Below are 288358 nucleotides of genomic sequence, written 5' to 3'. Positions count from 1 at the left end.
AGGTTACCAAGCCACTTTTTCAGTTCTGATGAGTGACAAGAAATAGGTAGCAACAACACCTTCATCTAATTGCCATGGAAAGACAGATTATATTGTTAAACTACAATATGGAAGGTGTGAAAATTGTACAACCACCCTGTACTATTTATATAACCTCATCATTGGTGTCAGTAATGCTTCATAAATATTTTTGTATGCTGTCACAATGATTTTTACAGAACAGATTTTTACAGAACAGATATTAGATGACAGAGATTAAGACAGCATTTTACTGCAGTTGAGTTTTATAAGAAGATTAAAGTCTGCAAAAGGCAACATGATCAGTGAAAATATATCAGTGCAAAATGCAATTGGCCAGCTCAGAAACCTGTGTTTAACCACTGCAGCTGTTACCTTCAATAGAGATGGCCAAAACGTGTGATCTTGAATAGCAACCACACCATACACTAATCCAGATCTTTGTAGCGTGGGTGGAGTTCAGTTCTGAATATATATATATATATTTCATTAAATGTATAATATATAGGGCGCACATTACCGCCCCATTCACCTCCTGCATCTGACTCTGCTCTCCAAGCTTCATTTTGATGCACAGGCACATCCTGGACTCTACTTCCTGATCCTATAGACAGATTTTGCTGCAGGACGGCTGGATGTCCCACCTGGATCTAATTACCACACGATGAGTCTTTTTAACTATTTATCTTGTAAGTGCAATTTATCCATTATTTACTAAATAAATTGTCAATACTGCACTTAGAGGCGCCTACCTCTCTTTTTCATATATATTTCATTATGTCACCTTTGAGACTAAGGCAGGCCATAGAAAATGGGATTTTTTTTTCCTGTAACCATGGGTTGTGAGAAATAAAATTACTCAATTCCCCCATCAACACAGTCATTGTTCATTACAGAACTTTTGATGAACTATCACTATTAAGTAATATTTAAAATAAGCACAGCCTCTTTTTGAGCACAGTAATTTTAGTTGAATATATAAGTATTTATTTAAATGTATGCATAATCACTACACAAAGTTATACAAATTTGTGGTTGGTTTAGTGTTAGGTAGTGCAATGCTTAATATTACACTTTAAACAGTGATGGCTGGGCGAGACCACTGTAGTTTCGGGTGGATGCTATATGATGTCCTCCCAGAACTTGACTCATGCACGCACCACAGGCCACGCTGTGGTGTGGTCTGTCACCCTCTGTGTCCACCGGACATCATATCATACATACAGGGTCAATCACAGCCCATCTGTACCATCTGATTAGCAGTGGCCAATCAATTTGCTTTTCAAAATGTTTGGTCTTTTTGCATTTATTTATCAAAAAATAAAAGAAACTCAGTAGTGATTAAAGTGGTTTTAAAGACTCAAGGTTTTTTACCTTCATGCATTCTACACATGAAGGTTAAAAAACCTATTGTGTGCAGCAGTGCCCCCCAGCCCCCTCCATACTTAACTGAGCCTCATTGCGATCCAGCAATGTAAACCTCAGCCTCAGCTGTCCCGGGTCTCTGCCTCCTCATTCACAGCCAGTCAACAAAATAAGGAAAGAGAGGGGGTGAATGGACACACGGAGCAGTGGGTGCCCCCATAGTAAGCTGCTTGCTGTGGGGGCACCTGGCAGAAGGGAGGGGCTACGAGAGCATGCGGAGGACTTAACCTCCCTGGCGGTATTCCCGAGTGTAGCACGGGGTAGAGTTTCAGTACCAAAAGCGGTAACCCCGAGCTACACTCGGGCTTACCATGCAGCGTTGCACAGGGCTTCCCTGAAGCGCTTACCTTGTCCTTCGCTCCGGCGATGCATCCCCTGCAGCGTCCCAGGCCATCTCCTCCGGCCGATGCCGGCATCTGGCTTCCGTGTTCCGGTCCCTGTGACGTCGGGACGTACGGGCGCCGGTACCGGCGGCAAATTTGAAAATTTTAAAAAATAAATTTTTTTAAAAACGATTATTACATAGTAACACGTTGCTGTTTCAAAGCATTTCACATACATTATGTCCCTACTGCTTTGTCCTGTGCCCTGCCTGCATTTTGACTGTTCTTTCTGCCTGGAAACTTATCCATGGCATCCAAAAAGCGTCCCTTTATGTCAAAAGCGGTTTTAGACCAGCTAGAGAACAGCGATAGTAAATCAGAACCACTTGCAGAATTGAGTGATAATGATTTGTGGGGGAAATCCGTCATCAGACACTGAAAACGATTCTGCGACTTTGCTCAGTGATGTGCGAACTTGGCACTATATTTCAAATTTCAGTGTTTTTGGTTTGATTATATTATTGAATTAAATGTATTATTATTATATTGTTATTTTTTATGATTATTTATTAAATTATAATTTATGATTTCGTGTTTCAAGTTTTACCATATCCGGAATGTTTACTAGACTCTTGTTCAGACAGATTTCAGTGAGTTATTCCTAAATTACAGGCCTACAATATTTCCATGCAAAAAAATGGTACCGCTTGCAGCACCAAAAATCTGAAATAATCATACCGCTAGGGAGGTTAAGAAGAGGAGGATCCAGGCTGCTCTGTGCAAAACCACCGCACACAGTAGGTAAGTATAGCATGTTTGTTATCCCCCCCCCAAAAAAAATAACCTTTAGAATTGCTTTAAATACCACCAAATGAAAGCTCTATTTGTGTGAATAAAATAGGGTACAGTGTTGTATGAACGTGCAATTATTATTCAAAGTATGACAACACTGAAAGCTGAAAATTGGTTTGGCCAGGAACGGGGTAAAAGTGTCTGGTTTTGAAATAGTTAAACTACAGTGTTTCCATATAAAATGGAAACAGAATCTGTATATATTAAAAACAAATATGGTTGCCCCATTTACATACAGTATGTCATAGATGTACTGTACTCATATATATCTGTAACAACTGTAGAAAGACTTTTGTTCACCATTAAAACATACTACCTCATGCTCAAATCAGCTAGGCTGTTTAAATAAATCATCCATCTACTTGAATATAATTTAATTCCTCTGCTTCACTGTGGGGAAATACCAGGAATGCAGAGAATATATGTCAATGATAACCTAAATAGCATAGATTTTTTAATGAAGTGGAGTCCTTGGAATCCAAGTAATTTACAGTATATTTCCTGTATGTATGATTTTGTCCACTCCTAGCCTATAGCCATGATTATTTTTCTGGGTCTACATTCTTTCAAAACTGGACATGAATAAAAATAAAGTATGACCACTGTTGTATGTATACATTTGTATCTTTCTATTTTTATTTATATACCACCCAACTGTGTTATAAAAAAAAGACCTAAAGAGAACCTGTCCTCAAATAACAATTTTATGAAATTACTTATTGATGTAGTCCTTGTGTGGCAATTTAATGTCTTTTGTCAGAAACAATTGAGTACTGTCCGTGATACTTTTTTTATTTGCACTAACATACAATTTTGAGGACAAGCTTTCGGGGAGTGTCCCCTTCTTCAAGGTCTAAGCAGTACTATTAAAAATCACAAAGTTTAAGCAGAATGTTAGAATGGATTGAGAGAAAAAAAAAAAAAAAAAAAAAAAAAAGGGCTACAGATAAGATACATCAAAAGTGAGGGGGGGAGGGGGGATACAACACTCACACAGAGGGGGTCAAGTTTTAGCTAATAGATAGTCATAAAGCTGTCGGATAGTGGTTGAGGAATCCCATGTCCAAATTAAGACCGTTATCTTTAGTGTCAAATAGAATTATCATTCTTAGTTCAAATGTTTTTCTTTCCTGGATGGATTTAAATTTTCCTTTCAGAACTAAAATATTGAGGTCTTCCATATTGTGGCCTGGTTGTGAGAAATGGTGTCCTACAGGTGTGCAGAGGTCATCTTCTTTATGTTCCTTGATGGTATGTCTGTGTAAATTCATCCGTGTTTGCAACCTCTGTCCTGTTTCACCAACATAAGATCCTTTGCTGCATTTTCTGCACTGGATAAGGTATACAACATTACTGGAGGTGCAGCTGTATGATCCGGAGATATTGAAGATCCCTTTTGAGTGTCTGACACTTTTTGATGGATTGATTTGGTTGCACAGCTTGCAGCGTTTCTTATTGCAGGGTTTGCTTCCATTATTTGTGGCATCATAATCAGAAGGAAGTTTCCTACTGATTAGTTTATTTCTGAGGTTGGGGGGTTGTCTGAAAGCCAGTATTGGGGGTGGATTTTTCACCCAATTTAGTGATTATATAATCTATTCATACAATAGTATATGTACGATAACTACGTACGATAATAATATGTACGATAACTACGATATAGTTTTTCTGCCTCTGCCAAACATCAGAACTCACTGTTGTCACTGATAATCTTTGGGCATTCTACCACACATAGCTTCAGGCATTGGAAGCTTCAGTGGCAACAGCCAGACACTTTGGTAAAGTGAGGGACTGCTACAGAAAGCCTATGACCCTTCTAAATATGTCAGAGGATGAATACAACTTCAGGACTATAACTGACAAAATGCATAATAGATTTCTATAGAAAGGACTGCATCAGCAAGTGCTAATTACAAACATTTTATGTGAACAGCGAAAAAGTGTTAACTAATGACACTGGGGTTGATTTACCTAAAATGGAGAGTGCAAAATCTGGTACAGCTGTGCATCATAGCTTCTAATGTCAGCTTGTTCAATTAAGCTTTGACAAAAATAACCTGGAAATTGATTGGCTACCATGCACGCCTGCACCAGATTTTGCGCACTCCAGCTTTAGTAAATCAACCCCAGTGTCTCTTTGCAGCAAAACTTTCCAGAGAGACATAGGGGTTGATTTACTAAATCTTAAGTGTGCAAAATCTAGTGCAGAACTCTATAAAAATCAGTTTACGTTTTTTTTTTCAAAGCTTAATTGAACAAGCTGAAGTTAGAAGCTATGATGCACAGCTGTACCAGATTTTGCACTCTAAAGTTTTAGTAAATCAACTCCTTGGGGGCTATGCCAATCCCCTTCTGTATATGCTGGCTGTTGGATTAGTACACTGACCTACTGGAATCAATACACTTTGAGTCATGGACTTGGAAAATATGCATAACAATAAAGTTATTTGTATAATATACATTTTTCAGGTAAGGGACAAAAAATATTAAAGAGTGTATACACGACATGGGAATAGCTGTGACAGCCATATGTCTCTCTCAACAAAACATACAAAAAAAGTTAAAGTCCCCTATCCCAAGTACATGCAAATGAATACATTCAGTGGGTATGCCTATGTACAAAATGCCCTATAAATGTTACATATTACCATGAACATTGGAGTTAGAGAAATAATTCTAGAGTCATCATTCATTAACTCAAAACTGACAACCTGCAAAGGCACTTTTGGACACCTAGGTTGGTCACCATATCACAGGTAAAAACAAATTTAAGGATTGGTATTGGCATGTTTGGTATCTATTTTACAAAAATGTGGGTACTATGTTGTATTCATGTGCACTAAAATTAACTTTAATGTATTTTTTTACTGAAACTATAGGTTTGATGAACATGTGCCCCTGGTCTCCTCCTCCCATGCCCGCCTCCAGGACTTCTCCAGGGTGTCACCCATCCTCTGGAACTCCCTACCCCAACCCATCGGATTATCACCTACTCTCCTCTCCTTTAGGCGCACCCTGAAAACCCATCTCTTCAGGGAAGCCTACCCCACCCCCTGCTAACTTGCCGACCTCCTCCACTCTTCCTACCACTCCATCCCCCACAGCTATCTCCTCCTGTGCAACCATCCCCTCCCTCCTAGATTGTAAGCTCGAAAGAGCAGGGCCCTCAATCCCCTCATGTTTTGCAGTGTATTGGTATTGTTCTGTCACATGTTCCGTCCCCCTTTGTAGAGTACAGCGCTGAGCGAACTACTGGCGCTTTATAAATACTGTATAATAATAATAATGTGCGCTAAGCTAATGTGAAATAAATATATGCAACTACCACCATTTTATTCTCCTCATTCTCTGATTTTATAAGATATATATTGTTTGGGGGTTTACTAATTTTTAGGCTTAGTACGATGTGTATAAAACCTGAAAAATGTCTTTGGTAGAAAAGCGGTTAAGAAAAATATAATGGTTAGTTGCAACAGTTGCATCATTGCTCTTGTGCTCTTAACAAATACTGCTCCATAGATTATTTTTTAAATTTTTTTTGCATTGGCAATTTCTAATAACATAATTACTAGAGATGAGCGAAGAAATGAAAAATTCGATTCGACTGATTCGGCGAATTCGTGGACAATATTCGATTCGAGTCGAATAAATTCGCTGTGAATTTAACTTAAAAAAGGGTGTTTCTAGGCTTCAGAGAGACTTAATATTAGTGCAGAACACTGTACCTTTAATTTAAATGCCCTTGGAGTCTGCTGGGGAAGAGAAATAATACTGTCAGTCAGTATGACATGCAGATGAGTGCCGTCGATCTTAGAATCACCGCACACTTCACTCATTTGGGCAGTCACGGGGCCAAAACCAGAGTGTGGAGCCACAGTGTGGCGGTGGAGGCAGCAGCAATGGGAGGCCATACAGCACCCTATGACAAAAATGGAAACCACCAGCAGTGTGAGGAGACCTGAAAGTGGCACATGGCAGAGTGTGGCGATAGAGACAGCAGCAATGGGAGGCCGTACAGGGACCCATGACACACTCTGGACCTGGCAGCAGCATGAGGAGGCGGTACAGGGGCCCATGACAGATTACGGGCCTGGCAGCAGCATGAGGAGTCGGTACAGGGGCCCATGGCAGATTACGGGCCTGGCAGCAGCAATGGGAGGCCGTACAGGGACCCATGACACACTCTGGACCTGGCAGCAGCATGGGGAGGCGGTACAGGGGCCCATGACAGATTACGGGCCTGGCAGCAGCATGAGGAGTCGGTACGGGGGCCCATGACACACTCTGGACCTGGCAGCAGCATGAGGAGGCGGTACAGGGGCGCATGACAGATTACGAGCCTGGCAGCAGCAACTTGGACAGGAGGACGTTCAGCTTCTGCACCGTCGGGTGCGTGCTCGCAAACTGTTGTCTCTTGGAAACGGATTCCAAGAAAGACTGCTGACGGAATCCGTGAAGAGGAGTAGCAGGAGAAGGAGCATCTGAACGAGCGGAATATGCCAACAAGCGACAACAGTGGCCCATGACAGATTACGGGCCTGGCAGCAGCATGAGGAGTCGGTACGGGGGCCCATGGCAGATTACGGGCCTGGCAGCAGCTATGGGAGGCCCGTAATCTGCCAGCACCCTATGACAAAAAATGGAACCCACCAGCAGTGTGAGGAGACCTGAAAGTGGCACATGGCAGAGTGTGGCGATGGAGACAGCAGCAATGGGAGGCCGTACAGGGACCCATGAGAGACTCTGGACCTGGCAGCAGCATGAGGAGGCGGTATAGGGGCCCATGGCAGATTAGGGGCCTGGCAGCAGCTATGGGAGGCCCGTAATCTGCCAGCACCCTATGACAAAAAATGGAACACACCAGCAGTGTGAGGAGACCTGAAAGTGGCACATGGCAGAGTGTGGCGATGGAGGCAGCAGCAATGGGAGGCCGTACAGGGACCCATGAGAGACTCTGGACTTGGCAGCAGCATGAGGAGGCGGTATAGGGGCCCATGGCAGATTAGGGGCCTGGCAGCAGCTATGGGAGGCCCGTAATCTGCCAGCACCCTATGACAAAAAATGGAACACACCAGCAGTGTGAGGAGACCTGAAAGTGGCACATGTTTGGGGCATGATTCATGGCGGATTTAGTCAGTTGTGTCAGGAACTGGTGGTTTGAAATCCAGACTAATCCACGCCTGATTCATTTTCACAAACGTGAGTCTCTCCACACTTTGGGTGGACAGTCGTGTCCTCCGCGGAGTTGCAATACCTCCTGCCGCACTAAACACGCGCTCCGATGCCACGCTACTGGCCGGGCATGACAGCCTTTCAAGGGCAAATTCAGCTAGTTGGGGCCAAAGGTCAAGTTTCGTTGCCCAGTAGTCAAGGGGATTGTCTACCTCGGTTGGCAGGGTGCTGTCCAAGTAGGCCTAAGCCTGTTGTTTGAGGTCCTGCTCCAGGTCCACCTGATGCTGCTGCTGCTGCTGCGGCTGGTTAGTAGTTTCCTCACTGCGCTGGTGAAGAAAGCTACTCATCATCGACTGCAGACTGAGGCAGCCGCTGCTGGTGGAGCTGCCACTGCTCCTACCACCCCACCCCTCCCCTGCTGCCATGGCAGCGGAACACGAGCGCACAGGGCCCACAGTGTCTGAGGATGGACGTTGGCGCAGACAGGCAGAGACCAGCTGACTACATAGGTGTTTTTTATAGTACGTTATTTTGGCCTCCCTCTCAGCAGGTGTGAAAAAGGCCACCATTTTTGAACGGTAGCGAGGGTCCAACAAGGTGGACAGCCAAAAGTCATCCCTCTGTCTGATGGTTATTATTCGGCTGTCGCTACGCAAGCAACCGAGCATGCTATGGGCCATTTGTGCCAAGGAATGCGAGGGACTCCCTGCCTCCATCTCCACAGCATACTGCCACGGTGCGTCTAGGTCCTCTGTCTCCTCTTCCTCCTCCTCTACCAGATGCTCCTGCTCCTCCACTCCTGTCCGCTGAGTGGAAAAACCACCCATTTCACTCAATAATTCCTGAGCACCAATGTCCTCCTCTACCTCCTCCTCTTCTTCCAGTCCTGCCCCCACAGGGGCCATGTGGCGTTGAGATCTGTGCGCCACGTCTACCGCACCCTGACCAGCCATTGTTAACAGCATTTGTTCCAGGACGTGCAACAGAGGAATGACGTCGTTCATCCCATAGTCCTGCCGACTCACGAATAGCGTGGCCTCCTCAAAGGGCCTGAGCAAGCGCAGGTGTCACGCATGAGCTGCCAATGGCTGACATCTAAGTTACACAGGGAGTACCTTTATCTGCTTTTAACATCAGGAAATCTGTGATGGCCTTTTGCTGTTCGTAAAGGCGGTCTAACATATGTAGGGTTGAATTCCACCTTGTTGCAACGTCACAGCATGAGGAGTCGGTATAGGGGCCCATGGCAGATTAGGGGCCTGGCAGCAGTTATGGGAGGCCCATAATCTGCCAGCACCCTATGACAAAAAATGGAACACACCAGCAGTGTGAGGAGACCTGAAAGTGGCACATGGCAGAGTGTGGCGATGGAGACAGCAGCAATGGGAGGCCGTACAGGGACCCATGAGAGACTCTGGACCTGGCAGCAGCATGAGGAGGCGGTATATAGGGGCCTACGGCAGATTAGGGGCCTGGCAGCAGCTATAGGAGGCCCGTAATCTGCCAGCACCCTATGTCAAAAAATTCAACACACCAGCAGTGTGTGAGGAGACCTGAAAGTGGCACATGGCAGAGTGTGGCGATGGAGACAGCAGCAATGGGAGGCCGTACAGGGACCCATGACAGACTCTGGACTTGGCAGCAGCATGAGGAGGCGGTATATAGGGGCTTATGGCAGATTAGGGGCCTGGCAGCAGCTATAGGAGGCCCGTAATCTGCCAGCACCCTATGTCAAAAAATTCAACACACCAGCAGTGTGAGGAGACCTGAAAGTGGCACATGGCAGAGTGTGGCGATGGAGACAGCAGCAATGGGAGGCCGTACAGGGACCCATGACAGACTCTGAACTTGGCAGCAGCATGAGGAGGCGGTATATAGGGGCCCATGGCAGATTAGGGGCCTGGCAGCAGCTATAGGAGGCCCGTAATCTGCCAGCACCCTATGTCAAAAAATTCAACACACCAGCAGTGTGAGGAGACCTGAAAGTGGCACATGGCAGAGTGTGGCGATGGAGACAGCAGCAATGGGAGGCCGTACAGGGACCCATGACAGACTCTGGACTTGGCAGCAGCATGAGGAGGCGGTATATAGGGGCCCATGGCAGATTAGGGGCCTGGCAGCAGCTATGGGAGGCCCGTAATCTGCCAGCACCCTATGTCAAAAAATTCTACACACCAGCAGTGTGTGAGGAGACCTGAAAGTGGCACATGGCAGAGTGTGGCGATGGAGACAGCAGCAATGGGAGGCCGTACAGGGACCCATGACAGACTCTGGACTTGGCAGCAGCATGAGGAGGCGGTATATAGGGGCTTATGGCAGATTAGGGGCCTGGCAGCAGCTATAGGAGGCCCGTAATCTGCCAGCACCCTATGTCAAAAAATTCAACACACCAGCAGTGTGAGGAGACCTGAAAGTGGCACATGGCAGAGTGTGGCGATGGAGACAGCAGCAATGGGAGGCCGTACAGGGACCCATGACAGACTCTGAACTTGGCAGCAGCATGAGGAGGCGGTATATAGGGGCCCATGGCAGATTAGGGGCCTGGCAGCAGCTATAGGAGGCCCGTAATCTGCCAGCACCCTATGTCAAAAAATTCAACACACCAGCAGTGTGAGGAGACCTGAAAGTGGCACATGGCAGAGTGTGGCGATGGAGACAGCAGCAATGGGAGGCCGTACAGGGACCCATGACAGACTCTGGACTTGGCAGCAGCATGAGGAGGCGGTATATAGGGGCCCATGGCAGATTAGGGGCCTGGCAGCAGCTATGGGAGGCCCGTAATCTGCCAGCACCCTATGTCAAAAAATTCTACACACCAGCAGTGTGTGAGGAGACCTGAAAGTGGCACATGGCAGAGTGTGGCGATGGAGACAGCAGCAATGGGAGGCCGTACAGGGACCCATGACAGACTCTGGACTTGGCAGCAGCATGAGGAGGCGGTATATAGGGGCCCATGGCAGATTAGGGGCCTGGCAGCAGCTATGGGAGGCCCGTAATCTGCCAGCACCCTATGTCAAAAAATTCAACACACCAGCAGTGTGTGAGGAGACCTGAAAGTGGCACATGGCAGAGTGTGGCGATGGAGAAAGCAGCAATGGGAGGCCGTACAGGGACCCATGAGAGACTCTGGACCTGGCAGCAGCATGAGGAGGCGGTATATAGGGGCCTATGGCAGATTAGGGGCCTGGCAGCAGCTATGTGAGGCCCGTAATCTGCCTGCACCCTATGTCAAAAAATTAAACACACCAGCAGTGTGAAGAGACCTGAAAGTGGCACATGGCAGAGTGTGGCGATGGAGACAGCAGCAATGGGAGGCCGTACAGGGACCATGACAGACTCTGGACTTGGCAGCAGCATGAGGAGGCGGTATATAGGGGCCCATGGCAGATTAGGGGCCTGGCAGCAGCTATGTGAGGCCCGTAATCTGCCTGCACCCTATGTCAAAAAATTTAACACACCAGCAGTGTGAAGAGACCTGAAAGTGGCACATGGCAGCAGAGTGTGGCGATGGAGACAGCAGCAATGGGAGGCCGTACAGGGACCATGACAGACTCTGGACTTGGCAGCAGCATGAGGAGGCGGTATATAGGGGCCCATGGCAGATTAGGGGCCTGGCAGCAGCTATGTGAGGCCCGTAATCTGCCTGCACCCTATGTCAAAAAATTAAACACACCAGCAGTGTGAAGAGACCTGAAAGTGGCACATGGCATGAGAGACTCTGGACCTGGCAGCAGCAGGAGGAGGCGGTATAGGGGCCCATGGCTGATTAGGGGCCTGGCAGCAGCTATGTGAGGCCCGTTATCTTGCAGCACCCTATGTCAAAAAATTTAACACACCAGCAGTGTGAAGAGACCTGAAAGTGGCACATGGCAGCAGAGTGTGGCGATGGAGACAGCAGCAATGGGAGGCCGTACAGGGACCCATGAGAGACTCTGGACCTGGCAGCAGCAGGAGGAGGTGGTATATAGGGGCCCATGGCAGATTAGGGGCCTGGCAGCAGCTATGTGAGGCCCGTAATCTGCCTGCACCCTATGTCAAAAAATTTAACACACCAGCAGTGTGAAGAGACCTGAAAGTGGCACATGGCAGCAGAGTGTGGCGATGGAGACAGCAGCAATGGGAGGCCGTACAGGGACCATGACAGACTCTGGACTTGGCAGCAGCATGAGGAGGCGGTATATAGGGGCCTATGGCAGATTAGGGGCCTGGCAGCAGCTATGTGAGGCCCGTAATCTGCCTGCACCCTATGTCAAAAAATTTAACACACCAGCAGTGTGAAGAGACCTGAAAGTGGCACATGGCAGCAGAGTGTGGCGATGGAGACAGCAGCAATGGGAGGCCGTACAGGGACCATGACAGACTCTGGACTTGGCAGCAGCATGAGGAGGCGGTATATAGGGGCCCATGGCAGATTAGGGGCCTGGCAGCAGCTATGTGAGGCCCGTAATCTGCCTGCACCCTATGTCAAAAAATTTAACACACCAGCAGTGTGAAGAGACCTGAAAGTGGCACATGGCAGCAGAGTGTGGCGATGGAGACAGCAGCAATGGGAGGCCGTACAGGGACCATGACAGACTCTGGACTTGGCAGCAGCATGAGGAGGCGGTATATAGGGGCCCATGGCAGATTAGGGGCCTGGCAGCAGCTATGTGAGGCCCGTAATCTGCCTGCACCCTATGTCAAAAAATTAAACACACCAGCAGTGTGAAGAGACCTGAAAGTGGCACATGGCATGAGAGACTCTGGACCTGGCAGCAGCAGGAGGAGGCGGTATAGGGGCCCATGGCTGATTAGGGGCCTGGCAGCAGCTATGTGAGGCCCGTTATCTTGCAGCACCCTATGTCAAAAAATTTAACACACCAGCAGTGTGAAGAGACCTGAAAGTGGCACATGGCAGCAGAGTGTGGCGATGGAGACAGCAGCAATGGGAGGCCGTACAGGGACCCATGAGAGACTCTGGACCTGGCAGCAGCAGGAGGAGGTGGTATATAGGGGCCCATGGCAGATTAGGGGCCTGGCAGCAGCTATGTGAGGCCCGTAATCTGCCTGCACCCTATGTCAAAAAATTTAACACACCAGCAGTGTGAAGAGACCTGAAAGTGGCACATGGCAGCAGAGTGTGGCGATGGAGACAGCAGCAATGGGAGGCCGTACAGGGACCATGACAGACTCTGGACTTGGCAGCAGCATGAGGAGGCGGTATATAGGGGCCTATGGCAGATTAGGGGCCTGGCAGCAGCTATGTGAGGCCCGTAATCTGCCTGCACCCTATGTCAAAAAATTTAACACACCAGCAGTGTGAAGAGACCTGAAAGTGGCACATGGCAGCAGAGTGTGGCGATGGAGACAGCAGCAATGGGAGGCCGTACAGGGACCATGACAGACTCTGGACTTGGCAGCAGCATGAGGAGGCGGTATATAGGGGCCCATGGCAGATTAGGGGCCTGGCAGCAGCTATGTGAGGCCCGTAATCTGCCTGCACCCTATGTCAAAAAATTAAACACACCAGCAGTGTGAAGAGACCTGAAAGTGGCACATGGCAGCAGAGTGTGGCGATGGAGACAGCAGCAATGGGAGGCCGTACAGGGACCATGACAGACTCTGGACTTGGCAGCAGCATGAGGAGGCGGTATATAGGGGCCCATGGCAGATTAGGGGCCTGGCAGCAGCTATGTGAGGCCCGTAATCTGCCTGCACCCTATGTCAAAAAATTTAACACACCAGCAGTGTGAAGAGACCTGAAAGTGGCACATGGCAGAGTGTGGCGATGGAGACAGCAGCAATGGGAGGCCGTACAGGGACCATGACAGACTCTGGACTTGGCAGCAGCATGAGGAGGCGGTATATAGGGGCCCATGGCAGATTAGGGGCCTGGCAGCAGCTATGTGAGGCCCGTAATCTGCCTGCACCCTATGTCAAAAAATTTAACACACCAGCAGTGTGAAGAGACCTGAAAGTGGCACATGGCAGCAGAGTGTGGCGATGGAGACAGCAGCAATGGGAGGCCGTACAGGGACCATGACAGACTCTGGACTTGGCAGCAGCATGAGGAGGCGGTATATAGGGGCCCATGGCAGATTAGGGGCCTGGCAGCAGCTATGTGAGGCCCGTAATCTGCCTGCACCCTATGTCAAAAAATTTAACACACCAGCAGTGTGAAGAGACCTGAAAGTGGCACATGGCAGCAGAGTGTGGCGATGGAGACAGCAGCAATGGGAGGCCGTACAGGGACCATGACAGACTCTGGACTTGGCAGCAGCATGAGGAGGCGGTATATAGGGGCCCATGGCAGATTAGGGGCCTGGCAGCAGCTATGTGAGGCCCGTAATCTGCCTGCACCCTATGTCAAAAAATTAAACACACCAGCAGTGTGAAGAGACCTGAAAGTGGCACATGGCAGCAGAGTGTGGCGATGGAGACAGCAGCAATGGGAGGCCGTACAGGGACCATGACAGACTCTGGACTTGGCAGCAGCATGAGGAGGCGGTATATAGGGGCCCATGGCAGATTAGGGGCCTGGCAGCAGCTATGTGAGGCCCGTAATCTGCCTGCACCCTATGTCAAAAAATTTAACACACCAGCAGTGTGAAGAGACCTGAAAGTGGCACATGGCAGCAGAGTGTGGCGATGGAGACAGCAGCAATGGGAGGCCGTACAGGGACCATGACAGACTCTGGACTTGGCAGCAGCATGAGGAGGCGGTATATAGGGGCCCATGGCAGATTAGGGGCCTGGCAGCAGCTATGTGAGGCCCGTAATCTGCCTGCACCCTATGTCAAAAAATTTAACACACCAGCAGTGTGAAGAGACCTGAAAGTGGCACATGGCAGCAGAGTGTGGCGATGGAGACAGCAGCAATGGGAGGCCGTACAGGGACCATGACAGACTCTGGACTTGGCAGCAGCATGAGGAGGCGGTATATAGGGGCCCATGGCAGATTAGGGGCCTGGCAGCAGCTATGTGAGGCCCGTAATCTGCCTGCACCCTATGTCAAAAAATTAAACACACCAGCAGTGTGAAGAGACCTGAAAGTGGCACATGGCAGCAGAGTGTGGCGATGGAGACAGCAGCAATGGGAGGCCGTACAGGGACCATGACAGACTCTGGACTTGGCAGCAGCATGAGGAGGCGGTATATAGGGGCCCATGGCAGATTAGGGGCCTGGCAGCAGCTATGTGAGGCCCGTAATCTGCCTGCACCCTATGTCAAAAAATTTAACACACCAGCAGTGTGAAGAGACCTGAAAGTGGCACATGGCAGCAGAGTGTGGCGATGGAGACAGCAGCAATGGGAGGCCGTACAGGGACCATGACAGACTCTGGACTTGGCAGCAGCATGAGGAGGCGGTATATAGGGGCCCATGGCAGATTAGGGGCCTGGCAGCAGCTATGTGAGGCCCGTAATCTGCCTGCACCCTATGTCAAAAAATTTAACACACCAGCAGTGTGAAGAGACCTGAAAGTGGCACATGGCAGCAGAGTGTGGCGATGGAGACAGCAGCAATGGGAGGCCGTACAGGGACCATGACAGACTCTGGACTTGGCAGCAGCATGAGGAGGCGGTATATAGGGGCCCATGGCAGATTAGGGGCCTGGCAGCAGCTATGTGAGGCCCGTAATCTGCCTGCACCCTATGTCAAAAAATTTAACACACCAGCAGTGTGAAGAGAACTGAAAGTGGCACATGGCAGCAGAGTGTGGCGATGGAGACAGCAGCAATGGGAGGCCGTACAGGGACCATGACAGACTCTGGACTTGGCAGCAGCATGAGGAGGCGGTATATAGGGGCCCATGGCAGATTAGGGGCCTGGCAGCAGCTATGTGAGGCCCGTAATCTGCCTGCACCCTATGTCAAAAAATTAAACACACCAGCAGTGTGAAGAGACCTGAAAGTGGCACATGGCAGCAGAGTGTGGCGATGGAGACAGCAGCAATGGGAGGCCGTACAGGGACCATGACAGACTCTGGACTTGGCAGCAGCATGAGGAGGCGGTATATAGGGGCCCATGGCAGATTAGGGGCCTGGCAGCAGCTATGTGAGGCCCGTAATCTGCCTGCACCCTATGTCAAAAAATTTAACACACCAGCAGTGTGAAGAGACCTGAAAGTGGCACATGGCAGAGTGTGGCGATGGAGACAGCAGCAATGGGAGGCCGTACAGGGACCATGACAGACTCTGGACTTGGCAGCAGCATGAGGAGGCGGTATATAGGGGCCCATGGCAGATTAGGGGCCTGGCAGCAGCTATGTGAGGCCCGTAATCTGCCTGCACCCTATGTCAAAAAATTTAACACACCAGCAGTGTGAAGAGACCTGAAAGTGGCACATGGCAGCAGAGTGTGGCGATGGAGACAGCAGCAATGGGAGGCCGTACAGGGACCATGACAGACTCTGGACTTGGCAGCAGCATGAGGAGGCGGTATATAGGGGCCCATGGCAGATTAGGGGCCTGGCAGCAGCTATGTGAGGCCCGTAATCTGCCTGCACCCTATGTCAAAAAATTTAACACACCAGCAGTGTGAAGAGACCTGAAAGTGGCACATGGCAGCAGAGTGTGGCGATGGAGACAGCAGCAATGGGAGGCCGTACAGGGACCATGACAGACTCTGGACTTGGCAGCAGCATGAGGAGGCGGTATATAGGGGCCCATGGCAGATTAGGGGCCTGGCAGCAGCTATGTGAGGCCCGTAATCTGCCTGCACCCTATGTCAAAAAATTAAACACACCAGCAGTGTGAAGAGACCTGAAAGTGGCACATGGCAGCAGAGTGTGGCGATGGAGACAGCAGCAATGGGAGGCCGTACAGGGACCATGACAGACTCTGGACTTGGCAGCAGCATGAGGAGGCGGTATATAGGGGCCCATGGCAGATTAGGGGCCTGGCAGCAGCTATGTGAGGCCCGTAATCTGCCTGCACCCTATGTCAAAAAATTTAACACACCAGCAGTGTGAAGAGACCTGAAAGTGGCACATGGCAGCAGAGTGTGGCGATGGAGACAGCAGCAATGGGAGGCCGTACAGGGACCATGACAGACTCTGGACTTGGCAGCAGCATGAGGAGGCGGTATATAGGGGCCCATGGCAGATTAGGGGCCTGGCAGCAGCTATGTGAGGCCCGTAATCTGCCTGCACCCTATGTCAAAAAATTAAACACACCAGCAGTGTGAAGAGACCTGAAAGTGGCACATGGCAGCAGAGTGTGGCGATGGAGAAAGCAGCAATGGGAGGCCGTACAGGGACCCATGAGAGACTCTGGACCTGGCAGCAGCATGAGGAGGCGGTATATAGGGGCCTATGGCAGATTAGGGGCCTGGCAGCAGCTATGTGAGGCCCGTAATCTGCCTGCACCCTATGTCAAAAAATTTAACACACCAGCAGTGTGAAGAGACCTGAAAGTGGCACATGGCATGAGAGACTCTGGACCTGGCAGCAGCAGGAGGAGGCGGTATAGGGGCCCATGGCTGATTAGGGGCCTGGCAGCAGCTATGTGAGGCCCGTTATCTTGCAGCACCCTATGTCAAAAAATTTAACACACCAGCAGTGTGAAGAGACCTGAAAGTGGCACATGGCAGCAGAGTGTGGCGATGGAGACAGCAGCAATGGGAGGCCGTACAGGGACCCATGAGAGACTCTGGACCTGGCAGCAGCAGGAGGAGGTGGTATATAGGGGCCCATGGCAGATTAGGGGCCTGGCAGCAGCTATGTGAGGCCCGTAATCTGCCTGCACCCTATGTCAAAAAATTTAACACACCAGCAGTGTGAAGAGACCTGAAAGTGGCACATGGCAGCAGAGTGTGGCGATGGAGACAGCAGCAATGGGAGGCCGTACAGGGACCCATGAGAGACTCTGGACCTGGCAGCAGCAGGAGGAGGTGGTATATAGGGGCCTATGGCAGATTAGGGGCCTGGCAGCAGCTATAGGAGGCCCGTAATCTGCCAGCACCCTATGTCAAAAAATTCAACACACCAGCAGTGTGAGGAGACCTGAAAGTGGCACATGTTTGAGGCATGATTCATGGCGGATTTAGTCAGTTGTGTCAGGAACTGGTGGTTTGAAATCCAGACTAATCCACGCCTGATTCATTTTCACAAACGTGAGTCTCTCCACACTTTGGGTGGACAGTCGTGTCCTCCGCGGAGTTACAATACCTCCTGCCGCACTAAACACGCGCTCCGATGCCACGCTACTGGCCGGGCATGACAGCCTTTCAAGGGCAAATTCAGCTAGTTGGGGCCAAAGGTCAAGTTTCGTTGCCCAGTAGTCAAGGGGATTGTCTACCTCGGTTGGCAGGGTGCTGTCCAAGTAGGCCCAAGCCTGTTGTTTGAGCTCCTGCTCCAGGTCCACCTGATGCTGCTGCTGCTGCTGCGGCTGGTTAGTAGTTTCCTCACTGCGCTGGTGAAGAAAGCTACTCATCATCGACTGCAGACTGAGGCAGCCGCTGCTGGTGGAGCTGCCACTGCTCCTACCACCCCACCCCTCCCCTGCTGCCATGCCAGCGGAACGCGAGCGCACAGGGCCCACAGTGTCTGAGGATGGACGATGGCGCACAAAGGCAGAGACCAACTGACTACATAGGTGGTTTTTATAGTACGTAATTTTGGCCTCCCTCTCAGCAGGTGTGAAAAAGGCCACCATTTTGGACCGGTAGCGAGGGTCCAACAAGGTGGACAGCCAAAAGTCATCCCTCTGTCTGATGGTTATTATTCGGCTGTCGCTACGCAAGCAACCGAGCATGCTATGGGCCATTTGTGCCAAGGAATGCGAGGGACTCCCTGCCTCCATCTCCACAGCATACTGCCACGGTGCGTCTGGGTCCTCTGTCTCCTCCTCCTCCTCCTCTACCAGATGCTCCTGCTCCTCCACTCCTGTCCGCTGAGTGGAAAAACCACCCATTTCACTCAATAATTCCTGAGCACAAATGTCCTCCTCTACCTCCTCCTCTTCTTCCTGTCCTGCCCCCACAGGGGTCATGTGGCGTTGAGATCTGTGCGCCACGTCTACCGCACCCTGACCAGCCATTGTTAACAGCATTTGTTCCAGGACGTGCAACAGAGGAATGACGTCGTTCATCCCATAGTCCTGCCGACTCACGAATAGCGTGGCCTCCTCAAAGGGCCTGAGCAAGCGGCAGGTGTCACGCATGAGCTGCCAATGGCTGACATCTAAGTTACACAGGGGAGTACCTTTATCCGCTTGTAACATCAGGAAATCGGTGATGGCCTTTCGCTGCTCGTAAAGGCGGTCTAACATGTGTAGGGTTGAATTCCACCTTGTTGCAACGTCGCAGATCAGGCGATGCTGTGGAATTCCGTTCTGCCGCTGCAGCTCAATGAGGGTGTTCTTTGCGGTGTAGGAATGGCTGAAATGCATGCACAGTTTACGTGACATTTTAAGGATGTCTTGCAGTGGGATGGTGGATTTTAGGAACCGCTTGACAACCAGATTGAACACGTGAGCCATGCATGGCGCATGGCACAACCTTCCTTGACGCAGAGCAGACACCATGTTCTTTCCGTTGTCAGTCAACATGGTTCCGATTTTTAGTTTGCGCGGAGACAGCCATCTGTCGATTTCTCTGTTCATTACACTCAGCAGTTCCTCCCCTGTGTGACTACGTTCGCCAAGGCATACCAGGTGCAGCACAGCGTGACACCGTTGCGCCCTGCACATGTGATATGCCGGTCGGGTAATGGGACTTGGCACGGGGGTGGCGGCTGAGGACACGGCGGAAAAAGAGGTGGTAGAGGCGGACATGCTTGCTGGACCAAGGACGTGCAAACGTGGAGGCAAAAGCGTCGTGACCTGTCCAAGTTGCTGGTGCGGCTGTGCCGGCACCACGTTCACCCAGTGGGCCGTAAATGACATGTACTGTCCCTGACCGTAGTTACAGCTCCACACGTCGGCGCTGCCGTGCACTTTGGCAGAGACCGACATGCTCAAAGACTGGCCCACCATCTCTTCTACATGTGAATGCAGGGCTGGCACTGCCTTTTGGGCAAAGAAATGACGGCTTGGCACTCTCCACCGCGGCGCGGCACAAGCCATCATTTCTCGGAAAGGTGCTGAGTCCACCAGTTGGAAAGGGAGGGACTGCAGCACCAGCAACTTGGACAGGAGGACGTTCAGCTTTTGCACCGTCGGGTGCGTGCTCGCAAACTGTTGTCTCTTGGATACGGATTCCAAGAAAGACTGTTGACGGAATCCGAGAAGAGGAGTAGCAGGAGAAGGAGCATCTGAACGAGCGGAAGATGCCAATGAGCGACAACTCCCCTCAGCAGAGGTGTTGGAGCCTTGACTGGCTGATAGAGGGCGATTGACGACGTCGGGTGACGGAGCAAGTAACGGAGCGGGTGATGGAGCGGGGGCTGGGGCAGGCAGAACCGCCGTATGTTTATCACGGTTTTCCCAGGCCACCGAATGGTGACGCTGCATATGCTGACGCAACGCTGTAGTCCCAACATGGGCCCCCTGGCCACGCTTGCATTTCTGGCCACATAGTCGACATACGGCTACATTTACTTCCTCGGGCGGCTTGAGGAAAAATTGCCACACCACCGAGTAGGAAACTTTGCCCCCGCTACTCTTCACTGGCTGACTGCTACTTCCTCCGTGCGCACCGGCACCACTACTGGCCGTGGTGGTAGGCTGCAGTGGAGCTGGTGCTCTACTCCGTGGACGTTTGGCTCCACTGACACTGATGCGACCCTGCTGCTGTCTCCTGGGCAACCCACCGACTGTTTTGCTCGCTGCCAAGCTGCCACCCTCTTCTCCTGATGATGCGGAAGAAATTGCCTGATGACGACGAGGCTGCCAAGTGCGATCAACCTCCTCATCATCAAGTAGGGTCTCCGCCTCACTACTAGCCCCCTCGGCTGCGTCTGGGTCAGGAGACAGACCTGTCTCTAGACCGGCTACCGAGCCACTCTCCTCGCCAGTACTTGTTCGCTTGGCTGCTGAAAAGGCCGATGTCTCCCCCCGTTCCTGACCGCCCTCTGTTAGCTCTTCCTCACTGTACAGTGGGGCTGAGCCCACAGCATGCGATACTTCGCTTGGTGAGGGAACAGCAAAGGACAGGGGCAGGTAGAGGACACGTGATTTCAGTGGGCTTGGTCCCGGGCCATGCCAACTAACGGTTGTGTCTGACGTACCCACCGACCGTTGGCTGTAGGTGTCAGAGGTGACCTGGGAAGAGGAAGACGACCGAGCCAACCAATCAATGACGGCAGGGTTGTCGGTGGAGACACGACCGCTGGATGACACCGGGAGCACTGGCCTCTGGCTGCGAATACTGCTGCCTCGACCCCTTCCTCTGCTGCCACGTCTGCTCGCTCCTAAAACATTGCCTCCTCTGCCACTCCTACGCATGTTGTCTGACATACTATTTAATTCAACGATTAGGTGTCCCTGAGTAACAATTCTCTGGCACTCAGTAACAATTCTGTCTGTCCCTGAGTATGAATTCTGTGGCCCTGAGTAACAATTCTGTGTCTGTGCGAGTAACAATTCTGTGTCTGTGCGAGTAACAATTCTGTGTCTGTGCAAGTAACAATTTTGTGTCTGTGCGAGTAACAATTCTCTGGCACTCAGTAACAATTCTGTCTGTCCCTGAGTAACAATTCTCTGGCACTCAGTAACAATTCTGTCTGTCCCTGAGTAACAATTCTCTGGCACTCAGTAACAATTCTGTCTGTCCCTGAGTAACAATTCTCTGGCACTCAGTAACAATTCTGTCTGTCCCTGAGTATGAATTCTGTGGCCCTGAGTAACAATTCTGTGTCTGCGCGAGTAACAATTCTGTGTCTGTGCAAGTAACAATTTTGTGTCTGTGCAAGTAACAATTTTGTGTCTGTGCGAGTAACAATTCTCTGGCACTCAGTAACAATTCTGTCTGTCCCTGAGTAACAATTCTCTGGCACTCAGTAACAATTCTGTCTGTCCCTGAGTAACAATTCTCTGGCACTCAGTAACAATTCTGTCTGTCCCTGAGTAACAATTCTCTGGCACTCAGTAACAATTGTGTGTCTGTGCAAGTAACAATTCTGTGTCTGTGCAAGTAACAATTTTGTGTCTGTGAGAGTAACAATTCTCTGGCACTCAGTAACAATTCTGTCTGTCCCTGAGTAACAATTCTCTGGCACTCAGTAACAATTCTGTCTGTCCCTGAGTATGAATTCTGTGGCCCTGAGTAACAATTCTGTCTCTGTGCGAGTAACAATTCTGTGTCTGTGCAAGTAACAATTTTGTGTCTGTGAGAGTAACAATTCTCTGGCACTCAGTAACAATTCTGTCTGTCCCTGAGTAACAATTCTCTGGCACTCAGTAACAATTCTGTCTTCCCTGAGTAACAATTCTCTGGCACTCAGTAACAATTCTGTCTGTCCCTGAGTATGAATTCTGTGGCCCTGAGTAACAATTCTGTCTCTGTGCGAGTAACAATTCTGTGTCTGTGCAAGTAACAATTTTGTGTCTGTGAGAGTAACAATTCTCTGGCACTCAGTAACAATTCTGTCTGTCCCTGAGTAACAATTCTCTGGCACTCAGTAACAATTCTGTCTGTCCCTGAGTATGAATTCTGTGGCCCTGAGTAACAATTGTGTGTCTGTGCAAGTAACAATTCTGTGTCTGTGCAAGTAACAATTTTGTGTCTGTGAGAGTAACAATTCTCTGGCACTCAGTAACAATTCTGTCTGTCCCTGAGTAAGAATTCTCTGGCACTCAGTAACAATTCTGTCTGTCCCTGAGTAACAATTCTGTCTGTCCCTGAGTATGAATTCTGTGGCCCTGAGTAAGAATTCTCTGGCACTCAGTAACAATTCTGTCTGTCCCTGAGTATGAATTCTGTGGCCCTGAGTAACAATTGTGTGTCTGTGCAAGTAACAATTCTGTGTCTGTGCAAGTAACAATTTTGTGTCTGTGAGAGTAACAATTCTCTGGCACTCAGTAACAATTCTGTCTGTCCCTGAGTAACAATTCTCTGGCACTCAGTAACAATTCTGTCTGTCCCTGAGTATGAATTCTGTGGCCCTGAGTAACAATTCTGTCTCTGTGCGAGTAACAATTCTGTGTCTGTGCAAGTAACAATTTTGTGTCTGTGAGAGTAACAATTCTCTGGCACTCAGTAACAATTCTGTCTGTCCCTGAGTAAGAATTCTCTGGCACTCAGTAACAATTCTGTCTGTCCCTGAGTAACAATTCTCTGGCACTCAGTAACAATTCTGTCTGTCCCTGAGTAACAATTCTGTCTGTCCCTGAGTATGAATTCTGTGGCCCTGAGTAAGAATTCTCTGGCACTCAGTAACAATTCTGTCTGTCCCTGAGTATGAATTCTGTGGCCCTGAGTAACAATTGTGTGTCTGTGCAAGTAACAATTCTGTGTCTGTGCAAGTAACAATTTTGTGTCTGTGAGAGTAACAATTCTCTGGCACTCAGTAACAATTCTGTCTGTCCCTGAGTAACAATTCTCTGGCACTCAGTAACAATTCTGTCTGTCCCTGAGTAACAATTCTCTGGCACTCAGTAACAATTCTGTCTGTCCCTGAGTAACAATTCTCTGGCACTCAGTAACAATTCTGTCTGTCCCTGAGTAACAATTCTGTCTGTCCCTGAGAATGAATTCTGTGGCCCTGAGTAAGAATTCTCTGGCACTCAGTAACAATTCTGTCTGTCCCTGAGTAACAATTCTCTGGCACTCAGTAACAATTCTGTCTGTCCCTGAGTATGAATTCTGTGGCCCTGAGTAACAATTGTGTGTCTGTGCAAGTAACAATTCTGTGTCTGTGCAAGTAACAATTTTGTGTCTGTGAGAGTAACAATTCTCTGGCACTCAGTAACAATTCTGTCTGTCCCTGAGTAACAATTCTCTGGCACTCAGTAACAATTCTGTCTGTCCCTGAGTAACAATTCTGTCTGTCCCTGAGTATGAATTCTGTGGCCCTGAGTAAGAATTCTCTGGCACTCAGTAACAATTCTGTCTGTCCCTGAGTATGAATTCTGTGGCCCTGAGTAACAATTGTGTGTCTGTGCAAGTAACAATTCTGTGTCTGTGCAAGTAACAATTTTGTGTCTGTGAGAGTAACAATTCTCTGGCACTCAGTAACAATTCTGTCTGTCCCTGAGTAACAATTCTCTGGCACTCAGTAACAATTCTGTCTGTCCCTGAGTATGAATTCTGTGGCCCTGAGTAACAATTCTGTCTCTGTGCGAGTAACAATTCTGTGTCTGTGCAAGTAACAATTTTGTGTCTGTGAGAGTAACAATTCTCTGGCACTCAGTAACAATTCTGTCTGTCCCTGAGTAAGAATTCTCTGGCACTCAGTAACAATTCTGTCTGTCCCTGAGTAACAATTCTCTGGCACTCAGTAACAATTCTGTCTGTCCCTGAGTAACAATTCTGTCTGTCCCTGAGTATGAATTCTGTGGCCCTGAGTAAGAATTCTCTGGCACTCAGTAACAATTCTGTCTGTCCCTGAGTATGAATTCAGTGGCCCTGAGTAACAATTGTGTGTCTGTGCAAGTAACAATTCTGTGTCTGTGCAAGTAACAATTTTGTGTCTGTGAGAGTAACAATTCTCTGGCACTCAGTAACAATTCTGTCTGTCCCTGAGTAACAATTCTCTGGCACTCAGTAACAATTCTGTCTGTCCCTGAGTAACAATTCTCTGGCACTCAGTAACAATTCTGTCTGTCCCTGAGTAACAATTCTCTGGCACTCAGTAACAATTCTGTCTGTCCCTGAGTAACAATTCTGTCTGTCCCTGAGAATGAATTCTGTGGCCCTGAGTAAGAATTCTCTGGCACTCAGTAACAATTCTGTCTGTCCCTGAGTAACAATTCTCTGGCACTCAGTAACAATTCTGTCTGTCCCTGAGTAAAAATTCTGTGGCCCTAATAACGTTTCTGTGGCCCTAAGTAACAATTCTCTGGCACTGAGTAACAATTCTGTCTGTCCCTGAGTATGAATTCTGTGGCCCTAACTAGCGTTTCTTTGTCCCTAAATAACGATTCTGTGGCCCTCATTAACAAGTCTGTGTCCCTGAGTAATGGTTCTCTGTCCCTAAGTAACTTCTCTCTGTCCCCAATTCTCGTTTCTGTGGCCCTAACTCTGTCCCTGTCCCTAGTACAGAGCGGTCTGCCTCTGTTCAATGACTGCAGGCAAATGAAGATTTCCAAAATGGCCGCTATATATACCTCGACCATTACACAGTGCTGGCTGGCTGGCTGCTGATTGGCTGATGCGATCACATGTCGTTGAGGAATGCATTATGGGGCAGCGCGCCTTGTCTGCGCACCTTCCCCGACATCCCCGCTCCGTCGCCGCACATGTCAGCCGCCATTTTCGGAAAAATTTCGATTCGCGCGTCCGAATTAGGCTGTTTTTCGGATTCGGCACGAATCGAAATTTTTCCGATATTCGACTCGAATTCCACTTCGGATACTTCGATTCGCTCATCTCTAATAATTACAATATCTAAGTATCTGGGGTGATTAGTTAAAAAACAGGATTTTTCACCCAATTTAGTGATTATATAATCTATTCATACAATAGTATATAATATAATTAAAACTAACTACAGAAGGCTATATTTTCAAGCAAACATGGATTCACTAGACATAGTAAAAAAGAAATAACTTTTAATAAGTCAGCTTCTTTTGATTATGAATTTATATTTTTTACTTTTTGAATTCATAAAATTAGGATAGGGTGGTTCCCATTTCAGTAAAAATAAAACAAAAAACTTTTTATTGCACCACTTTTAGCTTGTTCAAGGAAATTGATTTTAACTGTCTTATGTAAATTGTAAAAATACAATACAATACTATTATTATAATCCACCATTGCCCTGTTTAATGAGAAAGTTGTGAGCACTGAGCACTTGTAAAGCTGAAAGAGAGGTACAAAGCAGATTGCTGACCCCTTCTGTTTCTAATCACTAAAAAAGAAAGAGGTTTCGATTTTAAAATCCCATGAAGAATTGCTCACATTTCCTGACTTCCTAAGATCACCTTCTTACACTGTTAGTATGCCTTATCTCTTCTTTAAGAAAATCTTGATTAACAGGATTTCAATGTCTAGAATGCATTTCATGTTGCCTTTTTGTAGCTACATATCTGAAAATCCAGACAGATATAATTGCTTTGATAAGTGTAATTGATGTGCTGTTTAGATCACCCTGTCAGTCAAAAGCAATTTCCCACCTGTAAGAACAAATCTAACTCTACACAATATTCAATGTGCTTCTCCTATTCAAATAGGACATCTGTAGATATTTAAGCATAATTATTGCATGACTGCATGACTTAATTCCAGCCATCTTGGTCTCTTAGCTTTATACTGTATAGTCATATGCTTTTATAAATGCTTTATATGTGAACAGTACTGAACTGATATTTGCTTTATATGTGATCTGAATTCATTGTTGTGTGCGTGTGATCTACAATGTACTTTTATATTTCTGTGCAAAGTCACAGCAATTGTAACCGCAGTCCAGACCCCTGTCACTGGTCACCCCATAAACAGCTAAGATGATCAGGTTAAAGGATAGGTTTACCTTTGGGAACATTACATATTCCACCCGATTTTAGGGTGGAACATGTAACATGTTCTTGCTCCTGCAGCGGCATGGCGATCCAAGCCCTCTGTGTGAAAGCAATACACAGAAAAGTTCCCCATACTAGCTGTCACTTGAAAAGAGCATGGCTGTGTAGGGCTCCGTCCACATGGCAGCATCATCCATTCAGAGTTCTGGGAATTAATCAACTACAAGTGCCGACATCCTTTGCAGCTGTCAGCTGTTAGTTCTCAATGAACTACCACGGCAGTGTTGAGTGCTCTGGTAGTTCATTGATTCTTTCTGTCATTGTGAAACTGCCTGCCCACACGATGTACTGGCAGATAACTTGCTCTGAAAGTCTTCAGGAGTCCTTCATCACACCAGAGTTCTGCTGATCGTTGGTACAATGCTTTTCAGACTCCTAAAAAAATAGTAAATGCACAATTTATTACCTGCAAAAAATGTGCATTTATTATTTTTTAAAAGTTAACTTATCCTTTAATTTATAAAGGCAAATAGGCTGTTCACTTTGAAAGGAAAGTTGTATTTTACTAGGGAATTTGACCCAGAGCATAGTGAATCTGGTGAAACTCTACTGCTTCTATCATCCAATTATATGCAAGCAAACGTCCTTTTTTTTTTCATTTCCCTTGCATATGTCTGAGTATTTTCTGCCAAGTGGAATTTCACCACATTCACCAATCTCTGAGGTAAATTCCCATATGATATGTGCACCCAATTTCCATTAGTGAGATCTGGATCACACTAATATAATTTCCTGTGCTACTTTGGTGAGACTGCAGCACAATTTTGACCCCATAGACTTGTTAACACACCAAAAATGCATGTTCATGTATTTTGACAATTTTTACGACTTCTTTTTCACAAAACTACTTAACAACCAACATCTAATCTCCTTCCCCTACCATAAAACACAGTTGTATCAAAAGTACATAAAAAATTAAATCAAATCGCACTACAATATTGCACTGAAAATTGTATCAAATTGCAGGTGCACTAGTTTGAATCTAGCCTAAAGCCCCTTTCACATGTGCTGGCCATTCACTTCATCACTGATGAAGTTTTTCATCAGTTTACATCAGTTTTTAATCAGTTTTTACATCAGTTTTTACATCCACTACCAGTGCAAAAGTGGTTGCCATTTGTTCGTTTACATCCATTTCATTTTTTTTCTTTTATTCTTTCTATTTTTTTAAATGAAACAAAAATAGGGCTTTGATCCATTTCAAAAAACGAATCTTGATGGATGCGGATGTCAACGGATGTAAACAGATGATCATCTGTTTACATCCATTTTTCCATAGAGATGAATTGATGTCCGTTTTTCATCCATCAACAGATGGATGAAAAACAAACAAATGGTAAACATGTGTGAAACAGGCCTAAATCAACCCCAATGTAGTGCTAAAACACATAAATATTAAGAAAAATATGTTCTGAGACGTCAGCCTTAGTACTGATACTAACAATGGCAAATACAGTCTTTCTTGGCACATAAACAAAGAAAGCCTTCTATATAATTTGCAATAACTGTTTTCCTAAAAGAATAATATACAAAGTTGTGTGGTCTTTGGCATTTTGACTTTGCATTTTGATTTTTGTATAATCTTTATTTGCAAACTGTTTGAAAGCGGTACTAAACATGCATTGAAACAAATTCAGTAAGTTGCTGCTACCAAAAGTTAATGCTTTACTAAAATTCACACTTCATTTTATACAACTTGTCATGTATCAACAGTACAAAATCTTGATTTGTGAATCTATTGGCTTTGTGGAGGAAGAACACATCTATAATGATTACATCCTATATTACCTGAACAAACCTATTACATTATTACCCTAAATACATTATTACCCTAAAGCCTCTTTTTGGTTAGCCAGTTGGCCTTGTTGACCATAGACCCTCTTCCTTTACCCATGCCTCCAGTCCTATCCCATATACCATGGATTTTTGTATTTAGGTATCTCAGAATATTCAATACCTCAATCACCTTCAAGCAAAGCAGCACTAAGGTTTCAAATTTAAATTTCAGACTCCATTGTTTCTTATAAAGAACTGTGTCTGTTTTAAATGACCTGTGGGAAGACAGTCTAGAGTCCAATTGTAAAACCAAAATGTCTCTGAATGATATTGTGGCTCTACAAAGAATATACTCCAAAATTGGTTAAAGATCTGCCTCCTTTAGATTAGTAGCACCTTCTTACCAGTGACTTTATTACAAGTGTTAAATTACAAAAATCTAGGATGATTCTGTGTTTCTGTTTTACTCTCAACTCTGTAATTTGTTACTTTTCAGTCAGAAAAAAAGAAACATCTTTCTTACCAAAAATTACCAGAAATGCTGCTCCCAAGCTCTGTAGCCTCCCTAGCGGTCTGATTATGTCCATATTTCTGTGCTCAAAGTCGTACACTTTTTTGCATGGAAATATGTATTTTTTTTATTGCAGGCCTGTAATTTTTAGGAATAACTCACTGAAATCTGTCCGAACAAGAGTCTAGTAAACATCCCGGGTATGTTAAAATTTGAAACACGAAATCATAAATTATAATTTAATAAATAATCATAAAAAATAATAATACACTAATAATAAATTTAATTCAATAATATAATCAAACCAAAAACCCTGATATTTGAAATATAGTGCCAAGTTCGCACATCACTGAGCAAAGTCGCAGAATCGTTTTCAGTGTCTGATGACAAATTTCCCCACGAATCATCACTCAATTCTGCAAGTGGTTCTGATTTACTATCGCTGTTCTCTAGCTGGTCTAAAACTGATTTTGACATAAAGGGACGCTTTTTGGATGCCATGGACTTTTCTAAGTTTCCAGGCAGAAAGAACAGTCAAAATGCAGGCAGGGCACAGGACAAAGCAGTAGGGACATAATGTATGTGAAATGCTTTGAAACAGCAATGTTTTACTATGTAATAATTGTTTTTAAAAAAATGTAATTGTTAAAAATTTTCAAATTTGCCACCGGTTCCGGCGCCTGTATGTCCTGACGTCACAGGCACCGGAACATGGAAGCCGGATGCCGGCATCGGCCGGAGGAGATGGCTGGGGACGCTGCAGGGGACGCATCGCGGGAGTGAAGAACAAGGTAAGCGCTGCAGGGAATCCCTGTGCAACGCTGCATGGTAAGCCCAAGTGTAGCTCGGGGTTACCGCTTTTGGTACTGAAACTCTACCCCGAGCTAAACATCCCGGGTATGTTAAAATTTGAAACACAAAATCATAAATTATAATTTAATAAATAATCATAAAAAATAATAATATACTAATAATAAATTTAATTCAATAATATAATCAAACCAAAAACACTGATATTTGAAATATAGCGCCAAGTTCGCACATCACTGAGCAAAGTTGCAAAATCGTTTTCAGTGTCTGTTGAGGAATTTTCCCACGAATCATTATCACTCAATTCTTCAAGTAGTTCTAATTTACTATCGCTGTTCTCTAGCTGATCTAAAACCGCTTTTGACCTAAAGGGACACTTTTTGGACGCCATGGACGTTTCTCGGTTGACAGGCAAAAAAGAACAGTAAAAATGCAAGCAGTGCACAGGACAAAGCACTCGGGACAAAATGTATGTGAAATGGTTTGATACAGTAATGTTTTACTATGTGATTTTAGTGAATTTAGTGAATGTCACTTTTACAACTTTTAAATTTCCCGCCGTTCTTCCCGATGTCGCAGGGAACAGAACCCAGAAGACAGATGCCGGCATCCGCAGGAGGACATTGCCGGGGACACTGCAGGGAGGACATTGCGGGAGCGCAGGACAAAGTAAGTGAAGAAGAGATCCCGGAGTAGACCTGCCGGGTATTCCCTAGTGAAGCTCGGGGTCACCGCTTGTGGTGCTGAAACTTTACCCCGAGCTCGGGAATACCGCCAGGGAGGTTTAAGTGCCTTAAAGCTTTGACTAAGATCATGTGTTCTCAGAAGACTCAGAGTATTTTGACATATCATTAGAGAATGTAGAGAGTCCATTGCTTTCAACAGATAGTTGAGCAAACTTAATGGGGTAGATTTACTAAAACTAGTTCACTCAGAATCTGGTGCACCTATGCATGGTAGCCAATCAGCTTCTAGCCTCAACTTGTTAAATTAAGCTTTAGCAATAAAACCCGGTCGCTGATTGGTTTCCATGCAGAAGTGCACAGGATTCTGAATGAACCAGCTTTAGTAAATAAACCCCACTGTGTAGTACTAGTCTGTCAAAGACAATATGAAAGCCCACATGGAAATTTACAGCAAGTAAAAAAAAAAAAGACTTCTGATGTTTTGACAAGGGTCACTGGGATAAAAGCTCATTCAGAATAGGAACCTTGCATTAAAATTTTTACCATACTCCTTAGAGTGGGGGTCAGTAACCCATTGATTATGACCTACCAGTAGATTGTGGCCAGTTGACTGGTAGATCATGCCCTTGGCTTGTCAAATTGCCCTCTGCAGAACCTCGAACAGAGTGGAGTGCTTATATGAAGCAGTGGGGCTAATTTTTTTTTACTTGGAATGAGGCCGCTCATGGAGAGTGTAGGCGGCCACATCATCTTCTTTAGTTACCGGCTGCAGTCCCCAGTGGAGTGACATCAACTGCACTCCGCCTCTCTCCCTGCTTAGTAGAACCAGAGCAGCAGCAGCAGTAGCTGCTACAAAAATCATTGAACTGCGGTTTGTACTGATTGACAGTGGACTCCACTCCTGTATTACCTTTTTCACATACAATACTGAACTGGTGTCATCAATAATAAAGCAAGCCATTATTATATGGGGCTTAGAACAGTAAGGACTCATCTACACTTGCAGTTTGGGATGGGGGGATGGTAAAACCCCACAGTTGAGTTGTGTTTTTACACACACTGTGATCTTTGACTCCTCTTCTGGTGTTCAAGTAGATCTTCCTGTCTCTAAGGTTGCCTACCCCTGCCTTAGAGGAAGTTTTAAAGATGGTAGCTACCATGACCTCATTCTTCCTTGGCTGTTCTTAGTTCTGTTAGGAGACACTAGTCTTTATCAAGTCTTAACACAGGTCTTCTCTTGCATTCCATTGTGATTCATGACCATTTCACAAGCCCCAATGAAGGGGAAGGCATTGGCTGTATTGTAACATCCTAAAATACCACTTGATATAGAAGAGTTGCCAATAAACTGTACTATACAGAGATGCTATTAGATAATGTACTTACATAGGACTGCTGGAAACTGCACACACTTATAAAGAGAACCTGACAGACTGGGGTTGATTTACTAAAACTGGAGAGTGAAAAATCTGGTGTAGCTCTACATGATAGCCAATCAGCTTCTAATTTCCGCTTGTTCAGTTAAGCTTTGACTATACAACCTGGAAGCTGATTGGTTTCTATGCAGAGCTTTGGACCCTCCAGTTTTAGTAAGAGCATTTTTTCCCTTATTTTTTCCACCTTGTTTTGTTCTCCTCTCTTCAACATTGTCAAACAGTCTCTTTCATTTTCATGTCTTCTTTCTTCTGGTTGTTGTCTTCTTGACTACCTCTTCTATTACATCCAACCTTTTTTTATCAATTTGGGGTCTATGTATAAAAAGTTTGAACAAATATGACACACATCCGCACATCTCCAATCAATCTTGCCATAGTCTATGTATTTTAACTATGTGTTTTATAACTATTGTATGATTGCAAGTGTCATTTAGAGGCCATAATGCAGTATTTTTTAAATACCTTAACCACTTGCCCTCCTGAGGATTTACCCCCCTTCCTGATCAGGCCATTTTTTGCATTACAGCACTGCGTTACTTTGACTGACAATTGCACAGTCATATAAAACTGCACTCCAACTAAATTTATGTACTTTTTTTCCCAAGAATAGAGCTTTCTTTTGGTGGTATTTGATCACCTGTACGGTTTTTATTTTTTGCACTGTATAAAACAAAAAAAAAGATCAACAATTTTGAGAGAAAAACAATATTTTTTTACTTTTTTGCTATTAAACATGTCCAGTAAAAAAAAATAAAAATATCAAATGTCATCATAAATTTAGGCCAAAATGTTTCTGCTACATGTCCGTGTAAAAAAAAAATCCCAGAACGTGTAAATTAATTGGTTTACGTGACAGTTATAGCATTTACAAATATAGCAGAATTACAAATATAGCAGAATATATATATATATATATATATATATATATACACACACTGGGATATTTTTTTCCCTACACAGAAATGCAAATCATTAGAGATGAGCGAATTTCTCAAAAATTCGATTCGGCTGATTCGGCGAATTCCAGTGTGAAATTCGATTCGATGCCAATTTCTTCGCTACGAAGATGACTTATAAAAAGGGTTTCTAGGCTTCAGAGAGCCTTTAAATTAGTGCAGAACACTGTACCTTTAATTTAAATGCCCTTGGAGATGAGGAAAGAGAAGGAGAAGGAGAAGGATGAGAAGAAGGAGAAGGATGAGAAGAAGGAGAAGGAGAAGGATGAGAAGGATGAGAAGAAGGAGAAGGAGAAGGATGAGAAGGAGAAGGATGAGAAGAAGGAGAAGGATGAGGAGAAGAAGGATGAGAAGAAGGAGAAGGATGAGGAGAAGAAGGATGAGAAGAAGGAGAAGGAGAAGGATGAGAAGAAGGATGAGAAGAAAGAGAAGGATGAGAAGGAGAAGGATGAGAAGAAGGAGAAGGAGAAGGATGAGAAGAAGGAGAAGGAGAAGGATGAGGAGAAGAAGGATGAGAAGAAGGAGAAGGATGAGAAGAAGGAGAAGGAGAAGGATGAGAAGAAGGAGAAGGAGAAGGATGAGAAGAAGGATGAGAAGAAGGAGAAGGATGAGAAGAAGGAGAAGGAGAAGGATGAGAAGAAGGAGAAGGATGAGAAGGATGAGAAGAAGGAGAAGGATGAGAAGAAGGATGAGAAGGATGAGAAGAAGGAGAAGGATGAGAAGAAGGAGAAGGATGAGAAGGAGAAGGATGAGAAGAAGGAGAAGGAGAAGCAGAAGGAGAAGGATGAGAAGAAGGAAAAGGAGAAGGATGAGAAGATGGAGAAGGAGAAGGATGAGAAGATGGAGAAGGAGAAGGATGAGAAGAAGGAGAAGGAGAAGGATGAGAAGAAGGAGAAGGAGAAGGATGAGAAGGAGAAGGATGAGAAGAAGGAGAAGGATGAGAAGAAGGATGAGAAGAAGGAGAAGGATGAGAAGGAGAAGGATGAGAAGAAGGAGAAGGATGAGGAGAAGAAGGATGAGAAGAAGGAGAAGGAGAAGGATGAGAAGAAGGAGAAGGATGAGAAGAAAGAGAAGGATGAGAAGGAGAAGGATGAGAAGAAGGAGAAGGAGAAGGATGAGAAGAAGGAGAAGGAGAAGGATGAGAAGAAGGAGAAGGATGAGAAGAAGGAGAAGGAGAAGGATGAGAAGAAGGAGAAGGATGAGAAGAAGGAGAAGGATGAGGAGAAGGAGAAGCAGAAGGAGAAGGATGAGAAGAAGGAGAAGGATGAGGAGAAGGAGAAGGAGAAGCAGAAGGAGAAGGATGAGAAGAAGGAAAAGGAGAAGGATGAGAAGATGGAGAAGGAGAAGGATGAGAAGAAGGAGAAGGAGAAGGATGAGAAGAAGGAGAAGGAGAAGGATGAGAAGATGGAGAAGGAGAAGGATAGGAAGAAGGAGAAGGAGAAGGATGAGAAGAAGGAGAAGGAGAAGGATGAGAAGAAGGAGAAGGATGAGGAGAAGGAGAAGGATGAGAAGAAGGAGAAGGATGAGAAGAAGGAGAAGGATGAGAAGAAGGAGAAGGAGAAGGATGAGAAGAAGGAGAAGGAGAAGGATGAGGAGAAGAAGGATGAGAAGAAGGAGAAAGATGAGAAGAAGGAGAAGGAGAAGGATGAGAAGAAGGAGAAGGAGAAGGATGAGAAGAAGGAGAAGGATGAGAAGAAGGATGAGAAGAAGGAGAAGGATGAGAAGATGGAGAAGGAGAAGGATGAGAAGAAGGAGAAGGATGAGAAGATGGAGAAGGAGAAGGATGAGAAGAAGGAGAAGGATGAGAAGAAGGATGAGAAGGATGAGAAGAAGAAGGATGAGAAGAAGGAGAAGGATGAGAAGGAGAAGGATGAGAAGAAGGAGAAGGAGAAGGAGAAGCAGAAGGAGAAGGATGAGAAGAAGGAAAAGGAGAAGGATGAGAAGATGGAGAAGGAGAAGGATGAGAAGAAGGAGAAGGATGAGAAGAAGGAGAAGGAGAAGGATGAGAAGAAGGAGAAGGAGAAGGATGAGAAGAAGGAGAAGGATGAGAAGAAGGATGAGAAGAAGGAGAAGGATGAGAAGAAGGAGAAGGATGAGAAGAAGAAGGAGAAGGATGAGAAGAAGGAGAAGGATGAGAAGAAGGAGAAGGATGAGAAGAAGGAGAAGGATGAGAAGAAGGAGAAGGATGAGAAGAAGGAGAAGGATGAGAAGAAGGAGAAGGATGAGAAGAAGGAGAAGGAGAAGGATGAGAAGAAGGAGAAGGAGAAGGATGAGAAGAAGGAGAAGGATGAGGAGAAGGATGAGAAGAAGGAGAAGGATGAGAAGAAGGAGAAGGAGAAGGATGAGAAGAAGGAGAAGGAGAAGGATGAGGAGAAGGAGAAGGATGAGAAGAAGGAGAAGGATGAGAAGAAGGAGAAGGATGAGAAGAAGGAGAAGGATGAGAAGAAGGAGAAGGAGAAGGATGAGAAGATGGAGAAGGAGAAGGATGAGAAGAAGGAGAAGGAGAAGGATGAGAAGAAGGAGAAGGAGAAGGATGAGAAGAAGGAGAAGGATGAGGAGAAGGAGAAGGATGAGAAGAAGGAGAAGGATGAGAAGAAGGATAAGGATGAGAAGAAGGAGAAGGATGAGAAGAAGGAGAAGGAGAAGGATGAGAAGAAGGAGAAGGATGAGAAGAAGGAGAAGGATGAGAAGAAGGAGAAGGAGAAGGAGAAGCAGAAGGAGAAGGATGAGAAGAAGGAGAAGGAGAAGCAGAAGGAGAAGGATGAGAAGAAGGAAAAGGAGAAGGATGAGAAGATGGAGAAGGAGAAGGATGAGAAGAAGGAGAAGGAGAAGGATGAGAAGAAGGAGAAGGAGAAGGATGAGAAGATGGAGAAGGAGAAGGATGAGAAGAAGGAGAAGGAGAAGGATGAGAAGAAGGAGAAGGAGAAGGATGAGAAGAAGGAGAAGGATGAGAAGAAGGAGAAGGAGAAGGATGAGAAGAAGGAGAAGGAGAAGGATGAGAAGAAGGAGAAGGATGAGAAGAAGTATGAGAAGAAGGAGAAGGATGAGAAGAAGGAGAAGGAGAAGGATGAGAAGAAGGAGAAGGATGAGAAGAAGGAGAAGGATGAGAAGAAGGATGAGAAGAAGGATGAGAAGAAGGAGAAGGATGAGAAGAAAGACAGTTCTGTGACAGTTTCTGTCTATTTCTGACAGTTCTGGGAATTCACTCCATACAGCTGTTTCAACCGCTGTATGGAGGGAATGTCATGGAACTGTCAGAAATAGACTATTAATGACAGTTCTGGGACTGTCCTTCCATGCAACGGTTGAAACATTGTATGTATTTGTTTCCATAAATGGATCCATTTATGGAAACAAATACATACAATGTTTCAACCGCTGTATGGAAGGACAGTCCCAGAACTGTCATTAATAGTCTATTTCTGACAGTTCTATGACATTCCCTCCATACAGCGGTTGAAACAGCTGTATGGAGTGAATGTCCCAGAACTGTCAGAAATAGACTATTTATGACAGTTCTGGGACTGTCCTTCCATACAGCGGTTGAAACATTGTATGTATTTGTTTCCATAAATGGATCCATTTATGGAAACAAATACATACAATGTTTCAACCGCTGTATGGAAGGACAGTCCCAGAACTGTCATTAATAGTCTATTTCTGACAGTTCCATGACATTCCCTCCATACAGCGGTTGAAACAGCTGTATGGAGTGAATGTCCCAGAACTGTCATAAATAGTCTATTTCTGACAGTTCTGGGACATTCACTCCATACAGCTGTTTCAACCGCTGTATGGAGGGAATGTCATAGAACTGTCTGGGACATTCCCTCCATACAGCGGTTTCCGGCAAAAAGTGTATGTGCAGAGTTCCTCTATTCTGCAGATACACTTAGAGGAGCTCTGCAGATACACTTAGAGGAGCTCTGCACATACACTTTTTGCCGGCTTTTAATTATTCTTATTTTCATCCTACTTCTTCTTCTTCTTCATCCTCATCCTCTTCTTCTTCTGAGATGAAAATAAGATTAATTCCAAGCCGGCAAAAAGTGTATGTGCAGAGCTCCTCTAAGTGTATCTGCAGAGCTCCTCTAAGTGTATCTGCAGAATAGAGGAACTCTGCACATACACTTTTTGCCGGCTTGCAATTATTCTTATTTTCATCCTACTTCTTCTTCTTCTTCTTCTTCTTCTTCATCCTCTTCTTCTTCTTCTGAGGATGAGGATAAAGAAGATGAAGAAGAAGAAGAAGAAGTAGGATGAAAATAAGATTAATTCCAAACAGGCAAAAAGTGTATGTGCAGAGCTCCTCTAAGTGTATCTACAGAGCTTCTCTAAGTGCATCTGCAGAATAGAGGAACTCTGCACATACACTTTTTGCCGGCTTGGAATTATTCTTCTTTTCATCCTACTTCTTCTTCTTCTTCATCCTCATCCTCATCCTCAGAAGAAGAGGATGAGGATGAGGATGAAGAAGAAGAAGAAGAAGTAGGATGAAAAGAAGAATAATTCCAAGCCGGCAAAAAGTGTATGTGCAGAGTTCCTCTATTTCTGACAGTTCTCTCACAGCTTCTTCACATGTACAGTGGTTGAAACATCTGTATCCTAAATGTAAACTAATAGATACAATGTTTCAACCGCTAAACATGTGTTCCTTCTGTCAGAGAACTGTCAGAAATAGCGGAGCTCACTGCAGGGACACTTTTGCCGGCTGATCGGGAAATGTTCGATTCGCACACCCGAAGTAGGCAAAATTTCGGTTTCGCCGCGAATCGAATATTTCCTGAAATTCGACTCGAATTCCGGTTCGCCTGGTTCGATTCGCTCATCTCTACAAATCATGTATATATACATGATTTTGTGCAGCCCTGCAGCAATATTTCTGCTATAGGGTGGACTAGTAATGGCGGTGACCACCAACTTATAGCGGGACTGCGGTGGGCATTTTTACACTGGGGGTAACTGAGATGGTGTCACTGACATCCCCAGTGACACCAATACAGTGATCAGTGCTAATAAAAAGCACTGACACTGTAATAAATGGCACTGGACAGGAAGGGGTTATCATCAAAGGGTAACTGTGTGCTGTGCGCTGTTTTACTGTGTGTTGTGTTAGTGCTTTCAACTGTAAGCACACTGCTTTGTGTGGCTGTGCTATGCACAGCCATACAAAGCAGTGTGCAGGAGCTGACAGGGGAGAGAACTATATTATTTACATACAGTTCTCTCCCTCCATCGGTTATGCTCAGTGAGTAATCACCTTCCCGGACCCGGTGGTTGACAGCCAAGGCTGTGAGTAGTGGCTTGGGCAGGGCATGTGTCCCCTACCCGGAAATGCAAAATCACACATATATATATATATATATATATATATATATATGGGTGATTTTTCTCACCCCTGCCTCCCCATAGCAGTATATGTGCTATAGAGCGGAGAGAAAGCAGTTAATCAGGAAAAAAAAGGAATTTTGTTCACTAGATGGCACTTACAGTTGTATGAGATAGTTATATAATACAGAATCCTGCAAGATTTGTTGGAGCTCTGCGGATATTCGTTCAACAAACGTTTTATACATAGACCCATAAGTGTCATGTGTTTGCCTGTATTTTTGTTTTAATGGCAATCTCCTAGATTGTAAGCTCGAAAGAGCAGGGCCCTCTAACCCCTCGTGTATTGTATTGTTACTGTATTGTCTCATGTACTGTCCCCCCACTATAATGTACAGTGCTGAGCAAACCCTTTGGCGCTATATAAACACTGTATAATAATAATAATAATAATAATAATAATAATAATAATGGATTCCCACCCATTTTTCATCTGTTAATTCTGCGCATGTGTATTTTCTCATCCCTACTATTTTTTTGGTTTATCTTCTGTCTGATTTAACAATACCTGTGTAATCTGTTTTGGACATTGACCTGTTATAATGTATGTAGGCTTCAGGTAATGTTAATGCTGTGTAATTTGTGTAAACATATTCATGTAATAATAGTATTACTCATGAAACATCAAGCATAGTGCAACAATGATGCTGAACAATGATTATAGACTGTAAGGCTTCCTAACTGTTCTTCCCATCAATATTGCTGCTGTGAAAGCAATTAAGTGGCAGGGGGCTAATGGCACCCCTATGAAAAAAGGCCTGCTCACAGCTATGACCGCTTTGACCAATGTTCCTATGCCACTGTGAATATTCATCCTACAAGAAATGTGATTTAAATAATTCACATTTATGATCACATCTTTATGAAGATGTTATTTCTATTGATAGTAAAAATACCAGATCAGTGATCTTTATTCTAACACACAGTATGGCTCACCCACAAAAAACATTACCAATTTCATATGACCTATCTTTTGAAGACCATGTTATATTAATTCTATATATGTAATCTCCGCACAAACTGATATAATAAGAAAACTGTTCATCTCTTCTTCTCTGCATAAGATTTCAGAATAAAACTACATTACATGACAGATATAGGGAGAGATAGACAGACAGATGGATAAAGATCTATGTATAGCGGGTTACAATATCATATTTCAATTATGTCAGCAAACAATGTATCAACAATTCTCTACAACGTGATGACAGATAATGATGATAAAAACAAATAAACCTATTTTCGTCTTTGTTTCTATGGAAACAAGATCCAGACATGTTTTGAAATAATTTGTAGCAGCTAAAGCACACGTATTAGATACAAATATACTGCAGATACCAATTTAGGTTCCTAATACACGTTTTTAAATGTAGTTTAATAATGTAATTTTTCAAAAACCACTTAGTCTTGTAAAAATAATACACGCTAGCAGCATTGCAGAAAAAGATTTTAACGATTATATCCATGTTGTATGAATTACAATTTAATTTAATTTGGCAGAGAGGAAATTCTGTAAATGTTATGTCTTTTATGGTTTTGCTGGCTATTGAAGCACTTATAGTACATTTCCTTCCATACTGGCCTGCCATTTCCTTCAGGTGGCACAGCATCCACCTGATCTAATATGGAATGAAATATAAAATATATTTTAAAAAGGCACAAATGCAACCAATCAGCATAAGACTACATTTTTAGATTGCGGTGCTGCCAGAGCAGTCAGACTGACTACCAACTATTCTGTAATGATTTTCAGTTTAAGTTACAACAGTATTGAAGCCTCAATATTTTATGCATGCATTTACTGCCAATTGCTAGGAAAAAATATTTATTAATGCATACTTCAAAAGTGTCTCTCCGGCGGCTGCATGTATATACAGTATGTCCCATGTGGAATGCAGCAGCAGGTGAAACAGCAGGAGCCTAGAAGCAATTTGACATCTGCCTTGATCTGTTCCTGGTGATTAGCTTAGAGGTCATAGGATTTCCTCCGTCTCCCTTCGTGTACATTTAGACCTTTTCACACTTAAGTATTTTTCCTCCTGAAACATTTTCTATTTAAATCAATTGACTTGCACACTTATTGAGTAATGTGTATTGTAGATCGTTTTTAACATGCTTGTAATGCACTTTGTATTGAACGTCAGCATGCAACTCAACATGCACTTTGATGCATTTCCATTAATTTCAATGGAAAATAAATAAAAAAAAAATGCATAGGTGAGAAGACATTCCGTTTTATCCAAAAGGGACTGTGCATAGTACTGCAAAGAGACATTCCTTCCAGTCCAACCCTGTATCTTCCCTTTTGAGATGTCATTTCCATCTGCTTTTAGGGTCGGTTATTGTTTATACCAGTCAGTCCAACATTTCCAATTTTTATCAAAGGATGACCAAGAGGCTGATCTGATGGCTAGCAGTCTTTCATATTGATAATTAAGGTTGCCTTGTACCAGAACTTATGAGGGTTAGGAGTACGTTCATCTCTCCAGTGTCTAGCGATTATTAATTTAGATGCTATTAGTATGTGAGTGACTACAATACGGTGAACTGTTGGGTATTGATCTATACCCAGATGTAAAATTGCCAGTGCTGGATCTGGGGGTGAGAATACTCCAGTAATGTCAGAGATGATACTGAATATTTTCTTCCAAAAACTGGTCAAATTCTGACATTCCCAAAAGATATGATAGATGGAGACATGTCGCCCACATTGTCTCCAGCATAAGGAGGATAAGGTGGGATAATATTTTGCTAGTTATTATTTTCTGAGTGAGTTCCCAATGATTAATACAGTGGGATGCTATATAATAGTACTTCAGTGCCATGGCCCATTGGTTAAGTGTAAATACAATGTTCAGGTCTGTCTCCCATAGTAGCATTGGTGGGGATTTAAAAAGTTGTTGTTTATAATTATACAGTAGGGAGATGCCTTTGCCATTTTTAGACTTGCCTGTTCAAATCTTGGGGTTTATATATATAGAAGGCTGTGGGTATTTGGATAGGAATGAAAAAATGCGTGTGTACATATATTGGCATGGCTTAGGAAGATTATACTCACTTGTTAATTAGTCAAAAGATATGAGGGGATCTTGCTGCATTATTTCATCAAACCAGTTAATACCTTTCTCCCTCCATTGTTTAGTAGAGAAGTAAGGCAATAGTATTTCTAATATCTCTATAGGGAGCCTGATTTTAACGCTTGGGTGTTCTGTTGATGGCTGAAGGAGTAAAGTTCTCCATACTGAGATTGAAGCCTGAGTAGTTGGGGGCAAATGAGACAAGGTAAGCAGTTTCCATGCATATGCTAGTAACAGCAGGTTTAGGTTGGGTACTCATGCACATGTAGCTTCAATTTTGACCCATCGGACTTCAGCAGGGACCAAGAAGAATGACTGAGTTTTAATAAGTTGTGTGGCATTCATACTGATATGTTGCTCAGTAAATTTGTGATACATAAGAAGACTGAGTGGGTGAGTTGAGGAGTCGAGAGACTCTGGGTGTTATCAGCATAGAGGTGGTATTGAAAACCATGGGAGGTTTTCAAATGGCCCAGGGAAGGGCACAGCGTCCAGAGGACAGGTGCTGAGGTGGGCAGTGGAAAGGAGTGGCTGAGAATGACAAGGCAAGGTGAGGGGGAGTTAAAGAATGCAATATATAACAGAACAGAAAGAAAATAATCTCTTTAAAGGTTTGGAAGGTTGCTTTATTTAAATGTATGCTTAGAACCCCTGTATAAATAAAGAGCGAATAATCCTTGTGGAGCAGGTACAGTGGATTCTTACCCCCGCTGGTGAGTGGTGAATTACAGCAGGCTCATGGATCGCTCTGAGGGGCAGAGGGGGACAATGAATTACAGCGGGCTCTACTGTATATAATCCTGGCTCACAACCTACTCTGTTTCCTCCCCCCTCTAGCCCAGCAACAACAAGGGGCCAATCAACAGTGAGAAGAAGAGGATCATGGGATATGTAGTACCCTGGAAGTGCTGCCCATTGAGATATAGTGGAGCATGATCTACACTCCCAGCAGGTTTTGCATCAGTGGGGAGAAGAGAACTGGTTTGACAGGTGTGACAGGATTATGTCCAGGAACTCAACCTAAGAGAGACAGAGCTTGTGTCACCGAAATCCACAGCTGCATGAGGAACATCAGAGGGTACAGAGTAGGATCTGAGTACGGAGGGATCTAGCTAGTTACCAGAGTCATTACAGGCAACCCAAAGAGAGTGAATACCTGATCAGAGAGACCACTGCTGCTGTGTCACTGGGTCTGGTGAGAGGGCCTTGTGGCTGCTATTTGTCACCACCGTTAGAAAGTGAGCCATTAGGAATTACTGGGCTACTTGTCACCACCACTAGAAACTGAGCTATTGGATTGCTGGGCTAATTGTTACCACCATTAGAGACTGAACTATTAGGAACTACCAGCTACCTCACAGCCCTAATACCGATTGCAGCCCTTATTGATGGTCTGAACATTTAGCTTAGCTGAAGAGTAAGGACTAAAGACCTTATAAGAGATGCTGCATCCCAACAAATCCCTTAGAGTGCTCTCTAACCTTGCGTAGTGTTATCATAATTTATATTGCATTTAATGTTTCAGTTAATATTGTTTATTGCTGATTCACTACCTTTCTGATTCCAGTTAGGGGTGTAAAATCTAATTTTTGTCAATTTAACTTTTCTATGTCTAGCAGACTTTGTCATAATCAATCAGCTGTGTGTTCATCTTTGTGCAATTTGCCAGTTTTTCTAATAGATTAAGTGCATTTACCACTAAACGGGTGTGTGTCTTTTTACTGGTAGTAACATACAGCCAAGTTAAAGGTATTTTACACTTGTGTATATATCCATGCTTGCAGGGATTTTTAGTCACCCAGGTGTGTCAGAGGGGCCGAGATTGTTCTTAGAGTCGAGGCACAGAACAGAGAAACCCAAATTGCCAAACAGCTCCTTTCGGGTTGGTGCTACACCTGATTTGGGGATAGGTGAAGTGTCTTACCCATATCTATGGTAATTCTTGACAAAGTTGCTTATTTCCACTAGTTGTCTGGGGTATTTGTATAAAACAATTGTGAATAAACATGTCCTGCAATCAGGCCCTGAGAAGCCGCTGTAATAAAAAAATCACCTTGATCAGAAGTTGGGGATGTTCAATTTACCAGTTCCGCACTTTTTGGTCTCCCAGAATATTTTAATGCAGACCTACCAATCTGCAGGGAATAATGCTATTGAGGAATTTTGGCAATGGTGATCTATGAATTTTATGGTTCTCTAAAGACTGTCAAAAAAGTCATGCCAAGACATAAATGTGCAGTTTGCTAAGTTTTGAAACAGATTCTGTCATCACAGCATAGTGAAGAGAGAATTATACTGAGTCAAGAGCCAGACTGTTACCCACAGATTCTTCTGTAACCAAGTCAATTTGCTGTATGTTCAAGCACTTTATTATAAATGTCAAACTCAACCTCCTAATAAACTGACAATTGGCACAGCAGATAGCTAAATAGCATCTTGCACATGGAAATGTGTATTTCTATGGGCTAATTCAGCTAGGAATGTCTCTCTTTACTCTTTTCTCCCTTATATGTCACACTTTGCAACATCTAGCCAGTAATGGACATCCACAGAACATTTGTGTTCCATGTCTACGCCTAAGCCCTGTCACCAATGTATTGTACCTTGTACCTTGATGACTATTACATTTCAGATATATGCATTAGCAATCCTAGGAGGGATCAAAGGCTTCATTAGTTATACTTAGAAATCTAAAGGCCCCTAAAAATGCTTACAAAATATTCTTTAATATGTATACCAAACAAAAGAGTGCCATGACAGTTTGAAATGACAATACTGACAGCCATTTAGCCCCACTTTAATAGATTACTTAATACAGAGTTTGACTGGTATTGTTTTCTTTCACAGCTCAGAGGCAAATGCTTTGTTGATAATATGCCGAGAGGAAATAATATTTAAACCAGTACTGAGCAAATCAGCTTGCAAACCAGCAGAATAAATTATTTTTGGAATTTTTTATTTTCCTGAATGTTTTAATTTCCTGAATATATGCAAGAACAATTGTCCAGCCAGCAGCCACGTTGCACCCTTTCCCCCATGTTGAGGCAATGTGGCCTGGTATAGTTTGGTGGTATGCGATCTTACCCAAAAGAATACTTGTCTGCTCTGACAGCTCCTGTGGATGAAAGCTGATAAAACTAAAGGGGCAGGGTCTACTTGGTGATATCATTAATATATGGATATGCCCGAACAGCCATTTGTCATGTCCAAATATGTTCATGGATTTTCAATGGGATCCCACAACTAAAAGTTCTGGTATAAATTATGGAGGAGCACCTTTATTTCCCAGCCATGTACCCATATTGTTGTGGGTGAAATCACTAGTCCTTAGGGACCCTGCGGTACCTGTACTCTCTAGTGTTCTTAACAGCCATTGATAGGAGGAAGCTCCCATGCACATTAGAGGAAATAATACTGCTAATATACATGGCATTCAGCTCCAAACAGCCAAGGTTCTGAGCACAAGCTCATCCCTAGATGTGTGCCTTCTGTGACCTAGTATGGTCTCTTTTTAGTATTTTAGCTACTCTCTGAGTATCTCTTTAGCTACCATTGGAATGTACAGGCTGCAAGTGATAAATATGCAATAATCAATATTTCATATATACCTTATCAAAATAAATAGTGGGTTTTTTTATTTCTTGGTTAAATACTGCTTAGGAAATCATACTATATATTTCCTTTAAATAACAGGGTGCATATTGTGTATTGGAAGTGATCCTTATATATCTAAGAATTTAGAAGACTACAGAGTATAGCCTAAAATATTTAAAGCATATATCTAAAAACAAAAAAAAGTACTGCAGCTTACTGGTTTTATACAGTGTACAGGTGAAACTCGAAAAATTTGAATATCGTACAAAAGTTCATTTATTTCAGTAATGCAACTTAAAAGGTGAAACTAATATATGATATAGACTCGTTACATGCAAAGCAAAATAGTTCAAGCTGTGATTTGTCATAATTGTGATGATTATGGCTTACAGCTCATGAAAACCGCAAATCCACAATCTCAGAAAATTAGAATATTGTGAAAAGGTGCAATATTCTAGGCTCAAAGTGTCCCACTCTAATCAGCTAATTCAGCCATAACACCTGCAAAGGGTTCCTGAGCCTTTAAATGGTCTCTCAGTCTGGTTCAGTAGAAATCACAGTCATGGAAAAGATTGCTGACCTGACAGCTGTACAGAAAACCATCATTGACACCCTCCATAAGGAGGGAAAGCCTCAAAAGGTAATTGCAAAAGAAGTTGAATGTTCCCAAAGTGCTGTATCAAAGCACATTAATAGAAAGTTATGTGGAAGGGAAAAGTGTGGAAGAAAAAGGTGCACAAGCAGCAGGGATGACCGCAGCCTGGAGAGGATTGTCAGGAAAAGACCATTCAAAAGTGTTGGGGACTTTCACAAGGAGTGGACTGAGGCTGGAGTCAGTGCATCAAGAGCCACCACACACAGACGGATCCTGGACATGGGATTCATATGTCGTATTCCTCTTGTCAAGCCGCTCCTGAACAACAAACAACGTCAGAAGCGTCTTACCTGGGCTAAAGAAAAACAGAGCTGGTCTGTTGCTCAGTGGTCCAAAGTCCTCTTTTCTGGTGAGAGCAACGTTTGCATCTCATTTGGAAACCAAGGACCCAGAGAATGGAGGAAGAATGGAGAGGCACACACTGCAAGATGCTTGAAGTCCAGTGTGAAGTTTCCACAGTCTGTGTTGATTTGGGGAGCCATGTCATCTGCTGGTGTGGTCCACTGTGCTTCATTAAGTCCAGGGTCAATGCAGCCGTCTACCAGGCGATTTTGGAGCACCTCATGCTTCCTTCCGCAGACAAGCTTTATGGGGATGCTGACTTCATTTTCCAGCAGGACTTGGCCCCTGCCCACACTGCCAAAAGCACCAAAACCTAGTTCAATGACCATGGGATTACTGTGCTTGATTGGCCAGCAAACTCGCCTGACCTGAACCCCATAGAAAATCTATGGGGCATTGCCAAGAGAAAGATGAGACATGAGACCGAACAATTCAGAAGAGCGGAAGGCCGCTATTGAAGCATCCTGGTCTTCCATAACACCTCTGCAGTGCCACAGGCACTGTGCAGCTTCCATGCCACGTCGCATTGAGGCAGTAATTGCTGCAAAAGGGGCTAAGACCAAGTACTGAGTACGTATGCTTGCTTATACTTTTCAAAGGTCCGATATTGTTCTATGTACAATCCTTGTTTTATTGATTGCATGTAATATTCTAATTTTCTGAGATTGTGGATTTGGGGTTTTCATGAGCTGTAAGCCATAATCATCACAATTATGACAAATCACGGCTTGAACTATCTTGCTTTGCATGCAATGAGTCTATCTCATATATTAGTTTCACCTTTTAAATTGTATTACTGAAATAAATGAACTTTTGCACGATATTCTAATGTTTTCAAGTTTCACCTGTATGATGGCTGCATTAAGTTTCTTTTTTCACACTTTTTTTCCTTTATTTTAACCTAGTAATTCTGCCATTAACATACTTCCTATCCAAGGGTACTGAGAAGCCTTGTCAGTGTGTGTGTAAGGACTACATAACACCTCCCTCACTTCTTTATTACAGGGGAAGGTGTTTTGTAGTCCACAGAGACACTTGGTAACAATACTAACTCATAACAAAACAGAGGCAGAGAGCACATGAAGGTTTGTGGCTGCATGAACAGCTATTTTTTTTGCACTTGCAAAAGATATAATAAAACACTTTCAATGCTTCATTGGTATTATAGATCTAAATGGAAATAATAAGAGAAATGTGTTGTTACAATTTACATACACTTTAAAGAATACATTTACGGTACAACTGAGCTGTTGCTAGTCATTGAAAATATTCTGCTAATATTTTTGAATTTCCCTTTAGGTGTTTCAAATTTGCTTTGGTGTAAAAAATGCTGTAAAATAGCTGGGTATGTAATTTATTGCACAATTAAGCAGATATTAAGAATATTACAAGCAATGAATAGGCACCAATTCTAATAATTTTAAAACATTGTTAATGTGAAAAGGAAAATAAAAGCCACTTGTTTCTTATGTTGCACATATAAAAACTATTACAATGTTATGTGACTGATTTGAGTATCACTGCAAAGAACTGTTATTAAGGGGGTGAGAGGGTCATTCAGTTCAGATCATCAGAAGGGGTAATTATCATAAAATAAAAATATTTCCAAAGCATTTTGAAATCTATTTGCAAAGTTAAGATTATTCCCTTTCCTATAGAAAAAAGGGACTCACACTTTCATTGATTGATCGGTGAAAATGTATGTGATGAGATTTAAAAAAATAAAATAATAATCCCCAAATAAAACATAATGCAAATAAAATAGGAAAACTAATTTTAAGTATTAAGCACTTTTTCTAAACCTAATATATTTTTACTTGCCCTTATAGTTAAAAAAATGGAAATATTGTGGGTTTTCTATACTGTTGATAAATCCTGTTTCCAGTAGCATGGCTTTAACATGTAATTGCACCTATCTTTGATGTATATAATCAATTCATGGCCATCAACAGAGGGTGCTATTTGGAGAATTAAAACCTGCTCTAAATTGAGCTCAATAAGCAATGTTCCCTGAAACAGATTTTTCAGAGCACAGCATGGTGTACTCATTGCCAGTAAGCTGCAAAAGGAACTGGAAACATAATTTATCCTTGGTAAAACATAATCCATCAAATAGGCATCTTTTCAACTGCAGTGGAACAAGCCCAAATGTTCAGTTTTTAGTAAAACTGCACAACTACCACAGTTCATGGAAGATTAACCCCAGTCACAGCCTTTAACCTTAACTGAACCCACAGATATAGCTCTCAATGTGAGTCAACCCCCAAATCTATCCTTAAAATTTATCTAACCCTCAAATGTGAGTGAAACACCAAACCCAGCACCAAACTTTATCCTAACTGCTAAACTTTATTTTGTATTTTGAATGTGGAAGTTCTAGAAACCCTGATAGGATTGTAGTCCTGTTTGTATTGCTGGCTGTGTCTTAACACCATAGAGATACTGTTTGTCCTGGCAACAGCTTTGAACAGTTCAGAAACTCATGGTGTGATGGAGGTGCAGGCAGTAGAGAACACACACAAAGATTTAGAGTAATTGCAGGACCCTTTGCCAAAGGGTTCTTTACTGAGTACTGAAACAAGCAGAGGTTTAATAATGGTAAATCTATGGGGTAGCAATCATAAGTACAGCAAGAGACAGGTAGCAAAGTCATGGGGCAGTAATATGGCACAGCAAGGAATAAGTCTAGAGCCACAATGATATCGATCTGAAGCACAGCAAGGGTTAGTTAAGCAGGGTCACAAGGAACAATAAGACACAGCAATGAAATAAAAACAGAGAGCACAATACAGCATTTTGGATTGCAGCAAGGGTTAATCCGGAGAGGTCTCTAGGCAGTGATATGGTACAGCAAGGGAATAAGCCCAAGGGGACCAAGAACAACAATCTGGACTGAGAAAAATACTGTCAGCAACATGGAACAAGTAGCATTAAGTCAAATGCCACAAGACAGAAATCATAGGTTGGCAATCTGTCCACAACAAAGGGACAATCAGCAGAAACACAGGGCAGCAGTATGAAGTGTCACAAGAGCAAGTCCAGGGTCACAGGACAGCCATTGTGGGCTGCCAATCTGGGGCACAGCAAAGGCACAATCAACAGGACACAAGATGGTACTTAAATCATCTGGCATAATTGCAGTTGTGGGAAATCCAGGCAGGATTACCAACAGAGTTCTTCCAAAGAGAGACTGCTAGATGAGGTGGAGGTCCTGGGTGACTTGAGAGCAGCATGGATTACACAAGGTAGCAGGCAGAAAACAGCAGGGTAAAAGGATGAGAAGGGCAAAGTGAAACCAGAAGAAAACATATGGGTCAAGGTGGGAAGAGAAAAAATTCCTGGAGTCCCAGCCACAGTTTTGGGTCCACACAAGTACTGGCAGCAATGGATCCAGAGAGAGGGGAAAAGGGAAGTCTTGGTGTCCAAACAGCTATCAAGACTAACAAATCCCAGCAATCCTAGTTACAGCATACAATGGTGAAGAACTATATGTTCCAGCAATTCTAACCTCCTTATAAGCTCTCTCTCTCTTGCAAGACCCTGCAGCTATGAATTTCTCCTTGTATGCTATAGGAACAAAATATGAGTATACTCTGACACTTTTCTCTGAGCACAGGGCTGCTATATTGTACTTTAAATTTAGCACATTGATGCCTTAACCATAACCTTAATATTAAAGAGATGACAAAGAATAATATTAGTAAACACAAGACTCCCTCCATTAATCTAGCACTGACATTTCCTTGAGCTGAAATTCACCTTTCCCAAAAATTTGAAGCTAATGACCTATCAAGCACTTCATGACTTATTCACGGACAGGCAGAATCTTTGTTCCTTGTTCTGGATGAGACATCTGCCTGTCTTTGACCACCCTCATGCCAAAGTAAGAGACTAATCACTTCTCAGTGGAGGCAAGCACTTCAAAGACCTGTGTACTGGATACAAAAGTAGCACAGAATGTATAGTGACACTGACTTTGAACTAAGACGCTAATTTTAGTTTTGTGTTACTATTGGAAAGTAATTTTACTTGTTTGTGTCTCACACTGTGAAATCTTTAGGCATTTGATGTGTAAAAACAAATTAAATAAAAAAATGTACCCTGAAGTTACAAAAAAAAGAGTGAGGAAGATCAAAGGGAGATAGAGAACTGTGAATGAAATACAATAGTCCACTTTCTAACAGGATTATGCAGGCGAATTTGCTATTGTCATTCAAGTAGATGTTGAGATTAATGGAGCTCTCTACATCACTGCTCTATGTTATAACTTGAACAATCAACCACTCTGTCTTTATTGAGAAAACTACAGACATCAGAATCTAGATTATTTGACCAAGATGCTCAGTTTTCATATACACAATAAACTTCAAAATAAACAGCTTTTTGAGTTACACTGAATAATAAGCAATTTACTATATTCTACATGTACATTGTATGTTCTATTCATTTTTTGTTCAATGACTTTAAGCATTTTATTCCTATTTTTCTTTAAATTCCAATCCAAACAAATTCTGACATTTCACTCCTCCATGTAAAACTTAGCATTGCTTGCTAGAAAACTACTTAGATCCCCCCAAAACACTGTATTTTTTAAGCAGAGAATTTATAGAGAATAAAATGGTGTGCGTTGCATATTTCTATGTCACAGGATATTTGCGAAGCGGTTATTCAAACACAAATTGTTTGGAAAAAATACTCTATAATGAATTTTACTGCCAAAAAACAAAATACCCAATTGTTTGGTAAAATATAAAAACATTATGTTACACTGAAATAATGGATACCAACATGTCAAAATTTAAAATGGCATATACCCGTGGAACGGTGTAAATCTATGGTACCTAAAAATATCCATTGGTGATGCTATAAAAGCCTTTACAGATTACCAGTTTAGAGTTACACAGGAGGACTGGCACTAGAATTATTGCTCACTCTTTTTGTGGTGATACCTCACATGTGTGGTGCAACTGCTGTTTACATATACGGGCAGGACTGGCGTGTGTTTTACACGTGAGCACAAAGGGATGGGGTGCTTACAATGTTTTTGATTTTATTTTTGATTTTATTTTTTTCTTTAACACAGTACTTTTAATTTTTTTAATCATCTTTACTGCTATCACAAGGGATGAACAACATCCTCTGTGATAGCATGGGCTGTGACAGGTCCTCTTTATGTAGAGATTTGGGGTCTACTAGACCTCAGATCATTCCTCTGCCCTTCAAAGCATCTGATCAGACTAAGATCGGTTTGACCTGATGTTTTTCACCAGCAAGTAATGGCTAGTTTACATGAGACTGTCCCGGAAGTGACAAAATCCTTGTCGCTTTCAGTTTATGACACCACAGAGTGGATGGAACAACATCAGTTCCAGGAACTGGTTGCCACCAGTCGCCACCTTGGTGGGCTCCCCGAATAGACGGAAGAGCCTAGTAAAGGTAAAATTAATACAGCAGCTGTATAGCCACTCAAATTACTTTTACCTGAAAGAGAGTCGCTGGATAAAAAAAATGAGAAAAGGCTCATGACTGTAGCTGCAGTCACAATCCCTGTATATCCACTTTGATCTTAGGCTGTTTAGAAATGGCCTAATGGACGGGAAGCGGTTAATTGCTGTATATATTTTCACTGATGAATTTAACATCTTTGACTCAATTCTATGTCTTGTGTTTTTGGAACTTTTGGTGATTTTGTGGGTTCATTGTTAAATTTGTTATCTTTGACTCCCATTTATTTTTACTGTTAAAAATCTCTTTTGATACTCTAGTGTATTTTAGGCTTTGCAGTTTTGTTTATAGTGACATTTTATCTATATATAAAAATACCACAACAACAATGCATAGGCAGAAATAAATACTTTTTTATTGGTAGATGTGAATTAGGTTTGAATCCCTGTATGTTTTTTATGGCTGTATTTGTCCTTGATTTTTTGTTTTGGATATAATAGGAAAGAGTTAGAACCTCCATCAAATGTTGTTGCTGTTTGTGTCCCTGCTGAAAGGATTTATCCTCTCTATTTCTCCTGGTGACCAAAGTCTCTGGGACTGAAAGTGAGAGACTTTACAAAATGTTTACTTGTCACTAAAACAGGAATAAAGGAGAAATCAACTGTGACATTTCTTTTGGTGATAGCTGTCTAAGACAGAATTTGCTTCACATGAGAGATTTTACATCACTTCCTGCTGTGTCTAAAGGACAGGATGTGAAGATAAATCTTGTGCATAGGACGCCAACAGCAAAAAGTGTTGACCATCATCTAGTCCAGGGGTCACTAAACTTTCTAAAAAGGGCTAATTTACTGTCCTTCAGACATTAGTAGGTCCAGACAGTGGTGTGAGTGAGAGGAATAGTGCTCCATTATTGGTGTGAGTGGGAGGAATAGTACCTCATCATTGGTAGTGAGAGAACTAGTACTCCATCGTTGGTGTCAGTGGAAAGAAAAATGCCCAATCACTGGTGTCAGTAGGAGGAATAATATCTCATATCAGTGAGAAGAACAGTGCCCCAAGGGCAAGATAAAGACAAGCAAAGGGTTTCAGTTTGGAGACCACTGATCTAGTCTATCCACAATGTAAAAACAACATTTTGGATTTAGATATACTTTATGTAAATAGATGAGTGCTTCTGTTAGTGTATTCAGTCATCTAATGACTCTTTCCATTGCTTGTGAAACAAACACAGCTGTGTCAAAATGTAAAATTCAAGCTTTTTCGATGTCTCCAAAATCATGCTAAATATGTTGTATCTTAAACCAGATCAAGAGAACTGATCTCAAGTGTGCAACCTTATGTAAAGCTACCCATTCATATTACATATACCTGTTTATTAATATCTGGATAGTATACAGGTGCAAGTCTTAAAACGACTTTCAGATGCCAATTTAAATTGTTGGTTCCATATGTTGGATATATTTATCTGTATTCTTGTGGTTTCAATGAGGTTTACAGGCATAAGCCTAGTTTGCAGGTTCACTAGCTAGGTATTGATTGGAGATTATCCACTAAATAGGTTATTAATGTGCATAATGTACATGTTCCATGTTTGGACTGTTTGCCTAAAGCTGTTTTATTCCTTTGGGTGCCTTTATGGCATATTGGATAACAGGTGCCCATCAACTACATACAAAAATGAAATTGAAAATTAAATATAAAAACACTGGAATTAAACAAGAATAACTTGCAGGTAAGCTGATCTTAAATCTATAAAATTCCAGTCAATGTGCTAAAACTGCTTGTAATATCAATCATATGAACAAGAGAATTGGACAGTATGACATATCTGCATGGAAATATCTAATAAGCTAATATTTAAATTTTTATAGTGTCGGCCTTTTTTTAACAGAAGTATTAATGAAAAGCATTTTTATGCTTTAGAGCATTTTCAATAGCCTCAAAAGTATATTAAAATTTTACAACGTTGATACAATGGTTCCATAATTAAATGTTACTCTTTCTTAAAGCACATTTGTAATAAAAAATGACTTTTAATATTCATGTATAGGACTATGGGAAAAGGGGATTGCAAAGTTCCAGAAAGGTCTATCTTCACATGAATTAATATGATGAAAAGCAAAATCTTTGTGCAAATAGAAAAAGGCTTCAGGCACAAGCTGAATGGTAAATATTTTATTACTATAATCTCTTAACCAGATAAAAAGTGTACAGAATGAATTAAATGGGTCTCCAGATTTTCTCTGATGCATTTTATTTCCACTGAGCAAGCTAGCCACGCATGTTAAATGCCCATAATCTGGCTATGTAACAATTTAATGAACCGCTAAAAACACGTGCAGTTCAACATAATTGAGGATGCAAAACCACAGACCCAAACTTCCATAGAAAGAGCTGCAATAAAAAATTGGTCAGCTATCATGCTACAGCTATCAGTACTACTAGTATTGCATAGGTATGAAAAGTTTTCTTGTGAAGAATGTTATAATCTATACATTGAGAAAAGGTAGAACTGTTACTATTTAAACTTACTATTTAAAAAAACCCAAGTGAAATCCTGAAATTGTTATTTGCTTGTTTTTTTCTTGGTTCACTGCTAAGTAAGTCACTGACTAAGAACAAACACCTGTCAAGTGAAAATGCAGATGTATGTTCTAGCTCTGTGGCTCAACAAGTAAGGAAGATGTGGGGCATTGTATCTCTTAAAGCAATGTGGCACTCCTGTTCAATATTTCCTTTGTGGTTTATCTTATACATGTTCATTTGAGTAGAGAGCAGCCTGAAGTTGGTTGCATCTAATCTTTTCTATATGCCATGAGGCTTGTTACCCTCGTACCCCATCCTTTGGTTGCTATCTCTTAAAGCAGCAGGTGCTCTCACTCAGGTCCTAAGCAGTATAGAGGGAATGATTCTTTCTAGGCAGCTCTCCCAGGTGTTGTGGCTGAAGGTTCGCTCTTTGCTTAGGTAGAAACTGGATGTGCAAGGACAGAAGTGCCAAATCAGAATAAAGTCTAACACATTTTTGGGGTTCAAAGAGTCTCCTTTCATCAAGGCTGGTACTGTTGAACAAAGTGTTTACTGGACTGATAGAATTGGAAAGATCCTTAGAAGAAATTAGTATGAACACTTTTGAAGCTGGTTGGAAAATGCACTTTCAAAAACAAGTCAATAAAGACAGCTGTTATCTGCAGTATTTTTGCCCCAAGAGGTTCCATAAGCCCTGCTATTGCTACTGCTATATCACTGACCAGCTGACTCCACTGATAGAGGATAATAAAATGAGAAACTGGTTCAGGCTGGGCCCTAATTTTATTGACTAGAGAAAATAATTCAATTGTTCATGCAGGCGAAAGGAGATTTGCACGCCACTGCCCTGAAAAACTCAGAGGATGGCTGAACACTGCCTGCATCCATTCAAAAGAGAGAAATATGTTTTGTTTATAATTATTTTTAAAGAAACCATTCAAGAGGAAGTATCTCTTTTTCTCTCTCCCTGTATTTGAACGCCATTTCTCACCTTCCCAGTACTTTTAGGCTCCTGGCCTTCTAATCACGAAAAAATATGAAATGGATGAAAGTAACCAGTCACCAACAATTTCTGTTGACATAATAAAATGGTCCAAAGTGTTGGTTATCGGTTACCTTGATCCTTTTGTTTGTTTTTGCAATTGAAAGATGGTTGAAATTAGTTCAAAACTGCCATTTATATTTTTTCATTACAGGTATTTATATAGCACTGACAATTTATGCAACACTTTATGTACTGTACATTTCATCAGTCCCTACCCTCAAGCAGCTTACAATCTAAGGTCCCTATCTCACATACATTCATACTAGGACCAATTTAGATAGCAGCCAACCAACTGACCAGCATTTCTTTAGGGGCCCCTGTTCTCCAAGGCAGAAGTTCTATCCACTAAACCACAGTCTATATGGCCAGAATTAGGGTGTTCTTGAGTATACATTGATAAAGAGAACAATTAGTTATTTGGTTGGATTATTTGTTTACTACCAACAAAAGCCATTTGAAGAGTAAGAGCAATGAGGCAGCAGATTTAGGCCACAAGGTGGATAAAGTTATACATATGTTTTAATTACACTTACTTGGTTTAGCTTGAGGCTCAAAAATTGTTTCAAGTTGATACTATAGATACCTCATTCAGTCCTATATGGTTGCCTTTAGCTAGGTACACAAACAGCAGTGTAGGCCACATTGCTAATGTATAATGTCTAGTCATTCAGTGCAATTACTTCTTCCCTGTATTTATTACTGATTGGACACAAAATGTCATGGGACACAGAGTAAACACTCTAATTTTTATCATTAACCTAACAATATTTGAAATATGTTGCCAAATATTATAATTAAATAGGAATTGTATATTTCCCATAGCAAATGGCACTACTTAGAGATGCTACTTTCAAACAGTAGCTATAATACACATTAAAAATTATAAATGTTTGTGCAGTAATGTTTCATTCACATGGGTGGCTTACATATTTCCTGTTAATTTCTACATTAAAGCTGTGTCTTAAGCCAGTATATTAGACTTAAATGTAGAAAAGCATCAACATCAGGACAATATGTGCCTTTGTAATGCACTTATATAGTAATTTTCTACTTTTTGTTGAATGCTTCCATTTGCATTATGGACTCTTAAACATGTTCCTTTCTTGTCAGTCATTCCAATAACAATTGCATGAGAGGCCACACAACACCAGCAGAATTCATTAAAAGAAGCCAAGCCAAGTGTGAGAGTGCACATTCACTCCAGCTGTCTGTCTCAAATCTTATCTGCATGTAAATGATGACAGTAGCAATATAGGAAGATTGTGTAAACTGAAAAAATATATTGAGCTCCAACACTGTCCCTAATGGAAATCACTACAAAGGCAGTGACAGAGGAGTTTTATTGCAAAGCCACAGGAGATCGGCAGCACCTGTCATATACAATTGCCATATTACAATTAATGGCCTTAAGAGCCTAGAGCAAAAGATATATTTTTCACCGATGATCTGGAAAAAACCTGGACTTTCAGTGCTATTTTCATGTAATTGTTTAGTTTAATATTAGGGTCCCAGTTTGTTATATCCTCCCCACTTTATAAATTTGAAATGTTCTCTAAAATATTATTAAATCCCTTCCAAGTACAAAGAAAAGTAAAGCAGAAATGTTTCATTTTGTAAATGCAGCAAAGCATCAGATTGGTTACTGTGGTAAACTGATCCAATTTTGTTCCAGTCTTTGTAAATAAGTTATTTATTACCAGGTTACTGTATTTGTTTAAAGTTTAAAGTGTTACTAAACCCACAACAAAATCAGTCTATAAATGCAGTAAAGCATGTTTGTTATACTCACTGTGGAACCTAAGGGGTTAATCCTCTGCATTGTGTAAAAAGGCCATTTGATCCTTTCTTCTCTGTTCCTCCCCTTTTTCAAGCAACCACATCTTATCTCCAGACTGAACCGTAGACATGCACATGCTCAGTTTGGTTCGTATTGCTTGAGAGTTTTTTTTTCTTCTTGAGAGCGTGCATGTGATTAGCACAGGGCCAATCAGCACTGTACAGACAGAGGTCAGGGGATTTGCATCCTCCTAGATCAGAAAGAAAACACCTCCTACAAACTTTAGCTAGTGGTGGACTAGACACAGATAGAAGTCGACAGTGCTGTTCTTAAAAGACTAGAACCGCTACACAAAGATCTCCACGCTCAGGCCCAGCGCATCATGCAGACGCGATAGGATCTCTTCCGTTGAAAACGACTCATTGGCTGTTTCTGCGGCAGTAGCCCAACTCACCACGGTCCAAAGAGATCTTCAGGATAAGGTTGACGATCTAGAAAACCGCTCAATTTGTGCATTATAGGCCTGCCCGAGTCGTATTCTCCCTCCACTCTGATCACCGTATGTGCTATGTACATTCCGGAGCACCTAGGCCAGCGAAACCCCTGACCGGTTGAAAGAGCCCACTCTATTGGCCCACCTTCCGACTCTTGCACTAAACCTAGGCTGGTGATTGCCTGCTAGTTGAACTACGCTGAAAAATAAGCCATCCTTTAGACATTCTGTCGCACACATGCTTTATGTGGACAGACACCAACTGCTCCTGTTCGCGGACTATTCAATGGAAGTTATGAGACAACGTAAGACCTTCTCTGTGATCTGCTCCACTCTATATCGCAGGCAGGTTAAATTCACCTGGGCTTATCCCACTGTTCTTCATATCCAGCCATCAGATGGAGAAAGGCTATCCTTCACCTTGCTGTTGGAAGTGGAGCAATACCTCAATAGTATCCCTGAAGCAGCTATGGATCAAAGTCCCTCTTCTGCACCATCGTCCTCCCCCCCCCCCCCAAAGGGGAAGTTCTTCCAGAATCAACCAAGTCCTCAAAACCCACCACATAAACGACTGTGCTTTGGTCAGGCCAAAGATCACCATATTACCCGAAGACTTGTTTCATCAGATGACATGTAATGGTTTTCTTTCTTTTTCTATGCTTACTCAGGGACAGATATAATTTGTTTTATAATGGCTAATGTTTGGTATTTATCTCTCTTGTTCATGCCTCTCCTGTGGCGATCCGCCCTGCACACCTGTCCCATCGGATGGGTGAATATGGTCTTCAGGTACTTTTGTTCCCCTTTTCACCATTCTCCCTCTTTCTTCCACCCCCACTCCCTTCCCCTTTCCCTCACCCCCGCCCTCCTCCCTACTCATCTTATCCCACCTCCCCCCTACTCCAGGATCTGACTTCATGAGCCTAACAAATTCAGAATCCTGCCATATTCTGAGTGGGGACTTTAACGCAGTTATGCACAATGATATTGATCAAAACAGAGAACATCCCATGCGACGTCCTAGACAACTGCATCAGTGTCCTTCCTCTACTGCTTTAGCACAATTTATGGATATGCTTAATCTGCATGACATATGGCATCTCCAATACCCGACAGACCGGGAATACACATTCTATTCATCCCCTTATAACTTTTTCTTGCATTGACTATTTTTTGTGCTCTCAGCCTCTCTTGCCTATGCTACGTAGAATGATTATTTCCATTATGGCCATTTCCTACCATTGTCCCATCCTATTATAGCTGTCTGGGTTGAAAACTCAAAAATCCCTGAGCCTCTGGTGCTTCCCCACTTATTTAGCCAATAACGAAGACTTCAAATCTTATTTACTTGCGGCATGGTAGGAATTTGCAGACACGAACGGAGCACATTTAAACACTCCTAACCTATTCTGGGAAGCAGGAAAGGTGTTCCTTAGAGGGTGCATAATCTCCTAAAACATTCAATTTAAGAAAAGGTCCCAAGTGCTTTACCAACAGGCGAGCGAATCTCTTCGTCAGGCACATATTGCGCTCTTCCTTAATTGCACACATGAGAATAGGCAGAATTGGCAGTCTGCCAAACGAGCCTTTGATTATTGGGCTGAACACCAGGAGGCAGCCAAATCGGCCTTTTCCACTTTAAAATTGTATAGATATGGCAATAGGGCAGGAAAGCTGTTAGCATGGCTTAGTGCGGACCCTTGAACTCCCACTTATATCTCTACACTCTGGTCACCCACGGGCAATGTCATAACACTGTCCTCTGATATTAATGACCTTCTTATATCCTATTATACTTCCTTGTATTCAGAAGACCCAATTGATTCTAGAGCTGCCGAGGACTTTCTAGCCTCTGTTAATCTTCCCAAGCTTTCTGGATCCCAGCTAACCGCCTTAAATACTCCCATTACACGAGACAACATTTGTTCTACCATCAAATACTTACCCTCGGCTAAAGCTCCTGGACCCAACAGTCTTAGTCCGGAATTCTATAAATTACCTTCAGAATTCATCCCAGACACTCTGTATCATGTCTATAAGGCCCATATCTTCCGACTGGCTCCCAGGCGCACATTAAGCTCATAGCTAAGAAAGGGAAAGATCCACTGCTCCCAGGATCATACCGACCCATCTCTTTAATTAATGTAGATGCCAAAATACTTTCTAAAATTGTGGCATCCAGGTTGGCTCTACTACTTCCGGAAATACTACATTTGGCCCAATCCAGGTTTGTTCTGGGTCGCTCGGCAACGCGTAACATCTGCAAATACTATTATCCCTGGAACATGCTAAAACAAACCCACAGATGGATCTAGCACTTATATCATTAGACTCCGAAAAAGCCTTCAATAACATAAGCTTTGCTTGGCTCTTCATGATTATGAAAAGGACTATTTTTTAAGGCCCTATTTTGGACTTTTTACGATGCATGTACTCCTCACCCATGGCTAGACTAGTCACACCTGACTTTATTTCCTCAAGCATGCCCTTGACCAAAGGCACTAGGCAGGGCTTCCCACTCTCCCCCCTCCTCTTTAATATCACCCTTGAACCTTTGTTCAGATGGCTCAATTCAACTTCGGGGGTTACTGGTGTCACGATTGGCGACATTACTCTCCGCTCAGCTCTCTTTGTGGATGATATAATACTATTTTCCTTGGATCCACCCAAAGACATCCTTCTACTTCAGGACCTGTTTGCAACCTTCCATAAGTGTTCCGGCCTTAGAATCAATTTTGATAAGAGCGAAGTACTACCTTTGAATGCTACTACATCATAACATTGGATTCATTCTTCTTCCTTTGATATAGCTACTCAATCCATCATGTATTTGGGCATCCGCATAGGCAGAGAACCATCGTCTTTCTATTACCTAAATTACCCTCCTTTAATCAACAAGATTGTATAGGAACTGGAAGTTTGGACGACTCTTCCCCTTTCACTCTTTGGGAGATGCCATCTTTAAAAATGGTTTCATTCGCAAGACTGCTCTATCCTTTGCAAACACTCCCTCTTCTGTTAAAACATTCTGATGTTTAGAAGATCCATAGGGCTCTACAGATCTTTCTGTGGCAGTGTAAGAAACCGGGTATTGCATTACAAAAGCTCAGTCTCCCAAAGAGTGAGGGGGGAGCAGGCCTGCCAAATATTAAATTCTACAACCTGTCCTGCCTCCTCCATTAGTCTTGATTGGATTACTGGGAAATCCCGTTATTCGAACTACTCCCTAAAGGAGGCCTTGGTCTCTCCGTTACACTTTCCAGCCATTCTACATTCTAACTTCAAGGCCCTACCTCGATCCCTCTGATGAAACCTCCTGATTAGAGACACAGTATTGGCCTGGAGGGAAATGTGAAAACGACTTGACCTACCGCTAAGGATATCCTCCCATCTGCCTATTTTCCCTATATTCCCACCAGCGGGTGAGCATGCAGCATTCAAACACTGGTCTCATAGTGGACTTACTAAAGTCATATTTATCTTTGATGATACCAAACGTACTTTCCATTCTTTTTCAGTACTAGCTGATAAATACACCCTACAGGGATTTCATATCTTTTACTACTTTCAGCTGGTGACCTTCCTCAGAACGTGTTATAATCCAAAGCAATATCCCGTCCAATGCACCTTTATGGAAAATCTGCTATGTCAGGATAAATATTCCATCTCGGCAATTTACGCTCATCTAATCTCACACCAGTCTGCAAAGTACCATCTCCTAGATTGTAAGCTCGAAAGAGCAGGGCCCTCGAACCCCTCGTGTATTGTATTGTTACTGTCTTGTCTCATGTTCTGTCCCCCTTGCTACTGTACAGCGCTGAGCATACCCTTTGGTACTATATAAATACTGTATCATAATAATAATCTTACTCCTTTTAAGCCATGGACTCCCATACTGTCTACTAATGATCCTTCGGACAAAATATTGTCGGGATACTGGAAAATATTTTCATTTGTCCTCTGCGAAACATGGCAGGAAACTCAATTTAAAATTATCCACAGAGCTTACTATCCTTTCGCAGCAAATCCAGCGGTCATTCCCCGCCCTATGTGTCCTTGTTGCGACCACACCCAACCTAGTTTGTTTCATCTCCTTTGGGAATATGCCCGAGTTTCCACCTTCTGGGACCGGTTTTTCGTTACATTAATCATCCGTATAACATCACTTTCACCAATGACCCTATGCTCTGTCTCTTCAATTATCAAGATCCAGCAATGTCAACAAGTCCAAATGCTCTTCCTCAGTGGATTCATATTTGTTGGTAGCTTGCAGAGCACTCATGCAAGCTTAGATACAGCCAAACCCTCCACAACTTAAAATGGTAATACAGGCACTAACTGCCCTATTTAATCTAGAGAAGCTGAATACCATTACCCAGAATTTTAAATCTTCACGTCGCTTCATCTTTAGATGGCGACACTTTATGGAACACTCCTTTACTCCTGTGGAACTGGCCACCCATATGGAACCTTTTCGATATTCGTTTTGGTATATCAAAGCTCAACTTACCAATACACTTGGTAAACTACAATTGCCTAACTCCTATCATAGAATGTAAAATTTTAGGATCAAACAGGCCCCTGCTCCTTCCCTCTCTCCACTGAGATAGCTAGCGGGGGAACTGTCACAATTTAAAAAAAAAAACAGCCGTCGGGGCTGCCCCTGCCCAGTCACGTCATTCATTCACAGAGTTCGGGGAATGAGTGGACTAAAAGTTCCGACAGCCTTTGTGGCTCTTGGCTTGTAGTTCTCAATGAACTACCACAGTGCTGTGCAGCACTGTGGTAGTTCAATGATTCTTCCTGTCGGTATATCTGCTAAACAGATACCCTTACTGATAAGCAGATATACTGACAGGTCTGCAGGACATTACCAGCAAAAAATGTGCATTTATTATTTTTAGTAAAAAGGTGAACTTTGATCCTTTAAAGATTTTATTTTAGTTTTGAACAGAGTGTAGAAATAGTAGAACACCTGATTGATATTTATTGCTGTCTGTAACCCAGCTAGGGAAATTGACCCTATCCAGGTTAATTTACCCTTTTGGGATATCCCACTTTTTAGGTTGTCCCATGAACAGTAATAGAAGTGAAATCTTCGAATGGAGGCACTATTTCTGGTGACCCTGGTGACAACCAGGGATTTTTGCTTTGGCCATGGGAGAGCTGGTGAGAGGAAATCTTCCCAACAGAATACAGAATACAAAAAGAATTTTGACAGGGATCATAACCTTCCCTTAACCTCCCTGGCGGTATTCCCGAGTGTAGCTCGGGGTAAAATTTCAGTACCAAGAGCGGTAACCCCAAGCTACACTCGGGCTTACCATGCAGCGTTGCACAGGGATTCACTGCAGCGCTTACCTTGTCCTTCGCTCCCGTGATGTGTCCCCTGCAGTGTCCCCAGCCATCTCCTCCGGCCGATGCCGGCATCCGGCTTCCGTGTTCCGGTCCCTGTGACGTCGGGGACGTACGGGCACTGGAACCGGCGGCAAATTTGAAGTTTTTTAAAAATGTAATTTTTTTTTAAATGAATATCACATAGTAAAACATTGCTGTTTCAAAGCATTTCACATACATTTTTTCCCTACTGCTTTGTCCCGTGCCCTGCCTGCATTTTGTCTGTTCTTTCTGTCTGGAAACTTACAAAAGTCCATGGTGTCCAAAAAGCGTCCCTTTTGGTCAAAAGCTGTTTTAGATCAGCTAGAGAACAGCAATAGTAAATCAGAACCACTTGCAGAATTGAGTGATAATGATTTGTGGGGAAATTCGTCATCATTTTGTGACTTTGCTCAGCGATGTGCGAATTTGCCTCTGTATTTCAAATTTCAGTGTTTTTGGTTTGATTATATTATTGAATTAAATTTATTATTATTATATTATTATTTTTTATGATTATTTATTAAATTATAATTTATGATTTCGTGTTTCAAGTTTTACCATATCCGGAATGTTTACTAGACTCTTGTTCGGACAGATTTCAGTGAGTTATTCCTAAAATTTACAGGCCTACAATAAAAAAACTACATATTTCCATGCAAAAAAATGGTACCGCTTTCAAGAACCAAAAATCGGAAATAATCATACCTCCAGGTAGATTAATCTATTACAAATTAAAAAGAAATCATTTTGCATTTTTTAAGATTAATAAAAGCTGATAGGTAACACTAAAGAGCCCCTATAATTTATAGTTTACTTTAGTCCCACCAATGTTGACCCCTAGAAATATTTCAAAATCAATAAATTAATGTAAATACAAAAACAAATTCAGCAAATTTCAAAGCATCCAAGCAGCATTTATCTGTAATTTGTTCATGTAGGTTTAAAAAAGAATACACAATTTTAGAAACAGTTTTCTTTTCTTATGCAAAACAAATCATTTAAGGAAAGAATCAAAATATAGAGAAACTGAACAAATAATAAAATGATCTCAAGTAAAATATTTCATACAGAAACTGATCCTAGTAGTCATTTTAGATGGCATTAGGAGATACAATGGATAAACAGTGAGCAGTTTTAGAAACTTCATGCCATTATTTGATCACCTCTGTGAACTAGTTTTATAGTAAAATTATAATTATGAAGCCCTCTGATACAGGCACATTGAGTGGTCATACTGACAGGGACTACTGATAACACAACAGTTCTCATGGCAACTGAAAGTAAAGTCCTTCAGCTGTAGTCTCTGATTAATATATAAGACATTTCTTTTCAGGGAATTTTCAAATGCTATTCTTAGTTGCTAGTGTGAGGAAAAAGTCTGTTTGGTGACTACTAAAACAGTCATATGAGATTGATATTAAGCAATGTTATTAGAGCTTTTGCACCATTGTAGTACCTACAACCTCATTCTGGGAAAATGGAACTGCATAGCCTCGTACAACTGTTTGATTATTGTGACAGTATAGTCAGAACGATACAATTTACTTGGTTACTATAATCGGTCCCACATGCATTCTTCTGAGTTATGTGACCATATCAGTTTAGTGAACTGGTGGCTGAAAAAACGTCTTTGTGGAGTTATGAGCTACAGATTGTTAAGTATAATATGGTATTCAAGTATAAATTGAGTACTTGTCATGTGTTATATGTTACAGATCCTTGCTCCTTTTATTATTTTACTCAGTTTATTTTCTTTCCATGTCTCTATTCCTCCCCTCATTCTACTCTAGGAGGTGTTGCATAAACTCTTTGGGGCATATTTTTAAAGCAAAACAGAATTATTTTCACAAGACAGTAGTAATGAATCAATGACTGTAATTTAAAACACATAGATAGTGAACGCTGGATGAATGTCAGAATTACTGCTTTGTAAACATACCTCTTAGTACTGGTTATTGCCTATACAGTATGTACACACTTTTTAACTACTTGCCCTCCTGAGTATTTAGCCCCCCCGCCCTCCCGACCAGGCAATTTTTTTCGTTATGTCGCTGCGTTACTTTAACTGAAAATTGCACAGTCATGCAATGCTGCACACAAATAAAGTTTACGTCCTTTTTTTTCCTGCAAATTGAGCTTTCTTTTGGTGGTATTTGATTGCCTCTGCGGTTTTTATTTTTTGCGCTATAAAAAAAAAGATCAACAATTTTGGGAAAAAAACTATATTTTTGACTTTTTGCCATTAAACATGTCCAGTAAAAAAATGTAAAAATCAGATTTCCTCATAAATTTAGGCCAAAATGCATTCTGCTACACGTCTTTGCTAAACAAAATCCAAATACATGTAAATTGATTGGTTTATGTGAAAGTTATAGTGTTTACAAATGGCAGTATATATAGTGGGATTTTTTTTATTACTTTTACTAGTAATGGTGGTGATCAGCGGCTTATAGCGGGACTGCAGCAGACATTCTGACACTGAATGGAACTGACTTCGTGTCACTGACATCCCCAGTGACACCAATACAGTGATCAGTGCTAAAGAAAAGCACTAACACTGTACTAATGGCACTGGGCAGGAAGGGGTTAACATGAGGGGCAATCAAACGATTAACTCCTGCTGGGTGTGTTTTACTATAGGGCAGTGTCTGGGTGCTTCACTGTAAGCACACTGCTTTGGATGGCTGTGTTGTGCACAGCTATCCAAAGCAGTGTGCTCGAGCTGACAAGGAGGAGAACTGTTAGTAAACAAAACAGTTCTCCTCCTCATCGGAGATCCTCAGTAATCACCATGCGCCCCCTACCCTGGAATTCAAAATCACGTATATATATACATGATTTTGCACACCTGTGCTGCCCTGTAGCAGTATTTCTGCTATAGGGCAGTTGGGAAGTAGTTAAACATATCCAGGCAAAAAATACATTAAAAGGATAAGTTCACCTTTGGAACATGTTATGTTTCACCTATTTTTATGGAAGAATATGTAACATGTTCCAGCAACTGAAGCCTCTACCCCCCAATCCGTCCCTCCGTGTAATAGTGGGAGGGAATCTTCTCCCCACACCCACTATCACAATTTGGAAATAATGTGTGTGGAGACCCACATGGCCATGTCATTCATTCATTCATGTCATTCATTCATTCACAGTCTTGTGTGAATGCCTACAAGTATCATCAGCCATTGCAGCCGATGAGTTTGTAGTCCTCATTGGACTACGAAAGCGTTGGTGAGTGTTCTGGTAGTCCATTGAGCTTTCTGCTCTCTAGGAAACTGCCTAACCATATGAGATACAGACAGGCAGCTATGCTGAGAGTCTGCAGGAGCCTAAGATTGCACCAGCGATCTGTTGATTGTGGGTGCAATGCATTCTAGGCATTTTAGGAAAAAATAATGAATACAATGTACCATTGACACAATTAAAGCTGAAGATAGTAATTCTTTTTTTGAGGGGCAGAGGGGGATACAGCACCAAACACAATGAGAAGAACTCCAGAAACTTGTGGAACTGTGGGTGAGTTTATTTACTAATAATAAACTGTAAAATTTCAGCTGACGTTTGATATTTTTTCTTGAGATACCAACACCAAACTAAATAGTGTATATGTCATGTTCTACGGACTGCTGCTTCATGTGAAAATCCTTACTTCATGCCTCTGGATTATGCCCAGAGCAGAGATCTTGAAATGCTACAGGGGCTAACAGCAGCGGCTGCAAGTGTGATGGAGTGTACAGCTCACCTGCTGTCCCCCCACCATTCAAGAACTTATTGTCCTACAATGCAACTCAATTCTGTTATGGGGCAGGAGTGATACTGTTATTTATCTCTTTTATTCACAGATCACGTTATGATAGTATGAGTTCTGTGAATGGTGTATTGGATGAAGGGGGGGGGGGTGAGGCAAGCAGCGCAAGTATTTCTTATCCACAACCACTGCTTTTAACCCATGTAGAACCAGGAGATGACTGATCTGGCCTGTGTCCAGTGGCCTGAAGGAAGGACTTGTACATGAAGCAGCAGCCTACAGAACATGGGACACACATCATTATAGCTAACTAATTTCATGCTGTATCCTCCACCTCCTCAAAATTACTAATCTTCAGCTTAAATTGGTTATAAAGCCCAAGCTTTGTTTACCTTAATGCATTCCCTGGATTTAGGTTTTAGTTTCAGCCCCTCACCCCCCAATACTTAGCTGAGTCCACACTCTATTCAGCGCTGTGCCCATCTATAGTGGCTATCCCCCTGCTCCTCGCTCTCACAGGCTTGGATAAGAGCAGCAGGATCTATTGGCTCCCACTGTTGTCAATCAAATCCTGTGATGAGAGAGAGGGGAATGGGACAGGGACGAGTCATGCTGTCTGTGTCTATGGACACAGGCAGCACAGCCCAGAATCAAGCCCCTAGGGGCTCTAGGGGTTCTGCAATAGGAAACAGCTAAAAAGAGGAACAACCAGGAATACTGGTGGGGGACCCGAGAAGAGGAGGTTCTAGGCTGCTCTGTGCAATTGCACAAAGCAGGTAAGTATAACATGTTTTTTACAATCATTCTAAAGGTTATACTTTATTATTTGTGAATTCATTCATCCACAGTTCTACAAGATTCTGGAGACATGGTATTGTAGGCTTTATTGTAAATCTGTAACCTGACAACAGAGGACTCCATTAAAAAAAGCAGATCACATGCGGTATTTAGATGTTTTCCCAAATGCCTGAAAATGTAAATTCACTATTGCTTTATGCAGTAATTAGGGAGTTAAAGTCAATTCACAAAAGGAAATAAAGAATTGCTGGCATTTAAAAATTGCTGAAAAAAATGGCATGGAGATCCCGCCACCCCCCCCCCCCCCCCCCAATCTCTTCGGGTCTGGTATGGATTTTAAGTGGAACCACATACCGAAATAAAAAAATGTGGGTCCCCCCCCAAAATCCCAGATCTTTGCAGCCTGGAAGGTCAGGAAAGGGTGGGATGGGCAAGTCCTCCCCAAACCATACCAGGCCACATGCCCCGCTGGGGACAAGATGCCACAAGGGGACAAGATGCTTTGGGGGAAGCCTTCCTGCCTCAAAGCACCCCCCATGTTAAGGGAATGTGGTCTGGTATGGTCCAGGAGGGTGTTAGTGCTCACTTCCATCCCCCCCTTTCCTAACCTGGCAGCTGCATGCTCAGAATAAATTTTGGTATGGATTTGTGGGACCTCAAGTGTTTTTATTAATTTTGGTGTGGGGTTTCTCTTACAATCCATATTAGATCCGAAGGGCCTGATATGGATTGGGGGGCCCACACCGTGTTTTTTCTGCAATTTTTAAACACAGGCAATTCTTTTCCTTACATTCACCTGTCAGCGGAACCCCGCTGACAGCTGATGATGCATCAGTTGTTAAGGACGTGACGGCCTCCAACTCCTTAACAACCATATCATTTACTGTCTGTTAAGGATGCCAGTGCCTGCCTGCTCCTTAACAACCAGCTATTTATACTGTTTAAGGAAACTGGCAATCGCCGGCGTTAAATTACCGCAAGCTTTCACTACTAAAATATCGCATGACTTCATAAAATGGCAAATGTGGTATATTAGTAGCATTTTGTGAATTGAAAAAACTTTTTGAAAAACACTGTGTGGTATCTTATCACATACTTGGATGCAGTCAGATACTGCTTTGTGAATGGATCCCAGTAGTCTACTTAGCAAGACATTTTAGTATCTTTTAGTAGCTAGTACCACTCAGCTGGTCTTGTTCCTTAAGGTTTAAGATGTTTCACAGCTCATCCAAGTGAATTCCTCGGTTTTAATTAAGGGCTGTTAACATACCCCAGTGTTTATAGACATAGTGACACATAAGGCTAATTTACTAAACAAGTTGAGAATCTACACTCAAAAATGTGTGTGAGGAGTCACTTCAATTATTCAATTGAAGTGAATATTCACACAATTTTGTTAGTAAAGATTCAAAACTTCTGTAGTAAATCATCCTCACTCTTTAAACACCTTTCCCAGATTTCAAAGTACCTAGATGACCGGAATAAGCTATTTAACAGGGAGGTTGCATGAGCTTTCATACCTTCCATCATGATATTGTGCTTCTACTCATTCCATGGTAAGGGGATTAAGATGACTACATTATCTGTGCAGCTTAAATGATAGGCTATGTTCCTGACCTTTATTAGAGCTAAAGGAAGCTACTTTGACATTATATAACAAGTTTAGCTGTATTTACCCGACTTCTAGCATAACTTGAATATGGTAAATGAAAACATTTAAAGCTATTTCAATTCAGAATCTATTTGCATTTTAAACAGAAATAGTTATTCATCACTTAATCACTTGCCTACCAGACACTTTCACCCCCTTCCTGCCCAGGCCAATTTTCACCTTTCAGTGCTGTCGCACTTTGAATGACTATTGCGTTGTCATGCAACACTGTACCCATATGAAAGTTGTATCATTTTTTCTATACATATAGAGCTTTCAAACAAAAAATTAAAAAAGACCAACACTTTTGAAAAAAAAAATTATTTTTTTAGTTTTTGTTTAAAATTTTGAGGCTGCACTGATGGGCACTTATATGCAGCACTGATGGGCACTGATAGGCTGCACTGATGGGTACTTATAGGCTGCACTAATGGGCACTGATAAGGAGGTACTGATGAGGCTGCACTGATAGGTGGCAAGGAAGGTCACTGATAGATGACACTGACTGGTGACACTGATGGGCACTTATGGGCACTGACTGGTGGCACTAATAGACACTGATTGGCAACACTCAGGGACACTGACTGGCAGCACCGATGGACACTGTTGGGACTGCACTGATGGACACTTCTGGCAGCACTGATGGACACTGTTGGGGCTGCACTGATGTCCCCTTGGGGCTTCACTGATCTCCTTTGGTGTGGGAATACACTTTCCGATTACTGGCTCTCCTCTCTCATTGTGACAGCATGAGGAAAGTGCAGCAAATACCCGGAAACTGTATTTACATTGTGATCAGCTGTGATTGGCCCTTTACCATGTCATGTGATTACTGTGTCCAAAGGACACAGCAACCATAGAGCTTTCTGCACGAGGGAGGCGTGGTCCTGGAGGATGTCATATGGTGCCCTCCCATAACTTGACGACCGCATTGTAGCCATCATTCAGCTATAGCCCAGTCATCAGGTGGTTAAAGTATAGAGTGGAGAGAGATTAGAATGCTTGCCAGTTTTTATTGCTGTCTGTACCCCCATGAAGGAGATTCACCCTCTATGTTTCTCCTGTTTACCATTATCATTAAAAGTGAAAGTAAAGGAAAATCCCAAATTTGTGGTTGTCCCCAGAAAAGTAAAAGAGGGGAAATATTCCAATGGGACACTAGTTATGGTGACCTGGGGGTCCCCAAGTGCTGAAACATAAATGTGCAGAGCAGGGTGATACAGTGTACTAGATTTTAAACAGTATTGGTGCTTATATTTGATGTTTTACATAGCTGTACCTGCATAAGGAGACAACCTGAAGTGATCTAGCAGGACTTATGTTTTTATCATTTTAAATTTTGAATAACACATTTTGTTGCACACTTCTCCCTCAAGTATATCTAAATGAGGATAGTGGATTAATCCAGTGGAAAATCAGAACTATAAATAGAAATGTTGATCTAATATCATTGAATGAATATTTGACCTGAATACACAGTTAATTATGTAGGTATTCAGCTTTAACACTTTACCTGCACATGTTGACATTCACTTAATGAAAAGATGTCCATGCAAAGGCCAAATAATCTATACTTAAGGAGCAGCAAAGATGTGTCTCATCATCTCATCTTTCCTGTAGCCAAGTGCTTACTTTCTTCTTTACTCCAAAGTAGTTATGACGGCACTGTTTATGGTAACCGTATCATAGGCACCCTCCTATATAACTTAAAGAATGAAGTGTGACTGTGTTAGATGGAACAAAGCAACAGATCACTTCATAACTGTGGATTTATCCCACTATATGACACCATTTTATTTTTACACTATACAAAAACAATGCTACTGTGTTGGATGTTATTTGATATAGGAGGTAACTGGAAGTGGGGACTAGGAAAACACGATGAGCTGGGGTCAGTTTATTCTAAATAAGCCAGGTGACAAATGGAACAAAAGGGAAACTGGATAGGTAAGCCAGTATAAAAGTGCAATACTTTAATCCTCAATATAACACAATTATTGTATACACACTCCCACTCCCTGCAAGTGATGCTCCAGATTTAAGCATTACTTGTGATAGCTGCATAGCAATTATCATTTCCTAGGGAGTGAAAGTCTGCACTCTAAATTATTGAATGTGGTCTTTATTATACAAGGCTATTTATTTAAGGAAAAGATAATCTCTGATCCTTTTCTGTAAAATGAAGGTAATAATGTAGGTTGCTGTATGTGTGCTGCCTACAAAAGGCACCTTTAGGTCCAAAGAAAGGCTCACCACACTCAATGAGACCTCTGATCCTTCATTGTCATCCTAGGAACAATTGTCCACTGGTGTTAAATGTCTCCCAGTGGCACTGGATTCAATGAGCATCATGAGATCCCTTTGATTTTAAGAACTCTTGCATATATTAAGCAAGAAATGTATAATACCATTGTTATCTTGAAAACAATTGTGGATCCCACTAAATTTATAGGATGCAACAACTATAAAATTGAATGAGATCTGTGGACACAGCAGTAACACATCTGAATCGCACTTTTAATTATTTTACACTTTAAATCTAGTATAATCAAATAAAAAAAATAAATATACTAGGCCTCCAATCAAATATTAGAGGAAGTCTAAAAGAGGTTCATAACTTCTAAAATATAACATTAGAGAATATCCAAAAAACAATAACCTAGCCGTACAGCTGTACCAAACTGCTACAGTGCAGAAATGGTTAATGCTGGCAAATAATATCAAAAAGGCATTCCAAAAGGGAAACACATAGGGTAAACAACAGGAACATACAGTCATGGCCGAAATTGTTGGCACCCTTGATATTTCTCCAGGAAATCATGTATTTCTCACGAAACGTATTGCATTAACACATGTTTTGCTATACACATGTTTATTCCCTTTGTGTGTATTGGGACAAAACAAAAAAAGGGAGGAAAGAAAGCAAATTCGACATAATGTCACACAAACCTCCAAAAATGGGCTGGACAAAAGTATTGGCACCCTTTCACAACTGCGGATAAATAAGAATGTTACAAGCATGTGATGCTCCTGTAAACTCACCTGGGGCAAGTAACAGGTGTGGGCAATATAGAAATCACACCTGAAAGCAGATAAAAAGGAGAGACGTTCACTTAACCTTTGCATTGTGTGTCTGTCTGTGCCACACTAAGCATGGACAACAGAAAGAGGAGACGAGAACTGTCTGAGGACCTGAGAACCAAAATTGTGGCAAAATATCAACAATCTCAAGGTTACAAGTCCATCTCCAGAGAACTAGATTTGCCTTTGTCCACAGTGCGCAACATTATCAAGAAGTTTGCAACCCATGGCACTGTAGCTAATCTCCCTGGTCGTGGACGGATGAGGAAAATTGATGAAAGATTGCAACGCAGAATAGTCCGGATGGTGGATAAGCAGCCCCAAACATGTTCCAAAGACATTCAAGCTGTCCTGCAGGCTCAGGGAGCATCAGTGTCAGCGCGAACTATCCGTCGACATTTAAATGAAATGAAACGCTATGGCAGGAGACCCAGGAGGACCCCACTGCTGACACAGAGACATAAAAAAGCAAGACTACAGTTTGCCAAAATGTACTTGAGTAAGCCAAAAGCCTTCTGGGAAAACGTCTTGTGGACAGATGAGACCAAGATAGAGCTTTTCGGTAAAGCACATCATTCTACTGTTTACCGAAAACGGAATGAGGCCTACAAAGAACAAAACACAGTACCTACGGTAAAATATGGTGGAGGTTCAATGATGTTTTGGGGTTGTTTTGCTGCCTCTGGCACTGGGTGCCTTGACTGTGTGCAAGGCATCATGAAATCTGAGGATTACCAAAGGATTTTGGGTCGCACTGTAGGGCCCAGTGTCAGAAAGCTGGGTTTGCGTCCAAGATCCTGGGTCTTCCAGCAGGACAATGACCCCAAACATACGTCAAAAAGCACTCAGAAATGGATGGCAAAGAAGCGCTGGAGAGTTCTGAAGTGGCCAGCAATGAGCCCAGATCTAAATCCCATTGAACACCTGTGGAGAGATCTTAAAATTGCTGTTGGGAAAAGGTGTCCTTCCAATAAGAGAGACCTGGAGCTGTTTGCAAAGGAAGAGTGGTCCAAAATTCCGGGTGAGAGGTGTCAGAAGCTTATTGATGGTTATAGGAAGCGACTGATTTCAGTTATGTTTTCCAAAGGGTGTGCAACCAAATATTAAGTTAAGGGTGCCAATACTTTTGTCCAGCCCATTTTTGGGGTTTTGTGTGACATTATGTCATATTTGCTTTTCTGCCTCTGTTTTATATTTGTTCCAATACATACAAAGGGAATAAACATGTGTATAGCAAAACATGTGTTAATGCAATACCTTTTTTGTGTGAAATACTTGATTTTCAGGAAAAATATCAAGGGTGCCAACAATTTCGGCCATGACTGTACACATTCGATTGTTCATTAGGTATAGCAAATGCATACATATGATGTTTGTAGCCAATTACAGTATATCTTGAGACTTGTGGCTTTGTGTAGAAAACCATATGGTGCTGTAACTCATGTATCATTTCTATGACCGTCATTTCTGTCAAATAATAAGATAATATCAGTATTATTGAATATATTTTGTTGGGATTTCTCTTAGGCTTATTGGCTTGCAATGTTGTACATTTCCACTGTTTTCCTACAAACATCATGCGCATGCATTGGCAATACCTGTTGGACCACCTAATGTGCATGACGGTTTATCCTATGAGTTTCTGTCTGGAATGTCTTCTCAATTTTTTGCCAGCAATTAACCATTTCCATACTGTAAACATTTGATACAGGTGCCAGGCTAAGTTATTATGGTATAGATATTCTCTATTGTTATATTTTCAAAGCTCTGAACTGTTTTTCAGGCTGTCAGTGATATTGGCTGAGTCCTCAGTATATTTATTTCAGCATTTTGTTACCTGTTTTAAGTGATATAGTAAATGAGAGGTATTATTTGAATTGCTGATGTAGTTCCAGATCTTATTTCTTTTTATACATGTTATGTATATTTGACATGTTAAAACAAATACATACGCAGTGTTTGTCTCTAAGCCAAAACAGCAAATATGTTACTAGCTGGACTTAATGTAAAACAACATTATAGTCACTTTGACACTCTAAACATTTCTAAAGGAAGACTTTCTTTAGAGAGATATGAAGGCTACCATTGGTACGTCCCAATCTGTCTGGCTATCTCCTACTCTGTCCACGTTTAGGTGATCCCGGCAAACCCTTCTCTCCAGAAAAGCCTATTCCACCTCCATCAACAGCTGTATTTCCACTTTCTCCATCAGCTCATCCCCTACAGTTATTACCTTTTGTATCACTTGACCCTCCCCTTTTAGATTGTAAGCTCTAATGAGCAGGGACCTCTGATACCTCTTGTGTTGAATTGTATTGTAACTGTACTGTCTGCCCTCATGTTCTAAAGTATTGTGCAAACTGTTGGTGCTATATAAATCCTGAATAATAATAATTCTGAAAATTCTAGTTCATGGTTGTCATATGTACCTCTTACCCTCAATATTTTGTGCAAATAAGGATGTACAATTTTACAGACATGCATATTTGTCCCATGCCAGTGACATAAATCCTATTGAACCAGGTTGGTCAGTGTACTAGCCAGGAAATCAAAATCTTCAAGAGAGGATCAATAATGTCAGCCCCCTGTTTCCCTCAGGAAAGGTTTACTTTAAAGGCCCATCTACATCACTGTGCTGTGCTCACACATGTTGGTCCTTCAGCGGGAAACCCATCTAAATGGGCAACCCATTATTGTGCATTGCAGTGCACATCTAGAAATAGTTCATGCGTGATTTTTTTGTCCATTGTGGTGCCTTAGAAAACCCATTCAAATTAATCAGCTGCATTAACACATGATGCAATAGGCTATAACATGCATGTGACACAATGCAGCAGAATATTTTAGTGTAAAATAGACCCAAAACAAAATGTTATATGAAGGCACTGCTTTCGCATATAACACAGTCCACTTGCTTCAAACGATAGTGTCAGTTGTTCTAATATTATATAAGAACGCAGTATTCCTGTATCATATAAATGTAATTATTTGTAACCCCTTAAGCAGATGTAAAGAGAGAGAAAGTAAGAGTGAGAGAAAGCAGAAAAGTCACTAAAGACAATTCATTTTATAGATTTTTATTGCTCTTTCCCAGGACAAGCAGAATTCTGAGCACCCAGTGGGCAGAGGCAGTCTAAATTAGAGAAGTATCACTGCAAAGCTCAATTATCCGTTTGGATTAAAAACACAAAGAGCAACATAAGATACATAGAACAGAGAACTAAGTAGAGGAGAAAAAAAGAAGCTTAAAGCCATGTTTATTTATTATAACCTGTAAACTGAAAGCCAGCACCGAGGGTGACCCAGGGATTATTATTATATGTAAATGTTGCTCGCTGTAGCACATAGTTATGACAAATGGCTTGTTGAAGTTCATTTATATGCAAAAATAAAAAAGCACATTTGCATTTCTTCCAGATAGGTTAAACTCACTGAAGCCTGCATACTGTGCAAGCAATTGACCACAGAATGTCATGCTCAGAATATTTAACACTTCCTTTGAGTGAAAATTATGGTGCACATAAAATTTCAATGTATTGGGATTTTTTGGGCAAGTAAATTCAAGTGTAACTTAGCATAGTAGTGTAATTGCCATGTTGCTAGGTAAAACAGTTATAATGATGTAATTCTTCTAAGAGATAGAATATGCAAAAAAAGGTACATAGCCATTGCAAAGGTGAATGAAAAAAGAGAAAGCTACTGAAACTGCTTATTAACGCACAAGGTCCTATCCAGTGAGCTTATTGAACAGGATTCCGTAGAGGTGCCAGCTTTTTCCATGAGTAATCAGCTGAGGAAATCCAATCCAGTTAATCCAACCTAACTAATCAACTTTTCTGTACCTCAGCCCACCTGAAAAAAGAATGCAGATTAGTGGAGGAATGGAGGTATCGATGTCTTGATAAATAATTGCAATTCTACAATACTTGAGCATTATGGGTAGAATTTATTATCTCTGACACCTATACACATTTGTGGTCATTGCCTGATTGTTGATAACTAAATGTTTACTTTCTACAACTTATAATTTTTGGGCCAGGCTAGGGATAGCTTCCATTGACCTTGATGTTGCTATGCTCCTTTCGCCTCTCAAGGAGACACAGGGCTCTCTTTCTTCTCCTTGTTGGGCTTGCTTCTCCTCCCTTCTTCCTCTCTTATCCCTCCTTTTATCCCCATTCCCTCTAGTATTTCTTTTCCATTCTCCAGCGAACTTCTGTCTGGTATTAAGATTCAGGCATGGTACTGGGGCCTTTAGATCCATTCTGTAGACTGTAACCTCCATTTTCTCATCTGTTGTGGATATGTTTGTTGATATCCCCCAGGGATCTCCTGGGGAAACCTCATTGTTAGGGTTGAGTTTTGCAGAAATTGTGATATATTATGCACCCGAAAGCCTTTTAGGCGTTTATGGCTTACAGTTGTTGTGATGTTGTACTTTGTAAAATGTATAAATAAAGATTTATCAAACAAGAATTCAGAAACAGAATGAACAGTGTCCCTGCAGCAAAATGCAACTCTTTGTCATTTAAACATGATTAGTAAGCACAGGCATATAAAGTCAATCTCATATGGCCAAAAGAGTGCAATCCGTTTATTACTCCACACTTTAGGTCCTTGGCATGCTTGCGATAGATGGCCCTCTGTGTGGTACTTAAAACTCTTGCAGGCATTTTAGAACCTCAAGCGATCATTACTTTCAAACACAATTGGCATTAAGAGCTTTCACTGTACCATAGTCACGTTTTTACAAATCACCCCATTACTTGGCAGTGCAATTAAGCAGCACAACTTTGCTAATGAACGGTTTAATCATACTCTGAGGACAGAATTTACAATAATCTGTGACTAATAATCCAAAAGTCCCCAGTCTCCACAGTGTAATAAACAAGATGTGTGACTGATATATTTACCACTAGTAAATATAGAAAAAGGGAAAATACAGTGAATGCACTACTTAGAGCATCAGATTTGGATGGCTACGGCTCACAGGCTATTCCTGATAAGGTCAGTGTACAAATGAGGTTCTTGTCAGTCTGGCTGTGTTCCAAGGACCCAGCTGGCAATCACTCGAGATCAATGATCATAATGTGACAGGTTTCTAGAATGAAATGTACCCAATGGCATAGGTTGAAAGCCTAGGGAAAATATTTCTTCATCATTTCTTCCCTTATCATGACAGTCAACAGAAAAAAATGTCAGCATTTTGTCTAATATATTACTGAATAAACTATAGGCTATGATATTAATTCAAGTTACATACTGATGTTTGTGTTCACATGGCATTATAATTGATCTGTTAATGGGTTTTCTGAGTTTATTACAGTTTTAACAAGTGTAAATTGTCACTTCATTGTCTGTTGTGGAATATTCAAAGGGAATGAAAAAAGCAGAGCAGTAAACAAGTAATAACAAAAACAACAATAATAATAGTAATAAAAAATATTAACCTGGCCTGAATAAAAAGTAAAACCAAATCCTAGAGTTATGATTTCATTTGTAATTGCCAAAAACTATAAAACATTTTTTTGGTCAAACATATGTTTCCAAGGCTCATTAAACCATTAGAATATACAAACTATACATGAAATATATCATTTTTGTTTATCTTTTATACATATACATGTCCTATAATTTAAGATCTACACTATAACAAAGTTCAGCTTTCCGGGTTTATATTTGTACTACTCATTACAAGAAAAGATATGTCCTTTATGAGTATGTTTTATGTTAGGAGGCAAATTCAATAAAATTGCTAACTGAAAGATAAAGCTGTTGACAGCAGTAATGCCCTGTAAGTAAACAAGGCTGTTTTGATACCAGTGAATCCTTTTCAAATACTACTGAAAATAAGTATCAGTCAATCATATGAGAAACCGTATGGAGAATCGTACACCTATAAAATGTTTAATTCAGTTTATAACACTGAGGATAAATAGACATAAATCTGACTGGGTTTGAGAGGGGTTTTTTTTTATTGCTGTCAAAGTTCCTGTTGGGGAGCTTTCACTTTAGTTCTGGCCAGAATGACATCCTGACACACATGGCTTCACTAGGACAGTAAATGTTGAAGAAACTCATCAAAAGACAGGAACCTGCCAATAGTTCTCATTCTTCTACACCCTACTGAATGAAATATGCTTTATTACTGTTCATGTCACCATTACATTATGCTACTTCTTCTTGTCCCTTTCAAAGAGACACATAACGCAAGGAAAACTTAAAGAGGAGCTTTACCCACAATGATTTGATAACAATTAATTTTCTTTAACAGCAGGACATGCATTCCACATTAATGTCTATGCTAACAAAATTAGTGTGTACTGTAAATTGCCTCCAAAATTGCTCCTGTTTCTCCTTGTCAATTTTGTTAAAGCCCAGAGCAGTCACTTCCTTACTGGAAACTGTCCTCCTTTCCTTGGTCTCAAAAGCTATATGTCATTTTCTGAAATAAAATATGTGCATTTGAAGTCTTGATTTTATGTCTTGGTTCAGCTAGAAAGAAAGACTGGCAGAAGCTTTACAGTGCTGAAATTCACCAGTTGCTGCTACTGCCAAGTGAGAAATGAGAGAGAATATCAGAGAGATAAGATAAGACACTATCCTTGCAGTTTAAACTTTTTGTGTATCCCTGGCAGCAGAGTTTGTCCTGTCACCTCCCCTGCTTTTCTTTTCTCTTTCCTAATCTGTGTTCCCTCAGCATTGTCTGTGTCATTCCTGATGCTTCCTCCTCCCCTCACAAGCAGTAAACCTTTAAGCTGTCATCTGATTAGCCTCTAGTGACTCACAGCTCAGTGCCAAGAATACAAGACAACTGAGTCTGTGCTGAGCAGGGTGAGACAGGGCCTTACTGGATTCTACACAGTATAGGCACTTATTTTAAATTGAGAAAAAGTAATGTTTTATATAGTAATACCTGCAAAGGGGGGCAGCATAAAGTGATCTATCAGGAATACATTTTCTGACTAAAGTTCCACTTTAAGGGTCCTATTTGTTCCTTAGTCTATCCAAAACTTAGGTTTTGAGTTGACTGCTAAGAACTATAAGTAGAGAAACTCAAAGCACCACAAAGCTTTATTAGTCAGTTTATACTACAAAACCTTTCAGAGTTCTGTAAGTTTATTAGCTAATAACGAGCATACCTGTTTTTGAATATGAATTTGCAGCACAGGCAAGGCTATAGACTGGCTATGAAATGGTGGTGTGGTAAACAAAATGAAAAGCATGGATAACAACAGCCTTACCTGTTGTTGGCCATTTAATTTGCAAAATATGCATTTCAATGTGCATTTGGCAACAAGAGGTTTATTGAAATTCTCATATGCAAATAAAATCTCTTGGGTCATTTAGGTCTAAAAATGTGTTTGCAATTATAATTGGTCTCGCAGGCTCTAAGGTACTAGTGCAGAAGTGTTAATGTCCTTAAGATCAACCTTTGCCAAAAATCAGGAATAATATTTAACATGAAAAAAAAATCAAACGTTTATCCCTGATATTTCTATTAGTACACAAAGCTAAGTTGCTACATTGCTTGCTTAGGAAGCTCACTATTCCTGTTGAAGTCCTACAGTCTACACCAGTGGTAGTCAACTTAATAAATGAAGGGGACCACAAATATGGACCCGGACATCCCCAGAAGTGGTATCAAACATTCAATATATGTTTTCCTACAGGAGATTATCAAATATTCCAGACATACTACAGGTACACTACATTTCCAAAAGTATTGAAAACACCTGTCTTTACAGGCACATGAACTTTAATGGCATGCCAGTATTACTCCATAGAGTTCAATATTGAGTTGACCCACCCTTTGCAGCTATAATAGCTTCATATCTTCTGGGAAGGCTGTCCACAAGGTTTAGGAGTGTGTCTATGGGAATGTTTGAACATTCTTCCAGAAGCGCATTTGTGAGGTCAGACACTGATGTCAGTTGAGAAGGCCTGGCTCACAATCTCCACTCTAATTCATCCCAAAGGTGTTCTATTGGGTTGAGGTCAGGTGCAGGCCAGTCAAGTTTCTCCACCCCAAAAACACTCATCTATGTCTTTATGGACCTTGCTTTGTGCACTGGTGTGCAATCATGTTTGAATAGGAAGGGGCCATCCCAAAACTGTTCCCACAAAGTTGGGAACATGAAATTGTCCAAAATGTCTTGGTATGCTGACACCTTAAGAGTTCCCTTCACTGGAACTAAGGGACCAAGCCCAACCCCTGAAAAACAACCCCACATTATAATTCTCCCTGAATCAAATTTTACCCTTAGCACAATGCAATCAGGCAAGTACTTTTCTCCTGGCAACCACCAAACCCAGACATGTCAATCAGATTGCCAGAAAGAGAAGCATGATTGGTCACTCCAGAGAACACGTCTCCACTGCCAGTGGCGGCGTGCTTTACAACACTGCAACCAACGCTTTGAAGTGCACTTGGTGATGTTAGGCTTGGATGTAGCTGCTTGGCCATGGAAACCCATTCCATGAAGCTCTCTAAGCGCTGTTGTTATGTTAATTTGAAGGCAACATGAAGTTTGGACATCTTTAGCTATTGACTCTGCAAACAGTTGGTGACTTCTGCTCACTGTGTACTTCAGCATGCGCTGACCCCACTTTGTCATTTTAAATAGACTACCACTTCGTGGCCGATTTGCTGTTTTTCCCAGTTGCTTCCATCTTGTTATAATATCACTAACGGTTGACCATGGAATATTTAGAAGCAAGGAAATTTCACGGATAGACTTATTGCACAGCTGGCAACCTATCACAGTACCACGCATGAACTCACTGAGCTCCTGAGAGTGACCTATTCTTTCACAAATGTTTGTAGAAGCAGTCTGCATGCCCAGGTGCTTGATTTTATACACCTGTGTCCATGGAAGTGAGTGGAACACCTGAACCCAATGATTTAGAGTCCCAAGACTTTTGGCAATATAGTGTATGTTTGGAAACCAGAGACCTGATTGATGTAGGAGATGATTCAAGACTGTGAATATGTTACAAGGGACTATTAGAGCACAATTGCAATCACAGCCCCTTTACTGTTCAATTCTCCCACTTCAAATAACAGCTGTGGATTTGGAACTGCAGAAAATTACATGTTGTGGTTCAAGGAATGCACAAGTTTTTACACTGTACAAAAACTTAGTCAGTTGAGCTAATATGTAAGTTGAGCACAGAAATGAGCAATAGTTATGAGTTTACCTCTTATTGTAAGAAAGTCCCAAGCTAAAACTGGCCATACATTACTCAGTTTTTTTCATTCAGCCAGCCAGCTGAATAAAAAAACTGAACTGATTTCCCCATCCACACTTTCAAAGTGAATGGGGAAATCTTCCCTGCTGTGTCTTTGTATTCTGACAGAAGGACTCTCCCACCATTGGCTGCATGCACTAATTGAGCATAGATTTTCCAACAAGCCCATTCATGAAAAGTCGATCAGTAGATCAACTTCTCATGAACGTGAACCACCATACATGGATGGAGATTTGGCCAATTTCTGCTGAACTGGACAAATTTCAATGCATGTATGGCCAGCTTAACACTACAGTTAATTGCTATAAAGTACAATGTTGGGATCTATTATAAATGCTTCACTAAAACATAGACCCAAAATGTAATGAATTATTAACTAGATATATAAACTCACCATTTAACTAAACTTTTGAGTGTTGTACAAAACATACAAAACATAACTGAATATAACAGTAGATTTTAATTGGTTTTGAATGAAAAAGTGAAAATATTTAACATAATATCAGGGCCAGTAGTTGATAGCAGTGCACTTTTTCTAACATAAGGAAAATCAAATTATTCTTCTATTATGTTTAAATGGTAGTATACCAAAAGGTGTTACTTCACTTTAAGGTGGCATCTTGTGAGCTGATTCACCCAATGGTGTTTTATGATTCTGAGCATCTTATTTATGTCCACCATGGAGTCCTCCCTATATATTGTAATTCTTATTCTATTATGTAATTCAATTTTAGAATGAAAGTAGGTCGCCTTTTAACTAAAGTGAGTGTACAGACCATACACGAGCAGTGATATCTCTGTTAGGGTCCCTTGGAGATACAAGAAACCAGTGGGAGAGTTATTGCTTCATTGTCTAGCTTAAACTAAAATAGCAAATGCTAACCTAAAACATAAATTTTGTGTTGACTGCCCCTCAATTATCACAAACTACCACTCTCATTATGATCCCACTAGTTTAATGGGATAAACATTTTATATCAGCTTTTGTATGCATTCCAGTTTATGTTTACTCTTAGTGTAATATTATCTAAAACTGTGTCATTTTTCTATTATGATCAGAAATGGAAGTGATAAATAATAAATATTTGTTATAGCACTAATAAAATCCCAGTGAACCTTATTGTTCTCACAAAGCATGTGTTGATCAAAAATTCTAAACTGCTAAACAGATACATAATCATGCTAGAAAAGGAGCTATTACCTTTTAAAAAATGGCATACACTGGTTCACAAATACCACAAATGTTAGGTAAAATGTGTAAAACCTCAAGCAAGAGGTCATATATATGCTTTTCCAAATCACATTCAATCCAAAGCATCATTTACTAAGAATAGGATTTACTGTAAGTCAGAATCCCTATCATATAAAACAATCGAGATGTATTTGTGTGTATATATTGGCAAGTGTAACTACACTTTTCATGAGAAGAGAAAAAAAATCTTCAGTTTAGTTATGTACATTACACGATTTTAACAAGATGTTTATTAGAGAGCTTTACCTCCTGCTGTTCTGACACATGTTCACTTTAAACGTTTATATTACTAATTGTAAGGCTCCACCTGCTATAGTCGCATGATCCTTGCTAATATCTTAAATCGAGAAAAAATGTTGGGAAAAGCAATGGGCTAAATGCATAAGCAATAACTGACATTTCTGGGGGAGTTCTGAATGCAAATAGGCAACAGAACACTGTAATTTTGCCAAAGCAGATGGCTGTGGATTGAAACAAAAAGTTCATTTTAATAACATTATAAAATAGCTTGTGCAGCAATTATATAGATTTCATCCATTTTTTTTTTAACAGCAGTAGAGTTTTTTTGTACACAGACAGGGCCAACCTCCTGACAAAGCATACACTGATATGTAGAAAAAGACTACAGTATTGTCAAAGCAGTAGTAAACCCAAAAGCAAATCTTTATTATATTGCAGCTTGCTAATTCTTAGATGTTGTGGCTGCATTGATTTTCTTTTTTAGGCTTTCTTTCCTTTATTTACACCTGGTTATCCAGCCAGTCTGTTGTTGTTCAACAAAACAAGCTCTCCTGCAGATATAGCAGTTAGAGTTTTGAAAAAAAGCATTGACGGGGTACTTACAATGATCAGCTTTTATGTATTCACATAATACCTTTATCCCCAAAAAAACAAAACTTTGCTGTAAATGCTTGAGTAACGGCAGTGTGAGCAAGAGTTTGGCTCTGAATTGTTAGTGCATTTAATTCTGCTAGTCCACCAAACACTCCCCTCCCCTCCCCCCACACTGACAATGCTGCTGTCCAAATGTGCCCCCTGTGCTCCTTCATCCAGAATGGAGGCACTCTTATGCAGGAGGTGTGTTACTGGACAGATCACCTGGTACAAACACAGGGAAAAAGCCTAAATAAAGAAAATGAATGCAGCCACCACATCTTATGATTGGTAAGCTGCAATATATAACATTTTTGGTTTGGGGGTTAATACCACTTTAAGTAAAGTAAAGGTCTTATATATGATTTTCATTTACCTAATAAAAATTGATACTTTCCAAGTACTCATACAAAAAACATCCCTTAATCTGAATAAATATTTTTGGGGGGGCTAATAGTGCTTACCCTTTGTAATGAAAACAGGGAATCCATGTTGGGAAGCCTTCCTTTCTAAAGCTACTATAAAGTGTCTCACTGCAAAAGAAACAAAACTTCTGTCAAGAATAAAGAATAGGTATCTAGAAGTGTCCAAACATAAGGGCAGCAGTCTCTAAGCCCCGCTACTATGTCTGTGAAGGTTCTCATTTATCCAGATCATGGTATAACTGGTAGTTTTCACAACTGACTGGAAATATTCTAGAATGTTAATAGCTATATTCTGCTATGTCCAAAGCTCTAATACTTGCAGATGCTCCCTTCGGTTCTCCCTACACATTCCTGCTGGTTTATTACTATGATGGGCTACCTTACTGGGCATGAGAATTCTGTAGGTAACAGGATAAGTTAGGAAAATTCCAACACTCAGCCATCAAAGTAGGGTTTTATAGCCTGATGTAGGTATGTGCAGATTTTTTTGGTTGCTTGCATTTTTTTGGCAACAGGGTTGCACTACAGCAAACCTATCACATCAGGTAACATTATGTTGTAAATCTGGAGACAATGTATGATCCTCCCTGTACATGACTACTGGTTGGCAACATTTATTTTTCTACTTTAAGAATCATTATCAGTACTGGTTAAAGAATTTTATATTTCCAAAGGAAAGTGTCAGGAACAGAACGGCTGATTTGCTTATTTAAAGGTGCAAATTCCAACTCCTTATTCTTGCCTCATTTATCATTGACTTACCAAAGCAGAACAAACATAAAGCCAGTGAGGTCAGGAGGACCTTACTTTTTAATTTGTTCTTGGTCAGCAATCCACTATTAAAAAAAGGTGAGGACAGCTCTGGAATTTGTACCTTTACAAACAGGCCAGCAGTGGTATTTTACATATGCCTATCCTCTGGTCCTGCCACTCCCATTCTTACAGTTCAGACTGGTCAATAAAGCCACACCCTAAATTCAAGGACATACAGATGTGATAGGCAGGAAAGGTTGGACACAGCTCCAACTTTCAGAGCTGAAGTGACCATATGAATGACTTAAGCCCCATACACATGGACCGAATATCGGCCAGTATCAGTCGGTTCAATAGAAACTGTCCAACATTTGGCCCATGTATACACCCACCTGTCCAACAGAAGTCAGCCTAAAGGCCAGCTTATGTCAGCCGGGCATGCTGGAAAACCAGCATCCAAACAGCATCTGATGAGTACTAGCGGGGTAGGGGGGAAGGATAGCCCCCCTGTCAGAAAACAATAGCTCAGCTGGAAGATTGCTGTACTAACTTTTTATAGTTAGTACAGCGAGCTCCTCCGAAGCTCTTCAGTGTTTTTTTGTTCAGCCACTGGGTTGAATGGAAAAAAAAAACTGATGGTGTGTACCCAGTATAAGTTCCCCAGATTTCATATTCCTGGACAGTATGAGAATTATCTGAAGAAACATAAAGGGTCTTTTACAAATGGTTTCACACAAGATTCACACAGCTTTTATCAAATACATTTTTAGAATTAGGTTCAAATGTAAACGTGTGGATCCTGGGTAAACATTGTGTAAATCTTTTTTGAAAAAGTGTATAAAATACACCCCTGTGTTTCACCCCTGCAAGTAGCTCACTACATGGAAAATCAACACAGGTTAACTTCAGAATAACAGATACTACTAGAAGGGGTTACTAGTGCACTGACACAATCTTGAAATATTTATATATGTTTTTTAAAGGGGCTGTCGCTATTTAACAAAAGAATGTTGTTAAAAAAAAAATATGCCTGCAAAGAGAAGAATATTTACTTGTCCCGCTGCTGGCACCACCATTTTTCACTGTTACCTACCAACCCTCACATTACTATAGGACATAGTGGTGACATAGAAGCAAACAGAAGGTCCACAGCAGGGGACCATGCATCGAACACAACTGCAATTGTGTTGAATGATGAATATTCTTAGTAATATAAAATTATGACAGAGTTACCATTCGGAATAAAGCAAACAACATGATACAACTACTGAATCGGTGCTCTATAAACACACAGGAAGTAAAAAATAAATAGATTGCTGCCCAAGGCCAACTTACAATTTTGAAGCCGACTAGAAAATTTGTTGACATCATTTTGATCTGAATGTGAAGCTATCATGTGTAAGGCAAGATTTTGTTACTTTGTACAGTATGTTTAATATGCCAATTCTAACATTTTAGTAGCAAGTTGAATAACCCTCAAAGCTGCTCTGCGCCTTGACCTGTTGACTAATATTTAACTAGGCTGCATCCAGGGTTTAGTGCATTGTAACTAGAGATGAGCGAATTATTCAAAAATTCGATTCAGCTGATTCGCCGAATTTGCGGAATAAATTCGATTCGATGCGAATTTATCTTATTAAAAGGGTTTCTAGGCTTCAGAGAGCCTTTATATTAGTGCAGAACACTGTACCTTTAATTTAAATGCCCTTGGAGTCTGCTGGGGAAGAGAAATAATACTGTCAGTCAGTATGACATGCAGATGAGTGCCGTCGATCTTAGAATCACCGCACACTTCACTCATTTGGGCAGTCACAGGGCACGACGAAGAAGATGAAGATGAAGAAGAAGATGAAGAAGATGAAGAAGAAGAAGAAGAAGAAGAAGATGAAGAAGAAGATGATGATGAAGAAGATGATGATGAAGAAGAAGATGAAGAAGAAGATGATGAAGAAGAAGAAGATGAAGAAGAAGAAGAAGATGATGAAGAAGATGAAGAAGAAGAAGAAGAAGAGGAAGAAGATGAGGATGAAGAAATAGAAAAAGATGAGGATGAAGAAGAAGAAGATGAAGAAGAAGATGATGAAGAAGATGATGATGAAGAAGATGATGAAGAAGAAGATGATGAAGAAGAAGATTATGAAGAAGAAGAAGATGAAGAAGAAGAAGATGAAAAATAAGAAGAAGAAGAAGATGAAGAAGAAGAAGAAGAAGAAGAAGATGAAGAAGAAGAAGAAGAATGAAAATAATAAGAAGAAGAAGAATGAAAAGAAGAAGGAGAAGAAGAAGGAGAAGATGAATGAAAATAAGAAGAAGAAGAAGAAGAAGAATTAAAATAAGAAGAAGAAGAATGAAAAGAAGAAGGAGAAGAAGAATGAAAAGAAGAAGGAGAAGAAGAAGGAGAAGAAGAATGAAAAGAAGAAGGAGAAGAAGAATGAAAAGAAGAATGAAAATAAGAAGAAGAAGAATGAAAATTAGAAGAAGAAGAAGAAGAAGAAGAATGAAAATAAGAAGAATTCCAGTACAGCAAAAAGTGTATCTGCAGAGAGCTCCGCTATTTCTGACAGTTCTCTGACAGTTCCTTCACATTTACAGCGGTTGAAACATTGTATCTATTTGTTTCCGAATAAAAACATCTGTATCCTAAATGGAAACAAATAGATACAATGTTTCAACCGCTGTAAATGTGAAGGAACTGTCAGAGAACTGTCAGAAATAGCGGAGCTCTCTGCAGGGACACTTTTTGCCGGCTGTAGAAGGGATGAAAATCGGCCGATCGGGAAAAATTCGATTCGTGCATCCGAAGTTTGCTAATTTTCGGATTCGATGCGAATTTAATTTTTCCTAATATTCGAAACGAATTCCACTTCGCCAAGTTCGATTCGCTCATCTCTAATTGTAAGATCTGGAGACAAACAGTCAAAGAGGAATAACGCCAACATTAATAAAGAATGATTATATGCCCAAGCAGCTTTTTGTCTCTGAAAAATTATTTTAAGGATATGGATTGTTATCCAGCAGATGCAACCCAAGTATTTGTAACCTTGATTAGTATTAAAAGCATGTTGCCTGTAATATTTAATGGAATAAATATTGTGAGACAGGGAGAAAGTAAAAAAACTAGCTACAAGGCAGGTCTGCTGACATCATAAGTTGTCAGCAAATATAATTTACCTTTACTTTTTGCTTTAAATATCATTTGCCTTTACCTTTCCAGCACCCTTTTAGCATCTTCAATGTTTCCTCCACTCCAAAAAATTATGCACCCCTTTTCCTCTTCCTTCACCCCAAAATTCAATGCTTAGGGTCTAATGAACCTTTAAGGTGAGTGTCACATGGGTGGCAGGAGACATGTATATGTATATAAAAATAGTGAAAAAGTCACTATTTGGATAACTTTGGGAGTGCTCCAGGCAGTGCTGGAGAAATGAATGTATAAGAAAGGGATATTTGATTAAAGCTTATGAATGATGTCAGTTAACTCATCCTACTATAGGTTTATATTTCTCCTTTCTCCTTTCTTTGTCATTAGTAAAGGCTTTTTTGTCATAACAATGCAATACATCATGTTATGGATCTGAAAATAAAATTGACTGTTCTGTGACTTTTCTTTTATGCCTCTGTACTTTGCAAGCATTACATTTTAGCTAATGTGTGACCTAACAATGATGTTATGAATAGCTGCATCCAGCCCCCAGGTGCACTAGCCTGTATGACATTTGTCAGAATACCCAGAGGGAATGGTGTACCTAGCTGTCATTTCATTTCTGTTTCTAATTTTATCATGTCAGAGTGCGGGTACTGTAAGACTTGTGAATTGGATTGAAGACATTGGTCTTTCCTGACAAGAGTTCTTAAAATAACAGTGTCATTTCCAACACAGGATACAAAAAAAACACAGCACTTAGGTTTCCCTTGGGATGATTTTTTAACAGGAACAAACTGAAATAATAAAACAAAGAAACCCTGGTGGTAAAGTACCGCAGCTATTTAATTCACTCAATTGTAATAATGTTGAATGTTGGAAACCTGTAGGAATTATGTTAAGAAATGCCACCTTGCAGTCTAAAAAGCCATAAAAATATGACAGGCAAGCACTTTTTTAAGTTGGCTTTTTATAGCGAATCAAGATACTGTGACGAATATCACAAATATATATTTTACAAAAAGGGTCTGGAATTTTAGCACATTGTTGTTTAATATATGTATTCAGAATCTTTAAACCAACATTTGATCGAGAGGAGTGCAAAAACAAATCTTTTTGACCCTCATCAGGTATTTGGATGTCTCTCTTGAACTTTGTCGATATTTTTTGAAAACATTATAAATCTAATGTTGCTCTTAATATACTGTGCTTTAATAAGCACATGGAGGTTGACTTACTAAAACTGGAGAGTGCAAAATCTAGTGCAGTTCTGTATAGAAACCAATCAGCTTCAGTTTTTTTTTTTTTTTCATCAAAGCTTAATTGAACAAGCAGAAGATTTGCTATCGTGCCCAGCTGCTCCAGATTTTGCACTCTCCAGTTTTAGTAAATCAACCTCATGGAGTCCAAACAAAGGGAGGATTGAGCAGGATTACATTTTCTTTCCTCTAGTTGCAAATATAAAGTTTTGTGTGTTTTGGAAAACAAAACATCTAAGAAAAGTTATTTCTATTCATAATACTGCCCCAAACTACCTCACCGACCTGATATCCAAATACCACCCAACACGTACTCTTCGCTCCTCACAAGACCTCCTACTCTCTAGCTCCCTGGTCTCCTCCTCCCATGCCCGACTCCAGGACTTCTCCAGGTCTTCCCCTATCCTCTGGAACTCACTACCCCAATCCATCAGACTGTCATCTACCCTCCTCACCTTTAGGCGCACCCTGAAAACCCATCTCTTCAGGGAAGCCTACCCCGCCCTCACCTAACAGCTGATCTCCTCCACTCCTCCTACCACTCCATCCCCCACAGCCATTTCCTCCTGTACCACTAGCCCCTCCCTCCTAGATTGTAAGCTCGAAAGAGCAGGGCCCTCGAACCCCTCGTGTATTGTATTGTTTCTGTATTGTCTCATGTACTGTCCCCCACTATAATGTACAGCGCTGAGCAAACTTTTTGGCGTTATATAAATACTGTATAATAATAATAATAATTGAATAGTAAAAAACAGACTATGGATGAGCTGTATATCAGCAAGACATCAGGTATATATGAGATATATTTTGGCTGAATTGAAACACATTCCCATGAATGTGCAACTTTTGCAGAAAGCCTGCTGTTATAACCTTGAAGGTAGGGGGCCTCTATATTTATATCTGTGATTTTGAAATGGGATGTCCAACCAATCCCATTAGGTGTGAGGATCAGGTGTCCACAAACGTTTACCAATATAGTGTATGCCACTACCACAATCTTGGCATGTGACATGATGCATGATGAAGAAGAAACATTTGTACTATGATGACTTACTTGGATAAAGGCTGTTAATAACCAGAGGGGTATTTAAGTTTATTGGGGTTTTTTTTCCTCATGTGTAGCAAAGTAGGTCTTACCTGGGCTGCATATTGCCCTATTTAAGCCTTATCTAATGGTAGTGAAGATTTACCAAGCCAGCGTTGCCTGAGTAAATGATTGGAGTACATAATGCCTGATTTAAAACCGAGTTTGGAAATAACAGCATTGCAGCATAACACGTTTGTGAAAGAGTTGTAACTATGGATGGCCAGGCATTATGAAGGAATAATATACCTCATGATAAAGTTATAATTTAAAGTGTAACTTCAGTTTCGTATGATACGCTATGCCAGTTCACTTGCTAAAATCTTTTAGATAACATTAAGAAGGAAAGTCTGCCTCCTATAATTAATCAGTTCCATCCCTAACTTGCTTGATATTGTGAAACTTAAAATGATGTGCATCAAAATAACTGCTATCTAATACATTTTTCTTTGTTAGCAAAACATATATGCTTTTGAGCTGTTAATATTATTGCAGATTCAGATATTTTTCTTTTTTTGTTATATAGAATATATTACACTATGTCTGTATACGTTACCCAAACAGATCTAAAATAATATACCGTTTACAAGATTTCAAATTTCCTGCATGAGAAAATGTGTAGTTGAAGGAAAGTGAAAACGTGGTAAAGCTGACAAAATACCAGTCACAAAGATCCTGGCTGAGATCAATTATTCAAGGGCCACTGTAGACACTATAATCATGTTTCTTTTCAAACCTGCATTTGTATGGTGAAACAAATCCAAAGTGTGCTTCATGTTCCAAGGTTCAAATATCAGAACAGAAAAAGCACCTTTGTGAGCTCATGGCTGCCAGATGTCATGAAACTGTCACTATTTTGGTCCTGAAGGTTTTTTCTGATTGCAGACTGTCTTCATTCTAGAAGAGCACATCGCCTTGTTTATTCTATCTAACCCCCTTCTACATTTCAAGGATTTGCACATTTAAGGTTAGGCATTCTAAAAAGCCTGTGATAAAACTCAGAACATGGAGTTTTAAATTTAATTGAAAGTAAAGGATTAAGCAAAGCACTAGTTTTCTCAAGTCATTATGTGAGCCTGCTGGGTTAATGGAATATTCTAGTTTGCATTGTTTAATGGGAACTTTTCACAAGATAGATATGGAGGCTGCCTTTACTCAGAACAGGAAAGCAGATAAGGATTTCAGATGTTCTCACAGCTGAAATCTGATCTCTATACTTCTTCCAAGGCAGTTACCCAGGCAGTTTAACAATAAACTGACCCAATTTTGGTTCATTATAATGATAAACTGAGCAACTAGCATTTTCAAAAGGAGGTCAACAATGACACACCCCACATTACTTTCTTGGAAGGTTTTTATGTAATATTAAGAAAAGTCTATAAGATGAATAGAAAAAAAATCATATTGAAAAAATATGAGGATAAGAGAAAAAATAGTTCGTTAAAAAATAGAACATCCTGCAGAAAATCATCTATACATTTTTTTTTTTTTTGAAGATACGCTTGTGCCCCCAAATAACTCAAACTTCAAGCTGTTGAAAATGACCTATACAACAATTTCTCTGGTATAACAGATAATTATTTTTCATTTTAACTATATCTTGTTACTGGCTGTCTCAGCTGTCTGACAACAGACTAAGAGTAATACCTAGTACACAAGATTAGAAAGTCGGATGACAAAAATTGCACTGGGAGGGATCGTATGATAATCTGATCATTAGCACACAGCTTTTGACACCCGATCATGACAGTTAGTTCATGCAACAATATCCAAAAGGCCAAGCATAAAAATGTTTCTCATACAATACCAGAGCGTACAATTTTTTTGTTTAATCAGTAAAGTATTTGTCCAAAAAAAAATCAAGAGACAGAGACCACCCATGCTCCGAAAATAAAGAATACATTACAATATAATACAATGGATTACATAATTTCCGAAGTTATATTCTGTTATACACGAATTTTTGGAATTTTGGTAACCTCTTTATTTCCGATATGAGACTAGCATGCAAAAAAAAAAGACAACCATTTTTTTGATATTCTAATTGTGTGTGCAGGGCATAAGCACCTATCACAACCATTCTTAAGATATATTGTACGTTCCATGAGCTAGAATATGATGGAAAACTATGTCAAGGAGAAACTTACAGGTTCTTTACAAAACAACTGAACTGGTAGGTTTAGTAACATGCATCTGGACAATACATGGTGTTTCTTTTGTTTAAATACACAGTCATGGAAATGGTTGACTTTTTCAAAATTCACATTTGAATAGGCAAAATTCAAAATCAAGATAATTAGATTTTGATTCTTGATATCAAAGTGATATGCTTGAATGACACATATAATTGATGCAGTGCAAGTACACCACTATTCTTACCACCATTCCACATACATGAAATTAGAACCCAGTGGGGTTGATTTACGAAAATGGAGAGAGTAAAATCTGGTGCAGCTAAGCATGGTAGCCAACCAGCTTCAAACTTCAGCTTGTTCAATTAAGCATAGCTTTAGTAGATCAACCCCAATGCTCCAGTTTAGGTGTTAATGGTTAGAGACTTCATGGAGAGTATGCAGATGGAACCTGTCTTAGGATTTAGTGTTCTCTGGTGTCATCATGTTAATATCAACAGAGATCTCTAAGACCCTTAGAAAGAAAATTGTGGATGCTTGAGTATGGCAAGGAATTTAAAAAGATCACTAAATGATTTGAAATCAATCAATCATTCACTGTAAAAAAAATTCTAAAAGAAGCATAGATTTCTAATGACTGTTATTTCTGTCTAGCATCGACCAACCCAGCAAATTCAAACCAAGAGCTAATGGTGTTATGCTAAAAGAAGATACCAGAATCCCTAAAATTTTATTTTGGAGTGTTCATGTAATTCTTGCAACAGTTGGGGTCAAAGTGCATGTATCTACAATCAGTTTGTACAAGTTGAACCTGCTTAAGAGATGTGTTAAGGAAAAGCATTTGCTATCTAAAAAGAGCATTACTGAAAGACTACTATTTGCAAAAAGAACATATAGGCAAAGAGTAGACCTTCTGGAATTATATGCTTGAAGTGGTTATAAACCTCTAAAATTCAAAAAAAAGCTTATCCTTCTATAGTGTGTACTTGCCTCAATCCAAAGCACCAAGATTTCTGTCTGCTTTCCCTTCCCTCTGCTATCTGCAGGAGTCACTTCTGACAGGTTGTGCTGATTCCATTGAATGTCTCCACTCCTCTTCCAGCACACAGAAGGTGATTTACTCAGCTATGCATGTTTCCTTATGGGACTGTGTAGAGGTGCATGTTTCCATTCCCTTCACTCAGGTCTCAGATTACACTCAGTTCCATGCTTTATGCTGTGCAGTGTGTGACATCAGATCCTTCCCCCTGCCTTTTGGATCTGAGAAATACACTTTGATGTGTATACTTTGGCTGTAGAGAAGAGAGGGCTGCAGATCAGCAGGTACAACTTATGTAGGAGTATTTGCTTTATCTCTGTGTGGAACCTGAGACTAGTTACTTCACTGGGGAAATGTAAGGGTTTACAACCACTTTAAGACTGATCCATAGAAGATAGAACTTTTTTTACATGGTATCAATAGACATGTTTGCCGCAAACTGAAGACAACATTTCGGCTTGGTGAAGTCATTGAGGTTGATTTACTAAAACTGGAGAGTGCAAAATTTGGTGCAAATCTGCCTAAAAACCAATCAGCTTCCAGTTTTTTTTTTGTCAAAGGTTAATTGGACAAGCTGAAGTTAGAAGCTGATTGGCTATAATGCACAGCTGCACAGAATTTGCACTCACCAGTTTTAGTAAATCAGCCCTATTGATTCTAAACATTCTGATTAAAATTTGCTTGTTGAGAATGTAAGGTCATCTGTCCAAAAGTTCAAGCTGAACCTGAAATTAGTCTTTCAACACTATATTGATCGAAAGAACTCCAAACAAGTCCACCAGGGAATGGCTCATAAAGGAGAAATAAAAGGATTATGGACTGGCCCAGTCAAAGCCCTGATTTGATTCCCATTAAAATTTTGTAGGGGAATTTTCAATCACACAGTTACATTTTTCCACAATACACCTTTACATTCATTGACACTTTTGTTGAATAAATGATTAAAAAGGAAAATTGTTCTTTTTTTCCTATTTATGTGCAACACATTTATCTGTAGGCACTGTTTTAATAAAGATCTAATGTTTTCATGTGCACATATATTTTAAAAAGTCAACAGTTGTCATGGGGTATACTTGCTTTATTAAATTACTTTATATTATATAGAATGAATGAGCCTAACATGCTATAGAATACACATACACACCTAAATATGTTGCATTTATTTGTCAGTAAATTTTTAAAGAGGTTTAGATTTTTGCCTCTTTGTATGACCACAACTCTTTGTTAAAATGCCATAACTAAGCATGACCAATATAATTCTCCCAATGTAATGCAAATTGTTGATGCTGTGCCATATCTAATCTGGTTGGTTAGCATAATATATTGAAAGAAATTGCCAGAGAAACACACATTTTAAGAGTTTCAAGTACTGTACTCTAAATGAATTTCTCCTCAATTGCAAGGATAGAACCTGTTCACTGGCTATATATAGTATTCATTCATGAAGTCATCATTTTTAACAATATTGTGCTGTTAAAGTTAAGTTCATATTATTGCATTTTGGGAATGAGCGGACAATTGCTCCTGAAACACAAGAGAAAAAGGCTGCTGTTCAGCAGATGTGTGGGGGTTCCTTTAATTCACTATGACACCCTTGCACAGTATCAAAATAACTGTGTTTTTGCACACGCAAAACCACTAGTGTTGCAGCACCATGTGAGCCTATGCGGCATTATTTTCAAAAAAGGTCCAAGATTTCTTTCCGAGCATTTCTGCGGGTTGGGCAGCCCACTGAAATGAATACAGCCTGCACAAGTGTGAAACAGGCTTAAGATTCAAATATGGCCTATGAATATATTGTGTGTTTTTTTTATCCCCAAGAACAGCAGATGCATAGTACACTCTAGACCACTTTAGTGAACAGTAAATCTATAATATGATGTTATTATGCAGGTTTCTCTCTGGTCAGTGAATACAGAACAGAGGTCCTTGACTCCAAATATCTAATTGAGATAACCACTTAACTGAGATAACTAATTCAAATAGAAGAAGGATAGGGAAGAAGAAACCATGCCACTGGTAACAGTAACGATGATGTTATCACGTAAAAAAAATAAAAATGTATTCCAGTACTGTAAGTATTCCAAATACATCCAAAAAGTATAAATATTTATTGCTTGGTGATAAGTGATAATCATCTGTAAAAGCTAACCAATAAGTTTCCCTACTCATTAGCCTTGTCTATAGCTAAAATATGACCTTTTATAATGTGTTGGCTGAATTTCTCTGTAATATCCAGGGTTAATTGTGTAGGGAATAAAAGAGATGTTAAACCAAAGAAATCATCATGTTTTTTACCACCCAGGGGCGGACTGACCATTTGGAAACTCGGGCGCTGCCCGAGGGCCCAGGGTCAGTAGGGGTCCCCGTGAGATCCCCCTAGTACCTTTTTTCATATGTTTTTTTGAATTTGGGCAAGGACACAGGGGCCCCATGATCCCCTATTGCCCTGGGGCTCCATGAGTTGTCAGTCCGCCCCTGTTACCACCTATGTGTTATCATATCAACAGCACAAAGAAAGGAAAACAGAGTCAATCTAGTATATTTATATATTTTATTTTCATATTTTTCATACAGGCACGAAATATAAACATTAAAAAGTGCACTTTATTGCTTTTAAGATAGAAAATAAAATGTATTGAAATCTGATCTATATTATACTTTCTTTTGTATGTACAATACTTCATGCCACAAAGACCTTCTAATGTATATGCTGTGTCCAATACTGAAGCCAACCCCTCAAAGAACTTTAAATTTATAGCACCTAGTAATAATCAGGAAGGAATCCTGCTATGACTATGCTCTCATGTGCAGAAAACATCAGTGAGCACCAACCTCACACCATTACAAAATCCTCTGACTGTAACAAATACATGCATTCTTTCTGATTAAAAATCACAGTTTTATACCAATACAGTTTACACTGTAACTGCTAACTTCTGACTTAGTAGATAGACTGTGCTCAAACTTTCATAGTGTAAACAAAATAAGTTAGAGCACAGAATATTGAGATGTTGGCTGAACTCTCTTTGTACATATGCCTATTAGCTCCATGGCCATTGCATTTTCCATGCTTATGGCCCCCATTCTAGATGATGACTTTTCACAATGTATTTCATGGCTTCCATCCCTACATGAGACATTATTACTATCACATAGGAATAAAAAGCCATAAAACACCACAGTGAATTTATCTCGATCGGATGCAATACTTATTTTCTTCACATGATTTCACATCCATTCCCAAACTAACCAATAATTTCATGCTACATTACTGAACATTTTAAACTATATTTCAATGACAAGATGCACACTGAAACAGTAACATCAGAAATTAACAGCGCTGCAACTGTCAAAGGAGTTATTTTTTAAGACACAAACATCACAATTGAACAACTTTCTCCACTAAAAGTTGCACAACACCAAGGACAAGCTAAACTGACAGGACAACAACACTAACATGCACCAAGATATGCCATGGCTCTTGAAGGAAACCAAGTATTAGACGGTTTTAAGCAAACCGGCCTGGTTTAACAACAGAACCACCAACCCAAACACATGGAACTTAACGGGACATCTGGATCAACTTCTGAAACAAAAACATAAGACCCCTCTTGACATAGACCTAGGACAGAAATACTTTCCCTCTCAATACATATTACGCAACATGCATTCTCTATATGTGAGAGTCAAGCTGGTCATTTCATAATGGACACAACAACACAGATACCACAGCATCCATACTAATTGTGGCTGAAGTTCTATAAAACATGCTCATTTCTCTTTCATTCTACATAAAAACAGGCTATAGAAATTATAACACGAATAAATGGAGAAAACTGATGGTCCGACATTAAATCATGCAGCAGAGGCTAACTGAAAATATTGCTAAGTGCCTAATAACAAAAAGGTCTACAGTTTGTGATGTACTGCACACACATATGGAGTCCAATATTTACCTTGAATTTTTTTGTCCGTACTTACCCTTTAATTCCACTTTTACCTCGCTGTTGGTGCGTGCATTGCATAAAGAAGAACAGGATACTGTTATACTGGATAGACTGAAAATGAGTTTCTATTAAATCAATGTTTTCTGTTTTCTATAATGTATCCAAACCCAAGAACAAAAAGTAATACATTGCAGTGATACCATCTCTAAATGTTATGGCTGTATCAGTTTTCTTTTGTATTGCCCTGGCACTCTTGCCATTAACACACTTTCTGTACTGGTGTGACCATGCTCACTTAATGTACTGTATCTATGGAGGAACAGCTTTGTCACCTAGGCTGCTCACTTACAATGTGAACTACAGAACACCCCCCTCCCCTTCTCATTATCCTGTTATCCTAATGGGTAGATGTTCTGCAGTTTAAAGAGATGAACTGGGCAGGACTTATACGTAAGTAGCTCATTGGAATTCTGGCAGGATCAGCTGGTATTTTTTGCACTTATTAAGCTGATATAGCAAATACTTTCAATTGTATATTTAAAATACAAACATTAAGAAAATATGAGGTGTTCATTGTTAGGGTTTACATATACTGCAAATTATTATTACATAATTGCATTCACTTTGAGCAAATGTTTTTTTAAGATTTTCAAAAATATGAATACATAGTTAAAAATTTTGATTTAAGATGGTAGTAGAATTCAGATAGAATGGGTATTTACAAACAAATCATAGCACTAAATCTTATATATAGTTAGAGCTCCTGTATGCTTTGCAGAATATCACAAATACATGATATGACACAGATGAATGAACCCATCTTCTACTAGAAACACCAAAAGATTGACACAGAACTGACAATTTAATATAAACCCTGTGACTGTCAGTGCCAATTCTATCATACAGAGATTGTGTCAGTCATGATTTTACATTGAACAGCTTGCACCTTGAATCCAGGTAAACCGATGGAGACTGTCAGTTCATATACAGCTAGATATAGGAAAATGTGTACAAATCATCCTGTCTATCACACAATTGAACTAATGTTCCAAAATAATGATGACAGGGATATCAGTAGCACATGTTTGCATTGCAAAAGCTGAAAGCAGCAGAAAATAAATGCCAGCAAATACTTCAACTGCTAGTACTGAAAGCATAAAAATTTAGTGTAAAAAATAGACAACAAATAGGTGCAGTAACATATCAAGGTAGGGTCCTTTTTCTTCCCAGACCTACTCTGCTGAAGGGGAGTTGTCCTCCCTGGGGCTGTGACCTCCTTCTTGCAGTAACATTTGTTATAACAACGTTCAAAGGTCCAGTTTAGCCTTTGGATTGTGAACTATTACATAGTATAGCCACAAACTTAGACCAGATAAAACTGAGACAAGGATAAAGCAAAGTAAAATCAACAGAATGTTTGACAGATGCTCAGCATCTTTTAATGCATTTTATGAAATGTTTCCATATGTGTAAGGAAGACTGACTTGGATCAAAGCTATGTATACTATAGGTTGAACCCTAAAGAACAGATGGAGTGTTTATAGTAAGCTTAGGTACAGGCCCATATGCTTGATAAAACAATGTTTACTGATTTTGCATGAAATAACTTTGGTTTTAAAAGGTCAATATCAATAGTATGTAATATGCAATACTGACATCATATGCACTGTAGCTACAATATTATAAAAAAAAAAAGATCTTGTTTCAAACCGAATAAATCAAATGTACTCACTGATGTAACATTTTAGATTTCTTTTGTTATCTAGCAGACTTAGGGTGAGATCAGACACCACATATTTGAATGTGAATTAAGAAATGTTATGAATGTAGTACAGAAAGTGCTTAGTAATTATATGCAAATAACAGCACTGATGGCATCAAAGTATTCTCACTAAGCAATACTACTGACATGTTTTTACGTGAAAAATTGTTTGTTATAGCCAATGCTTTTTTGGCTGTATTTCTCCTATGGATCACAAGAGTATAGTTCATTCTGCACTCCTGTGACCTGTCTGCAGCTCTGAAAAGAGCCACACCTAGCTCAGCACCTCAGCAATCCTCTGAGAGCCTGAGCCAGCTCCTCCCGCCCCCTCCACAGCCCATTGCTTCAGTAGAGGGCAGAGAGTCAGTGACTGACAGCCATGGCTCTCTGCTGGGTGTGAAGGGGAAGAACTGAGCAATCTGTGGTGTTTGATTACTCAGTTCTCACTAGAGCTGGCAGGGGACAGATGCAGCATTGGATCAATGCTGCATCTACCTAGTTCAATATAATTTTTTTAAAAGCCCATACTTATCTTTTAATGTTATTAAAAGATGCTAGCGAGTGAGGACTTTCATATCTCTGGCAAGCACAACCAAGCTCATCAGACATGACATTTGAAGGCAGTGATTTTATTGCTCCTCAACATAAACTTAACCCCTTGGCGCTGGCACCTCCTGGCCCTTTAAGGGTTTCAGAAGCCGGGAGGTGGGGTTTAGGGTCATGTGACCTCTGTGGCATGCCATCACGGCGGTCATATGATCAGGAAAAGTCCTGATCGAAAGAGGAGATCGGGACCTTTCCGTGAGTACCGATGTACATATGTGCTGGGAGTGTTTTTTTTAATAGAATGCAAATGTGCAGCCACTCGGCATCTAGGCCCAGACGCCAGAAGGCGGCACATTTGCGTTCGACCCGCGCAAAGAGGTTAAAATAAAATTCTGATGATATACATACAAACTAACTTCCCAGCAGCCATTCTGCAAGGATCACAGCAACTAAAAAAATTGATAAAGCCTGCCCATTAAAAATGGTTGCCACTAAGATCACTGTATATTGGTAATATAGAGTAAGACTAAAGGTAGCAATAGATTGTTACTTTTTATCAGCCAAATTCCTTTATCCATATACGCAGGGTGGATGGAGACCCCCCCCCCCCCCAAATCCGACACATTGCATTCTGGCAGAGGGACCTGCTGCTATCAGAATACATGGATCACTAGCTGCAATTGGCTGCAGCCACTGGTTGACAACATTTTTCTAGAACTAGTTCAAGAGATACATAAAACAATGCAGACATGTGAAAGTGTGATATTTTGTTGGGAGACAGCCAAGACTAGCTGGAGAAGGTTCAGATCTTCACTCAGCTCCTACCCAGATTACCTAATCATATTTTCATACTCTAGTAATTGCAGCTGCCTTACTTATTAATCAAATATTCAGTCACTATAAGATCATTTTCATTTTTTTATCATTGCCAGTTAGTACAAGTACAGTAAAAACATATTTAGCCAATAAAGGGTATCACTTAAACTTCAAATTTTCTGTTGTAATTATATAACTTAGGTTACCTTGTTATAGTTTAATCATCAAACAAAAGTTTGTACCAGCCATAGATGGATCGAATCTCGGCCAGTTCAGCTGGGGCCAGCTTCAATCCATCTATGGGCAGGCTGATTGTACTGAAGTTGATCGATCAATCAACTTCAGTACAGCATGTTAGATGTTCCTTAATGTGATCACTGACAGAAGCTGTATCCTCCAGCAGGGATCATTGTGTTCTGCTGACTGGGAAGGCTCCCCACCTGCAGAACATAATAGCGCTGTGGGAGGAATTCCCCCAACAACAATAGCTGTGTTGATGGGGAAATCAAGCTATTTTTTTTTCCTTCCACTAATGGCAGAAGGAATGAAAATTACATAATCTATGGGCTGCTTAGAACTATTTGCAACTGCTTTAAAAATGTGTGATTTGAAAACAAAAGCTTCAGTTCCACAATGACATCAATGCAGTAGAACCATGATGACATCATCATATTTGCCTCAGTGACATCATGCAATGCCAGGGGACTCTGCACATCACTATTCTGCTCAGGGAAACTTTCAGTAATGTCCATTCACTCCAGTCACATTCAGAAGTCTTGCAATCCTCGCTGCATACAGTAAAAATGTGAGAAAGATCTCTTGTGACACCAGATTCTGCTACTGATAAAGCAGTTTTAACTATTTTCAAGGTATCCGCGCTGAGCGAACTATTGGCGCTTTATAAATACTGTATAATAATAATAGATACATGGATCAGTATTACAATATCCAAATTGCATGGCATTTTAACAGACTGACATTGAACAAATGTGCCACTTATAAGAAGATATCATGACACAAGTACTAGGCAAAAAGCTAGTGGTAATCAACATTATGCTGAATTCAAAAAACACCAAAGTAAAGACAATCTATTCACCTCATGAAGCCATTTCTCAACTAGCCCCTTGGCATGCGCTGGAATGATTCTCATCACAAGCTCCACTTTTTCATTCTCCGTTGACTCCATGTGAGTGATTTCCTTCTTGGGATTAAACCTGAGTTTTGCAATGCCTTCAAAGCATTTCTTAAGGTGTGGCTGAACTCTAAGTGGATCTTTTGTCTCCGAAAGGATTTCTATCAGCTCATCATTGGACAAAAAGAAAAACCTGACAGGATTTCACAGGAAACAGTAAAACAAAAGAAAAGAGCAACATGAGTGACATTCAACCAAACATATTTTAGACAAACATGCAGAGCTGACAGAAAAATGGACTGTTTACCTTGGAAAGAATAGCCTTTTCTTCTCCAAATAATCATTCAGGCCTTTCTGAATGTCATCCAACAGCAATTCTGCCTCCTTCAACTTATCCAGCATCTGGGGCTGCGAGATAACCCTCATGGCGTTGGCCACCTCCACAGACTCCCTCATTATTAGCCTCCTGGTGGGAGAGATAGAGTATACCGAATGTAATAACCATACTTCACACAACAGGCCTTCTCTCTTTCAAATTGAAAATCCCCTTATTACAAAACAAGGGGTGATTTTTTTTCCCCTCCATACCTTTAACTATGACTGCCCATTCATGGCTTTTTACAAAAACGCAGCTGCTTTTTAAGCTTCAAATAAAAAAGAAAGAGCTGGCCAGTAATTCTTCTGAGGTTGAATGCATTATTCTTCAAGACACTTTGGTGAGGGGTTTTTTATTTTTCACTGCAAAGGACCAGGAAACTCCTTCGTCCATCTAATTATGACTGAGCTTTGTTAAGTGTTATTAACACACAATGCTGGATTGATCCCATTCTATTATTTGCTCTAACCAGTTCAATAAATCAACACAGCTTTTTTTTTCTTTTCCTGGGAAATGAGAGAACTCATTAAGAGGACTCTGTGGCCTTTAATGATGGCAGTAGAAACAACATAAGACTAATCCAAAAACAACAACAAGCACCTGTAAAAAATAAGGTCTATTGTTCCACCAAGATGTGCCTAGTACATGGAAACAATAGAAAACATGGGAGAAATGAATCAGAAAATGTTTACATCCGCTACCATCCACATACTAATTTTTTTCTGTGTATTACATTGTTTCCAATTACTGTCCACTAGCATATACACAATGGAAACTGTAACCTGGGTCATGTAAGAAGGTTGCAATTTACAAATGTAAGTGACCCAGAGCAGTGAGCGGCATTATTATGAACATAAAACAAGGAAATAAAACAGAGAAAATGCATGTTTAGATTATTATTATACAGGATTTATATAGTGCCAACAGATTACATTACAGCAGGCTTCATACACACAATGTTATGGGAAATGTGACAGTGTGTAGGAAAATATATTATATATATTTGTTAAAACATGATGTGCTTGATTGATTGGTTAACTTTTTTTTACAAAAAATTTAATTATTCTGTACTGTTTTAACCAAGATCTATCAGTAAATTCATTCACTTTTAAATAATTTATGTTCAGCTGAGCAAACTGAAGCAGAAAACACAGAAACTCTGTGTTTGGAGACATTCTCCCACAGCCACATGGATGTCAAATTGGGAGCAACGGCTATATATGCAGCTGCTGCATCCCAATAGACATAAATGAAACTGCCTGCACACAGATGCACAGAATACCTACGCATCCTGTGGGGGCAAATACGGCCCTCACAAAGATGTACATTCAAGTTCACTCATGTAAACAAGACCATAAAGCTCTCATTGTACATAATATTTAAAAAAATCCAGCATAGCACAAATACATCTAAATATAGACAATGTTGTTAAATAATCAAACAGACTAAACTGTCTAGTAAAGAGTAAACATTAGATTTAAAGTGATTTTTTTTTTTTTTTAAATAACAAGCATATCATACCTTCTCTATGCAATGGTTTTGCATAGAGCAGCCACAATTCTCTTCTTAGGTCCCCCACTGGTGATTCTGGCTTCTCCCCCTTGACCAGTGCTCCCAATAGCAAGCTGTTTGCTATGGGGGCACTGGTGCATGCTTGCTCCCAAGCCTCGCTCTATGCGTCCATAAGACACATAGAGCAGTGGCACAGCCCCCTGCTCTCTCCTCATTGTCTTAATGGCTCCTGCTGCTGTGTCTCAGCCAATAAGAAGAAAGAGACCTGGGACAGCCAAGGCTCCCGTGCACATCACTGGATCAAGATGGGGCTCGGGTGAGTATAAGGGAGAGGCTGTGGGGGCTGCAACACACAGAAGATTTGTTACCTTCATGCATAGAATGCATGAAGGTAAACAAAAACCTTCAGCCTTTACAACCACTTTAAAGCAAAACTTCACTCTCTCAATCAACAATAACTACTTGCAATGCTTGCGTATGCTGCTACTATTAGTAAATAGATAGGAAAGTATATCATATTTACATGCTTTAAACTTTCTTTTAGATTATGTCATACATTCCAGGATTCTTCAGGAGGGGAGGAGGGGTTTTCTCAGCTAAGCACACCCTCCTGCCAGCATGCCTAAGCTAAGGGCAGATGGATTCCAGGAAGTAAATGTTACATAAATCATCTGCCCTTACTCAAGATGGCCACAGCCAGAAATGCTAGGAGGTGTTTCTCAAAATGAATTCTTAGCAAAATAAAGCCTGGTACACATATTGAGAATATCTGATGAGCATCTGGTTTTTTTTAAGTTTTTTTGCATACTAGTCTCATATCGAAAATGAAGAGGTTACTAAAGTTACAAAAATTCTCGTATAACAGAATACACCTTTGGAAGTGATGTAATGTGTTGTATTGTATTGTAATGTATTCTTTTGTTTCTGAGCATGTGTGGTTTTGCTCTTCCAATTTTTTTTGGACGAATACTGTACTGATTAAACAAAAATCGTACAATCTGGTATCGTAGGAAAAAATGTTCCTGTTTGACCATTCAAATTATTTTGGTGAAAGCTGTTTGCTAACAATCTGATTATTGTACGATCACTTTGAAAGCAGTATTTTTCATCTGATTTTCTGATTGTGTGTACTAGACTTTAAGCTTGGAGACTTGGATGGATGGGGGAGTTGGCTTTGAATATAAAATGAATTAAATAGCATTTCAATTCTGTGGTGCTCAGATGTAGTGTAGTTCCACTTTAAATTGACTAAATTATTAAGTTGTCTGAAAGAAAAAATTGTTCTTATTACCCTAAAGCAGACAGAATTTCAGTCTCAAGGTTTAAAATGTTATTGGCTTTGTGAAGCAAGAACAACTCCTCCTCTGATAAATAAGGTCCAAAGTTAAGTCAGCCGAAAGCTACAAAAAACCCATGATAGCCTTACAACAGTGTAAAAAAATCAAACATCCTTGTTATATCTATATTTTTACATATTTATTATGAACCATAAATGCATTCTCCCAGAGAGTTTACTATAACTAGACAAATAAAAAGGAAATGATCCTTTGAGCTTTTGACTAGTGACTAGTGAACTAAACCATACATGTAACATACATAAAGCTGATCTCACTTAAGAATAACTACTAATATATATGGACTACTATATGAAAGCTGTCGTTGAATAACTTTACTCTTGAAAATGTTTTACTCTTGAAAATCAGTTTATATATTTTTACTACAGTGATTTCAGTTTATACTACCACCTGTAACTAGAAATAAGTCTCTTATAGCCAGCTATACAGTATCACCTTAATAAGCAATCTGGTTGTGTCTTGTGGAGTGACACTCTCAGTGCAGTGAAAGACACAACTTCTTTCCCCAATAAACATGTGTATATTTCCATTATGTACAGGGGCGGACTGACAACTCATGGGGCGCCCGGGCAATAGGGGATCATGGGGCCCCTGTGTCCTTGCCCAAACTCAAAAAAGCCTATGAAAAAGGTACCAGGGGCATCTCATGGGGCCCCCTACTGACCCCGGGCCCTCGGGCAGTGCCAGAGTTTCCAAATGGTCAGTCCGCCCCTGATTATGTAATTACCATACACAGACTCCTAAACCTAACAGACATGATATGACAGTAGCCCAATCCAGTATTTTTCGCTGAATGGGAAACCATTTTATTTGTAAGGAAGCCAGATATCTATTGATAAAACTCTTTAGTGTAAAACATTGTTTGGCCACCACTTTGTATGCAACATCTGCCTACACTGATCTGCTCTTCTCCTTTTCCTTCTGTATAAGAATGAAGATAAACAAGAATGATTAACCAAACATTCATAATTATGAAGCACTGCCTTCAAGGCTGGTCTCATTTTGGCTGCAAAACTGTAATCAGGACACTAATGGACAAACTGATCTCTCATAGCACAGTTCAGTTTAGTTAAAGGAGAAAAAAATCTAAATGATAATTACCATAATGACAAATGCCATATATATATATATATATATATATATATATATATATATATATATTTTTTTTTTTTTTATTTTTTTTTTTAAATTTTAGGTACCTATATAGCACCATCAATTTATGCAGCTATTTACATATATATTGTATATATTAACATCAGTCCCTAACCCCCAAGGGTTTGTAATCTATGGTGCCTAACTTACATTCATACATACACATACTAGGGCCAATTTAGAAACGATCCAATGAACCTACCAGCATGTCTTTGGAGTGTGGGAGGAAACCAGAGTACCTGGAGGAAACCCATGCAGGCATAAGGAGAACATGCAAACTCCAGGTAGGTGGTTCCATGGTTGGGATTCAAACCAATGACCCTAGTACTGCCAAGCGGAAGTGCTAACAATTTAGCTGCTGTGTGTGTATGTGTCATTTAAACACCTGTGTGTATCATTTAAACACCGCAAGTTTAGGAGATATTCACTGTACCTTCAAGTACGCTTCAGTATGGTCTTACCTGTAGGTTCTAAAGCGGCCTTTACTAATATATATGTATATATATATATATATATATATATATATATATTAAAGGCCGTTTTAGAACCTACAGGTAAGACCATACTAAAGCTTACCTGTAGGTACAGTGAATATCTCCTAAACTTGCGGTATTTAAATGATATGCACACTATATGCAGCCAGTGACATCACCGGAGCATGAGCTCTGAAGGGCCGACATACCCGTGCTGTCCCTTCAGAGCTCTGTGCTGTAAACTGTGACTCTTGTGCAAGAGTGACCTCTTTGTGGCTCAGCCATTAAAAGGACCTGAGCCTACGAACCCAGAAGGAAAATCGGGGGAAGATGGAAACTTTGTCAGTGGTGAGGGCTTCATTCCAAGGTAAGTATTTAGTGTGATGCACACTAGCACATTATGCCATTGCCTTGCAGGGGATTTTTTTTTTGAAAGGCTGCTATTTACTACCATTTTAATTCATATCTGACTACTGCGCCTAATATTTTTTTTCTAGTTGAACAATATCACAAATATACTATATACCACAATTGTCATTTGTTTCCATACATACTAATATTCTAGAACCATTTAAAAAATCTTAATACCAACAGACAACACCTTACAGAAAAACCAACAATTAAAACAATGCAAGTTAGGTTTCTGTATAAGACTAAAACAGAAAATTCTAAAATAATTAAGCTCTGTAAGAATATAATAAAAGTAGATTCTGTATTTTTATATTGCAATGCAAATGTAATTTACTGGATTTCTTAAGAAAACATATACCTTATAATGTGACTATTCAGATGGCTCTGAGGGTTATAGAGAATACAACAGAACCCAAATAGCTAAAAGCTAAGTAAGATGTTAAATGTTAGGTAAGACTGATTACACTGTTCAACAGGTAAAAAGTTTTGGGCATAAAATTAGCTAATCTTACATAATTTTGGGGTGCTGAAAATGAAAATGACCCTAAAAAATGTTGATTGGCTCTAGTTTCCATGATATATTCACCCATCTAATGACGTAAGCCATTCAAAATTATGATGCAACTTCAGCTGCATATTGCGCAATTGATACTGGTGACCAATAGAAAATTGCATGTATACTGAGATGATGCAATATTAGCCTTTAATTGCATCACTTCACTGCATAAAAGCTGCAGTATCTGTAGCTGATTGTAGTTCGACAGCGTCTTTACATTTCGTTTTATGCTTATATAGGCTACTCAGTAATGCCTCGAACTTGTGTGAATAAAGCAGATAATTTCTGCTATATCTGCGGTGAAATAACTTTTATCTCACAAAAAAGGAGGATAACAGGAATGATTAAGAAAGCCTACAACTTGTATTTTGGCTGCAAGATAGGAGACCAGGACAAGAGCTGGGCACCACATATATGCTGCAATTCTTGTGGGACGGAACTGGAGCAATGGTTGAATGGAAAAAAGGCATCTATGACTTTCGCTGTGCCAATGATTTGGAGAGAGCCAACAGATCATGTTAGTAATTGTTACTTTTGTATGGTGCCTCCAATTGTAAAAGGGCTAAATAAGAAGAAAAAGTTATCTGTGCACCAAATATCCAAATATTCCATCGGCAATACGTCCAGTTCCTCATGGAGAGGGGCTACCAATTCCTAAAGCACCAGAATCCTTTGTGGTTGAGTCAAGTGAGGAAGAACCTGAAGCGTGTAGTCACGTGCAGTTGTAAGAGATAGCCCTTTCCTCGAATACAAGAGAAAAGCCAAGAGAAGCAAAACCGACACAAACTGAAGACAAAACTAGTGAGAATCCTAAGTATTAAAATGATTCAACTTAGCTTATGGCTATAATTTTTCTTGGTAATCCTATGCAATATATTATGCCATTTAGGCTTTGTTATGTAGTCAATATCACTTGCTTTATATTTGTGGAAAGACATCTATCTATATAATTATTGTGCATTATGTAGTCATTACGCCTATAGTAGAAAACTTTCCGTTTACAGAAAAACTAGAGCCAATTGACAAATTTCATTGTTATATTTGAACTCAGAATGTGAAATTCATTAAGAAATGGATCCTTTTGTTTCCAAAACTGGCAAAAAATAAAAATTTGTTGAACAGTGTTATAAATAATATAATAGCGAATCATATTATGCATACAATATGTACATATGCTTTACAGAAACTTTTAGCTACATACTAAATAAACTAATTCATAACTTTTTGTTTTATTTTGCAAAATAAAGAATATGTATGAACTAAATAAGATTTCATGGTTCTTTAATATTCAAATTACCTATTTACTATTTTTCACTGTGTGCAATAGAAAATGAGGAAGTGTCAGCTAATAATATTTTTTCCTGCACAGTTTTCCTAGGTAATTCACAGTAAAATGCAAGCAGAAGTGGTCTAATTACCATGCAGCATTACCATAAATGATGGTGTTCGAGAGCAGCTGAGGTGGTACAGAGGTGTGCATAATTATAGCAATTATACTAAAGCTCTCCATGTGGGGTAATGTTTGTAGGTAAATGGTTTAAACACTTCTGCTAACTCATGATTAATACCATATGACAAGCACCTTTATGGATATTAATCCAATAGGATTCTAAGAAAAAGACTCATGAATCAACACTAATTGTGCATTTTCTTCTTTATGCTTGGGCTATAATACACATTAGTCCTTAAATTGATGTCAGACAAGAACATTTTGTCCAGTTTAGTTATCTTGCTGTTGACTGCACTATAAAACAGCTGGATCATTGGCAATATTTTATGCTTTACATTTGGAGCCAGTTGTAAAAATGTTATTGGGAAAATGAACAGACCTTTTGCTTTCCTTCATGTCTTGGGCTAACTGTATAGCAGATACTTCTGTTCTAAATCTGATATAGGAAATCTGAAAATTCCTTGAAAAGTAAATGAATCTAGTTTATGGGAGAAGGGTTGTTTTGCAATAGAATTTATAATGTCTTCCTAATAGTCTTTGAAACAAGACAGGGGTATTAGAAGGCAATGCAAATAACAATATCCACTTTTGCTGGTGGGCCCATGCCTAATAAGTACCCATCTGGCCTCTGCATTTTAAATTGCAGTAGACATTGAATGTTGAAATTAAAGTGTATACTTATCCTGCTCCCTCTATGGCATAAAAAATAATCAATGTATGTATAGTAATTGTTGTCCTGATAAAAACAGATTAAAACTGGTTAAATAACTGCTCCTGAGAAGCCTAGATTAGGAGACATGGCTATAATTAACATAATGAGTTGTTCAATACATTAGAAATTGCAGAAGGTTGATTATTTTCAGACTAACCCTGTTTGGAAGCCTTGAATAAAGCCCTTTTACCACAGGGTTATTTATAAAAACAAATGCCACCCTGTAAAAAAAGCACCTAATCCTCCCACAGTGGTTCCTACCTCCACCTTGTACCTCCCTACAGGGCGTATGAGTTGATGGAAGACAGGAATTTGGCCCAGAAGGGTCTAATTCTTGCAGTGGCTGAGGAGCTGTGAAGTGTTTTGACACTTGGGCTACTGGAAATGTAAGTATGGGTGAGCTGCTTTTACAGGCTGGCCTTTTTGTTATAGGACACCCAGTTGTGACAGGTTACCTTTAGGAGGATCAGTAAGGCATAACAATTATATAACTAGAGGAAAGGAATGGTTCCTACCAAATTATCAAAATTACAAAAGGTTTTTAAAGTTTGGGGTTAACAAAACAAACAAACACACATACTTACCTAGGTAGATGCAGCATTGGTCCTATGATGCATCTGTCCCCCGCCATCTCTAAGATCAAGAAACGAGGGATCAAAGACCACTGACTGTTTAGTCTTCAGTGAGCAGAGAGCCAGTGACTGTCTCCAGCTCTCTGCAGTGACCCTCTGTTCACTGGAGTGCCAGGTTGGGTGCGGAGGGGGCAGGAGAGGCTGGTTCAGGTTCTCAGCGGCATGAGAGAGGCTGAGCCAGCTGCTGATCTAGGCATCTGGGTGGATCCTAACTTTAAAGTTGGGACCTCTCCAGAGTCTGGACCAGCTGAGTGATATCAGCAGACAGTGGACTTTGTCCCCCTGTCTTCTGAGTACAGGTCAGAGGAGTGCAGAACAAATTGCGCTCCTGTGACCCAGAGCAAAAGTAGTGCCAAATGAGCTTTGGTACTACTTCTCTTTTAAATAATAAAAAAAACTACTATAAAATCACTAACAATATTAGAAATGTAATATAACAGAAAAACAAACATTGAATAAAATCATTTTTTTAAACTGTGCAACATTACCCTGGACAACCACATATCCACATACATATATATCGCAGTACTGACTGATTTATATACTAGATCTGTTTTAAAAATGCTGAACACCATCACTGTAACATCACCATTCAGTGTACACTGTTTGTGTAGTTTTTCACTCAATGTATCCATATCAGATTTTTAAGCGTATTCCCCTCACGTGGGTAGTGCAGCAGTATTAGATGTGATTCATATCAGTTACATTAAATTTATTGATTCTCTGGCTTTTTTTTTACAGTATGAAGTGGGCAGGAAAAGTACAATATTTCATTTCAACATTCAACACCTGCTACATCTTAAAATATAGAGGAAAATATGTATTTATTAGCTTTGGGTCCACCAGCAAAGGGGCTTTACAGCAGTTATGTTATTAATAGAGCCTTGGAGATGGTTGTCTATAACTGTTTACATCTAAGTCAGCTGGTAACCTAGAAACATGACTTCAAGTTACATACTGACAGCAGGTAGCCTTTTATTGCAGAAGAGACCAGCAATTGTATTTATTGCTTCCATTTAGAGAAATCAAAAACTAAAAATAAACTGACAGAGGTTCTAACCATTCCATATTCCATTCAAAAGAAAAAAATGGCTCTAATTGTAAGTGTAGAGAGCCCTGCTAAAATACAGAGTGGCCTAATCATAGGAAGTCTTAAATGTGCATAGAAATACTATCTCAGTTGTCCCATTAAATCTGTGTCTCTGATAAATTTACAGTGATGCCTGTAATTGTAATTATCAGACAGTAATTCACAAGTATCCTTAGTTGAGTTTTCCAAAACAACATACCATTGCAAAATACTTCAGTCAAGCCATGCACATCCTTTAATAATGTTAACCCCTAATTTCTGCAAAAGCAGTAATTACTGCTATTTACAGTGAGGAACAGAAGTATTTGAACACCCTGCGATTTTGCAAGTTCTCCCACTTAGAAATCATGGAGGGGTCTGAAATTCACATTGTAGTTGTATTCACACTCTGAGAGACAGAATTAAAAAAAAAAAATCAGGAAATCACATTGTATGATTTTTAAAGAATTTATTTGTCTTGCACTGCTGAACATAAGTATTTGAACACCTAAGAAACAGCAAGAATTCTGGCTCTCAAAGATCTGTTACTGTGCCTTTAAAAAGTCCACCTCTACTCCACTCATTAATCTAACTTAGTGGCACCTGTTTGAGCTCTTTAAAGACACCTGTCCACCCCACAGTCAGTCAGACGCCAACTTCTACCATGGGCAAGACCAAAGAGCTGTCAAAAGACACCAGAGACAAAATTGTGGACCTCCACAAGGCTGGAAAGGGCTACGGGGCAATTGTCAAGCAGCTTGGTGAAAATAGATCAACTGTTGGAGCAATTGTTAGAAAATGGAAGAGGCTAAAGACGACTCTCAGTCTCCCTTGGACTGGGGCTCCATGCAAGATCTCACCTCGTGGGGTATCACTGATGATAAGAAAGGTGAGGAATCAGCCCAGAACTACAAGGGAGGAGCTGGTCAATGACATGAAGAGAGCTGGAACCACAGTTTCAAAGGTCACTGTCGGTAGAGCACTACGCCGTCATGGTTTCAAATCATGCATTGCACGGAAGGTTCCCCTGCTCAAGTCATCACATGTCCAGGCCCGTCTGAAGTTTGCCAATGACCATCTGGATGATCCAGAGGAGGCATGGGAGAAAGTCATGTGGTCAGATGAGACCAAAGAAGGATGAGTTGCATCCCAAGAACACCATCCCTACTGTGAAGCATGGGGGTGGTAACATCATGCTTTGGGGGTGCTTTTCTGCGAAGGGGACAGGACGACTGCACTGTATTAACGAGAGGATGAATGGGGCCATTTATTGTGAGATTTTGAGCAACAACCTCCTTCCCTCAGTCAGAGCATTAAAGATGGGTCGTGGCTGGGTCTTCCAACATGACAATGACCCAAAGCACACAGCCAGGATAACTAAGGAGTGGCTCCATAAGAAGTATATCAAGGTTCTGGAGTGGCCTAGCCAGTCTCCAGACCTAAATCCAATAGAACATCTTTGGAGGGAGCTGAAACTCCGTGTTGCTCAGCGACAGCCCCGAAACCTGACAGATCTAGAGGAGATCTGTGTGGAGGAGTGGGCCAAAATCCCTGTTGCAGTGTGTGCAAACCTGGTCAAGAACTACAGGAAACGTTTGACCTCTGTAATTGCAAACAAAGGCTTCTGTACCAAATATTAACACTGATTTTCTCAGGTGTTCAAATACTTATGTTCAGCAGTGCAAGACAAATAAATTCTTTAAAAATCATACAAAGTGATTTCCTGAATTTTTTTTTTAATTCTGTCTCTCAGAGTGGGAATGCACCTGTGATGTGAATTTCAGACCACTCCATGATTTCTAAGTGGGAGAACTTGCAAAATTGCAGGGTGCTCAAATACTTCTGTTCCTCACTGTATATGCAGTAAGTATATGTTCAAGTATTTTAAAGGATAGTTGCTTGCCATATTTTGTAACAATCAAGTGACATTTTCAGTCCTAACCTTTTACATAAACATTTCCATATAAAGGTAAGCTATAAAATGTGCCCCTTGTACAAATTCAACTTAGTAGATGTATTTACACCATTTAAAAGTCATAGCATGAAAAGTTTCAAATGCAAATCACTTCTTAAAAATTTTAATAAAAACTGACTGAGGCAACAATATGGACTACAAATACATCAGCTGCTTAAAATTTCAGACTTCAAAGGTTCTCTATCTAAAGAAAGGCTTCTAAGAGAATGACTTTGGTGTGTGATGTCTTTTGCATGCATCAGTAAAAACAGAATAATTATAAAATAAAGGAGATATTAGAACAAAAAAAGGTATAAAAGAGCAAATCAAATGAAACAAGAGAGACAGGTAACAGTCAAATTAAAATCCAGGCAGGTGTAGGGGGTTTTAGCAATGAGAACATTACAAATCCAAGGTGAATATTTCTGAAAAAAACTCATGTCTAAGGCTGCTTTTAGACTGATGTGGTGCAGTTTGACGGTACCGTGGAGCAGTGTACTCACAGGTTTGGTGCAGATTAGCGGTGCTTTCCCATAGATTTTTATAACGTTCTGCCATTTTGGTGCACTTTCTGAAAGCGCACCAAAACTGCAGGATCTAATAGAACCCCATGGGAAAGTAAAGCTAATCCATGAGTACACTGCACTGCTCCCATGGTGCAAACCAGGGGCGGACTGACAACTCATGGGGCGCCCGGGCAATAGGGGATCATGGGGCCCCTGTGTCCTTGCCCAAACTCAAAAAAGCCTATGAAAAAGTTACAAGGGGCATCTCATGGGGCCCCCTACTGACCCCAGGCTCCCGGGCAGTTTCCAAATGGTCAGTCAGCCCCTGGTGCAAACAGTACCACATCAGTCTAAAAGCAGCCTAAAAAGCTGGAAGACAGTGGTCGCAAATCATGTCCAACATACAGGAACTAACTATGTTACCCAAAGCAGTCACAATCTGTGGAAACTTGTACTGAGATAAATACAGGGAGTCATTGTTGATATCCTAAAGATGCAAGTTACCTGGAGGTCTCTGGCTTCAATGCTTAATGACCTGAACAAGCATACATGCAAAGTTAGAACTCTTGATCTCCTTACTTGTTTCAGGTCAGTGCTTTAGAAATTGTTAAAGCCAACAAGACAGCATGACAACTAAGACCTTATTTTCAGGAGAGGTCAGCATTGGCAGACTGCATGTTTTCTTAGTACAAGTTTCCTTTACTGTATCTATGGCAAGGGATGAAAATGAAACTGAGAGGTTGGTATGGAAAAATACAATTATTTCAGATACATTAAATCTTGAAGCCAAATAAATATGCCTAAAACATGAACATTGGCATCAAATAACAGAGCTGGTGTCACCATGGAAACAAGCCATGGTCTTGAAAAATGAATGTGACCTAGTCAATACCAGGGCCCTGGAAGCCTTCAGTGGATAGCATGACAGAGTGAATATACGCTAAAAAATACAGAACATACCTGTCAATTATAAAGAAATGTATGTTTGTATACAGAAATCATTAACATCTTACTAGGGCAGAGATAGAGCATGGAGACACATTTTTGAGGTGTCCAGCACTCTATAAAATACTTTTTCATCTTTCAATGTCAGGTCTTATCTAGCCAAGTGTTTACCCTGTCCTAACAATCATCTCATGCAAATAAGAAACTGAAAGCATCCAAATTAAGTACTGATCTACATCTATTGCATTTAACTATGTAAATAACATATGCTTAACTGCCTCCCGCCCACCAAGGAAATGATGGGAGGACGGTGGTTCTCTCCTTCTGTGAGGACGTCATATGACATCCTCCCACTCTAGCTGTGCGTGTGCTCCCCCGAGTGCACGGAAAGCGGTGATCGATGGTGCGCTGTGTCCCTGGGACATAGCATATCATTGATCGCAGTAAAGAGCAGATGACGTTGGCTCTATCATGTGATCAGCTGTGTCCAATCACAGTTGATCGCATGTAAATATGAAATGCCGGTTATCAGCAGTCCTCTCCTCACACTGACAGCCATTGAGAGCCAGTAAGTGGCATTCCTCAAAGGGGACATGTGTACTGATCATCAGTGCCCTCATGATCAGTGTAGCCCCATCATTGCCACCTGTCAGTGCCCATCAATGCCAAATACTGGTGCCCATCAGTGCACATCAATGGAACATATCAGTGCACATCAATGCCACATATCAGTGCCCAACAGAGCTGTCTTTCAGTGCCAACTATCAGTGCCAGTCAGTGCTGCCTAACAGTGCCAGTCAGTGCCGCCTATCAGTGCCGGTCAGTGCTGCCTATCAGTGCCCCCAATATGTGCACATCAGTGCCGCCAATCTGCACTGCCTATCCATGCTAGTCAGTGCTACCTATCAGTGTTTATCAGTGCCGCCTATCAGTGCCCATCATTGCCACCTAACAGTTCCAATTAGTGCCACCTATCAGTGCCAGGCAGTGCCATCTATCAGTGCCCATCAGTACCACCTATCAGTGCCATATATGAGTGCTGCCTTTCAGTGCCCATCAGTGATGCCTGTCAATGACCACCAGTGATGCCTGTCAATGCCCATCAGTGCCTCATCTGTGCCACCTATCAATGCCCATCAGTGCAGCCTATCAGTGCCCATCACTGCAGCCTCATTAGCACACATCAGTGAAGGTGAAAAATTACTTATTTACAAAATTTTATAACAGAAACTAAGAAAAACGTTTTTTAGTTTGTTTAGCAAAAAATGAAAAACCCAGTGGTGATTAAATACCATCAAAAGAAAGCTCTCTCTATCTCCAAAAATTATAAAAAATGTGTTTGGGTACAGTATTGCAAAACTGCGCAATTGTCATTCAAAAGTGCAACAATGCTGAAAACTGAAAATTGGCCTTGGCAGGAAGGGGGTGAAAGTGACAACCAAAGTAATAAGAATAATTGTGTAGTTAGACAAAGATTGTACTAACAATCTCTATTTATAGTCTTACCTCCATTTTCCCAATATTGCAGTTTTGCCAGATGTTTACATAAAATGGTGCAGTCAAATGAGTACCAAAAAAGACCCAGTGCTCTCAGTCACAAAAGTCTGCACAGACACCTTCCTGCTTTGCAAATAACAAATGTACATAAGAAAGCTTCTGCTAAAGGGTGTGGCTGTTACTCAGCTCTGCCAGCACAGAGCACTAGAGTAAGAGAGCTGAAAGCAGCAGTGTCACTGACAAAAAAACTTATTTTAAAGTACTTTGAAGCAAAAAATCAATATGTAGTGATACACATATACTGTAGATAGATTAAAAAAAATATGTGAGACGTTAATAGAGTTTTAATATCTAACTTTGGTGATACTTAGGGGATCTACCGTATTTATAAAAAATGTTATATGAATGTGGAAAACATTCTCAAAAGCTGCACCAAAAAAGAGCTGTGTTTAGTGTAATATGATTATTTCCTATGATCTAGTGACTATCATGGAAAATACTGTATTATTGCAACTAGATAACGCTTATATTTACAGGAAACAACCAAATTACATAAAATATAGCAATTTTTCATAGCTTTGCATGAATGCTTGTTGCATTTGCACAGCAAATGTTTTATAAACTGCCCCCTTAAAATGTACCTCTAGTCTAATCCTTAATTTTAGTTTTCGATAGAGTGAAGAAGAGATAGACCTTCTGACGTTTTTTTCCGATCTGTGTTCTCTTTGGGAAGATTAACCCCTCTCTAGTTATACTGGTGATCAATGTCACCAAGAAAGAGGTAAGGGAAAATCCAAAGTTTTAGAGTTGTCCCCAGAACAAGAGGTAAGGGAAAATCGTTCAATGTAGACACCTGTTCTTGACACAGTTGTCTAAGAGGGAAATTTTCCTCAGTTTGGAAGATTCCCTCTACCTTCTGATTGCAGAAAGTGAAGGGAAATTTCCCCCAACAGCTTACAGACAGCAAACAAATTAGCTGACAGAGATTTTAAGTCTTCCCCACTCTATCCAAAGCTAAAAAAAAGAATAATAATATTATCTGACTATACATACAATTTAAGCATAAATTCCATTAATTTTAGCTACTATTTCTGTTTGCAGCCAACTTACCAACTGAAATCAACAGTTTCAAATTTTTCCCCTTCTACTGGTATTTGGTTACGTATATCCTCTGATCCAAAAACTGGTTCCAGATATAACCAGGCCATCTGAACTCGAAGCCAGGAATCCAAAGTGTCCTGAAAGTGTCTCTAAACAAGAAATAAAATATATCAAGGCCAAAATAATTTTGGATTAGATGACTAAAACAAACTTGCTAATCTCTCTTTCCCCCTTTTGAATTTTTTTCAGTCAGATTTTTCAGGGTTAAGAAATGTCTCCTTGTCCTCTGTTTTCTGTTCTCCTTGGTGAAGAACAATGAAGAATGAGCTAACACAGCTGCCTCTCTGTGTCTCTCACTTGAATCACTCACCCTTACTGGGTGACTGTGTCTGTTGCATTTAGGCTCACATAATAAAAAATTAAAGTGAAATCAATTTAACATAAAGAATGTTATACTTCTTTTCCCTTTTTAATATTCTACAGAAAGCTGATGGCAAGGTTGGTCCTGAAAAGCTGAATATAATGAAAATTAGTGAAGCATGGACTTGACTGGATGGTGAAATCTGAGATGCAGCATGGAGATGAAATCTAAAAGCTAATTAAATTCAACAAGAGCTTCTGAAAAGGCAACATACCAACTTAGCTTCCCATGCTAATATTTCTTTTTCAAATGGCTCAATAAATGGAGAACCTTTCATGGTTGTTGTTTTCACAATGTGGTCTTCCAGCAAAACCTTTAACAGGAAGAGAAGAAATGAAATTGAGGATGATGACAAATAGAAGGGTATATAAATACAAATGTTGTGTAATTAAGATAGCAGTATATAAAATTGCATATACAGATTTTTAAAAGAATATGTTGTGGAACAAAAGCATTTATAGATAGTGATATGTAGAGAGAGAGAAAGAGAGAAGAGAGAGAGAGATTTTAATTCATATTATGTACTTACGTATATATAAACACACACAAACACTGTACATAAATAAAATTATTTTACAAGTACCTAACCTCTGACTTTTCTGACCTCCAAAATGTGTTCTATTGGCGCTGTGACATGGAGTCGGGGATTACAGGGACCTTTTGCAGCTAATTCCACCTTTCAAACCATTTTTAATGTTACACACATATTAAGAATATATTAGCATGGCTTGGCATAACTCCAACCACACAGGAGCCTCATTCATTTCCAAGAAGTTGTATAAGAATAAAAACAATCTGCCAGTACAACAAAGCAACTGTAGTTCTTAATGGAGAACACATATGGGCATGTCTCCACACTTGTATTCCATCAATACTTCCTCCAGTTCTGTAGCTAAAGGTTTGTACTACTGTATAGACCAGGGGCTGGAGGAAGACCCTACAAGAGCCAGAACATTACATCTGCAATCCACTAATGTTGATTTCAATGCTTTGCAGGCACAAAATCAACCAACAATCCCAACCATAAATCCCACACTGTCTGCTGGACTGTTCACTCAATACAGAACTTCAGATACATCTATCCAAGTGGGTTTTAGATTCACCAGTTTTCCTAAACATTACTGATAGAAGTTAATGGAGTTGATGCACCAAGTTCAAGATTAGTAACAGCGAGTTATAATTAAAGTAGTGCTGTTAAGCCCACAGTTCAATTTCCACGCTGAAATTGCGAAATATACATATTATACACTGTATAATGGTTCCTATAAAATTAAGTAATTAGCAAGAAAGAATATTTCAACAGACCATGGAAATCTTCCATAAACCTTTTCTTCTAGTTTTACTAATGCAAGATCTACAATTTTATCACCTCTAGTGCCACCAGGACTTTGGAAAATCTTGATCACCACCCAGCTGTTTGAATAAAAGGCCCTAATTCTCTTAGCTTCTCATTTATGGCATTTGCTTCTAATTGTTTATGATCCTCCTGACATAGGTATGCACACCTATATACTTGATGTGTTCAGCTGATATTGTTCAGAGTGAGGACCCCCTTTTTTAACATAGTTATAATGCCCGAAAAGTTAAGAAATGAAAGTACTGTTAGTTTGTACACCAGCAGGTTATGCATACGATGTGGTGATTTATTCACTCAGATCTTGGTAGATGTTTTACTTATCCAGGTATTTGCATGAGTATGCAAATAATATTCTAATTACCAGTGCATTAATGCCTAATGCCTTGCATTTTAAATATAATATATGCGAGTTGCATAACATATTCATTTTATAGTAATTTTTCTTACTTTCCTGATGCCATTTCAATTTTCAGATGTTTTACTAAATCATCAGTGTTAGACAGAGTAGGCAAGCAGCATGTTTATGCTTTCAGGTCATGTGTATTCTGCACATCATATTTTTGTTTGGTCTTGTTTTAGTATTTGGTCAATGCATCAGATAAATTCTATACGGGGGTGGTGAACAGTTGTTTTAGATTTTGCTGTGCGGTTTTAATTATCATTGATTGTACCTGGTGATTTGTGTGCTAGCAGTTGGCAGGCAAGCAATTTTTCAGCTTAAAAAGTTATTGCAAATGATTATTTAAAATAATAAAAACAAAGAAGTTTGGAGAAAATGGATAAATCAAACTGAAGTACTCCATTTTATTGGATATTGTGTTGTTGTACACACTACAACTCCTCATTTATCTTGATAATAGGCAATGGTCAACATTACGTAAAAATAAATGTAACTTGCACAGGAAAAGAGTCTATAGAAAAGCCTCAAAGCAGACATTTTATTTTAAGTTTTTGTTCAGCAGAATCTGCTAGCTACATTTACTGTATAGCATTTTGAAATATGCCTATGCAGATATCTAGCTCCGCAAACCTACAGGTACACATTTATAAAGTATGCTTGAGGCATGGAGGAAAATGGATTACAACATTTGTCATAATTTAATAAAATATTTCTAATCACTACCAGGTTACTGTGTAGCATTTTTCACTTCAGAGCATGCTCATAGAACATATTGGTAGGCATTGAATGCATCCAACCAGTTTTAAGAGTCAAATAAACTAAAAATTAAGTTTGAAGAGCAAATGAAATGTTCATTGCATTTGAACACTAGGTTGTCCGATCCAAAAAGATTCTAATTATAAATGTAATCAGTCTTTTTAGAAAAATGTAAACACATCAACCCTGTAAACGCATTACAGGCCATAGGATAACTTAACCTTATTATGAAAGTAGTTCACCTGAATTTCATCAACAGCTGCCAGTACATAGCTATTTCCATCCTTGTAGGGTGAAAAGTTGAAGCATATATCCTCCCAATCTATTTTCATATTGTTGAGTGCTTTCTCCAGAGCATACTCTTTGCTTGCTTGAGAGCTTATCTGATTTAAATCATCAAGATATTTTTCTAGACCAAACTGCAAAACTTCAAACAGAGTTGTGCTCTCATGTGGAGTGATATTAAATCCGACCTGGGTAAAAATAAAAATACTCACATATTTATTGGGAAATAGTACTACGTATTTTAAAATTTCTCAGAAACATTCATATTGGATAATTCTACCTGACATTGAATATGTCAGACTACATCACAAAACAAACTCATGTTACTTCAATATACGTATTGGGCCACAAATTCAGACACATGAAAGTTTTAGCAATGCTGCGTTGTCTAATATTGTGATTACTGCCAACTATGCCCCAGCTTGCTCCATGCATTCCAACTGTGCTATCTGCTCCCCAAATTCTAGTAACATATTCAGCTTTTAAGCACTATGGTGCCATTGCAACAACAGGAAAACAATCTAAAATCAACAGTTATCAGGTTTCCAAGCTGTAATCACCGAGTCTTAAGAAAGGGTTTAATAGTAATAATATTTATATGTAAACCTTAACAATGCACCTCTCTTATTTGCTAAATTTTGGTCTGTTAATTATACTTTGAAAGCATTCTGTTATACCTGCTGGATAAGTGAAAAAAAAAAATTGTAGGAAATTCAGAGCTGTTCTATGTCCAGTTCACACTTCCTGTGTTATCTTATGTAAGGTAATTAGCCATTCTAGTTATTAGCTTGGCCCACAGAACAGTTCACGATGTTATGAAGAACAGAATAGGGGGACAATTTGATTAGTTTAGCAAAAGACAACTGGGCAGGGCTTGCACCACTCAAATTTTAAAAATGCAGTGTATTGTCAGCCAACAACTGGACTAAGAAGCTAAACGGATTTCTGGCACATCAACGGGTATTTTTCTGTACTTGCATGGTCTTTAAAGGAATAAAACGTAGGAAAAGTTAAAGTTGCCCTGACATACACTTTTATAGATTTTGCAAACATGAGTTAGATGTCTTCAAAATCAGGTTTTTGTAATTTCCCTGTGAGTTTTTCACATGACTTTAAATAAGTTCAGCAATGCACCTAATTTGGACAAATGTTATTAAGTATTAATAGTTTAACAGCAGCAGTGCCATGGATAAGTGAAACCTGCTAACCATAAGAAATACAAATGGCAGGGAAACTCATCATTTGGCTGGCTACACACTCAAATATTTGAGGTCCATTCAGATAACTTTAATACTTTCCAAACATATTCAATAACAGGGAAATGTGTACGTTTCAAAACACAGCATCACACTCAGCATAGAATGTACTTTGGGTAACTATATGATATATTTAATAGATATGCTTACAATATTCACAAACATACAAACGTGTAACTGATTCAAATACTTATTACATCTGCAGATACTTGAAGAACAAGGATACAACATTTACTTGACCAGTTAACTGAAAAGATCCAAAAACTACCTGTCACTTAACATTTTACACAGCTAGCAATTCTACAGCTAGCATGAATGTCTAATACAGAAGGATTCTTTTATTGTACCAGATTTTTAGGAATTATGGAAAATTTCAACAACTTAAATACAGGTATATGCTTAAGTGCTAAATTAAACAATTCATTCTTAAAGTTGAAATAGAAAAAATACTTATTCAGTTATGTGTATTCATTTATTCTAAATTTATTTTAATCACAGCCAGTATAAGTACTCAAGATGCTCTTTATGTTAACTTCTAGTAACTCCTACACAGAAGCACTTGCTGTAGCTTCGGGAAAGAGGGTGAATGGAAGGGGGGGGGGCACACTGAGACGTTCAGTTTAACATTACAAACATTTAGAGGGAACTGCACATTCTCTGAGAAAGGAGTGGTGATTAAGACATCAGCCATTCAATCCCTTAGTATGGAGTTAGGTAAGTACCACTGCAATGATTTAGGGGGAGGGCATTCAACTCTACACATGGTTGAGGAAAAGTAGAATATGAGATATTTGTCTGAATTTGTTTAATTATTTTAGGGACCCCCAAGCAATGCCCCTGTTGCCTGATGCCATACAGTCACATCCTTCTTGCTGCAGCTGGAATCCTAAAATATACAGTATCTACAGCCAAAACATTTGTTTCTATTTTAGATATGGTAAAGATTGGTTGAAACCCCTGTAATTTTTTAGTGTCTGTGTCCCATTCTAAAGATTTCCTTTCACTTCCTGTTCTGTAGAAGCAACAGGAAGTAAGAGTAAATCTCCTCTTAGACAGCTGTCACAATAGATGCCCCCACTGGAAAATTCCCCCTCTATTTCTGTTTTGATGGCAACTAAAAATTTGACATGTTCTCTCACTTACTTACAGTGGCAATGGTTGATGGGGCACATCAAGGGATGAATCCCCCTGGCAGAGATACAGACAGCAATAAAATTTAACAGGGGTTCTAAGCCTTCCATACTCTATTCAAAACTAAAAAGGTTTTCCTATAGATATGTTTTCATTCATCTTCTATATTCTCTGTAAAGGATGGTAAATGAATAAAAAAAAGACCATTGATTTGTCCTAGCCTGCTTAACTCCTGGAGGAACCAATCAAGATGTTATTCGATAGCAACGTAACATCAGTGTGTGGTTGGTGTTTGCTGTAGAAGAGTCATATGACCTTAGGTTCAATTCACAAAGCTAATACACTAGAACAGTGATCCTTGTTTGTTAACGGAGTCTTTTTTTGTGTAGGATCCAATAACTATTAATACTGATGGCCATAAAAATGTTAATTATTAATTTTTAATGAGTATTGGATGTTAAACACAAAGTATTATGACTCTCATACAAGGTGCTCCTCACCAACCACGCACACCGCTGTTAAAGAAAAATCCAACATAAATGATCCCAACAGATAGGTGGACCTTGGATACACAGGTCTTTTGCCACTGTTCAAATAGAAAAAGTAATGACAAATCAAGTTCTATAAAATGATTTGTGGATGTGTGTGCGTGTATGTTTCTAGAAAGTGTATTACTATGACAGACCATGCTACTGCTATGAGGGCTGGTTTAATCTGGCTATACAGTGGGGTTGATTTACTAAAGGCAAATAGGCCACTTTGCAAGAAAAGTTGAACTTTGCAAGGGAATTTTCCCCAAAGCTTAGTGAATGTGGTGAAAATTCACTTTGCAAAGAACACCAACCATGCTCTAAACTTTGGGGATAATTCCCTTGCCAAGTGAACAGTCTATTTGCCTTTATTAAACCTTCCCAATGCATTTTGTAGGTAGAAAAAAACCTCTGGCAGATACATTTGGATAAAATTAATGTAGTTTATTACTCCCTATATGATTGCTATTCTGTATGACTATAAAAAGTGCCTTGGTGATAGAAATTATAGAGGCAGAGAAGTCCCTTGATGGTTTTGCTATGGGGCCTTACGGCACATAGTTAAGGTGCCGATGCCTAGCATGTTTCATTATTCCAATACCGACAGATCAAAATGAATGAATGATTTCCTTTTTGTGAACTTGCATCAGATAGAATGTTTGCCATATAAATCAGTAAATGCTTGAAAAAATGTATTAAAGCAGGTATGAAACAAAATAGTTCGCTGCACTTTCTACGCTTGTTTAAGAAGAATAAACTCAACTTCTAAATCCTTAAATCCAATTTAGCAAGCCTCATGTAAGTAGAACAACAGTGCAGTGAAGATTATATAAAGCACAAGAAATGAACTGTTCACTTGCTGCTGGTGAAAGATTCAAGAGCATTTATTCCAGACTTCTATGTGAAATGATGCAACCAGCAGCCCTTAAATGAAACTAGTTAATCTAGCCTTTGAAGAATAGAGCCATACACTTGAGTCGTAGGAACATTTATGAACTGCAGAAAGTAATTACTGAAAGATAAAATAGGATGTCACGGTGCGGTTAGTTTCCCAAATTTATTGCTCTGGATTTTTTTTCTGCTGCTTACAACCCCTCTTGTATGATGTCATTTTCATATTTGACAGCCACCATCTCACAACAGCTGAGAAGGGTTGGTGGTGAGAGGGATCTCCAAATGACTTTTCCCTTGATGGCTAGGATTCTTTACCCATGATGTATCACCACGGTGAAATGTTTCAATGCTGATAAATAATTCAGTCTTTCTGTCATCTTGGAAGAACTAAAATGTATACTGCAAGCCACTGAATGAGAGAAAGTGACCCTCCAACACTAGTTAAAATGTCAACTGAATGCTTTGAAGATTATCGGAGATATATTCATAAAAGAAGAAATGGGACATTCTAAATAGGATTAAATGTATAAGGGAAGTTTATTAGATAACACTTGCACTGAACTTATCATTGCATAACAGAAAAAGAAGAATTCCAGCTTATAATGCATTGGAGTTCATTTACTAAAGTAGTAAAGTGTGTTCATTTTCTAAGTGTATGCAAGGAAAAAAAATAGGATTTTTGCTTGCACCTTAAAAACCGTGATTGAACATACTGTACCTCCTTATACCATATTTTCATCAATCCTGCTCTATATTAAAGTTACTCATGGCTAGAAATTGTAATATATAACTGGTCTGTAATATAACCTTGTCAGCAGTTTTTCTGCTGTTGAATTGGCATTGAACACCAAAAGCCATGTGGCTTTGCTTAATTCCTTCTTTATGTATAGTATGTGTGGGGACTTGACCCAAGGCAATCGGATGAAGTGTGCAAACTGTACCAGATTATGCAATAAAGATGTTGAATACCAGGCAGATAAGGAAAATACCATTTAATACAGCTATGTGGTCATTAAAACAAGAAGTATTTTAATATTGGGCTTCTGTACTTTCTTGCACAACAGCACTTAACTGGGTTTACCCAGTGAGCCAATCAGGGCTCTTTTGCTTTGAATAGGCATGTTAAACAGAGGGGAGAGCACAGAAATAACCTTACCAATGTACTGCTTTTCTCTTACTGTCCAATGACAGGCTTCAGTGGGTCTGTCTATATAGCCAGGCTTTATAGTTTAACTGCAGTATATTTTTGAGAGAGGTGCATATCTTTTGACAGGTAAAGCAATCAACAAAGGTTATTTCAACTGTGTAATAAGTTGTTTATCAGGAGTTTAGCTGTAATGGTTCTACAAAATGTATACCTGGTGTGTGTACTATTGCAGACAAAGAAAAAACTTTATAAAGTTTAAAATTAGTATTTCCTTTTTCATGAAAAAATATAGTTTCTCACAGATCAGCCTATTTATAAAGCTGCTCTCTGACTTCACAAAGGTAAAAGGTAAAAAAAAAATATTTAAACCAATTTATAAATAATGTTTTGCAAATATCAAATTTTAAATCAGGCATAATCTAAAGTAATTAATCAAGGGAAGTTGGTGAACAATTGTTCTTTTAGATAACGTTTTATTCATTTGCTGTGTTTTACCATTGTCAAGGAAAAAAATCTAAATTCCTATTTACTTTGTTAATAAAAGTTTTATCATTTAGAATGTATTCAAGCTAAATAAAAATGAAGGCTCAAAATCAAAACGGGCATCTATATAACACCATTTTGCCCTGGATTTCCTATATTACCAATTGCTGCCCGACATCTCTGATCCTTGTGTTAGTATTCTGTACCCCATCTGAAGAAAAAGCCCTAACAATGTCCTCTACTTTTTTCTAACAGTCCTAAATTCATTATAGCACTCCATCCAAGAGTAGATCAGTCTCCAAAAACATCATATTCTACACTTATCACAATCTGACCAATAAACATGTCATAGCTGAATTCCAGGCAGATATGTAAAAACAGCACTTCATTCAAGTATGAATGCCATTAAAAGCATTCTGTGAATTCATTTCAACATAGAACTAGAATAATTACCTAAATTTGACTTGTTGTCAACCTTTGACACAAAGAGAAAGAGTCACCATTGTGAGCCAATGAGTGCTCTCATACTGACATTGAACACATTAATAGAAGGGGAGAGCACAGAGCTAGGGTAGGTCCTTGAAAAGGATTTATTACTCATCTGCATTGTAGAGGGTTATCACTTGGCTGGCATTGCTATTTATGTCAACAGAATTGCAAATCCTTGCAAACAAGAACTGATATTAATTTTGTGAATTATTTTATAAGGTTCTTTCCGTGTCTCCACTCTGCCCTTTTTATCCTTGTGCTATGAGTGAAAATTTCTGAAGAGAGGGATGTTTGAATCTACTGTTTATGGTCTCTAAATGTTTTAATTGATTTTACCTTAAAATCATTCTAAAGCCTCAAATTTGTATTTACCTTAATGCATTCTATGCATTAAGATAAAAAAAACCTTCCCCCCTATACTTACCTGACCTGAGCCCCATCACGATCCAGCACTGTGCATGAGAGCAGCAGCTCTCACTGTTCTGTCCCTCCTCACAGGGCAGATCTATAACAGCAAGAGTTGTCAAACTCTGTGATGAAGGAGCAGGGCCATGCCCCATTGTCAGTGTCTATGGATGCAGGCAGCGGGGCTTGGGAGCAAGCCCACTGCCCACATAGGAAGCAGATTCCTTTGGAAGCATTGGCAGAAGAGAAGGAGCCAGGAGCGCCAGCTGGGGACTCAAAAAGAGGATGATCGGGGCTGCTCTATGCAAAACCATAGCACAGAGCAGGTAAGTATGACATGTTTGTTATTTTATTTTAAAAAGGCTGAAACTTTACAATCACTTTAAGAACCACACAAGAAGACAAGAATGTGAATTGCCAGATATAAAATGGAGGGATACTAGAGAAATTTACAATTCATCATTGTGCATTTCATGAATAAATACAAAAAGTTCATCTAAATCCAAAACTGACAACTACATCAATTAAAAAGCTAATAATATAATTCCCCACTTTGAATTCTAAGTTATGCAGGATATTCAGATATATGAGCCTAATTTTAGAGTAAACCATTTTTTATGTCCTTGAAATATGCAAAAAAAATTATAGGAAACTTAGCCTACCAGCCTCTACACGGTGCTGAAATATCAACTTCACATGGACTTCCCTTTCCTTTATAAATGACAAGTGAAGTACTTTTAAATATGCCTGAGAATTAATTTAAGGTGTTATACACTGAATACTTATTTTGTTGTTTTCGAACATTGTTATGAATGGTGAGAGCAATTTTAAGTAGACATCATAGCAAAGCATTTGGGGAAATCTGTCTAGCAGCAAGCTACTTTTGAATGCAGGCGTTTTGATGCTGATAACATATTTAAACAAAATGTATAAATAAACATAAATAAGTTTGCCTTTGGGAACATATTACATGTTCCAACCGTTTTTAGGGTGGAACATGTAATATGTTCCCAATCCTGCAGCCACCGCCTGCTGCCCCCCCCCCCCCCGGTGAGAAGTTACCTGGTATTAGCTGTTATATTTGAAAACAGCGCAGCCATGCGGGGCTCCGTCCACACCCACATGGCCAGATCATTCATTTACAGAGTTCTGTGAATGAATGAACTGCAAGTGGAGAACCGTGGTAGTTCATTGAATCTGCCTGTCAGTATATCTTCTTGCCCATAAATCCCATACAGGCAAGCAGATATACTGACAGGTCTGCAGGAGACTTGCATGGCACTAGCAATCTGTTGATCGCTGATTGGTGCAATGCTTTACCAGCTCCTGCAGACAAAAATAATAAATTAACATTTTTTACCTGAAAAAAAATGTGCATTTATTATTTTTGAGTAAAAGGTGAACTTATCCTTTAAGTATCCAAACCTAACCTTCATTACTATTCATACATAACAGCCAAATCTGAAAATATAACTTTCCTATAACACTTAACCTTCATCCTAACCCTGTAATGTATCCCTTAATACTTAACCTGAACCTAACACCTTATCTTTTACCTCAACCCAACCTTAAAATTCAACCCCACCAAACAGATGGATTTTTACCTTCTTTTTTAAAAAAAATATAAACTACAGGATCGGAATTAAACCAGTCTTAAAGAGAGTTTAAATTTCTCTAGCAGGGACATAGGAATAAAACCCTGACAGAGATTTCTACCCTTCACCAGTCCAAAACTAATAAAAAAAATGTTGGTTTTACATAAATGTAATGTTTAAGCTAAAAGTGGCACTAAATGTACCAATTAAACATAATACACAAAACACCTCATGTTACTTTTCTTTGAATGAGCTTTCTAAATTTCATTTACCCACAAACTTCAGAAGTGCTTGGTTCCAAATTCCTAGTTTGATGTTTGAGCTGTACATGTATAATCATGGTCATGTGTACTATGTGCTTCATACTATATCCGCCAGGGTTACTTGTACTGGCACTCAACAATGCACATGTATGTCCAGTAGTAGGACTTTTTTATGCTGTTACCTCTTACTTGTGACGCTGACAGCCAGGAACATAGTAGCTGTTTCCTGGCCTTGCTGTCAGTCAGCTAAGCTATAGGTGGGGTTTTGAACAAAATAACCAGCTCTACCTCTGTAAGAAATTATATATACTTGCATTGAAAGTGACACTGCATACTATTGTGGAACACATCAATAAAGTGCCAAGGAAGGTGGTTACATTACTATGTAGGGCTAGTATACCCTCAAAAAATATGTGTGAGGCATTGATTTTTAAAATGATTTTAATTTGATATACAGTATAATTAAACACTGCTATTTATATACATTTATATGAGCAACTGAGAAGGTAAAGGACATGATATTTGTTTTTGTCAATTGGGTTTAGTGACACTAAGTATGCAATGGTGTCATCCAATGTTTTAGACACAGCTATGAATGTATGCAGAAACTGCAGTATCCATTTCGCTACAGCTCCCAACAGGAGAAAGTACAGCATTTTGTAAAAATAGCCATAGTTAGAGTTCCCAGGGATAATAACAAAAATATTGAAGATTTCATGTTGGGCACAGTATGCACATCAAAACCTTATACAAGTGGAAAATAACAAAACATATAATGAATATATAAGAAAGAAACATGAAAAGTATGGTAGCCATAGCCAATGGTAAAAATATAAACTTGGTTTTCTTTAATACTGGGATACAATTATGCTAGCAGCATTTCAATTAATCGTGTGAGATAAATCCAAGTTAACCTACTTTCATCACCCTTTTAATACTTATCGCTGGAATCTCAAGAAACAAAATACCAGCTGACTGTCAGCTAAATAAAAAAATAATAATGCAAATATTAATGTTTATATTTAACAGAACTATATTTTTTATCTGTTTCCCCATGTCAGATTACTACCTTGCCTTTAAATTAGAAACATTTAATAGGCTAAAATCTGTAGAAAAACATGGCTTGGAGTGGTGCTGACAGTACCAAATTCAAAGGATTTTTTTTGTGTTATATTATAGGTTGTTTGCATGCATGGCAAGGAAATTAAATGCCATATACTCGAAGAAGGCTCCAATAATGAACACAAACATGAAACATATAGGCATATTTTTAAAGAATTAATTTTTTGAGTTCTCAGTTTTATGTATACTAAGCTCTATTTACATCTCAAAGTGAAAACCAATCTCTGAAAATAGTTCTCCAGGCTTCCTCTAGTGTTGTTCATATAAGCAAAATAATTTGTTTGTTTGATTTATTCTTAAAACCCAACTCCAACTTGAGCGAAAAATTCTAATCTAATTTTTTTAAAAATTCACACCAGAACGTGGAACAGGAAAGGCACATTTTCCTGCACGTGAGTGCACAGTCCTTGAGAGATACATGCAGGTTCCATTTAATTTTTGATGGCACCCCAAACGCATCTTACATCCACCTGCATGGAACCACACTACCATGTGGTTTGGTGCATTGTGAATTGAAAAAGCAGTGCTTGCACAACTTTTTTCCATGTTTGGGTACCTTTGACAACCCACTGAAATGAATAGGCTGTATAAACCGAAACGGACCATATGGGGCTGCACGTAAACACACAAGTTCTGGTGGGAACCACCCCTAAAAATTAAGCTGATCTCTACTGGGTTCAATGATGTCCTGCATCATACAGCTAATTGCCTACATGTTTAGGGAATCAAGGCCCATCCCACCTGGATTCACCAAAGAATGCTGAAGTTATCAGTAAGAAGGAAGGAAGAAGGAAAAAGAAACACTTGAAAATGGATGTGTGTATATATATATATATATATATATATATTTTTTTTTTTTTTTTTAGGGTTGTGGGAGCCCTCTTTTGGGGGTGGAGGGGGAACGAAATGGGGTTCATGACAATCCCAGATTTTGGGCGGGGAGGATCAAAGTTGCATTTTACTGATCCTGCTTTTATGCAGATATCATGCTATCTAAGGTCCTAAAGCATTCCAGCAAAATGTAAAAGAAATAAACCTTTAAGTATAAACTGACACTAGCTGAAATGATATCATAAAACAATGAGGAAACAGCCATATGTGCTTAATATATACAGAAGGCATGCTTTCAATCTAAAATAATAGAAAAGCCCTTGTTCTTTACTCTTTAAGCCAAATAAAGGCCATTTGCTTTCCAGGTGACTTATCCTGTAAATTGTTTTCTCACCGTGGTCGCTTTCAGAATAATACTGATTACACTGTCTGACTCACTAAAGATACCTATTTTTCTGTTTTTATTAATAAGATTACAGCAAGTTGATATTTGATTGGTGGTTTTGGGTCTCTCCACTTCACACATCGTTACTGTTCTTTGCACTGCCACATTCAACAAGACTGATCACTCTATGAGCACCAGGAACAAACAAGATTAATTTTTTTCCTGATAAAGATAAGACAACTGGAATCAGATTGGATGCTATAGTAAACTCCTCCATATTTCTTTTTCACATATGGGCCCCTAATTTTTCACATTGACAGCTTTTCTTTATCTGTATCTCAATATTCAAATACTAAATACTTTTATAACAATGACAGTCCATCTGTTGTCAAGAATTTCATTTTAAAATCATACATAACAGAAATTTCTGTTTGAATACCATAAAAACTCTGACACATCTGAGCTTTCATTAAAAAGCCTAAAGATGGGGCTTGAATACCAATCTGCCACCACTAATTAGTATTTTCAGTTGAGCATATTCACTTTCAGACATATTGCTGTTTGCACATGGTAATTTAGGTAAACAGATAGCATCCACAGCTGCATCAATTAACATTGCTAATCAAAACTGAATTCAGGTAATTAGACCCATTTATGCAAAAAAAAAAAAAAAGAACAGTAATTCGGGAGAAAGATGGGATCTTTGGTAATATTCACAAAAGACATTGGGAAAATGAAAAAAGAAGGAATGTGTGTGTGTGGCTAATGTTTGTGGGCAAAACTGATAAATTGAAGCCGAGTACTTAATTGCTCTATATTAACAGAGATCTGCTTGCTTTTTTTCTTACAAAATGTTTTCATTGATAATTAGAAAGGATTTACATTTATGTGGCTAGAACACTGGCATTGGGCCTATTTAGATAAGGAATTTCCTGATCACTGAAACAGGATCATAGCCCTGCGAGGTACTATGAAAATGTCACACAAATAAGTATTATTGTTTACACTTTGTGGGCATTGCTACAAAAGAAATTCTTAAAAAGCACTGCTATTCCTCTTTAGCTGAGTGCATGTTTCACCTGCATCACAAGTTACTGGTACCCATGGCAATATGTGCAGTACTGTGTCACAGGTCTTAAGGGTTCCCTCCTACCAACATACACAATTAAAGTACATCTAAAGCCATACCTTTTTTTATATATTTTTGGATAGAGTAGGGAAGGGATAAAACCATTGCAAATGTATTTTTGCTGTCTTTATCCCAAGGAGATTTTCCTTTATGTCCTGTCCTATACACAGACAGGAAGTGGGAGGAAACCTCTACAAAATGATGGAAACTTCCCTCTTAGACATTATTCACCAGATAATTCCTATAATAATATTTACTCTGATCTGTTGTTAAGGTGACAACTGTAAAATGTTTGATTCTCTATCATATTCAGTCCTAGTGACAATAGTTACTAGGATAAATAGAGAGTGCATCTCCTTAGCAATGACAAAACGCAATACACACTTTAAAGGGATTTCTTATCCTTCTCTACACTAACCAAAACTAAACAAAAATCTTACTGATTGGTTTCCTATGTTCCTTGGCATTGCTGCTTAGAAATTGCTATCTAGGAATACACATGACACTCCTGGTCTACCAATGTAGTATAAGGGACAAAAGTCAGGGTGAAATTTTCTTCACTAAACAACTTTTGGAAATATGTATAAAAAAATCATGCTAACACCACGTCTACACTGTAGTGTATTATAGTGTTTATTCACCACTGACTTTGTATTATTAATATACCAGTACCTACATGACAGGCATAATCTATCTTTAAGAACACATTATAATTGTACTTTGTGGCTGTACAGAAATCAGAAACTAAAGGAACAGGGTTAGGGAGGGCTAAATGAAAAAAGGAAGGTAAAGTTAATAAAAAAATGGGAACCTTGTATTAAATATCTGCAGTTCTGTCCTAAGCTAATTTTTTAACTATGTGGCTGATGTTTGAAATTATTTGGTAAATGAAAGTTAAGGGGAAAAAAAGGCTACATGGGATAGAACAGTACAGTTAACTTTTTTAAATGGGAAAACCTTAGAATCTTCAATTGTTCACCAATCCAGCCCAGCACAAGGACAGTTTTAATTGTCCTAAGATTCCAATTTATTATACCGTTTTAGAATCCTGCTAACTGTATGCCACAGGAGAGCCAGAAGGATGATGAAAACAGATGACAAATGAAAAAGGCTAAAGTGATATTCTACTACTTACAATAGAGACAAGCAACACAATACATACTTGTCACAATAATATACTGACAAATTGCTCTATCACCTTTTTGCTCATTAGGTTCCAGTGTCTTGGCTTGATCCCTGGTGTACACAAAGCTGTTACAAGGGGCATGTTGATCTTAAACTTCTCAAGCTTGGTCTTAATGGTTGTAGCGACTTTAAGAGGTCCGTGTAAGTCCGGGTGATAAAATGCTTTTGTCAGTTTGTAACTAGTCTTCCATAAATTCTGCACCTGATGACAAACATTTTTCAGAAAACAGTTATTGATTTTTTACAGTTGTGTATGACTCATCTATCATATTGCCAGGCCCAGGGTAATTCTTGTCATATTAGACCAATAAAATTTAAATTTAAATTGATTTTACAGCAAAACAGCACATTAGTCTTTCTTTAGGGAATGGACAGCTCGTTTTCAGATCACTCTTCAAAGAGGTGTTCCTTTCCGCTATATTACAAGCTTAAGTGTACCATAAAATATAATCCCTTCTTCCGTATTGTGAACCAGAACCTCTCATAACGAAAGTGATCCCAGATCGCCAAATTAAGCACAACTTATATTAGGTGCCAGAGCAAAGTTACGACATACCTCCTCCTCTACCTTTTCTGCATTGACCTGTAGAAGAGGCCCATTCATCCATTTCTCATAGCAAGTGCTAAAATGTGCAGCGGTTGTCCATAGTTCTTCATAGGGCTCTTTTATTCTACAGATCTCAGCTATATGATCGAATGTGCTTATTTGTTCAACTTCTAAAAGCATCTCCTCTTTGTTAATTAGAGATCTCTGAAAAAAAAAATACAAGCCTTAGTAAGTAATTGAATTACTTTATTCATCAAACCCCTCATCTATTTAGCGACTATTTTACTTTCACTATAAGGTCAAATGTAGATTTATATAGTGATTTTTAAGAGCACTGTACCGTATATTTTATGATTTCTACAACAAAAGTAGTCATGTGCCATAAAAACTCATGCTTCATGTAACTTTTTTATGAATTAAGCCATAATTAACAGCACTTTTAAAAGTAGCAATAGCAGTGATTGCAGAAATTTCATTCAGTGAACTGGCACAGAAGGGAGGCAAAAAAATGGTAGTTTATAGACCACAAGTTTTTGGCAAGTATCAGCAATTATTTAAAACAAGTGCTCAGTTAGGAAGTCTATCCCCAAGAGCCTAGTGCTTGGACGTTCTGCTGTTCAATAAAGGATTACTCCATCGAAAACAGTAAACATAAAAATATTTCAGTTTTTAGTAGATGCTGAAATGTTAAACCACTTAAAAAGGTCTATGCTAGTCATTATGAGGGGTCCCTCTTTGTTTGTTGTATTTTTTAATCTCTTCTACTGTATGTCATAGAGAACACACAAAGGTTGGATGGAACACCCCAAATGGTCTGGAATTATACCAGGGAGGTCTCACGGTATTAAGAAGCTGATTTAGCCCACCAGGGAACTATAAGTCAAAATCACTTTTGAGTGAACTGACACTTTAATGAACTGAAATACACTAATGTTATCCACATTTTAAATTATTATTACAGTGTAATACCAAATCCAGTACGGATATAGACGTTTTGAATAACTTACTGAAGGCATAATATCAAATGTGTTGAGAAATCATAATTAACATAAATCCAGCTCTTTGCAGCTTAGTGCAGCATCAAACACAAAGTGCAAAACTGCCAATTTTTAATTTTATTATGGCATTGGCAGTATGAGCAAAAAAAAGTGACATACCTTACTTAAGTCTGGTAACTTTGAATATGACATTACTTTATAATAAAACCATAGTATATTTCCGGAATGTTCAAGAGAAGACAACAGGCCACATATCTTGGTGTAAAGGGAGACTGTGTGTTTCCCATAAGAATCAAACCACTTTATCCTTTAATTTTGTAGCTTTCTCTTGCAAGAATGAAAGCTGAAATTTGACTGGTCACTGCAAGTGATGCAATTGCTTTCCTTTATTTTATGCTATTTTTCCCATGAGGCCTGGTGTTCGTTTATATATTTACAAACCTAATGCCCAACTGTTTTCAACATTATGCATTGTAACTGAGTGTTTATATAATTCAGCTCCTCTTATTATGACACTAGGCTATGTATACGCAGTGAACAGTGAGCCCACCTACCTAACCAGTGGCCATTAAGCAAACCTACATACAGTTACCTTTTCCTTTAAAAGTAGCTCAAAATGACTAAGCATAGCTTTGCATATGGAAGAAAAAATAGGTAATAGGTAAAATTAGAAACTACAATAATATCTATTTTTCTTTAAATGCAGAGATAATGTTTAAAGAAAAATTATTTGTTGTCTATCTGATCATTTATATTGGTCAATCTGCCTGTTCCTTTGATACACAGGGTATTCAATATAGCAGGGCAAAAAGCAGTGACAAAGTACAGTAACCCATATCAGCAAAACTGCAGTTTCCCATAATCCAATCAGTTGAGTAATTGTTAATTGTTTTCTATGTGTTACAGTACCTTACATCTGTTACTGTTGTTTTAATTTACTTTTTACACAAAAATATGCTCAGCAATGATTAGAGAGGTAGGCAAAAGCTAGCACTGAGCAATACATATAAAACAACAATGTGCCAACAGTGATTCAGTTGAAAAATTGAGGGTGACCCTGCTCAAATTATGAATCTTAATAGACCATACTCCTAAGTAGGGCACTAGATTAGTAACCACCATATATAACACGTAATGTGGTGATTAGTCATTTACAAGTTCAGGCCCCATGACAGATACCAGAGCATGAAATACACAACACATCACTCCAAAATGCATTATACTGCTATTATTCATTAGGGAACTTAAACACATAGAGAATCCTTCAAGGCTTTTATCTGTACCAATCTATAACGATTAAAGAGACAGAAACCATTTATAGAATCACAGCTGGGAAAAGAGCCCCAGCAATTGTTCCTACAAAACTCATACAAAACCTACAATAAAAATAGAACTGATAATACAGTCTAGACAGCACATTCTTAAGTTTGTATTTAACACAATATAGTATTGGCACTGGGACTGTATATCACATTGCAAATCCAAACAAAATGAGTGTAGCTTCCCATTCACCTACTGCAATGTGCAGAAGCCCAGGGGATATACCTGACCACAGTATAGTTAGATATGTCTAATTACAAAGATTAAAGCCACAGTTGAAAATAGCATGCCAACTGACTACTAAATAAAATTACATTGCATCATATGATACTGAAACAGCTATGATGCAGAATATTGCAAAAACCACAAATTACTACAAATGTAATTCTTTGCTTACAATGTTTTAACAGACATTTACTAAATAGCCTGCAGCACATATTTAGGTTACCTGTTTGCTTGCTATACCAAGACTAAAATTATTTGGACATAGAAATCTACATAATATCCATTTGCCACCACCTTCAAAGATAAATGTTACACAGGCAAACCTAACATGATAAAGGATGAAAAAGCAGACACTGGTAATAAGACAGAGAAGGCAGCAGGAAAATTACACTGGAGTACAATGTACTGCATTGTCAGTGTCAAAGCAATCCAGTGCAGCAACATTCTTAAAGACAGCATACCTCTTCCATAAAGTCTTGTATTCTCCTGCTGATGGAGCTAAGCTTCTGTACATTAGTAGTAGCTTCAGTCATCCGGTCTTTCTTCTGGAAGTCTTTCACCTCAATGAGTACATCAGCCAAGCGCTTTGTGAAATCCTTCTGCCACTGTGCGAGCCTTGCCAGAGCCCCATCATGCTCCCTCTGCAGTCGTGTCTCACTGACAAAGTGATTGCAAGGCACATGAGAGAGAAGGGGGAGAAGAAATGGAATCTTCTTTTTATATAATCCACTGGCATGCTACTTTTTTTTTTTTTCGTATGCGTTCACATTTAAATTGGACAGAATAATTTAGAGCTGGCTTTTAATTTCAGAGAGGTTAATCACCCTAATAAAGGTCAATCAAATTTAATCTTCACTAAAACTGCTCAAGCTTTCATCACCTGCAGGACTGGTATTATTACCCATTTCCAATGCAGAAAAAAAGAGTGTAGGCTCTGCATTTACTATGCATTGCTAATGCCCCATCTCTAGCTGTCATTAACACTTCAAAAAAAATTATTAATTCCGCTGAAATTATTAAAAAGGTCATTTCAACAATTCTGGAGGAAAATCCTGTTAAAAAAATTGTACATCAGCTGTGATTCTGGCTTAACTTGCCTCTAATCCTTCTCTTCTATTCATCATCCAGCGAATGTATAACAATGGGCTAAACCTCAATTATATTAAACATTACTGGATTTAGGTTAAAACAACAGTGACATTTTCTAGCAGACTGATCTTCAGTGTAAGCTGTGGTGACATCATCAATCCGCCTCTTATTCCTATTCGTTGTATGTATCCCCTCATTACATTCACGGTGACACTTGGTATGAGAAAAAAAATGGTTTGTCTGGTATTCATTACCTGCTGTTAATGATAGGAATGATTCTCTGAGGCCAGGAAAACGTGTTTCCGTTAAGAATAATGTCCTCTTTTGATAAGGATGCATAGTCCATTAGGAAAAGCAGATTTTCTGCTGCCACTGCCAGCTTTTCCTAGGAATTGAAAGAAATAGACCTGCATTTACATTGATGACCCCAGCACAGAAGGATAGAAGTAAATGTTCTTGTTGAAGGTTTATCAGCATGCTTTAATGCCTAACACATTGTAAAAGCCCCACTTATGGCCCTATTAGGAAAAGCACAATGAACTGTGACCATATGCATCAACATCTCCCACTTCGGCTCCAGATTAGTAATACAGACTTTTCTGGGCTATACTCTCAAAGCGCTATCTTTAAAATGGCAGAAATATTGTGATAGCATAATCCTATCACAAGATAAAGAGAGATGTGGAAGAAAACAGTCCAGCCGTTTTCCAAACAAACCTAAATGCTGCCACCATAAAAGAAGATAAATTAGAAGCAACACAAGATAAATGGACACCTTAAACCTTACCATAATGGGCTTGATAACCTTAGAAAGAGTAGGATCACCTCCATACAGCATCCTATTTATAATCCAAATTGACTTATCAACTGCTAGAAATGTGACAATATATAAATAAAGTGTGATTTTACCCTTCAAATCTCTGCAAGTTGTATTACTATTAATATATGCTACAAGCTTTCTCTCCGTCACTGTCACCAGTGACGCTCATTAACCATGTGTCATTGTGGCATTTTCACAGCATCGTCTGCAGAGTCGCTGCTTGGCTGAGCACAGAAAACTATAAGTCACGCAATAAAAAAGTGCACTTAAATTAACTGATGAAAGGCATTATGGGAAATTTAGAAAGAGCCAGTTTGTTTTTTTACAATAGACTAGAAAACATAATGGGCAAGACTGATACTGTTGTGCTACAAGTCAACATCTGTAATGCTGATAGAAAACAGGACCTGATATTCTGGGAGAAAGAAAAATGAAAAAAAGAATAAAACAACTGAATTAAAAAAATTGCTGTAAAATGTCACTCAAAATATCTCTATAATTAAAGGAAAACATAAAAAAATCTCCCCCCAAAAAATAGACTTAAGATACCTGAATCTCTGGTAGCTCCTTGCTTCTCAGACTGTCAATGTAGTTTTGCAGCTCAACAAGAGCAGATGTTGATGCAGCCATGGCAGATATTTTTGTGACAATGCCATCATACTGCCAACAAATTTTTCGATTAAACTTCATTGACGTGGAAGTAACTTTATTAATTATGATATTAGTCAGCTGGTGGGTACGATCAATCATTTGCTGAAAAAAAAAAAAAGAGAAATAAAAAGTCAGACAAGGCGACATCTAATCATAGATAAATGTTGTTCCTTTCGCCTACGTGTCACAGATTCTGTCCCTCCTGACCCTTTACACAGCCATCGACTGTCACATTTAGATTCAGCCAGCTCCCAGCTTCTCTTTATCCCTGCCTTAGATCTAAGACTCTTGGCTATCAGGAAGACAAGCGTCACCAGCTGTCTTGGAGCAAAAAGGCAATCAGGTGAATAGTACTTATTATCTTTCATTGCTTTCTGAGGAGTGACAAGATTGATTTGGGACTGAGAGCACATCCCTATATCAGGAACAATTACGGTGGACCCAGGTTTCCTCCCTTGAACATATGTAAAACTGCGAAGTCTGCATCTTCTTTCCTCACCTGCACTATAAATAAGAGCTTACAAAAAGGCATTGTACATTACACAAACAGAATACCTTTATTTAAAAATAAACCTGGTATTTCACATTCTGGGGACAGAAAAACTATGTGCAATTTTATCTCCCTGGCACTCGAGAGACAGCTTTTTCCACTACATTAGTCTTAATTAGGCTCAGGGAAGCCGTTAGGGGGTGTCTAAGTGTGCTCTAGGTATATTCTTCTATGGGAAGTGACTTTTTTTTAAATATCTTTTTTTCACACATTAAAATGATTTAACAATGTCATTATAACATTAATGTGAGTGTTTACAATGATAGAAATATACTCAGAAACATTTATATTATTATGCATGGTGCTCTAATGATGCAGCTTAATGCACAACAATGGGTTATATCAGCCCTGACTGATCTGATTTTATATATATATATATATATATATATATATATATATATATATATATATCAGATTATATATATATATATATATATATATATATATATATATATACACACACACACACATATAAGAATTTGATTGGTTACCATGAATTATTTGCCCCCTATTCTCATAATAATCTGAATATATCTACATATAAATAATATCACATTACACAAGACCCTGTAAAGAGAACTACAGGTTGCAATGACATTATAGAAGAAATTCTGAAACTGAAATGGTAATTATAATGAAAACTGAATTGTTTGCGTTATAAGGTTGTGACATGAAACCCATAAAGGGAAATTATAAAAAACATGTCTTTGAGACTAGTGAATTATTGTCTAGCAAATCCTCTACCTTGATCTACTTTTCTATTGTTTAGTGCCACAGGGGCATCAGAGACTCAGGCTGCAGCAGCAGAGATTGCAATCATTTATTACTTCTCAGCAGTGAAGAGTCAAATGTGTGTGCTGTAGTATAGAACAGCATTAAATACCAGAACCTTTTTAGTCGTCTGAATGATAAACATTTACTACAGGCCATATTCAGAGGTTTGTGACTCTGTTTTTCAATGTTATTAAACTATAAGTCTAAAATGCCAACTTTTAATTTTTATGATTTGCCTAATAGTGGCAAGGTAAACACTTAACTCAACATTGCGTGTGAGTATCAAGACAAACTAAGTGTTCCTTATTTCTCGCAAAATTTACTGTTAGAGAAACTCTGTACATCCAGCATTTTGATTTCCCTATTCCATAGATTATGGCAACACATTGTTTAAACCATGTGCAGGCCCAACCAAATATCAGCCAAGAAGTTGATTGGTCCAAGCACTGCTATACTGGATGGATAGAGGATGGACAGCTGTCTCAATTCTCAATGCTCTCCTTGGTACTTCTGTATATAGCCAACCTAAGGTTTAAACTGACCATAACATTAAATCTACATACAATGCCCATCCAGGGCCGGAAGGGAGGTAAGAGGGAGGGTAGGGAGGATATTTTAATTTATACACAATTTATCTTTTTCTTTTTTCTATTTTGCCTTCCTTAAAGGTGAGATAGATAAGTAGAAGGGAGAACTAGTTAATAAAGGTCACATAATTTGTTCACAAATGCCCATTTTGGTTCTGAAAAGAGGTAAGAGGGAGGGTCAGGAGGGATGGTAGGGAGACTATTTAGATTTATACACAGTTCACCTTTTTCTTTTTTTTTTCTCTCACAATATATTCAATATCATTATCACACTAAAATGGTTTGTAATCTCACAACCTAAGGGAAAACAGTGGGAGGAAAGGAAAGAGGTGTGAAAGGATACAGGGAGAAGGTGGCAGGGCCGAGTAACTTTAATATTTTACGCATTCAAATTTAGAGGATCTCCACCCCTTCTACTGTGGTAGACAATTATGAATGTAGAATGGGGACTTAAGACATATGCCTTTTTATATGTTTATTTGTTGTAGTTTTTTTCTTCTCTGTGTGGTGAGTACAAGTTTTTAATGTTTGAACAATTATTTTCTTTGGATATCTATTTGTAAACTATTTAAAATTAATAAAAAAGATTAAACAAAAAAAAATCCACATACACATTTGTTTAATGACAGAAATGTTGTTGGGTAAAAATCCACAGTAAAGTAAAGCAATGGAATAGCTCATCTGCAAAGCATTATTAATTTACGTAAAACATATATCTGTTTATCTGAAATCTATCAAGTAGTCTAATAAACACATTGTTGTATTTATTAAAACAAAACAAAACAAAAAGTATATATATTGAAGCTTATCAGTCCTTGGATGCAGCAGCTGCATTTGTTTTTAATGTTCAAGCTTAACACATTTTCAGCAAGTGCATAAAATACCTGTTGATCTTGCCAGAAATGTAGTCTTTATGTCAGTTTCTGTGAAAATAAATTCACCATATCTTTACTGTGTAAACTACAGCACCCCCCATCAATCCAATATGTAATGGAGATGAACAGAGGCAGATATGTTTGAAGTCTAGTCTGTGAGACAATCATGGATACAGTGGAAAAAAGCATAGGCATTAAGGGGGAAGTGTGTTATTCAAAGGATTACTGAAAATAGAGGAGACAGAGTTACAAAAGGACCAACCACAAGGACTGATAAGCTGCAATATGCTGCATTTAGCTTATTAGTTTTTAGTTTAACCTAATAGTGACAGTGCCTCCTGGCCCTTTAAGAGGTTCAGAAGCCGGGATGCGAGCGGGGTTTTAGGGTCATGTGACCGCTGTGATTCACCGTCACAGCGGTCACATGATCGGAAAAGGTCCCAATCAAAAGGGTACCTTTCCATGAGTCACGGACTTATGTGCTGGGAGCGTGTAGAGCGCACGCTCTCAGCACATATGTATTTTCTAATTGCATGCAAATATGCGGCTGCTCATCAAGGCCCAGACGCCGAGAGGCCGCATATTTGCGTGCGCTCGGCTCCAAGGGGTTAAATATGTTTAAATATACTTTAACCCCCCACCCCAGAGGGATGAGTGTGTTAAAAATGAGGGAAGAGTAGCCAGAACCAATGGATTTGCTAGCTAGTAACAGTTAGGACTGATACACAAGCGTTGAATACACAGAACACTGATGATGTTTTACATTGTGATAACCACAAACACCAGTAATCTTCTTAGAGATCCAAGAAGGAAAACTGCTAAATATACAGAATCCTGTTCCTATTGCAGTGGAGCATGCACTTATTAGCAAGAATTTTGCTAAGAACATAGAGTATGCTTTTTCAGCCCCAGTTAGTAATACACCTGGGTCACTCCCTTTTCCTGCCTGTATACATGGCTTTAATTTGCTCATGTCAGTTAACCACAAAAACAAACTTTATCAGGGATATCTGTTGCTTTCATTCTCTACCCTTGCTAGTTATCATGTTCAGGCAAATAATTTTTAATAACCATAAATATTAATGGTTTGTTAAATACTTTTCATGGACCAAAATGATGAAAAACTAGTAAGAAAAATGCAGATTGTATAACATCGAGGCTCATAAAACCACAACAATTATTTCTTTTTTTTAAAGACTCTGTACAATGGACCACTTATTTGCCTTTAGTAAATCAATCCCAAAGGAAATTGTACTTTGCAAATTTGAATGTGGTGAAGTTTCACTTTGCAAAGAATACCCAATCACGTGCTAGGGAAATAAAAAAAAACTGCATTTTTGAATGGGCATGATTAGAGGAGGGAAGCCAGCAAAATTTCACCTCATTCACTAAGCAAATTCACTTGCAAAGTGCAACTTCCCTTGCAAATTGAACAGCCTACATGCCTATAGTAAATTAGCCACTCTGTGTACATTGTAACAATGTCTGGAATTACGGCAGAAAAATAATGTACCTGTTTAAACTCAGAGCAATCCATAAGCATCATCTTCATGGGCACAAATACTGGCAACAAAGCAACATCTGATGCCAGTTCTTTCATTTTGTTAATTTCTCTGGCATAGACTTTCAAACTGACATCTTTTTGTGCAAGTGTTTCAAGACGCTTTTCAATTTGAGGAGAGAGCATTTGTAGAAAAGGTTTGTACACTTTGGCATATCTAAAAGCACACAAAAAACATTCATTGCTTGATAAATAAAAAAACAGTAACAAATAAAAATGAAAAAAAAAACCCATTACTGTAGGACTATACAAGGCATTTATACAGTAGGCATTTTGTTTTCAAGTCAGTGAGACATTCAATGTAAAGAAAGTTACATTTAAGGGTGTACTGTATTCATATAAGCTTACGTGGAAATGTATGGTTTTCAAATAGTTGTCTAAATGATAGAAGTATGTCCAGCTTACAACCGCCCCATTGAAGATTTACTGCTACAGGGTGGCCGTTCTATGCAGAATCATGTATATAAATGTGATTCTGCACTTCCTAGTGTAGGGGGTGCGCCACTTTGTCACGGCAGAAGCCAGTCAATGGGCGCCAGCCAATGGATGAGCGCCAGCACCCGTTGGTCGCCGAGGAGACTGACAGGACACAGCTCTGCCTGTGTACGCAAGGCAGAGCTGTGTTCTGTCAGTGGAGATCTGCTAGATTTTCTTTCCCTGCAAAGCAGGGAAAGAAAATCTAGCAGGTTGCCTAGTATAAGCACCACATATAGTACACAAATTACATAGCTAAGCACATAGTTAACCCTTTGATTGCCCTAGCTGTTTAACCCCTCCCCAGCCAGAGACATTAGTACAGTGTCAGTGCAACTTTTTAGCATCGATCACTGTATTAGTGTCACTGGTTCCCACAAAGTATCAGTTAGTGTAAAAATGTCCATCGCAATATCGCAGTCCTGCTATAAGTCGTTGATCACCACCATTTACTAGTATTAAAAAAATACAGTATATATCCCATAGTTTGTAGACGCTATAACTTTTGTGCAAACTAATCAAGATAAGATTATTGGTTTTTTTTTTACCAAAAATATGTAGTAGACTACATTTTGGCCTAAATTTATGAAGAAATTAGATTTTTTTAATTTTTTTTATTAGATATGATTTCTAGAAGAAAATATTTTTTTTTAAATTGTCTGTCTTTTTTTGTTTATAGCGCAAAAAAATAAAAAGTGCAGTAGTGATCAAATACCACCAAAAGAAAGCTCTATTTGTGTAAAAAATGACAAAAATTTAATTTATGTACAGCATTGCATGACCGCGCAATTGTCAGTTAAAGTAACGCAGTGCTGTATCGCAACAAAATGACCTGGTCAGGAAGGGGGATGAATCTTCCAGAGGGCAAGTAATTAAACAATGTTTTTATTATGCAAATTAGACATTTATTTGGCAAACAGATATAGCTCTTAAGGATCAGTCAGTTAAACTAAACTTTTTTCATTGGTTACAGTTGAAACACATTTTATTTTAACCACTTTGCATCCTACCATATATGCAGCCTCTGAGCGGGTGGGCCTTAACTCTGTATATACGCGACCCTGTATAAACAACTTACCCTGCTGAGAGCATACTCCCTACATGCTCCCAGCACAGTAGCCAGCTGGGATCAGTAAGCTCCCGATGCATACTTGCCATCGGGAGCTTTCCGATCATGTGACTGCTGTGACAGCCAATCACAGTGGTCACATGGCCGAATTGCATCTCCTCCACCTCCTGGCATCTAGAACCTCTTAAAAGGCCAGAAAGCATTGGCATGAAAGGGTTAAACTGCTCTTACAGTTGTATTAGTTACAGCTTTGTGATACTGCTTATAACTTTGTTCTATGTATTTAATTGAAGATATACTATATACAAATGATATGAAAACTGTGATGAAATGTGGTAATACTGAATTTTAAATATCTTACCACATGGGGCATATCTAAGAAGTATTTTATGAGATTGGAAAACTGTTAACAAAAACTATGACCAATTGCTCTGCATCTTGTTAAGCTCTGGCAAATTGGAGGCCCAGGTTATTAACCTTGCCCAGCTACCTTATAAGGAATGTTCTACAAAAAACCTACCTTTAGTAATAAATAGTTGTTACAGTAGGGGCTGTTAGCATGTGGAACCTGTATTTAGTCTAGATATTACTGGATAGGTATGGTGAATATTGTTGTACTTTCAATTTTTATTTTTGCATTATACTGTTTATATGTTCTGTACGTCATCACTTTTTGTGATGTATCACAAAATAAAACTTGTGAATCATTACTAAATGTCCTTATTACATGAGGCCATTTAATCTATTTTACCAATTATCAAAGCCACTACAAGTCTTCCCGAATTATCTCAAGAAGTGTTAGTAACATCTCATAAATTGGATTGTATATAATATAGACTGCAACTGTAGATTGATGGTCTAAGAAACACGTAGAGGCTTTGGCATAGCCCAAATAATTTTTTTCCCTCTCTAGATTGTGAGCTTGGATATAATCAATGAGGATTAGACTCCCACATGGAGTTCACTTTGATTCATATCAATACTGGAATATACAGTGTATATGGATAGGGATTAATGTTAAAACTAGGGGTGTTACACAGTAATATTTTGTACAGTTGTAATATGTTTGAATATGGATTTTCATATATACAGCAAAAATGTGGTACATTTTTAAAAATGTGTCACAATCAAAGGGGAATTTAACAGCAATTGATGTGTGGATCGATTCATAATTATGAGTAACCTGAAAGCTCCTTTAAAAAATATTTTCAGTTTCTATACAATAGTTAACTTGGATGGAGCAGAGTTTAAACTCTTGCTTTTATTGCACCCATACACCTATCTTACTGTCCTTTTGATATATACTGTACAGGGACAATACAGTATAAAACACAAAAGCATATTTAAAGAAAATCTTGTATACTGCACTGTACATGTTGTTTAAACAGTGTTAGGTTATGAAAAATGCAAGGTAATAGTGTGAAAATAAAAGTAAAATGTTTAGATCGCAGCTTATTAAGTCCCAAACAATGACAAAAAGCCCATCAATGCTATCACTGTTCATCTAATTCCTGGAGAAAAGTAATAAGACTTAAGAAAGAACTGGCGCCATTGAATAGTGGTAAGAAATAAAGCAAAATAAATCAAAGATTTTCCTGATAAACTTCTCAATTTAAGTTATCCTTTGCCTGGGGATCTTACCAACTTAAACCATGATTTTTAGGCAATCTGTTTCATCAATCTCATTGCTAGCTTGGCATGGTCTAAAATTAAAGTACCTAAACACTAGTATTTCTACATCAGGAAGTAATTCTTGAGTAGCTATAATTAATTAGGTCTATCTTTGAGACCAGGATGTTTTTAATCCATCTTTTGTTCATATTCTATGATCCCATGTATAATAGAATGAATGTTAACCTCCAAACACCCTTTCATACATAAAATGTATCAGTGGGATTTTTTTTTTTTTTTTTGCATAATATCCACTTTATCATGACTTAACGTCATAACAACCCAAGAACACATCATTCTTTATGTAGCCAACTTTCCTATAACATTTTTTCTATTTGCTTATCACTAGTGTATTTTTGTTAATTAGGTTTAGGTTAGTTAGGGACTGCCTAAGCAAAGAACAAAGCAACGTTGATGGAGTTTGCTAAAAAGGAGCAATGGCTGGGGTTGGAAAGATCATACATTAAGATGAAAGATGAAACAGATGCAATACATGGCCAAGATCAAAGTATCCCATCAATTCATTCTGAGAGTCAAAATCCAGCTGAGCATCAGAAGCACTGCCTGTATAATAAGGAAGGTTGACTAAAACATAAGGATTAAACAGATGAGCTGTCTCTTGCGAACACATGGCAGTGAGGCCCTGCTGATCCACTTGTAAAGGCACTTCGGAATAATACACCTGCTACTCAATAGTGAACCCTACAGGAAGCTTGTCTAAAGAATACATTCTTCTAATGGACTAAATAGCTTGGTTTAGAATGGGATTCCCAAAAGTCTACTCTTCCAGTAGTAATGAAAACTCATTTCCTCAAAACAGCTAAGCATCTACTGAGACATCTGCATTTATATAGGAAACAATACCTAAACACAACAGCAAGTAACTCTTAGGTACATTATGTAGAGTAAAGCCTTTATAGACTATATTTCATATAGTGCATCAAAATAAAGAGATGATAATAGTGGAAGAAATCTCATAACAAAAGAAGTTGAAGGGGTTAGAAGTAATTTGAGAAAAGGCCTCTTCTATTATAAGGATTAGCTATATTTTTCACAACACCAACACATGTTGCCCACTCTTAGTAACCTATTTCTGCATGTCATAAAGGGTTCCAAACTGCTGATAGGGGTGCTAGTGTAAACATACTCTACTGGCCCTGTAATGTTTGATGTTTGTTAGTGTACAGTCCACCCACTTTGTATCTGCACTAATAAAAGTGAACAGATAACAGAACAGGGTGACAGGTGAATATAAGCATACTGATGAAGAGTGGAAAAATTGCCTCTTTAAGGCTCTCGGCCACCTAGAATTTGACAGAGAAGCATACAGTATAACTATAGACATTTGTTCTGCATAATTGAAAAAAAGCAAATATGATCACAGAGAAACAACAATACAATGTGACTTAGATGGAAATTACTTAAAGCTGAACTCAAGGCATGTACATTTTGGGAATGGTTTTACCTGCCAAAATAATCTCTAAATTTGCACATCCTGTCCTGGGATAGACACAGCCCTGCCAGATAGCATAACTGGGTCAGTGAACTCACTTTTCTCTACAGCAGTTAAAGAAGAATATTACATAGAAATGAAAAAATAAATGCAAACATGCATTGTTTTATTGCAGAACAGACATACTACATGGGAGATTTACTAAAACTGGTGGACACAGAATTTGGTGCAGCTGTGCATGGTAGCCAATCAGCTTCTAACTTCAGCTTCTTCAATTAGGCTTTGACAATAAAACCTGGTTTCTGTGCAGAGCTGCACCAGATTATGTGTGCACCATTTTTAGTAAATCCCCCCACTATGTCTATTCTGCAGTAAAGGATTTTACTTGTATGTTGGCATGCCAAGATCATTTAAAATCCTGGCATCTTACTGGTATTGGGAGTTACATAATTCCAATGAGACCACAATTTGTACCTTGTGTTCCTGCCAGTCACTCTGCTTTCCTAGTTAAAATTGACCACACTCGGCATGTGAGTAAAGTTTGGTCAACTCTCTAGCTGTGCTGAGAACTCAGCCGAGAACTCAGCCTGCTCTCCTCCAATGATCAGACTTCTGCTAACACAGCCCCCTGCACAGCCTATTACTGAAAAGCTCAGTGTGCTGCTGTTTCTTCTCCCCCACCTCTCTGTGCAACTGAGAACAGAGGGTATGTGATCACTTATAAAAAAGGGGAAAAATGTCTTAATGTTTTTTAATCTGTATCTATACACAAATGTTTTCCCTTTCATTCTTTTAAACTGAATTGGTTGTTTTAAAAGGTGAGGGATTGCATACACTTTAACCAATTAAAAAAATTTACATAGCATTAATATATAAACCGTATATTCACAGCACAAGTGTGATGTGAAAAAGTACACAATATATCACTCACCTAAATAAATAAATAAGTACATAAAATGTATAAACATGCAGCTGCCCTAATAGTGAATAATCCAATAATCACCTCATGAAACAATGACAAATAAAAGCAGTGCAAAAAAAAAATGTGAAACACAATAGCAAAGTGGGAATAAGATACAAAATATAAAACTTCAAAAAATATACACCAACTGAAAAATGAAAATTGTGATGAAGTGTAAAGTCCTTATTCATCCACTGAGATCACCATGTGAACAACAACGATAATTGATTAAATATAGTGCACTCAAATATCACCACGTGCTCTAGAGGAAAACCTCCCCCAATTCAGTGGCACTCACCAGATATCATGACCCATCCAAACCTGATAGGCAATAGAACTTGTGGTGAGTGTCTTGTGTAGTAGGCATCAATCAACAAGCCCTTCATCAATTATAGACTGATATGATGGTGGGGCATCCTCCAAACACTCCGTAATCAGGGAAATATGTGAAAGGAAACTCATAGCATGAATCCATTAAAAAACATTTATTGGATAGAAAGTATTGCACTCACATAAAATAAATGAAAGCATGCCAAAATATCCACAATATTCATCAAAGGTATCTGCATATCACATGGAGCGAGTGTCTCACCCGATCCTCCTCGCTGCTTGCGAGCAATACGTCACCTCTGGCGGGGGATGTAAGGTGTCTCATTCCAGAGTAAGTCATGCTGCCCGACCCTGACACGTGTTTTGTCACTTGACTTTATCAAAGAACTGGAAGTGATGTATTGCTCGCGAACAGCAAGGAGGATTGGGTGAGACTCTCACTCCATGTGATATGCTGATACCCGTACCTGTTATTGTGGATATGTTGGCATGCTTTCATTTATTTTATGTGGGTCAGTAAGGACTTTGAACTTCATCACAATTTTCATTTTTCAGTTGGTGGACTTATGTCAAATGATTTAAATATGTGTGTATATTTTTTGAAGTGTTATATTTTGTATCATATTCCCACTTGTGCTGCTTTTATTTGTCATTGATACAGAGCATTACATTGTGTTTTTATTTGAAATCTGCCTTGAGTTCAGCTTTGCTCTGCTAACCTAAACTAGACTGTCCATAAGACATAATTACAAATGATCTTCAGAATACCATTTTCTGTGACAAAAATAACATGGGTTTTCATATTTTTAATACTCATACACTTGTGGTCAAGTTTGTTCAACTCTTTCTGAGTACTTCAATGGGGATAAGAACAGATATAGTTTATTACCTGCTGCATATTTGCAAGTTTTCCAGCCTTATTATTAATGAAATAATATGATATTTAAAGAGCTGAATAATTTATAAATTAAAAGAATTTAAAATTCTTTAACTTAGAGGAGGTAAGGGTTTTTGCTCAATAATTGAAAGATCCTGTTTCTGATTGCACTACAAAATAAGCAAATCACATAATGGTAGTAATTAGAGATGAGCGAATTATTCAAAAATTCGATTCGGCTGATTCGCCGAATTTGAGGAAGAAATTCGATTCGATGCGAATTAATTCGCTACGAATTTAACTTATTAAAAGGGTTTCTAGGCTTCAGAGAGCCTTTAAATTAGTGCAGAACACTGTACCTTTAATTTAAATGCCCTTGGAGATGAGGAAGGAGAAGGAGAAGGATGAGAAGAAGGAGAAGGATGAGAAGAAGGAGAAGGAGAAGGATGAGAAGAAGGAGAAGGATGAGAAGAAGGAGAAGGATGAGAAGAAGGATGAGAAGAAGGAGAAGGATGAGAAGAAGGAGAAGGAGAAGGAGAAGGAGAAGGATGAGAAGAAGGAGAAGGAGAAGGATGAGAAGAAGGAGAAGGAGAAGGATGAGAAGAAGGAGAAGGATGAGAAGAAGGAGAAGGAGAAGGATGAGAAGAAGGAGAAGGATGAGAAGAAGGAGAAGGAGAAGGATGAGAAGAAGGAGAAGGATGAGAAGAAGGATGAGAAGAAGGATGAGAAGAAGGATGAGAAGAAGGAGAAGGATGAGAAGAAGAAGGATGAGAAGAAGAAGAAGGATGAGAAGAAGGAGAAGGATGAGAAGAAGAAGAAGGATGAGAAGAAGGAGAAGGATGAGAAGAAGGAGAAGGATGAGAAGAAGGATGAGAAGGAGAAGGATGAGAAGAAGGATGAGAAGAAGGAGAAGGATGAGAAGAAGGAGAAGGAGAAGGATGAGAAGAAGGAGAAGGATGAGAAGATGGAGAAGGATGAGAAGAAGGAGAAGGAGAAGGATGAGAAGAAGGAGTTTCAACCGCTGTATGGAGGGAATGTCACAGAACTGTCAGAAATAGCCTATTTCTGACAGTTCTGTGACATTCCCTCCATACAGCGGTTGAAACATTGTATCTATTTGTTTCCATAAATGGAAACAAATAGATACAATGTTTCAACCGCTGTATGGAGGGAATGTCACAGAACTGTCAGAAATAGCGGAGCTCTGCAGATACACTTAGCGGAGCTCTGCAGATAGATACAGCGGTTGAAACATAGGCTATGTTTCAACCGCTGTATGGAGTGAATGTCACAGAACTGTCAGAAATAGCGGAGCTCTGCAGATACACTTAGCGGAGCTCTGCAGATACACTTTTTGCCGGCTTGGAATTCTTCTTATTTTCATCCTACTTCTTCTTCTTCATCCTCTTCTTCTTCTTCTGAGGATGAGGATGAAGAAGAAGAAGAAGAAGAAGAAGTAGGATGAAAATAAGAAGAATTCCAAGCCGGCAAAAAGTGTATCTGCAGAGCTCCTCTAAGTGTATCTGCAGAATAGAGGAGCTCTGCAGATACACTTTTTGCCGGCTTGGAATTCTTCTTATTTTCATCCTACTTCTTCTTCTTCTTCATCCTCAGAAGAAGAAGAAGAGGATGAGGATGAGGATGAAGAGGAAGAAGAAGAAGAAGTAGGATGAAAATAAGAAGAATTCCAAGCCGGCAAAAAGTGTATCTGCAGAGCTCCTCTAAGTGTATCTGCAGAATAGAGGAGCTCTGCAGATACACTTTTTTCCGGCTTGGAATTCTTCTTATTTTCATCCTACTTCTTCTTCTTCTTCTTCATCCTCATCCTCAGAAGAAGAAGAGGATGAGGATGAAGAGGAAGAAGAAGAAGAAGAAGAAGTAGGATGAAAATAAGAAGAATTCCAAGCCGGCAAAAAGTGTATCTGCAGAGCTCCTCTAAGTGTATCTGCAGAATAGAGGAGCTCTGCAGATACACTTTTTGCCAGCTTGGAATTCTTCTTATTTTCATCCTACTTCTTCTTCTTCTTCATCCTCATCCTCAGAAGAAGAAGAAGAGGATGAGGATGAGGATGAAGAGGAAGAAGAAGAAGAAGAAGAAGTAGGATGAAAATAAGAAGAATTCCAAGCCGGCAAAAAGTGTATCTGCAGAGCTCCTCTATTCTGCAGATACACTTAGAGGAGCTCTGCAGATACACTTTTTGCCGGCTTGGAATTCTTCTTATTTTCATCCTACTTCTTCTTCTTCTTCTTCTTCATCCTCATCCTCTTCTTCTTCTTCTGAGGATGAGGATGAAGAAGAAGAAGAAGAAGAAGTAGGATGAAAATAAGAATAATTCCAAACCGGCAAAAAGTGTATCTGCAGAGTTCCTCTATTTCTGACAGTTCTCTGACTTTCACATTTACAGCGGTTGAAACATTGTATCTGTTTCCGAATAAAAACATCTGTATCCTAAATGGAAACAAATAGATACAATGTTTCAACCACTGTACATGTGAAGGAACTGTCAGAGAACTGTCAGAAATAGCGGAGCTCTCTGCAGGGACACTTTTGCCGGCTGATCGGGAAAAATCCGATTCGCGCACCCGAAGTAGGCTAATATTCGGATTTTTCCTGAAATTCGAATCGAATTCCACTTCGCCTGGTTCGATTCGCTCATCTCTAGTAGTAATATTTACTAATACAGCATTCTATCTTTTAATTAATTCTGTCATTATAGACTATTTTCCACTATGCACATACTGTACCTATATAAAGTAGATACAATACAAATTTAGAAAGAAAACGTGAGATCGTACTTACCTATTTGGACCACGCATGTTGTTTTCAATCACAGCCCTTATTCTTGCCTTGGATGACAGGACAATCTCTTCATGGATTTGTACTGAACTGATGTATTTGATTTTCAGATTATCTACAGCCTGCAGATACAAGTACCACAATTGTTTACCTTTGAATGCTGTAATGAGCATGCTCTAGTTTGCTCACTAGAGACTGATTTAGGAATAATGTACCTGTTGTGAATTTTAGCATGTTGAATATTGAGATACTAGAGAATATCAACCATTAAAATATAAAGGTATATTCATTGTGATGAAGCAACTATTTTACACTAACTTATAAGACGTTACTTGTATTTAAGTAAAAAAGATAAGTCAATCGAACATACAAGTGTAAAGCAGTCAATTTTGATTAAAGCTCTTATGTCATGTACAAAATCAGAATTTAAAGCAATTATGTCTTAGACATGGTAAAGTAAAACAGAGCATATGGTATAAAAATGCTGAAGGTAGAGTTCCGGTTATAAACAAAGTGCTGGATATAAATAATGTCTCGTAGCTGAATATAATGCTCATTTTACAAGTGGGTGATCTAATACAGAGGAACACTCACCATGGCAGTCAATACATTGTTTCTCTGCTATCCAGCAACAGAATGTGGGAAAAGACCTCTATATCATCCCATGCAATGCAAGATCATCAGAGGTCACCAGCAAAAGGGGTGGTGACAAGTTCAGTCACAGATTAGCAAGCGTGGCAGCTTTGGGGAACTGGTCACTACAACTGGAACTGGAAGGAAGAAAGACCACAGGACTGTGGATTTCCCTGTATTAGAATATTCCATAGTAAAATGAGCATACTTTTTTTCATGAGCTAGGGAAGTGGAGGAGTGTTATTTACTTTATTAATGTCCAGAGTTAGATTATGTTCAGTGAAAACTACATGTCAAAGCTCTCAGTAGAGTACAAAATAGAAGTATCTGGAGCAATATGTAAATGCTAAATGTACTTATTATACTGTAAAAGCTTCCCCTTCCTCCTAAACTTTTTATTTGGTCATTGAGACAACCAATTGCATCAAAATACAAAATGAGAGACTTGATCATCCAGGAGATCCCTCAAACGCTCAACGCATATATATGCCACTGTTAACGTTGGAAATCCTCATTCCTTATTTGTCAGTTAAAAAACAGTCTGACCAGGGCATTCAGTGGGTGGACGATATAATGGATGGAACAACACTCAAGCCCTTCCCAAATCTGGCAAGGCTGTATGATATACCCACCACAAAATGTTTTACATATATATGTATCTCAAATTTCCTACGCAGTAACCCTCTACCAATAATACCACTTTCCAACCCAGTAAAGACCTTCTATGATACTCCTCCATACAAAAGGGTTCTCCCTCCTTTACAATACTCTCCAAAGTAAGACTATATTTTACTAGTCTAGGCCTCTCTTGAAGTGGGAGGAAGACCTCCAGCACACCTTCACGCCTGAATAATGGTTTCAGGCCTTTAAATATACATACAGTATCTCCCAGTGTATCAATCTTTGGGAACTTTCTCATTGGTATTTGACATCTTTCAGGATATCCCAGTTCTACCCCTCAAAATCCCCTCTATGTTGTCATAATTGTGACCAGATAGGGAATCTACACCATATACTTTTGGTCTTGTAAAAACCTCACCAGTTTCTGGAACCAGGTATACAGCCTTATTTCCTCTATTACTGGTATTCTAACTGCACTCAATTCAGCTTTATCCATTCTAAACTTATGAATTGAAAAGTCTCCACCAAATTATCATCTGATAATTGGACACATACTTTTAGCTTCCAAATGAGTAATAACCAGACACTGGAGGAAAACAATAGCTCCTAATCTGTCTGAAGTGATTGCCTCCGTTAAACTTACCTACGAATATGAAAAAACGCTCTCATTTCGTAAGGGCTTGATAAAAAAAATGTAACTACATGTGGAAACCATGGTTCTCATGGGTTAACACCTGATGTTGCTAATAATGTTATTGATAATTTAGTTGTCATCCTTTTCCAATTTTCGTACTGGCATGCACTAGCCATTATGACTTCTATCTAATTTCCAGACACTGTATGTACCTGATGTATTTGATACTAATTTTCATCCTGTACCTATGTGTAAATCCAGTAAACATTTAATGAAAGAAAAAAAATACAAAATGAGAGGATTAGGGTAGGGTAGGGTCAACAACATTATTTCAGTAATCTCCAAAACTGCTGATTATTGTGACATACAGGTAAAAAAAAAAAAATTAGATTTCAGAACCACTTTAATTTACATGACAGAGCTCAGGGAGGGAATGGTGTTTTTCGTTTTTGCACACTGCAGTAAGAGTAAAGAGGTACCTGTCTATAATACTGCAGTTTGGTGACAATTGCATATATTGTGGAGATTAACTAAAATTGGAGCACTCAGAATCTGGTGCAGATGTGCATGGTAGCCAATCAGCTTCTAACTTCAGCTTGTTCAATTAAGCTTTGACAATAAAATCTGGATGCTGATTTATGGTGGTTTCGCTGATGGTTTCTATCTGCACCAGATTTTGTACTCTCCAGTTTTAGTACATTTCCCCTGCTGTCTTTTAGAACACTGTTTTGATATCCCACATATTTTACGCACATCAACCATGGTCCAATATAAAACAATTCCTCTTGGCAAAGCTTGGTAATGTTATTAAAATATACTTTAGGAACTCAGCCAAGATACAAAACATCATATGCATTGTTTCCTTAGAATGCGTACTGCAGCACATGAATACATTATTTTATTAAACCAAATGTTTTTTAAAGCACAATATTTATGCTGTTCTATAATTAATGTGTGTGACTTACCTTAATACTGGAGAATGTGATTAGAGGTTATGATAACTACTAGAAACCTAACATTACAATTAAACATTTCTTAGGCTTTAGCCTCTGTGAAATCAAGCTAGTGATCTGGCCCATTTCAATAATAGTGACAACACTAATATCACAAAGATTAGCTGGAGACAGAGAAGAATTAAAAGGGATTTCAGCCTAAACCATGTTATTTTGTGATCTATAAAGTGCCAAAGCTAAAATATTATGCTCAATGCACTAAGATGCAAATCTCTGTTATTCTGTTATTCTATTAATGATAATTGATTTCCCTAAAATGTGGAATCGTTCATGAAATGAGCATTTAAGTATTGAAAGGCTTTACTTCTCATGAATATTTATTTTTTCTAATGAAGAATAGAGAAAAGGAACCACTAGGAAAACCTATGCAACATGTTTGCAGACTTTATGGGCACCACACCTGTTAATATAAAAATATATATACTTTATTTGTACAAACAATAATATGGACACATCAAAGAAACATGTCCTATTCAAAAATCACTGGAAATTCCCCTTCACAAAGTATAAATATTGCATAAATACATAAAGTATGTGTACATCTTATCCAGCTTCAACAGTCAACGCATTTTGCATATAACTTCTTCAGGACCATGCATTTGAGGAGGTAGAACACTAACAACATGAACTACAAAACAAATTATTATATAATATCAGTAGTATTGATATAAATACAAGATCAGCAAAAAAAGAACAGACTCACATGGGTAGGGCAGGTTGCGGAAGGACCCAGCAACACAGTCTTGAGGGCGAATATAGGGGAATCACACAAGGCTAGCCAGCCATGAGGCACATATGTATGCGGTGATGATGAAATAAATCAATGATGATTTAGGGGAAACTAGAAAATCTTGAATCATACTGATACCAGATTTAGGGAAAAAGAAAAAAATCTATGTATAATACCTACATGGGAGGCACACCAATATGTTAAGGATTTTTAAATTTATATTATTGCCAAGTGGCAATAGCACAAGGACCACTTCATCCCATCTTTAGATACAATAGTGCTGCAATAATTCAAAAAAGAGGTTGCCTCCAATAAGTACACATACCAGTCTGTCTCTCCTTGATTTAGCTGCTTGGTGCTGACAGTACGCAAATATGTGGCCTTTTGGCGCTGGGTCTTGATGCCAAGAGGTCTCATATTGGCGTGCTCAATGTAAACAAACATGTGCCAAGAGCGCGTGCCCATGGCACAGTTAATAGAGCCTCATGCCAAGGTCCTGATCACTGCCTGTGATTGGGAGCTTTCTGATCATGTGACTACTGTGACAGCCAATCACAGCAGTCACATTACCCCACCTCCAAGTGTCACAAAGTCTTTAAAGGGGCAGGAGCTGCCGGCACCAAGGGGTTACCATTTCCCATAAATATAGAACTGTGGCTTACTTCATAAAGCTAAATTATTGGGTATGTTAAATCAAGGAGAGGCAGAATGGTATGTGTACTTATTGGAGGCCACCTCTTTTTTGAACTATTGCAGGACTATTGCTTCTATAGATGGAATGAAGTGGTTCTTGTGCTATTGCTACTGTGTGATATTATAAAGTAAAAAATCCTTAACATATTGGTGTGGCTCCCATGTAAGAATTATATATAGATTTCCTTTTCCCTAAATCTGGGATCGGTATAATCCAATTACATTGTAGATTTTCTGGTTTACCCTAGAGCAGGGGTGGGCAAACTGCAGCTCTCCATTTCATCATACATATTTGCCTTATGGCTGGCTAGTCCTGTCTGATTTCCCTATGTTCGCCGTGTGTTGCCAGGTCCTTCAGCAGCCTGCCCCACCCATGTGAGCCTGTTCTTTTTTTTTTTGCGGATTTATTGTTTATATCATTACTAGGGATAAGATGTGAACATACTTTATGTATTTATGTAATATTTATACTCTGTGGAGGTGGTATATTCAGGAGAATTCCAAGTGATTTTTTAATAGGACATGTTACTTTGATGTGTCCATTTTATTGTTTGTACAAATAAAGTATATGTATTTTTATATTAACAAGTATGGTCTCATGTGGTGCTCATAAAGTCCACAAACATACTGCAAACATACCACATAGATTTTCCTAGCAGTTCCTTTTCTCTATTGTACGTATTGGAACGTGGCACATTGAAAGCTTTATTGTTTTTTATCTAATGAAGAGTTATTTTTCATCATCTCAAATGCCTCCCTTTCTACTTTCTTCAACATAAACCACCTTGAAGCTTATGGTTCTTGCCAGCCTGAAGCTACCAATAATTTAAGAAGCTGTGATATTTTTTATGAATTACCTTTTAAAGTGAAAATCAATGTTTTATGCTAAAAATTTGTTACTCATGGTAGTACATACCATGTGCATTAAACTATTGTGAATTGAGCCAGTTGCAATGTAAGTTGTTAAACAGTTGAGGTTAAGCTATATGAAAATGAAAAACCAAATGCCTATGTTTGTTCACTATCTGCAGTCTTGAAGGCTTCAACATCACATTAATCAGAAATACTGATTTCTTGCTGGTGTGTGAGTTTTAGAGAGAGAGCAAAAGCCACACTTTTCGTAAGCTGCCCGCCCATCAATATGCAGGAACCATTCAAACACTAGATGCAGACAGTTATAAAGAGTGGTAGTATGAAAAAAGATGCATCCTGAAGGTCATGATACCATTAACTTTGAATTATCAAGAATTTTGGGAGGAGGTGGCTGAATAAATCTACTGGGAAAAAATGTCATATTAAAAACAATAAATGGTTACATGGATATGATTTTTTTGAAATTCTGTTAACGTAATACTTGGCTCAAAATGTTATATAAATGTAGAATGTGCTTCTAAGTGTGGAGCAGCCATGTATGGAAATTCTTTGTCATTTGAAATTCATTCTTACTATAGCTTTGTTTAACACATGTCTGCAAATCCTTTTGCTTGTTTTTACCCCAGAATAATTTTTTGTATGTATAATTGTAGCCAAGCATTTGCATTGTTTTTGATTATCTCTATGATCTGAGGTTCAGCTTATTTTGAAGCTATGAACCCTTTGTCCTTGTCCTGCCAAAGCCCTCTACATGTGTAGTAGTTGGCAAGGTTGGCACTTTCTCTGTAAAGAAAATACTCACCATATGATCTCCAACTTAGTATTCACATTGGAAACAATTTCTATTTTTACTGGCCAGGCTAAAAAAAATACTAGTCAGGTGACATATTTAGTGCAGCATTATATTAAGGTTAATTGCTCAAATCATTCTGGATAAGAAAACTTTTTATTTATTCCTATAACTTTTTAATGAAAATCTATTCAAAGGTTTCCTTCTAGCATGGTGCAACTAAGCATGATATTTGTACCATGGTAATCATCTTGAGCATACAATGTATACAAATGTATAATTTCAAACAGTATATATCTTAGAGGAAAGAGGCATTGGAATCTTGGCCTCTTTTTTGGAACAAAACATTATCACTTCTTCGGTTTATGCCAATGTTTAACGCCTATTTTTATCTATTTAAATACTTGAGTATCTAATATCTGTCCATTTTCCAGTATTGTTCTTGTCCAGCACCTAAACATTTTTGCAAATAATACAGTTCTACAAAGATTGAAACAAAATGTCTCCTTTCCTTTCCATTCAGCTAATTGATTGGGAAACATGAATAGCATGGATTTGTAACACATTACCTGGAAAAGAAAAGTCTCAATCCTTGCCATCTGCTGGACACTGATAACCAAACTATCCACTGTGTTGTCAAAGCCACAGACAATCTCTTCAACAGATGGATTAAAGCTGACATCCGATTCTTTCAAGAATGGTTTCTGTGAAAGCAAAAACATTATTTCTTTTCATTTATTTTACATTTTAGCAATGAATGTTTAAATAAGTTTCCTGTTTACAATACAAGTGGTTTCATACAGAGAACATTCTATTCTATAGAAAAAGTCAACTACTCTCCATATGAGCAGCCTCACACAAAACTTTAATTGGTGCATAACACAGCAATATAAAACATTTTATATTGCAAAGTTGAAAGTTTGTTAACACTCATTGCCAAACATACTTTTTTTATATATATTTTTTATTAATGTATTGTGAGGATTGGCAAAATCTTTATCATAACCTCAAAGTTTAAACATCTAGATCCACTGATTCATCAGTAGCTTATTATGCTTCCTAGTCACATGAAAAGTTTTTATTTTCACAATTTATAATTGTCAAGAGTCAGTAGACTGCACACAAAGGAATAGACTTTTGAGCAGACTAGAAGACCTAGCCTACGCCTGGTAATCCACTCATTAACGTATGGGAAGAAATAGCCATTCATTGTTGAAGTAAATTTTTTCTTTAATTTGTGCTTGTCATAACATGACAGCCTAAGGATCACCTAAGGAATGAGGCTTTACATAATCTTTATGGCTTTAGCTAGACAAAAGCTTACTAATTGACAGGTGAAATATGCCTTCTACTCGCAAATCTTAAAAGTTTATATCACCAAAAGCAAAACCAATTAAACAAGACCTTAAGTTGTTTTACTGCTTAACATTTATAAGGCATTAAAACACAGGATGTCAAAGTGGTGCTGTTTTATTTCAAGCCAAGCAACAGTTTAAAAGAAAAATCAATGCAAATAGGTTGACTAACAAGAGGTTCTTCTGGAGACCTATGGTACATTTTCAATATTAGAACATGAACCTATCAGCCATCTTAAACATTGAAAAGTAAAATACTTGCCTAGGAGCAGACATTGCAAGATGCCTGCTATTATTTGTTGTCAGAAAGCCCTCCTCTTTGTGACTCTCTAAATAGAGTCACTTTGTTAGCAAGGACCTATGATTTCTGGGCTACGTACTGTCCTATTCAGTAACAGTAACCTCAGGGATCAATAAAATGTTCTCACTAGACAGGGCATGATGGTCGGGCATGATTTAACCCAAAAGAAAAGTAAATCTTCTAGTAAGAAGTAAATTGAAATCAGATAGGTGCAAATAGGGTGGTTTCTAGCTAACGACTGTAATAGCATGTAAGATGGTTTTACAGCTTGTGGTCCATTTTCCTTCAACTGTAGTGTGTAGATGAGATCTTTTGTTTTTGGAGGACTGTTCCTCCAATTTGAAGATGAGACACTGGTTGGTGGGTGAAGGAGGAGTTTTATAGAGACCATGAGATAAAGAGGACCTAGTCTCTGCAGACGTGAGTAAACTAGGCCTTGCCATGTGGGAGGCCAGGGACTGTGTTCCCCAAAAATTCTAATGGCCTCATGGCCAATCTAAGGAGATTGTAACAGACTCTGTTGTGGGAAACTCTACATCACAATGCGTATACAGCAAGTGAACTCCAGAGACTCACAGAATAATGTTGGAACTTTGTTTTCCAGTTCCAGTGAGTGCCTAATATATGTATCAATATATTACACTTTCAAAAGTTACAAGTTAGAAGCAAGAGCAGAGGTTTGTCTCTTGTCTCCGGGACTTTTCTTGAGTTGGGGAGTCAAGTGAGTAGCGTAGAGGGAGCAACAGAAAGGTTGGCCACAGACATTAGTGGAAGGTCAGACATACATCAAGGCAAAACACCACTCTCCAACAAATTATACAGGTAAACTCTATCATGGGTAACAGCAGGTACAATAGCTTAAGGAGAAGGTTTTCTAACCTGCCCAATTGAATATTTTGCTGAACAGCAAGTGGCTTTTGGGACTGGGAGAAACACACAGATGTGACATCATAGCTCATTCAGCCAGAAATTGCCAAATAATACAGACATGTACACACATCAGAAGACACTATTTGTCTGTAATGCATAGTCAGATATGCTTACTTTCTAAACATACTTACAATAAAACATTAGGTTAGGGAAATAAAGCTGCTTCAAATTGGACCCATAATTAGATATATTTGTTGTATTAAATCCAAGCATTCTAAGTAATTAAGTGCAATAATAACAGGTATTTATAATCACTCAGAGAAATACAGTACTCCAGTAGATAATGTATTGATGTTTCCTTCTCTACAGATTCTCTCCACCATCTCTGTTCAATTATCTAATATCAGTATCTGCTTCCTGTACAAGGTTCCTGGTCCTAGGATGGTGAAGTCATGATAATGATTTTACCTGTGCAACAATCTTTATCTTAATGGCTGTGTATTCCCATTCATACATGAATCACATGCATCAGCTGCCAGAACATTACATTGTACAGTTAAGTAATGACTGGAGGAGGGGAGAGTGGAGAAGTCCCTTCAGCAAACAGATTACACCATATACTTAGCCTGATTTTTTCTCTGAAGCAGATATTTACAAACTGTAGCTAGTCATAGTCACTTGGCTTAAAGCTCAGCATGTTTTTTTATAAAAAAAAAATGTCACAAGTTGTAATTATTCTTGCAAACTTCCAAAGTTACTGATAGCTCTGCTTTAAAATCATAGCAAATAAATGACTGTGTTTTATATTTGTATGCACCATGTTGTATTTTCCCTGTTCGCCCTACATAAAAATGCTTCAAAGCCATCTGTATTTATGGCTCTGCAAATGGGCTTGATTTCTACTAAAGATTTAGTGCCAGGATTCTGATAGGAATGACAGAAGTTAGTGTTGCATGACACTGTCAACATACATATTTATGCCTTCTGTGAAAACAACAATTTGTAATTCATGCCATCAAATGGATTTTTATCACGTTCACAGACTAAGTGCCATTATTACTTGAAAACAAAAGAGACTGTCACATCTTTCATGTGTCAGGCATGTACCCAGTGTATAAAACATACAAAGAGAAATAAAAGCACAGATTATCATTAAGCTGTCAGTCTCAACAATTTGGGAAAGAATATTTACATCTATGAGGAAGGCATTCAAGGGAACTGGCAAGAGAAATACACATATACTATGGAATAAGCTCATAGCTTATTATTTACATCCCTTTTATAGTTATATCTAACTTTACTATCAAAATTATTGGTAGTATATCAATTAATATATACAGTATGTTCATTTACAGAACAGTATGTTTTATGCACAGATTTCATTAAGTATACATAAATTACCTATAGCAAATTACATTTTGTCCCTTTCCATACAAGATAAAAAAACACAGCTGAAAGGTGTTTTCATCAAATCAGACACATTGATATTTTAAGGAGACATTTTTCAATACATCTGACTGAGTATCTGTCTCTGAGCTCAAATTGCATCTTATAAAGAAAACAGTACCTCTTTAGATACAGTACAGTAAGAAGTATCTATACTGCTTATGGCACCCCTATATCCAAATTTCTGAATGTCTGAAGAGCAGTGGTGAGCAATATCTCACAGATCTCATTTCTCTTGCCACTTACAGATCTCAATTCTCTAGCTGCTTCTCAGTTGTCTACCTAACTCGATTTCAAGTTGGCAACAAGTGCTTATTACATGCCATATCATTTTGCAACTTGTTCTATTAAATAAGCCCACATTATTGAAGCAGAATTCCAGACAGCAATCATCATCTCAAATTGTCAATTATTTGTCCCACAAGATGCTCTACTTTACTCTCTTAGCTGCAAACAGTCTATATGTAGCACAGTTCAAAAACTTTTTTCTTTCAAACTCAAAGTATGAAAAATCAACCATTCAACAGATATCTATGAAAAAAGGAAAGCTTTTTACAATGTGCTTTATTTAAGCCCTTTTTTTCCCAATCCTCCTGATTGGCCAGTGAAGGAGCTGTAGAGCACAGATGATGTCCTGCCTCCCCAGAGGCGGACTGACAATTTGGAAACTCGGGCATTGCCCGAGGGCCCGGGGTCAGTAGGGGGCCCCATGAGATGCCCCTGGTACCTTTTTCATAGGCTTTTTTGAGTTTAGGCAAGGACACAGGGGCCCCATGATCCCCTATTGCCCGGGGGCCCCATAAGTTGTCAGTCCGCCCCTGTGCCTCCCCCCTCTCCTGCAAGCACGTTAACTGTTTTAACTCTGCTGGATTGCTAGAATACATTGTAATATGCAAACGTATAGCTATCAGATCAAAGTACTGGCCTTCTCTCACTCTCTGCGTCCTACTGCTGCTAGACAGGGGGCTACAGTAAGCTAATGTAAAAACGGTAAATATGCCAGTCATATTAAAAAAAAGAATTGAATAAATATTGAAAAAATGAATAATAAGTTCATAACTAGAATAAGGTTCTTTAATTAGATGCCAGTTGACCTGCTTTAACTAACTTACTAATGATGAAATAATAAAATGTAAATGTTTTAAAACATACCACAAATAGTAAAATAAGATGAGGTTTCTCTATGAGCCAAACATCATCTGATGGGCAATTTCCTTCATAGTGATTTCCTTCATCATATACTTCAACCATTTTCACAAGGTCAGCAATAGAGGCTTCTACTATACTTCGTTGAAGATTGGACATTAGTGTCGCTAAGCAGCAAAATAAGTGATCCATCTTTTTCCTCCGTAACTTCTGGTGAAAAAAATAATAAATAAAGCACAAAAAATGTAAACTATTACACTGTTTTCATGCCAATGCACAGAAGATCATTTATATATTTATAACACATCACAATGGTGATATTCAACAAGTGACATAAAAAAATAACATATACAGTATATTTCTTGATTTCATTGAAACCTGTGTATTAGAAAATTGATGTAATCTCTTAATATCATGTAAAATGAAGTTCATCTAGTACTTTTAATTTTAACACGCTCTAAATATAATAGGTGCATGGGCAAAAGACAAAAGCATCATCAGCTACAAAAAAAAAAAAAAAATCAGCCAAGTTAAACATTTCTGACTGATTTCTCATTGTTCTCCATTGTCCATGCAGAGAATGTTCACATACTGGAACTTACAACTCATGTTAGGCTTGAAGAAAACAATTTTTTTAATGGTGGGTCATTACCTGCAAATGACAGCTATTAAAGATCTATGGCCAGCTTACAACCTAGCACAATGGGTCAGAACATGCCACAAAATGCTGTGTTTTCTAAAGTGTACAGTCACACAATGTCTTCAATTCTTAAAGTGTAAATATGTACAGAAGGTGTATTCTAACTGTTACAAAATTGTTTCATATGTAGTACATAAATACAGATTTCAATGCGCATTTTTAAATGCTATATAAAAACAACCAAAGCAATGAACATTTAATATATAAGGGCATGTTCACACTGAATGTGTAGTGGTAAGGTGTAACAAAGCATGTAATAAAAATGTTGCAAGGCCATTTAAGTGCCCTTACTGAGCTTTACTACTCCAGTCAAAATGAAGGGACTTAACATGCATTATAATATTGGTATGAACAGATCCTTAATGAACTCACTGGAGTTTACTCTATGAACATAATGAAGTAACAGATCATAATACTTCATTTTATGATCTGATAAAACTCATGTGATGCATATGGAACTGAAAAGAACACCCTTTCAAAAAGCATTAGGTTGTGTAATCTATCTGTAAACTGTAATCTAGCTAAAACTTAGCTGTGACATCTCTGCACCTGAAATTTATAGGTCTGTCCACGTCACCCTTTTTTCTAGTAGTGTTTTTTCATACATGGAGAATATTGGAAAATAATACAATTTATTGGGCAGCACAGTGGCTAAGTGGTTATGACTTCCAGCTAGCAGCACTAGGGTTGTCAGTTTGAATCCCAACCATGGCACTACCTGCCTAGAGTTTTCATGTTCTCCTTATGCCTGCGTGGGTTACCTCCCACACTACAAAGACATGCTGGTAGGTTAATTGGCTCCTGTCTAATTTAGCCCTAGCATGTGTACATATGAATGTGAATAAGAGACCTTAGATTGTAAGCTCATTGAGGCCAGTGACTGATATAAATGTACAATTTATACGTAAAGTGCTGTGTAAATTGATGATGCTATATAAGTACCTATAATAAATACATACATTTATAGAATACATGAGATACATTTTTCATGGTCGACTTAACCTGTAACTGCAGTCAAACCTAACTAAGCATAATCTCATCTACCACCTCTATTCTAAACCTATTTGATTTACCCTATAAAAGGAAAGATGTCTATACTTACCTATTATGAGGCAGCTCCAGTCTGGTCACATGATCTCTCCAACAATGGCTTCAGTGTAGAGGAGAGAGCTGCAAAGCCTGAGCAATGATGTCACTCATAGGCTTACTATGGGGCAGCTGTTGTTGGCTGTTCCTCCTCTACCCTGAAGCCGGTCATTTGACTAGACTGGATCAAATTCAAAATAGGTAACTATAGGCATCTTTTCTTTTACAGGGTAGACAGAATAGGCTTAGAATGGGGGTGAGAGCAGGTTTAGGCTTAGGTTTTGACTGGAATTACACTTTAAGATGATTTAATGTTTGTGTCTTTATACATATGTAGCAAATCCAGCTCAGAGTACTAATCTCTAATAGATAATCTTTGAAGTGACTGGATTATTTAAAAGTTCTTAAGATGTAAGACTCCCAGCAGCTATAGAAATAGTGATTATCATAGACACATAGATTATTTTTGATAATCTTATGTAAATGTGTACCTCAGAAATTCTAAATGGTAGAACGATAAACACATTCTGCTGCCTCTATGTCCTCAGTTATGCATTGCACAGCTCTTTCAACAGTCATAGCAGTGACATTTGTAGTGCTATATTGTATCTACATGACTAAAACCTTTGCAAGCCTATGGGGTTATTTATTTAATTTGCAGTGACCAAAGTAGAGCAATCCAAAGCAACTCATCAACACTTCAGACTAATGGAAATTAAATCCTGAACAGCCTATATGACAACCTTTCTCAAACTTTTTCCCTGGAGTAACCCCAAAATAGTTTTCTGGTTTCAGAGAATACCTACTTAAACCAACTCATCAGGGTGCCATGGGGAAAATGTTGCATTCATAATCAGTGAGAGCAATGAAACCCTTACAGTGGTGGTCAAAATGCTACCTAAAAGGCAACTAAAAAGGACCATTGGTGTCCTGCTGCTGGCTTCATCAAGTTGTATTGGCCCTGGAACTATGCAGGCATAATCAAAGGGGATGTCACTCAGCCACAGCTCAAGTAACATCTAACACCCACTAACAACAACAGACCCTGCTAGAGAATGGCTGTTCTATAATTTTTCAGACTTTGCACATCATCAATTAGTGCTTTTTTGTACTAATTCTCAAAATCACCTCATTAGAGTCAAAGCAAAAGCAGTGTTCAAAATATGGACATAAGTGTGCAATGGTTTTATACTGTTCTATAATCTATTAATTAATATGTTTATTCTCCTAAAACAATAACACACACATTATATAAACCTATACCTAATGATAGCCACGCACATACTGTAGCTAACATTACCAAGAAAGCTTATAGGTGCTTTCTGGTTGGCTGGGACACCCAATGGCATATATGTATTGCATACACCAGCAGCAAATCACTGTCATTATTATTAGATAAGAGTCCAAGCATCTCATCCCTGAAGTCCCTATAGAAACAAAGAGCTGCTGGAGTTTTAATTCGTCAGCATTTGCAAAATACGTATTTATCAACTGTGATCCTTTAACTAAATCTATCAGGATGAATGCTACCTTTTAGCTCCAAGGCTCCCTTAACTTCAGAACTCCGAGGCATCATGCTAGCTTCATATACAGCACTAATAAGACTGCTTCAGAACTGGCACAGATTCTAGGAGTTGGGCAGTGAGAAAGGAGTTAAATTGGTCCTCCAGTGCTAAATGAAGTAGCAAAGCAATAGCAAACAAGAGCTGTCCAACCAGGTTTCCTTAAGGATTATGATCTTGATTAGTTTCAAATTAATAAAACAACAGCATTTCTTGTCACCAGATTTAAACATTTACCATTGAACAGGAATTGTTTCCGTTCCTTAATATCAGTTGATAGATCTGTTGAATATTTATATAGCTATTTCACTCTCTGCTCTTTGACTGTATTTGACAACTCTCCCTAGGGGGGAAACTGGGAAGTGGCAAATCAATAATTCCATTGACAGCAGGCCCTCATCAATAGCTGTTTGTACTTGCTTCAGCATTTGTGACTAGTATCAGAAGCACACAAAACCCCTACTCAAGCTTTAGTGTAACGGATGCTCAGAAAAACACATGTGAAAAATATTATGCCCCTCAACCACATGCAAAGTCCTTCAACAAGCATTTCCAATCCTTTCTTAGTTTATAGTCAAAATGTGTATGCAGCTCTCCATATTGACAGAAAAAAGAAAAACTTCTGACACAAACAACATAGACAGTGAAAGCAAACCCCTACTACTTCAGAAAACTGAATTTCCACTGCCCTGCCTGCTTGGAATCAGTACAGTATCTTTGTAGTACATGGCACACCAGGCACACATGCTAAGCTGAAGATTAAGCCTGGAAAAACTGAACATTATTCCCTATGAGCCAAATGCTACAGCTTCCTCAAAGTTAATCCGTACACTATACAATGAGGGTTATGTATTAAAACTGGAAAGTGCAAAATCTGGTGCAGCTCTGCATACAATCAAATCGGCTTGCAGATTTTATTGCCAAGCTTAATTGAACAAGCTGAAGTTAGAAGATGCCATGGCTACCATGCACAGCTGCACCAGGATTTGAGTACTCCAGTTTTAGTAATTCTCCCCCAGTTTGTGTCTGCTCTTTCCTTACCTATGCTTGGTTTGAACAATCCCTGTCTAATAAAACATCTCTATTATTACTGTGGCTACCCAGCTAACCTGCCACTTGAGTTTACTTCCACATTTCTGTCTAAACCTTAAGGTTCCATGATTCTAGATATTTATATTTAAAATAATACATTTTTTGAATAAGCAATACAAGCATTTCTCAATACCTAATCCAGAAAGCCAGCAAAGATAATCAAACTATGTGCTGAAAAGCAAGAATCATCATTTTCTACAATTTATAAGCATAAACATACATGTATGAGCTACAAATAAATAACAATTATATTAATGTTCTAAAATAGAAACTCTATAGGAAATTTTTACAACTAACTGACTATTAAAGGAACAATTTCAAGGAAAAAATTGCCTTTAGAACAAATCCACACTATCCTCCTTTATGAGCATTATGGTGTGAACTTTACCCCTGATGGAGAGTAATTAATTGGTATTAGCAACTCAAGCAAGCAATGAGTACAGTTGTTCGGTAATTGTACACTGACAAACTATGTTGCATTAAGCTGACTATATTGATCAATACCATCCTACTTATGTACAAACATGATTCACCCACAGAACACGTTTGTTTCCCCAATTTTGCACACTATCTTTAACACACAAGACAAAGACATATAGGCTGATTTATAACTTGGTGGTCAATCCACCAATAATATAAAATGCAGCCATGTTTTGTTGTTGTTGTCTGTGTCTTGTTTTGAAGAATTCTATTCACTTCTTGCCCCAAACATACAACAGGCTGTAGGTGACAATTTATCTAAGGCAAGGAGAAATCCCGACTTAGAAAACTGTTACTAGAACAGGTGTCCACTTTGCCTCCTCTTCCTGTGTCAACTCTAAAATGTTGGGTTTGCCATCAATTTCTGTACTAGAGACAATGGTCAGATGACATATAGAGAGGGCGAATCTCCCTAGCCCTGACAAGAAATTAAACCTAATAAGGGTTTTTGCGCTTAGCCTCATCCAAAATGAAAAAAACATGTTTTGGCTTCACACTTTAAATTTACAAAGGGAGTACAGTACATTATATTTTATTGTATAGTACTGCAGGTAACTATTGCTATGATTACTACACAGAAACGTTATTCTATCAGCACATGAATATCTCAGTTGCTTAGTAAAAAAAATTACACAAAGAGAATAAGGCAATGGCTTGATATCCAACTAACCTCCATTTTTTTTCTTTTCTTATTTGTGTCTACTGCTGAGGAATTCATGTACTCAAAGTTTTGTAGTACCTCTCTCTAGAAGCTGTACAAAAACTATTGGGCGTGCAATTGTTTCTATCTACTCCACTTTTCCCTGTATTTGCCAAGTTTTGCAGTTCTTTGCTTTCTAGGCTTAAACATTGACCCTCGATGATGTCACACAATTCTTTCCTTGGTCACACCTCAAAACTGTTGTAGTTCTGAAAATTCGCAGACTTCAGACCTCTGAGAAGAGGTAAATGGAGTTTTCCCATTGTTCTGGGAAAAAAATGTGTATCTCAAATAATGTAAGATTAACATTTCCATAAAAACTAGAAAAAGTTCTAGAAAACAAAACATGTTTCTACATTTAACAAAATGTGTGTATCAGTAAGTATTTATGCCACGTACAGCACAGAATACATTTTTACATAACACATCATAATTAACATCCAACATGAGATAATAGTCCGACTGCAGTACTTCTCCAGGACTTCCCCCATCCTCTGGAACTCCCTACCCCAATCCATCAGACTGTCACCTACCGTCCTCACCTTCAGGCGCACCCTGAAAACCCTCCTCTTCAGGGAAGCCTACCCCAACCTCACCTAACACCCGACCTCACCTAACAACTAACCTCCTCCACTCCTCCCACCACTCCATCCCCCACAGCCATCTCCTCCTGTACCACCTTCCCCTCCCTCCTAGATTGTAAGCTCGAAAGAGCAGGGCCCTTGAACCCCTTGTGTATTGTATTGTTACTGTCTTGTCTCATGTTCTGTCCCCCCTGCTACTGTACAGCGCTGAGCATACCCTTTGGCGCTATATAAATACTGTATAATAATAATAATAATAAAATAACATGCTTACCTCATCTTGTGGCATCTCAGATTCTATGTTCTCTCTGTTTTGAGTCACAATATCACAGCAGTCTCTAAGCCATGTCTCTTGGAGTTCTTCAGATTTCTTTCTGGCATCACTTCTTATGTGATTTAAGAACTCATTCATCTTCATAGGCACAATATGCATAAGGTTGTCAATATCAAGTAGTCTAAAGTTTGCATACCTAAAAAACAAGAACAAGACAAGCTTTAAAACTGGTGTGTGTGTGTGTTAATACAAATTACGAAACTACTAATCAATGTTAGCAAGGTATTTTTGCATAGTATTTATGTTACATATTCATTGCCTACCTACTAAAGAGTATGATTTTTCCTTCCTCTCACTGTTTGCAGACAATTATATATCAGGCTGAGTCATGGGACTTGAAGCATTATCACAATTTTTTTTTTTTGTTTTACAAATGGATTTCTGATTCCCTTTATAGCATGCAGTTGCAATAAAAACTGGAAAATGAGCAAAGCTCATGAGACTTTGCAGCTCATATATGAGTACCTTGAGACTCTGAGCTGATCACATTTTTCTCCCTCCCAGGGTCTAAACATTGAAATTATAATGGTAACATTTATGGGGCAGGAAAACTGAATTAGTGTGTTTCCAAAGCTGCATTACTTTACAAAAAATATTACAGGGTAAAGAGAATATTTTAAAAACAAGAGATGCTAGGAAAGTACTAAAATATAGCTTTTACAGAAAATACAATTATGCGAGTAGATGGTTTGGGTGGCAAATAACTCATGGTAACATATATATTTATGTTGCTATTTCTAGTTACCCAGGTATAAACTAAGATGTTAATGTCTGAAAATATGCTATGTGGGTTTATTTTTACCAAGATGCAAATAAACCAGTTGTATTCTGCACATACATAGTGGCAGGAAATTATATTAGTTGCAGCAAAGAAAAGTGAGTGTTATCAACAGCAAACAGTAGTTATATTAGTATTGTGTACTAGAAAAAGTAATCTGACTGGTTATTATGGGCAATACAGATCTTTTTCTTAAAAAAAAAAACTTACTAATTTGAGATGAATGAACTACTATGAAAACAAGGCATATAGTGGAATGGTATTATTCTTTTCAGTATATGCAAGATGATTTGTCTTGAAATCATACAATTCATGAACTGATTGCCCAACTTCCTAAACTGTGTGATTTTCTGCTAATAGGCAAACACCATGACATTTTTAGTCAAATCTAAAAATTATGGGTTTCATATTTATATAAACATATAAATCATTACCATTCTTAACATGGAGTTTGTTTACTGAGTTCATTTGCAGGAGAGAAGTTAAATTGACATAGATGTAGAAATTAAATCATATTGCTGTGCATGTATTCATGTCATTAGAAATATTAAAAAAACAGACCAAGAACAAAGTTCAATACAATGCAGACAATAACCCCCACCAAGTATGTACTCTAGAAGCAATAATACTCATACTTTGTATAGAAGTGAAGCAACACTTTAGACATGACTGGATGTGTGATGTGCAACTTGTTCTTCAGTTTGACATATGCTGCTTTAACACTTTCATGCCATGGAAAATGGTGCCGTCCAGCGCTGTTAGACATCTTAACAAACAAAAAAAACACAAAAATATAAATGTACATCATATGTGAACTAGTTTAAGTTTACTTAACTAAAGTATACTCAGGGAGATGACATCGAGCTAACAAAGGAAAGCTCAAAATTAACCCTAGAAAGTACTTTTATTAAAGAGGTAGAGATACATTTCAGCAACATTAAGTGAATTTAACATGCTTGGAATATTTATAATCTCATGCAAAAAAGTAAAAAAAAAGAAAAATTAATAAACAAACTATTAGTAAAGGCAGACTAAAATAAAGACTCTATCTTTATTTTATACAGAGCCAACAAAACCTATAGTGCAGAGAATGTGGGTACAGGCACAACAGTCCTGTCTCAAACTGAGCTTAGAGACCAATATTTTAATCAGTGCTTTACGAATAGGACACAACCTAAACACACCAACGCCATCTTGTACAGCAACCAGAATCCCCCCCTTATGATTTCATTTTATGTGAGTACAGCAGACCACCCCACCTAACCATCCCCCTACCTCAAAGGAAAGCCACACAAATGAAATACAGCCCCTGTGGGAACATAATCCATGTTTGTAACCCTGCAACCATGTTATCCACAAGGTCTGATAGAAAACATGCTATGCAGTAGCATGCGAAAACTGGTTAGAAATCATATTTCAGTAACAAGACTAAAGCTGGAGGAGATTAATTCTGATTGGTTGTTATGAGTTATAGCATGTTATATTACACTGTATCTTATGAAAATTAAAAAAATTGTACCTAAATACAAGCACAAACTTCACCCTAAATGTAATTTCTTTTATCAGCTCTTTTAATAGCTTCTATCATAAATGCTTGTGTAATAAACAGATTGCAATATGTAATTTTCAAATGTATAAACGCTCCATTAGCCCAAATTCAGCCAACAGTAAAAATGTATGAAACAGGAACTCAAATTAGCTGTAAGAGAAATTGGAACGTTGGGAAAATTGTAACTAAGCATTTCAAGAACGTGGACTGCTTTTCTTATATAGAAGTCTCATTTCTAATCTGATGCAAATTCTTACAACAGCCCTAAAAATCCCATCTCTTTGGAATGATTGCTGACAATGAATAAAAATAGTTATCTGAAGCACTCTGCCTAGATTTAAATAACAATACACAATGTGTACACTGTCTGACAGTTCTTCTTTTCAATTCTCCCTGTGGCTGCCACTCTTCTTATTTCAATGCAATCACCCTGACCGCCTGTCTCCTTCCTTCCTTTGTCACTTTCTATCATCATGACCACAGCGGTTTTATTACTGGCACTATTCCCCTTTACCTTTGCACATTTCAGATCTGTATCTACAGCATGCGTAAAGGGATCACATTAACAGGAAAGGTGATGGATGTGAGAAATGTGATGGCAGCACTATACCACCTTGCTATGCAGTCCTCTGAGAATTGAAAATGCTCCAGTAAACCATTGTATGAGCTCCATCAAATACAATGTTCCCACCGGGCCAGCTCCATTACAAATATTGGTCTCATTTGTTCCAGACATGAAGCACGCGCAATTTTTCAGAGCCCACAAAAGCTCTTCAACTCCTATCGTATTGTGGGCTATGAAACTCATTATCAAGGAAATAAATGTCCTGTTTCTTTGGAAGAACTCATGAGACATTTTTTCTTGCCATATAATTCTCTTGGTCTCTAATAAATCTAGAAATAAATAAAAAGTTCTCTACTACATACTGCCAGTACAGACAGAAATGCCTTAACTCAGTAAGGCAAAAGGACATATTCAGTAAGTGCGATCAGTGCTAGCAGCATCAATAGTAATGCCAAATGCGGTAACTGATAATAATCATTCAAACCACCTTGCAGTCAACTGAAATCTGATTGGATGCTATGTACAACTGTATTTCACACCTTTATTTGCCTTTGCTGTAGCGGTTTAGGTAAAGTAGTTGTGAACATACTATGTTATAAACACTTCATAATACAGGTATAACTATATAAGCACCATAACTACTTTTGCTCAGTATCAGAAATGATCTCTCAACTTTTTTTTACTAGGTAAAAAGTTCTGTTTGTGACCATACATCTCTTCTTCCTGATAGTGGGAGGTGGGGATACAGGGCACTGTGCAGACATACGGGGAGAAGAAATTTACTAAAAATGGAGCACTCAGAATCTGGTGCAGCTGTGTATGGTAGCCAATAAGCTACTAACTTCAGCTTGTTACGTTCTGACAATAAAACATGGAAGCTGATTGGTTTCTATGCAGAGCTGCTCCTGATTTTGCACCATGCAGTTTTAGTATATATAAAAAAAACCACAGTGCGCCTGTATTCCATGGTGTTCAGCCTGAGGCAATATATAGGCTGTATTTGAGCAGGAGGCATTTTTAAGAGGCAGGCTGTGATTGGGAGGGGGTGTATGCCAAAGGCAGGCTGTGGTTGGCAGAAGGATGTGGAGACTGAGCAAATTACCCAATACAGGCATTTTTGCATTTTCACAGAATCCTGTACCTCTGAGTGGCCAGCAAAAGGATGAAAACTTACCAAGCTAACACAGATCACCTTCTGTGCTTTGTGTGGTCAGTTTAGCACAAGGAAGAAAATCGACTGGCATAATCAACCAGGTACTTCAGTTGGAAGAAGTACATCAAAATGATAGAAACTATGATTTAGTCTTGTTTTATTTGACAACATATTTGTATTTCAGTCCATCCATTCCTGCAATTTACACAGCTCTTCTAGACTTTACAGCCAGGGTGGTGACATTTCTCTGCTGCAGTTAAGTAACACAACTAGGTCATAGTCTATCTCCAGGCTGTGATTGGAGAGTGAAAGAGTAGCATCAGATAGTGTGACAGTATGAACGGCGAGGTGATCGATGGATGCTATGTGTCACCTCGCATTCGGTCATACTTTGAAGTTTAAGGTGAAATACACTCTGGGTTTTCTGGGCCACTATGGCAGAGGTGGTTCCGGACCTGATTTTGTGGTCCACTGATGACCACCAACAGGTGGTGTAAATAAGGCAGGGCTGGAGCAAGAAGCTGCTCGTGGCCTGGGACTCAGAGAGCCATTCTGAGAGAGATGTGTGTGTGTTATACCAACCAGAAAAGGTTTGCATATTGTTTTGTTTTTGGGTGACAGGGAGGAGCCCTTCACCTGTGAGAGAGGAAAAGTTCTATGTTTAGTTAGTGCCTGGATGGCAAGGGTTTATTTTGCTGTTTTGTTTGTTTTGACATTTTTGCAAACCTGTGAATAAAACTGACAACCAGTCAGATTTTTAAGAAACATAAAACATAGCAGCATGACAAGTGCAACACTGCTCACACAGAGTGGTTATTAGAAGTTCTGATGAAGTCTGCGGTGATTGGCGGACGAAACGCGTCAACGTGATGACATCATTACTCTCGGCGTCTCCATAGACCGCGGTGCCCACGAGGAAGGAAGAAGTGGTTTGCTTCAGCTCCACATTGGAAAGGCAGGAGACATTCTAATTATGATGAGGACATCATCTAAAGCAGCCCGCACATGGCAACCTTGAGTCACAGCCTACTTCTTCCGGTGGCAAGTTTATAGCCGTTAGGCTAAATTAGGCTTTAGTGCTAATAATATTAACGGGTTACATACCCTTACATTTTTGGAAACCCTGTGCCTATTTACCTCACTTGGGGGAATTTTTTGAACTCCTATTGGAGAAATATCTGTATACTATGCTATATATGTGCTGTGGCATACATATTTTCAAGGAACCGCATTACTTTCTCACTATTGAGCAATCTTTGGAAACCCAAATTTGGGTCTATACATTCATATATACATAGACTGTATCAACCAGTCTGGACTTTACATATCAACTACCTGGCTGCCCACCCCCATATTCACTCTTTCATCCAGACCTGATCTTACTTCAAGTGAGGAGGAGTCCCCTTGATCTTTTGTATGGTAATATTGTTTAGATTTTTACCCTTATTTTAGTCTTATTCAGGTTTGCTGGTAGCTTTATATTCATGTCTCATATTTATACACCTTTAGAATCACTTACTACTGTGGATACATTTCCATTTAGGGTGGCTATCCAGGAAGGCCATATATCCATCCTTTCATGATGGTCAAGTTTATGAGAAGGTAATGGAATAACATATATACCTGTCATGGGGCTGTTTTGTTATTGCATATGGTCAGTACATATTTCCTATTTTTTTGTTCCCTCTACTATGATCCCTTTATTTTTTTCTGGTTTTCCATTTTCAGGAGGTCATTCTATTCACTGTGGTGGTCACCAAAACAATTTTTGAAGAATATTCCCCTCATGCAGATATTATATGGAAAATATGGAAATCCTCTGATCTAGTAGTTAGGAACTTCATTGCCTGATTGCCGAATACTATTAGATCTGGAGACGCCGAATGTTTTTAATTCAGTGATTTTATAAAGATTTGTTTACCATGTCTCTGTCTAACCTCAGTATGATCCATGTGATCAAATAAAACTTGTTTGTTAATACTTATTATATTACTCCGCTTGCATTTTCTAATAACCACTCTGTGTGAGCAGTGTTGCACTTGTCATGCTGATATGTTTTATGTAAAGCATTTGGGTTTATAAATCCACGCTAATTATTTGTGAGACGGAGATATTTATATGACACATATTTACGTGTCATGTTAGGTGGCTATCCCCCCTCTCTCTTCCAATAGATTTTTAAGAAAGCCTGCTGTGCGGTCTACCTTTTTCCCAGGGAAGGTGATCCCCCACCTGAGCGAACCCCACAATAGATAAATTCATTCATCTATCACACTGCTCTCTCCTTTTTTCAGCATGTTCTTTGTTAGCATATGAAGACTTCATCTCAACTGATTTGTTCCTTGTGCTACTTCACCCGTTCTCAGTCTAAACTCTGCTGTAAAGGGAATTGCAAGATGGTGATACTAAGTCAAATTCATGTACATTGATTAGTTGTAGTAGAAAAAAAACACTTCATGCCTTTTTAATGAACACTTACCTGCAAGAATTTGTGTTTTGTTCAGCTTTAATGAGTTATTGTGGCAATTGTAGACTGCTGAAATGCAGTTCTTATAGCTTACTACACAGTTTTTCTGTGATTTATTCTATTGAACAAAACCTTGCATGAAAGAAATAAATAGAATGCCAGTGTCGGCAACTATAGGAAAATGCTAGCTACGTGGCTGACATGCTAATCTCAAGTATGAAACAATTATACATGTCAGAGGTAGCTCAGAGTGTTGCTAGAGAAAGCCAGGCAACTAACATTTTCAGAAGGCAACCAGTAATTGCAGGCCAAGTACTTCTCTTATGACAGGGGTCCTGTAATATCAATGACCTTTCAATATTCACCTTTTTTAGAAACAAGCTATTAAAGGCAAGGTAGAATAGCACATGCAATATTAATACTGTACTACAATAAACTATCCACCTTGTATCAGTGTAGCCTAGCCAGTTTGGGGCTCTTTCACGCAAGATGGGATTCTGTGTAGTCAGCATTTTTTAACCCAACAAATTTACAGGATACTTTTAAATAGATTCCATAGGATCCATGTTCACCAGATAGATGCATTAATGGGGATTTACAAGAACTGGAGAGTGTAAAATCTGGTGCAGCTCTGCAAAGAAACCAATCAGCTTCCAGGCTTTTTTCTATCAAAGAGTAATTGAACAAGCTGATTTTGGAAGCTGACTTGCTATGAAGCACAGCTGCACTGGTCTCTGAGTGCTCCAGTCTTAGTAAATCCCCCCCTTTGTGTGTTTAAATTGGAAGTCCAAGTTAGAACTAACTAAGCTTTAAACTGCTTCCGCCCCCTTTTAACACCTATACTAATTACCTGGTGGAATAAACATGCTTATACTTAAAGCAGACCTTCAGTCTACTTTTCATGTTGGCTCTGCTATAGTGGTCTCCACATCTTACATCTTTAATAGCATTGGAATAAAATACTAAATTTTTCTATGTATAAATACATTTTCTGTAGGGCTACCTATGTCATTCGCTTAGGCAGATAATGTAGGATCCCATAATCTCCTTGATAACTGAAATTTAAAATGCTGTGAGACTCAGCTGCAAGGGGAGAGCTGGAAGAGGGCTGGAAGATGACTGAAGGAGGGCTGGAGGGCAGAGAGGAGAGGAGACAGGTGGAAGAGGTTGGAGACCATTACTGCACTTGCATGTGCTCCACGCTGCTGGAATGCGCATGCATGTGATTTGCCTTTACCAAGGGAGGGGATGAGGCAAAGTTAACAGGAAGCAAAGAAAGGTGATGGATTCAGCTGCCCAAGGTTAATATGACTGCGGTGGCATCACAGAGTGAGTGCAGTTCCAGGCTAAATTTTTCAAAACTACAGATTTTGATAAATGAAAAGGCTAAATCAAATAAACCACATTGTTGCATGCTGCTTATTATTTTTTCTGAAATGTATCAAGTTTACCTAAAGTTCCTCTTTAACTATTCTCAGAGTGCTCTAGTCCGGTCATGTGATTGGCTCCCAGCGGCCAGCTTTGGGGGAGAGGAAGGACAGCTAAGAATGGATGCCCCATAGTAAGCCTAAGAATGACATCACTGCCCAGGCATTCCATCTGTTGTTGGCACTCTCTCCTCTCCCCTGTTTCCGGCCACTGGGGAGATCACATAACCAAACCGAAACACTCTAAAATATTTAAGCATTGCCCTTGGGTTTTCCATTCAGGTCAACAAAATGCAGAATTTTCCAACATATCACAAAACAACTAACCTTTGGTGATATCGTAATTTCAAGCCTCTGTTGTTCCATCGGATCCAGTAATATATAGTCTACAATGGACTTCTTAATAGCATAGATATAGTTTTCCTCTGCCTCCTTAAAACAAACACAAAAGAACAAAAAGTTTGAATAAATTTAAATACTTGAATTCCAAAGCTGTAATAGTATAAAAATATGACCAACAGATACATGAATGCAGGTAATTTAGATAAAAATGATATCTTATATTGAAATTTTTTCATATATATATATTTCACGAAAGTCATCCCTTAATTAAAAGAAAGCAAAAGGAGGTTTAAAATATATTAGTGCATAATGCTTATGGTGTATTAAAACATCTTTGGAAGATGCCTTTATGAAAGCTGCTGTTCTGGTAAATGAGCCTATTTGTAATTATTACTATCACTTGTTTTGGACAGAAAGATGCAAGATATTCAGTTGGTTTGGACTGTATATGCCAATCAGTGTTGCCAACTTCCTGCAGCATTTTTTACTGACAAAATATGGAAAATTTACTGACAGAGCACATTTTTTTCTGACAACCTGAAAAATTATATTAAAAACAAATATAGTTAATATATATAAACGAATGAGTAATTTGACTGGTTTACACTTACAAAAATCAACACAGACAAATTATAAGCCCCTTAGATTTACAGGCAGTTATAAATATTTACTGATGGTTGGCAACCCTGATGCCAATGAACATGTTAATCTAAAAGGGCTTCTTTATTGCTTATCTTAACTAGAAATTAGACCCAGGTTTTCTAATTATTATAATACAGGATTTAAGTACTTCCCGACCGCCCCATAGCAGAACTACTACTACAGGGTGGCAGTGCTGTGCAAAATCAAGTATATATATGTGATTTTGCATTTTCAGGTAGGGGGCGCACAGGCAATCTGCCCTGCCCACAGTACCATTGGAGGCTACAGCTATCGATCACCGAGTCCTGGCCAGAGATTCTCTGCTGGCACCTGGCGATCAACAAGGAACACTGACAGGGGAGAGGTTTGTACGTAAACAATACGGATCTCTCCCATGTCAGCACCAGCATGCTGCTTTGTGTTGCTCTGCATAGCAGAGCAATGCAAAGCAGAATGCTTACCTAGTAAAACACACACAGCACACATACTAAAAGAGCACACAGTTAACCCTTTGATCACCCCAGATGTTAACCCCTTCCTGCCCAGTGTCATTAGTACAGTGTCAGTGCTTTTTATTAGCACTGATCACTGTTTTAGTGTCACTGGGGATGTCAGTGGCAGTTAGTCAGTGCCCTCCCAGTGTCAGAATGCCCATATAAGTCGCTGATCGCCATCATTACTAGTATTTAAAAAAAAAAATCCATAATATATACGCCGTTTGTAGATGCTATAACGTTCACATAAACCAATTAATTTACATGTATTGGGATTTTTTTCTAGCAAAGACATGTATCAGAATAAATTTTGGCCTACATTTATGATGAAATTAGATTTTTTTTCATTTTTTTTACTGGATATGTTTTATAGCAAAAAGTCAAAATAATAGGTTTTTTTTCAAAATTGTAGGTATTTTTTTGTTTATAGTGCAAAAAATAAAAAACACACAGGCGATCAAATACCACCAAAAGAAAGCTCCATTTTTGGGAAAAAAGGACATACATTTAATTTGGGTGCAGCATTGCATGACTACGCAATTGTCAGTTAAAGTAATGCAGCACTGTATAGCAAACAATGGCCTTGTCAGAAAGGGGGGGTAAGTCCTCTGAAGGGCAAGTGGTTAAAGTATAGTGCCAACAGTTTGCACAGCATTTTACAAAATGGATGGTACAGTTTCAATACAATTCAATAGAGGGATTAGAGGGCTCTGCTCATTATAAACCAGATATTTTAATCTGAGCCACAGGTATTCATGGCTAAGTCCAGGATCCAGACTTACACACAAAAAAATGGCAGATCAACTTTTTAAAGGGTTTCTTAAAACGGAACTTTACCCTTCCTGACACGTTTCCTCCTCTCTATCCCACCCCCCTCCTCTGCACAGCTATCCATTGTCTTTTTTTCTCCTTTTGTTTTCTTACCTTTTTAACAAAAAGTATTTATTCCCGCCTAGGCGATTTACGTCAGCACCCCCAAGTGCTTCTTGGGATATGTGATTATGTGATGTGGATATCCCGAGAGGTGCTGGGAGCACCCATTCAAAAAAGGAGGAGGGGGCAGGCCCAGCAGCTTGTCATAGGGAAGATTGTCTTAGCCTACTGATTACATCCCAGAAGAGGATGGCGAAGCGGGACCCGAGTGCTGGCTACAGAGAAGGGGATTTCAGCAGATCATTGCTGGATCCACTGGGTTGGTGAGTATCTTTCTTGAGCAGAACACCACAACAGGTTGGCAAGGGGAAAAAATAGGGGGGTGGGTAAAGTTCTGATTTAAAGTGCATGTAAACTCTAACAATAAATGTATTGTATTTGTGCTAAGAAAAAACTACAGTGCCTACTAATCACGTCAGGCCTTCAGAACTGTCTTGTGTCTTGTTCACATTCCAGTGTTATCTCAAAGAGTTTAATTTACCCTCTTACTTTCTACTTTGGACTACAGAATAATTATTGTCTATGTTGTAGTGATGAAGAGAGTGGGAGGATTTTAGTAGTTAGCAAAAGACAACTGGATATGACTGACAGCACTCAGTCCACAAAAATGTTGTGTACTATCATCAGCCCAAAACAGAGCTTATAAACTAAGTAGATTTCTAGCAGATCAACAGGTACATTTGTGCTTGTAGGATCTTTAACCACTTGCCTACCAGGCACTTATACCCCCTTCCTTACAAGGCCAATTTTCAGCTTTCAGCGCTGCCGCATTTTGATTAACAATTGCGCGGTCATGCAACATTGTACCCATATGAAATTTTGATCATTTTTTTCTCACCAATAGAGCTTTCTTTTGGTGGTATTTAATCGCCACTGGGCGCTTTACTTTTTGCGCTATAAATAAAAAAATTGCAAAAAATTTGAAAAAAAAAAAAAAGTTTATTTGTTTCTTTTATAAAATTTTTCAAACAGGTATTTTTTCTCCTTCACTGATGTGCGTTGATGAGGCAGCACTGATGGGCACTGATAGGCGGCACTGATAGGCAGCACTAAAGGGCACTGATAGGCAGTACTAATGAGGTGGCACGGATAGGCGGCACTGATAGACAGCACTAATTAGGGGTCACGGATAGGCGGCACTGATATGCAGCACTGATAGGTGACACTGATGATGGGTACTGATAGACGGCACTGACTGGTGGCACTGACTGGCACAACCCCTGGGCACTGACTGGTGGCACTGACTGGCAGCACTGCTGGGCTGCACTGGTGGGTGGCACTGGTGGGTAGCACTGGTGGGTGGGCACAGGTGGGTGGCACTGGTGGGCACAGGTGGGTGGCACTGGTGGGCAGAGGTGGGTGGGCACAGGTGGGTGGCACTGCTGGGCACATGTAGGTGGCATTTCTGGGCACAGGTAGGTGGCACTGCAGAGTGGCACAGGTGGGTGCACTGCTGGGCACAGGTGGGGGCACTGCTGGGCACGGGTGGGCGGAGCTAGTGGGCGCACTGCTGGGTGGAACTTGCGGGTGTCACTGCTGGGCACCGATCATCAGGGCACTGATCATCAGTGCCCTGATGATCGGTGCCGATCCCCGCTCTGACAACTGCCGGTTCTCGGCAGTACTTTCCTCACGATCTGACAGAGTGAGGAAAGTGCAGCCGAGAACCGGCACTTGCATTTCCCTCTGATCAGCGTGTCATTGGACACCGCTGATCACGTGGTAAAAGGCCGGTATGATCGGCCGTTTACCACATCTCGTGATCAGCTGTGTCCGTAGGACACAGCGATCACGGAGATCGCCGGGTGCGCGCCCCCTGGGGCGCGCAGGAGAGCGCGTTCTGGGAGGACGTCATATGACGTCCACTCAGAACTGGCCGGCCGCGGTGAAGCCGTCATTCGGCTATGCGCGGTCGGCAAGAGGTTAAAGGGATAAAACAAGAGAAAAGTGCATACATTTTTTGGTTTATTTGTTTTATATTGCCCTGAGATATATTTTAGGTTATTCACAGATAAAAGATATTGATCTCATGTCTACGGCATTCTTATGTGAGTTACTAGGGAGGATCAATTGATCACACTATTTAGAAAACGAGACCTTGTTTCTATTGCTCTTTCCAGTGATAAGCAGCACCAATATCGTTGACACTAATCTCTACTTTGCATCCTTCTTTACAGCAAAATGTGTGCTGCCCAGCTAAGCCGATCTTTCATGTTTGTGGGTAGGATGGCATAGGACTTTGTAATCATGAAAAGTGACACTGACTTTACGTATTTACCTGAGAGAAGAACAAAGAACTCTATCTTTAGAAACACTGATGAATGAGGTCCCATGTGTAAGTTAGTACTGATGTGCAATAAATATCTATGGACTTATCTTTTGTATATAGAAATCTGTTCTACTCTTTATTTGGGATACCACATAGAGAGGCAGTTTGGCACAATCCTATAAAGAGGCAGAACTGGTACTTAATTATAAAAGAATTTGTCAATTACAGAATCGTTCAAACGTCCTTAAGCTGACTTCTGCTCAAACAATAATTTGAAGCAATGCCATCAACCTTACTGGAAAGGATACTTAAGGACAGTTAGAAAACCTGAAATATATTTTAGAGAGACAATGCTGTATTGTGCCCCTTTCTGGAAACATTTTGTTGTGTGATATCAGCTGAAATGTTGTCTCAAAGTTCAGACTGACTGACCCTTCTCTTAAGCAGAGAAATTGACAAAAGGCTTTAGTCTTCACAAGCAGAAAAAAACACTATGGAAAAGTGTTTTCTCCATAAAATGTGTTATATGTCTAATACTTTCTTTTTATCTATTGCATCAAAACTGTAGTCGCTTATTCACATCAACCCACAGTGTTTTACCTCAGTAAAGTTTCTACACCAGAGCTGAGCTGCAGTGTATTGATAAGTTGCATGCTGGGTGGTGTGAAAAAGTGCAGTATATCTGCAATTTTTCACACCTCACATCACCTCTGTATTGTGTGGCAAATGGGTCATGAAGAAAACTCTTGCTTTTTATGCACCCTATCAGTGATTTGCATTGTTCTTGTGCAGAAAAAAATGCATGTGACCACATATAGTGCGAATAAGTTAACAATTCCTAAATTGGGAATGCTTAGAGCATCAGGCAGGTCTTACCTGCTGTCCTTGGCCACACTAGAAACATTTACCACAGTTCTTAGAGGATCTAGAAAGCAATAGAACCTGATAAGGGTTTCTACTCCACCCTGCATTATCTAAACCCAAAATCTTTTGCTGAAGTCCACATTAAATGAAATATGATCATAGAAAAAGTGCACACACATATGCATTTTAATAGGCTTTGCGATCTCTTTTGCAAGGTACCACGCTGACATTGACAAGAATGTGGCCCGGTATGGTACAGAAATGCCCTCCATGGCAGTGCCCAGCTTACCATACCCTTTTTCAACAATTTGTGGATTATTAGCTTTGAAAAAGGCCAGAAAAATACCCAGTTTAACCTCCCATAGACTTTAATTGGTTGCGGCACTAAGTTTGATGTTTGCAGACTTTTATTGGGTTTGCCTAATCTTCAAGAAACCAAAATTGGGCCACTTTGCTCATTATTAATTGATACGTTCATTATACAATTCTAACATTGCATCATCATTTTGCATAGGAAAACTTTTATATGCAGCCACATTAAGAACCAAGATTCCTAATAATTCCATATACAGAGTAATGCAAATTAAGAAACAATATGCTAACACTGATTGTATTAATTGGTGTTGACTAAATTTGGCATTAATTACAAATCAGCAATCTGAACTTCTACAAACAATTATAACTGTATGTATGGAAACCTACACATTCAAAATGTTGTTGCATTCTGTACTCATAATTCATTGAAATGTTGATCAAGATGTGAAATCTATAAAATATTGCACTTTGGATCACTTTTATTCAGAAGGTAGTGATTGTAGTATAGAGAATACAATGCTAAAATGTAAGCTTATATATGGAGATAATAAGAGGATACAATTATTCATCTAGGACTGTTAGTATTCATAACCTTGCATATGTCTTTTTAACAATTTATTCAGGGAATGTAACACTGTGAACATATTTTGCAGATAAAGTCATCAAGGAAAGAACAGAGGTGCACAACCCATTGGTCAAGATCCCAGATAAATTCCTATTTATTATTAAGAATGGGGATTGGATTAGGCAATACTCTGAGTTTGTGGCAAATCCCTGAGGTTTGCAAACTTTTGGCCAAAAGCTTTGCAGGTCACTGCCAGAAATAAGCAACAACCTACTGTATAATGCATAGCATAGCTTTTGGTCCCAGTCAGTTGAGTCAGAAGAGCCAATAAACTATAGGAATGTATAACTCAGCTCCCTCACTATGAAACAGTGGGCTCACAGTAGTTATATTATATATAGTGTGTGTTGGAGTAAATTGAGGAGAGCTGAAATTTCAGTCTAGGGAGAGATCATTTTATTTTGGATTGGTAGATGTTCCTAATGGCAGCGCCTGGCTTCCCATGCCTTGTTTGTGACAATTGCTTGCTTATTAGCCCTACGGGTAGGCAGAACTGAACAAGATATAGACTTCAATGGAGTTCACCAATGGAGTATACAAACTATGAACTCTGAGCAAAATTCACAAAACTGTTCGCAAACTGAACCCTGGCAGATTAATTCATATCCTAAAAGTCCACCCTTTACCATTTAGGGCCCAATTTACTAAATTGTGAACTGCAAGGAAAGAAAAATGAAGTGTGACAAAAATGGTCCTGGGCCTGATTTATTATAAAAAGGAAGTGAACCTTCACTTTAAACATCTAGTCATGTGAAGAATAATCTTTATTGCCAAAAAAGTCATTTTTTATAAATATTGTGTGAACTGTATCCTGATAAAAGAGATATTTTTTCCTCACTTCTCTAAAGGAAAAGTGGATCTAAGCTTTGAATTTGTAGCATTTCCAAAACCTGGCTTCAGAATCTGATTATATTGCTTTGTTTGCTACAGTAGTTTATAAACTATTCCTTCTTTTATTTCTTCACAGAAGTTTAAACTATCTGTAGAGAACTAAAGACAGTTTTATACCCATATTTACTAGTAAATCTGCTTGTTTTTAGGAAAGGATATCGTACATAAAAAAAGAACTGTAAAAATAGCAAAGGTTGTGATATATTCAATCTAACTTCAAACTCCCATCAATATTCTATCTTGAAAGTGGAGATAAAAAAATCCTTTTCTATTGGAAGAAAAAGACTGCCATAGTACATCTGGACACCAGCTGTTCTTTATGCATATAAAGTCTCTTTCGTAGAAGAAGCTCACAAGCTGCCCATAAATCTGTTCTTCTCATTAATGTGTAATATTACAATCATAATCACTTATTGGTTTAAAACTTAGTTCTTAATAAATTAATTGCTGATTAATAAGCACTCTAAACTCATTTTTTACACAGGTGTAGTTGACTTACAAAATAATTACATGGCCAAAAGAGATAAAAATATCCCAGTGTTTTTTTAAATATCTTTGTGCTTGGGTATTAATGTCATACAGCACAGTAGCAATAGTTCTTTAAGCTGTTTAAAACGCTTGTGCACAACCATGCATTAGCCCTTATATGCTGTCTGATAGCCAACATGCATGAAAGAGCAGTGACTTGGTATTGAAAATTTGAATTGAATTTGTTGGTTGACACACAACTGGTGTGACATTTTAATGTGTTACTTAGACCTATATGATCAGGTAAGTTACAGACTGAAATATTATATCATACGTTTGTGACCCAGTAAAGAGTTTTTATACATCTATTTTCATTCTTTTTCAATGCATAATGTAATGTTTTGTACCATATGTAACTAACTATTCATATCAAACAGAAAAACAATTGTAAGTCATTTATGTTGTACTATCCTTCCAGTAAAAATTAAAATCTTCATAAAATTATTTTGTACCTCCAACTCTGGCCACCTCTTTCATCACAACTACAAGATGGCCAGAAGCATTAATGGCTCTGTATAGGAGGATTAAAATGTTTTACTTTGATGCAGCTGCATATTGTATTAATATATAGATGCTTTAAAACATTAAAGGTTGAATTAAATTTTTTCATTCTCAACATCAATTATGCTTTTTTTAAGAGATTTCTTTGCCTTCTTAGCTTATGGCTTATAAACTCTCTGTGAAACTGTAAGTTAAAGAGATGTTAATCTTGAGAATGTTACAATGTTAACTAATTCACATTTGGAAAACTGGTACATGAGCTTGTAAGCACTGCCTGAGGCTTGCCTGATTGCGCCCAGCACAGACCGAACAAGAGTCAACAGTTTTCCCATACCATGCGTTTAAAGTGTAAGAGTTAGCTTTATATAGAATGATGAGGGATTAGAATCTCTGACATGTTTTTACTGCTATCCAGGGTTGTTACAGATATTTTGTCTCACGCACTGGGGTTGATTTACTAAAACTGGGTTGTGCAAAATTTGATGCATCAGCTTCTAACTTCAGCTTGATCAATTATGTTCTTATAATAAAACCTGGAAGCTAATTTGTTTCTATGCAGAGTTGACCAGATTTTGCACTCTCCAGCTTTAGTAAATAACTCCCACTACCATGTTGACAATGGTTATGGAAAATCTGCAACAAGTTTTCAGACAGAAAGCTGACTAGGGTCTAGCCTCCTTTTATTATACGGGATTGTACAATTGCCCAAATTGAATCAGCAAAGATTTTCAGTGCCCCTTCAACATGTCCATCTGTGTCTTAGAAGAACCTTAAAGAAAAGCTGCTTTTCTTGAGATATGCTAGAGCTGCTTTTCATTGTGCTCAGCAAAACACTCAAGCACAATTGTACAGCTAGAATGTGATGTTTATATGGCTAAATTCATCTGTAGCAAAAATGGTGTTTGGTGGGAAAAATCAATGAGCTGTGGCAGACACAGAAAATCAATGTTTCTGGTAGTATCAGTTTTACAGCAGACTTTGGGATCTGATTTGTCAGCAATTGAACATCATTCAGCAGTACAGACTGTAAGTTAAGAGGTAAGTATTTAGAACTTTAGATTGGTGATAGGGTCTCTTTAATCACCAGGTAGGAGTGCCATTACAGACCTTACAATGTCTGCTGTGCTTAGACAGTGCTTACAAGTCCATGTACTGGTAGACTTAAAAGCTAAGCTCACCTTTCATAACATGTTATTCAGGGTGCAATCAGACCGGCCCCATCCCCCCCCCCCCACTCCCTGCTTTGCTAGCTAGCGGGGATCTTCTCCCCCCACTAGCTGTCAAATATTTAAAAATGTGGCTGTGCGGGGCTCCACCCGCCTGGCTGCTTCACTCATTCAGTCCTCTGTGAATGAGAGACTACAACTCCCAACAGCCTTATCAGCTGTGGGCTAGTTAGTCCGTAATGAACTACCACTGCGCTGTGGAGCGTCGTGGTAGTTAATTCATTCTCAGTATATCTGCTTGCTCATAAATCCAGTATGGGCAAGCAGATATACTGACAGCTCTGCAGGAGACCTGCATGGTCTTCTGACCGCTGGTGCAATACTTTATAGGCTCCTGCAAACAAAAATAATAAATGTACATTTTTTACCTGCAAAAAATGTGCATTTATTATTTTTTGCTAAAAGGTGAACTTATCTTTTAAGACAAGCAATATAACCCAAACACAATTGTAAACTTATGTAAGACTTTCCTAACTCTAGTGCCTTGGATTATGTTTAATTCTTAATGGGCCATATTTTCAAAGCATCTGTAAAGATATTCTTGCATTAAAGCTCTACTATACAGCAGAGGTTTCATCATAATCAGTGTCTGTATGACAGGGTCTAATTTCCTAAAAAGTATGTTCCATAAAATGACTCCAAGAAAAGCAGAGGTGTTGCCCGTTGCAACCAGTCAAGGTCTTCCTTTTATTTTTAAGCCAACATTTAAAAAATAACAGCTAGAAAAAAGTTTATCTCCACTTTTATAGAACAGGCATGAGAGAGCTTAATTCGTGCATGTTTTATGAATCGTATGTATTAAATGAGTTTTAAACTTATCCTGAATTACATAATTAAAGAAATTGATTTACCATATCATCTTATGGTACATTAAACAGTGTAATCAATCATAAAAACAACACAAATATAAGAAACTGAAAGAAGAAAATGGACTGCATACCTTCACATCTCTCTATACTCTCAAACTGGCCATGTCCAACGTGAGACCTTTTAACTGGTTTGTGACTACAATATGTAAACTGATATTCCTCAGCATGATGCCCTGTACTGATAGAGTATCAATACGCATTCCCTGAACACAGCTATTCATAAGGCCGACACTGACAGTTACCCATTTCCATTAACAATCAGAAAACAATCGCTGTTGTTCTTGATCATGTGATCAGCAATGACATGGTGATCATGTGAGGTCAGTTTCTTAAACCTTCAGAGTTTTGGCTGTCAGTTTTTTCTATATGAAAAGAAAAACTGAAGCTGCTAAATTTGGTTCCAAAACCCACACATCAATGGCTTCTAGTAATGAAAGGGTTAAATAAAAACTTTGATTTAAAAACACACACAAGCTTTTTGGGTCTCCTAATAGGTTTCTTAATATATTAAACATTTGATTGTAATTGATCTCCTAAACCAAGAGCCCTTTCATATTACATATACTGTATATTGTGACTTTTTCCGTTGTTGTTTCATAATTTGCCTGTTAAAATGTTAACTGTTAAATGGAAGACCCTCATAGTTCAGTTTATTTTGTATTGTTAGCCCACCCTTCCAGCATCATACTTCAGCCTCCAATCCATCTGTATGAGTATTGCTGAAGCGGCTCACAATACACTATGACCTATCTGGATGTGCACTGTTATCAAGATCTTCAGTTTTGCAATAAACGTCTCAACATTCTCCATGGTGTCATTCTGATTGAGTCAGCTGCCTGCCAACACTATTGAGGTTGGAAGATATTGGAAGTTATTGTCATCTTAGTACAACTTGAAAAGTTATATATGTGTATGGACACTAGAAATACAGCAGGGTAACCACTTGAACTCCGGAAGGTTTTATACCCTTCATGACCAGGCAACTTTTAGCTATTTAGCACTGCTCTACTTTAACGGGCAATTGGGCGGTCATGCAACACTGTACGCAAATAAAATTTATATCATTTTTTCACACAAATAGAGATTTCTATTGGTGGTATTTGATCACCACTGGGTTTTTTACGTTTTATTATATAAATGCAAAAGCACTGAAAATATGGGGAAAAATATATTTTCTAAAACGTATATCGAATAAAAAATTAAAAAACTGTTTTTTGTAAATTTAGGTCAAAATTTATTCTGCTACATGTCTTTGGTAAAAAAAAATATCCCAATAAGTGTATAATAATTGGTTTGTGTACAAGCTATAGCATCTACAAACGATGGTATAGATACTTGAATATAAGCAGCAATGATGCTATGCTGATAATGACATTGATCACTTATAGTGGGAGTGAGATAGTGTGGCAGGGCAATCAGGCACTAGATGACACTGGCTGGGAAGAACACTAACTGACATCAAAATTGACACTAATACAGTGATTAGTGCTTATACTGTACACTGTCACTGTAGTAACAACACATGATGGGAAGGGGTTAACGTCTAGGGGCAATCATTAATTGTGTGCATAACAATGTGTAATGTGTATAATATTTGATTCTTTTACTTGTAGATCTTGCTGTTTTTGCTCCCTGCTTTTCAGGGAGAACAGCAAGCTTCCACCTCTGTTTACACAGAGTCCTGTGTGTTTGTCAACACAGGACTCTGGGCTGTGATTGGACACACTCGATCAGCAGGTTTCAATTGGACACAGTGTTTGTTAGCAGGGCGCTCCCACAGACCCAGAGGAATTCAGTCATATATGCATGCGTGACTGAGCCTGCCCGTGCCCCCCCACCGCAGTAAATTTACTGTGGTGGGGTGGCAGGGGTTAAAACAACATTAAACTAAAAAAAGATTCATTATATTGCATCTTATCAATTCTTAAACGTAGTGGCTGCATTAGTTTTCTTTTTTTTGGCTTCCTTTATTTCACCTGCTGTTCCAGCCAGCAAGTCTGTTATTTTTCAACAGACCAAGCTGTCTAGCAAAAGTTGCAGTTAGAGGGTTGAAACAAATGATTTAATACAGACAGTGTGCTTACAATGGTCAGCTTTTAATCATTTCTGAAAAAAAAAAAAAACATTATTACATAATGAAAAAACCTGTTGCTGTAACTGCCCAAAGCAGAACTACACCTCCCTCTCCTTAACAGCCAAGGGAGCTGCCATTATGGTCTCTGTTTGGTCTGCAGTTGATATGGTGCTGCACTTTTGATCAGTTATGACACCAGCCATTTGATGGCTTGATAGTTCAGCTGAGAGCACAAGCACTTGTGACAGTTATTATTCATGGAATGAATTGAAATTAACGGTTTTGGGAAAGAGTTAAAGTAGAACTTTAGTCAGAAAACTAAGTGCTGCTAGATCACTTCAGGCTGGTCCCTTTTTTAGGCATGGCTATGTAAAACATTAAAAATACAGTAAGTGCCCGTTCACTTATATGCAGATTGGATGCAGTTCCAATCCGCATGACATGTGAAATAACATTGCTTCTTATGGTGCCTGTTCATATATGTCCGGTGTATGGCGGGCGCAGATTCAGTGCGGTTTTAAAATGAGCCATGTCCAATTTCTGAACAGTGGCTTCAGGTTCAGGTGCGGATTACAAACTATTGACTTCTATGGGAACCGTTCCTAAATTGCATATGTGTGAACAAGATAAGATCCTGAGCTAATCCTTTCCTGAACCTGATGTAACCTGACGTGAACCTATGAACAGCTATTATATCAACTAGCTATGAAACCTGAGCTTCCATCCGCACTACATATATGTGAATCAACTCTAAGTGGCTATACTGTGTAAAATCCAGTAATATACTGTCTCACCCTGCTTTGCACATGCTCAGTTGCTCCCTATATTTTGGCACTGCTGAAAATGTAGAGGCCAATCTGTTGACAGCCTAAGGATTTACTGCTGCTCAGAGGTTCTGGGCTTCAGCAAAATGGCAGCCTCTGACAAGAAGAAACAGGAACAATGCTGGAGGCAATTTACAGCACACAATAATGTTGGTAGCATAATTATTAATCTGGAATGTATGTTCCTTGCTAAAGAACATTATTTATTATCAAGTTGTTATGGGTAAAGTTCCACTTTCAATTGGTGAGTTTAGTTCTACTTTAAAAAATGTTAGCAGAAGTTCAGCTTTCATTTGCTAGTCAAGTCTAGCTAAATTTGCATGCTGCTGTTCAAACGTGCCCCCCATGATACTCCATCGAGTGGAGACACCCCAAGACAGGAACTTGTCACCAGGTGGAAATAACGTTAAAAAGCCTAGAAAAAGATAACTAATGCAGCCATCGCAATTATGGATTGGTAAGCTAAATTACTTATTACATTTTTGGGCGGGTATAATACTTCTTTAACAGTGCAGTACCACAGCCAGTGTCACAAAAGCCTGTATATGCCAGCAAGCTAATCTCTGAATATTATACACCAGCTTGCAAGATAACTATACTGCAGTGACAGTTTGTTTTATTTTTTATCAGTTTGTGCATCATACTAGCATATAACAGAAGCTGGGTGCATTAGCACATGGGATGACCTTTGGGTTCAGGTCAGCTGAACTCCAGTTCTTTCAGGGTCACTGAATGGGCAAAAGTATTGGCCAGATTTGGCCTGTTCACCTGCCTGATCCTCTGGATGCTGCTGCGGCTGGAACAGATTAAGTTAGTAGAAGTATAAATATTGTCATTCCCTGGTCCACTGGGTAGGCTATTACCTAGAGTATATAAGCTGATGGGTATCCTGGGTGGTGTCAATGATCAAATACCATTAGCGTCATTGGAAAGTTCGTTGATGTGCAGTTGCTAACTGGGGAGCTGTCATTTGAGGAGGGAAGTCCAGTGGGAGAGGATCATAATGCATGGGCCATCAGGCATTATTTATCATAATTGATGATCGATCTAAATCCAAAGACAATGCGATCCTTGCTGTAATTACATCATAGGACGTTGTCAGGGTGTGAAAGTATTTATTTAAAATTTATTTTTTTTTGTGAATGAGTAACAATGAGTATCAAGGAGTACTATGCACCCCTTACTCATTCAAGGGGGTGGAGAGGAATATCTGGGGGTTTCCTTATTCTAAAGGGGTCTTACAGTTTTTTATAAGTCCCCACTGCAGACCACCACATCCACAAGGGCAGGGATATGGGAATGAGGCCCTTGTCCCCATCAACAGGGAGACATGATGTATTCTTTTTTTTTTTTTTTATTTAAATTTTTATTTATTTTCCATATATATTGCACATTTCATCATTGTTCTCATACAAACAAATTTGCATATCTTTAATAACATTTCTATCAATCTTTATTCCCAATTACCACCCCCACACTATCTAATTTCCCCCCACCCAAAAAAAAAAAAAATACATGATGTATTCTAGGAGGGCCTCTTTATATTGAGGGAATGTAGCCTAGTATGGTTCAGAAGGAGGAATGCATGCTTGCTGACCCTTCCTTTCCTGAGCAGCCAAGTGAAATGCCTGGATAAGGGTCTTTTTTGCCTTGAGTTTAGCTTCAAATCTATACCAGACCCTTATCAAAATAAGGGCCTGGTATGGATTTTGGGGTGACTCTGCATTTTATGGTAAAGTAGGTCCTTCCCACTTATTCTAGATAGGGGTCTGGTATCGATTTTTAAGAGAGGCCCATTGCTAAAAATACAAAAAATACTTGGCCCACAAAATCAATACCAGAATTTTATCCTTCGTTTTAATTCTTTACAAAAAAGGAAAATGTAAATAAATACACCCACAACATGACAAAGTCATATCCCCCTCAAATAGAAAGTTTCCCAGTGTAAATTCATCATCGATCACATTGTGCAGCCATGTTGTTCCATCATTATTCAGTTTTCATTCTGATTCTTGCCTCCAATATCCTGTAAAGCAAGCAAACTCGAAACTTGTCTGCTTTGCCTTGCAAACATTTCTCTGCTGCAGAAAGACTTTAGCATTAACTCTTTCATTGCCAACACAATGTCTCAACAAGGCATTACACATAGAAGTGAAGCCAATCCACAGCAAGAATAATCACTTCTTCTAGGTCAGAAATTAAAGTCTGAACTAAGCAAAATAGAAAAGCATCCAACTAAACCAACCTGGAGTACTATGAGACTTATAAAAAATAACTGCTGTTTAAGGTTAACCACTTATGGTCTAAGACCATCACTGCCATCTCTCAACCTGCTTATGGAGTGTTGCAACTAGAGACACTCTTAAACAATTTATTGCTACCTATGAGAGCTACCAAAACTATGTTTTAAATAAATCAATCTTCACAACAAAATTTGTATACAACATGAAAAAGTCAAAGCAACAAATAAAGATTTAAATGAGTTTAATCCAGAGAGAGACAGCTTGGTACTACAAACAAAGACAGACGTTAGAATCACACAACTTCATAAATATAGATCTCACTGCTCTGCATTTACTAAACATTCTGCAAAATCCTCCAAGTCTCTGCAATCAAAATTTACCACACTCAGCCAACAACTGAGTAAGGCTCACACTGGTGCAGAAATTCAGACAGCCTTCACCCAAAAAAAGGAGAGATGGAAGCAAACATTGCACACAAGAAAATAAAGACGGAAGCAGAAGCTGTATGTAAGAAAGCAGAGCAGAGTAGAAATGGAAGCTTTGGAGAAACAGTGTGAGCCTGCCACAGTCATGAAGAGGTTTAAGGTTTTAGAACAAGCTGCTAGTGAAATAGGTCTGTTCCTTGAGCCTACCACCTCTCAAGACAATATGACAGTACAGGCTTTACTATGGGACTGGTCAGTTATCTCCCATCAATCACATTGCTCCACAGATGCAGCTCCATTTACAAATGAACCTTAAAAGAGAAGTATGGGCTCTTTTTTTAGCTTTATCCTATTCCCTCTGAGTCTGCTAATACATACAAATGTTTCCAGCCCTCTGAGAAGTGCACCGTGTTAAAATCAAGGTAAATACCTGTGGGAGGGGCTTCAGTCTTGTCAGTATTCTTATACCTACAATCTTGTCTGGATCCACCTCCTCCTACAATCTTGTCTGGATCCACCTCCTCCTACAATCTTGTCTGGATCTAGTTCACAGGCAGTTTTATCTGGGAACTTTACATGTCAGAACTGCAGAATAGCAGCCAGCTACCCAGTGTGCAGATAGAAGGTGCCTGTAAGAGAATCGATATGACCTGTGTGTTGTGTGAGAGGAGGAGGGAGGGAGAGGGGAGGAGGGGGAGAACAGACAGCCCAGAGCCAACATCAAACACAGGAAAAGGAAAGGAGGTAGATCCAGACAAGATTGTCAGCATAAGAATCCATAGAAGACTATAGCCCCTCCCACAGGTATTTACCTTGATTTTAAAAGGAAGGGTGCACTTCTTGGAGGACTGGAATGATTGTTATGTATTAGCAGCTCTCAGGAAATAGGATAAAGCTTAAAAAAGTAAACCCATACTTCTATTTTAAGCCAGTATCAGGATTGAATGCAATCGTACTACCATACCTTCCAAAGTTACTTAAATTCAGCACACCAGTCATCCTAACTATGTTCCACTTGCAACTATACATCCAATATCTGAAAACACAGGCATGTCACAGTTTGATAAATACATTGTTTATTGAGAATTCACAAATAGAGGCCTCACTAAGTTTGATGACAAACCTTAACATTATAGTAGCTCTAAATTCACCTTCAAGACTACAGTTAGTAAACTAGATATTACAGCTACAGAAGAACTAGATTTTCTAATCAGGTGGCTATGTCCTCAACCTACTGAATGACTCAAGAGACTTAATGCAATTCACATTGAATACTTCCAGGGTAACATTGCTTGGAACATATGTGAATGTAGCTTTGTCAACCCAAAAGCCACTGGGAATGCTTTATTCAAAAAGAGACCTTCTCTTGGATCTATAACTCACCAAAGCTGACATCTACCTACCTAGCCTCAGTTACTTGGACACTACGGGTAGGGTCAACCCAATAGATATCAAGCTATGGTTCAGTACTTAGAAAAAATTAGATGCACTTGGATCAAAGTGCAAGGAAGAGAGTCAAGTTAACTTTTCTGCATTTTCTATAACTTTGAGTTAATCAGGAAAATTTCAGGCACCAAGAATGGCTCAAGTTTCTCCAATGTTGAATCTATCCCTCTCAGGTGACCTTTTCTAAAACCTGACAACTCATGAGTCTCACAAAGGCCACAGAAGTTTTGAATGATGGTTTTTTAAGTGTTCTTTCTTTGTATAAGTTTTTGCATGACAGCATCAAGGGCCATTAAGAGAGTTACAAGTGGCACATCTGTAAATGACCTCACTCAACTGAGGAAATCTCACAAGCAGAAAAAAAACAGATCGTTCTACTTGAGTCAGGTGTCACATGGGAAAGTCCAATATTTGATGAATGATGAACAAAACCCCTCATTATTGCAGTATCACATTACTGTTCTGCTGGTTAGATATTGCCATAAGCAAGTTCAGAATCAAGACCATAATTTTACAGTAGGAACAGTTAGATCTGAAGGGCTTTAGATTGTTGAAATTAAATAATATATATAGTTATCTTCCATACTCCACAAATGTGTAAAAAATTGAGAGGAGGGCATAAAAAATGATGCTATATTTCCCAGTCAACAGGTTACACCCCGGGCCACCCTTTACTAGACGATATTGAAATTTTTGGCCTCTGGTCTATAGTTACTTGTAAGACGTGTGGTAAAGTAATTAACAATTCATTTTGGGCTGTGTTGTTAACCTTCCTGACTATTCATGCAGTGCACATTAAAGTGATAGAATAAATTGAGTCTGCTTGTGCCATAACTGCTCTCTTAAAATTTGTATGCATTTTTTTACATGAGTACCTGTAATGTTACTGAGATCTGACTTCAGGACTAATTTTACATGGCTAAAAGGGTAAAAAAAAAATGAACAACATCAAAAGTAAAAGTGAATTCAACCCACCTCATTCTTCGCAGGTGGGATGTTCTTGGGAAATCAAGATTGGGACAGCAAGAAAAATCTTAAATTCTGTACTAACTGACTTCGAAGCATTCCCATAAAATATTAGTCCCCTTTATTGCAGAGGAGTCTTCTATAATTAATCCCAGACCACTGGTTCCAGTTTCCTCAGACCCAGAGTCCCCAGTGTAGCTTACTCCAGACACTCTCCTCACGCAAAATATTGGGATAGCTGCACTTTCTTCTGAAGAATTTGACTGACTCAATGTTAACAATGACAACAGAAATAGGTCTAATGCCCTGGCAATGTATTTTGGAGTCACTGAAAAAAAAAGAGTACCACTGCAACTGTCAGGAATGGACTGGCCAGCAATGGTGGGACTCGCCTGCCTTATGGGCTGCAGTACCAGGGCTGGCCAGCGGGTGCTCCCAGCAATCAGAGACTCAACCTTGCAGCCAGCTAAACACCTAAAACTGCTTATACTGGTGTATTTAAGGGATGGCCAGACCTGCAGACTCTGCCTTGGTGTCTGGGCCCTGTATCCTGGGCCCTGTATCCTGTTCCTGCATCCTGTTCCTGTTCCTGTCTTGTTGCTGACCCTGCCTGATCTGACCTCTGCTGACTTCTCCTGCTCTGACCCCGGCTCGTTCCTGACCATCCCTCTGCCTGACCCTCTGTACCACGCTGCCCGCTACCTGCTGAACCTGGCTTGTGATCCCGACCATTCTCCGCTTGCTCCCCCTGTACCTACCTGCCCGATTGATATTGACCCGGCCTGCCTGACGACGCTTGCATTGTATGTACTGTTATCTGTGGGTGGTTTGGTTTGGTTCGTTTGCACTGTGTTATGTTTTAGTATTGCACTGCGTTTATGTTTGTATTGTTAGTGTCAATAAATTATATTGTTTATAACATATCTGAAGTCTGCGTTTCCCTGCGTCAGTCACACACCTCTGGTCATACCCGGGAGCCCTGACAGCAACCTTCAAGGTCCTAGAAAATGGCAAATCCAACCTAAAAGTAGGCTATGTAGTACTCTTGAAAGATAAAGATGCCCATATAATTAGCCTATGGGTTATTTACAAAAACCATGCCAAAAATTATAATTACAGAAAGTCAAAATAAAGGTGGTTCAGTACCACTTCACTTTTTATTCTCATTAAAGATCTTGCTTCCTGTGACTTGATTCAGGGTATATCCTGGAAACTTCCATCTTTGGCATAGATATGAAATTCAAGGAAGGTAAGAAGATCTGGTGCATTTTTTTGCCTTCACCTCTGAAAATACAACCATGAACAGTCTTCTGCTCTTGCTATGGTCAACGGTTTCAAAGACATGACATCTGGTGTTACGTGTTATGCAGAGAATTGCATTTGTTTAACCTGATACTTCTCTCCCCCCATTTTTTATATGATGTAGGACAAGAGTAATTCATTATTATAGTTTGATTAATGATTGAATTGTATTATTTGGATGAAAACTGGCATGGTACACATGCATTGTTACTCGCTGTTTTTGTTTTTGGTTCATAATTTTCTTCTTAGAATTTTGACCTTAGTTTTCTCATCATAGTTCATTTTTCTCCGTTTTGTTTTTTCAACCCCTCCAGCAGTATGCTATATCCTCTAATCCATCCATATGTTTTGCAGGTGTGGCTTATATTATGGTCTTTTGATCTATATGGATGTTCACTGTTGTCAAGATCCTGAGTTTTGGAATACACAGTGTTCGAGATGGCATTCTAACAACATTCAACTGTTTGCCATTACTTTTGAGAATGTGTTATTGTGGTACAGTCTCATAAGCCACAGAGATCACGTTTCCAATGTCTGTGCACTGTATGTAAACCAGAACAATGAACTTCGTATTTGCTTTCTTTTGGTCTGTTAAATACACTATTGAAAGTATTTTATTTTACCTTCTGATTCTGCCAGAAAACTTGTGAGCTGATAACTTCCTATCCTTTACCTTTGCAGATAATTTTCAGTTATATTATTTTAACTTGGTTCGAAGAACTTCAGGGCCACACTGCTTTATATGTATAGAGAAGAGGAGAAGGGCAGTGTCCTGTAGTCATATTGTGTTTCTGTTGACCTGACACAGTAAGGTGTTGTCATATTAGAACTGGAACTGTGTTGCTGGCAACATCACCAGGTGAAAAGAAAAGAAAAAAAACCTGAGAAAAAAACAAATTCAGACACTACATATGGGAACTTACAAGTCCTTAGACCAAAAGACAGAAGCTATGTCTGGCTGAGAAGAAGGAGTGGGTACATAGACTAATACTTTGTTTTTTGTGATGCCCCATGTTTAATTGGAAGGTGTAGGATAATTACAAATCAAAACACATTTGATTAACTGACCTGTTTTTCATTGCTTCATTAATCAATTCCACTAATCTAAAGAACAAAACTAAGACTGAGGCTGAGATATGTTAACATACCTCTTATAAAGTGGATGTTGATATAGGAAACAGGTGAGGAAGATATAGAGATTGCATAATCTCATAAATAGGTATATTGTATCTATTGGATCATGTGATAATACATATCATATCAACAGCATTGCATTCAAGGAAATGGATGGGCATATTGCTGTTTGCACTATGATCTGGCAATAAATTAATTGTGGTTTCTGGATCATAGCTTTTCATCTTTTAATGATTTTAACATAGGGATTAATAACATTTCACTGCAAGAAAGGATTGGTTAGATAAACACATCGTACACTGGTAGAGACCTAATAATGTATTATCGTCTCTTTATATGAGTAACAAAAGCTACCCTAATTATAATTTCACGAGACATTTTAACTTCCAAATTGTCTTGGTGATTTTTTTCTGGGTGGTCTATCAAAGCCCTAAACTAACATAAGCACAAGAATATTTTGCTTTTACTACTGACACATTTTTCTATGCTGTATATTTTTCAGAACAAATCATCTGTTTTGCAGAACGGCTTATTTTATATCTAGAGGGTAGTATGCACAAGAATAATTCCTCCACTGTACTTGTCAAATATTCATGTATTAATAGCAATGAGAGCTGCTTGCAAAGCATGACACAAATCCATACATACCTTTGTTAAATCCTGAAGGGATTTGCTCCACACCTTGCAAAGTTCTGCTGGTATGTATGAATAGATTCCCTGAAGCCATTCTGCACTAAGTGGAGACACCATACAAGGGTCGATGGATTCTTCAATAAGCCTGTAATATCTGCAGAATAAAAATGCAGTGTGAGAATGTTTCAAAAGCTTTCCTGTTCCTTCAGCAGATATGAATAGACAATATTTCTTTCTGTCTTCCCAATGTATATGTGACACCCTAGTAAAAAAAAAAAGATGACAGACTCTGCACCCTGTCACAACCTTCTGTTAGGATATGCCAGCAATGAGCCAGTAATAACAGTTATTCTGAACAATACGGTTAAGCCTGAGACAACAGACAAACTTACTATTCCCTTGATTAATGTTCCACACAGTAAGTGATGCCTCAATTTCAGCCATTCTAAATTAAACTAATTATTTCTTCACCCTGCTGTCAATTAGGTTCAATTTTGCAATATCAACAAGTTGAAACTTAAACAGAATTTGCATAATATAATCATTAAAATCCTTTTAGAGGACTTATGCTAATGAAAGACACTGTGGCTGTTTCTGTGGCAGTACAATAAAGTGTTTACAGCACAAACTGCTGCAATTTTTATTTTTAAAGAAAAACAGGGAAAAGGAAACGTTTTATAGAAAGAACGAAGCAAGGACATAAATGTGGTACAAGCTGTGAGACTAGATTTTTTAAAATTAATTTTATATTTTTCTTGTAAATGTGAAAAAAGCCATTGGAGATGGTTATAAAACAGACTATCATAACACAAACATAATTCACAGTAATGGTCTGCTGGTGTAAGTTTTTCCAAAGCTGTACTCAATAATCAGATGAAATAACTACTTCAGTTCTTTGAAATTGTCACTAATTGATAAGCCTGTAGTCCTAGTTGCAGGTTTAAAATACTCTAATAATCATGCAATTAGTGGTCCTTGAGGAGTAAGTTAAATGTACACTCATTCTTGGATGTGGCTATTTGAACGGACAAAGGGGCTGATTTACTAAAACTGAAGAGTGCAACATCTGCTGCAGATCTGCATAGAAACCAGTCAGCTTCCAAGTTTCTTGTCAAAGCTTAACTGAACAATCTGAAGCTAGCTTTGAGCACAGCTGCACCAGATCTTGCACTGTCCACGTTAAGTAAATCAACCCCAAAGAGTATATAAGTGAGCATAAGGCAACATTTTTTGGTTGGCTATAACAACTAATTAGCTGGACTGTTAAGATGACATTTGGAAGCTAATTGGTTGGTATGAGCAATACGATATTTCATCATTAGCACACTCTACATAAATTAGGCCCTGTGTCAACTTCATCTGTTAAAATACCCAAATTCAAGTATGCCTGGAGTCTACACTCAAGGACAATTATTCAACTTCCCTAAATTGCTTTCCTATCTAGCCTGTAAACCTGTATTTGAACTTGTATAAGATGTGTGCCTCTTTGCCCCATCAATAGTAAGTAATGCATTTCTTGAGCCTCATCCATCTCATCTAGCCTAGAAATTACCACATTTTTGATCAGCTTTATTCAATTTTGTATAATTACTAGTAAACAGATTGTGCTCCTGGGGAAATTTAATATTCAAGTCTAAGAGCTCCAAGTTGACTTCCTTCATGCCTTCAAAACATTCCCAGATCTGCAAGCATCTTATGGACTGCCCAATGTGGAAATTTTCCACTATCTCCAAATAAAACATTTTTATTCCATCTACATCAACCTTGGCTCCTCCTAAGATGGTATGAACCACTTTGAGAGATTATGCCAACTCAACCCCCATTTCCCTTTTTTTTATCTCTAAGCTCTATCAGCAGCTACTAGATGGACCCAACTCCAACCTTCCTGCATTCATTCAATGTGACCTCAAAGTCACCTCAGAAACTATTGACTGGAGCATATTTTGGGAAGCAACTAAAGCCTTGACACAGAATATTGTTGCATTAGAAACTAACTTTAAGGTATTGACTTCCCTGGTACATGGTACCTGCGAGAATTGCCAAATTTGTTCTGCTTTCTGTCTGTGGAGGCCTAGGTACACATTTCCACATCTGATGGTCATGCCCTGTTGTGTTTACCTTTTGAATAGAAATTTTTCACTTTATCTCTACCCTCTTCTCCACCATTAAATCGCATGACCCACTCTTGGCTCTGCTCATATCTCATTCCCCAGCACTATCTTACCCAGCTTTTTTCTACAAGTCACGACAGCTGCAAAACAGATCATAGTGAAATCTTGAAAGAATCCCTCTCTCAACTTTTTAGAAACCCAAAATAGAATCACTCAGGCAATGATTAACGCTAAAATAGAAGCAGTTAGGGTTTCCCATAACTTTCTGTGCAGGAGGCAAAGAACAAGTAGGTGAATCATTCCATTTTGGACACAGAAGCAATAAAAATACGACAGGGCAAAGAAGAGGAGGAGGTGTTTGAGGTCCAAATCAGGACAGCACCTTAGACTTAAAACACTTCTCCTCCAAAGATACAACAAATGAGTGTTGTCACCCTGGGACACATGTGTTATGAGCATGGTCACCATGTAAAAATAAGGGGAAAATGCCTGAATAAAGGAAACTAAGATATCTACCACATTGAAGAACTGATATACTGCAATATAATATAAATATGTTTTTTTATAGGGGGGATAAGCTTCAAGGGGTCTATTTAAAAAAAATCAAATTCTGTGTGAATGTCTGATCATCCACACAGCCATCAGAAATAATCCCTGTAATCTACTATGTTTATTTTCTATGATCGTCAGCTTCATATAGTCTCCATAATGTTGCTAAGTGTTAAAGTGTACCTACAGTAAAAAATAAAAATTATGATATTTTTTTTTGGTGACCATAGAATTCTTTTACGAGAATATTAAAAAGCACAGCAATATTTTAGGGTTTAGGTAAAAATTTCAGGTTGTGGGAGGATAAAATGTGAGGACATTAACGCTGGTGACTTCCAGCCCTGAAAGGGGTGTCTGATGCCAGGAGGTGGGGCAGGGTTTATGATCATGTCACCCTCATAATTAGCTGTCACAATGAGCACATGATCGAAAGCTCCCAAACGCAAGTAGCACCGATAACTGCCAGAAGCGCCCAGATCTGAAGCCATATATTTGCCTACTGTTTGCCTGAAAGTTAAATATCTATTAAAATTTTTAAAAAGTATATTCAAGTATTATTCTTAATCTTAAAAAAACATATTCCATTACTCTCAGCTTCCTCCAAATCTCCAAAATCCCTTTTGCTGCTGTGATCTGACTTCCTGTTACCATGGTCCCACTGTATGTAGGAATGTAGCCACCTTGTCTTGATCACTACTAAGATGGACTAGGGACTATGTAATTTGTGTAATTTGTAAACGTGTGCATAAAGCACCTCACATGACCTCAACTGGATGTGTATGGATTCTTTTTGGACAATAAGGATATAATTTAGTGTCAATTTAGGGATACTTAGAGAAAGCTTATAATTTTCCAATTGTCAAAAGTGATTTGTTTGCTCTTAAAATAGAAGCTTTCACTTTAAAAAGTTCCCCCCAATTTACAAAAGTCTTTTTTAAAAAAGCATACATAATAGTTTGCACTATTGTGTATTTCACATGTGTTTTATTACACAAACGGACTAATGAAAATGTCAGCAGTAATAAGCCCTATAAACACATGTTTATAAGACTAATTCCTGAATACATTTTTATTTGTGCATATTAGATTGCATTCTTTTCAGTTATTACATCAGATATTTTTTTCTCCTTATTCAATTATTTAGTTTTTAGAAACTGCAATTCAACATGCAAAAAATGCAAAATAATGCATTTAGAGATAAGGAATCCTCTGATACAGTGCAATATTGGGGGTAAAGAGTTGGCCAGAACAAAAAAAGAAAGAGATTTGGGTGTTCTCATTTCAGATCATTGCAAAATGAGCAAAACAGAGTAACCAAACAGTGAGGAAAGCAGAATTCTGGGGTGCATCACTAGAGGGATCACCAGCAGGTGGAAGAAGATCCTGATTTATAGATCTTTAGTTAGACCTCATTTAGAATACTGTGTCAGGAGACCTCACTTGCAAAAGATATTGGTAAAAATGAATGAATCGAAAAACAGGCAACAAAAATGGTGACAGGTTCAAGGGATAAAAACAAAACTTCAGGAACCTAATATGTACAGTGTTGAGGAAAAAAGATAAAGGATGACCATGAATGAAACCTTTAAATACATCAAGGGGGGTGAATAAGGTTCAGTAGGGCCATATTTTTAATATGAAGCCAAGATCAAAAGCATGTAGACATGAACTTACACTAGTAGGAGCAAATTTTGAAACAAACCTTGGAAAGTATAATTTTATCAAGAGAGTAGTCAATGCTTGGAACAAAAATCCAGCAGAGTCAGTCAACAGTAGGTGAATGTGAACATTCTTGGAACAATTATAAAGCTATACTCAGACAAAAAGATTTTAAAAAAGAAAAAACAAAAAAGGGGCAAATTTGATTGACCACTTTTTTTCTGCAGTCATTCCTCTATGTTTATGTATTATTGCATATGCACGGGTGGAAAAGGGCTCTAAATCAAATTAATTGCTGCCTATATTATAGACAGACATTTTTTCAGATGCGTTGATACACGAGGTCCATTATGTTTAAATCATTCACTGTGAATTCTTACAGGTTTACCTGGTCAGTGAGCAAGGAAGCCTGTTAAAGATAAAACGTGGCTTTTACATTTTATAGATTTCCATTTGATGAGCTAAAGTACGAATGTTACTTATGTCCGTTGAATGTGTTTCACACTAATCTATAGCGGGGGAAATAACGCAACAATGAATGACAGATTCCAGGTAACTGTGCTTTTTAACTAGCCTCAAGGCCATTTTATGGATTCTGTTCTATAAGATTAATGGAAACTATAGGTTTTTTGTAAGTAGGCTGTTTATATCTAATGAGAGAAATTCATTGCAGCTCAGCTACTGTGTGTTACCAAGCCAAAATTAAAAAAAAGGTTTAAAGTAACATGTTAACTAAGGAATGCAATACTTGCTGACCTAAAAAGTTAAAAGCAGACATCAAAAAGTACCTACATGTACTTAGTTTTATCTTTTGGAGTGTTCTGAGAGCTTGGTAGGTTGGGCTCAATTTTCACTGGGGGGCAACAGTGCTGCTATGTTATAGATACAGTGCAGTGAGTAAGTGCTGATATCCTAGCACAAGAAGTATGTTCCTGACACATAAAAGTCCTGTCTAGGAGCAGACACATGAATAATGCATGTTATTACCCTTGTTAGCTATAAACCCTCATCTGTGTGCCTATTTGAAACTAGACTTCTTTGGTGTCCTTTTATGAAACAGAGATCAGCTGCGATCCTGAGGATCATTGCTGATTTCCGATCATTAGTGGTTTAGGAAACAGAGATGATCAGCGGAGAATATGTTCTCCGCTGACCATCTCAGCACACAGATGGCCTGTGTATGAAGGAGTGATGTCAGCCCTTCACTGGCGATCTGTGTTCTCCCTCCAGATTCTCCAGCCCAGAGCTGGAGAATCGGAGGAACTGCAAACAAAGCAGCGATAATTTACCGCTGCTTAGTAAACGATGTTTGACTGATCTCTTACTGTAATCTCGCGAGATTATAGTAAAAGCAGCCGTTTTTCAGCATTCAAAGCATTTGTAGATCGCTTCTCCCTTCATTTGGAGAAGTGATCTACACTGCTTCATAAAAAGGCATTCAGAGGAGAACTCTCTCCTCTGCGAATGCCGGAGAACTGAGCAGCTGTCATTTACCACTGCTTGATAAAAGGAAAGCTTTGTTACAAGAAATAGAAAGTTTCTGTCTTAAGAGTCAAGTTCTACAATCTATTCTTGTGTTCAATGAAAACAGCTTTTCACTGAGGCTCTCTCAACTGTCTAATGAATATCACACTAAGCAGACAAGAACCTTTACTTTCCTAGATTTGTTTGTGTGTAGTTTTATATTAAATAGCTATTCTAATATGAAAAATCCCATAAAACACAGCAAATATCCAAAAAAAGACAACTGGAATAAAGAGCTTAAAAAAGCTACCATGATAGAAATGGAGGTTGCAACCTTTAACATCCTTCTGAAAAGGATACTTTCCAGGCTGTTCTACTGATGTAGCACCTTATATATTTCTGAGGCACAGATCTAGGCAGATTAACAAAGTCTGACTAAAATCAGAAATCAATATCTGCATACTTATTCTTTGTCAATGACTTCAGGTACAGTATGTAAACCAGAGAATTAGCATGACAGCCAGTCTACTAACTTTCACAGAGAGAGAGTCAGTAATTACACATTTTCTGGGATCAAATTCAAGTTATGATCAAGTATGGCAAAAACATCAACTCCAATGCTAAATATAGCTTTTGTATGGTTTAAAGCAGAACATCACTTGCTCAGTCAACATTAACTATTTTTAATCTTTATGCTGCTAATATTAATAAATGGATAGAAAGGTATATTATATTTACTTAAACTTGAAACCTTTTTTTTCTTCAGTTTCTTCCTGGTTTCCAGGCCTACGCAAATGAGGTCATACATGCTAGGAGTCTTCAGGAGGGGAGGAGTTTTCTCAGCTAAGCACACCCTCCTGCATGCATGTCTGAGATAATGGCAGATGGATTCCAGGAAGTAAATGCTACATGAATCACCTGCCCTTATTCAAGATGGCCCCAGCAAGAAATGCTAGATGATGTTTTTCAAAATGATTTCTAAGCAAAATAAAGCATGGAGATATGGATGGATAAGTGAGTTTAATTAAATAGTGTTTTTGGTTTGTGTTGCTCAGATACAGCGTAGTGTTTCACTTAAAATACTGATTTACCAAGCCTGTCCACAAGTACCACTAACATTTCAAGCAGTGCACTTTTTGTACTTTTTTCAAGTTAATGCCAATTACCACACCAGTGTTATCTGGAACACAGGACACTAAACACAAAAAAATATAGAAATGATAGAATACTTGAATGATCATAAGTACTAATGCAAACTTTCTTCCACCCAAACAGCTGGCTATCAGAGAGTACTGTCATCTGTATCAGTTGCACCTATTGATTTCAGCAGTTGCATACAATATTCAGGTTTATATTGTATAATGGCCTATCTAATGATAGATTAAGCTGACCATACACTATGCAGCCTGATGGTAGATTTTAGGAAGATTGTACAAACAACTATGTAATGTAAGAGCTCACACTATTGCATACATATTAAATCAATTGTTTAGGGTTTTCCTCAATTTATACAGTTTTGGAAAGTGTAAAGAATTTAGGGATTGTACAATTAGACTGTAGTGTGCATGGCCAGCCTGGGTCTGTAAGTATTTGCTCACTACAGAAATTCAAAATAGAGAAATTCCTTAAAGCAATGAGCTTTCCAAGTGAACACCACCTTAAAAAAGATCTCTTCAATGTTTGAGTGCTATCTCTGCTATTCACAATGAACAATTTACTACCTGACTCCAAACATATGGATAGGACAAAATGTAAACTTTTTTATCATGCTTCAATGATAGCTGCCATTGGCCTAGCTGACACTAGAGCAAATTACCCTCGCCCACAAGGCACTTCTACAATGTCCTGTCTACAGTGGCACATCAACAATGGCACACTTTGAGTACTTTAATCTCGACTTTTAGCAAGACAAATTTGTATCAAATCCTTAAGTCTGTACTACTCTGAAAGACTCATACCAAAATTATTTGTAAACTTATAATTTTGTATTATACTATATACACAACCACCCACTGAGCTTATACTTTGTATTAGTATCTGATTCTGCGGTACCTTAATTAATCAAACCATTACAAACCTTGTTTCAAATTTGTCTTCAAACCATGATTGTAATTACCCTGTCTTATGTAGCTTTACTATATGCAAGCAATATATCTTGAATCAAAATATCAGATTAATAGAACCATTGAAAACAAATATTAATGCTTTAACAACATTTGATGTGTCAGAAGAGAAAAATATGTTGCAAACGATGCCAGTAGAGGAGTTAAGAACTTATTTTCTTGCATTGTTGTGTTCCATACATTTTTTATGAATTGCTGTTGTCAAAAGTTTGGTACCACTGTAGTGGTATCCTTTGATGCTGAATGCTAACTGACCTTGTCACATCCAGTGATCACAATCTGTCCTCAAGTTACCATATTATAAGCAAGCAATATGGTGGCACAGAGTCTAGAGTAGGTACTTTAATGTGTATTCCTAAATGCACAAAATACAACTCGATAATAAAATTTTTAGGCAATAACACTAGAGATTGTTGATCTAGGGAATATCCAATTGCTTCTGGGAGATCAGGAAGGAATTTATTTTTCCCTCTGCTAGAGCAAATTGGCTATGCTTTATATAGGTTTTTTTTTTCTTTCTCTGGAACAACTATTAGTATAGAATCTGTATATGGAGGTTTTCTATTTATTTATTTATTCTGTTTATTTTTTTGGAAATTGATGGACTTGTGTATTTTTTGAACCTTGGCTAACTATGTATCTATGTAATATACTTCCTAAACCTCCTGTATTATTACAAATATATACTTTATATTAATTCTATTAGCTTACAATCTGATAACTGGTGCTCTTTATTAAATTAGACTCACATGTATTGCAATTCAGGGAAAAGTACAGCCAAAGCCCCTTTCGCTGTAATTCCCCTGTGGCTCACAGGAGTGCAGTTTGCATTGCACTCCTGTGACCCATTTTCAACCAAAAGCAGGCTAAATCCCACTGTCGACTAACATCACAGAGCCGGTCCAGGCTGGGGAAAGATCATGACCATATGATCAGGATTCACCCAGGAGCCTGGACAACCAGCTTGCTCAGCCTCTCAGTGATCCACTGAGAGCCTGAGCCATCCCTTCTCATTCCCTCCACAGCCCAGTGCTCCAGTGAGTGCTGGGGGGGCAGAGCAGACAGCTGTGACTGACAGTCACCGCATTGCTCAGCATGGCAAAGCAAACTGAGCAGTCAGTGGTGTCTGATCACTCAGTTCTCATCCTTAAAGCCAATGGAGGACAGATGCAGCATGAGATAAATGCTGAATCCACCTAGGTAAGTATAATTTTTTAAAAAGCCCCAAACTTCTCTTTTAATAAAAGTCAGTTTAAGCTGCATTGTCAATTGTACATTGAAAACATATGAATGTTTACCATTCTGAGTATCTTTTGTACTGCAGTGGATTTTGCACTTCTCAGTTAAGTAAGTATGATACAATGCATATGCTAGACTAATACCTCTTACACCATCGTATAGGATAGTTGCTTAGTTATTTTGCAATTAGCAACAACTACTTTGTTACACCCCTTATCTAAAGTAATTACTTTTAAATGTACTTTATGTAAAGGGATAGCAACAAAATTAAAGGTTTGGAGGAAAAGGGAAAGCCAGAAGGTGGCTTTTGAAACACTGAAAATATTAAACTGACCTGTGTTTACCAGGCGTCTGTTGTGGATATTTAGCAATAAATATAGACTATGTCAGGTTCGAAAGCAGGCTTAATTTGTGTTTTTTTCACGGCTCTTAGATCAAGCTACACTGCAGACTTAAGGCAACTTGCATCACTGAGTGTGGATAAAATATAGTGCATTATCATACCTCCCAAGAGTCCCAAATAGACAGGGACAGCAGTGGAGAACTGTACAATGTCTGCAATGTGCAGATTTTGACCAGGTAGAAGATGTCAACTTATGAAGAAATGGAAGCAGCAGGAAGCATTGTAAATAGTCCTACCCTGTTGTGTTCATGGAGAGAGAAATATTTTTCCAGCCTCACTTTCTACTAAAATTTAAAAGTATGCAGTGTGAGGTAATGAGGTAAGGTGTGGTCCACAAAGTAGCTGCAGCCAGCTACTGAGGTGTACAACACAGGGGCAAAAACTTAGGGGAGAGGAAGGGGGCACAAAATAGTCTCTCTCCCTATTGTGTTTATAAAATATCCCTAAATGTTTGGGTGATAAGTAGCTTTCCATGGAAAAACGTTTAATCTAATCTATGTATGAACTTTGTGGTAATTGTAAACCCCTACTCCCATGTTTTTTTCAGGGGGAAGTACTGTATATACATCTGCTGACCACCGTTTTAAAAAGGGTTGGGGCTTTCATTGATCACCAGTGTCTGTGATCAATGATGGGGACTTCCAAGACCATAGCTGACCAAAAAACAGGCATTCACAAATTTTGGCACACTGACTGTCAATGTCTGGGAAGGGGGAAGTGGTCTTAGTCCATTGAACACCAATACCTTGGAAGGGTGGATTATTTTGTGGGTACAGGGAATGCAGCATACATGTGTGGTGTATATTAGGAGCAGGATCTGATTCATCCAATATTCAGAATTATTTAATCACATCAACTTTTTGCCACCATCCCTAAGGTGTCCCTCTTTCTCAAGTTCCAACATTGGGAGCATACATTTTTTAAAATTTGAAATCAGATAAAACAGCTTATTTATTAGCGGGTGTACAAATTGCAAATAATATTTTACAATTTGTTAACATTTCAAAAGTCAAGTGCATTGTAAAAAATAGAAACCTATTAACAATGCATTTAATTAATACAGTATAGTGATTTCTGTATCTATACCAGACCTATAAAACTACTAAAGATGCAGTCAAATGAAGCCTCTAACTTAGTGGAAGAAAGATCTTATTGGGAACTCACAGGTTACAATACTGTAGAAAACAGACTACCTTTTACTGCATAATATCTGTTATGTTTGAAAGTATGTCTTAGCAAAATATGGCAGGAGTAAAATGTTATTGATTGTTTAGAATGATTGCATGTTGATAACACACCAGCACCTGAGTGTGCACAGCAGTTTCAAAGAACATTTTCTTCAGTTATGGATTTCTGTTTTTTTTAAGCTGATATGCAAATTCAGAAACCCATAAGATGTTAAGCAGTTAGTTCAATAACTGTCAGACCATAGAAACCTTCCAGCCATTACACGCACGAATAGCAGCCTCATACAATAACAGCCTCATACAAAGAAAAAACATTTTTTAGAAAAATATTAATCTTTCATAAGTAAGCCTGCAGTGTTTTCAGAATAATTTAGGAATAATTATAGCATATATTGCATAAGTCTAGTTAGGGCTACTTCTTTTTAATAAATTCTCAATATTTTCAAAATTTGGGTAGTGTAATGTCATGATACATATGACAGTTAAATTGAGAAAATAATAAGGTTTATTCAGCAATTAAATGTGATTTTTTACAAATTACTAACTCTTTGCAAATGACTAGACTGCTGAAAACTGTTGGGCAAGGCTACCAAGTCTTCTTCAAGTCTAACTAGCCTCCCTGTTACTAGTGGACCAGCAGTGCCTAGTGTATGTATATATCAAAAGTAACAGTGAGCACTGCACAGACGTTGACAAAGGACTTAAGAAGGGTGAGCTCTGCTCCACCAAAACGTCTGTCCCATTACAGATTTTGGATGATCCTCACATTAGTCAAGTCCTGTGGAGTACTCGTGGTTACTTTTGCTAGAAAAGCAGTACACAGGCTTTACTTTTCAAAACTGTAGTATGTATGTGTGTATACACAGACATACACACACAATGGTGGCAGCAATTAGAAGTGGGTATTGCTACAAGCCCAAAAACTGTATGTTCAGGACACTAATAGGCATATTACATCTGCTTCTGCTAGATATTGTATTAGCTATATCACTGCTGCTTTGCCAACCATGGTAAATCCCATAATACTTCAACTTCTGTTGGATAGTTTATTGGTCATAATACGATTATCTTATCTGATGGATAGCAAATGCTTCAATATTCTAATAAATCAGTTAATGTAAAACTGCATATAACCTACATATCATAATATAGTCCTTGCACTGGTTCCTTCCTAAGAACAACAGCTGTGTTCTTTACATTTTCTGGATACTAAAAAATTGGCCCCATGGAAACAAATAAATAAAATGGAGGGGAAAACTGGACTATAAAATGGGACAAAAATGTTCTAAAAGCTGTAGATATTTCTTTTAAGTATAATATACAGTAGCATCTATACACATTTCATAGTTCTAAATGAAATATTCCTACGAGTATCATACATTTTCACAAATTAGAGTTTGAGTAGGAAACGTGCACACTGAGCATAACTATCAAATAAAAATGTGTTCATTGTACTTAGTCCCTCAAAGATTAGGCACAAAAAGAATGTTGGGACAAGGACATCTGCCCATCCATGGTAATGTAACTGGGGCATATTCCCATTCTCAGTAACATAACTGGGGCATCATGGTCATTATCATATTACAGGGAAACACTAAACTACCCAATAGGATGCAAATTCATATCAGGTCTTTTAGTTGTATATATCAGCCTATATATTTATGACTACACTAATTAATCTTTGTTTTAGTTCTTTAGTGTCTATTTTTATGCTTCTGGCAAAAAAAAAACCCCACGTATTGATTCCTATTGCACTGTGTGTTCAAAGAAAGCATGCTAAAACTTGAAGAAATTAGTAATTTGTTAAAATGTGAAGCATCTTTTAGCTAGAATAAACAAAGCACCTGCTCTATGGCCTTGCTGTGTTGTACATCATTCAATACTAAAATGTGCTTAATATTTGGAATGTGGATAGCTCTCTAGGTGAAAATTAACTTGTAAAATATTATTTGCCAGGTTTTCTGTTTAGTTTGCATTTGCCCAGTTATATCAGAGGTCTGGGTTAATCTCATATTGCAGGTCACAGAGCTGAATGTGCATGAAACTTTGATACATATACATGTACCAAAGTTTTAGACATAATTTAAACACCATCTGCTCTGCCTTTTAAATTTACATTTATTTACCCCACTCAATGCATGTGCATGTTATCTGTTATACACCTTTATGTTTCTAATATTAGCAGGGGAACATTGGGTCTTTCTTATCTTTCCCAGCTCCTTAAAGCTGAACTCCAGGCAGATTTACAAGACCATAATTTAATCCAGCAATGCATTCCATAAAAAAAATGAAATATATAGTTTAAATTTAGGTAACATAAGTAACTACATATTTATTTATATTTTTAACAATATCTCTATGTATATAAATTTTTAAAGCTTGATTTGCTTGTACAATACAATACCAATAAGCGCAATTGATGTGATTTACTAAAAGGAAATAGGCTGTTTGCTTTTCATAGGAAGTTGCACTTTGCCAAAGTACATATTGAATGAGGTGAAGCTTTGCTGACTTCCATCATTCAATCAACTACAAGCAAATATACTTTTTTTATTTTCTTAGCCTGTGATTGGGTATTTCCTTTCAAAGTACAAATTCCCTTGCAGTGCTATGGAAGTACATAGGAAGGTGTGAAGTATGCGATACCAACATTTACTAACAACTGGTGGTATTTACCATCAGCTTCCAGGGGAGGAAGTGTATGGGTGGATTTGACCCTGATTCCCCAAATTGTATCAAATAGTTGGTGTTTATGTCTGAGCTCATAAATATGTTTATACAAAAGAAGGTTGGAATTAACCAATTGTTTCTATTCAGCTAGTGAGGGAGTTTTATGTCAATCGTATGATCTTTTCAAGATAGAAATATAGGGGTCACAAGAGAGTCTTGGCATCTTTAGGAATTGTTAGGTCACCGGGTATACCAAGAAGATTAGTGGGCCTCAAAGCAGTTGAGATTAAGTTGTTTACTCTCATCCAGAATTCATGGACCTTACAAGTGCAAAAGCTATGAAAGAACTCTGTGTTTCACCACAATCTTCAAAGCAAAATGAAGAAGACTGTAAACCCAATATATGTTATTTGGCCAGAGTATAATGGGCTTGATAAAGTCATGTCAATTGAATTACTTTATCTTAGAATGATATTATAAAACCCTGGTAGGTGTCTTTGAACACATTTATTAATGTATTTATTAGTTATTATTTATTCATTTAGTGCAATCCTATGTACTGTAAGACTAAATCTTAGAGAGGGATGTACAACTATGTGTGCCAGTGAGGGTTCTGTTGTTTTGCACAGTGCTGAAAGGAAGGGAGATCAGAGTGGCAATATATGATGCTCCCTCATTGTTCATTCAACTGATTTAACCAGTTCCCATTGGCCGTATGCATATATGCGGCTTCTCAGTGGGTGGGATTTATCACCAAGGGGCCACATATATGCATCCCTATGTAAACATTTTATGTGCCCTGGTTCTCCCAGCACAGTTACAGTAAATAGAACCACAGACACCACATTTGAAAAATATGTGGCCAGTTTTGTCTTTAAGCTTCATGTTTCCTGTGCTTTCTACTATTTGCTTGAGATCTTGTATAACAAAGAACGTTGCACTTTTCTCTTGCTATAGTTCATCTAAACTATGCACATCATTGATATGAATATTCTTTGATTAATTAATAAACCATAATACAAAAATGTTTGTCACTTTTGGCTCCCCTTTTGAAAGGGCAATGAGGCAGTTTGAAGGAAAAATGTTGTCCACTATTGCTCTGCTTGTACCCGTTTAACTCTTACCTCTTCTGTCCCAACTTTTTAAACCCCAGCATCACATTTCCAAGAAATGTGACACTGTCATTCAGGGCAGTAAAATAATTTTTTAAAAGCACATTTGGTTTCCATCTTAGTCCCTTATGCTGTATAGTGAAAAGTGTTTAAGATGTGGATTTTAGCTTATGTTAAATGTATGCTTATGAAATATAACATTTGCATGTTATCTCCAGCTACAGCATACACGATAGCTATAACTGTCTGACTACATTTTCCCATGTTTTCACAATCTGAATATTTCTCACTGGACATCATTCTTAGGTGAAAAGAAAAATTATAAAAGGTATAGAACATTATAAGTTACATTATTATTTTTCCTAAATTGATTATTATGCTATCCAGAATTAAGAAAAATTAAACTTGTCAGAGGGGTGGATTTTCTTTAAGAGTGAACAGTCATATCTTTGCTCTTAAACCTTGCAGAATATGATGGAAACTGTATGAGAGATAATAAAATTTCCCAGCCATACTTCTGACTTACACTTTTAAAACTCTCCAGGCTTGATCACCGATGGTAGTAGCAATCAGCTTTTAAGACCACATAATCCCTTTAAGAGACTGTTAGGTAATCAAATACTGTAAATCAGCATTATCTGGATTACAAATTCTTTTTTCCAAGCCGATAGACCTAAGTAATTACCATCAGCATTTTGCTGCAAAATAACAGCTATTGAATAATATTGCCTGACTGAATAATTGTCTCATACTATGCAAATACAAATTTTATATACAAAGATTATAATAAAGCATGAGAGTGTAAAGCATACTTGTAGCTATCAAAAAATTAAACCATTGCAAAGAACTGAAAAGGGCATTTCATGCTCATTCAATGTAGGTGTGAGGAACCCAAAGGCACATTTCTGTATAACAGAATGAGGACACTACTTAAATGGGAACTATAGTCCTAAAAATATTGTTAGTGAGTGAAGTTTGTGGTCATAAACAAACATGGGAACATGCATATTTGTTCATATGCAGGTTGTTTTTTGCTTACTATTGTTCTACAATGGTTGTCCCTCATATGTTCATGCAACTCTAGCAGACAATACCTAGCCAATTATTCTGACTCCATGCAGGCTTAAAAGGAAATTTTCCATATGAAAAATATGATTTCTCAATAATGGATTGGATCAAGTATGTACATCAGGAATACTGGACTTACTGCATCTGCTCCAATCAGTGACCTAAAGTGAGCAAGGGACAGCCAGGCAGCTAGCATTTCCAGAAGAACATCAGCAATAGAAGCACTCATTTTTATTTCTAATCTAAGTCTAATTAACCTTTACAGATTCAAAGCACACACAATGCCACAAGAACATATACCATGTGGCTTTTGATTAATCTTTAGTTCACATAAGGTGGCTTGAAAGCAGTATTATTATCTATGACAAGAACTGGGCACTTTTGTATGTTCCAATAATGCTGTGACTTCACAATGCTTATATGTGCCCTATTAATAGGAAAATAAGGATCCTCGCAAGCACACCTTATAAAGCAACAGGCATTAAAGGCATCTGATGCCTGTTGCTTCATGTGAATAAAGGACAAGATTATCACTATGTCAAGGTGTGCTGGTGAAGACGTTTATTTTCATATGATTGTATGGTGGCTCCATCCACCAATTAATTAGCTCATTGCCCTTCCAAAAGAGGAGCCTCTAAGCAGTGCAACGCATACAATACAACATCTATGTGACCTATTAATTCATAATATGTATATTTTTAAAGGTCTGCTCTAAAGCTGAATTTCAGTCACCTTCACTCTTGAACAGTACTGAAATTGCTTACTCTCCTGCTTACTCTCTTGTACTGAAATTGCTTACTCTTACTTCCCCAAAAAATTAGGGCTTCTCACAATATGCATTGGATGCTGCAGGAAGTCAGATAGAGACCACCTCATTTCCTGGCTACCATCTATTCATTAATGAATTTTTATTTTTGCGTAACTCCTCCCAAGGACCTGCCCACTGCTTACGGCTCTTGAGAAGTACTGAGGCAGGGTGCTGTGATGTATTCAGGGACCACCCTGCTGGCCCCTCTCACCTGCCATGATCTTTCCTTATTGCATAAAGAAGTACAGAGATCCACTAAAGTTTGGGTCTAAAATAAGGTATATAATTAAAAGTAAAAGGTTTTAATAATTAGCATTTAATTAGGAGCCAGGAAAGGCAAATATGGGCACAGTAAACTTCAGCTTTAATCTTGTGGTTATCTATTACCCATCCCAATAAGGAACTGTCCAGTGCTGAAATTAGAATACACTACAGTTACAGTATGAAACAGGCATTTAATATAAAACTGTTTTGACACACAGTATAATGTTTAATCTGTCAAGTAACTGTTATATAAGGCACAAAACCTAGAATGCATACTAGCTTTAGCCTATATAAAAGATATAATGATCAGATGGGAAAGGTGTTACCTGTCATGCTGCCAACTAATCACATTGATGGCCCAGGAAGTTTACTCTGTATCTTTTTACCTGGGTGTATGGATCTAAATACAACAAAATAGGCTGACCACAGCAACATAAAAATATTAGTATTCTAAAAGTAAATATATCAAAGTGTATCAAAGTATATAATTTACCTTTCAATGTTTATAAGAAAAAAGTAAGTTTAAAATATTAAACATATGTTTACATGCCATTAAGAAATACAGCTATCTATATTATAGTAACCAAAAGACAAACTCAAAAAGTACAGCTCAAATGTCCCAATGGATTGGTCCTGCTGGCTGTCTGTGCTGCTTCCAAGTGCTGGTCAGGGTATGCACTAGCTTGTCAGGAATGATCAGGACTACAAGATAATGGCACCACTACACTCTATCTAGACACACTGATGATCAAAATTATTTTGAAATGGTTCCTGCTTGGCTCCCACCCATGACAAAACCCCCTGTAATGTGCTTCATCCAATTTCAGGCTTAATCATAGAGGCCTCTATGATTAAGCCCAGAATTGGATTAAATGTATTATAGGAGTGTTCTCCCATGGGTGGGAACCAAGCTGAAGCCATTTTAATATAATTGTGATCATCAGTGTGCCTGGACAATGTGACATCAGGCGCCATTTTCCTGTAGTATCTAAATAATAGATTTTAATTTCAGCTGCTAAAATTTATTTCCTAAATTAGGAAATCTACCAAGGACAGTGTCAAGGTGCTGGCATGTACATAATGGCCAGGCTTATGGTTTGGTTTAGACTGTTTCAGAGTGCTAAAATAGCAAAGGGCATCATGCTGAAATACATGCCTCAGAGCCAGTTACCAGATGCCATGCTCTGTCTTTCAAAAGCTGTCATCTGGGATGGCATACAAACCAGTTAATACAGAAGTAAGCAGACATTAGCCTTAATAGCAAGACCTCTGTGTCCTAAAATGCAGACTGCCAGCAGTATTGGCTGCTTAGATGGTTTAATACAAATCCCATCATGTCTCTGCCTCTGAGAGTCATGCCTATGACTGTCAGTCTTGCAATTCCTCATGGGATCTCTAGTTTTACCACCACTGGACTGCTGAAGTTGCCTACCACTGAGTTAATACTATTCATCCATATGACCTCCTTCTACTGTCTACAGCACTTTGCCATGTACATCTAAGTCATCCATATGTTTCCTCTGCTCCTCCTAAGTACTGTACATGGAAATCTAAGATAAACTCCCAGTTTTATCAGTTTCAAGTAATTTTCCAAAATGTACCAAAGCCTGATCCCCCCTTTCCCCGTATTCCTATTACTTTGATATATATATATTCTGCATCTCACCTTTTAAACTGTTCTTCAATGTACTTCATCCATCTCTATCTGTTTTAATCCTTTGCTACACAACCAATAATTTATTATGTTTGTTCTATACACAACATTAATATGCCCCCATTACATTGTGGATTATAGAAAAAAACTATACATATGACCTGCATATCCCTAATAATATATAACATTATAGGTAATGTTTCCTTCTCCAGTGTGCTATTTACATTGAATATTTATGTACAGTTGCAGTTCTCACTTTGCTTTGGTATACATATTAACTGATTCCCATCCACCCTATAGCAGAAATACTGCTACAGGGTGGCACGGGTGCACAAAATCATGTATATATACACACCTGATTTTGCATATCTGGGTAGGGGGCATGCACGAGGCACATGCGCCCTACCCGTTCCACCATTCATGGCCGCAGCTGTCAATCACCGAGTCCCAGCCTGTGATTACTCGCCAGCTCCCGGTGATTGCTGAGGATCTCCGACGGGGAGGAGAACTGTTTGTAAACAAACCAGTTCTCCTCCCTGTTAGCTCGTGCACACTGCTTTTCATGGCTGTGCACAGCACAACCATACAAAGCAGAGTGTTTACAGTGAAGAACAAACACACGGCCCCATATTAAAACACACCCAGCACACAGTTAACCCTTTGATCGTCCTCATATTAACCCCTTCCTGCCCAGTGCCATTAGTACAGTATCAGTGGGCTTTTTTTTAGCACTGATCACTGTATTGGTGTCACTGGGGATGTCAGTGACACCAAATCAGTTCCCCCCAGTGTCAGAATGCCAGCCACAGTCCCACTATAAGTCACTGATCACTGCCATTACTAGTAAAAATAAAAAATTCCAGTATATATACCGCCATTTGTAAATGCTATAACTTTCACGTGGACCAATTCATTTACACGTATTGGTAATTTTTTTTAGCAAAGACATGTAGCAAAATACATTTTGGCCTAAATTTATGATGAAATACGTTTTTTTTTTACTGGACATGTTTAATAGCAAAAAGTCAAAAATATTTTTGTTTCAAAATTGTCGATCTTTTTTTATAGCGCAAAAAATAAAAACTGCACAGATGATCAAATACCACCGAAAGAAAGCACAATTCGTGGCAAAAAGGGTGTAAATTTAATTTGGGTGCAGCATTGCATGACCATGCAATTTTCAGTTAAAGTAACGCAGCGCCATAACACAAAAAATGGCCTGGTCAACAAGGGGGGTAAATCCTCAGGAGGACAAGTGGTTCATTGTAATGTTTCACCCCTTGCTTTATAAAAACATGAATAAAATATTGAAATGGAAGAAAACAAACTGGGAGGGGGCAGGGCCTGGTAGTGCATAGCATGGAGCATTTTTGAATCAACAATTTATCAAAGTAACCATACTCTCTTCTACACCAATCCACTATGGTAAGTACTCTGCTAACTTCTATTACATGTTTAAAAGTTTGTAGAAATGGCTTGTCTATTTTAACTAGCCTATTTTCGCTTAGAAATTGTATTGGGTTAATACAATTAGATTTTTTTTAATGTGAACCCCTTGTATACAAAATTGAAACAAATAGTAAGAATAATAAAATAACAGTAGGGTTCAAAGACCCTCATATATTGTTCACACATTTGCTTAACTGGAGCAACCAAATTATCCCAATAATAGCTTAGTAAAAAAAAAGTCTACTTTAAGTCAGTCAAAAATGCTATCACCAAACTATAGGAAAAAGAACCAGGTATATGTACATCAACTTACTGACATAAGCTAAACACAGAAGGTGTTGACCCTAGAAAATTATATCTTTCCTCTTACTGATAACCATAAGGAAATATAATGCTATAGTTTTGTACATTCATCTGAGATTTCTCTTTATTTACTTGGTTACTGACATCTGAAATCTGTTTGTCCAGGAATAAATCATATGTTTATTTTAATGTAAAGCAGTTTAGTTCTAGCCATCAATTTATTTCAAGTAAATTGACTTAAATTGTAACTTTCTGTTACAATTTTTTATAGGAGAGAAAAAGTAGAAATGATGAACAGAACATTACTACAACAATTTATAAGAGCAAAGCATGGCAACAACAAGGTTGCATTTACATCAAACTTTTTTTAGCCTATTAATTGTTAAAAAAATATCTTGCAAAGCGCCAAAACATAAAATTATCCTGGAATTAAAAAAATTATTATTTTAAGGCTATAGTTTTATAAAATATATGTAGAGGCAGAAGTAGTTATCTTTACAAAAGGTTGAAGACAACTAAATTTCCCAAAAACATTTTAAAAGGTAAAATTATTGGTATAGTAGACCTTTAAGTGTTATTACAGGCAAACAGCTAAATACACTGGTAGAAACATATTTTTGAAAGTCTTACCTGGCAAATGTATATTCCTATTTCCTATGCACACAAAGTTCTAATTTTAACACACCTGCCAGACAGTGTATAAGATCCTGACAATTCACATTTCTTTATGCAGTCAAACCAATATAGTTTGGTCAAAACTGGATTGGATAGTTACGAAGGAGTGACTGATGAGGTCATCTCTGTACTCCCTCCTCCAACCTGAAAGATCCATTTGTTATATTCACAGCACTGTTCAATGCAGTAAAGCCATTTTGGCTACGAGTGATGCCCTTTTTTCTCCTAGTGTAAATGCTGATATGCAGTGGTTTATAGTACTGGATTACAGGGACTACTATGCAAAGACATCCTTAATATCATTAGTAATACAAAGTATTTGTGAATGCATAATTGGATAACATATTACTAGTTTAATAAAGTTATTATAGACAGTTATCTATGAAAGATTTCATTTAACCAGGTCATGATATAGGTAATAATATTTAGTTACGTTTGATTGAACTTTCTCTGTAATGTTAAAGATGTACCACTCCAGCAGTGAAAACCATTTGGAAGAGCGCTGCAACATTTTTTACATTACAAACCAAGTCTACTTAGATGTGACTAAATGCTACTAATAATTATAAACAATGGCTACATTGTATCTGCTATCACTTTTAAGACTAATGTAGACTACAATGTATTTAGAATTACTAAAGCTATTTTATGTGCAGAGTCAAAACAAAACCCATGTAAACCCTTCCACATTACGTAAACTGTGGTCCTTCAAATCCCTTTTGTGTTTTATGTTGCTACTTCATTGCCACTTAAATTAGGCACAATCTTATCTTATACAATACTTATACAAGAATGCTAGATGCTTAAACAGCTGAACAAAATTAAATGTTAAGAAAATAGAAAAGCTACTTTGCTATGTTATACTATAATCTGAGCAAAAGGCTTTTAAATAAGGTGGGGAAGTCTTGACTACCCTGGACCTTATAGGCCCAGGAGCAGTTGCCCCTTTGCACATGTATGGCAACATCTGATTTCAGTGTTGAATCAATATCTTTGGTCCACAGGTCATTACACCTTACACAAGAAACTTATATTTATGAAGCAATGTGCAAACTCAGTTTTAGGCAACCTAGTCCTGACACAGAGAATAAATACTGATCTCACTTAATCTGTTTGCAGATACTTTTTGTCCACATGCACTTACTCCAGTGTAAGTGCTCAGGGTTGGCTTTCTGAAGCTGACAACAGTGGACCATGCCTGCACAATGACCATTGGTACAGCCACTACATTACCATGTTAAAGTTTAAGAGCCTTTAGTGGTGGGGTGTACATATTTTTACTACTGTAACCCTAAACTTTAATTTAAATAGAACCTGTGAAGCTAGAGCTATGAAAGCTGCTACTGGAGGATTCTTGTCTTAAAGAGACAGATTCCATTTTTGCATCCTGGCTTCACCATTTAGTAAGTCACCTGTAAAAAAGCATGCACATCAGTAATTCAGATTTTAGGGGCTGCATGTTTTTTGTAGGTCATTCACTTGCTAGAAAGTGAAGCAAGGGTCAGGATGAAGGTTCAGATCCACAACTTTTTAATACTAGTTAGCAGTATCAATGGCCATATTTCTATAATCCGCCTAAACTTTTATAGCCTTCAGCAAAAATAATAATAGCTTCACCCATATTCTAGTTAGGTTTTTCCTAACAACTAAGCTTCACTGGTTTATATGGAATATACTGCACTACTATGAGCAATGTCATGACGTATCCATATAGCAATGTTCTAAGAGCTTTTAAAAGCACACAATAATTGCAAAAAATCTAGATTCATGGAAAGAGGTGGAGATACCCTGGAGATATAGCTGAAGAATATATAAGACCCCAAGTCACAAGATCAATGTTGAACCAATAGGAGGGCTATATTAATTCAACAGAGGCAATTATAAAAGGAAAATCCTGATGCCTGTTTCCCAATAGTTGACATAGATAACTTTCAACAAATTTTAATTTATGATGTGCATGCCTTTTTGACATTTGTGAATACATGCAATACACTTTGCATTTTTTCTTTAATTGGAATCTGGATGTGTGCAGACAAGTATGCTGAAATGTTGATAAATGTAACAATCTTTAATCTCATTTGAGCTATTGTCATTCACCTTCTAAATGTGTGGGGCTCATGGAAATATAACATTTGCCATAACAAGCCAGTTACCATGCACAAATAAAGATGGAATCAGCTTCATTATCGCAATGCAATGTTAATTAAAGGAATGTTCTATGTGGGTGTACATCATTTTTACATAATGACATGAGGTGAGTAGATAAAAAAAGCAGCACAGAAGCTATGCAATGTGTTTTGCCCTGCTTCATTTACTGCTGCACCAAATATAATTTAGCACAGAGATAAGAAAAAATAAACTGCTGCTGGATTTTCAAAAAATAATGTACGCAATAGAGATTTTCAACTAAACTGTTGATAAAAATAACTAACTTTATTGGACAAGCTGATCGTTATTAAGGGCTGGTTAATCTAAATTACACTTGCCCTTATAGCTTAATAGCATTCACTAATATGTATAAAAAATAGCCCACTGCTACATGACAGCGATTATTTTTCTTTATAAATGTCAAGGATAGTGTTCTAAGGGATTGCAGAACATGAACCCAGCTGTGTGCCAGCATATATATTCCCCCACAATGTTACATTTCTCCCATATAATGTCCCAATGTTACCTTCCTCCTATATAAATTTACAGTGATTTGTATTAAAACACTTTACTCTTGTTTGAACTATTATGACTTGGCTTTCCTAGAATTTTATGTGGCTTCATAAAATGTTATATATGGTTGGTAAAAGTGATTTGATAGAACTTATTAGCAGACATTTTTGCATCTTATGTACATGCAATTGCCATATTGAAGAGTGTAATATTTTTCTTGTTCATTTTCTTACTTAAGTGTGAGCTCAGCTTAGTTATATTCTCTACAGCAAGAATAAACACATTTAATCCACAACTTTTTATTAGTACCTTAAATGGTTGTTAATTTTTTCTCTACCTAATTGGTCTTAAGAAAAATAGCCTAAAACGTGTGTTCGTTAATTGCTGAAAAATGTACCCTACTAGAGTTCATACCATGTAGCAACAGAGAGGGCGCCGACACAAACAGTAACTCCTCCCACTTGTCACTTGGCAATACTGCAAAATTTAAATGACTATAACACTTCAGGTTAAACCTGGTATTGCAGCTTATCAATTTGTCAATACTGGTGCTCCTTTGACCACTATTATACCACAATGCACTATACATTAATAATACTATATTATCAGTATAGTGAGGGTAGTGGGAAGGACACTGAAATAGGTGCTCAATTTTCCACTTAAATAAGCAAACTTTTGATATATTATTTTATGGAATATTGGCATTGATTCATTAGACTGAGAAAATGTAAAGCAGCGGCATTGTGACATAGAATGATATTGTTTGTCAGGCCACTTCAGATCACCTTAATGCTATTGGAGGTTGAAAAATAAGGGCCATTACAATTTTCACAACTCTATAAGTATACTGTTTGACTCTAGTCAATAAGAGAGATACTGTATGAAACAATTTCAATGAACGTAATCAAATTTAAATGTTTACAAAAAGTACTGAGTTAAAAAATGTTTTTTCCTCTACCCTATTGCCTGATGTACTATACTAGAGGAAAAAGGATTGTGGAATTCAGGAGCCAGTCAGTTCAGGTTAAGATCCAGCAACCAGTATTAATGAACCAGGGAACGCACAAAATGGGCTCAAATACTTTCATGCCAGCTGTGATTTAATTTTAGGAAATGTGTTTCTTACAATTTCTACAATCCTAATGTATTTTAACCAGCGATTGTAATATATGAAAAACTATTCTGTGCTGTAATTTTAGTCACAGTTGCACTGCTGCTACAAAGAAAAACGTATCACATTTAAATCAAACTGTCCTGCCATGACAATTCTAAGAACATCAACTCTTTTACAGTATATTAGCCATGGTAAATCCCATATAAAATTACCACAAAGCTCTTTACAGCATTCTCTGAGATTTTACTACAAATATTACTAATGGTATTAAGATCCCACAAATCTCTGGAGGACAGGCTTCAAATCTACTTAGCCTTAAAAAAAATAGTAAGAAATCCAAACTGAAAAAAGTCTTTTATTCCCTTGTCTTTGTTATTAAACAGGATGAGCACATTCCTAAAATAGAACAAAAGCATTTTATTAAAACTGTGTCATAATGATTAAATGCTAATGCCATCCTCAACAAAGGATATTGCATGCTTAATTGCTCTGTTCAATATATATTTGTGTCGAATTTTTTAATTATCTTGTATATTTGCACACATTCTGCACAATCACTTTGTTAATTCGTCATTTGATATAAAGGGGAAAAAAGGTAATTTTCCAGGTAAAGAAATAGCATTCTGCTCTAATATAAAAAGGAACAGACCATTAGTGAAATGGATGTGCTAAGTCTCAGGTGGGGATCCTGCTGAAATTCTTCAGCCATACCCCGCTGATTGATTGATGTAACATGGCTAGGTAATGCAGATCCAAAGTTCTCTCTCATAATGATGGAGGAGACCAAAACATTCATGCTGGGTGCACATTAATCTTTGCATAAAAAATAAATTAGACGAGTTATGGTTACACAGAGCTGCAGTCTTTCACCCTCATTTGCCTGCCTGTCATGTATGACTTTAACACTTTGTATGCAATTGCTGTGGCTGTTGCCTTTAACAGAAATGAATAAATATTGGATGAAATAATGATGCTCATTAGGAAACTGTCTAAGATGTATATCCTTAGTGGCAATATATATTTTGGTTTTTTTTCTTAGGTGCTACAGGGACTACTACAACAATAGGAGTGTGTATCAAATACAAATATAATGCAGCTACACTTATTTTCCATAGTTACTAGGGCTATTGCAAAAGTACAATATTTATTAATTGTCAATCTACATTCACTAATCCTATTTCCATATCCTTAAATCTGATTGGTTGTTATGGGTTACTGCATATCAACAATGTCTTATTAAATGACCCATTTTGTGTTTAAGAACAATTAGCACCCCAATGTGTATTCTTGGGAGCATGCAATTCTACACCAGTTATCCAAACACACATATTTTTGTAAAACAGTAACTGCATAAAGTGACATTTTCAAAAAACAGCTACAAACATAATGACAAAAGGATGGAGAACAATCACAGGGATTAGGACTTACTTGAACACTTGCCATTATGTTACCTAAATGTATTTGATCATGTTATTCTTTACAGCAAATAGCTGCCATTTCCCCTTTTAAAAAATAGACATCTCCTTTTTTAAAAATTGAGAAACCCGCTGCTACTGTGGTAGGAATGAATAATTGCTTTAGTATTGGGCTATTATATTTAATCATCCTCAATGTAGCCTGCAAGGGGCTATAATGTATTTCGAACCAATTGACCTTGATAAGCAACAGGGCTTGCTGCTCTTTTGCACAAATATATGTCACATCCTGCAATTGTGACACTCTCAACCTAATTATAAAGATTTATTGCATTGCATATAGTTTGCATATCCCTCAGATTTGTGTAACCCCTTCGGTAACACATTGACCTGCAGTCTAACAGAGCTCAAGCAGTTATGAAGACATCTGTATGCACTATTAAATTACACAGGTCATTATTTCCCTCATACATTTAGTTATCTTGATCTTTAACATTGCAATCAATTGTATTCAGCAAATGCTATAGAATGTTTTTAAATTCAAAATTCTATATTTAATGTTTGCTCATATCACTTTAAGAACTACAAAAGAAACTTTCTAAATGCAAAAATATCTAAGGCTGATCATAGCTTCTTTGTTTCCAATATTTATATAGACATGTCTCTTTACATATAATTACACACAAGCACAAAGACATACCTGGAACACAATTATTAGTCATAAAGGTGTTCATAGAATTAATGAAAATATTTTTCCCTCATTGTACAAATGCCAAAAATAAAGAATAGTTGCCACCTCTTAATGTGTTTAATGTAAATTAATGCGTCCATTGTTTTGAAGATTCTAGGTTAAAATGCAAATAATGAACACATAGCTATGGCAATGTACTACTGACAGATGATTGACAATGGGTACTATATACACTACACATATGAAGGATTACAAACCTACTCAGAAATAATCAGATTTTCCTGAAGCATTGAAATTGCCTGGATTAGGGGGGAAAATATTCCTAAAATGAACAGTTCATTGTGACTTAAAAAAAACAATAAATGGACTTAAATCCCTTTTCATCCCCATTGGTGGAAGATCTGAAATTAAAAAGATTAGATCTTTCCATGTCAATCATAATAGGCTTTATGATGAATTAATCTCCCATAGCACCATCATACCTGTAGCAAACATTAACCCTTCTAAATAATTGAATTAAAAGACTTGCGCATGTTTGTGAATGAAAAGATCTCCTTCTAGTATTGTGGTCTGTTTTCATCTGCATGCATTACAAGCCAATAAAATACTCTACAAGAAATAATTTTGTGATATGCAGATGTCAGTTGTATATTCACACTAAATTTTCACTAAATTAGTATTCTTTGAAAATAGCCATAATTTTACATTTACCTTTAAATTAATTCATATTAATACTCCCAAGTACAGATATATTTTCTGTTGATGCATTTTGTTTCACTATATAGACTGTTTTCAATCAAACTCTGTAGCAATAACGACGTTCATCTGCAGTAGCAGTAGAGGGTACCATCTGAAACTAGCAGCAAGCCTCATTAATTTTTAAAACTATGTGACCTTGGTACATTTTACAGAGTGTAAATATAATCACAAATTAGATTGTGGAACACTGATGTTTAATATTGCATATGTACTGTGAACAGCATGTTCCTGTGTCATATATTACTGATTATTATGCATGCTGTTAAAGTAATGTTTGAATGATTGTGTCTTATATGAATCAAGTCCTCCAGGCTTCCTAGCCAGCTTGGTTACCAAGCATAATGTGGGTTGCTCTATTTTATTGTGTTTGCTCACAGGCTTTTACCACCATATGCAAAACAATGTGTTTTGAAGGTAACTGCATTGTCAACAAAGCAAACCATAATGTTCTTAGCAATTGTAAAATTATAACTCAAAGCTACTTTACACATCAAAGAGAAAACAAAATCAGTAAACTTGTCTATTGTCCTACCTCCATGCTGGCCTGCCACCATGGAGATTGTATCTGTAATGTGTTTTACTGTGCCTGTTACAGCTGTGACACTAATCTGCTTGTGCAGAGCAATACAAGGGGGTGGAGGAAGAAAAAAGTGATAGCCTGCTGACTTGTAGACTGGGAACCAAAACCTTTAGGCCAAGTCAAGGCTGAATGGAAATGACACCAGTAAAAGCTTCAAAGTTCTGTCCTTCATCAAGAAGGTATGCAGTTTTCCCCTCTTTCTAATGAAAAGTAGACTGTCATTAGGGATTCTCGTTGATCACTGTCTAACAGAGGAAGACCTTATACAGCTTGCTGGTGTCTGCCAAGCAACCCAGAAAGCGTACAGGTAACTATTGTTCCAGAGGCAGACATGAATCCAATCAGCTCAGGCTCTGACAGATCTCAGCAAGTAAATGCCAGGGCTTTGCTTTTAACTCTTAAATGACTATCTTATCTTGTGTTACCCTCACTGGACAAAAAATAGCTGAATACTGCAATAGAAGGCAGTTAGTTAATAACAGATCCAGAAGACAAGGTACGTACATTGTACAGTAAAGACATAACAAACACCTATATTTTCTTCACTGTGTATTTACATTCCCTTGTAGTACTATTATCACCTTTGCTTAGAATAGCATATCTGTGCTTCTTTACACCTGCAGAACATTGGTGTACTCACAATGATCTCTTTAGTTACAGGTCAGGTGCTTCTGTTGTATACTAATTTGAAGGATGTTTTATTATAAAAATGTAATGATAATAAATATCCTGATATTTAACGTAATGCATCAAGATGTAGGTTAATTTCAGTGTTCTAAAGGAACCATAAGTGATAATATAATAAAATAAAATCATGGTATTTTAGAAACACCAAAGACAGATACTATACTATGCCACATAATGTTATAATATACACTCTAGTATTAATTATGTGACCTATTATTTAAAACAAAACACATCTGCCATTTATGAATTTTGTATCTATCACCATTATAGCTGTATACATCACTTTAAGGTTATTAGTTTCTATAGGAGTGAAGTAGACAATTGTACTTAAGCCTTCAGTATACATTACATATATACTTGACAGGTCTTATACAGAATCGTATAAGTCCAGTGCTCTTACATATAAGTAGGGTTATTATTTGCTAGGCACATAAGGAGAATAGAGAGATGATTGTAATCCTGTTCAGAACAATACACATTTAAATGGAACAAAAGCAGATGTACAATAGCATTTCACAATAAATGACACATCTTGTGACCTGCAGGACCTATCCAATTCACAGTTAGGGTAGATCAATTAAACAGCCTAGTAGTTGTGCTACATGCATTTGCAGAGATTACTCCTCTACATGCACAAAGCCTCCAGGATAGTGTGGATATGGATACTGGAAATACTGTTTCCTTTTAGAAAACTATTGTGCCATTAGCATGCAGCTTTAAAAAAAAAAAATCATACTTAATTGAAACTGAACAGTTCTCTTTCAGCAATCTGTGTGTATGTATAAAGCAGGTTTTCATGTGTTGCTCTCAGCTGCTGATTTTACAACCTAAGGGAGATTGCTTTTGTGAGCATAGCATGGCTTTATTGTCAGAAAATAGGCACCACACTTGTATTTCAGCTTTCTAACCCCAGATAACCCTATACTAGTTAAGCTTTGCACTTGGTTTGACAACCAAAAAGCAAGTACTGGAAAAAGTCAGTGCATATAATAATATCATCTACAGATTATAAACAGACTAATAACCCTGCATAGCATGATTACAAACAATATGTTATTTATGGGCATTGTCTTCCCTTTTGTAAATAAAATTATTTTTTTAAATACTGTACTTATAAAATGCCCATGTTATTTGGGTTAATTCTGTATGATTCATATCCTTTTACTGAATAATATATCTACACCCTTCTACTATATAACAAGGTTATATGATTTTTTGACATTTTTTATTTCAATTGAATCCCTAGACTAATGACTCCCTGTATCCTATAAAGCAAGAGAGCATTATTTACTATAAAATCAGAGGCTCTGGTGTGTGTGCCCTCCCTTTTTGGTTTCTTTGTGAAAATAAATGTATAGAAATCACAGTCTATTACCCACACATACAATAGGGGAGATTTATTATTCAGAGCAGATCTAGTAATTATGGGACTCAAAGCATACTTGCTCAAACAGTGATTTGGAAACAGTATGATGAATGTGCATTTGCTTAGATTAATGGACCGGCTATACTTTGAACTTGTTGCTGAAAAGAACTGGGAACACTTTGTGTGTATTAACTTTACAGTGCATCCAGCCAACTCTGGCGATTTTGGATTAGCAACTGATGCTAATCTGATGATCTTTACACAGTACACACTAAATGTTACTTTCCAGCAGTTGTTGGAAATAGGAGATTTCTACTTAGTAGCTTTACTTTATACAACATGGTCTGGAATTTCAGGACTGAAACATGCAAAATACTGATCATAAACCTAATTTCAGGTCCTTTTCAATCACTCACCTGTCTAGGTGCTCTTCATTAGGTGTAGCTGGTCTGGAGAGGCCATGTGTGGAGTAGGTTGATGGAGGAAACACCACATTCAGAGCTGCTGTGGTCACTGCATCATGCTGTCTCCAATCCTCTTCAGCACAACCTACAATTTAAGTTCAAAACAAAGCATTATGTCTGAATATGTGAGAAAATTCTTAGAAAATCATAAACCCTACATGCAAAAACGTAAAAAAAAGTCGAAAAAAAAACCTCTTTGTAACATGAAGTTTAAAAAAGGTCTTGAGATTCATAAAGCAATATGTTGAAATAATATGAAAATAAATGATGCTTATTAAATTGGTCTTTTCTATTTTACAGAAAAATGATGTTTTGAAAAAAAGTGTTGATTTTATAGGAAAAGCACAGGTAATCAGTGATATGTGCATTGTGGAATGCATATGTCTTACTTACCATGAGATATGTGCTTTGGTTTCTTGCGAGTATGTGCAGAGATTGGCTGGCTTTCAGGCTGAGTGGAGTGTTTAGTCCCCTCCAGTTCTCCGTGCTGCTCTGCTGCAGGTGTGCTTAAAGAATGACTGGCTTTGTCTTGAGAGAAAGACAGTGGCCTGTGTAAGCCAGGGCTCTCTGCGTAGTCTGATGATGCTGGTAGAAGTGGCAAACTCCTAGGGGGAGACAGGTATTTGCTGCAGTCTGCAATCCAAACAGGTTCATTTGTGCTCTTATAATGACAGTCGCCTTGGTTTTTCTGTCTCGAACTGTCTGTGCACTGAATCGAGGGATGTCTCTTCTCCTTAGTATTTATTTGCTTCTGGATTGGAGGGAGAGGTTCTGAGTTTCTCAGTCCAAGATCAAAGGCAGGCATGCAATTGGATGATGCACTGTTTTCTGACTGGCATTCAGTTCCCCGGGTTGCTGCATTGCTGAAAAGCTCACTGTGGTCTTCATTCCAGGACCCAGGAGCTCTGTGTGATTTAAAAAAAAATAATTATTTAAGAAGCAGACTAGCTCTACACTCCTCCCCTCATCACATTCTTGTTTTTCTAGTGAAAAACAGTAACTATTTCAGCAAAGGGATCACTTAATAAAACCAAGGTCGGATGATTTGAAAATGGCATCATCTATGGTAACAAAACAATAATGATAACATCATACAAATTTATGAATTTTATTTCCCTGCAGTCACAAACATCAGACATTTACTCTAGAAAGAAAGCTGTTAGATCCTTCCTCCAGTTTCCATAGTGATTTCATTTTTCCCCCTTTTATCACAGATTGGCTGTAGAGCGGCTTGCCTTTGTTGCTTAAAAGGCTTATAGTACCAACTGTCAATATAAAGAACAAGTAAACACAGCACAACGAATACTGCCAATTGTTGTTAAGGTCTCTGAATAGAAAGGCAATAACATTACTGAGCATGGGGTACGGTGTGTGTATATATGTGTATATATATATATATATATATATATATATATATATATATATATATATACACACACTCAAATAGACACACACACACCAACGCATTGCAACATTCACAAACTAAGTCAGTAGATTTACAATATAAAAATGTAAGTGAAACGATTAGACATCCTATTTAAATGCAGTACCTAACTGTCACTTAAGAAACCTGTAGCCAGGCATCTTTGTATTTGGTTCAGCTTACAGGTTATTAAATGGAACTTGAAAACATTTTCTCTACAAGGAACAATGAATGACTGCATATTGTGTCATCACTGTATGCATTTATAACTCTGGGAATGCACTGCAGATGTGCTAAGTAGCATGATGCATTGAAAGCATCATTGTATTCTAGACTTTATATTACAGGATAAAGCAATGGTCTTATTTCCTTTAAGCCTTTGTGGTCTTCAAATAGGCAATTAGTTTGTGTTGTGTTATAATCACAATGTTGCATACACATAGGATTTGGAGAAGCAGTATGCATCCCCATTTTCTCTGCCTTCATTGTCTGTTTAGATGATGTTTGCAGACTAGCTTTGTGTCTTCACTGCAAAAAGATTAAGACGTATAAAATCACTGGAATGCTTGGTTAAGGAAAAAGAAAAAAAAACTCCCCAGTAATTTACTTAGCAACACAGAATGAAGTTGGGTGCAACAGCTTGTGATTTGTTGTGGTCTGATGTGGAGCACAATCTATAGGTTAAAACGCAAGTCAATGAGTGACGTAGAAATCAGGTTCATATCTTAAACTTAAAAAATAAATGAATAATACTTGGAAATTCCCCAAGCTGCATCTCATAATAAAACAATAGAGAGCAATTGACATGATATATCATCCAGCTGTCAGCAATGATTGAAAGGAAGCACTGTATGTGTAGCAATACATCATAGTTTTAATTGCGATGCCTGCACATAGTAAAACTTTTTTTTTCAAAGCCATAATTTACACTAAATAAGGCAAAGCATGATAACAATTGAGGATTAATATACAGAGCAACAGATAATTGTGTTTTGTACTCAGGCCACAAAACTCATGCAGCTCCTTGCTGTGTGTTTTGTTCTGCAGCTTCAAGAAGCACTCAGTACAGCTACTAGCTATTTAACAAACACACGGAGTGCAGGTAATATGTTTGCCCCTGTTAACTGAGGGGAGTGCTGGCCTCAGATCAACTGATATGCAGCTGTATTTTAGGGTGAGAAATCAATGAGGTCTGAATCAGTTGAAGCCAGCTTTACACATTTGTGGTGGAGCACTCACTATCCCAGCTGTGGCATGCAAAATCTAGGATCCATTCCTCTAATGTACCATTGCCTTTAAGTAAAAAATCTAAATTCTGAATTTCTTCAGTCTCCCCTCCCCAGTCACTCAGTAACATTTTTTTTTAGTTCATAAGATGTGAAGCATCATTGTGGGGTGATCTGTGTTAGACGTCTGGATTTATGTAATTGTGTAATCATGGGGCAGCAGGTACCATTTGTAGCTGAATGAAGCTGGAATTTGGAGCACTATCACTATCAACCGTCCAGCTTTTTTCCCCCCTGAAGAATCACCACTTTGTGATCCAGTGCCAGTCATCTTCCTGTGAGCCCAGGAAGTCATGAACAAGCTGCCCCCCACTTACCCCCAAAAGTGTGTCATTACCTCACCCTGGTATCACAGCAGGATGTTGCAGAAACTGTATTGTCAGTTCCTCTCTGTGCATCAATGAGTACCGCCCATTGTCAGAGAAGAGGCAAAGTGTATGTCACATCACTGGTAAAAAAGTCTGATAAAAAGGTATATACACTAAATTTTTAACAATATACTGTATATTCTTGAGTTGGACTTTGAGAAGGGTCTACGCGGTCCTTTTTCAGAAGGTGCAGACTAATTATTTACTTCCATGCACACAAAATACATCCACTTTCCACATTAACTGCATCCAAACACTACAGGAAAGACAAGCTATCTCAGAATTTTAACTTCTTATCCCAGAGCTGAGAGAAATGTCAGAATTAGCTCTTTTCACCTCAAAAGCTAAAACTCTAAAAAATTACATCAGATGTCTAAAATAATATCACAGAGTTTTGTTTTAGTTGGACTCTTACATTACAAAAAGAATAACTAACTCCTTAAAATATAAACATACATTACATGCAACAAGTGAGACAGTTAAATTATACAATTTTTTAAATAATTCTTTTTGTTTGGAGTGTACTCTATGGGTACATATATATATTGTATTCAGTAGAAACACAGTGACTCAATTGTCAATGGGAAGATCTGTCTACCTGTTGTCAGCAATGGATTAAATGTATTGAAATAGATGTGGTCTTCAAAAAGAGATGTTCTCAAAAGGTAACACATCATACAGAAAACTACCAGTGTTAGAATCCTTAGATGTAAGCTTCCATTTCTGGTTGCTGGATGACATTCAAGCTACGGGCCAGCAAAGCTGAACCTATTCAGTTTCTCTGCTAATGACATCAAGCCCCTCCCATACAAACATTTAGCCTAGGAATTAGAGAATGGCAACTTCAGGATTTTTACATGTTATGCACCTGAAACAGGGGAACATTCTTTGTAACACTTTGTTTGCACATGCACATAAATCGACTACAAGCAGCATGTAAAATGTTATGCAATTAAACTCAATCATGACAAATCTACCATAATTTATTTAGACAAAATGTTAGCATTCAGGATTAAAAAGATCATAGCATCCGCAGGCAAATCGCAATAACCTAATCTGTTAGGTAATAAAACAACTGTGTCTTTTCTCAATCAGAGTTTTCATTCTCATGTTACTGGGCCTACTAGAAAAAGTAGTTCTTAAAGTAACCCATTAGGAGAACTTTGGATTAACTTCAGTTACAAGTGGTCTAAAACAAATAGTTGAAACCCAGGACTCCCTTTTCACATCCAGGCATAGTCACAGGGGTGAGCTCAAACCCCCAAGACATACCTCAGCAGCATACAGATCGTTTTTTTTTGGCACCTGGCAAGTCTCTCAACAGAGAAACTTTAGGTCCCAAGTTATCCTGGCAGACCCTCTGAGTGTGTGGTCAAAGACCCATCTATTCTTTATCAAAAACAGAGAGCATACACAGACTAGGCTAGCCCTACTTTTTCTAGCTTTAACCCCATCCTTTGCAGAGCACATTTAACACATTTTTCCATCCAAAAAAGAGAATGACCGGTCAAGTTTAGTATTTTCTTCTAGCATAAATATACATTTACTTTTCAGAATAAAACAGAACAGGTTCTTGAAGTAAACACAGGTTTCTCCAGCACAGTGGAAACAAACTCCATTTGAAATGGTAAACATATTCCTCTGTTTGAGTTCTCAGGTGCTCAAATGGTCTTCTCTGGAGTCAAAGAGTTCAGCTAAAAATTCTCCCTACTTGCCTCTCTACATAGTAGAGCATAAATGCTCCCTAAGAAGTAACATCCAAGTTGGCCACTTGCTCCGTGTTCCTCAGTACATCTTTCTCTTCATGAGGATCCCTCTTCTGTTCCCCCCTTAGGTCACAATTTCCAGTCTGGGTTCATCCCACCCATCAATATAAAGTATACCCTATGCTTAGATGCCCGAAATAAAAAGCCAGTTTCCAGGCAAACAAAAAAGTGGGACCTCCTCTAGAAGGCCCCTACACTTATAACATACCAGATAATAAAGTGATGCTACATGTAGTGGGGCAGTGAGAGCAAATTTACAGTACACTTGCACATTATGGCAGATGTATCTCCAGTTTGGCCTTTTCCATTGCTGCCAAGCATGTTTCATCTCTCTTCATTCTGATGATATCTTCTCCTCCATTTCTCCTGTACACAGCATTGTCTCTCTTCAGCCACTTAGTGATCACTAATAAGGTAACTCCTTTGCACGCAAGCAGAAGTTACATTATCCCAACACTTAACTTCATGGACCAACAGTGTATACTGCACTATGCATGCATTGTATATAAATAATCACTAGGAAAAAGGACAAGGAGGTTTTTTTTGACAGATAAGACTGACAAAGTCATACAGTATATTAAAACTCTACCCCAGCAATATTGTTTTCTGTCTTTAGTTCTGCTATAGACTATAGCTATATATGCTGAAATAAAGTGATTTCAGAGGGCAAGTTTCCTTCATCCACTTTTCTATGGACAAATTAATTGAAATAGCTCCAGTCCTAAAATTTAAATCCAAAAGATTAAGAATGTACACATAACCCCCTGCAGTGCCACTTGGTACTATATATGTACTGATTTTGGTGCATTTTGGCCCTTTCACTCTAGCCATGTGTTTTCTAATCAGCATGGGATTTTTGAAAAGATCCCCTATTGAATCAAACCTGAACATGTCCTATGTAATAGATGTGCATTTGTTTACACATTACTACTTCATATCCATTACATTTATGTCCAAAAAACTGAAAAAGACTCATACTTTTTCCATTGTAATTTTTTTTTAACCTAGAGAGGTTCGACGATAATTGGACATAAATGGATGCACGTCTGTTTACATCCATCTGCCCATAGACTAACATGAAGCTTTCTTTTAGCTCTATCTGACAAACTGACAGTTGAGTATCTCGTCACATAATTTTATAACCTACATCCAATTACTTTCACTAAAATACACAGCTGTGATGCAGGCAAAACTGAAGGCTAAATATCAGGTGAATGCCAAACTGAAAGGGCTGTGCAGTGGACAGCAGAGCTTTAGTTTTAGTACTGTAAATGTAGTTGCTATGTAGAAAAATGTTGTTTTGATGATATGTTACTGTAGTTTTAGTAATATTCAAAACATGTTTAGTTATAGAAATGTCTACTTTAGGAGATGGAAAAAGTATATGCTCAATTTACATGCAGACAATGTATTGTAAAGAAATCCCAAGTATAATACACCGTGTTGCATGAAAGGAAAAAAAGATATTTAGAGTACATTTGCAGTTTGTGTATAAGCAAAAGTTTAAATAAAGGGCAATGCTTGCTAGAGTAATAGGAGCTGACAAAGCCACACTGTGCCAACTATTACGTGTAACTAATTAGATTTCAACAAAATATTTTAAGTACAGACATAGCCATTTATGATAATAACATAAAACTTTTGCAGGAGAACTTGTAAAAATGAAGTTGAAGGTGTAAATGTGATTAAAATTGTATTTCCTACCAAACAGTTTTTTACAAGTACTGCTGAAAGCTTCTAATTTTTTTTTTCATAATATAGAGAGATATTATTAGGAAATAATTATGGTGTCCTTAATCAGACCACAGCTAAATCCAGAATGCTTTCTTTATACTTACTGAAACTTTTTATAATAAGTTTCAGTACAAAAATGCCAAATTTTTCAGTTACGATATACACACAGAGCACGATGTATGCTCTATTTTTAAAGCTCAATTTAAACTTAAAATGGTGTGAACCCCATCAATTTTCATATTAATTAAAGCAGCTTACTGCAGCACTTACCTTATCTGCTGCTTCTTCCTTTTAAACTCTTGAAAGCATTTTTTAAATGAGCTGGTCCAAAGAACTGTACTTTCAGTTTTCTGTCTTTCCTGTTCTTCAACCTTCAGTCTGATTGTATATGACCATTACTGCCAATGGAGTTGATTTACTAAAACTGGAGGGTGCAAAATCTGATGCAGCTCTTCATAGAAACCAATCAGCTTCCAGGTTTTTTTGTCAAAGCTTAATTGAACAAGCTGAAGTTAGAAGCTGATTATCTACCGTGCACAGCTGCACCATATTTTGCACTCTCCAGCTCTAGTAAATCAACTCTAATGTTTTTACGTCAACTTTATATCACTGTATGAATTATTTTTTCCAACAGTCTACTGTGAATGAGGTAGATATGTGAAAGTTGGGGTTATATGATCGAGAGTTGGCTAACATGTGACCGAGAAGAGTGTAATATCTTATGGAATGGTGTTAATCAAGTTTACATGGTAATATGGTTTACCTTTTACAGTCTTATTCAAAAGCAATTTACAAAGGGGTAAAGGACTCTTAAACGTCTAAGACTTTTTAAGTGTCAGGGTTCAGGAATATGACTTGATGCTTTTTATAGCTTTGTATATGGCACTAATTTTTATATCAAATTGAAAAAACATTATTATTATTATTATAATTATACAGTATTTATAAAGCGCCAATGGTTCACTCAGCGCTGTACATTACAAAGGGGGACAGAACATGTGACAGAACAATACCAATACAATGCAAAACATGAGGGGATCGAGGGCCCTGCTCTTTTGAGCTTACAATCTAGGAATAACGATAAATTTAAATGTTTGTTGATGCTAATAACAGATCATGCAAATAGTCCCCTCTATCATGCCCCTCGCTGCCTCAAACAAATGTGTTGGTGTACTGCTATTAAAAGTAATAAAATGGTCTGTGGATTTTCACCAATTTTATCATGTCCAACCTATGCTGAGGTTTACCATGGCACTATGTGAACCATTTATCTTCCTACTTATCCTATAGTTTGACTTATTCCTTCTACCTAGCTGTAGTTATAAAGACCTGTGCAATAAATGTTGTGCATTTATTAGGAAGGGAGCTGAGAGGAATTTTATTTAAAATGAGCCAATATGAGCTGTGAGGAATTATGTAAAAGAAGGCAATGATCCCTAATTGAAAGAAAATGTTTATTTTGACAAAACATGAAAAAAAAAATGTTCCCACAAAAAACACCAAAATAAATAAAATGCAAGGGGATCACAGCACAGTGAGCATAACTGATTTTTTTCATCAGAGAAAACAGCAACTTTAGGCATATATGCCCTTTTTATTTCCTAACCTGTACAATGTGGTGAAAATCTGTGCGTCACTTTGGTGCAGTTGTCCAGCTTGAACATGTATTACAATATACTGTATGTGAACTAAGATTTTTATAAGCAAGAGTTTGTTGTGAATATGTAAGGGTTAATATGTGGCAATACCTTCTTAGTATCTCATGTGTCGTGTATATGGAACCTATTTAGGACCTGAACACCCATATCTCCATTTTCACTCTATGGTGCAGGTTAGTACTTCTGATTGTGAGTACCAAATACATTTTGCATTATAATATATATATATATATACACAGTATGTACTGTATATATATTGGTTTAATTAAATAGAATGCTTGACTCTGGTTTGTCTTGGACCCATTCCAACAAAGGTCTAACAAAAAAAAAAAAAAAGTAAAACAGTCGGAAATCAGCTTTTACTTATTTGTCCAAACTTGCTGTTGAAAACAAATTTTTGATGCCAATGGGAAATGTACATAGGTGGTCTCTGCAATCTGCACTTAAATACTTCAATACTTAATTGACAAACCATATACAGTCATGGCCGAAATTGTTGGCACCCTTGATATTTCTCCAGGAAATCATGTATTTCTCACGAAACGTATTGCATTAACACATGTTTTGCTATACACATGTTTATTCCCTTTGTGTGTATTGGGACAAAACAAAAAAAGGGAGGAAAGAAAGCAAATTCGACATAATGTCACACAAACCTCCAAAAATGGGCTGGACAAAAGTATTGGCACCCTTTCACAACTGCGGATAAATAAGAATGTTACAAGCATGTGATGCTCCTGTAAACTCACCTGGGGCAAGTAACAGGTGTGGGCAATATAGAAATCACACCTGAAAGCAGATAAAAAGGAGAGACGTTCACTTAACCTTTGCATTGTGTGTCTGTCTGTGCCACACTAAGCATGGACAACAGAAAGAGGAGACGAGAACTGTCTGAGGACCTGAGAACCAAAATTGTGGCAAAATATCAACAATCTCAAGGTTACAAGTCCATCTCCAGAGAACTAGATTTGCCTTTGTCCACAGTGCGCAACATTATCAAGAAGTTTGCAACCCATGGCACTGTAGCTAATCTCCCTGGTCGTGGACGGATGAGGAAAATTGATGAAAGATTGCAACGCAGAATAGTCCGGATGGTGGATAAGCAGCCCCAAACATGTTCCAAAGACATTCAAGCTGTCCTGCAGGCTCAGGGAGCATCAGTGTCAGCGCGAACTATCCGTCGACATTTAAATGAAATGAAACGCTATGGCAGGAGACCCAGGAGGACCCCACTGCTGACACAGAGACATAAAAAAGCAAGACTACAGTTTGCCAAAATGTACTTGAGTAAGCCAAAAGCCTTCTGGGAAAACGTCTTGTGGACAGATGAGACCAAGATAGAGCTTTTCGGTAAAGCACATCATTCTACTGTTTACCGAAAACGGAATGAGGCCTACAAAGAACAAAACACAGTACCTACGGTAAAATATGGTGGAGGTTCAATGATGTTTTGGGGTTGTTTTGCTGCCTCTGGCACTGGGTGCCTTGACTGTGTGCAAAGGCATCATGAAATCTGAGGATTACCAAAGGATTTTGGGTCGCACTGTAGGGCCCAGTGTCAGAAAGCTGGGTTTGCGTCCAAGATCCTGGGTCTTCCAGCAGGACAATGACCCCAAACATACGTCAAAAAGCACTCAGAAATGGATGGCAAAGAAGCGCTGGAGAGTTCTGAAGTGGCCAGCAATGAGCCCAGATCTAAATCCCATTGAACACCTGTGGAGAGATCTTAAAATTGCTGTTGGGAAAAGGTGTCCTTCCAATAAGAGAGACCTGGAGCTGTTTGCAAAGGAAGAGTGGTCCAAAATTCCGGGTGAGAGGTGTCAGAAGCTTATTGATGGTTATAGGAAGCGACTGATTTCAGTTATGTTTTCCAAAGGGTGTGCAACCAAATATTAAGTTAAGGGTGCCAATACTTTTGTCCAGCCCATTTTTGGGGTTTTGTGTGACATTATGTCATATTTGCTTTTCTGCCTCTGTTTTATATTTGTTCCAATACATACAAAGGGAATAAACATGTGTATAGCAAAACATGTGTTAATGCAATACCTTTTTTGTGTGAAATACTTGATTTTCAGGAAAAATATCAAGGGTGCCAACAATTTCGGCCATGACTGTATAAAGAAGTCAAGATTTGCCAATATTTTTCATAAATTTAAAAACAGTTAAACTTCGAGCTAAAATGCTTGTTTGGCATTTGTCTAGCAATAGCTTCACCCTATTGTAAGGTATATCAACAAACTGTATCAACAGAATTCTTGGAAACATTCAAAGTCATGGTTAATCAGTGTTTCTGATGACAGTGCATTCGGTAACATTATTTTAGAGAAAGGAATAAGATGTGCTCTGCTGGATTTCACTGCTCATGAGGTCCACTTTTCTTCATTTAAATGATGTTAAATCTATCAAACTGACATTAATTTATGCAGGGAGAGTAAACATTTTAATGGCCAAATGTGAATGTTGTTTTCACGGGGTGAGGAAGCATCAACGTGGCATGAAAGAATATGCCTTTAAGTTAACACATTGACAAACATTAGGCAGTTATTTAAGTTAAGCTATGGTGAAGGCCATCCGAAGTTGCATTGGATTAAAGCAGCATAAGGCATTAAAGGCCACATTAGACCCACCTGTGAGTGATGACACAGATGCAGAATGTTGCTTGTCAAACGTTTGTGTTAGAATTGATTTTTCCTTTCCTGAAATCGATCATGTCAGGAAGCAGAACTTGTAAAATAATAAAGGACTATTTTGTAAACCTTTGGACACATCTACTTACTGCAGCAAGAATGACTGTGGGACACATTTATGAAGCAGAGAATGCCAAAATCATCATATATTACCAGATAATTTATCTTAAAAATTATATTACTTATTATTATACTTTTCCATCTTATTGTTACCATTAATATTCATCTGCTACAAAATGATTTGCCAAGATTCTCTATCATATAGTTTTTAGAATTCTTCAATGGAATATGCTGTTATATCTAACATTTGTCATAGATATACAGTAACTAAAGATTGCATTTGTAACATTCCTCCACAAGAAACCAAATAATTCCTAACGACTCCCTATGGAGTCCTGCACTGCTTGTTTGTGTCAATCTACATCTAACATACATTCAAAGCACATTCAATAGGATAGATAGATAGATAGATAGATAGATAGATAGATAGATAGATAGATAGATAGGCTACAGTGCCTATTTGCAATGCAACACAGATATTTTTGTTCATTCTCTGTTATACTCAGCAAAAGGAAAATCTCAGTTTTGCTCATTGGGTTGATTAGGAGTAATCTGCTTGAAAACAAAATCCAAATATTCTCTGCAGATGAATCTTTTAGGTTCACATGTTTTAACCACCTCCGGAAGATTTACCCCCCTTAACGACCAGGCCATTTTTTGCTATTCAGCACTGTGCTAGTTCAACTGGTAATTGTGTGGTCATGCAATGCTGTACCCAAACAAAATTTCTGTTGTTTTTTTCACACAAATAGAGCTTTCTTTTGGTGGTATTTTATCACCACTGGGTTTTTTATTTTTTGTGATATAAACAAAAAAAGACTGAAAATTTTGAAAAAAAATTTTTTCTACTTTTGGTTGTAAATAATATATAGTAAACTCAAAGTTAGTCACAAATTTAGGTTAACATTTATTCTGCTATACGTCTTTGGTGAAAAAAATCCCAATATGTGTATATCAATTTGTTTGTGTGAAAGTTATAGCATCTAAAAACTATGGTATATATTGGATTTACGCAGCTTTTACTTTCTGAGTGCCTATCACATTTCTTGAGGTGCTAAAATGCCAGGGCACTACAAGCCACCCAAATGACCCCTTTTTGGAATATAGGCACCCCAAGGAATTTGCTGAGAGGTATGTTGAGTCCATGGAAGATTTTAGTTTTTGTCACACATTTTTGGAAAATTGCATTTTATTTTTTAAACAAAGCTGTCACTTAAATGATATATTGCTCACATATGCTATCAGTATATGTGGACTAACACCCCAAAACACATTCTACTACTATCCAAAGTATAGGGATTCCACATGTGAGAGACTTTTTGACAGCCTAGCTATATACAGGCCCTGAAAATACATTGACTACCTCCATGCTTACAAGGGGCATATTTCCTCATGTCACTTCCTCAATACCTATCACAGTTTCGGAGGCCCTAAAATGCCAGAATAGTACAAACAATCGCCATATGATTTTTTTTGGAAAGTAGACAACCCAAAGAATTTTATAAGAGACATGATGAGTATTTTGCAGATATCCTTTTTGTTTTGGAAAAAAAAAAGATAAATACATTTTGTTTTCTTTCTTCATTTTCCAAAAACTTGTGGCAACAAATGAGATCTACAAAATAATCACCATGCCTCTTAAATACATTTGAGTGTCTACTTTCCAAAAAGGGGTAATTTGGGGCAGGGCCAACATTAGAAGCTTATGCCACATATCACTCACTATTCTAACCACTTGAAGACTAAGACTTTTCTGACACTTTTTGTTTACATGAAAAAACTGGGTTTTTTTGCTAGAAAATTACTTAGAACCCCCAAACATTATATGTATAAAGTTGAACACTGCTCAGACTGATCTCCAGGAGTCAGAAAGGAACAGTGTGTAATGAGTGGCCTCAGCCGTCACTCTGGCCATGCCCTCTGATGCATTTCACCCCGCCCATAAGGGGCTTGGTCACAGAGGCTAAAACATTATATATATTTTTTTAAAGCAGAGGCCCTAGAGAATGAATAAACGTTTTAGAACTTTATTGCACAAAAACACAATATGTTGCCCAATTACTTAATAAAATATAAAAGATGATGTTATGCCGAATAAATGGATATCAAACATGACATGCTTTAAAATTGCTTCTGTGCAATGGCAACAACCTATAATTAATATTATATATATATGAATATTTAATATCCATAAGCGAAGCTTTAAAAGCATTAACATGTCACCACTTTAGACTTACAAAGGTGGTCTAGTGCATGGGTTAAAATTTCGGGTCCAGACCTACTAGCGGGTCACAAAACTTACTCTCCACCAGTTGCCCCACCCAACCTTGCCCAGGCCCGCTCCCAACCCCGCCCCAAACACAACCAGCCCCCAACCACACCCCCTTAAAGCTTATGAAATTAAAATTTTCTTCAGAATAAATAGTCCAAAATATAAAACTGTACACAGTAATGTATATCCCAGCTCCCCTGTACTCCATTATAGTGATATGACATGTATACAGTAATGATTACTGTATACTATAGTGGAGTACAGGGGAGCTGGGATATACATTACTGTAAACATGTCATATCACTATAATGGAGTACAGGGGAGCTGGGATATAAATTACTGAGTAATGTATATCCCAGCTCCCCTGTACTCCATTATAGTGATATGACATGTATACAGTATGTATATCCCAGCTCCCCTGTACTTCATTATAGTGATATGACATGTATACAGTAATGTATATCCCAGCTCCCCTATACTCCATTATAGTGATATGACATGTATACAGTAATTTTTAAAGCTGATTGCCAGCTGAAATTCTTTTTTGTAATACCCATGTTGAGGGTTAGGCCCAAAAAAGGTTTAAATTCAGAAACTGTGATAGATTTGTATGCAAATTGTCTGGCAAGAGCTGAATTTGGGTGGGCGGCGATGTATTGTGTGTATAAATTGCTTTGGCCCACAATATATTGATACAAATCTTCCATGAAAAACAGAGGTGGGGATAAACGCTAGTGCTGACAGCAAATGAGGCTGATCCTGCTAATGCTGAGTTTTTGGAGATACTATACTAAGGAGGCACTAGGATAGCTCTGTTTGGGATCAGTATATTTAACCATACAAACAGTATACTAGTAATGGTAGTGATCAGGGACCTATAGTGTGCGATAGTGTGCGGGCAATCTAACACTAGCTGACCCTGGCTGGGAGGGGAGTTTACAGACCCTGACGCTATCTGATGTTACTCGTAAATTTCAATGTGCTAAAACATTTTTTACCATAATAACATTGTACTACTCTGGGGGGTGATCAGGGATTTTTTCATTTTTATACTTTGCATTGCAGGAGAAATAAAGATTATTGCACCCGCAATGCAATATTTGCTTTGAACTGTCATTATTATTATTATTATTATACAGTGTTTATATAGCGCCAAAAGGTTTGCTCAGCGCTGTACATTAAAGCGGGGGGACACAACATGAGACAATACAGTAACAATATAATACACGAGGGGTTTGAGGGCCCTGCTCTTTCGAGCTTACAATCTAGGAGGGAGGGGGTAGAGGTACAGGAGGAAGAGGCTGTGGGGGATGGAGTGGTAGGAGGAGTGGAGGAGAATGGCTGTTAGGTGAGGGTGGGGTAGGCTTCCCTGAAGAGATAGGATTTCAGGGTGCGCCTGAAGGTGAGGAGGGTAGGTGACAGTCTGATGGATTGGGGTAGGGAGTTCCAGAGGATGAGGGAAGTCCTGGAGAAGTCCTGCACTCGGGCGTGGGAGGAGGAGACCAGGGAACTAGAGAGTAGGAGGTCTTGTGAGGAGGGAAGCGCACGAGTAGGGTGGTATTTGGGTATCAGGTCAGTGAGGTAGTTTGGGGCAGCGTTGAATGGCTTTGTATGTTAGAGTTAGTAATTTGAAATTAATGCATTGGGCAATCAGGAGCCAGTGAAGGGATTGGCAGAGGGGGGTGGCAGAAGTGGATCGGTTGGTGAGGTGGATGAGTCTAGTCGCTGAGTTCAGGATAGGCTGGAGCGGCGATAGCGTGTATTGGGGTAGGCCGGTGAGAAGGGAGTTGCAGTAGCGTGAGATAATAAGGGAGTGTACGAGTTGTTTAGTGGTGTCTGGGGTGAGGAACATACGTATCTTGGAGATGTTGCGGAGGTGGAGCCTGCATGAATTTGATAGTGATTGGACATGAGGTTGGAAGAAAAGGTTTGAGTCCAGGGTGACACCTAGGACTTTGGCATGTGGGGTGGGATTGATGGTGGCGTTGTTAGTCGTGATGGAGAGGATGGTGGGGGGGCACGGGCTGGGGGGAAAACTAGGAGCTCCGCTTTGAAAAGGTTTAACTTGAGGAAATGGAGCGACATCCAGTCTGATATGTCGTTTAGGAGGTGGGTGATGCGGGCGGAGAGTGAGGGGGTGAGGTGAGGGGTGGAGAGGTAAATTTGTGTGTCATCGGCATAGAGGTGATAGTTGAAGCCGTGGGAGTGTATCAGTTTGCCAAGGGAGGAGGTGTAGATGGAGAAGAGAAGGAGTCCGAGGACAGAGCCTTGGGGTACCCCAACAGAGAGGGGGAGGGAGGGGGAGGTGGCAGCATTATAGGTAACGCTGGAGGAGTGTTGGGATAGGTAAAAGGAGAACCAGGAGAGAGCAGAGTGCCAAGGTAGTTTAGTTTAGTAAGGAGGAGGGGGTGGTCGACTGTGTCGAAGGCCGCGGAGAGGTCGAGGACTGAGTAGTGGCCATTAGCTTTGGCGGTTAGCAGGTCATTAGTGATTTTAAGTAGGGCGGTTTCGGTGGAGTGTAGGGGAGGGAAGCCAGACTGTAGTTGATCAAGGAGGTTGTTGTCAGTGAGGTGGGTGCTTAGGCGATTGTAGACTAAGCGCTCAAGGAGCTTGGAAGTGAGTGGCAGCAGGGAGATGGGTCTAAGTTTGTTCTGGTCAGTGGGGTCCAGGGAGGGTTTTTTGAGTATGGGGGTGATGTGTGCATGCTTTAAGGGGAGGGGAATGTGCCAGTAGAGAGGGAGAGATTGAAGATGTGGGTGAGGGAGCGAATGATGGAGGAGGGGGGTGACCGGAGGAGTTGTGAGGAGATAGGGTCCAGGGGGCAAGTGGTGAGGCGGGCTTCTGTGAAGACCTTAGTGACCTCCTCAGTGGTAGCAGGGCTGAAGAAGTGGAGTGTTGGGGAGGTTATAGTGTGCAGGACGTTAGGTGTGGTGGGGGGCAGTGCGGTTGCGAGGTCAGAGGAGGGGAGAGTTGAGGGGGTGATGGAGGGAGGGAGGCTAGGCGGAGAGGTAGATTGTGAATTGACAATGTCCTTATGGATTGTGTCAATCTTGTTTTGGAAATGATTGGCAATCTCGTGGGCGGTGAGTGAGGTAATGAGTGGAGGAGGGGGAGAGACAGCAGGGAGTTGAAAGTGGAGAAAAGCTGGCGTGGACAGGTGGAGAGGGTGTTAATGAGGGTTACGAAGTAGGCTTGCTTGGCGGCGTGGATGGAGGAGGTGTAGGTGAGGAAGGCGGATTTGTAGAGGGAGAACGCTCGAGGGGATCTGGTTTTGCGCCATAATCGCTCCAGCGTCGTTTGAGACATTTTGTACGGTCATTCTGCCAGGGTTGAAGCGGTCAGGGTCTGATGTTACGTGTGGTTAGGGGTGCCAGGGAGTCTAGGGCAGCTGACAGTGAGTCGTTGTACGCAGTGGTGGCTAGGTCAGGGCATGACAGTGGAAGGATACTGTTGTACAGACGCTCAGCTGCCGAGTGGAGAGGGGCCGGGTTCAGGTTGGGGAGGTTACGGCTGGTGATGGCTTGACGCTTTGGGGGGGGGAGTTAGAGGATGGGGAGACGGAGAACGTGAGGAGGTGGTGGTCAGAGAGAGGGAAGGGGGAGTTAGTGAAGTTGTGGAGAGTACAGAGGTGGGAGAAAACTAGGTCCAGGGTGTTCCCATCGGTGTGGGTGGAGGACTGTGTGCACTGTGTGAGCGCAAAAGAGGAGGTTAGAAGGAGGAGTTGGGAAGTAGCCGGGTTGTTGACGTTGATGGGGATATTGAAGTCCCCAAGGATGATGGTCGGTAGCTCAGAGGAGAGGAAGAAGGGAAGCCAAGCGGCAAAGTCGTCCAGGAAGCGGGATACGGGTCCAGGAGGCCGATAGATTACTGCAATCCTCAGAGGGGTGGGAGAGAAGAGCGGGATGCAGTGGGCCCTCGAAGGAGGAGAAGGATAGAGGGGGGTTAGGGGGACCTGGAAGGTGCTCAGCGGTGACAGGAGCATGCCGACCCCACCACCTCTGCGACCACACGGTCTGGGTGAGTGGGTCCAGATGAGGCCTCCATAGGTGAGTGCTGCAGGGGAGGTGGAGTCAGTGGCTTGGATCCAGGTTTTGGTGACCGCTAGGAGGTTGAGGGAGTGGGAGATAAAGAGGTCATGGATGGCAGTGAGATTGTTGCAAACCGAACGGGCGTTCAGGAGTGCAACTAAGAGAGAAGAGGTGGATGCGGGGAGGAGGGGGACGGGTATAAGGTTGAGGGGGTTGCGGCGGTTGGAGGGAGCAGAAGGGTGCCTAGAGGGGGAGTGGGGAGGTGGGGAGCCAAGGTTCGGGGAGATGTCCCCGGCGGTTAGGAGAAGGAGAAGGGTAAGGAAGGTGGCATGGGAACGGGATGTGCAGGAGCGTGTGGATCTGTTAGTGGTGGCGTGTGGGTCGGCGGGAGAGTGGAGTATCAGGAGGAGGTGGTGAGAGCCGTAGTGGGGAGAAGGAAGAAGTGAAGGAGCAATGTAGAGCTGTTTTGGGGGAGTAGGCGGGTAGAGGGAGGCGATTTTGGGAACGGAGGAGAGGAATACGAGGAGGAGTGCAGGTGACATGTTGGGGTGAGCGGAGTGCTGGTAAAATTGGGGGAGGTGAAAGGTTTCACATCAGGGCGTGATGATGCAGAGAGTCTGTCACGCCGTGGTGGAGTTCATCTGTGTCCATCTGTAGGAGGAGAGTGAGAGTGGTGGGCAGCTGGGTCAGCAGCTTGCTAGTTGCAGTCTGTGGGTGCTGTAGGCCAGCATCCGTGGGTGCTGTGGCACTGCGTCAGTGGGTACAGTGGCTCGGCGACTGGATGAGCTGTAGGGCGCGGTGTCTGGGGGTGTTGTAGGGCACGGTGTCTGGGGATGCTGACGGTTGGGTGTCTGGAGGTGCTGTAGGCCTGGCATCAGGAGGTGTTGAAGGCCCAGCGTCAGGAGGTGCTGAAGGCCCGGCGTCAGGAGGTGCTGAAGGCCCGGCGTCAGGAGGTGCTGAAGGCCCGGCGTCAGGAGGTGCTGAAGGCCCGGCGTCAGGAGGTGCTGAAGGCCCGGCGTCAGGAGGTACTGAAGGCCTGGTGTCAGGGGGTGCTGAAGGCCCGGCGTCAGGAGGTGCTGAGGACTCGGCATCAGGAGGTGGTGTAGACCGACGTCTGGAGGTGGTGTAGGCCGACATCTGGAGGTGGAGTGGGCTAGGCGTTGGTAGGCGCAGTAGGGCGTCAGTGGGTGTTGTGGGCCAGTGCATGTGGTTGCTGCGGGCCAGTGACTGAGGGTGCTAAGGGGCCCAGCGCCTGTGGGAGCGGTAGGGTCCGGTGACCGCAGGTGTTGTAGGGCCCGGCGTCAGTGGGTGCTGTAGGCAGCGTGGCAGGCTCACCTCTGCCGGATTGTACGGGTCTCGGGCTGTACAGTGGCAGGGGCAATGCTGTGCGGTACATGGTGGGGAGCAGGGAAGCCGATCTGGTAGCGGTGGTTTACCCTCTCGGTGCCGGTGGCGGCTTACCCTCTCGGTGCTGGTGGGGGTGGTTGCTGCTTCCCTTCTCTCTGCAGCAGCTGTAGGTAGGGGAGGCGGTGGTGGTAGCTCCCCTCTCTCTGGCGCGGATGGCAGCATCCTGGTTCAGGTGTCTGGCAGTAGCGTGGCTTTGAAGGCAGCGGTAGGCCGCAGGGGACAGGGCGCCCGGTACTCCTGGGCGATGGCAAGACCACCGTAGCGGCTGGTGAGGGTACCGACGGGGGTGGTGGTGGCGTCCCCTCTGGAGCGGGGGTTGCGTCCCCTCTGGAGCAGGGTGTCTCGGTCGGCCGCGGTCCTCCACGGCTCGCTGCGGCTGGAAGGAAAGGCCGTGGCTTCAGGGGCCGTGGTAGGCCACGAGTCGCCGGGGCTCCGCCGGAGGGACAGAGCGCCCAGCACCCCTTCTGGGATGGAGGACCTCCGGGGGATGCTCCAGAGCCCACTACCGCCCAGATGGCGGCGGATTCGGCGGGGGCGCCGGAGCTGGCGATTATGCGGCCGCTCCAGACGCCATCTTGGAAACCTATGAATGGGTTACATTCATGACAGCTCAAAATACAGTGATCTGTGATTGGCTCCAGCTGGTCACATGGTACAGGGTGCTGTGATTGACCCCATGTATCATGTGAGAGCTGTGGGCCAATCACAACTCACCAGGAAGAGAAGCAGAGCTGTTATGAATCAGATCGATTCTTTACAGCTTTTTTTGTCATTGTGATCATGTGATCGCAAGTAATCACATGCCCACTGTGTCCCGTTCACTGGGATCTTCATTCAGATTTGTTTGGTGGACACAGCAGATGTGGGGAGAGGAAAATCAACAAAAGCTACCCTAATTTCATCTTCTTTTAAAGCGTCCAAGACAGTTTTCCAAAATGAAGACATTTCACTAAAATCTTCCAATTTTTGCTGCAGTTTCAGGGAAATGAAACTGTTGTTTCCTCATCCCTTGTAATTACATCATCAGCAGCAAACTTTCTTTAAAAGTCTAATTGTCAAGTATAGGTATTACCTTTTAAACCACTCCTCAAGATTAGCTACTGGTATCAGGATCACCTGCTGGTGGCACTGTGGCTCTCTAGGCAAAGGGTTGTAATTCCAGTGTCCACCAGTGGATGTCTGCCAGCAGATCCCAGTAATTAATTTATATCTGATGCTGGCTGCTGGAAGGTTATTTAGGTCCTCCCAAATTAGTCTACCACACTCCAGTGTTTTGCTTGCTGTAAAATACTGCTAGCCATTAGTCTGGTTCTGCTCCTACCCTGTTTGCTGTATCCTGTAGCCTGCTGCCTTGTAGCTGCTCTCCCTTGTTCTTGGTCCCAGTTTGTTTCCCTTCTTACCATCAGCTCCCTGCACTTTTAGTTTTCCTCTGCTTTTCTGTGTTTCCCATATTGCATATATTGTTTATACCGTAATTTATCATTAGTTAGGCTGTTTGTTTTGGGCCACCACTCAGACCATTAAGGTTTACTGTTATAGTAAAAATATTAATGAACTACTATGACTTCAAAAGCACACATTTACACATATTAGGATATAGTGAAATGGTTTCCAACCTAATGTCGTTTCTATATGATGTATTCTTAATCTTAAGTGCCTCACATATTATATAAATGTATGTTTAAAGGAGCCAATTAAACAATAAAATATACAATTTTCTTTTACTTTTACCATCAACTCATCCCTCAGATTTATTACTTTTTCAATTTTAAGCTTTCACAAGCAGGGCCCTCCAAACCCTCTTGTATTGTAACTGTACTGTCTACCTTTATTTTGTAAAGTTCTCCTCAAACTATTGGTGCTATATAAATTCTATATATTAATAATTTAATAATATTAATATTAGTTTGTAAATAGAGAAAGTGGTAAATATGTGCTCTTCCTTCTATGTACAAGCACTTGGTTAATGTTCTTTATCTTCTGTGTCAGTACAGATGAAGGATCAATACACACCAGGCTTGTATAATAAAGGGTTTCCTTTTATTTAATCCATATAAAATACAGCCACAAGTATTTGACACATTTCTGATGGAACACATTGCTTAGTTATAATATTTTTTTATCTTGGCTAAATAGGCCTGCAGTCTATGAAGAACATCCTTGATTAAAATAACCAATAAGGCCATCTTGAACTTAACTGTATGATATTAGTAGACTTCATTCTATTGAACTTAATATATATATACACAAGGCAGGCCAATCAAAATGACCTCTGCCCTGTACTACTATGTCAAAGGGTCTGTTTAATACAAGATCTTTATTAGCTCTAAACTACACTATGTTGCCAATATCACAGTGTCCATTGTGCACTGTCCATTACAGTTTTAAAAGTATCAAGGTTGATGATTTGATTTTTTTCTTCTCTTGAAAAATGTATTTTCCATTTTTAAATAACATCCAAAACCCCAGTTAATAAATAGCAGGCAGGAATATAAAACTGATGCAAAACATGTCTACATTTGTCTGTTTTTCCACCTAGTTCCCATTAATGTAAATACAACGTTTACATAAAAAAAACCCTAAGGCAGCCCATGCATGCTACTTTTTTTTATGTCCAACCAGCAGGTTGAACAAACAAAATGACCCAGTTTCCCCATTCACAAACAAGGTGGGGAAAAGGGGAATCACTCCCACTGAATTATTGCTTTCTAACAGCTGGAAGACTACCTCACATTTAGAACATGCTGATCAGTGCTGCAGGCTATAACTAAACAGGCTGGTTGTACAGAAGTGGATCCGTAGATCGACTTCTGTACAACCAGCCTGCCAATACATGTATCAAGATTCAGCTGGTCCCTGCTGATCTATTTTGATCCATGTGTGGCCTGCTTAAGAAACAGCAGCCAAGAGACCACAAGAGCTTGTTTACCCCAAATTCATGTTAACATGCCCATTGCTAAAATTACATTATTTTCACTATGACCTGTTAACAGCGATGTATGAGTTGTAGTACATTATATGCTGTATTTCAGAATGCACTAAATGTGTATTTTTTCATTCAAGAACAGATCCCTTTTATTGCCTACCTGTAAACTTCATCTTCCTGAACAACCCTTTGTATTACAGCACTTATCTTTGTGTAGGCAATCCTCTGGACCTGATACTACAGGACCAGTAACCCATCTTTTGTTACTGAAGTCATCATACTGTACCATAGATTTCTATGGATTGCATGTCCACTATAAATGTCTATAGACAGATATACTGTATGCAGTATGGTGGCTCCAGGAAAAGATTTATGCCAGTGATAGGTTTCAGCACTACGACTTAGAAATCAATCAGATCTTAGAGGAACCATTTGCAAATACAGGACTGTTCAGGATGGGGGGGGGGGGGCATTTCAGGAAAAGGTATATGCAAGTAAATTTATCCTGTTAGGTCAAATGAATAAAATTGTAACACAATAGGCCCATTTCACAAAGCTAAAACACCAAGATAAGTATCTTTTTTTTTTACAAAAGTAACAATTATTTTCAGTTGAGTACAATGAAATTTGGGGATTATAGTGACATGGCTGAAAATAAAGTGTCTTAGCCTGGTATTAAAGGTTTGTAAATAAAGTCTATAGTGTATTTGCACATGTGAATGTGGTGTGAACCCAGCACTGGGTAACACAAGTGTCTAAATTCACAAACATATACAGTAACACCAGCCCAAGGCACTCTATTTCCAATCATACAATTGTAATTTTGGATATCAGTTAAACTCAACTCAGAAAATACTGTCACTTATTTGAAAATACAAATACTTATCCTGGTGTGTTAGCTTTGTGAATTGATCTCCGAGTGATTTAATCTTATTCTCACCTTGTGATATTTATTATTCCTTTGCAAAATGGCATCCTTTAAAATCAGTTGATCCAATATCTACTCTAGGTAAAGAGTGATAGCTTCCTGCTCATTTTAAAAACTCTACAAAAAGAATTATTGCAATGTATAAATACTTCTATTTTCCTAAAACAAAAATACGTGACTTTTTCAAAAATTCCCTTTCATTCCAGCAAAATTGATGATAGTAGACACATAGTAAGCCAATGCTGACCAGCTGCTGCAAATTAGATTTACATATTTGAAGTTGTCTTAGAATTTCTTCATTGCCATATTTATTTATTCACATATGACAAAACCCTTTGCTGGCATATTATTTCATAAATCAGGAGCCATGGACACTAAAGAAATACAGTAGGTCACAAGAGATAAGAAAAGACAGATGTATTCATTCTCATTAAATGCACTTTTCACGCCATTCCTCATCTACTAATACATAACTAATACATCACAACCTGAATTAAATATGTAAAGAAACTACCCAAACATGAATAAAAAATAGATTTTCCCCACAAAGAGATCATTTAGGCTCCAGAATGCAAAATACACATTTTGTATCATGCAAGGTTTCCAAAGATGCGCTTAATTTAACTTTTGTCCAGTTTCCATCCTTTAAACATGACTTTTTACTGATGTTTCTGCTATTTGAACTGGTGATTAAGTAAAAGGGTCAAGTTACCGTTACCATGGGTTTGCAGCAGATGCACCATGTTTCAAATAGTTTGCCCCAACAAATTAATGTGGAAATTCATCAGACCCAAATATTCACAACTGTAATACATTGCCTGGCATTTGAGCTTAGGTCAGTTAACTTAGAAGAGCCAGAAGGAGGTTTTTGGATAAACCTGCCCCCTCACTATGAAAGAGTGAGGTCACAGCAGCCATATTGACAATCTGCTTTAGCTGTGATGAGGAGAGCATAAGGATAAATTAGTGAAGGGCTTGATGACACTGGCAGGTCTGTTAAAGTAGATGTAAACTTTTACTGAATGTTTTGTATATAGCAAAGTTCTGTCACCATACTTAACCACTTGCTGCCCAGCATACATATACAAATGTTCTGGGCAGCAAGCAGCTGCAACCATGATCCTAGTACCATTTTTTAAAGCTGGCAGTCTGCAGTCAGGTCATCTGCCCACAGAAGAAATGGAGGAACGTTCGTTCTCGGATTCTCATTTGTAATAAATTAAGCTGGAAGTAAAAAAGCTTTTTTCACTTCCAGATTCAGTGCTATTAAGCAGATGATCAAACGTTATCTTTGTTTGATCAGCTAACTTGGAGGGTAGGGTATAATAGACCCCTGATGTCTCCATAAAGAGTACTTGTCACTGCCCAAACCTGTCACAAGGGGGCTTGTTCACCCCCTGTGATAGCAATAAAGGTAAATAAAAAAAATTGAAAGCGTATTCAAATTGTAAATAAAATAAATAAAAATAAACATTTAAAAGCACCTCCTTCCCCTATGCTCACACGCAAATGCAAACCTGCACATGGCTCGGCCATGTGCATTGACATATGTGGCAGGATGGAGTGGGCCCTATGTTATGCTGCCACATAAATGCATACCTGTCTTTGTGCTAGCAGCATACTCACTCGATCATGTACCCCCAATACTGAAACCAAACTGTCACCAATAGCTTCTGATCTCAAAGTAACAATCAGGAGCTAGTAGGATGGGCTCCCAGCCAAGTTATCACTGTGATAGCTAATCACATTAACCACTTGCTTAAGAAGCCTCCCTTGTATCTCTACCTCCTCAGAACATTTTGAGAAGAAAAAGACACAGTGTATCTCTGTGGAGGCTCTCTAAAAAGTGGAAAAAATTTCATTATTTGGACTGGAAACTGCTGCACACAACAAGGCTTCCACTATCAATGCTTTCAATAGCAAATTGTGCGCAAAGCAGATGTGTTTTGGGGGCTGTAACTTTGTACGTGGACTCAATCAATTGATAAATGGATGTTATTAAACTGAGTTTGCACAGTAGTTCATCAGTAGCTGGTTCAAGCAACCTTGCTTGAACCAGCCTTACTTCTTTAGGAGTATAAGAACTTATTTTGGGTTGTTTTTGTTGGTACGCCAAGATAATGGCAAGAAATACACAGCTAAGAAAAAAAAATGTTTTTTTTTACTCTTTTGGGCCAGTTTTGCTGTGAAAATAAAAAATCAAATAATCATTAACCTTTACCACCAAACGAAGGCCGAATTTGTCTGAAAAAGCAAGGTATATATCACTTAGCTACACTATGTAAATGCAAAGGAACACTATATTGCCAAAAGTATTGGGACGCCTGCCTTTACATGCACATGAACTTTAATGGCAGCCTAATCTTAGTACATAGGATTCAATATTGAGTTGGCCCACCCTTTGCAGCTATAACAGCTTCAACTCTTCTGGGAAGGCTATCCACAAGGTCTAGGAGTGTGTCTATGGGAATGTTTGACCATTTTTCCAGAAGCACATTTGTGGGCTCAGGCACTGATGTCGGACGAGAAGGCCTGGCTCACAGTCTCCGCTCTAATTCATCCCAAAGGTGTTCTATTGGGTTGAGTTCAGGACTCTGTGTAGGCCGGTAGAGTTCCTCCACCCCAAACTTGTTTATATACATCTTTATGGACCTTGCTTTTTGCACTGTTGCGTAGTCATGTTAGAACAGGAAGGGGCCATCCCAAAACTGTTCCCACAATGTTGGGAGCATGAAATTGTCCAAAATGTCTTGATATGCTGACACCTTAAGAGTTCCCTTCACTGGATCTAAGGGGCAAAGCCCAACCTCTGAAAAACAACCCCACACCATAATCCCTCCTACACCAAACTTTACACTTGTCACAATGCAGTCTGGCAAATACCGTTCTCCTGGCAACCGCCAAACTCAGACAAGTCCATCGTATTGCCAGACAAAGAAGCGTGAATCATCACTCCAGAGAACATGCCTCCACTGCTCTAAAGCCCAGTGGCGGTGTGGTTTACACCACTGCATCCGACGCTTTGCATTGCACTTGGTGATGTAAGGCTTGGATGCAGCTGCTCGGCCATGGAAACCCATTCCATAAATCTCTCTACGCAATGTTGTTGTGCTAATAGCTGAAGGCTACATGTTTGGAAGTTTGGAGGTCTTTAGCTATTGACTAGGCAGACAGTTGGTGACTTCTGCGCACTATGCACTTCAGACTGCTCTGACCCCGCTCTGTCATTTTATGTAGCCTACCACTTTGTGGCTGAGTTGCTGTTTTTCCTAGTTGCTTCCATTTTGTTATAATACCACAAAAAAATGACCGTGGAATATTTAGTAGCAAGGAAATTTGATGGCTGGACTTAATGCACAAGTGGCAACCTATCGCGGTACCATGCTTGAATTCACTGAGCTCCTGAGAGCAACCCATTCTTTCACAAATGTTTGTAGAGGCAGTCTGCATGCCTATATGCTTGATTCTATACACCTGTGGCCATGAAGGTGAATGGAACACCTGAATCCAATGATTTGGAGAGGTATCCCAATACTTTTGGCAATATAGTGTATGTGCAGTTTTATTAACACATCCCAAAGTTGCAAAAATGGGTCCAGGCATAAAGGTTTGTTTTGCATTTGTTATTAAATAGGTCATATCTCTTTAATACACAAGGACTACCCATATTTGCATTTACTAAACTAAATATGTTTTTAAAGCAAGACCTGTATATAAAGGGCCCCTCATATACAGTATAAAATGTTTATAAGAAGGCATTTGCCATTTTACATTTCACTGGCTTTTAGAAAATACAGGTGAAACTCGAAAAATTAGAATATCATGCAAAAGTTCATTTATTTCAGTAATGCAACTTAAAAGGTGAAACTAATATATGAGATAGACTCATTACATGCAAAGTAAGATAGTTCAAGCTGTGATTTGTCATAATTGTGATCATTATGGCTTACAGCTCATGAAAACCCCAAATCCACAACCTCAGAAAATTAGAATATTACATGCAATCAATAAAACAAGGATTGTACATAGAACAATATCGGACCTCTGAAAAGTATAAGCATGCATATGTACTCAGTACTTGGTTTGGGCCCCTTTTGCAGCAATTACTGCCTCAATGCGACGTGGCATGGAAGCTATCAGCCTGTGGCACTGCTGAGGTGTTATGGAAGACCAGGATGCTTCAATAGCAGCCTTCAGCTCTTCTGCATTGTTCGGTCTCATGTCTCTCATCTTTCTCTTGGCAATGACCCATAGATTCTCTATGGGGTTCAGGTCTGGCGAGTTTGCTGGTCAATCAAGCACAGTAATCCCACAGTTATTGAACCAGGTTTTGGTGCTTTTGGCAGTGCGGGCAGGTGCCAAGTCCTGCTGGAAAATGAAGTCAGCATCCCCATAAAGCTCGTCTGCGGAAGGAACCATGAAGTGCTCCAAAATCTCCTGTAGACGGCTGCGTTGACCCTGGACTTAATGAAGCACAGTGGACCAACACCAGCAGATGACATGGCTCCCCAAATCAACATAGACTGTGGAAACTTCACACTGGACTTCAAGCATCTTGCAGTGTGTGCCTCTCCATTCTTCCTCCATACTCTGGGTCCTTGGTTTCCAAATGAGATGCAAAAGTTGCTCTCATCAGAAAAGAGGACTTTGGACCACTGAGCAACAGACCAGGTCTGTTTTTCTTTAGCCCAGGTAAGACGCTTCTGACGTTGTTTGTTATTCAGGAGCGGCTTGACAAGAGGAATACGACATTTGAAGCCCATGTCCAGGATCCGTCTGTGTGTGGTGGCTCTTGATGCACTGACTCCAGCCTCAATCCACTCCTTGTGAAAGTCCCCAACACTTTTGAATGGCCTTTTCCTGACAATCCTCTCCAGGCTGCAGTCATCCCTGCTGCTTGTGCACCTTTTTCTTCCACACGTTTCCCTTCCACATATCTTTCTATTAATGTGCTTTGATGCAGCACTTTGGGAACATCCAACGTCTTTTGCAATTACCTTTTGAGGCTTTCCCTCCTTATGGAGGGTGTCAATGATGGTTTTCTGCACAACTGTCAGGCCAGCAGTCTTTCCCATGATTGTGATTCCTACTGAACCAGACTGAGAGACCATTTAAAGGCTCAGGAACCCTTTGCAGGTGTTATGGCTGAATTAGCTGATTAGAGTGGGACACTTTGAGCCTAGAACATTGCACATTTTCACAATATTCTAATTTTCTGAGATTGTGGATTTGGGGTTTTCATGAGCTGTAAGTCATAATCATCACAATTATGACAAATCACGGCTTGAACTATCTTGTTTTGCATGTAATGAGTCTATCTCATATATTAATTTCACCTTTTAAGTTGCATTACTGAAATAAATGAACTTTTGCACGATATTCTAATTTTTCGAGTTTCACCTGTAAGTAGTTGCTATTGACAACACAGATATAAAGGTAATGAATACTGGTATGTTTTACTATAGAAATGAATAGAGGAATACACAACATATTTCCAGCTTATTGGAGCTGGGGACTTTTGTGGCCTTTGTTTTAATTGAATGAAATATTGCATTTAACTACAATATCTATAAATCAGAATTTTTTTTGCTATGGAAATGACAAAGGGACCTTCTATGGTTAAAGCTGTAAACAAGATATTGCCATTTTTTAGTTATATCAACATTCTCTGAAAAGACACATGAGCCCTGAATCGATTGGTTCAAAAACTGCAGAAATGCCCCTTTATAGGAAAAATATAGTTGATTTTTAGTCAGCACATATTTGGAGTTATTATTGCAGTAATTTACCTGTTCAAAAACAATTGAAGACTTTTAATATTTATCTAGTGATGTAGAGGCCAGTGGAAAACCCCACATTATGGGGCTGTGCCTTTTTTCACACCTGCAAGTGTGCCAGATGTGAAAATTCTTGGGCTGATTAAAGGAGTTGAAAATATTCACTTCAATTATCCAGTCATGTGAAAATATCTGCACATGACTGGCATTTAAAGTTTGCTATTCATGTGACTGAAGTGAATATGTACACAATGTATACCTATAATAAATAAGTGCCTATACCAAGGACTGTAGCTCTTCAACAGGAAAGTTCAGACTTGCTGTCTATTGAGAGATCTTCTCTGGAGGTCTTTTGCAGGTTGCATTTGCTATGATTTTTTTCAAGCAACAAGGTCACTTTAAAGTAATTATCCCCTGGAGTCATTCTCAGTGTATTACTGTTAGCTAGCAGAGTTCTGCAGAGCATTATTACTTTTTTGGCACCAACATAGTAAACTGAAATTCCAGTTGTAACCTTCTCCTCTTAGGCTTTGCATGCAGTTGAAAAGAGTTTGGTCCTCTGCTGCATTTCCCTTAGTTTCCAGTTACACCTCTTGAATGAATACCATGTATTTATTTAGAGTGTCATTAACTCTCTAACACACACACACATTATATATATATATATATATATATATATATATATATATGAAATGAAATCAACAGAGGGGAAAAGGAAAAGCATCTTATAGCAATGTCCAGATTGTCACCAGGACAGGAAGAAAGAGAAAAAAAAATCACTCCACCAAGGACATAGGCTGCAATAAAAGCCTAAACGTTTTTAGCTATACCAATGTTTAAAAAGAAAATACTAATAAAATGGAGTATCACTTTCAATATAGGTGTATTTGAATTTAGCCAAATAATGATTGCTGCGATTTCCCACAAATCTCTAAAACCTAGTAATACTGGAAATATCCATAATCAAATTACATGGAGTTATACATTTAAACATTAATATTCAGATCACAACCACCCTTCGTAAAAGAATACATTATGCAAGATTTTTCAAGTGTTTAATTCAGATTCAAATATTTATTTGGACCTTATTATTGTCAATTAAAGTGTATATTTAAGGCAGGCCATTTCTAGAATACTAAAATGATTACACTATCAAACAAGTGAAATATATTATTGTAATTATGCAGGTTTAAATGTTAAAACACAAAGGAGAAAAGAATCAGATTCCATTTAGTTAAATCAGAACATAGTTGAAAACACTACATAAAACTGTTATAGTAGGTACAGTGCTCAACCCTTTTGTAGCTAGGGGTCATTGATGGCCAGATGCCCAGTTCAAATTTAGCAGTGTAAGCATGTGATGGATAACTTCATTACTAATTACATACAAAAAAAAAATATTTTTAAGAAAATATAAATAAGCACGGTTTAATTTAAGGAAAAATAAGCACAAGATACATTAGTCACCTTCAGTGTGATGTGTCCCTATCGCTTCTGCCTTCTAGTTCAGTAGTAATCTTCATATGGGTTAGTAGGACTGAGGTGCTGTCACATCAAGAGTGCCTGACTATGCCCACTCTTTCTGCCCTGCTCCTCAATTCATAGAAGCCATTCTACAGCTTCTATGAATGAAACATGATGTATGAATGGAAGGGCAGACCTTTCAATTATTTGCACAAATAGTAACTTTTTTTTACTATTTTTTGTGTATTATTTCTTTAATTCTGTAATTACTGTATATCCGACAAGTATTTCAATGCAGCCTAAAGGTGGCAGTGTTCATCTGCAAGCTAGGGCTTTTATTTTTTTTTAATGAAGCCTTCAGATGGCTTGTGATTATCATCTCATAGCTGACATATTGATCATAAGATTTGAAACCACTTGAATTACTCTCCAATCATCAGTAACAACCAAGGTTTAGGGCCACCAACTTTGCAAGGTGTCTGCTGGTGGCTCTCAAAGAGAACATGTTATTCTCCAGCATAAGAACATCATGCAGTGGAATGTTTGTATAAAGATTGCTGGAGGGAGATATTAAATGTATATTTGTGAATAGTTTGGGGTGAACACAAAGTATTGTTGCATTTTGTCCAAGCCGCACACATTAAGACAGATATAAAAATGTATGTGGTGCCCTATCTCTCTTACTAAAAGATAGTTTAGATAGGAAATTTGTTTCTTTTCTGATTTTTTTTAAATTCTGATTTTAATGTAAGTGAAATTTCATTCTCAACCTTATGGTTATTGTCAGATTATATCAGTGGCGGAACTACCAGGGTCACAAAAGTTGCATTTGCAGCCAGGCCCTGGAGTTTGACTACTGTGGGGGGGGGGGGGCCCAAGAGCCTGGACTATGTCTCCCTAGTGTTGCCGACTGCAGTACTCTGAGGTGAGATTCTCTCACAGGCAGCCCAGAGCCAGCGCTGACAGTTCCCCCCCTCCTCCCTCCCCCCTGCACAAATGGGAGAGCACTGAGTGAGAGCTGGCTCTGCTCCTCCTCCTCCTGCCCTCTCCTCCTGTGTCTGCTCTGCCCACTTCCCACCCACACTCCCTGGCAGTGCCTCAGCAATGTGTGGGCGGGGCAGACATAGGAGGAGAAGGTGGGAGGAGGAGCAGAGCCAGGGAAGTTTCTGACAGCCATTCATCCTGTGAGTAAAGTCTCCTCCCTCCCTCCCCTCTCCTGCCTCCCAGTACAATAATATAAGAAGGGCTTTGATGTAAGGGGTGCTCTGTGGACTCTGTTGTAATGGGGGGCTTTGGTGAGCAGAGACCCCCCTACATCAGAGTTCCCCTTTACATCAGAGTTCACAGAATTCCCCCTAATATCAGAGCCCTCCCTTAAATCAGAGTTCCCTTTTACATTCCAGAGTTTACAGAAATCTCCCTTACAGTGTAAATGGAAATTCTCTGTAGGGGAGCTCTGTAGACTCTTATGTAGGGGGGCTCTGTGGACCCTGATGGTGGGGGACTCTGCAGACTTTGATGGTGGAGGGCTCCTTGGACTATGATGTAGGGGGGCACTGCAGACTATGATGGTGGGGGGCTTATCAGACTCTGATGGTGGGGGGCTCTGTGAACTCTGATGGTGGGGGGGGCTCTGCGGACTCTTATGGTGGGGGTGCTCTTTGGATGTTGATGGTAGTGGTCTCTGTGGACTCTGATGGTGGGGGGCTCTGTGGACTCCAGTAGTGGGGGGCTCTGTGGACTCTGATGTAGGGAGGCACTGCTGACTCTGATGTAAGGGGTGCTCCAGGAACCCTGATTAAAGGGGAAATCTGGGAACTCTGATGTAAGTGGAGGCTCTGGTTACCAGAGACCCCCTTATATCAGAGTTCCCCTTACACTAGTGTCTGCAGGGCTCCTTCTTACATCAGAGTTCTCAGTGTTCCCCCTTAAATTAGATTTCTCAGAGTTCTCCCTTACATTAGAGTCTGAAGAGTCACCCCTTACAGCGTAAAGGAACTCTGCGAGTTCAGATGTAAAGGGGAAACTGCAGATTCAGATGTAAAGGGGAAACTCTGCAGATTCAGATGTGAAGGGGAAACTCTGTGTATTCAGATGTAGAGGAGGAACTCTGTGGACTTTGGTGTAAAATCCATATGATTACAAATGTTATTTAATCACAAAAAATATGTATAGTGTCTACAAAAAAATGTGCCATGTGCCACTAAAGTGTTTGGGTTTGGCTTGAAGAAAAGGTGGCAACCCTACCCTAGCGGCAGGAAGGGAGCCCACTGCAGAACATGTAATAAGGGGACCGTGATAGGAGTAAAGTGCTCTGGGCCCAGAGGGAAGGGAGAGTTAGGGAGGCCCTTCATGGTTTCTTGCACCAGAGCCCTGAAGGCCTGAAGGTTCTAGTTATGCCTCTGGATTATATCTATCTATCTCTTTATATATATATATATATATATATATATATATATAATTCTTGGTTGCAGGAGGAACCATGAACCTATAGCATAATGGAATGCAGCTGATGTAAGGCTTACTGAGCTAACCTGCTGCCAGGCAGCAGTTGTGTTCTGCCTTGTGACAGTGGCAGTAAAAGGGTTAAATGGCTCATGAGGTTCAGGAAAGCCCCTTTTAACTATCCTGATCCTAATATTGTGCAAAAACCAGCCCCTTATTAGCATCAATAATTTACATTTTCACAGAAATAAAAGACAGTGATAAAAAAAATTCTAAAGCAATCATGCACAAACAAGAAATGAGATTAATAGGGCATTCTATGTACCAATGGTGTGTTAAACAGCTTCAGAATATCACATTGCAAAGTAGTGACATTTGAACTTTTGGACAATTTTAGGAAATTACAGCATCTTTGTGGATTAGCATGCAAATGTCATTTTAGATTAAAGCATTAAACTATAAAATGGATGTGAAATAAATGTATAAATAGTGTATACATTTTTAGTGAAAGAGGGGTTTTCTTTTTAAATAAAACATTACTGAGAGCAATGTGTATGCTGCTATTGCTGACTACCTTCTAAGAGTTCTAGTTAACTGTCTGTCGTTGGCTTCAGTACTTTCTCAGTCACAAACCTGGAACAAGCATGCCACTTAGGAAGCCAAAAAAAAGGAAAGTCAATCCTGCTGATCTGACTTGTTCTGGGTCAGTGACTTAGTAAATAATGAACCTGTTGGATTAGCATGATAGCAGTAAATGTGCACTGGCATTGCCCTGGGCATTCATTTGATTACAACACAAAGGAAAGCTATCAATATTAAGAAACATATTGTAATGAACCTGTGCTGTGATAACATGTGTGGCTCCTGGCAAACAAAGTTTGATGTAACCAAACCTAAAGACTTACAATATTGTGAAATGATGCAGTGCCAGTGAATTTAACAACCTCATTCAAAAAAACAGATAAGTAAACAGTGTTCGATGTGCCAAATGTGAAGTCTTCCTTAAATCAAAGTCCTTATATGTTTAGAGAAAAAAGATCTTACACCATCTGGCAGATTCTTGTAGTGTAATGAAAAAATTGAGTGGGGCCACCTTAATCAAATGACCAAGGGGCAGAATCTCCTCAGTGCTGATGTCATATCACAGGTCATCAGCTGCTCTCTCCGTGAGTTTTTTTTCTGTGTTTTTTCACTGTCACGTTTTCACTAGATGATTGGCTCTGTTCTACCATAAACCTTTATTTAAACTATTACCCTATTACTGGCTTCCTGTTGGCTCCTTGGCGAGCTCTCTCTGTTCCAGTGGGAGTTGCCTTCTTCTGCTGCCTAAGAGGAGTGATTCCAGAGTGGAAGCACACACACCTTGGGAGCATTTGTGCCTGAGAAACATGATGTTTCTGCTGTACCTGTTACAGCTTATGGTTTGGGGAGTGTGCATTTGATTATGGAGGTGGCACTCTGTGTTTTTGTCACACTACAAGGACCTGCTGGATGGTGGAAAATCTTTTTTATCTGAGTATATCTAGGCTTTGATTTAACCCCTAAACGCAGAGCGCACGCAAATATGCGGCCTCTCGGCGTCTGGGCTTTGACGCCCAGAGGCTGCATATTTCCATACCATTTGAAAATACATATGTGCTGAGAGCGCCTGCCCTGCACACTCCCAGCACATATGTCCGTGACTCACGGAAAGGTCCCGATCTCCCCTTGCGATCAGGACATTTTCCGATCATGTGACCACCGTGACAGCGAATCACAGTGGTGACATGACCTTAAAACCCCTCCCCACCTACCAGCTTCTGAAACTCTTAAAGGGCCGGGAGGCGCCGACGCAAAGGGGTTAAGTGAGACTTCATGTATGGCCCATTCAACACTATTTACTTATTTGTTTTTTGTATGTTTTTGTTATATTTACTGGCACTGCATCAATATTAAGAAAACTTCTGTATAGTCATATGGCTTCATATACTTTTCCTGCATGCATTTGGTGGCACATGTTAAGTTTATGCCTCCCTATAAGCAATATAAATTTGCAGAGCTGCAAGATAAAAAATATACTGTTTGTTAATATATTGATCCATCCAACACAATCCACATCAATATAAGGATACCATTAAGCATACAATTAAAACAAAAGGGTAAGAACTGTATGCTCAGGACAGTTTACAATCCATCAGGCAATTAAAAAAGATTGATGTAATTTTTCACTATATAGAAGTTAAATATTGTCTGGATTTAATGCCCCATTATGTCCAAAATATACAAACTAAAAGGAGAATGTCAGATTAAATTTGTGAGGTGACTTTCCTCAACTGACTCATGATTTATTTTTCCACATCTAGGATATCATTAAAAAACAAAACAAACTGTAACCAGAAAAAAGATAAAAATCAACTATGTATTGTTGACATCCTTCCATATTTTTCTGTACAGCAACCAGCATTCGAACCAGTATACAATGATTAAATGTGCAAAATGACCTGCAGTAAATTATAATAGAGAATCTCACAGAGGTGAACATGATCAAATGAAAATGGAATTACTCTATTCTTCTTGCTATAAAAAGCTCTTGCAATGAACAGTGGCTACACAAAGCACATGTGTGTCTTTTGCTCACGACACCAAGATAATATGAATGATGACAGGCTTATGTGGGGAAAGGACAAGTGCTCTTAATGCATCACCATCAGCAGCTATGTTACCATAGCAACAATTATAGCTTATCTCCACGGCACTCCTTAGATAAATATAAGATACCATTGCTCTAAGGTGTGCCTCTGTCCAAAAAGATTACACTATACGTTGATTTTAACCTTCAACTTACAAGGCTCACCTACCATAAGCATTGCAAGGACATAAATGTTTAAGGATTACATATAAACTTTCCAAACAAAAAGTATTATCAGGCTGAAGATATATATACATTAAAGATGGACCCTTTTATACAGGCATGTACTGTACAGCAGTGAATTTTCCAAGGAACCACCAAAAGTAATTAACCGATCACTTCTTAAAACCACCATTCAGCATGGACTGGTATCCATGTTTTATTTGTATGTAAATTTACTTTCATTTCTTCTAGAAACAGCACTATCACCAAGCTGCCAGTTCACATTTCTAGGTTGAAATTATGCATTACAAAACCATTAAGCTTAGTTGCCATATCTTTTTAATAGCACTTCAATATTTTACAATGTAGATGCTCGAGAAGGCGCATGCTGTGAAAGCATGTAGCACTGCTCTTAAGAAAAAAATATGTCAAAGAGAATTAAAACAGAAATGCATTGCCTACAATTCTAATACACTTCTAGTAACAAGTGTAGTTGTTTAGACAGAAAGGCTTTATGAAGGGCAAGTTAAATGATCAAACTACCATGCTGAAAAAACAGTGGGTCACTTTTTTGTGCATTACAAAAGAGTAATTGAAACAAAAATAATATGAATTACATAAGAACAAGGTAATTCATAAACTGCTGATTACCTGCAAGCAAGAAAACAGCAACAGATAACACGATCAGCATTTGTATAGTTAATAAGATAATGGAATCATAATATGCCAGTTAATTTGCTTATCTCTAGCACCAATATTCTGTGGCAAAAAGGAATATATGTGAATCTGTACATGTAAAGCTGGCTGTTTGAAAACCTTTCATCAAAGGGTCAGTACACCCAAAAATGGGAAAACAATTTTGGGTGCACTGGAGTGAGCTTAATCAACCTCCAGTTTCTTCTTTTTCTTCTTTGCATGGTCATACATCTGCATCTGAAATTGGTGAAAGAATGCAACAAGAGTGGAGATTCTTTCCCTTCTGCAGAAAAAAGAGTGGTGGGAGAGTCAGACATTTGGAAAGAAGATGCTTTTACTTCAACTGTTCCATAACGTTGGCAACTTTAACTTTTTTAAGGCCAGGGGAAGTATAGACCTTTCATTGTTTCTTAAGTAATTAAAACAATAGTAACCATTAATAGCAAGAATCCAGCAAGGTATGACAAGCTTTATAGAATATGTCACAAGGAAAACAATTGTGTGATGAGACTCTGATAGAAACAGCCATTCCCTGACTGATGTGCTACATACTTAATACGATACATTAACTAAATAGGCTTGGATTTACAGCATCATAATTAGAATGCAGCTTAAGAGATTTGCACATGAAATTAATTATATATTACTAACATAGCCAAAGCCTCTTCCCACCCACAGTTTGCATGTTAACATTAATAATGAGACATCATGCTGTAATAATAAACATCATCCCTTTGAGAGTCACTAGCTGACACTTTGCAAGCCTGGTGGCTCTCAGTGCCATCTATCACAATCAGCTCCAGTTCCCAGTGACAACTGGAAACCAGTCAGAGTGGTTTTCCATCATGTGTTTACAATGACAACTTTGATCACATGCAGGATATAGGCTTAATTTACAAATAAGCCTACAACCTGCAGATGGCACTAGCGGTGCAACTGCAGCCTGAAGGTGGCTGTGTTCATCTGTTTCATACTGTAAAGGTCACATACAATTTCAGTTTAAAAAAAAATATAAAATTAAATTATATATTTACATTTGTGTGCTTTTCTTAACCTACAATAACAAATAAGAGTTTATTAAAAGAGTGTACCAAATAAAATGCTTATATGTCCCTTAAAAAAGGATTAATGCATTTATATATTAAGGTTAAATTAAAATGGAACTAGTACAAGTGATTACATTTATTTTTGTATCAGTCTCCTTTAATCCCCTGTGCAAACTGGAAAAGGGGGGAACAGCACTAGTACATTGGGTGTGTTGCACAAGAAGCTGAGAGGTGGAGAGAGCAAACATAGAGATGAGCTCATCTGTCTGCTGCTGCTCCTTCATTGTCCTATCATGACTTGTGACAAGTAGATGACCAAGCTTAACTGCTCCTGAGAAAAAAACAGGGTCATCAACATAGTTGTGTATATATCAAGACTGTATGAACAGAAATAGAACATTTCCTGTACATTTATACTGACTGTCTTTAACCATTTTCCTGAAGTTCAGCTTTTATTTTTAACCATATTGATATTTACTGGTGATGTGTTAAAGCAGACCTAAACCGAACAGTTGACAAACTATCCCATCCCAACTGTTGTTCCCTATAAAAATATCAGTGTAAGAGCACTCCTTAGGGCTGCTGTTTCCTGACATTTTCAGATACCAGAAACAACCAAAGGACATTTCTACTTTATAGTTACTCAGAAAGAGGCAGCCAGTCAGTGTTTACTGCACAAAGTAACCACCCCCAGTCACAAGTCAGAAGTGTTAGAGAAGAAACGAGTCAGCAAGACTTGGAAGGAGTTCCTCTATAAAAGAGGATTTTAGGAATATTTACTTTTTTTTCTTTACTGGGTTACACTTTATTTGATAAAGACACTATCAGGCATATTCATTGAAGCTACAAAGCAGGAGTAAGTTAAAACATTGTAGCATTTATTATAAAGTTAGTGGAGTGCTGCTTGGACGTAGAGAGAAGGATGTGCCCACCAGTTGCTCCTGCTCTACACACTCCCTGACACATCCACTGGCTGTGCCGGTCTCAGGGTTGTGACAGCTCCCACTGCTCTGCTTATCATCCTGACACATCCTTCCCTCTATGTCCAAGCAGCACTCCACTAACTTTGATGTGAGTTTAGATGTTTTTTTTTTATAATAAATGCTACTATGTTTTAACTTACTCCTGCTCTCTGGTTACCTTGTATAGTTCCACATGTTGCTGAGGATCCTTCCCTGATCTGATGTTCCTAAGCTGTGGAGTTTTATCTTCCATTTAGCCACTCATCCATCAACCCAGCCATCTATCCCTGGATTTCCTCTACACAGTTGACCATAGTAGCTGTTGGCTACTACTTCATCCTTCTTACAACATCATTATGGGCACCAATTTTGGAACTTCACCTGTACTGTTTTATTCACCTTTTACTTTGTCTTATTGTCACCTTAAGCTTCCCTTGAACCGTTATTCATGGGACTCATACTGTGAGTGCCGCAAGACTCTTTTATCATATATTTGTTAAAGCTGATGAAAGAAATTGATGTTGATTTACTAAAGGCAAATAAGCTGTTCACTTTACAAGGAACTTAGCTTAAAGTGGAATTCCACTCAAAAGCGGAAGCTCTGCTTATTTGCCTCCCCCCCCCCTCCACTACCACATGTGGCACCTTTTGGGGGGCAGCGGATACCTGCCCACTTCTGACTCTGTTCACTGCGGCGAAGTGAGCCGGAACTTTCACAGGTCCCAGAAGACTGCCGAACCAATCATGAGGCGCCGAGCGACTCTTGCATTTGCAGTGGGCACCAGTCTGTGAAGCCACAAGCTGCCATAGCCTGGTGCCCACAGCTGAGATGCCGGTGCCCTGGAGGAGAGAAGGGTCTGCACGGTTGAGCATATCACTGGACTCTGGGACAGGTAAATGTGTGTTTATTAAAAGTCAGCAGCTACAGTTTTTGTAACTGCTGACTTTTAATAAACACAAAAACGTCTGGGACTCTGCATTAATGAACACAGTGAAAATTTACTTTGCAAAGAATAACCAATTATGTGCAAGGAAAAAAAAATGATTGTACATCCACTATGTTTAGTGGATGTACATCAGCAGATCTTCAACCGTATTCATTAGGTATATAAGTAACATTGTGAGATTTTGATGTGACATTTAATTTGCTAAAGCACTGTGTATCAAACAACTGATATGTATCATAAAATTCTCTTTTTTTCCTCTTTCCTTTTACTTTTTATATCTCAGTGCAGTGGATTTTCTCCAGCCTCTTAAAGCCATTTCCTGTCTATATGCCATTGCTCCTGTTTCAGCTGCACGTCATTGCTCTGGACTGGTTTCCTGATAGTGAAACTGCTTCCCAGACACTGTAGGTATTCGACCAGTCTGGTGGGTGGAATATCTGTTTTTCCTACCTCACACAGTGATTCTACCCACCAGCTCATATATCTAGGAGCAACATACAAATGGTGGGAGGAATAATTAATTGCAGTGGGAGAATCAGGCTTTCATACACAAGAAAGTGTTAAATATCTGCAGTGTCTGGGGAGAGGCAGCAAAACAGTATTTCCAGACATGGGCCACAGAAAACAAAAGTATAGTGTCTCTTCTTTTTTTATAGGCATGACTTTTTGTTGCTTTGACCCTCTGTTGACAATGTCACTTTAACCAGGAGGGTGTGACAGGGTGACAATAAAAGAAAAAAAAGTAAACAGTTGTAGCTCTATAACAGATGGTGCTTGAACAGAACCTTTATAGAAGAATCATCCGGTGTTCTTTAAATAAATGCCACAGATTTAAAAGGGTTAAAAACAACATTGATGTGGTAAAGCTTGTATGAGATTTAAGTCATTTGGTATAGATCTACCTTTAAAAAAATACAGATATATTAAGACCTTGACCAATATTTCAAAGATTTTTGTCTCACAAGAAGCTGTTGACCTCAATACGGCTTAGAAATTGAATAATAGTACACCTAGTTAACAAACAGCCTCAAGTATATGAATGACAAATACATGAAAAACACATTGTATAGTAGCCAACAGCAACCACTTAGAATTCATATTTCATTAGCCGGCATACTCTATGCTGGTGAGGGGTAATTGCCAATTGGTTGCTATGAATATCTGTACTGTGTACATTTTCTTTCTCTTTGGCCTATTAAATGAATGCTTCAGTGTCAACATTTCACAGCCCAAGGAATAGATCTCAGCCAGCAAGCTGCTAAGTTAGTGATGTCTAATATGCTTATATTCTACCCCATAGAGGTGTGTATTATTCATATGCACAGAGACAAAAAAGAAAATCAAGGTTAAAAAATGCATTATTAAAAAAGAAGGCCCTTGTTAGACCTTAATGCAAACAGCTCAAATATTACCAGAGCAGCATTTTTAGGGCAGCTGATTCATGTTCTAAGAAGTGGGTCATAAATGAATAGATCATTTATGTAAAATGTAGCTTCCACTAGAACCTAAAGCTACCTTAGCAACCCTTCAACAAAACACAGCAAGTAATTACCTCATGCAGAATATAGAACACTGAAGATATTTTTGAACTTACTGAATATGTATAACAACACATATAAAATAAAAACAATAGATATAACAAAGACATTTTCTTGACAGCCTCAATAGAAATAGCAAAGTCCTTTTAATTACAGAATCAGAATGGAAGTGTGTTTTACATGGTTTTTATAGATATTTAATAAAAGCAAAATAATTTAAAGTGAATTTGTCATATACCTGTTATAGATACCTCTGATGGAACCCTAAATGGTCTGACCCCTGAGCTGCACACTAGTTAAAGTACTATAAAGGTGATCGTAATCAATATTGGGAGTAAGAAAATGGCAGATATCCTCTGAAGCTGTTTTTTTTATTTTCTTTAGCTGCCCTTTAAACAGCAGTATACAATAACTTTCCAACAGAAGTCAATGATCCCCAAACACAACCCATAAGTTACATTCTATGAATTATGAACTGGAAAAAATTAGGCAGTCAGGCGTTAGGAAACATTAACTTACAACTTTTTTGGTCCTTCATTAGTATTTACCCCTCACCTGTATAGGGCAGACATCGTAATGAAATATGAATACCGCTGGCCACTATACATATTTCCATATGTTGTTTTGCCACCCATATATTATATACATCAAGCTGCTTGGTAACTTTGATTTACATTATTCTCTTAAACCATAATAAAATTAATAGCTACTAGTGAAATAAATATTGGTTAAGACCTTAGAATTTCCACATTTTTGTAAACCGAATCACCAGATCTCATATAGGAGTTAAAAATGCTAATGTAATTTTAAAAGCCATTTTCTTTTCCAAATCTGTAGCTTTCATTTAAAAATACATGTTGATCTGGCCTTAAAGGTTCTTTTTATGTATAGTTGGAAGGTCATATACGTAAGCCCTATACCAAGACTGGAATACTTTGGTTCTGATATCAGGTCAGATACTTTTGGCAATATATGCGAAATGCTCTTAGAAGGCTCAATTTGAACTCTACAAGCCTAGTCCATGAGGAAAGCTCAGTCTCAGTGCCAATGGTTAGATTTCATCCATAAAATGGCCTTGCAACACCTTGGATTTCTTCAAGAATAACTGTAGTCTAGGCAAAATATTTAGTGCCTGATCTTTTCAATTACCTCTCCCTAAAATCTCCTAAAACAATCATTGGAAAATAATAGGATCCCATTGCACCCTAATAAATTTTGCCCCAGGAAGTACGTTACTTCTGATTCTCACTGCCCTAGTGGTGCTTGTTTCCATTAATCTAAGAGCTACTATGCAATTAGTAACCTAAATCATGGAAATAAATAGGCTTCCTGTCTTTATGAAACCAGCAGAGATGTACTTAGCATCCATTCATTTTCATGGTTGGGCTTTATAATTATTTAATGAATTAATGGGAAAATTAGATCATTTCCTCTGAATGCTCAAAAACCAAGAATAATGACTTTAATAGAAATATTCTGGTTTAATAACTTGATTTACTAAGCTATTATATTCAAGTAAACCCATCTAATAGCTACAGTATTTCATCTAAACATCAGTGACATTTGGGCACTAAAGGTTTAAAAAGCATCATATGTGCTTTGGTTGAACAATAACATCAATTCCCAGACAGAACTATGCCTCACCTGCTTGGGTCTGGCAGTTAAAGGCAACATGTGAATTGCCATTTTTAAGTATTTTTGGTTTTTAGTGCATATTTAAATATCAACAGAGAATAGTTATCTTTATAGTGAAATTTGTGAGCATGTCACCATGAAGCTTGCAAATATGAATATACTTAAATAACGAAAGCTTATCAGTTAATGTTCGTAGAGTATAACACCTTTCTTAAGCAAATTATAGTAGTTTGGAATAGTAATAACAGATCCTGACTTACACTGATAAATAAATACGTTTTTTATCTATTATATAATTTATGTACACTCTAAAAGAAACTTAGTGTTTCTGGTGCTTGTCCAAAACAAAAGTTGTTAGTATAAATCCTTTGTGGAGATTTTTCCAGAATTCTTACTTCTATAAGAGCATTTAGTGGCCCATAATGCCCACATTTTAGCTTAAGTCTGATGGACACAATGATTATTCAAACATATATTTGTACTAATTTACATATAAATATTACTGCAGCAGCATCTAAAACATGTCAAGCAGGCTTGTACATGACTTCACTGATGTTCACATCAATGTAATATGTAAATAAACACAAATGCTTATTGACTGTCAAAGTGTCTGCAAATTAGGACATGCTGAGATGCAGAGATGCCAATCAAAACTGATCACTGGAACCATTCAAAGGCAAAGGGGGGAAAGGAGATTAGATGCAATTGTGGTTCATTTATTTACAGGAAATAGCAGAGGTAAAAAACAGATGTTAGCTTTTTTTAATTTTTTTTGATAAAGCAAAACTAAAGTGTTTGAACTGACATAAAGGAAAACTCTACTTTTATAATAAAATCATTTTAAAAATGAATGTTGTAAAAGTTTTATTGTGCAGCCACTGTGTTTTCTAAAACTGTCAAAAAGCATAGTTTCCTTGAAATGAAAAAGAGAAGTTTGTTAGGCCCCTTTCACACAGGGTGGGCTCCATTTACATCAGCAAGGGATCTGAACACTGATCCCTGATGACAGGTCTGAATTATCTCAGTTTATGCAGAGCGGACATGGACAGAGTCTATGGGCTGCTCTATGGGTGATCAGGCTTAAACAGACTCTGTGTACACTAGAATGTCCTCTGATCTGCCTAGATGGAGGGGGACAGATCCCTTTTAATTTTTTTTTAATGGATTGCAGGTAGGCAGGTGTGAGCGGACACAAATCCATTTACACTGGCTGGTCTCTAGGAATGAATGGAAGGTTCAATCAGGTCTGCCTGAAAAACTGACAGGCGGACTTGATCGGTTCCTTCTTGTGAAAAATGCCTTAAGAGGCACTTACATTTTGCCTTTTCAAAGCAAAGTGACAGTGCCTGTGAAAAGTCCCCATCAACCCACTGATACTTACCTTTCCAGAGCTCCTCAAGCTTAGCCAGCACAGCATTCTCACTGCTTTAGAATATAGAGCAGCATGTGACCTACGTATGTGACCGTGCTGAGGACTAGAAATCAATCTGTAGGGCCAACCACTGTGACATAATTTTGGGGGTGATGTAATGGTTTTTGCCAAGCTCCAACACCAGCTGACACTGGGTACTTTCAAGCTGACATCTGGGAATCACTGTAGAGAATAATAGTACTGGGTCATGTGGTCTTTTCCCAGATACTAGGATCCATTTACTAAAGCATATCGCATGCGGTGTTTGGATCACATGACACATTTTTCCCAAATATTATATGCAATATTGAAAATCTCAATTTACTATCCCTTTATGCAGTATTTACCTCAAAAGGCAAAACCGCTCCTTAAATACTATATAAAACAGTTTTAAAGTCAATTCACTAAAGGAAAAAAATAAATGCATGCATTAAATGGTCCAGGCATGTGAAACTGAAGAAATGTAAAATGTTGGAGTAGTCTAGAAATAGAAACCAAAATATGGATAAAAACACAGAAATGTTACATTTAGTGAAAAATATTTATTTTCTCCTGTCACTTTGCCAGATTTTCAAAGATTTTTTTGCATATATAGAAACATATACATCATTTGCTGCATAAACCTCCCAATCATGCCAAACATAATACAATCTACATGCACATCACAATGGTCTAATCCCTTGTTAGAACATACCTCATATGTACTGGGAATATGCTCATTTTTCACAAATATATTTGGAGATATCTTTGGTAAAAATGTTTGTAAGACAGAATTGGATTAGAATTAGAATAGAATAGAATTATTGCTACAAAGGTGTGGAACCTAAGCTGTAAGGAGAGGGGTGTCATCAATGTAAAGGTTTGCCAGATGGATACAAGAGTGACACTTTAAGAACATCAGAGAATGACAATGGCTAGTGTGATGGGAGTCATTTTGGGTGGTAGGCCCATGGAACCCAGCTTACTTTGGAGAGGTGGGGAGACCCCTGGCTCAGCTATCCATATCCCTCTTATGTGTAAATCACCCTGTGCCTGTTAAGGGTACAGGGTGATCTGTCCTAATATTGGGGTGGGGGGTTGTTGATTGTTTGATGTTATGTGGTTGCATCCCATTGTTCTATTGTGTGTCTGGTTTGGGAGCAAACTATTATGGGATGTATGTGTTTATGTGTATTGGCTTGGTGGGGGGTGCCTCCAGCAGCCCTCCCTCCTGATGGGACTGTCTGTTGGTGTGTCTCTTGTTACTAAATGTTAATTGTCCCACCCTGTGTCATTATGCAGGGAGGGGGAACTGTCCGGAGTGAATATATCTTGTGTTAAAATAAACTAGTCTACCTTCTGGTTTACTTCAAGACTGATGTCATGACAGGGAAGCGGTAGTCTAACGGAAGTACCCAAGCGCAGTCTTGGGTCGGTTCCGTTACAGCTAGTCTCTAGCAAGACAAAACAGGCCTGTCCAAAGATATAGCAAATACTTTGCCAAAAATCACAGCAAAATGACTCTTAAGTGTAACTAAAGGCAAAACTTTCTTTTTCATTTTTTTTTTATATTTTTATATAGATTAATGGAGGGTTAGAACCCCTGTCATGTTTTTTATGTCATCTGTGGGCCATTGGGGAGATTTCTCCACTATTAGTGTTCTAATGTCAACCCAAAATGTGGGATTTTCTTTTTCTTTCCCTTTCAGTGATAAGAAGAAACAGTAAAAATAGAGAAAATGAACCACCCGAATGGGGGGCACAGACAGCAATAAAAACTGACAGGTGTTCTAATCCTTCTCCACTGTCCATCCTACTGGATATAATGCCATGCAATTAAATACTGAAAGGTTTCATGAGATAACGCAAATTTTGTTGAAATAAGGAATGCCTTAATTTAAGAGATTTTTTTTGGTGAAGGCAAACAATTGTTTAAAAAACACTATGAGATATCTTACAACAGTAGATACTGATTTGAGAATGGAGCTCAGTGTCACTTTTCCCTGAATAGGCAAAGTGACAATGTCCATTTAACATGCATTATTTCAGCAGCCCATTAATTTTGAATCAGATGCCAGCCCACCACAACTCACAAAAAAAAAACTTAAATCTTTTTTTTTCTGTTCAGCACACCACAATGCACAGGTGTTTCCCATCTGTACATTGTGGTGTGCTGAAATGCACATGCATCTAGGTGCACTGGCAGAGGTGTGCTGGGGGTGCTATTCAAAATGAATGCTACTTCAACATCCTGCACTGCAGTGCATTACTACAGTGCAAAGCAGCCTCCAGGTTTTAGTGTAAGTTGTTTATTTACGGGTTTTGCAAATGCTACTACCTTGCAAAAAGTCACATTTTAAAATTTACAAATATTTGTTATTTTTTTACTCATTAAAGTTTTTTGCTCCCAAACTCAAAAAGTCATAAGGGAAATTTTTTTTGAAAAAATGAGAAATTGAAAAAAAGATCCAGTCACTTGAAAAAAGAAGAAGAGCAGGGTCTGGCAGCCACAGGGTTAATGGAAAAACACAGATCTTAAGCAATATGTCAATGCTTTCAGATGCGTCAGACAATATATGTAAAGCATTATGGAAATTGGGGATATAATTTAAGACCTTTGGGATAATAGGTTAGAGATCTGCCATCTTGGACCACAAATTTCATGAATTTCTTACATATTTGTTCCTTAGACTTCAATTAAACTTCATACAGTTTCCAGCTCTCTGCTTTAAAAGGCAAGTGGAAACTGCTAAAACCTACAATTGTTTTTAGACAGAGAAGCCAATAGCGGAGCCATCATCCCATAGCTCCTTCCTATTTCCTCCATCCCCTAGCTCCCTCCTCCTGCCCATAGCCTTCTCCACTGGGTCACACTAGAAGCTCTACTGACTTGGGTTTGCAAGTTATGCAGTGGCCTGGGAACATTTTTTTCTGTGAGCGTTAGGATTATGCTGCATTGTCTGACCACATTCTTAAAGACAAACATTAGTTAACATGTTTTTGTACTAATATTTTAGCTAATTTTCTTTTTTAGAAAAGCTTTATTTTTCCAATAAATATATAATAGAGGGTGGATTTGTTACACTTTTTTTAAGAGAGCACCCAGCAGGAGCTGCTCCCCTTTTGATTTCCTCTGCTTACTGAAAATTTCATGTGGCCCTTTATAAATACAACAGGTAGAAAAGTGGAATGACACCCTTATGGCACTTATTCAGCTGTCATTGTAACATAGGCTTTATCTATTCAACTTTGTAAATAGGTTTTTTTCAGTAATCTCACAATGCAGCAGTCTCTGAAAAGTGATCTGCAATGCATCCCCTTTCAATGAGCGACTAAGCAGATGCTCATAGGTGCTTAGGAGTTGATCCTGCCACCTCCTGAATGCCTTTTTTAATTTCATTACTAAATAGTGATTTTTAATGGAACCAACACATCAAAACCACGTCAAGCATTTGGCTCATGGTTGCACCTTTGCCACGTTGGCGTAAATAGATTTAACCTCTTCACGCTGGCGCCTCCCGGCCCTTTAAGAGTTTCAGAAGCTGGGAGGTAGGCGGGGTTTTAGGGTCATGTGACCACCGTGATTCGCTGTCATGGCGGTCACATGATTGGAATAGGTCTCAATCGAAAGAGGAGATCGGGACCTTTCCGTGAGTCACGGACATATGTGCTGGGAGTGCGCAGGGCGCGAGCTCTCAGCACATATGTATTTTCTAATTGCACACAAATATGCAGCCCAGACGCCGAGAGGCCACATATTTGCATGCACTCGGCATCAAGGGGTTAAGAGGCAGTGGGCTCTGAGGAAGAGGCAAGTCCTCGAAACGCGTCAGTTTATTGGATGTCTACACTCCCTATTGTGGACTGTTACTCAGCGCGGTGTTGACCCAGCTGTTCTTTATGATGTGCCTTGACTATATTGTCATTTGTGAGTACAACACCTACTTAATTTTTTATTAAACATTTTTTATGGTAATGCACTAGGCCTGTGCGCCCTCTGTTTTTTCTTTCCTCATTAAGAGGCAGTGCCACATGATGTGTTTAGTTTGCCATGACTGTAGCTTGTGTACAGCCCCTTCTGGCTCTATGTTAGGTTTTAAGTAGGTGGTCGGTGGGCAGTAAAACCACAGCTTCTGTTTTTACCTCCCCTTGTCCTCTGGCGTGAGAGAGACCTAATCCCACTACCCTGATCTCTACAAGCTGACTGTATAACAGTATATTGTACTATAAATAAAGTTTTTTTTATTATTTTTTAGATATAGATTTGTATTGTATGAATTTAGCTATGGTTATGATTTGGGCATCACTGATAAGATATTGCCTATTTCCCCAATCACTACACAGTAGTCATTTTGAATAATTGATAATTTGTTTCATAAACAACAATAGGAACAGGCAAAAACATTGCTCCATTTTGAAATCTACAATAGAAACCTTAGATTGGTCAGCATTATCCAGTTTTCACTCTTTAGATCAGAGATGCAATTAGCTCCCAAGAGATACATTATGCATTGTGTACATTGTTTAGGCTGATATTGTGTCATTTATCAGTTATTATCATTTAAAAGTTCTTACAAAGAAAAAAAAAAACACAAAAATATATAACGGACAGTTATAATCAGTGACTTGTGTACCAGTTTGTGGAGAAGCCAACTCCAGATGTAGATGGACATGACAAATAATGGTAAAAATAAAGGCACTTGCAGAATTGTAATGCAAACATGGCACAAAAGTTAATTGCAATGAAAACTTTGGTGGGACACAGTCAACCTTTCTCAGTGATCGGTTCAAATAATAGATTTATCTATACATTTCTGCTTGCTGTGTTCACTTTTCAGGTTTGAGTGCCTCTTTGATGCTCATAACAGTAATATGTCTTTTATACATAAAATTGTATACATTGTAGCTTAAAAGGTGCTGCAGTATATGTGTTTCTTGATTGCATAAATAGATACAGTAACACTGTAACCCAAACTTATTGGAACAAATAGCATCCATTTTCCTGCCCAGAAAAAGAAGACTAAAGAGTGGCACATTTTTCATTCATTTACAGCTGTGCGCGGGAACTACTGCTGCAATACTCAGGGGTATGCAGTGCCTTTAGGCAGCATTTTTTCATTTTCCAAAGTTTGGCTTCATTTTTGCAAGGACACTTAGAAAAAAGTGTTCTTACTGACAGCACAAAACAGTGAAACTTAACTTTAGGATAAAAGAAATGCAGCTGAATTTGTTTTCCGCCACATTGACTGCATGTTATGACATATAAAATGGTATAATCGGACCTCTTCCTTGGGCAAAATTTGACTATCCTATGGAACAACTGTTGCTGTTGCTATTGCAGGTAAAATACAGTATATGAAGGGGCAATCTGCAAATGATCAGGTTTGGTTTAAGCAGAAAGTAAAGTGTAGGTTCAAAAACACCTTTTGTGAGTTATCAAGGTAGTGTTTATCTATTATGGACCAGAGTATTTTATACATTAGACTTCTTCTATAGGCCTGTTTAATTGGTGGTAACGTCGGCATTAATTAAGCTAATGAAACAGTACATACCTCTTTGGGCATTTGGGGGGGAACTGGCTATATTGTTTTAAAAAAATAATAAATTTTTTATGGAAACTATAAATAGCGTTTTTTCTGTATTTACTAGTGTTTTGAAAAAGTAGTTTGCCTGTAAAATAAAATGAATATATTTTATTCTACAATTTTGCACATTTAAAATGGCAAACAAATTATTCTTCTGGTGCAACCTCATTTGCAAATGAAAAAAGGGTAAAAAAAATTGGTAAAAAAATTAAGAGAAGAGGAGGAAGGGGTTAATTAAAACTAGGACAAGGGTTCACCATGGGTTAAAGAACACATTTAAAAAAAATTACATAAAGCCAACCATAGATGGTTAGAATGAATCTCGGCCGAGATTCGAACCATGTATGTACCCAAGTTGATCGATCTATGAACTTGGGTACAACCAGCCTGTTGGATTTTACATGTGATTTTTGATAGAGGTTATTATAGCCAGTAGCAATAATCACTGTGTTCTCCCTCTGGGCAGAGGGTAATAATACCAAGCCTAGTCTTACTCAACTCATGAGAGCATAATGCATAAACAAATTACCACTTTTGGCATGGTGGAAGTCTCTGCTGGAATGTTATAAAGCATTCCAGCACTCCTATTTCCCACCCTTTATTACTTGTGATTTACCCGGGGCGGGGGAGACACAAGGAGGGGGGTCTCTGTAACATCCTTCCGGAAGGTCCACAAAAAGATGTTGCAACTGCAGTTTGGAAGCTCTGCTTTATCATCAACACAAAGTATGTCTACAAGTGTCCATATTTTTGGTGGGCCAATGACACTAATACCTGAGATCAGTTTTTTTCTTCCTTGACTTCACTCAACCAGAATCCCAAGAACATGTGTCATGTACTTTTAATTCTTAATCCAATTTGTTTTACTGTCTACATTATTGTCTCTGACAGACATTTTCTAACAGTCAACTCGTTATAGTAATTACTGTGAATGGTTTGTGTTTCTACTAAAACACATGGTGGCAGCGACTTGTGTGGGTAAGGGGTTAACTGCATAGTTGCCTGAATCCCAGTCTCAATCACTTTCAGTTTTATCGCACTTATTATGTTATCCTGAGAAAATATTTGTACAGGGTGAAGATAAGAGTGCTATTTTCAGGTCACATATTTATGACAGTGGATGAGTTCAGACAGTCTGTAACAGCCCCCCCCCCCAAAAAAAAAATACATACCAGACCCTTACCCAAGCATGTAGTCTTACTGGCCAGGAAAGGGAGGGAGACAAGTGTGTACCCCCTCCTGAATGGTTTATACAGTGCTCACAGCAGGTGCATGTGTTAATGAAGCAAATAGTTTATTTGGACCACTGGTCCAAACATACTATTTAACCGCCTCCCACCTGCCATATAAGGAAATGATGGGCGGGCAGCGGTACTCTCATTCTGGGAGTACGTCATATGATGTCATCCCACTCTAACAGCACTTGAATGCCCCCAGGGGCACCCTGCATGGTGATCAGAGGTGCACTGTGTCTCTGGGACACAGCGGATCACCGATCAGAGTAAAGAGCCGATGATGACAGCTCTGTCATGTGATCAGCTGTGTCCAATCACACAGATCCGGTAATCTGCATAACTTAGAGGGGACATCTACACTGATCATCAGGGCACTGATGATCAGTGCCCTGATGATCAGTATAGTCCCATCAGTGCCACCTCTCAGTGCCCATCAATGCCACATACCAGTGCCAATCAGTGCACATCAATGCCACATATCAGTGCCTGTCAGAGCTGCCTTTCAGTGCCATATCAGTGCCAGTCAGTGCCGCCTATCAGTTCCAGTCAGTGTCACATATCAGTGATGCCAATCAGTGCTACCTATCAGTGCCAGTCAGTGCCACCTATCAGTGCCGCCTATCAGTGCCCGTCAGTGCTGCCTAACAGTTCCAATCAGTGCCGCCTAACAGTTCCAATCAGGGGAGCCTATCAGTGCCCATCAGTGCCACCTATCAGTGCCATATTAGAGTGCTGCCTTTCAGTACCCATCAGTGATGCCTATCAATACCCACAAGTGATGCCTGTCAATACCCGCCAGTGCCACCTACCAGTGTCTCCTCATCAGTGCCGCCTATCAGTGCCCATCACTGCAGCCTCATTAGCACACATCAGTGAAGGAGATAAATTACTTCTTTACAAAATTGTATAACAGAAACTAAGAAAAAACATTTTTTTCCCAGAATTTTCAGTCTTTTTTTAGCAACAAAATAGAAAACCCAGTTGTGATTAAATACTACCAAAGAAAGCTCTATTTTTGTGAAAAAAATTGATAAAATGTCATATGGGTACAGTGTTGCATGACCGCGCAATTGTCATTCAAAGTGCGACAGCGCTGAAAGCTGAAAATTGGCCTGGACAGGAAGGGGGTAAAAGTGCCCAGTAGACAAGTGGTTAAAGTCACAAGAAAACTGGAGTTAGGTGTTAACACAGATATTTCCTTATCATTTATAAATGGATTACCTTAAATGTAACAACATTTTAAATAAGAAAATATATTTTAAACAAAGGGTAAGCCCACACAGGCAACATTTTTTCTTAGTTCAGCATAACAATTAAAGAGAACTTGTAACACGAAGAACAAATGTAACTATTTGCAGACAAAGTTAACAGACACCTAATTATCACACCCATATTAATATATCCAACATCCCATTCTAAAACCACAGATATTAAAATGGATTTGTCCATTCCCCTTCTTTTCAACTATTCCAGCCTTCATACTTTAGTGAAGACTTTCCACAAGATTTTAGAGCATGTTTTTCAATGAGGAGACCTGGGTGGCAGTCAGCATTCCAACTCATTCCACAGGCGGGTTGGTAACGTTGATGTCAAAGCTCTGTGCAATCCACTCATGCTTATCCCAACACGTTAAACCACATCTTTACGGACCTGACTTCATGCACAATTATACTGGAACAGAAAATGACCTTCTCTAGCCGGTTGCCACAAGGATAAAATGCACAAATGTCTAAAATTTTTTTTGTTTGCTTTAGCATTACCAGTACCCTTTACACTCTAAGAAATGTTCACATATTTATGGCCCTGTAGTTGTAGGTATGGTGGTCAGATGTCCACAAACTTTTGGCCTTATAATGTAGTTGACATCATAAGCTGTCAGAATATATCTTTTTACAGATTTGTTTTTCCCTCCAGCACCACTTCTAATTATATGTCTGTTCAAATAATAGCACAGTGGCTAAGTGGTTAGCACATCCACCTAGTAGCACAAGAGTCATTGGTTTGACGCACTTCCTGCCTGGAGTTTGCATGTTCTCCCTGTGCCTGCATTGGTTTCTTTCAGATACTTCGGTTTCTTCTCACACTCCAAAGACATGGTAGTAGGTTAACTGACTCCTGTCTAAATTGGCCCTAGTATGTGTATTATGAATATGAGTTAGAGACCTTCGATTGTAATCTGTCAGTGTAAAATATATATGCAAAGTGCTGTGTAAATTGACAGCACTGTGCAAGTACATGTAATGAATAAATAGCAACCCTCACCAGACATTAGATATGGGGCAGAAGGCAGGTATGAAGTTAAGCAGAGAACATAATCTCATAAAACTATTATATATTTTAGAATATATTTTATATTTTTTATTTTTCAATCTTGGTGTGGGTTTGCTGTATGGCTGATAGAATTCATAATAAAGCCACGACATGGTTAAAAAAAATAATGGCAATGTAAGCTCTAACTCAATTCTATTAGGAACATTCTAAAGTAGAAAAGAATCTTTGAAATAACCATGCTATTTTATTGCATCTTACTGCACACTGACCCACATTGTCCTCCCAGCAACCTGACATCTCACCTGAAGAAACCAAACCAAGGATATCGGAGTCAAAAGGGAAACAAAACAGCAGCGTATTATTGCTTGCCTGTTTGAAATGGTTATCAAGTTTAAGTTTTATGTGCCTTATATTGGTGCTTGATTTTGCATTGCAGGTATAGGTGCAAAAAAAAAAGTTTTCCCTTAAAGTCCTACTTTTTCCTTTGAATAGGGAATAGTGAGCAACCCTGTCAGTTTTTTTTTTCCTGTCAAATAACTCTTTATTCAAGAAAATTCTAAGAGTTTTAGATGTACAACAGCAATGTTAGGAAATACAACAAAAATGGCAGGCTGACTAGTCAGACATGACTAGTCTTAGATTGTAAGCTCCAAGGAGCAGGGCCCTCCTAACCCTCTTGTATTGAACTGTATTGTTGCTGTATTGTCTCCCTTTATATTGTAGAGCGCTGAGAAAACTGTTGGCACTATATAAATCCTGTATATTAATAATACTACAGAATCTTCTATTTCTCCTATCAGGTCATCCCCCACAGTTATTACCTTTTGTACCACTAGCCCCTCCCTCTTAGATTGTAAGCTCCAAGGATCAGGGCCCTCATAACCCTCTTGTATTGAACTGTATTGTTGCTGTTTTGTCTCTCTTTATATTGTAGAGCGCTGAGAAAACTGTTGGCACTATATAAATCCTGTATATTAATAATACTACAGAATCTTCTATTTCTCCTATCAGTTCATCCCCCACAGTTATTACTTTTTGTACCTCCAGCCCCTCCCTCTTAGATTGTAAGCTCCAAGGAGCAGGGCCCTCCTAACCATCTTGTATTGAACTGTATTGTTGCTGTATTGTCTCCCTTTATATTGTAAAGCGCTGAGAAAACTGTTGGCGCTATATAAATCCTGTATAATAATAGTCAAACATGAAAGTCTCCAAGTACACAAGGATCGAACGGGAATTACCAATATGAATACTGATACTCCATAAAAGCTCAAGAAAAAAAGGAGTCAGATAAGTTGGGCAAATTATTTCACAATAAGGGCATGGAAAGCACCCCGTCAGGTTTATAATGTTACCTGGGTCCCTATTTGAACTAATGATCATTGTCACCTGGGCAAACGGCAGTAAAAAAGCCAAAAGTTTAAATCAGTAGCAGAACAACTGGCTTCCGATTGCGCAACGGATCAAATTCAAAATCCTAACACTGACGTACAAAGCTGTCCACCATACTGCCCCGAACTACATCATCAACCTAATATACAAGTGCCACCCAACACGCACACTCCGCTCCTCACAAGACCTCCTTCTCTCTAGTTCCCTGGTCTCCTCCTCCCATGCCCGCCTCCAGGACTTCTCCAGGACATCACCTATCCTCTGGAACTCCCTGCCCCAACCCATCAGATTATCACCTACTCTCCTCTCCTTTAGGTACACCCTGAAAACCCACCTCTTCAGGGAAGCCTACTCCACCCCCTGCTAACTTGCCGACCTCCTCCACTCTTCCTACCACTCCATCCCCCACAGCTTTCTCCTCCTGTGCCACCATCCCCTCCCTCCTAGAATGTAAGCTCGAAAGAGCAGGGCCCTCGATCCCCTCATGTTTTGCATTGTATTGCATTGTTATTGTTCTGTCCCCCATTGTAATGTACAGCGCTGAGCGAACTATTGGCGCTTTATAAATACTGAATAATAATAATAACAGGAAAGGGGAACTCTTTCAATGGGGACACTTGTGGCAGTGACAACTGTACAAGAAGTATTCCTTCAGTTCCTGTTGTTTATTTAAACACGTTTCGAAAAGAGAAACCCGACAAGAGTTTTGACCCCTTGCAAAAAAAAATGTTTATATATTTTGGCTATACTATGAAGACATTTTGAGAAATATTTATTTTTAACACAGTGAATTCAACATTCATCAAACATTCACTTCAAATGAATCAGTCATCGTAATTTAAAACAAATACATCAGGAAGATATGCATACCGTCAAATTCCCTGTTTTAGAAATATACCTTATTATAACTTTAGAATGCTGAACGTCATGTTTACTACACATGTTTTCTAATCTGTACATTCTGACAAAGAAATCAAACTGTAAATTTTAATTAAGTATTAACTAATAATATTATGCTTTCAGTTGTGGTGAGTAAACTCAAGTTTCAGTGTGTCCAAAGATAAGGAATATAATAATTTGCAGCAGAATGTGAAATTGGAAGATTCAAATCATTAAAATCTGTCAACTTCATTAACTGTCGGAGATTATTCTCAACCTGTCTCACATGTGGTCATTAACGATCAATAACAACTGCTGCTGTTCATTGATTACTTTCTTTTAAATGATGACAAACTACACTATCGCTCAAAAGTATGTGGAAGGAAAAAACGCTGCATAACACAATTGCAAAAAAAGTTACTTTAAATAAGTTTTAAATATGTGATATTATCAGTAATAAAAAGACTCATGTACCAATCGCCCTAGACAGTATAAGTGATTAGTTATGTTATCATGTTTAAGTATATTTATTTTTCATTTTTAACAAATTCAAGGTTTGTGTAGATGCCTAAGGAGCACCTAAGGTCTGTGGACAATAACAGCATTTGACATATTCACATGCAATTTTGCAGTGTTATAGAATCATGCTACATATAAAAGAAGAGGAGTTAAATTCGAGGGGTGTTCAAGTTAAACTGTATAAAAAGGAATGCTAGTGTGGCGGTACTACACGCAGTAGTAAGTGTCAATTGTATCCTATTACTGATAGGTGGCACACATGTCACAGGCCAGTCCAGAGACCATTAACCAAGATGGTGGACAACAGTGATAGTGCATGCATGAAACAGCATGTGGTGATGATGTTTCTTGTGAATGAAGGCGTAAAACCCATAGATATCTACAGAAAACTTCCAACACAGTACGGTGATGAGATGCTGAGCTGCAGTAAGACATTTGAATGGTGTAAACGACTCAAAGATGGCAGTATGTCCATCAGTGACGATCCATCCGTGATGGTTCCCAGCTCACAGCAGTCATTCCTGTGAACATTCAGCGCATGGAATACCTGACACCTGATCCTGGATAATCAACACATAACTTGTGAAATTGCACAAGAAACAAATCTTTCTGTGGAAGCGGTGAACACAATGATGACAAAGTGAAGCAGGCAGTCCTTAGGATGGTTCAGGCATACTGACAAATATTTCTATGCCAAAGCTTTCCAGGCATTAGTTAAATTCTGGGATAAGTGTATAAATGTAGCAGGGGTGCATGTAAAACAAAAATCCAGGTTCTACTCCTTGAAATGTGATCTTTTATTATATAAACTCAAAAGTCATGGTTTGACTTGAATGCCCCTTGTATATTTACAGAAAATGTGTACATTATATTTGTTAGGCAACCTGCAACTTTTGCAGTTGCAATGCAAATTACCATTTAACTCTAGTGCCTGTATACCCCTTATGGGTTTGGCTTACTAAAGGCACATAGGCAGCTGCACTTTGCAAGGGAATTTACTCCAGAGCTTAGCAAATGCTAACTTCCATCCAATCATGTGCAAGCAAAAATGCTTTTTTTTCTTTTAACTTTCCTTTCATGTGATTGGGATCGCTTTGCAAAGTGAAGCTTCACCTCATTTACTAAGCTCTGAAGCAAATGCCCTTGCAATGTGCAACTGTGCTTGCAATTTGCAGTCTATTTACCTTTTGTAAACCAACAACTATGTATCAAAGCAATTTTTGCATTTCAGTGATTAGCCTTTCCATTTATTATACCTTTGCCAATACTTATAAATTAGAGCAATGTTTACATTTCAGAGATAAGCCAGTGCAGCAATCAGCTTGTGGTCAACCTGTCACTTTTTTGACATATGTAGTACAACCAAAGAGCCGAATTGGTTAAAGCGGAGTTCCATTCACCCTGTCAAAAAATAAAAGTCAGCAGCTACAAAAACTGTAGCTGCTGACTTTTAAAAAACAGCCACTTACCTGTCCCTCAGTCTCACGGTGTGTCCCCCACAGCCCATTTCACCGGCCGTCCTGTATTCCAGGAGGCCGGCATCTTCAGTGTGGGCACCCGGCTGTGATAGCTTGCGACTTCACAGCTGGGTACCCATTGCGCATGCGCGAGTAGCGCTGCCCTTCATGAATGGTCCTGTAGTCTTCTGGGACCTGTCACGTGTCCCAAAAGACTACAGGGAGGGAGGGGGGACACTTTCCGTTTCCGATTGCCTAGGCGATCGGACCACAAGTGGGAGCGGGTACCTGTCAAATTCAGGTACCCGCTCCCCCCGCCCCCAAAGGTGCCAATCCTTAATGGGGAGCGGAGGAGCAGTCCTTAAAGTGGTACTTCCCCTTCTGGGTGGAGCCCAGCTTTCAGGACTTTCGGCATGCAATGTACAGTATGTTCCCTTGAACTAACTGCTGGCATCCACTGTCAATTTGACAGCCAAGGCCCTAGCAACCACACTGGCTTCCTTGATAGTAAGCAGCGTAAGGGCAGAATATTCTGCAAACAACTACAACATTAGCAATAAACTAATGGGGTGGGGGGAAACTTGAGTATGTTCAGATACATGTGACTGTGTACTTAGCAAGGCATTTGTTACCTGAATGTTCATTTAACTTAGTGACCAAGGGCCGCCATACAGGGACCGGACACATTTCTAACCAGATATGGGCAGGCTGCTATGTCCAAGGGACATTAAAAATTAAAAAAAAGACAAAAAACAGGATTTTTTTTAACCACTTGACTTCTAGAAGTTTTACCCTGTTCATGACCAGGGCATCTTGTGCTATTTAGCACTGTGCTTTTATAACTAGCAATTGCTTGGTCATGCAACACTGTACCCAGATTAATTTAGATAATTTGTCACGCAAATAGAACTTGCTTTTGGTGGTATTTGATCGCCAGTTTTTTTTATATTTTTAATTATATAAACAAAAAAGAACATTTTGAAAAAAAAACAATATTTTCTACTTTGTGTTTATGTGAACATTATATAGTGTCTACAAACTATTGTATATATACTTGAATTTATACAGCTAGAAACTATACTTGTAATGGCACTAATCAGTGACTTAGAGTGTGACTAATAGTGTAGTGGCCAATCTGGCGCTAACAGACACTGGCTGTTAGGACACTAACTGACACTGACTTCACTAGTGATCAGATATAATACTGTACACTGTACTAAAGACACTGGCTGGGAAGGGGCATTCAAGAGGTTAACTGTGTTCTTAACAAGTATAATGTGTGCTGCTATTACTCACAAATCTGGCTGCTTTTTCTTCCTGCTTTTCATGGAGAAGAAACACCCAGATTGTTCTTCTGTTTACACCGAGTTCTGTGTGTTTGGAAACACAGAACTCTGTGCTTTGATTGAACACAGCGGATCAGCAGGTTTCAGCCAAAATCATTGGCTGAAACCTACTGACAAATTTGTGCTGTGTCCAGGGGCGGACTGACCATTTGGAAACTCGGGCACTGCCCGAGGGCTCGGGGTCAGTAGGGGGCCCATGAGATGCCCCTGGTACCTTTTTCATAGGCTTTTTTGTATTTGGGCAAGGACACAGGGGGCCCATGATCCCCAATTGCCCGGGGGGCCCCATAAGTTGTCAGTCCGCCCCTGGCTGTGTCCAATCACAGCATTGGGTCAGCAGGGGGGTATGCATGTGCACCTGAAAATCCATAAGCAGGCAGCGATGTACATTGATGAACCAACAACTGCTGCCCACTCATAGTAAATGTGCTG

The 288358-nt window shown here is 39.0% G+C and overlaps 1 protein-coding gene across 2 annotated transcripts; it reads right to left on the bottom strand.

The window, feature by feature from the left end:
* Positions 1 to 74622: 74622 nt before the first annotated feature.
* Positions 74623 to 230871, bottom strand: LOC149471954 (dynein axonemal heavy chain 3-like). 2 transcript variants are annotated; one of them, XM_089651965.1, is made up of 21 exons: positions 230366 to 230871; positions 229925 to 230057; positions 199513 to 199651; positions 178279 to 178383; positions 171426 to 171556; positions 169953 to 170148; positions 163481 to 163684; positions 158926 to 159060; positions 152373 to 152491; positions 142690 to 142894; positions 138289 to 138492; positions 137174 to 137304; positions 136292 to 136487; positions 133297 to 133491; positions 132754 to 132942; positions 119853 to 120083; positions 117312 to 117410; positions 116686 to 116825; positions 101283 to 101441; positions 100940 to 101168; positions 74623 to 75413 (listed from the first exon to the last, which is right to left on the bottom strand). In XM_089651965.1, the coding sequence occupies exons 1-21, from the start codon at positions 230775 to 230777 to the stop codon at positions 75405 to 75407; spliced, it is 3561 nt and encodes a 1186-aa protein (XP_089508091.1). In that variant the 5' UTR covers positions 230778 to 230871; the 3' UTR covers positions 74623 to 75404. The 2 variants fall into 2 exon arrangements, with proteins under 2 accessions (XP_089508091.1, XP_089508082.1); XM_089651956.1 differs by lacking the exon at positions 74623 to 75413 and adding an exon at positions 95307 to 96776.
* Between the last annotated feature and the right edge of the window lie 57487 nt (positions 230872 to 288358).

This window comes from Staurois parvus, unplaced genomic scaffold (assembly GCF_062004578.1).
Source record: "Staurois parvus isolate SC_StPar_1 unplaced genomic scaffold, SC_StPar_1.0 ptg000025l, whole genome shotgun sequence".
Classification (NCBI taxonomy): Eukaryota; Metazoa; Chordata; class Amphibia; order Anura; family Ranidae; genus Staurois; species Staurois parvus.
Note: the sequence above shows the minus strand (reverse complement) of the source record. Positions and strands in the feature narration are given on the sequence as shown.

What these genes read in the sequence shown, in the direction of transcription:
- LOC149471954 (XM_089651956.1), bottom strand. Translation starts at nt 230,777, where the DNA reads ATGCCTGCCTTTGATCTTGGACTGAGAAACTCAGAACCTCTCCCTCCA. An exon ending in AAATTACGATATCACCAAAG is followed by an intron (nt 171,557 to 178,278) that starts GTTAGTTGTTTT and finishes TTGTTTGTTAAG; the next exon opens with ATGTCTAACAGCGCTGGACG. An exon ending in AACATGCGTGGTCCAAATAG is followed by an intron (nt 142,895 to 152,372) that starts GTAAGTACGATC and finishes GTGTGCTTTTAG; the next exon opens with ATATGCCAAAGTGTACAAAC.